This window comes from Phyllobates terribilis, unplaced genomic scaffold (genome assembly GCF_046119375.1).
Source record: "Phyllobates terribilis strain yellow unplaced genomic scaffold, ASM4611937v1 Scaffold_9__5_contigs__length_417890890, whole genome shotgun sequence".
NCBI lineage: Eukaryota > Metazoa > Chordata > Amphibia > Anura > Dendrobatidae > Phyllobates > Phyllobates terribilis.
The window spans coordinates 286,407,032-286,695,389 of NW_027362769.1; the positions used below are offsets into that span (position 1 = coordinate 286,407,032).

The following is a 288,358-nucleotide window of genomic DNA, read 5'->3' on the forward strand; positions in this document are numbered from 1 at the left end:
TACCAGCAAACAACTTCAGACACCAGCTTTTTGGCGGTAGTTTTGGCAGTCATGTTTGGAACGGCGAATGGTTCTGGCCAGCTGGAAAACATATCCACTACCACTAAGCAGTATTCATATTGTCCTGCTTTAGGGAGAGTGATATGATCAACTTGCAATCGTTGGAACGGATACTCTGGTTCAGCAAGGTGTTTTGTCGGTACATTCTGTAATCTGCCTGGGTTGCAGGTTTGGCATATTGTGCAACCTTTGTTTTGTGGAAACACAACACAGTGGAATTTCCTGGGGCCCAATAAAGTTTCTGTACCAGTAGCAAAGCTTGGTTTTTCCCTCGATGCACTGGTCCATGGGCCCAGGCTGCAACGGCAGGATATAGGAGTCGAGGCAAATAATATAGTTGTTCCTTTTTCCATAGCCCATCTATCAATTTAGCACCTGCTTCCTTCCATGACAGGCGTTCCTCTTTAGAGACTTTCTGCTGTGTGGAGCGTAGTTTTGTGATTGGAGGGACCGGTTGATGATTTTCTGCAGGTTGATCCTGGGTTTGCACGGAATTTAGCTGTTTGGTCTGCTGCCGCGTAACAGCCATGGACAAGGATGCCAGAAGAAGAGCTGCTTGCTAAGCATGGAGATCAGCAAGTGCATTACCTCTTGCTTCAGGGGCGTCTTGTCGGGTATGCGCTTTTACCTTTACAACAGCCAACTGTCTTGGTAGTTGTACCGCTTCCATCAATTGTCTGACGCTTTCAGCATTTTTCACAGGAGAACCTGCAGTCGTGACAAAGCCTCTCCTTGGCCAGATCTCCCCAAAGTCATGTGCAATCCCGAAGGCGTATCTCGAGTCAGTAAATATATTCACACGTTTTCCTTCAGCCTGTTGACCAGCAGCAATCCGAGCTTTGAGCTCTGCTTCCTGTGCTGCCATACTGGGAGGTAAGGCTGCAGCCTCTACCAATGTATCTTCAGTTGTGACAGCATATCCAGTAGGAAACCTGCCAGAGGTATCAGCATATCTGGATCCATCCGTATATAACGTAAGTTCTGGGTCATCCAATGGTACTTCCCCCACTAAAACAAGTGGAGTTGACTCCGCAGTAATTTGTTCCAGACAATCATGTTGTGGAGCCTCTTTCCCCTCTCCTTCAGGTGCTGGTAGCAGGGTGGCCGGGTTGATGGTGGTGCACCGGTGTAATTTCACATTTTCTGGCAAGATCAACGTACACTGCAGCCGCAAGTGTCTGTGTGGACAGATATTTAGGTTGCTGTAAAGCCAAAACAGCCGCAATATCGTGTGGAGCATAAATGTGAGTCTCATGTCCAAGGATGATGTCCGTCGTTTTTTCAAGTAACTGCTGTGTGGTGTGAACCACTCGTAGACAGCTGCTTTGTACAGTGTCTCTGCGTGAGTACACCGGCTGCATGCCCTCCCGTCTCGGAGACATACAAATGGAAGGTTGAGCATAATCCGGGTTTCCAAGGGCAGGGGCTGTCATTATCCTTGATTTTAATTGCTCAAAGGCTTGTTGCAGCAGTTTTTGGTGGTCCTTGTTGTTTATATCAGCCAGAGTGTCTTCTCTTAATGCATCATATAGGGGTTGCATCAAACGTGAGGCGTCTGGGATCCATTGTCTGCAATATGTACATAGTCCGAGGAACCGTTGCAGCTCTATGGGATCTTTTGGGAATGCTAGTAGGTAGATGGCCGTCTTTCTTTCTTCTGTGAGATGTCTGGCACCCTGAGTAAGGCAGTGGCCTAAGAAAACCACTTGACTGAGGCAAAACTGAAGTTTCGAGGCTGAGACTCGACAATTCAGTTTTGCTAGATGCTTGAGGCTAACAATGGCCCTGATGGACACTTGCTCCGTGGGGGCACACAAAAGAAGATCATAAACGTATTGTAATAGTACTACCTCAGAGTTGTCCAGCTGCCACGGCAGCAGACAGCTAGACATGTTCTTTGCAAACTGATTAGGGCTATTCTGTGCTCCCTGCGGCATCACCGTCCAAGTCAATTGCCTGTCCTGATATGTAAATGCAAACAGAAACTGACAGTCTTTATGTAGTGGAATGCTGAAAAAGGCGTTTGCTAAATCAATTACTGTAAACCAGGCTGCAGTAGATGGTATTTGTGAGAGAAGTGTATGTGGGTTATGCACCACAGGAGTTTCCAAGACTGTCGCTGCATTTACTGCCCTCAAATCCTGCACCAATCGATAAGCGGGCGGCTGCTCCAGTTGGGATTTTTTCCTTACGGGAAACAACGGCATATTGCACGGGGAGACGCAGGGGATTAGTGCCCCTTTCTCTAACAAGGTCTGAATTTGCTGGTGTAGACCTTGTTCTTGTGAATGTGTGAGCGGGTACTGACGAACCTTGGGAAAGGGTGCTCCGGGCTTGTGGTACACCTGTATTGGTTCTACCGGCAATCTCCCAATGTCGTCTGGGCCTTGTGACCACAGATGAGAAGGGATTTCCTCTGTGTATGGAGCTAACCTGAGATCTTTTGGGAGATCTCCATTCGTATCTGATATGTTAATCATAACCGTGGGTAGCGCCCGTAAGATGCAGACCTCCTCTATGTGTGCATCAGAGTTTGGCTCCTTTAAAGTAAGGATCATCTGACCATTGTCCTGGTATTGAATCCCGGATCGGAATTTAGACAAGAGGTCTGCTCCTAAAAGATTCACCGGGCAGGTCGGGGATATGACAAATTGTGCCATTACTTCCGGAAATGGGACAATCGGAATAGGTTTGGTGAGAGTGTGTTTGTTAGGTCTGCCATCTACACCGATCAATATTAGATTGTCATTAGAAAATTGGACTGGGAGACCCTGGGGCAGTTCAGTGGATTTTAAAATGGAGTTGGCCGCCCCAGTGTCTACCATGAACTTCACTGGATTCAGGGGCTGGGATACGGCTACATTTGTGGGGGTAGGGGATGCTTCTTTAGGGGCTTCAGATTCAGTTTGTGGACACATAAGTTGGGAAGGGGAATCTACTTTCTCCTCTACCTTTTCCCCATCAGCTTAATTTTGTAGCACAAAGCAGCCAGTCTTTGTTACAGTGCTAGATAATTTTCCTTTCTTGACATAAAAATAATTGAAATAACCAGGCTTCATCTCCTCCTCTATATCAACATATCCATCTCCTCAAATCTCATGTGCAACTTTCCTAAACTTTTCAGCATCTTCCAACAATCCACAGTCAACTAGTCTTCCCCTTTTCTGCCGGATTCCTTCGTCCCACAATGTAGGCTGAAGTCTCCCCTCCACGGGAAAGTTTAACAACTTAAACGCTTTTGGTGCATTCTTAAATGATCTTTTCCCCTCTCGACCGACCATGATAGTCATCACATTCTCTCCCTCCTGCTGGGGAGACACTTTCTTTCTGCTCCACGGAAACATTGATTAATTACTGCACTGCTGCTTTTCGACTGACAAAGATCCTTGATTTGTGCACAGTATGAGTCCGGTTGGGCTCTGCTGTTCCACTGACTCACTCCTCCCTTCGGGGAAGTCACGTACGGTACTAGGTGAAAGGAGGAGAGCTCGCGTCTGCAGCCCTCCGGACACTCGATATACTTATATCTGTGTGCTTGTCCTACCTAATCTTCGATCACCTGCCGTGACTGATACTAATAGTGTTCAGTCTCCTAAGAATCTTGTCAGAAGTTTAAGGCAGATTCATACAATATTCACTTATCAATCCGAGGTGGTACTGCTTTAAAAGTTATCAATATCAGACCCCTAATGGGACTACACCCCTATAGTCTCACCTTTGACTATATCCAACCAAGACGTCCGGAGATACTGCAAACGACCATGCACCACGTGGAAACCACGCCAAACGGTCAGTACCACTAGTAAAGAACTCGTGCACTTACCGTGGCTTTTGTGGGGGATGATCAGTCCCAATTCCATTGGCGGAGGCCGAAAGCAAGTCTCTCTTTGTGGACGTCCAGAGGTGGTGGGGAGTCCCTGGTTAGGGATCCGAGTCACGGCACCAAGCTGTTGAGGGAGGGCAGCAATGACCCTTCACGGCTGACCAAGTGAGTGTCAAATTATTATGTTATCAGGTTGATTGCGATCAGAGAACCAGACGGAGACAGAGCTCTGTATGGGAGGATTCGGAGAATCTCTAATCCCGTTTATTTTACTTAGCATTATTTATTGTTTTGAGTATATCAATAGCCAATCACCTACAGCCATACTACAGGCTTAAACCAATGTTAGTACAGTTATTACGGAAACACACATATGGTCATATTATCGTTAGTTCGGCACATGATGGAAAGTTACAAGGTTATACATCCCGGCTCAGACTACTTAGATAACAGGAGCAGGGTATTTCATAGAATGTTCTTGAGAGGAAAGGTTCTTGTTAGAAAATTGCATGTGAAGCCGGAGAAAAGAATAAGAGAATGTATGCTATGCAAGGAGTAATAATAACATGATTTTAGAAGCAAGCAATCAAAAAATGAAGTAACTATAAAAGTAACTATAGCATGAATATCGATATGTCCTTTACAACCCCACCAGTGGGTCTAAGTGCAACAGCGCATCAATACCAGAGCCTAAGCGTGAGGCTCCAGATAGGGAAGAATATAGGGCATTGTTGAAAAGGATTACAAAGAGATATCAAAGAGTAATTGAATATGTGAACAAAATTAATGATAATAAGGTGACATGCATGTCATCACATTTAGTTGTCATACACAAGCTTATACAAGGCAAAAAAATGGGGAAAGGGGACAGAGTAAAAAAGGAAAACAACACAAAGGGAACACATAGCACTACACACAAAAATCCGTCTTTCTGCTAATAATCAGCTCGAAAAGCATACATTACTTTAGATTACTTTAGAAAGACATCACCATCCCAACTAATGTTTCCCATATTGCATGTTCCACCCCCCCAATGTAAATGATGAAATAATCAAGGAAGGGGATCTTGTGGTATATCCAGCAGTACACTTATACAGGCAACCACAAGCACGTGCGGACGCACCATCCATCCATCATACTAACAAACATCCAATTTAAACATCCAAAAGTCATCCCATAACATCCTTTATTATACTATAATTTATTGTTGAAAAGACATTAAAAAGACCTAAAGGAAAAGGACTTTGTTTGTACAGACAGAGTGGAGGTCCGCAATGTTCACCTCAAAAGACATGTCCATTGCGGACAGTCACCCCGCCCACCAATCATAGGCATATGGGAAGTATTCAGTTAAAAAAATAAAAGGAAGGAAAATTGTGCCCATGTGGCACCCCAGGGGTCTGGTCTCCACAATAATAGCAATATTATGTCTGAGAGCAGGTGAGAGGTCTCTTGGTCAGGGATCTTATGCATGCCACACCTCCTGCCCAGTCCTGGGAGGGGAAGAACTTCCCCTATATAAACCTGGGGCTGAGGCAGGGTTAAGAGAGAGAGAGAGAACAAGAGTAGAGAAGAGAAGCAGCATAGGAAGAAACAACAGGAGCTCTGTGGGAGCAGTGCTACAAGGAGTCAGGGGCTGGCAGCTGCAGAGCTCGCCCTGACTGAGAAGTTATCACCGGACCCGGAGTCCGAGGCTGTGGGGACTAATCCTTACCCAGCAGCAGAAACCGACCGGCAGGGGATTGCAGGTCCTCTGGCCCAGAAACCCGAAGGCACGGTCACACGCGTGGGACCAGCACCGCCATCGTGGAGCGGAAGCCATTAGAAGGCCCCGAGTCACCGGCCATACGGGTGAGCACCACACGGTACACTCAGGGACGTGGGCTACTTTTACCCGCCTCTAGCAAGGTAGCCAGAAGAGTACAGTTAGCTGGGAAGGCCTACAACTCCGCCTGGCCAGGGGAGATCCCATCTGCTCAAGGACTGACCAGGCCCCGATCGCTAGCAAGTACTCCGGGAGGGTCTATCTTTGTCACCAGTAAAGACCCTGAACTACACGCATCGTCTCTGAGTGGTTCCTGCTACCCCCATCATCCACTTCGGCTGCCCTGAGGCCATACCCCTCCCGTTGGGGGTTATACCATCCCCGCTGCACCATCCTTCCACCGGCCTCAGCGGTCTGCCCTGCAGCGGCAGCTCCAAAGCTGCATTCAACGGGTGGCGTAGTCATCCAACATCTACTGCTAATAGACTCGCCACTTAGTTTGACTCCCTGGGCACGGACCGGGTCACCGCCACGAGACTACTACCCCCATCTGATCCGGCTCCGGGTAAGCCCCCGTGCACGCGATGCCGCACGACACAGAAGGCCCAGGGGCGCGTCAACTTTTGGCGTAGTCGGCAGGATTTCGTGCCCGCAACCACCGGGTACTGCGTGCCTGAAAAAGACTGTTCAAACTTACCAGTGGTGAAGTTTCCCGCCATCCGGCGCCATCTTTTGCCTTCTTCCCGCCATCCGCAAAGTTTTCCCGCCATCCGGCGCCATCTTCTGCCTTCTTCCCGCCATCCGTGGAGTTTTCCCGCCGTTGGACGCCATCTTGAAGACGCCGCGCGGGAAGAAGAGGGGCGTGGACTCCGAAGGCGCGCGAGAACTGAAGCCCCGCCTCACGTCCGGACGTTGCGTAAGGTCCTGGAAGGAGCCCAGCAGACGCCGACGTCACAGGAGCGCGACGGAAGGTCCTCGACCCTGACGATCCACTGCGGAGCCGCGGCCTACGGAAGAGGATCATCGCAAGGTAGGCCACGGTCCACTGGGGGGGAGGAAGATGTCGGATACGGAGGAGAGCTTCACTGCCTCAACCCCTGCCAGCGCCAGCGCTGCTGCAGTCATGCCTTTCACCATGCCCTATATCCCGGGAGCAGCCTGGCTACCCCAATACTCAGGGGAGTCACATACCCTGAATGACTTTAGAGAAAAGCTGGATAGCCTCTTCCAGGTGTACCCCCTCACAGAAGAGCAAAAAGTGAGCATCCTGGTGGCCCAACTAACCCGGGCAGCCCAAAGGGAGGTAAAGTCCTGGCCACCTGGGAGGAGGACTGTCGCAGGGATACTAACCCGGCTGAGGGACACCTTTGATACCCGCACCTCAGCCGAGATTAAGCTTAAATTCTATGGGTGCAAGCAGCGAGCACATGAGAGTATAAGGGACTATGCACTAAACCTACAAGAGGCCCTGAGAGCCATTAAGCAGACCGACCCCGACAGCGTGGGAAACGAGGACAGGCTGTTGACCGAACAATTTATAGAGGGACTATATTGCAATGTCCACCGAACCCAGTTGCGGGCCATAGCCTTACAGGATCCTCATCTGGACTTTGCACAGTTCAAGGACAGAGCCATCCGGGTGCTCCGAGAACCGGCACCGGGTGGCGTTGTGACCCACAGGCGCCCAGCTATCACTTACCACCAGGAGGCGGCGCCCTTGTCGGCAGGGCCTGTGGGGGCTGATGCGCAGGCTTTGAACAATGACCCGGCTCCAGACCTGCACCATCAGGTCCAAGAGCTAGCTAAAAGCGTTGCTGCGCTAACCCGAACTGTGCAGTCTTTACAGGTTTCCACTCCAGGGAAGATCCAGCTGGCATCCGGACCGGAGGACATCCCGTGGCGCCGACCAAGGAGGACCCCACCGGCCAGAGGAAGACCCAGCGACCGATACAACGAGGACGGACAACCCATCTGCCGCCGCTGCAATCAACCCGGACATATGGCAAGGTACTGTCCTTTAAACTGGCACAACCTGGGGTAGAGGGCCAACCCCCAGGAAAAAGATCACCAGGCCCATCGAACTGGCGCGACAGATATGTGGGAGGACGTCCAGTCTTGCCTGTGGTACTGGATGGCATTCCTATGAGTGCCCTACTTGACACCGGGTCACAGGTCACCACCATCCCGTACGTGCTCTTCAAGCAGTACTGGAATGACTCGGATATAACCCGCTACCCTGACGACGACTTGAGTATCATCGCCAGCAATGGTCAACCCGTGCCGCAGATCGGATTTAAAGAGATGACCATTAAAATCGGTAGAGTCGAACTGGCAGCACAGGGACTGATCATTGTAGACATTGACAAGCGTGAGAGTCACCCAAAGATAACTCTAGGAACTAATGTGATTGAAAATTGTCTTGCAGAGGTGATTTTCATTTTACAGCAGGTTGCCAAGAACGCCAGCTCCGGCCAGCAGCGAGTGCTCCAGAAAGAGATCCGGGCACTGATGCGACGGCAACAGGTGGAACTCTCCGGCGGTGAGATTGGTAGTGTAAGAATGTGTGACCCTTTCCCTATTGCCATACCCCCGAAAAGTGAAATGATGATTTGGTGCCGGGCAGCTATTGGTCTGAGAGGTAGAGATTACCAGGCCATGGTAGAGCCAGTCTACTCAGACAGTAGGCCCACCATTTTGACAGCCCGGGGGGTAGTTGATGTACGCCATGGGAGGGTGCCCGTTCGCATAATAAATATCGGGAAGAGGGAAGTGTACCTACCCCGGTATGCCACGCTAGCCAAATTATACACCATCAACCAAAATTCTATACAGTCTGTGGAACCCTTGCCTCCATCTCACCCGGAGGAAGGTAACGGCTCTAAGAAAATAATGGAGGATTGGTGTCAGCAACTACATTTGGGTACTGACTCCACTCCCTCCCATCAGAAACAGGGAGTCTATCGGGTGGTTTAAGAGTACGAGAGAGTGTTTAGTAAACACCCGTTAGACTTCGGGCGAGTCAAGGGGGTGGAACACCACATCCCCACGGGAGACCATCCTCCCATAAAAGAGAGGTATCGACCCGTACCCCCTGCGCACTACCAACACGCCAAGGGGATGCTTAGAGACATGAAGGAGGCTGGGGTAATCAAGGATAGCTGTTGCCCCTGGGCAGCCCCACCAGTCTTAGTCAAAAAGAAAGACAACACCATGAGAATGTGTGTAGATTACCGGAAAATCAACCGAATCACACACAAGGATGCGTACCCCTTACCAAGGATAGAGGAGTCTTTGGCTGCTTTAAAATCTGCTAACTTCTTCTCTACCTTGGATCTCACTAGCGGGTACTGGCAGGTTCCTGTAGCAGAGGCGGACCGGGAGAAGACCGCATTCACCACCCCGATGGGACTTAGCGAGTTTACTTGTATGCCGTTCGGACTCTGCAATGCACCAGGGACCTTCCAACGATTAATGGAGTGCTGTCTGGGACACAGAAACTTCGAGACGGTCCTGCTGTACCTGGACGATGTCATCGTATATTCCAAGACTTATAAGGACCACCTGAAACACCTGGCGGAAGTGTTCGAAGCCCTGGCAAGTTATGGCCTGAAGGTGAAACCCTCTAAGTGTCACCTCCTGAAGCCAAAGGTGCAGTACCTGGGACACGTGGTGAGTGCTGACGGAGTGGCTCCCGACCCTGATAAGATCACCGCAATTAAGGAATGGCCAAGCCCCTCCAGCGTAAAGGAAGTGAGGCAGTTCCTCGGGTTGGTAGGCTACTACCGAAGGTTTATTCCCGGTTTCACCAGAAAGGCAGCTCCTATGCAGGACCTCCTGATAGGCCAGTCCAGGAAGGCCAAGAACCAGAAGCCACCCTTCAGATGGGAAAAGCTGGAAGAAGAGTCCTTCCGCCAGCTGAAGATGGCCCTCACGGGGGATGAAATCCTGGCATACCCTGATTATAGCCAGCCCTTTATCCTCTACACCGACGCCAGTAACATCGGGCTAGGAGCCGTACTGTCCCAGATTCAGCAGGGGAAAGAACGGGTAATTGCTTACGCCAGCCGAAAACTGCGACCCACCGAAAGAAACCCTGAAAATTACAGCTCATTTAAGCTAGAGTTCCTGGCAGTGGTGTGGGCAGTCACCGAACGCTTTAAGCACTACCTCGCTTCTTCCCGGTTCACCGTGTACACGGATAACAACCCGTTGACACACCTGGACACAGCAAGACTCGGTGCCCTAGAGCAGAGATGGATGGCCCGTTTGTCCAACTATGAGTTTACAATCAAATACCGGGCAGGACGCTCCAATACCAACGCGGACGCCCTGTCCAGGATGCCAAATCTACCGGACGTAGGGGAAGACTCAGAGGGACTGGAAGAAGTTGAACTCCTCGCATTCCACCGTCATGGGACTATCCAGTATTCCCACCGTGTAAGGAGTAAATCCGCTACGTTCAACCCTTTACCTCATTACAACTGGGCGGAGACGCAAGACAGTGACCCTGCCGTCCGACTGGTAAAGGAGATGCTGACTCGGCCAGATGCACGCCTTGACCCATACGCTCCGGAGGAAGCCAAGCAACTGTGGGCTGAGAAGAGTCGACTGTTCCTTTATAAGGGGAAGTTGTGCCGCAGAATGGTTAACTCCCGGTCGCATGAATTAATCTGGCAAGTAGTGGTGCCAAGAAGAGACGCAGCTATGGTGATGGAGGCATACCACGACGGAGCTGGGCACTTCGGATGGAAGAAGCTGGAGTTCCTGCTGCGCGGGCGGTTCCATTGGGTGGGCATGAGAGGAACCATCGAGAGGTGGTGCAGAGACTGTGGCCCGTGCAACCTAAGAAGGAAGGACCGTGCCAGCCAGAAGACTCCCCTGCAGTCCATCGTCACCCGGCAGCCGTTGGAACTGGTAGCCTTGGATCATGTAAAACTGACCCCAAGCAGAAGTGGCTACGTCTACGCACTAACCATCGTGGATCACTACTCCCGGTTCTTGGTTGTCGTCCCCGTCAAGGACTTAACAGCTCGAACAGCAGCTAGAGCCTTCCAGCAGCATTTCTGCCGTCCACACGGGTACCCGGACCAAGTGTTGACGGATCAGGGACCTGCCTTTGAAGCGGAGGTCTTCCAAGAATTCTGCACTCTGTATGGCTGCCGGAAGATAAGGACGACACCCTATCATCCGCAAACTAATGGACTTTGTGAGAAAATGAACCAGGTGGTGATAGATCTTCTAAAAACATTGCCCCTGGAAGAACGCAGTCTGTGGCCCGAGAGGTTGCCCGACCTAGTGGACCTATACAACCACATCCCGGTAGGTTCCACTAACTGTACCCCGGCTTACCTGATGAGGGCAAGACCTGGTAAGCTACCTGTTGACCTGGAGATGGGAGTCCTGACACCCGAGGACACTTCACCAGAAGCAGACTGGGACACAGAGAGGCAGCAGCAGTACCGGAAAGTACAGGAGAGCGTGGAGCGTAGTCTCTGTCAAGCTAGGGAAAGACAAGAGAAAACTTACAACCAGTATGCTCCCGCTGTTCCCCTGGTGCCCGGAGAGCAGGTCTTGAAGAGGAAAAGACGGCTCCATAAGTTGGACGACCAGTGGGAGAAGGACCCGTACACCGTACTGCCCTCAAGCCACGACAACCCGTCTGTACCATCAGCAAAGACGGAGGGGAAACCACAACCATTGTATCCCGGGATCACCTGAAGAAGTGTCCCAAACAGCTACGGAACCCTGAAGAGGAACAAGAAGACCCTCGACCCGTAGAGGAAGGGAAAGATATGGTTAGTACTGTGCTCGGAGACTTCCCTCGGTCCTGGACTCAAGTCAATGGTGCAGTTGTGGTACCCGTCCTCACGTTCCTCCAACCAGAATCCCAAGTACTTACAGAGCAACCGGTAGAGCTGGAAGAACAGCCGGTCCAGGAGGCAGAAGACTCCACACAAGCAGACCAGGAGGATCAACCCTCTGCTTATAGTGAGCCTGCCATACCCCTAGTGAGCCAAAGGGTCCGTAGACGGCTGCCCAGTTTACCCTTGACAGCTCCTATACCCTGTAGCTCAGGACCAGTCAACCAGCTTCGTAGGTCCACTAGGGTCACTAGAGGCCAGCTGCCCGTACGGTGGAGGATCTAAGTGTTTAAGTAATTTTATTAATGTTTATCTGTTATTGTTGCTTGTGTATAATTTTGTGTTTCTAGTTATTTACAGGAGTCTTTGGTGGATTTACCGGGAATCCTTTGTGTATAGTTGGAGCGTAACCCAGGACGGACTAAAGACTGTTAAGGACTCGGGGCAGGACAGACCCCTACCTGGTTACGTCTCCCTGTTTTGGTGAAATGGACACCTTTGTTTTCTTCAAAGACTGCACCCGGTTGCGGACACACCGTGACCATCTTTATGTGTTTCCTTATTGTATTTTATTGTTGTTGTTATACCCTGTTATGTTTTTGTAAAATATGTTTAGTCCTGGAGTACTAAATTTCACTAGGGGGGAATGTGGCACCCCAGGGGTCTGGTCTCCACAATAATAGCAATATTATGTCTGAGAGCAGGTGGGAGGTCTCTTGGTCAGGGATCTTATGCATGCCACACCTCCTGCCCAGTCCTGGGAGGGGAAGAACTTCCCCTATATAAACCTGGGGCTGAGGCAGGGTTAAGAGAGAGAGAGAGAACAAGAGTAGAGAAGAGAAGCAGCATAGGAAGAAACAACAGGAGCTCTGTGGGAGCAGTGCTACAAGGAGTCAGGGGCTGGCAGCTGCAGAGCTCGCCCTGACTGAGAAGTTATCACCGGACCCGGAGTCCGAGGCTGTGGGGACTAATCCTTACCCAGCAGCAGAAACCGACCAGCAGGGGATTGCAGGTCCTCTGGCCCAGAAACCCGAAGGCACGGTCACACGCGTGGGACCAGCACCGCCATCGTGGAGCGGAAGCCATTAGAAGGCCCCGAGTCACCGGCCATACGGGTGAGCACCACACGGTACACTCAGGGACGTGGGCTACTTTTACCCGCCTCTAGCAAGGTAGCCAGAAGAGTACAGTTAGCTGGGAAGGCCTACAACTCCGCCTGGCCAGGGGAGATCCCATCTGCTCAAGGACTGACCAGGCCCCGATCGCTAGCAAGTACTCCGGGAGGGTCTATCTTTGTCATCAGTAAAGACCCTGAACTACACGCATCGTCTCTGAGTGGTTCCTGCTACCCCCATCATCCACTTCGGCTGCCCTGAGGCCATACCCCTCCCGTTGGGGGTTATACCATCCCCGCTGCACCATCCTTCCACCGGCCTCAGCGGTCTGCCCTGCAGCGGCAGCTCCAAAGCTGCATTCAACGGGTGGCGTAGTCATCCAACATCTACTGCTAATAGACTCGCCACTTAGTTTGACTCCCTGGGCACGGACCGGGTCACCGCCACGAGACTACTACCCCCATCTGATCCGGCTCCGGGTAAGCCCCCGTGCACGCGATGCCGCACGACACAGAAGGCCCAGGGGCGCGTCACCCACAGCATATGAAAAGTCCTCATAGAACATGCTAGAAAGGGAGGCAAGCAAGTAGAGTCCCAAATGGGACAATAGAAAACCGCCAAAAGAGTGGGAACAAGTTATTATCGGCTATATCCCCTAGGGTACCAAGCTTACAGAATGTAAAGTAAAACCATGTTTCATAAAATGGCAGATTCATATAAGCAAGAGTACACAAAGTACATCTTCACACAAGAAGAGTTGATCAGTTGGAGAGTCAGAGCCAGATCCCAGAGTCACTGAAGTGACGGAGGAGATAGTCCAGGGAAATAATTGGATCCAAATATGTGGGAGAAACCTATAACGAACAACAAGGGAAAAAAAAAAAGTTTAAGTAAAAAATAATGATAATAAGGACAGAAGTCCCATGAAAAGGTAAACTGGGAGCTACTTAATATCCTGATCTAAAGAGTCCAAGGGATTTGTGGAAGCCCGTAAACAGCAGTTCCTCGTTGAAGTCCATATAGAACTAAGCTATTCAATCTGTAAATCCATTTTGATTTGCGGCGTAACAGTTCCGGAATGATATCCTTGTTGCGGATATTCCTCTGGACCGTCTCCAATCCAACTAAATGTATCCTATTAGGTTTCCCATTATGAAAATTCAGGAAGTGTGCAGCAACCGATGTAAGAGTCTTACTCTTCTCCTGGTCCTCCTTGGTCGTATTTATGGTAGATAGATGTTGTTGAAATCTACGTCTCAACTCTCGTGTGGTTTGTCCCACATATATTTTCGGACAGCCACAAATGATTGGGTAAATAAGGTTCCTTGTTTTACAATTACAGTAATCCTTTAAACAAATCTGTTCGGAGGAGACAGGAGTAAACATATGGTCATCTGACAACATGAATGGACATGTGGTACATTCCCCACAAAGATAAGTCCCTCCCAATCTCACACCCCTATTTAAAGAGTATTTAGGTCGTGTGAAATGACTCATCACCAAGTGGTCCTAGCAATTACCCTTGGTTTTGTGGGAATAAAACTCTTCAATTTTGGTTCGTTTAGTAGAATCCCCCAATTTCTGGTAAGAATCTGGTAGACATCCTGCCACTGATTGTGGTACGTAGTTGCGAGATTGACAGTTTCCAGATTTTTTCAAGGTTTAGATATAAAAATCACCTTTCGATCCATGTCCCTGGAATGCTGATATGCCCCCGAGAGCAGTTTGCGAGGATAACCTCTGGATACAAACCTCTGTGTTAGATCCCTGGCCTGCACTTGAAAATCCTGCTGGGAGCTGCAATTCCTCTTCAGCTAGAAAAATTAAGTAAACTATTCGTAGCTGTCGACTTCCGAAAGAGAGTCATAGTGAGAGACGATCCTTCCAGAGAAATTTTGAGGTCCTGGAACTCTACAGTTGAATATGAACAGTTTTGTGTTAAGACAATATTCTATGGATTATCATTCAATGAATTGATGAAACAGTGTCAGTCCTCCAGGGTCCAGTCCATAGCATGAAAATATCGTCAATGTAGCGGTACCAACCAACTACATGACGTTGAAAGTCTTCCATCTGGCGTACTCTAATCTCCCACCACCCCAAAAGGAGGTTGGCGTATGCCGGAGCACACCTGGCCCCCATTGCTGTCCCAGAGACCTGTCGTTAGTATATACGGTCATATACAAAGTAATTGTTCCTCAATACCATCCCCAGAAGGTCTAGGAGGAACAAGTCATGTGCTCTAATACCTGAAGTATGTTGGTCCAAAAAATAGGAGACCGCTTCCAAGCCCAGGTCGTGTCCGATGTTAGAGTACAACGATTCTACGTCTATTGTGACCATTAATGTCTTCGTTGGTAACTCCAGATTTTCGAGCTGTTGCAAAAGATGTGTGGAGTCCCTAACATAAGATGGCAATGATGAAGCCAGGGGCTGTAAAAAATGATCTAGGTAAACACATGGACGTTCAAAGAGACCCCCTATTCCCAACTCAATCGGTCTCCTCGGGAGCTCCTGAAGGGACTTGTGCACTTTTGAGAGCATATAAAAGGTCGGGATAGTCGAATGATGAATAGTTAAGAAATCACTTTTTTTTTTTATTAATGACCTTCCGTTGTGATGCCAAAGTAAGCAATCTAGCTAATTTTTGCTTGAACACCGGGGTTGGATCTGAGGGGAGCCTTTGGTAATAAATAGTATTGGTCAATTGTCATCTTGCTTCCTTTAAATAGAGGTCTATAGGCCACAATACTATATTCCCCCCCTTATCCGCTTCCTTGATAGTGAAGGCATCATTGTTTTTTAATGTAGTGAGTGCCCTCTGCTCCTGAAGTGACAAATTACTCTGTTTGCATTTTATTGCAATGTTGTGGCGACAAAAAAACGTAATTCGGGTGTTTTGATTTTTTTTCTTGTTACGCCGTTTACCGATCAGATTAATTATTTTTATATATTGATAGATTCGGGTTACTCTGAACGCGGTGATACCAAATATGTGTATATTTGATTTTTTTTATATTGCTTTATTTTGATTGGGGCGAAAGGGGGGTGATTTGAACTTTTATTTTATATTTATTTTTAATTTTTTTAATATTTTTAAACTTTTTTTTTACTTTACACTGGCTTCAATAGTCTCCATGGGAGACTAGAAGCTGCGATCATCTGATTACCTGTGCTACACACACCAGGGCTTCAGCAAAAGGGCTCACTTGCTATGAGCTCCGACCGCTGGGCGGCGCTCATAGCATCTCGGCAATGACAACCGCAGGGGTCTCCTGCAGACCCCGGGTTGTCATGCCAACCCATCGGCGACCCACGGTCATGTGACGCGCTTCTGGCGTGATCATGTTAAATACCGCTGTCACAGTTTGACAGCCGCGTTTAACATGTTAACAGCCACGGGTGCATCATGATTCCACTTGCTTCTGTTATGGGGACATGCCAGCTGTACAGATCAGCTGTCATGTGCCCGAAAACATGCGGGTTCATCGCCGGAGCCTGCGTTGAGTGTAGGGGTATGACCTTTGACGTACTCATACATCCAGGTTCGGAAAGGGGTTAAGGACAGACTGGAGAGGTGCGAGAGTGTTAGCAGGGAGGCCACAGAGGAGGATATTACAGTAGCTGAGACAGGAGATGATGAGGGCATGCACTAACATTTTAGTAGATTCAGGGTTGAGGAAAGGACAGATTTTGGAAATATTTTTGAGCAGGGGGTGGCAAGAGCTTGGAAGTGCGTTTTGAAGGACAGGGCAGAGTCGAGGGTTACTCCGAGGTAGCGGACTTCCGGTACTGCGGAAAGTGTGGTATAGTTAATTGAGATAGATCGGGTAGAGGGGTTAGGTGAGATGTAGAAAAGATAATGAGTGCAGTTTTGTCCAAATTGAGCTTGAGAAAGTGAGAGGAGGAGGATATGGCTGATAGACACTCTGGGATTCTGGACATTAGAGAGGTGACATCTAGCCTGAGAGGTAGATCTGAGTGTGATCAGCGTATAGGTGGTAATGGAAGCCATGGGACTCAGAGTTGTGAAATGATCAACGATTTGATTTTTGCTTCATTCTCTTTTGCGTTTTTTCATGGAAGAGAAATTAAATGAAGATAATAATACCAAAGAATTAGTGATTGCAATCATTTTCAAGAAGAACCTGAGTATTATCTGACAGAATTGCAGGGGTGCCAATACTTTTGGCCACCACTGTATATCTTTTGACCATGACCCAGTCTCCTGGTACCAATGTGTGTGCCGCTTATACAGTTGAGGTCTGGGATGGAGGAAAGAACACGGTTATGAGTAACAGTCAAATGTTTGTGCAACTCCAAGACATATTCAGTGAGGGAACTGTAGGAGGCTGCAACTACTGCCGGAAATACAACCCTGTCTTAGGGACACTACCAAACAGTATTTCATCGGGTACAGCTTCTCTCTACTCCTTGGGGCGGTCCTCCCTGAATACAATGCAATAAATAAAAAGATTATTATTAATGGGCAAGCAATCTACCCAGGACAAGTGTGTTTCCTCCATGCACGTCTGGATTTTTAATTTCTGAGTACCATTAAGGCGTTCCACCCTCCCACTACTTTGTGAGTGATAGGGAAATGGAAAACCTGTTCTATCCCCAGAGTGGCCATGATCTGTTTTATCAGTTCTCCAGTGAAGTATGTGCCTCTCTCACTCTCTATGGTTTTGATTACCCCATATCTACAAACCATCTCACTTATCAATTTTCTTTGTTTTGAACTTTGGTCATGGCCCAAGCTTCAGGCAACCAAGGTAAAAGATCAGTGCATACCAGGATGTATTCATAAGTACCCACCTTAGGCAGCTGTATGTAGTCTACCTGCAGTCTCTGAAACGGGTAATCTGGTTTTGGCGTGCATTTTGTAGGACTCGAATAGGTCTACCAGAGTTATATTTTGCACAAACGAGACATACTTTATAGTCGCATTCAGGAACCCTGGGGCGCACCAGTTTTGTAGCACCACTGCACACATAACACCCTATGAGTTGTGCACTGGGGAAATGTGCTAGGGCAGCCATCATGGGGAACAGGCAGCGTGGGAGGCAAATCCTGGTGTTTACCTGCCATACCCCTGAATCTGACCATACAGCACTCGCTTTGGCCCATGCGTTCTGTTCGTGTGGGGGACCCTGGGTCTGGAAGACCTGCAGCAGATCATGATCAATGGCTACCGGGATCGGTGCAGTGAAAGTCTGTGAAAAGGGGGCTTCCTGCACTTTTGGTCACTGAGTTCCCTAGCGGGGTCGTGTCTGCTATGGCCAGTATTCCAGTCAGAGGTAGTCATGCTGCTTCCTTAGCCGCCTGGTCGGACAAGGCAATCCCTACTTCAAGGGGAGTTTGTTCCCGTGTGCGCCGATAGATGCCCTTTAGGGAAGGGTGAGTGCTTTGAGTAGCTGCTCTACCACCTCATAGGTTTGCCAGCAGAGGTCACAAAATTATGGCTCCACCAAATGGCACCAAAGTCATGTGCCACCCCAAAAGCATATTACCAATACATGAATCTCTTTACCTTTTCCCAGATTGCACACTGCAGCGAGCACCTTCAGCTCAGCCTCTGGCGTAGAGCACCTGGAGGAGAGTGGTTCATGTATTACTGCCTTACCATTGTGGACTACTGCATACCCGGTGATGAACCATCCATGATCACTGTCCCAAGCTCTGGAACCATCTACAAAATACTCAGCAGAGAGGTTAGTGAGGGCACATCAGTGATATCTAACAAGCCCTATGTGTCTGCATCCATCAATACCTGACAGTCATGCTCATGTGTCAATGTCACACTGAGCTTCCTCATCTGCTAGTTTGAAAAACAAGGGCGGATCTTGACTCATCATCATCCCTCCCTCTTTCCCACCCTGATATTCTCCTCCTTTCTCTAAATCCACTGGTAATAAGTTATAACGTAGCTGGATTTAGAACATTACAGCGTTTGATAGCTATAATGGGGGAAAATTAAGCGGGGAGGTTATAGGGACAATAGAACCTCCTATCTGGAGCTCTCAGGCGTTATCATGTATCACCTCATTCTCCACAGTACTTATAAGGTGCTGCTTTATACAGAGGGATGGACACCTGATTTACGTTTCATGTCACCGGGGAATGGGTAGTTTTCCCAAATCAAGTTTGTAACATGCCCACAACTGGCTGGTTATGTTCTCGAACCAAGTATTTAGGGAATGGGGTTCAGAGAGTGTACTGTACAGGGCTGTAGGAAGTGTCAGGGAGAAGAGACTACACAGTGGACCTTTGTCTATGGGGTGATCATCTTGGAGCCATTTGCAGGCTCCAACTTTCTGCAACATGTCTGTCCCTAACAAATCAAAAGATACATCAGGGGAAACTAAAACCTGGGTCACAATTGAAACTGAATCATGCAAATTCAGTCGGAGGGGCTGAGTCATTTGTAATTTAGTAGCTTATCCCTCTACCCCTTCACAAGTGACATATTCGGGGGACAGTATGTCTTCTGATCTTTGTTCGTGCATTAATACTGTACTGGCTGCTCCATTATGTATCATGAAAGTAACAGTTCTCCCTCTCCAGAGAAATGGAGATAGTGAGTGTGGGTCCCTGAGGGGTGACAATGGGGCACAGGGAGACATCTGGATTGCCAGTTTCCTATAGGGGGGTTCAGGATAGTAGCTGCTGATTTTGCAGGACATTTGGCCGTAAAAAGTCCTTTTTTTTCTTTCTTTCCCACAACACCAACATGTACTTTGCTGCAGTCTCTATTTCTTGATGATTGCTTTCCCCTCTCCCCCTCCCTCTTTCCTTTCTTGCTGCAGGGTCCTAATTAACTCTTCCTTTGACATGCTTTCTACTTCAGCACCCCGGGCTATTTCCTTCAGATCAACCTATTGTGCCACTCCGGGCGACCAGTGCGTATTATGGTGTTGACTAATGGTCTACAGCCGTTCATGAAACACTGCAGCAATAATAAGGGATCACTGTAAAATGGCTGAGACTAGATCATCCCATGTGGCCTGATATGCCTCCTCAACACCATGGAGAAGCATTATAAATGTTAGGGGGTCCAGGAGCTGAGTACAAAGAGCGATGAGCTCACTGGGGGACCAGGGCCATTGTTATTCTATTGACTATACCTATGGTGGATCATGTACCAGCAGTTTATTTTCTATCCTAGGAGGTAGAACGTGTACATGAGTCGTGGTCCTCATGGGGCAGAGGCACCTTGGACATCCATGGACATGGGGACCCACAGGACACAGTAATTAACCCCACGGGGATTCTATACACAATATCTGCAATTCCTGCATAAGGCAGGGGTGTCACAAAGGATGAAAGTTTTACATCAAGTACAGAGACTACAGGGATCTCTGTGTTTTCATGTATCATAGATTACTTACACAGTTCTAGGTCTATTTTCTCTGATTTATGTTCACTGATTGAGAAGCGCTTTGAATACTTCTAACCTAATACTAGCCAGCTCAAGTCTGCTTTTATCTATCTTCGACTAATCCTTCCCATTTGCAAATACACTTCTCCCATTCCTTCTTAGTCTTTTCACTATATCACATACATGGACAAAGGTGGTACCTCAGAGATTGCTTACTTCCTTTCAGTTGCCAGTCCTCATGACTGCAACTTTAATGTCCGCAGTTAACCGAAGAACTGAATGGGCCCCTAGTCTTAACCGCAGAAGACTCTACTCTTCTCCCAGCATCAATTTGCTCGCAAGAGAAGGAATTCAACTCCCAGAACCAAAATGTTTTCGAAAAAGAAGAATTTTAGGAAATATCAACATCAAGTAACCAGCCCTATATACCCATGCAACTTTGATATATAACCAAACAAATAACAATCCAAAAACTATACTGCCAATAGTTATTGCAATTACTTCCACTAGTCAAAATAACATGTCATGGGAGAATAAGTTATTTTTCTACAAAACCTTTGTCCACCTTCTCTGATTCAAACAGATTACCTCTAAAAAGGAGGTGTTACTTAGATCCAGGGCCGGCGTCAGCACCCGCGCACCCGGGCAAGTGCCGGGGCCCTGAGCAGGCGGAGCACCCGCCGCGCTATGGGACCCGTGAGCGGTGCGGTGCTGGTGTCAGCGCCCGCCACCCCCCCCCCGCTTGCTCAGGGCCCCGGCAGCCGGCACAATACTTACCCCTCCCCGTGCCTCCACAGCGTCTTCCGCGTCCTCTGACTGACGTCTCTCAGGTCAGAGGGCATGATGATGTCTTTACACCGCGCGCGCTCTCTCCTGACCTGTCACAGTGTAGAGCGGGAAGACGCGGGCGACGCTGGAGTCTGGAGCAGCGCCAGCAGCAGGTAAGAAGTGAGATGAGTATTGTATTTTTTTATTTTTTTCATGTATGGGGGCATGGGGCATTATATGGTGGGGGTGTGTGTGACATCCTGCATGGGGCATTATAAGAGGGGGAGGGGGAAGTGATATCCTGCATGGGGCATTATAAGGGGGGGTGACATCCTGCATGGGGCATTATAAGGGGGGGTGACATCCTGCATGGGGCATTATAAGGTGGGTGGGTATGTGACATACTGCATAGGGCATTATAAGGAGGGTGGGTGTGTGACATACTGCATGGGGCATTATAAGGGAAGGGGTGGTCTGACATCCTGCATGGGGCATTATAAGGAGGGTGGGTATGTGACATACTGCATAGGGCATTAAAAGGGGGGGTGACATCCTGCACGGGGCATTATAAGGGGGGTGACATCCTGCATGGGGCGCTATATGGGGGCCAGTATTCTGTATGGAGCGTTATATGGGGGCCAGTATTCTGTATGGAGCGTTATATGGGGACCAGTATCCTGTATGGAGTGTTATATGGGGGTCAGTATCCTGTATGGGGCATTATATGGGGGCTAGTATCCTGTATGGAGCATTATATGGGGACCAGTATCCTGTATGGAGCATTTTATGGGGGTCAGTATCCTGTATGGAGCATTATATGGGGTCCATTATACTGTATGGAGGACTATACTGTCCGGTCTGCACTGTGCGCTGTGAGGATTCGCCGGTTTCTGAGCTATTGTAGAATTTACAATAGATATCGCTCATGTAATGTAAGAAGTAAGTGAAATCTTTGCATTGTACTATATATATATATATTCTCTGTGGTATCTGTGCATGAATCGTGGTATGTGCTAAAGGGGCCACTGAAACTCTGTCGCCCAGGGCCCACAAAAACCTGGAGCCGGCCCTGCTTAGATCAGAGCATAATGGCAGGTTTTAAGTACTCCGAACAAGGAGTTCCCTTCAACATTCTTCAGGGGGCACAGCTTAACAAAGAAATCTGTGTTACGTCTCCCCTCTTTGGATATACTGGCTGGATGGACTACAACTCCTATTATTACATTTTATCTCTTGAGTTCACACACCAAGGATGATGATTCATCAGAACTAGTTCACATAAGCAGAGCACAGGCACTGAGGATAAATTCCTTAGACTGGTTATATCTAGTTTTACTATACTTTCAGAAACAAAGGAAAGCTTTAATACAGAGACAGCTCTATATTAGATACAGCGAAATAACACTTATAAAGCTAATATTAAAATACAAAATTATCAATTAGATATATGTGTATATTTAATTGTCTAAAATAATAATCAAAGCAAAGTATAAATATTTACCATAACATATCCCTCTTAACATTGTGTCTGATAGGGGAGTGCAATTTGTTTCTAAATTCTGGAGCGCATTTGTAGTAAACTCAAGATTGACTTGTCATTTTCATCTCTTTACCACCGTGAAACCAACGGTCAGACTGAGAGGACAAATCAATCTTTGGAACAAATTTTAAGGTGCTTTGTGGCAGCTTGGCAGGAGGACTGGTCTTCCTTTTTACGTCTCACTGAGTTTGCTTTTAACAGTCGAGTAAATCAGTCTATTAGAACCTCACTGTTTTTCTGTAATTATGGTTTTCATCCCAATTTTAGTGACTATTCTAGGATTAGTTCTGAATGTCCTGGGGTGGAGGGTGCCATGCAGAGACCTGGGGATGTCTGGAGGGAGGGTCAAAATAATATTGAGACTGCTCAGATTCACCAAAAACAGAAGGCCGATAAAGACGTTTGGTGAGTCCTCTTTTTAAGATTGGGGAAAAGGTTTGGTTGTCATCTAGGAATATTAAACTTAAAGTGCCGTCAACTAATTGGGTCCAAAGTTTATAGGTCTATATGAGATACTGGAGGTGGTCAATCTGGTGGCATTCAGATTAAGGCCACGGCCCCACTATCAGTATTTGGTCAGTATTCGGTCAGTATTTTTTCTCAGGACTGGGAGCCAAAACCAGGTGAGGAACAATCATAGAAAAGGTATAATAGAAACAAGTGCACCAATTCTGCATTTATCACCCACTCCTGGTTTTGTCTCCCACTCCTGAGAAAAAATACTGACCGAATACTGACCAAATACTGCTAGTGGAGCCGTGGCCTTAAACTTCCTCCATTCCTTTGCATCCCTAATGTGTTCCATAAATACCTATTAAAGGAGTTTGTCCCTTCAGCAGTGTCTCCCTCATCCCCGCCTCCTCTGGTTTCTGTCAACGGTGGCTTGGAGTAGGAGGTTTAGAGGGTTGGAGATTCTCATAGACTCCTCCAATACCTCATCACTGGAAAGGAAACTGACCAGAGGAGAGATCCTGGGTCCCAGCTCGAGATGTGAAGGTCGAGCGGTTAGTCAGGGCCTTCCATCTAAAATTTCCTGGGAAACCTGGGGGTCCGGTGGCCCCCCCTAGAAGAGGGGGTACTGCCACAATTCCACCCCTCAGTGTGTCTGGAATGCACTTACTGACTGCTCAGCCACCCAATCTGGTACAGGGGCATGCTGAAGCTGTCAGTACTTTGACTGTCAGCTCAGTGCCCAATCTTGTGCAGGGGCGTGCTGAGCTGTCAGTGTTTTGATTGACAGCACAGCCATCCAATCTGAGACTGGGAGGTGCTGAGCCTTCTCCAGGTGTTCATTGTCCCTGGTTATTGCTCGGCTACTTAGCTGGGCTGTTAGTCCCAGACCTCTGCCAGACATAGCTTCAGCTAAGTGCAGTTGGTTTTCTCTGTGCCTAGTGTTTTGCTTGATGATCTTTCATTGCCTGACCTTGGAACTCGTTCTGACCCTCTGCTCGCGCGTGTCCTGTTAAGTGCGCGCATCGTGGACCCACTGCGCCGCGGACCGAGAAGAACCTGGAGGGGCGTTGCTAAGCGAACACTCAACCCTTCGCTAGAGCCCCTGATGGTGGGGTTTGACTTGGCTCCAGATGGACGCCAGGTGCTACTCCAGGGCAAACCGCGGAGGCACGGCAGCTGACCCCCAAAGGGGCAGGAATCTGGAATGACAGGTGCTGTCAGGGATACTGGCAGGCACAGCAGGTGCAGGCAGGTGTACTGACTGGCACGACTGATTCATAGGCAGGCAGGCAGTTACTGGCAGACATGGCAGGTATACAGGCGGGTGCTGGCAGGTACTAGTGATATACAGGCAGGCAGGTACTGGCAGACATGGCTGATATACAGGCAGGGGCTGGCGGGTATGGCTGATAGGCAGACAGGTGCTGTTAGACACAGCTGGTATACAGACAGGCATGAGCTGGCGGGCACGGTTGACAGGCAGGCAGGAATTGGCAGACGCGCTTGGTATACAGGCTGGCAGGAACGGCTGACATACAGGCAGGCAGGTGCTGACGGGAACGGCTGCTACACATGCAGGCAGGTGCTCGCTGGCACGGCTGATATACAGGCAGGCAAGTGCTGGCGGCCACGGCTGATAAGAAGGCACGGATACGACCCAATTCAGACTGGACAGACAGACAGGAACAGCTTCAGGAAGACCTGGATCACTGGCAGGAGAGGCACTGGACGCAGATGTGGACAGGCAGGGAACCACAGGCGCGGACAGCCAGGGAAATTCAGATGCAGATAGGTACGAAACCGCAGGTGCGGACAGGCATGGAACCACGGATGCGGACAGGCACGGAACTGCGGGTGCGGACAGGCAGAGAAGTGCAGATGCGGATCGGTACGAAACCGCAGGTGTGGACAGGCACGGAATTGCGGACAGGCAGGACCAGGTTCACACGGGACTAACAAAAGAAAAGTACACTCAAGACAGACAAGTTCGAATTCACATAGGACAAATACAAGGACAGGTACCCACAGGTCAGACAAAGCCAAGTTCACACAGGGTACTTACAATTCCCAGTATGTCCTTAACAATTGTATGGAGATACTGGGTGTTATTGTTGCCAGCCATTATCAGACTGCGGACTATACCGGAACCACAGCACTGATTATATACAGACAGTATCACAAATAAACAATTCCATACTGGTACCTTATAATTGACATATTCTCTGATCAGAGTCGTTCCCATCCTTTTTGTCTCCATGTTGTACTGACGTAGTGATGAGATTTCATGCCCAGAGTTAGTCTTTCCAGATTTCCCTCTTCTCTGTATTCAGCAACACTTCCCAACAATAAAACACTCATTATACTGCCCCATAAATAAAAACATCTCCCATGCTGCGTCCCTGAATAAATAATTGCCCCCACTGTGCTTCCTGAAAAAAATATCCCCACACACTGCCCCTCTCCATAATGTCTCCACGATACTGCCCCTCTTCATAACATTTCTCCCAATTTGCCTTTCTATAATATTCCCCCCCTCACTGACCCTCTCCATAATATTCCCCCCACACTGCCCCATCCCCAACCCCATTGACCCTCACTATACTATGCCCCCTTTCACAATCTCTCCCTCATTGCCCCATAATGTCCCCCATTTCCTCATACTAACACCAATCCTCTCCTTCCCCGGCACTTTTCTGCCCCCAGTCCCGGCGCTTAAGTGTTCAAATGTATTCACGTCTGAAAAACGCGAATACATTTGAATATAGGAAGAACGAAGCCGACATCTCCCAGTTCCATCGGGCCGCATGCAGCTCCCGGGCCGTATGTTGTGCAAGCCTGGGCTAAACAGTAGGGGTGACTATATGAATGCATGCTTTCTTTTCAACTGTAGGTTTAAGAACCTGCAGTCACAGAATAAATAAAAACACATCGCTCATATTGATTTACCTTTATTTTTTATAATGAAGAAGTAAAATATTGCAAAATACATCTTTATTGGCACTTATTTTTCTATACAGCTGGTGTTAAGAGTTATGAAAATTTTACTCAAATGAATGGTTAAAAAAATAACATCTATTGGGTGATATGCCTAATAATTATTCAAGCAATCACTCAAAAAGAATTAAAAAAATGTCCTATAGTAGTTTGCTATAGAATGTGACCCCCTAGCACTAAATACATCTCAGCCCTTAATGTGATAGCATAAAATAGCAGGGCCATTTACTAATATTGCTAGTATTTATGATTACTTTGTAGCAAATATATTTTCTGCTTTTATTAATGTAAACCGCTAGTTACATGTACATAGTAAGCACAGGATATGCAACAGTAATGGGCATTTTGCTAATTGCCAGCATATGGATAGAAGGAGCAACAATGTCTTTATTCAAAATAAATTTCAAAATTACTGTTGGTTGTGATAATATAGATATTCGTTAATGATTTATGTGTTGTATGGTTCACATAATCATCTCTTGTCCAGTGGTTGAGTAGAGATAATCCATATTACCCTTTACATAGCATAACAATTTTATACATCGTAAACATGATTCTTCAACTTAAAAATGATTCTTCTTCAATCCAAAATCATTCCTTTCAAAATTAAAACAATAAAAACACTTATATTCCTAGTTTTTTGTTTTAATAAATATACAATTAATTAACAGACATTTAACTAGATTTGGCACTCATTTATAATCACATATACCTGTACATAATACAGGACAATTTGTGACAATCTATACTGGCTAAAAACAGCTACAAAACAGACATGTACGGTACTTAGGTTTTTCTCAACACCTTGAGGTTGTGTTAAAGGACCAGATATGGTTACAATACTCTAAATTAATAAAGATTGAACACAGCATAACATTCTGTCACCCTATGTGTCACTTTCACACCGTATACACAAAAAAGAAACTGAAGTATGTTCCTCATCATATACAGCCAGAAAGAGACAGAGGAACAGACAGATAGGGGTGGCCCGTGGGCAGGTCTTTTCTTGCTGATCTGGCCTGGAGCATCAGGATAAGACCCTGCCTACAGTCCCGCCCCGGAGCACGGGTGTATCATTAACTCAAAACTGCAAACACTGATAACACAAGAACCACAAGATGGATTTCTTCACCTCAGGAATCATATTAATCAGTGCAGCAACCCCAACATGACAATGCTTGTAGTTTACTTAGCAAAATCCTGCTGACAGGTTCCCTTTAAGGATAGGACAGAGCAAAGACTGTTAAGAGCAGATACCCAATAAAATGAAATGTGTTCTTTTAGGTGAATACAACCTTATATAATCATAGTCCTTGTTCCTCCTGATATACATAATCGATAGTAGGTAGGATTACTGCCACATCTGTTTCTCTAACCTTTCTTTAATACATTAGTAGGTTAGTACACATGGTGCCATGAATTCTGAGTGCAATCATCATGATTGCAAAAGCTACAATTTCTAGACTTTTTACCATCTCACTTTATGATCATGACATATGCATACCAATGTAAATGTGAAATCTAACACTGCTCCCTATTTCATAAATTATCCTTGATTAAATTACATCATAAAATACTGAATGTGCAACAAACACGACATAGTTACCGCGCGTTTAAAGGGGGTCTGTCATCAGCTGTGTGGTCAATAAGCTATTACAGTGCCGGGTAGGTTAAACACAGGTGGAAACAACTTTCTGTCTGAGAAATTAAACTTTGCTTTTTGAGAAATAAGACTGAAATTGCTCTAAGGGCAGTTCAAATCCCACAAGATCTCTGGATCTCAGCAATAAACCCCTCCTAGCTTGATTGGCTCCTGTAAATCTCCAATTGCTCATTTAATTCTGCAACATAATCTTGTTCGTGCGCAGTCTATTTCCCACCCACAGTGGCGTGCTGAGTGGGAACCATTGTACTTTCTTAACCTCATTGCTAATTCTAAGCATAGCCCTAACCATAGTAAGTGGTAGAAAACGTGTAAAACATGAAGGTAGCTCTTAATAATGAATGAAGACCGTATACAATCAATGCTCATGATTCAAGACTGTCTTAATTTATTAGCTGCTTGGCCTCGGTCGTTGATTATGCAAAAAGCAACAGTAAATGACAAATTCATCTTGAATTCTGCATTTTTCCAAGTAGTTTGGAGTGCTTGCGGGCACCGCTTATTTGCAGTGGAAGTTTTTATTCCACCACAAACTTTGAGGCCTAGGGCAATTTCTCCTGGGCCTCTCTGTTATCCCACTGCTACCTGGCACTTGTGCCGTTCTCTATTGTGCTACTCTCTCTCTCTTGATGTACTGTGCACGGGCTGGACAAGGAAAGCATGGTGCTCTAGAATACAGTGACCTAGAGGAGCTATACAGATGTTAATTAATGCAAGCGGGTGGCACTTGGTAGGGTTTACTGTTGACAACTGGCTTGATACCATCCTCGGAGGACTTGAAACTTTCTTTTTATACAGCATGAATACATTGTGTTTAGTTTACTGTCAAAGCAATTTTACTATACAGTACAGCTGTTTATTTAGCCCTTATAACACTTTGCAATGACTATTAGCTCTATTCACTGCAATGTATTGTCATGCCAGTCTTACAGAACACTTCATTCAGTTACCTCCCTAGAGGGTGGGTTATAATTTAAAGGGGTTTTCCCCACAAACAAAGTACATTTTAATTAATAGATCTTGGAATAAAAATGTTCCTGTGCTGAGATAATCTTATAAATGTGCCCCTGCTGTGTACTGTGTAATGGCTGTGTCTGATCGTACAGGGACATGGTCTGATCATACCACAGCTACTGGGCAGGGGAAGAAGTAAAAACGTATACAGAAAGGACAGCAGGGGATCACAGCTCATTCTTTTTGTGAGATAAAACATTTGAAAGAATAATTTGCGATCTCCTGCTATAATGTCTGTATAATCTTTTGCTTCCTCCCCTGCCCAGGAGATGTGGTATGATGAGACCGTGTTCCTGTACGGTCAGACACAGCCATTACACAGTACACAGCAGGGGCACATTAATAAGATTATCGCAGCACAGGAACATTTTTGTGGAAATTATTATTATTCCAAGATCTATTGATCAAAATGTTGATTAAAATTAACTTTGTCCGTGGGAAAACCAATTCAATGATGTCTGGGGGTCCTACCATAGGGACCACCACTGATGCCGAGAATAGAGCTTTGCAGAGCTCTGTATAATGGAGTGGCAGTTGGCACCACTGCTCCATTCATTGACTATGAGACTGCCGAGTGCTGCTCTGCAGAGCCTTGTTTTCAGGATTGATGGGGCTCCCAGGTATGGGATTCCTAGCTAAAGGGTATGTGCCCACCATGCAGAAATGAAGCAGAAAATTTCTGCAGCGTTTCTGCATGTTCTTGGCAGTCAAAAACGCTTGCGGATTTTACACACGTTTTTGCAGCGTTTTTACATGCGGATTTGACTTGCGTTTTTCAAATGCATTGGGACCTCAAATCCACATGCAGAAACGCACAAATAATGGACATGCTGCGGATTTTTCCGCAACATGCAGATTTTCATTAAGAGCTTCATCAAAACCTTTTAAAGTATAACTCATTTCATTTTTTTGCCTATAAATCAATAGTACATGAGGTAAGAATTTAATGATCAATTTAAAATACCTGTTATCTGACTCCTTTACTCTTCCCCCGGCCTCATGCACTGATCTTTCACTCTCAATTTACTGGTAAAATCCTTCTTCAAGGAGTCAGATTTTAAGATGATTATATCAGCTCCTTACTGGATCAAGTTACAGCTGTTGCCCTGAAATGTGTCTAGAGAGTGAAGGAGAGAGTGGAGAAAGGCATAGACATTCAGAGAGTCTCCTGCTTCTAATATGGGCAGATCTCACCCCAGTGCTGGAGTAATAGTAATGTAGCACCCTGAGGACTCGGCTGCTACAGGGGTATTGCACCTCAAGCCAGAGGTGTGGTATTCCACTTCCGGGTAAGGATGGAGTGTGGAACTGAGCTCAGATAGCTGCATGCACTACATACATCCCATTTCCGGGGGACAGATCGACGGTACTCCCACCAAAATATGTGCAGGTACGATAGTGTCTGTCCCTGGCTGGAGTGGGAGGGGGGTGGAACATCCCAGTAGTGTAGGGGCAGATAGGGGGAGCAGTCTGGGTAAAGATAGGAGCTCATTGGGTGCTGGTCACCTGAGCTCACACATAGAGGGAGTATATAAGGTGGGCACCATCTTAGATCAGGGTCAGTCTGTAAGAGTTTAGTCAGAGGAGCAGAGCAGAAAAGCTCAGCCAGAAGGGCTGACAGGGAGTTGTGGTTCCGGCTGGGCCCAGCTCCAAGGCCAAGTCTGAGAGAGAAAGAGAGGAGTCAGAAGGACCCAGAGAGAAGGAGAAGGAACCCCAAGACCCCAGAATACAAGCAGCAGGGTGAAGGGTTGGCACCCAGGGTACCGGATCCCAAGCTGGTGGAGGCCACTAATCCTCAGCCAGAGACCGGAGGTCGTGGGCAGGATCTGCCACGACCCTCACTAAATCCACTAGGAAGGCCTACCAAGTATAGGGTCAGGGAACCCAGAAGAGGTGTACCCACCAAGAGACCCGAGGGAGCCGGACATAAGTGGATCCCTAGTGAGAACGGCCAGAAGAGAGGGAAAGTCAGACAGGAGCTCAGGACCACGCTCCAGAATTACTTGGGGGTTGGCCGAGTCCAGGACCTGGTGGACGCAGCACGGCTCGGGTGGTCGCTTCAGGCCAGAGTGACCATAAGAACACCCGTAAGTAAAAACCCCTGAACTGCACAGCCCGGCTCTGAGTCTTCTTGCTGATTCATCCTGCACCTTCACAACCACCATCCTCTACAACTGACCCCCTGAGGCTATACCCCTCCCGTTGGGGGTTATACTATCACAGCTGCACACACACCACCAGCCTCAGCGGACCCTTCTGCAGCGGCGGCCTTTTGACCGCAAATCAACGGGTGGCGTAGTCGACATTAAGAACACCAATAACATCTGTAAAGACTGCCACACACTGAGTTTGACACCCTGGGCACGGACCGGGTCGCCGCCACTCGGAGACTACAACCCCCATCTGATCCGGCTCCGGGTAATCCCCAAACAGCACTGGCCCAGGGGGCGCGTCAACTTTGGCGTAGTCGGCAGGATTTCGTGCCCACAACCACCGGGTACTGCGTGCCTGAAGAGAAGTTCAAATTTACCTTAAGAAGAAGTCTCCCGCCGGTTCCAGAGGGTCCCCGCCATGGGACGCCATCACGGATCGTTTCCCGCCGGTTGCCCGCCATCTGCAGCTTTTTCCCGCCATCCACGGAGTTTCCCGCCACTGGGAGACGATTCCCGCCATTTCCAGAAGATTTCCCGCCTTGGAAGAGCGGACGCCATTATGGGCGTGCCAGAGGGTGGCAAGAGGTCACCTCCCATCGTGGGCCAGGTCAAGGAATGGCGCCAAAAGCGGAAACCGCCCCCACCAACAGAGACTGTGATGCTGGAGATGTCCATCAGCGTGAGAGAACTGCCCCTGGAACTGACAATCACAAAGTTGCCCCGGGACCACCTTCAATGTGGGCGGAGACAGAACAAAACGGAGAAGATGGGTGCAGCCTGGAGGAGTCTGGAGAGAGCGCACCCGGAGACAAGAAGTCTGGAGAGGACTCCGGAGAAGTCGTACCCGGAGATGGAAGGAGAGGCAGGCAGCACCGACCCAGTGGTCAGGAGCCTGTTGCAAGCGACAATCCCAGAAGGCCTGGTGGAGATCCTGGCACAGCTCCCCCGAGACCGGGAGCGTGCACAGACCGCACTGGAGGGCTTGGCTCAGAGGATGGCCCGAGTGCAGCGGGACGTCCTGGCCGCATGGAGCAGAGAGATGGCCCAGCAGGCAAGAACCCGCCAGCGAAGCACGCCACCCGAGACGAGGAGACAGACCGCCTCTGAGGATGGTGCAGGAGGAGTGAAGGCCGGAGACGGCGCCGAGGAGGGAGCTGAACAGACGGAGGCAGGTAAAGGGGACGTCACTACCCCGAGCCGAGGAACCGCGTGCCTGCCCCAGCTCCCCGTCGCAGAGCCCGAAACTCCCCTTGCCGTGCCCGTCGCTGCATCGTCACCGCTCCAGACAAGGCCTCAAGCAGAAGCCGCGGCCGCGACCCCTGTGACGTCACGCGCCTCAACCCTGAGCGCGGCAAAGCAGGAGACGCCACCGGCCTGGTCGCAAGGCCGAGTACCCCCGGGCGCCGCAGTACCAACAGCGCCCTCTACCTCTACTGAGCCACCGGCCTGGTCGCTGGGCCAAGTAACCCCGGGCGCCGCCGTCTTCACGGTGCCCTTTACCTTCAGGGTGCCCCAAGCCTGGTCGCAAGGCCTAGTGAACCCGGGCGCCGCCACCACCACCGCGCCCTCAACGTCCACCGTGCCGCACCTGGGTGAAGACTTGTTTGCCCAGCACACGTGCCCGGATGGGCAGCCCTTTGTGTGGCCACCGGAGTTCCACCATCCCCGACTCCGGAAAGAAAGACCCCTAGATGAGCCCCTGATTCCGGTTCCGAAGCCCGTTAAGATCACCCCACTATCGTTGGAGGAAGCGCAGTTTGCGTGGGACCCCACCGGAGGAGACCTCATGGGATTCACCCAAGAGACTCGGGCAGCCGCAGCTGAGCGTGCGGAGTGCTGCCGGCAGCAGTTAGAGGTCTTCGACCGGGAGCGAAGAGAGAGGCGGGTCCGTGAGCAGCGGCTGCAGGAACAGAGCGCAGGGCAGAAGAGCCGGACCAGGAGGAACCCCCGTGCAGCCCACGGTCCCCGTGCCACCGGGACTGTAATTAAATTCCAACTGCAGCACGGTTGGGGTTTCATCAGGGATCATCACACCCCCGGCGACGTCTTTGTCACCCGCAGAGACGTGGAGTCCCATCTGCCGGAGGGACACAGAGGTCGTGACCTATATGTAGGGGACGAGGTCACGTTCACCCGGCACAAGTGTGCCAAAGGACCCTACGCTCTCCATGTACACCGGCTGACGGAGGAGGAGCTACGGTGTGAAGAGGAGCAAGAGGATCCGGACGGGTCTGAAGGAGGAGCAGGAGTACGCCGTCATTAAAGTACGGTAAAGAGACTGTACATAGTTACCCGTCAGGGTATATGCCATGCTGCTAACTTAAAATAAGGTCCCTGTTGGGACAAGTGTGAACTGTTCCAGTGTGTCCCATCTCCCCACAGGCTGAGGACTGTGAGCAGCCATCCCTTTTCCCCACTGGTCGAGTACTGAGAGCGGCCACCTTCCCTTGTATATAGTTGCGCTTTCTAAGGCGCCCTCTACCGGTTTTATAGGAAACCGTTGTTTTACTACAAGAGACTGTCGCACTTTACCCGGTCACAAGTTGCACCGTGGCCGGAGGAACAAAAATGTTTATATGAAAAAGTTTTATGCTGATAATATATATATTGTTTTATATGTTTATGTTTTATGAAAAAAATGTATGTTTGTGGATGTTTATTCTCTTACAGCCCGAGGACGTGCTGTGATTTACCAGGGGGGAATGTAGCACCCTGAGGACTCGGCTGCTACAGGGGTATTGCACCTCAAGCCAGAGGTGTGGTATTCCACTTCCGGGTAAGGATGGAGTGTGGAACTGAGCTCAGATAGCTGCATGCACTACATACATCCCATTTCCGGGGGACAGATCGACGGTACTCCCACCAAAATATGTGCAGGTACGATAGTGTCTGTCCCTGGCTGGAGTGGGAGGGGGGTGGAACATCCCAGTAGTGTAGGGGCAGATAGGGGGAGCAGTCTGGGTAAAGATAGGAGCTCATTGGGTGCTGGTCACCTGAGCTCACACATAGAGGGAGTATATAAGGTGGGCACCATCTTAGATCAGGGTCAGTCTGTAAGAGTTTAGTCAGAGGAGCAGAGCAGAAAAGCTCAGCCAGAAGGGCTGACAGGGAGTTGTGGTTCCGGCTGGGCCCAGCTCCAAGGCCAAGTCTGAGAGAGAAAGAGAGGAGTCAGAAGGACCCAGAGAGAAGGAGAAGGAACCCCAAGACCCCAGAATACAAGCAGCAGGGTGAAGGGTTGGCACCCAGGGTACCGGATCCCAAGCTGGTGGAGGCCACTAATCCTCAGCCAGAGACCGGAGGTCGTGGGCAGGATCTGCCACGACCCTCACTAAATCCACTAGGAAGGCCTACCAAGTATAGGGTCAGGGAACCCAGAAGAGGTGTACCCACCAAGAGACCCGAGGGAGCCGGACATAAGTGGATCCCTAGTGAGAACGGCCAGAAGAGAGGGAAAGTCAGACAGGAGCTCAGGACCACGCTCCAGAATTACTTGGGGGTTGGCCGAGTCCAGGACCTGGTGGACGCAGCACGGCTCGGGTGGTCGCTTCAGGCCAGAGTGACCATAAGAACACCCGTAAGTAAAAACCCCTGAACTGCACAGCCCGGCTCTGAGTCTTCTTGCTGATTCATCCTGCACCTTCACAACCACCATCCTCTACAACTGACCCCCTGAGGCTATACCCCTCCCGTTGGGGGTTATACTATCACAGCTGCACACACACCACCAGCCTCAGCGGACCCTTCTGCAGCGGCGGCCTTTTGACCGCAAATCAACGGGTGGCGTAGTCGACATTAAGAACACCAATAACATCTGTAAAGACTGCCACACACTGAGTTTGACACCCTGGGCACGGACCGGGTCGCCGCCACTCGGAGACTACAACCCCCATCTGATCCGGCTCCGGGTAATCCCCAAACAGCACTGGCCCAGGGGGCGCGTCAGTAACACTGTGTAACTCCTCTTGTATAATGTCCTCCATGCTGCTGCCTCCGAGAATACGTATCTGCCCGGTGTATGGGACTCTCCTAGAGACTAGTGTCCGGCCACTCTGGAGCAGAGCTCAGGAAAAACTGACAATGAGAAACTGATCTTGTAAAGGTGAAAACTGCCAAATGCTGACTACAATTGTCAATGGGCAGAAATAAAAACTATTCTCAAAAGTCACCTGTACATGGCCGTTCTTTTTTGTTTATCTAGGCAACATACATATTTAGTTTTGAATTTTACAATACATAATGTTTTAATGTTTCTTTTAACGGTACAGTTGTATACATTGATATGTGCCATGGCATATTATACAGGCGTAATACAGTCAGTCCATAATCGCTTGAATAGCGCTGTCCAGCAGTCACAATGCCATTTGGCGGTCTAGTACCAGGTGTTCCTTAAGACTTGTTACTGTGAACATCTATTCAATGTAAATTACTATGTACACACTTAAGTGTAAGAACATTTCTTTTTAATTAAAAATTTAGAAAAGGAATTGTTAGGATTATCATGAGAAATCTTGGTCACATACAAGTAACTTGTGTAACACCTTCTTCTTGATCAAACTGTAAATCATCCAGATCCCGGAGCATGCTACCACTGGTGTTAAAACCTGGAAAACTACCAAATTCTTGGTGACCCTCTTTATTCCAGTACTGCTTGGAAGAGGATAGGTATAGCTCATCTGATGTGTGTCCCTTATCAACACGTGTTCCAGGAGGTTGATGTCCGATGCTTCGGTTGGATGTAGTCATCTTTTCCTCATTTACCAAGTGTCTTTGTATCTTTTTCTGAAAATCAAGTTTGAATACAAATGTGCTGAAAATGCTTCATATACCTTTTTTTATAATAAAATATAAATAGAAAATTCTTTGTGTGATTTACATATTGCAAATTACTAATTTTCATAAAACAGTCTGTATTAGCAATGCAACAATATTTTAAAGCAAAATTATGCTGATATTAACTTATTGTAATTTTGTTGTGCAAACTGTGACTTTTTGGGTTTTTGTCTACACCTAAAACTGTTATTTAGACAGTGATGGCAGCAACTCATCTCAGAAAAGAGTGAACAGGGTTAATGAGTTAATTTTTCAAATGGAACACATCAGAAGTTGAACGTTAGATATTTTCCATGTTCTGCAAAACAGCCCAAAATGTTTTATGAAACCCTATTGGAAAAAAAAAACCTTTTAGTAAAAAAATGAATGCATTTAAGTAAAAAAAAAAAAAAGTCTCCAAAGTTGTCTATATCCTTTAAAGAGGACCTTTCACGTCAGGTTAAACTGGACACAGAATGAAATAGTGGATTCAGTGTGTAATAAAACATTTTTTTAATTGATTGTATCTCTTTGTTGCAGAGATATTAGTAAAGTATTTGGCCACTAATGAGTTAATTTTCGTTAAGTCCATGTGGGTCTTATCAGACAGTTTTCACTGGGGGCATGTACAGTACTTTTTCCCCTTGTATTATGTTGATCAATCATAAGCAAGCAGCAACACTCAAAAGAAAAAAGAACATGCCCCCGCCACAGCTTAAAGCAGATTTCTCAGCCTGTGAAATGTAGTTATAAAGCCCTGATCTCCGAGTCTAATCTCCTGCATGAGTCAGTGTTGGGGAAGAGGCAGTGCAGCTGAGCTTAGCTGTGTCACATTACAAAGTCTTCCATCAGCTCTACTCCTTTTATAGCACTGTCACCTCTGCTGTATTGCTCCTCCCTCCACACACTGTCTGTGCAGAGTTGTATCAGTATCACACTTATATCTGTTGTGCTCACAGCAACTCATACATGCTGACCTGAAGCGAGATCAGAGCAGGCTGCCATTACAGCTCACAAAGGAACAGACCAGAACAGGCAGGTTACCCTTGTGTGAGACATAATGACAGGTTTGATCTCACTGCAGAGTTAAGGCCCCGTCACACATAACGAGATCGCTAGCGAGATCGTTATTACGTCACGGTTTTGGGATCGCTGGAGAGTCGTTTTGTGATCGCTGTGGAGCTGTCAAACATGCAGAACTTCCCAACGATTTCGGCCGCCCCAGCGATCTAACTAACGATCTCGGTGGTCGTTGGGACGCTTTCACACAGCAGCTATTTCAACGATCCACACCTTGATAGGGACTGTACTGTGTCACAAAGGCGTGCATAAAATTACTTTTCCGCGCCCCCTCATCTCCGATTGGTGGACGCTACTGCGTTCTGATTGGGCGGCCTTGGTTTAAAAGAAGGCCATGTTGTAGCAATTCCATCCCTTTGTTCCTGACTGCGTTCTGGTTTCAGATCGTAGTAGCGTTCTCCCGCTGTGACTCTGTATCCTTTCATCTGGGCTTTGTTCCTGACAAGCGTTCTGGTTTGTGGATTGTAGTAGTGTTCTTCGGCTGTGACTCCACATCGATTTCTATTCTGTTGCTTTCTTTATGCACGGCGGAAAATGAGAACACTGTAGCGACCACCAATCGGTGACGAGGGGCGAGGAAAAGTCCAATTTATGCACGCCTACGTGTCTCAGTTCTGAATCGGTAACGAGGTCGTTGATAAGGTGTCAAATACAGCGATGCACACTGCCCAGCGGGAGCGCAACGACCCAGGAATGGTCCAGGAAGCTTTGTAATGATCAGCGATCTCACAGCAGGGGCCTGATCGTTGCTACCTGTCAGACATAACGACATCGCTATTGCGTCACAAAAACCGTGACGTATCAACGATCTCGCTAGCGATCTCGTTATGTGTGACGGGGCCTTTAGTGAAAGTTTCTTCAGCACAACAGACATAAGTGTGATTCCTGACACAGTAGTAATCAGGAGAGCTGATAGAAGAGTTTGTAATGTGTCACAGCTAAACTCAGCTGCACTATCCCTTCCCCCACACTGACTCATGCATGAAGTTTAGACCAGGAGAAGAGGGTTGTATCATTACATTTCACACACTGAGAAAGTTGCTTGAAAGCTGTGGTAGGGGCTTGTTTTTCTTTCCCTTGAGTGTTGCTGTCTGCTTATGATTGGTCGGCATCATAAAGGGGGAAGAAGTACATGCCCCCAGTGAAAACTATTTGATACCACCCACGTAGACTTAATGAAAATTAACTCATAAGGGGCCAAAGACTTTGATTGCTAATATCTCCATAGCCACTAATACATCCTATGTCCAGTTCAACATGAAAGATTTGGCGAAAGGTCCTCTTTAAACCCCAAATTAGGTAAAACTTCAAAGAGTTAAATAGAAATAGGTTAGAAATATAAAATCCTAACCTACACATAGGGCTCTGCTTCACTTCTTCAAATCTTTCTAAGTTAATTTATTTAATTACTGTGTCTCTTATCAGAGTTCTCTACACTGAACTCCAAGAAATACAATCTCGATCCCAGACTTCCTGAATCAGACCACCTAAGTATTCCAAAGTGGTCTAAGATTCACTTGCTCTCTTTTAAATGCTTATTCAGAAGATCTAAAATAAATGAATTGGGCTTAAAACGTCTGTGATTTTTTTAAGCTAAGATAAAGCGATTCTTTGTATTTAACTGGTCTAAAGGAAGGAAGAGGAGTGTCACTCCTATTGTGTACCTTCAACTTGTGATTTGAAAAAAAAACAACTAATATGGATTTGAAAAAAAATGGAGGCAAACTGGCACATCCCTGTTCCTAAAATCAATCTTATTCATTGAATATTCCTAATAAAATTAACATATTGAAAGTCCTTGGCATATTGAATTCCCGGACTCGTTTCTAAATGCTTATTCAGTAGTGTTTGGTTCTTCAATTTATGGTGAATTAATTACTTTAAAAATATATTGGTTTGCTATAAAAATACTGTCTGAAACAATTATTCTCATTTCTTGCCATAAATAATTGATTACATCTATAGGTGCCCATACATACAGTATAAATTAGATACCTATCAGACGAGCTGTTGTTCAGCTGACAATGCTATCTCTCCCAACTTCCCTGAACAAATGAACTTTTGATTTGGCTGAACATGCATATGTTTGTAATGGGGAAAGAGGAGTAAAGCCCCCGTCTCACATAGTGAGATCGCTAGCGAGATCGCTGCTGTGTCACGGTTTTGGTGACGCAACAGCTACCTCACCAGCGATGTCGCTATGTGTGACACTTTCAGCGATCAGGCCCCTGCTGTGAGGTCGCTGATCGTTGCAAAGTGTCCTGGACCATTTTTTGGTCGTTGCCCTCCCGCTGGTCAGCACACATCGCTGTGTGTGACCAGCGGGAGCAGTGATCAGGCTGGTAACCATGATAAACAGCGCGTTACTAGGGGCACACGCGCACCTAGTAACCCGTTGTTTATCATGGTTATGAGCCTGCTAAAGTGAGCGGTAACCTTCCGCTCACCGTAGCAGAGTGGTAACCATGATAAACAACGAGTTACTAGGGGCACGTGTGCCCCTAGTAACCCGATGTTTATCATGGTTACCAGCCTGCTCCCGCGTCAGCGGACTGGCAACCAGGAGCAGGACATCGTGGAAAGATTCTTTCCACGATGTCGCTGCTCCCCTGATCGTTGGTGAGCCATCCCTGTTTGACAGCTCATCAGCGACCACATAGCGACGCAGCAACGATACCTGACAGGTCGTATCGTTGTCGGGATCCTTGCAGCGTCGCTAAGTGTGACAGGGCCTTAAGTCACTGCCAACCATCTCTGACTGCAGTTTATCTCCAGGGAGGAAAAAGGATTAGGTGTCAAACTGCCAGATCTTTCTCTCTCCCAACATCATCAGGAGGTACTCATACACATTAGTTTGAATTACCTGTCAGGTTCAGCAGACTTTTTTCTAATGTGTACAGGGACATTTATTCAAAAAATATTCTATGCAAGTTAAACTTGTGCTGGCTTCCAATTTGGATTAAATTTAAAGCGTAAAGACAATTGGCGGCCGCTAATTGTCTGCAGCGGTCATGTGGCACACCCCTGGAGATGTTGATGCTCTGAGACCATTGGGGAGCACAATAGTGATCAAAAAAGTAGTGCCAATTTCGATTGAATATTGAATTTTTATTTTTAATACCCCATCCTTGGACTATTGGATACATGCTAAAGTAGTTGAAAATCCATTTATGTTTAGTAACTGTGTTAGACAGAAAGTTGGATTTTCATGCACTTTTTTTTATAAATTACTTTAAGAAATCGTATTACATGCAAAGCTGCATGAAGGTCGTTATAAGTGAAAACAATTCCGTACGTTATAAAATAAATATGGTGGTTTGGTTGTTCTGTATCTTTCAGTTGTATAATTTACATTTTCATTATAAGCAACAAAGACTTAATTTTCTTGCATTTCTGTCGGATATATGAATTGTCTGCATCTGTTTAAAAGGGGTTCTCCAAGAATGTAATAAAATGGCCTCTGTTACTTAACTCAAACGGCAGCCCGCCACAGTCATGTGTCAGGATGGGCTGCTTTTTGAAGAAACACAAACTACTATGCTTTCTCTTTTTAAATCTTAATGACAACCAAAAACATCCAAATGACCCTGATCAAAAGTTGACATACCCTGGTGATTTTGGCCTGGTAACATGCACAGAATTTGACACAAATGGGTTTAAACGGCTACTAAAGGTAACATCCTCACCTGTGGCCTGTTCGCTTGTAATCAGTGTGTGTGCATAAAAGCTGAGTGAGTTTCTGGGATCCAGACAGACTCTTGCATCTTTCATCCAGCCACTGACGTTTCTGGATACTGAGTCATGGGGAAAGCAAAAGAATTGTCAACGGATCTACGGGAAAAGGTAGTTGAACTGTATAACACAGGAAAGGGATACAAAAAAATATCCAAGGAATTGATAATGCCAGTCAGCTGCGTTCAAACTGTGATTAACAAATGGAAAATCAGGGGCTCTGTAAAAACCAAACCATGGTCATGTAGACCAACAAAAATTTCAGCCACAACTGCCAGGAAAATTGTTCGGGATGCAAAGAAAAACCCACAAATACCATCAGCTGAAATTCAGGACGCTCTGAAAACTAGCAGTGAATGTACAATAAGGAGGCACTTGAAGAAAAAGGGGCTGCATGGTTGAGTCGCCAGAAGAAAGCCATTACTGCGCAAATGCCACAAAGTATCTCACCTACAATATGCCAAACAGCCCAGAGACAAGCCTCAAAACTTCTGGAACAAGGTAATTTAAAGTGATGAGTCCAAAATTGAACTTTTTGGCCACAACCATAAACGTTACATTTGGAGAGAGGTCAACAAGGCCTATGATGAAAGGAACACCATTCCCACAGTTAAGCATGGAGGTGGATCACTGATGTTTTGGGGATATGTGAGCTACAAAGGCACAGGAAACCTAGTAAAAGTTGAAGGAAAAATGAATGCAGCACGTTGTAAGCAAATACTGGAGGCAAATTTGCACTCATCAGCCCGGAAGCAGCGCATGGGACATACTTGGACGTTCCAACATGACAACGATCCAAAACACAAGGCCAAGTCGACCTGTCATTGGCTACAGCAGAACAAAGTGAAGGTTCTGGAGTGGCCATCTCAGTCTCCTGACCTCAATATCATTGAGCCACTCTGGGGAGATCTCAAGCACACAGTTCATGCTAGACAGCCCATGAATTTACAGGAACTGGGGGCTTTTTGCCAAGAAGAATGGGCAGCTTTACCATCCGAGAAATTAAAGAACCTCATCCACAACTACCACAAAAGACTTCAAGCTGTCATTGATGTTAGAGGGGGCAATACACAGTATTAAGAACTGGGGTATGTGAACTTTTCATCAGGGTGATTTGGATGTTTTTGGTTGTCATTAAGATTTAAAAAGAGAAAACACAGTAGTTTGACAATAAATGGCTTCACCCAACCAATAACCATGAGTGGAGAAAAAGGTTTATTTGTTAGCATTCACATTCTATGAAACAATGCCAAGAAAGGAAAAATTCTGCCGGGGTATGTAAGCTTTTGAGCACAACTGTATGTTTATGATACAGTTTCTCTGTCAGTTGAGACATAAGTTGCTGGAGCTTTGTTTTTTCAAACTTCTGCAACCGGTCCTGACATGTGACTAGGACTGGCTGTCATTTGAATGTGATGGAACCATTTTATCACATTCTTGGAGAACTCCTTTAAGAAGCTGATTTTAAGTATGTCAGTGGTATGGTGGGGGTGAGAATAATGGCATAATTAAATTTGCAAGTCTGTTAGAGTTTGAAGTGTAAAATGTTTTTATTTTATAATTCAGGTTTTATTTGTATATTCAGTAAAGAAGAAAACTGTCAAAGATTACCAGCGGTGCAAATTATCAGAAACCATGAAATCGTTAAAGAGGAGGGGGGAGATTTACAAAACTGTCTTAAATAAAAATGTTTTGTTTTCCATGGGAACTAATCAGCACAATTTTGTTTTTCTGTTGTTAAAACTTAAAGCTGCACAGTGATAGCTATTGGCAACATAGAAAGTTTTTCTTTGAGACAGTTTTCATATATATGCCCCATAATCTTAGCTGACAAATATGATGTTTTGGTTAAAAATAATATTTTTAGAAAAATCTTTTTCAATAATATACAGTAATATTACATCATGGAAAGGATTAATTACCTCAGATGATGGAATTGATGATTGAGATGGATGTGACATTACTGGTCTTTGAAGAAAAATAATTTGTTTTGTTGTCAAATTTCCTTCACTGAAATGAAAAGCAACTGTTAAAAAGTTTCACAATTCTAGATACAGAAATATAATTTGTGTTACAAATGTTTGGGTCTTGAACCAAGGGCAGACATATCATTGGTGCAACCTGTACGGCCGCACAGGGGCAGAGCAGGTAAGAAGGCCCATTTCTACGTCCAAAGCAGGTACAATTTTGCATTTTAGGAGTTCTTGGGCTACAAGGGGCCCATATATTGTTCTTGCACAGGGGACCTTTTTTGTCTGTGTCCACCAGTGCCTTGAACATTTCTAATGTATGAAATACACTACATACATGATAGGAAGTTAAAAATATATTAAGGAATTGCCTAACAAAATTTTTAACAATTGAAATAACGCTCTCATAGACAAAATAGATATTTGTAGTAACCCGGGTTTAGTCCAGCATATTTTTGCTCTGTATGTTTGTGTGCAAAATAGCCAACATCTGGACTAATGGCTATGTGCATGAATCATTTCACACACTGACCTTAGGTCCATGCAGAAAAAAATTTCAGCATGTGCTATGTTGGTTCTCTTTACAGACCAGAATAGTGCATCATTAGTAAGGGTATATTATGGAGGTGGATCAGAGCTCATATTTGCCTAAATGCACAAAAATGATTTTTCTGAGACTGCCGTATTCATGAGGAAAGCGCAAAAATCTCAAAGCCTCCCACTGACCCTCTCAGCAGTGACTGATGGGCTGCCATTTATCAGTGACTGTTGATGACCTTTTAATAAAAGTACCGAATTACTGATAAAACTTTACTAGCAGAAGTGTCATTATCACATGTCATTTCTTACCTGTTGTGTCTTATTATGGGTGTTGGTATCACACAAGTGAGGAGCCAACCAAATTCTGCCAAGGTGTGCAACAAAGGACCATAGTCTGTTTTAATGTCAGAACCCTAGAAAATAAATAAGATAATTCCATAATCTAAATAAACAGAACCATGTAAATCTAGATTTGTGACTGCAGATAATCACGTTCTTAGTGCTTTGGACAAACCCTAACTGCATAATACTGCAACATAATTAAAAATGTATAATTAATGGCCGTATATTGAAGACACCCATGTAGTGCGGCACTGGGCCTTCTTTAGCCTTTAAAGCCACAGTCAATTGTTGTGACATAGATTCTACTGTGGGTTGAAATTGTTCTGCAGGAATTGTGACTGACATGTCCTCAACCTTGTCACCGAGAATCTAGGGACTGTGAAGGCCAGGGAAGAGGACTTGCCTTGGCATCATTTTATACTCTCGACACAGTTGCATGATAAAACCTCAAAAGGTTGGCAGTTCTTGTCAGGGCTAGTCCATCAATGATAACCATGGCTTATTCAAAGTTGTTCTACTAAATGTATTAATATGACTAATATTACGCAATACCCCTGTACAATATTGTGTTAAGGCACATCACATTTCATATACATGAGGATCATTAGCTTTATTCTTTTCGTTTTGATGATTGTATTGCAGTAATGAGGATTTAGAAGTGTAAATCCACATAAAATTATTCAAATTCTCTTTGAATAAGCATAATTATTGTTTTAGTACAAAATGTTCAAAATAATGTGAAAAAACAGCACTGTGTGCACTAAAGGAGCTTTTCCCATTCAAATAGTTGGAAACTTATTCAAAGAGTATTTAATGTGTTTTTTATGTGGATTTAGGAACAGAATGTATTTCTAAAACACTCAGTGTTGACCGTACCATTATCATTAGGCCACGGCCCCATTATCAGTATTTGGTCAGTATTTTTCTCAGGAGTGGGAGCCAAAACCAGGTGAGGAACAATCTGAGAAAAGGTATAAAAGAAACAAGTCACCAATTCTGCATTTATCACCCACTCCTGGTTTTGGCTCCTACTCCTGAGAAAAAATACTGACCGAATACTGATAGTGGGGCCGTGGACTTAAGAGTGCTGATTGGTGGAGGTAAGAGTCTTGTAAGTAAAATTTGTACCTATCATACAGTGCTGCCTCCAGGTTGGTTCAGTATGACAATGTGGCACTTGGACCAAAAAAGACTGCACATGGGTAGCGTGGTGTGGGGCGGTTGCCGTGGGTGAGGCACTCGTCTACTCCTTTTACACCCTGACGTGCTACATGAAAGTGTGGATCCTGGCTCGGTGTGTGTACTCATGCTGTGAGGGCCTTACACCCATGCAGGCCGCCTATAGCCGGTGGTGTTAGCTGGCCAGGACCATAGGTTCCGTAGTTCAATAAAAGTAGACTCCTGTTCTAAAACAGTCTTTACTCAACGGTAACTTGGTAAGGGGTATATAAAAGGGATAGCAGGTACAAAGTCTTATGGACATTTCTTTTGCAGTACAAAACATTTTCCACACAATCTCCTTTCCTCTGTAGCCTACTCCAGGGCTAGTGTGGCACACAGTTTTCTCCCTACTATCCTTCCAATGTAGGTTACTCCAGGGCTAGTGAGGCACACTCTTTTGTCCCTACGTTGCCAAAATACAGTGTGTCACCACAGTCCTGATCAGCGAGTCTCTCTACTCACTCAGCAGTTACGGGTCCAATTTCTTGCACTACTGGCGCCCAGCTACTGCTTGGGACCCCACTATTCCCACTAACTCAGTCCTGTTTAGGTCCGTTAACTTCAGCGTTTGCAAGCTCAGGGTTTTCGTGACTCGATGTCTTATACAAGGACCCTTTTCTGGAAGGCCACTCTTACTTAGTGTCTTCTCACTCAAATATGAGCTGCCGCATAATCCTCCTATACACAGCAGGAGGCCGCACGTAGCCATCTATACACAGCAGGGGGCCGCACGTAGCCATCTGTTCACAGCGGGAGACCGCACGTAGCCATCTATACACAGTGGGAGGCCGCACGTAGCCATCTATACACAGCGGGAGGCCGCACGTAGCCATCTATACACAGCGGGAGGTCGCACGTAGCCATCTATACACAGCGGGAGGCCGCACAGCGCCATTTATATGCAGAAGGAGGCCGCATGTAGCCATCTATACACAGCGAGAGGCCGCACGTAGCCATCTATACGCAGCGGGAGGCCGCACGTAGCCATCTATACACAGCGGGAGGCCGCACGTAGTCATCTTTATGCACCGGTAGGCCGCACGGTGCGATCTATACACAGCGGGAGACCACACGTAGCCATCTATACACAGCAGGGGGCCGCACGGCGTCATCTATACGCAGCGGGAGGCCGCACGTAGCCATCTATACACAGCGGGAGGCCGCACATAGCCATCTATACACAGCGGGAGGTCGCACGTAGCCATCTATACACAGCGGGAGGCCGCACGTAGCCATCTATACACAGCAGGGGGCCGGACGTAGCCATCTATACACAGTGGGAGGCCGCACGGCGCCATTTATATGCAGAAGGAGGCCGCATGTAGCCATCTATACACAGCGAGAGGCCGCACGTAGCCATCTATACACAGCGGGAGTCCGCCCGTAGCCATCTATACACAGCGGGAGGCCGCACGTAGCCATCTATGCGCAGCGGGAGGCCGCACACAGCCATCTATACACAGCGGGAGGCCGCATGTAGCCATCTATACACAGCAGGGGGCCGGACGTAGCCATCTATACACAGCGGGAGGCCGCACGGCGCCATCTATACACAGCGGGAGGCCGCACATAGCCATCTATACACAGCGGGAGGCCGCACAGCGCCATCTATACACAGCGGGAGGCCGCACGGCGCCATCTATACACAGCGGGAGGCCGCACGTAGCCATCTATACACAGCGGGAGGTCGCACATAGCCATCTATACACAGCGGGAGGCCGCACAGCGCCATTTATATGCAGAAGGAGGCCGCATGTAGCCATCTATACACAGCGAGAGGCCGCACGTAGCCATCTATACGCAGCGGGAGGCCGCACGTAGCCATCTATACACAGCGGGAGGCCGCACGTAGTCATCTTTATGCAGCGGTAGGCCGCACGGTGCGAACTATACACAGCGGGAGGCCACACGTAGCCATCTATACACAGCAGGGGGCCGCACGGCGTCATCTATACGCAGCGGGAGGCCGCACGTAGCCATCTATACACAGTGGGAGGCCGCACGTAGCCATCTATACACAGCGGGAGGCCGCACGTAGCCATCTATACACAGCGGGAGGTCGCACGTAGCCATCTATACACAGCGGGAGGCCGCACGTAGCCATCTATACACAGCAGGGGGCCGGACGTAGCCATCTATACACAGCGGGAGTCCGCCCGTAGCCATCTATACACAGCGAGAGGCCGCACGTAGCCATCTATACACAGCGGGAGTCCGCCCGTAGCCATCTATACACAGCGGGAGGCCGCACGTAGCCATCTATACGCAGCGGGAGGCCGCACGCAGCCATCTATACACAGCGGGAGGCCGCATGTAGCCATCTATACACAGCAGGGGGCCGGACATAGCCATCTATACACAGCGGGAGGCCGCACGGCGCCATCTATACACAGCGGGAGGCATCACAGCGCCCCCCAGATACAGCGGGAGAAGGCCGCACGGCGCCCCCCAGATACAGCGGGAGGAGGCTGCACAACGCCCTCCAGATACAGCGGGAGGAGGCCACACGCAGTAACGCACACACACACACAAACATATACAGACATATACATACACGCATAGACACATTTGAAACACAAAAATACATATAAACAGACATCACACAATGATATCTGCACACACAGACACACACACAAACAGACACACGTCACTCACCATCCCCCAGCTCGGCTCACGTCGTCCAGCTCCTCTCCGGTTGTAAGTAGTAGTGCGTGAAGTCACACTAGCAGACACGGCCGCGCATAGGGCCGTGTCTCCTAGCTGTGATGCGGCCGGGCCAGCACAAGCACACAGGGAAGTTAACAGGTGCTGTGCTGGCCCAGCCGAAGAAGAAGCAGTAGCCCCGCGCAGCTGCTGGGGGAGCGGTCCAGGGGGCCCCCTGTCTCTGCCTGCCGGTGTGTGCCGCATTGGCACCGCACATATTATAATGAGGGCAATCTGGCCATGGGCTCCCGGAGCCCCGGGCGGTAGCCCAGATTGCCCTCATTACAATCCGCCTATGATAGTGCCGTCTTCTATTATGTAGTGTCCTCTGTTATGTGAAGCACTGTCCATTATTACATAGTATCATCTCTTATCATCTAACAGCGGCCTGTCTTTGTTACATACAGTCCTCTCTTGTTAGATATAAACTGAAATAACTGCTGATGGAGCATGGGAAAGCTTCTTTTCTGATGGAGGAGCTGATGGACTGGTTTTCTGGTCAGATGCTGCTCCATCAGCAGTCATTTTATATCTAACAAGAGAGGATGCTATGTAATAGAGAGGGCGCTGTGAATCCAAAATGAATGAGAATACTCAATGTAAGGGACAGTGCTGTAGATGACAAGAGATGATACTATGTAATAATGGACATTGCTCCACATAATAGAGGACACTACATAATAAAAGACGGCACCATACATAGAGAGGATGACAGAGGGACAGCGTTATACATAATAAAGGAGGAAACTATGTAATTAATGGTGGCGGAATGTATAACAAGAATGTACACTCTATACTAAGGAATGGCACTATATGTAACAAGAAAGTACATTATATACTAAGGGACAGCGCTATATATCACAAAAAAAGTACATTATATACTAACGGACTGTACTATACATAATAAGGCTACATTCTTGAATTTGTGTGAAGTGTCAGTGTGCTGCCCGATTTTTTTTCTTGGACAGCACACAGACCCATTGAGCATATCTTATTCTGATCCTCAAAATCGGATCAGAACAGGACATCCTCTGAGTTTCGCAGATCTCATTCTCGGATACATGATTTTCACGAATATGTGAATGGATCTGTGAAACTCTTCCATGTACTGTCCAATAAAAAATTCCAACGGCACACAGATATTCCACACAAATGTGAGATTGTGGCCTAAGAGAAGTTGTCTTACAAATAACAGAATTACTCCAAATGAGGCGCCTTTAAGACGTCAGTGTTTCGAGTACGTTTCCACATATGCCGGAGACACATACACACGCAAACCAATTCAAACGAATGGGTCTGTGCACATGTCAGTGTGTCTCCACAGACCGTGTGTCCGCCATAGATCCTCATGCATCAGGCTTATGGCAAAGGAGTGTCCTACTGGTAAATGCTGGGTTGGCATGCATTGACATGGCTTTTTTTGTATGGTAAAGAAAGTAATTCAGTTACTATTAAACAGGGAAAATAAAATGCTCAGCTTAAAATCAGACCGGAAAACTTTCAAAAAGAATTATACAGCCACAATGTCATCAGATCTAAGGGATCTATTTAATAATGATTGAAGTTTGAAATGTGAAATCTGATGACAGGCGCAGTGTGTGGTAAACAACATAAGGCAGAAAAAGATGTCAGAATTGCATATTGTTCTTAAAATGTAGTAAAAAAGCAAAGAGCTGCATGTACCCTCATTTTGTAGCAATAAAAAGAGCTCATACCGCAAAAAAACAAGGCCTCACTCAGCTTCCTCAAAGGAAAATGAAAAAATGATGCCCTTGGAAAAATCCTATATAAGGCTATGTGCCCACGATGCAGAAATGCTCCGGATTTTTCCTGAGCGTTTCTGCGTCTCTCTGGCAGAAAAAAACGCACACGGATTTTACATGTGGATTGTACATGCGTTTTCCTGCCAGGGACATGCGGATGTGAAGCGTTCTTCTTCACTTGCATTTCTGCATGCGGGTTGACAAGCGCTTTCCAAGCGATTTTAGCATCTCTTGGAAAGTGCTTGACAACTTGGTCACACTATATAAATCCATGCAACCGGCATGGATTTATATAGTATGACCGTAAAAGAATGGTAAAAAATAAATATTATACTTACCTTCTGATGGCCCCCGGTGTCCTTATCTTATCCGATCCGTCCGGTGTCTAGCGGTGGTCTACAAGGACCTTCCATGACGTCATTTAGTCATGTGATGGGTCACGCGACCGCTGACGTTAGCGGTCACGTGATCCGTCACATGACTAAATGACGCCATGGCAGGTCCTTTTAGACCATTGCGCGCTGCCGGTGAGTCAGGACGGATCGCTATGGAGACCGGGGGCCATCGGAAGGTGAGTATAATGTATATTTTTTATTTTATTCTTTTTTTTTTTTTTTTACAGGTACTATGGTACCAAACCCGGGTACCATCCGCACATTGAACCGCATGATATCCGCATGTGCACGTGTAGTGATGCGGATATTATGCGATTCAATGCAAGTCAATGGCGGCGAAAAAGCCGCGATTCCGCAAAATAATTGGTAGCAGTGTGGATTTTTCCGCAATGATAATCCGCAGCTGAAATTTTCTCAGCATGTGCATAGCACATGAGGATTATCATTGGGGAACATGGCAGGCCTTCTACCAAGCATTTCTTAAACGTTTCTGCAGTGGAATTGCTGTTGCGGAAACGCTTAAAAAACGTATAATGGGCACACAGCCTCACTATAATATTGCCATAGCTGTAGTGAACTACAGAATCTAGTTAACGTATTATTTGTAAATACTGAACCCAAACCAAAAACTGTGAAAAATTGAGACAAGGCTGCCTATGCTTTACAAGAAATAAAAAGCTCGTGAAGCTCCAATGTCGCCTCTCTACTGCTCCCCTCTGGTGATTGTGGACAGCGCAGCCGCGGTGACGTCCTGGATACAACACATGACTTCTGCAGCCAATCACTGCAGACTTGCAGAGAGCAGCAGAATGGCGGTCTGGAGCTTCTACAGCCAGCAAGTAGTGCTTCATTTTTAATGATAAGCAGCCTTGTGTCAATTTTATTCTGGAACCGCACAACCTTTTTTTCATTTTTATTTTAGAATACATTTCAAGTGTTCATCAAACACATCAACAGATAAGCTGGATGTGGCAGTAGCAGATCTGATATCACCCGCTGGGTGCGCCTCCTGCAACCTGAAGGTTTGCTTTTTTCATTCTTATGATTCTTTTTATACAAAGTCTAACAATCCAGTCTGCCCATCAGCAATATACCATATTCTGCATTTAAGCACATGATTTATAAGCTTAGAATTAAGCCAAACGGTCTCTTGTTGCGAAGACATTTTAGTATCTGGCGTCAGACTGAAGAGACAGCTGTTTCCTGTTGAAGTTTGACAGGTGTAATAGAGACGAGCGCCAATGGCTGGTAATTCTGAATATATGCGCGGTTATAAATGACATTCTGATGGGGCATTATAAATGGATGCTTACCTATGGATGCAAATGGACAAAGACAAACACATTTTATACTCCCGGCTTTTTTTTCCTAAATATACCAGCTGTGGGATTCACACTAATGGGGTGATATTTAACACCGTGAGCAGCTGCGTCTTAATACAATATTATTCATAAATGCTCATTGCTTCAACATAAATGCACTTACTAAACAGAGTCATATGGTGCTTCACATCACTTATGAGAACACATTATATAGATACTCTGAGCTGTAAAATTATGATACCACCTTTTTCTTTGTATTATGAACACTGGACAAAAGTGTTTATTGTTTGAGAAGTTATGGAGGACTGGAAATCCTAAGAATGCATTAAAGACCATGATTTGTAATAGTTTAAAAGAACAGAAATATGAAAGCTATCCTATTGTTTAAGATGTCAATACTTAACATATTGTCCAGTCAGAACTGTAATAATAACAATTCAATAAATTTGTTTATTTCTTAAAACCCTGAATCTTATTGTCCTATGGACAAAATACCACTAATAAAACTGAACAAATTAGAAAAAAAATGATGATCTATCTACAGGTGCTTCTCACAAAATTAGAATATCATGAAAAATTTAATTTATTTCAGTTCTTCAATACAAAAAGTGAAACTCGTATATTATATAGTCATTACAGAGTGATCTATTTCAAGTGTTTATTTCTGTTAATGTTCATGATTATGGCTTACAGCCAATGAAAAGCAAAAGTCATAATCTCAGTAAATTAGAATACTTTATAACAGCTTGAAAAATGATTTTAAAATCCAAAATGTTGGCCTACTGAAATGTATGGTCAGTAAATGCACTCAATACTTGGTCGGGGCTCCTTTTGCATCAATTACTGCATCAATGCGGCATGGCATGGAGGCGAGCAGCCTGTGGCACTGCTGAGGTGTTATGGAAGCCCAGGTTGCTTTGATAGCAGCCTTCAGCTCGTCTGCATTGTTGGGTCTGGTGTCTCTCATCTTCCTCTTGACAATACCCCATATATTCTCTATGGGGTTAAGGTCCGGCGAGTTTGCCGGACAATCAAGCACAGTGATTGGTCAAGCGTCAACATTAACAGAAATAAACACTTGAAATAGATCACTGATTTTGCAATGACTCTATATAATATTTGAATTTCACTTTTTGTATTGAAGAACTGAAATAAATTAACTTTTTGAGGATATTCTAATTTTGTGTGAAGCACCTGTACAAGTGTATGTCCAAACTACTGAACAGGCCTGGGCTTAGGTTACATTGCACCTGTACAGTAGGTCCTTTTACCCTCTCCCTTCCTCTCTTCTACAGCCACTATAGGGTTTCAAAGTCATACATCAAATCATACTTATTATACACATAAAACCACACCGTTTATTTTACATGGAATTATCCCTTTTGGATCTTGAGCAGAGGTCCTACATGGAGTTTATATGAAGTACAAAGGGGGAAAAGGGTATCATCCAGCTCCAAGGAAAAAAAAATAAATTTTATTAGCAAAGCTTACTTCATTCAAAAATTGTATGAATAATTAAAAGAAATTATAAAAATTGAATATAAACCTTATGCATTTTGGACTGTAGTGAGTCCTTATTCATACGTATGCTACATAACTGTCTGACAAATATATACTTATTCTCTGCTCCGGAAATTGAGTCCTGGGGATCTGCCCTCGAGACACAACACTAATGAAAGAAGCTTACAAAAGTAATAAAATATATAAACAATAGTACAAATTATATATATATATATATATATATATATATATATATATATATATATATACACAGTGCTGGCCAAAAGTATTGGCACCCCTGCAATTCTGTCAGATAATACTCAGTTTCTTCCTGAATATGATTGCGATCACAAATTCTTTGGTATTATTATCTTCATTTAATTTGCTTGCAAGGAAAAAACACAAAAGAAAATGAAGCAAAAATCAAATCATTGATCATTTCACACAAAACTCCAAAAAAGGGCCGGACAAAAGTATTGGCACCCTCAGCCTAATACTTGGTTGCACAACCTTTGGCCAAAATAACTGCGAACAACCGCTTCCGGTAACCATCAATGAGTTTCTTACAATGCTCTGCTGGAATTGTAGACCATTCTTCTTTGGCAAACTGCTCCAGGTCCCTGATATTTGAAGGGTGCCTTCTCCAAACTGCCATTTTGAGATCTCTCCACAGGTGTTCTATGGGATTCAGGTCTGGACTCATTGCTGGCCACCTTAGAAGTCTCCAGTGCTTTCTCTAAAACCATTTTATAGTGCTTTTGGAAGTGTGTTTTGGGTCATTGTCCTGCTGGAAGACCCATGACCTCTGAGGGAGACCCAGCTTTCTCACACTGGGCCCTACATTATGCTGCAAAATTTGTTGGTAGTCTTCAGACTTCATAATGCCATGCACACGGTCAAGCAGTCCAGTGCCAGAGGCAGCAAAGCAACCCCAAAACATCAGGGAACCTCCGCCATGTTTGACTGTAGGGACCGTGTTCTTTTCTTTGAATGCCTCTTTTTTTTTTCCTGTACACTCTATGTTGATGCTTTTTCCCAAAAAGCTCTACTTTTGTCTCATCTGACCAGAGAACATTCTTCCAAAACGTTTTAGGCTTTCTCAGGTAAGTTTTGGCAAACTCCAGCCTGGCTTTTTTATGTCTCGGGGTAAGAAGTGGGGTCTTCCTGGGGGTATCCTACCATGCAGTCCCTTTCCATTCAGACACCGACGGATAGTACGGGTCGACACTGTTGTACCCTCGGACTGCAGGGCAGCTTGAACTTGTTTGGATGTTAGTCGAGGTTCTTTATCCACCATCCGCACAATCTTGCGTTGAAATCTCTCGTCAATTTTTCTTTTCCGTCCACATCTAGGGAGGTTAGCCACAGTGCCATGGGCTTTAAATTTCTTGATGACACTGCGCACGGAAGACACAGGAACATTCAGGTCTTTGGAGATGGACTTGTAGCCTTGAGATTGCTCATGCTTCCTCACAATTTGGTTTCTCAAGTCCTCAGACAGTTCTTTGGTCTTCTTTCTTTCCTCCATGCTCAATGTGGTACACACAAGGACACAGGACAGAGGTTGAGTCAACTTTAATCCATGTTAACTGGCTGCAAGTGTGATTTAGTTATTGCCAACACCTGTTAGGTGCCACAGGTAAGTTACAGGTGCTGTTAATTACATGAATTAGAGAAGCATCACATGATTTTTCAAACAGTGACAATACTTTTGTCCACCCCCTTTTTTAGGTTTGGTGTGGAATTATATCCAATTTGGCTTTAGGACAATTCTTTTTGTGTTTTTTCATTGAAGACAAATTAAATGAAGAGCATAATACCAAAGAATTTGTGATTGCAATAATTTTCAGGAAGAAACTGAGTATTATCTGACAGAATTGCAGGGGTGCCAATACTTTTGGCCAGCACTGTATATATATATACACACACACACACAACGGAAACAACGAATACTGGAAGCCTGTGCTAGCATTTCTTCTGTGATGTTGCTATCAGTGTGTCAAGAGTGGGAGAAGAGGGTTGCAGTGACAATCCAACACAATGGGCAGCACTTTGAACACATTTTATAAGTGGTCATAAACTTGTACAAAACTCATGAAAGAATAAAGTTACATTAAAACCAAGCACACCATTGTTTTTCTTATGAAATTCTCAACAAGTTTGATGTGTCACATGACCCTCTTCCCATTGAAAATAATAAAGTTGGATCCAAAATGGTCAACTTCAAAATGGCCGCCATGGTCACCACCCATCTGGAAAAGTTTTCCCCCTCCCACATACTAATGTGCCACAAACAGGAAGTTGATATCACCAACCATTCCCATTTAATTTAGGTGTATCCATATAAATGGCCCACCCTGTATAGTCAGATATCTGTGTGTGTATATATATGTGTGTATATACACAACTCAAAAAAATAAAGGGAACACTGAAATAACACATCCTAGATCTGAATGAATGAAATATTCTCATTGAATACTTTGTTCTGTACAAAGTTGAATGTGCTGACAACAAAATCACACAAAAATCATCAATGGAAATCAAATTTATTAACCAATGGAGGCCTGGATTTGAAGTCACCCCCAAAATTAAAGTGGAAAAACACACTACAGGCTGATCCAACTTTGATGTAATGTCCTTGTGGCGCCCCTGAAGGTTCGATCGCCACAGGGGTGCTGCATCTCTTTAATGGGGTGTGGTATCTCCCCTTCGAGGTAAGGATGGTGCAGCTGTCAGGACCCCACCTCTGCATCCAACACTACACCTCTCCCACCTGAGGGGGGCTTATAGGCACCAGGGTGCTGTCCCAGCCAGGCAGGATAAGTGGAGATGGGGGAACCAAAAGTTAGGGGGAATCTAGTAGTGGGTCAGGGTGGAGGACGCACATTTAGGTTACACCACAAAATTCATATTTAAAGAACAGCCATCTTGGGCTTATGGTCTTTGATTGTGATCTTCATCGCTGAACGTGGCTTTCTGTGTGAACCTGCAGTTGATGGGGACACGGTCCTCGTACTCTGGCCTTGAGTCGAGGAGCGGGCTAGAGTTAACGGCTGTCTCTACCCGGTTAAGGTCCTTACCCAAGAAGGCCTGGAGGGGAGCAGAGGAGTAAAGCTCCGCAGGCAAAAGGATCCCAGGGGGATGCAGACGAAGCGGCATACGCCACCTGTCCTCACTATTCTGGCCTAGTCAGAGGGATTCCTGCTGCAAAAGGGGTACCGGCCCCCGATATCTGACTCTGTCACTTCAAGTCTTAGTCGGAGAAGCCCGGAGGCTCAGTGGATCCCACCGGGTAACGGACGGAGTGGAGTCGCCACCCGTACCCCTGTTCTGTGCATAGTCCAGAGGGAGACCCGGCCTTAGTACACGCACCACATACGGACAGGAGAGGACCTAGTGGGAAAGTCTAGGAACACTCTGGTGCGGGGTCCTGACCAAAGCACCTGAACTACCCGGAGGTTGTCGGACCCCCGGTCCTGGTGGCCACAGCGCACCATGAGGAGCAGGGAGAAGCCTTGCAGCTGTGCATTCTACCATGAGTAAAGCTTGGAAGACTACCCCTAAGGCCTCCGGTTTCTTATTGCAACGTGGCACCACACGACACTGCACCACATCTCCCACTACAATTCCCATCCTCCTGTTCTCTCTGCCCTGAGGCCCTTCTCCGCCTGTGGGGAGTAGTACCATCTTCTGTTGCCACTACATCCCGCCTCAGAGGACTGAATGCAACGCTGGTGCAGGATCACCAGAAACCACAGGTGGCGTAGTCAATACAACTACTCGATTAACACCAAACTCCGAAAGCCCATTAAATCTTTTAATTGTGACAGCCCTGGGCACGGAACGGGTCCAGGCCACGACTGCAACCCCCAACATCTGACACGGCTCCGAGTACCCCCATCTCCCAGGGTGGGCTGTGAGCGTCACACATCCTTAAAACAAGTCAAAATGAGGCTCAGTATTGTGTGTGGCCTCCACGTGCCTGGATGACCTACCTACAATGCCTGGGCATGCTCCCGATGAGGTTGCGGATGGTCTCCTGTGGGATCTCCTCCCAGACATGGACTAAAGCAGCCGCCAACTCCTGGACAATCTGTGGAGCAACGTGAAGTTGGTGGATGGAGCGAGGCATGATGTCCCAGATGTGCTCAATCGGATTCAGGTGTGGGGAATGGGCGGGCCAGTCCATAGCTTCAATGCCTTCATCTTGCAGGAACTGCTGACACACTCCAGCCACATGAGGTCTGGCATTGTCCTGCATTAGGAGGAACCCAGGGCCAACCGCACCAGAATATGGTCTCACAAGGGGTCTGAGGATCTCATCTCAGTACCTAATGGAAGTCAGGCTACCTCTGGTGAGCACATGGAGGGATGTGAGGCCCTCCAAAGAAATGCCACCCGACACCATTACTGACCCACTGCCAAACCGGTCATGCTGAAGGATGTTGCAGGCAGCAGATCGCTCTCCACGAAGTCTCCAGACTCTATCACGTCTGTCACATGTGCTCAGTGTGAACCTGTTTTCATCTGTGAAGAGCACAGGGTGCCAGTGGCAAGTTTGCCAATCCTGGTGTTCTGTGGCAAATGCCAAACATCCTGCACGGTGTTGGGCTGTGAGACGTGGACGTCGGGCCCTCATACCACCCTCATGGAGTCGGTTTCTAACCATTTGTGCAGACACATGCACATTTGTGGCATTTTGGAGGTCATTTTGAGGGGTCCTGGCAGTGCTCCTCCTGTTCCTCCTTGCACAAAGACGGAGGTAGCGGTCCTGCAGCTGGGTTGTTGCCCTCCAGGTCTCCTGGTGTACTTGTCTGTCTCCTGGTAGCGCATCCAGCCTCTGGACAATACGCTGACAGACACAGCAAACCTTCTTGCCACAGCTCGCATTAAAGTACCATCTTGGATGAGATGCACTAACCTGAGCAATTTCTGTGGGTTGTAAAGTCCGTCTCATGCTACCACGAGTGTGAAAGCACAACCAAAATTCAAAAGTGACCAAAACATCGGCCAGAAAGCATTGGTACTGAAATGTGGTCTGTGGTCCCCACCTGCAGAACCACTCCTTTATTGAGTGTGTCTTGATAATTGCCAATAATTTCCATCTATTATTGTCCATTCCATTTGCACAACAGCATGTGAAATTGATTGTCAATCAGTGTTGCTTCTTAAATGGACAGTTTGATTTCACAGAAGATTGATTTACTTGGAGTTATATTCTGTTGTTAAATGTTAACTACTTTACAGAAAATAGCAAAAAATGAACATTGAGCTGTTCTAAAAAATAGCAGTGTCTGCATTTGTCTTTACAAACTCACAATATGTACATATATATATATACACAGTACAGACCAAAAGTTTGGACACACCTTCTCATTTAAAGATTTTTCTGTATTTTCATGACTATGAAAATTGTACATGCACACTGAAGGCATCAAAACTATGAATTAACACATGTGGAATTATATACTTAACAAAAAAGTGTGAAACAACTGAAAATATGTCTTATATTCTAGGTTCTTCAAAGTAGCCACCTTTTGCTTTGATGACTGCTTTGCACACTCTTGGCATTCTCTTGATGAGCTTCAAGAGGTAGTCACCGGAAATGGTCTTCCAACAATCTTGAAGGAGTTCCCAGAGATGCTTAGCATTTGTTGGCCCTTTTGCCTTCACTCTGCGGTCCAGCTCACCCCAAACCATCTCGATTGGGTTCAGGTCTGGTGACTGTGGAGGCCAGGTCATCTGGCGTAGTACCCCATCACTCTCCTTCTTGGTCAAATAGCCCTTACACAGCCTGGAGGTGTGTTTGGGGTCATTGTCCCATTGAAAAATAAATGATGGTCCAACTAAACGCAAACCGGATGGAATAGCATGCCGCTGCAAGATGCTGTGGTAGCCATGCTGGTTCAGTATGCCTTCAATTTTGAATAAATCCCCAACAGTGTCACCAGCAAAGCACCCCCGCACCATAACACCTCCTCCTCCATGCTTCACGGTGGGAACCAGGCATGTAGAGTCCATCCGTTCACCTTTTCTGCGTCGCACAAAGACACGGTGGTTGGAACCAAAGATCTCAAATTTGGACTCATCAGACCAAAGCACAGATTTCCACTGGTCTAATGTCCATTCCTTGTGTTCTTTAGCCCAAACTTGTCTCTTCTGCTTGTTGCCTGTCCTTAGCAGTGGTTTCCTAGCAGCTATTTTACCATGAAGGCCTGCTGCACAAAGTCTCCTCTTCACAGTTGTTGAAGAGATGTGTCTGCTGCTAGAACTGTGTGTAGCATTGACCTGGTCTCTAATCTGAGCTGCTGTTAAGCTGCGATTTCTGAGGCTGGGGACTCGGATAAACTTATCCTCAGAAGCAGAGGTTACTCTTGGTCTTCCTTTCCTGGGGCGGTCCTCATGTGAGCCAGTTTCTTTGTAGCGCTTGATGGTTTTTGCAACTGCACTTGGGGACACTTTCAAAGTTTGCCCAATTTTTCAGACTGACTGACCTTCATTTCTTAAAGTAATGATGGGCACTTGTTTTTCTTTACTTAGCTGCTTTTTTCTTGCCATAATACAAATTCTAGCAGTCTATTCAGTAGGACTATCAGCTGTGTATCCACCTGACTTCTGCACAACACAACTGATGGTCCCAACCCCATTTATAAGGCAATAAATCCCACTTATTAAATCTGACAGGGCACACCTGTGAAGTGAAAACCATTTCCGGTGACTACCTCTTGAAGCTCATCAAGAGAATGCCAAGAGTGTGCAAAGCAGTCATCAAAGCAAAAGGTGGCTACTTTGAAGAACCTAGAATATAAGACATATTTTCAGTTGTTTCACACTTTTTTGTTAAGTATATAATTCCACATGTGTTAATTCATAGTTTTGATGCCTTCAGTGTGAATGTACAATTTTCAAAGTCATGAAAATACAGAAAAATCTTTAAATGAGAAGGTGTGTCCAAACTTTTGGTCTGTACTGTATATATATTGCAGGGCGGCGGTGTTCACACCGTGCAGTAACTGAGGCAGTGACCCAAGCAAGTCCAACATAAGCAGCTTTTATTCAGCTAAACTCACAGGTAAACAGAAAGTCCTCCGCTTCGCAGCCAGGTTAACACAACCATAACAATGGTTGCCGGAGGCAATGGCCGCGCCGGGCCGCTCAGAGCCTGACAGGTGCAGAGTCTTCCCAGGCGTGGGTTCAGCTACTCACAGGCCCGCTGAGCTTTCCTGCTATGCTCCTAGCAGGTCCCAACACTGAACCACACTAATCCTTAATGCAGGGTTTTTAAAGGACCAATGTGGCACCCCTGCGGGGGATTACCACAGGATCCATAAGTGCAGGGAGAGATGTACACTTAGGCACACACAACACCTTCCACCCCAGGTCTGAGGGGAGGAGTCAGTTTCCAGGGAGACAGCAAAGTGGCAGTTAGTCTTGTGAGGGATGAAGGAGGAGAGACATAGAGAGCTGTTGGCTGAGGACCAGTTAAGCCCTGAACTAGGAAACAGGTCTGCGTTGTGAAGCGCCCTAGAGAGAGGGACGGAGGCTAGAAGGAGAAAGAAAGAGATAAAACTATTATCCCTTTAGCTCACCCGGACACCGGAGTCCGAGATTGCAATTAAATTCAGGAATAGCATAGAAAACCCGGATGGATCAGGAGGATCTACTCCCCCTGAAGAAGAAGGGGAGACAGTTGCCAAACTTGACCAAGTATAGGACCAGGGGCCCAGAAAGAGAATTGGTAGCCCCAAGGAAAGGTCCTCATTGTCAGTTGTGGAGAAGGACCCCAAAGAAAGTGAAGGTGGCAGGCTCAGCTTAAGGCAGGACTGATCCCAAACAATGCACACATTGTTAGAGGAGGCCTCACAAATCTCCAGAGTGAATATCTCTACCTGCACCGAAAACCTGGTTACCCTCCTGAACTGTACCTGTTACCGGACATCAGTAAAAGAAAGGTACTGAAACAAAGACTTAATGTGTGTGTGTGCCTACTTTGACATTACTGCCTATAGCGTTCGTACAAGCTGTATGCCAATCACCTCAGCAACCATACACAGCGCTGGTAACCGATTTTACTAGTTACCACAGGAGGCGTCAGGACACAATTCTCCCATCATCCTGACCCCCATCCCTTTACTGACGGTCCAGGGCACGGAACCGGGAACCGACCAATCGTGATCCCCACAGAAGTAACCCATCCATCCCGGTATCCGAGTACCCCTACCCCTGTCAACCGACTCAGTTTGGCGTCACGAACAGGATACCGGGCCCGATAGAACCGGGTACTGTGTGCTTAAATTGGACTTTATTGGAAGTTTGTGTACTGTAAAACGGGCCGTCATTACTGCGTCATAGAGAAATTAAACTGCGTCACAGAGCGGAGAGAGTCGCAGGGGCGCGGCTAAAGGAGCGCGAGGATAGCCTCGCCGTTTTTTTTTGTTTTTTTTTAGAGTCATCGGTTACTGAAGGAGTTAATTGTAGCGGCTGGCAACGGTTAACTAGGGGGGCACCATCATGAGTGAAACAGATGATGTCCGAGACCTTGAGGGAGGGGATGCCCAAGACGCAGCAGCAGCCGGTTCCTCAGCTGGTGAAGGAGCCGCAGCATCTGGAGCGATGGCCCCGATAATGCCAATTGCCTTGCCGTATGTACCGGGGGCCAAATGGTTACCGACGTATGAAGGTAAACCCGGTACCTTAGCAGCTTTCAAACGTAAAATGTGTGCGGTGCTGGACATGTATGCTATGACAGGAAAGCAGCGAGCCTCCGTTGTGCAGGGACAATTAATAGGTGCAGCGGAGCTAGAAGCTGAGACTTGGAGCGATGCTGATGGAGACTCTATAGAAAATGTGTTTGATAAGCTCAAAGCTGCTTTTGAAAAACGCACACAGTCTGAACTAAGGATGCTATTCTACCAATACAAGCAGAGACCGCAAGATACCATCAGAGACTTTGCCCTACGTTTACAAGCGGCACTCCGGTCCATAAAACAGGTAGATCCAGCAAGTGTGCAAGACGAAGATAAATTGCTTGCAGAACAGTTTATGAATGGCTTGAGGTCAGACTTTCACCGTCAGCAGGTGCACATGTGGGTCCTAGATCATCCAGATGTGGATTTTAATACCTTAAAGGACCGTGCTATAACTGTACCACGAGACCCATTACCTGCAAAACCTGCAATCCCATCCTGGCAGGTTAATACCTCTCACATGAACTTAGAGCCTATCCCTAAAGACTCTGTAAAAGCGGTAGGACAAGCTGTCTCACCCGAATCTGCTGATGACCTATGTAATCAGGTGTTACAACTAACCAAAAACATGGACTACGTGCTAAAACTCTTGCAAGCCAGACCGGAGGCACAACCACCAAGCAAAATCCAGTTAGCTGAATCCCCTGAGGATGTTCCGTGGATGAGGAGAAAGCTCATGTCGCCCGTGCAGGGGACCAACGCACTATTCCGACGCAGAGCCATGTCGCCCGTGGAGGGGATCAACAAGTCGCCCGTTCAGGGGACCAACGCACCATTCTGACGCAGAGCCACCGACCACACGGATTCTTCAGGACAACCTGTTTGCCTTTGTTGCAACAAACCGGGCCACTTTGCAAGAGGATGTCGTTTAAACCCGAGATTCCTGGATCCGCGGGCCAACCCCCAGGAATAAAACGGCAGGGCCCATATGACTGGCATAGTGGGTATGTGGGAGGCTGTCCGTACCTCAACATTACGCTAGAAGGAATCCCCACATCGGCCCTATTGGACACTGGGTCACAAGTCACCACCATCCCACATATCCTTTACAAGCAATTTTGGTCTGATGCTAATCTTAGCCCCCCAGACTCTAGTCTTGTCATTTTAGCAACTAATGGTCAACCACTGAATCAGGTGGGGTTTAGAGAAGTGACAATAAAGCTGGGGAGGGTGGAGTTGAGAGGCCAAGGGTTATGTGTGGTAGAAGATGACCCCAATATCAAATGTCCTTACATGGTGCTTGGTAGTAATGTGATTAAAAACTGCCTTGAAGAAGTGATGTTTTTACTACAACAGATTACAGAGACTGCTGGCATTGGGCAGAGGAGAGTCCTTCAAAGAGAAATCCGTGCCTTAATTCACAAGCAACAGGTAAATCTGTCTGGGGGGGGAGATTGGCAGTGCGCGGGTAACAGACCCATTTCCCATTGTATTACCACCAAACAGTGAAATGTTGATATGGTGTCGAGTAGCTATGGGTATCAGAAGAAAGGAATACCAGGCAATTGTAGAACCGGTATATTCAGAGCATAGACCTACACTGCTGACAGCTAGAGGGGTGGTGGATGTACACAGGGGAAGAGTACCAATCCGTGTGTTGAATTGCGGGGAGGAAGAAGTGAAACTACCCCGGTATGCTACTGTAGCAAAGCTGTACACTGTCAGTAATAACAACATACAGACATTAGAGCCCTTGCCCCCGTCAAGTCAGGCGGAGGACAACAACCCGAAGGGACAGCTGGAAGAGTGGTGTCAGCAGTTGCACATAGGGACTGATGCCACTCCCGACCACCAGAAGCAAGGAGTTTACTGGGTAGTACAAAAGTTTAGCCAAGTATTCAGTAAGCATCCATTAGATTTTGGGAGGATAAAAGGGGTACGCCATCACATACCCACAGGAGATCATCCCCCGATTAAAGTGAGACATAGACGCATCCCACCAAACCACTACCAGTGTGCTAAAGAGATGCTGCAGGACATGAAGGAGGCCGGGGTTATAAGAGATAGCTGTAGTCCCTGGGTGGCCCCCTTAGTCTTAGTCAGAAAAAAGGATGGCACTATGAGGATGTGTGTGGATTACAGGGAGGTCAATAAGATCACTCACAAAGATGCTTACCCGTTACCCCGGATAGAGGAGTCTCTTGCTGCATTAAAAACTGCTAAGTATTTCTCCACATTAGATCTCACTAGTGGGTATTGGCAGGTCTCCGTTGCAGAAGAAGACCGGGAGAAAACAGCATTCACAACACCAATGGGCCTATGCGAATTCAATAGCATGCCATTTGGGTTATGCAATGCACCGGGGACGTTTCAGAGACTCATGGAGTGCTGCCTGGGACACCGGAATTTTGAGACGGTACTTTTATACCTGGATGACGTCATAGTGTATTCCAAAACCTATGAAGAACATCTGGAACACCTGGTGGAGGTATTTACAGCTCTAACAAAGTATGGAATGAAGCTCAAACCATCTAAATGTTACCTGCTGAAGCCAAAAGTCCAATACCTAGGGCATGTGGTCAGCGCGGATGGCGTAGCACCAGATCCGGAAAAAGTGACAGCTATCCAGGACTGGCAGAGGCCGACCACCGTCAGAGAGGTACGTCAGTTCTTAGGTTTGGTTGGGTATTACAGAAGATTTATTAAGGGCTACACGAAGATGGCAGCGCCCCTACAAGATCTTCTGGTAGGCCAAGCTAAGAAGAGAAGGTCTTCAGAGCCGCCGTTGGAATGGGGAAAGAAACAAGAAGACTCCTTCCAACAAATGAAACAGGCCCTGACCGGTGAGGAAATCTTGGCGTACCCAGATTATAACCTACCATTTGTCCTTTACACGGATGCAAGTAATGTAGGCCTGGGAGCAGTACTGTCCCAAATACAAGAAGGCAAGGAAAGAGTAATTGCCTATGCCAGTAGAAGACTTTGACCTACCGAGAGGAACCCGGAAAATTACAGTTCCTTTAAGTTGGAGTTCCTGGCCTTGGTCTGGGCAGTCACGGAGAGGTTCCAGCATTACTTAGCAGCCTCAAAATTTATCATCTTTACGGACAATAATCCGCTAACACCCTTGGATACTGCAAAGCTTGGTGCATTGGAGCAGCGCTGGATGGCCCGGCTATCGAACTACGACTTTATCATCAAGCACCGAACAGGCCGTGGAAATGCAAATGCTGATGCCCTCTCCAGAAACCCTCAAGTACATTTGCAAGGGCTTGAAGAAGAAACAGATGACTTGGAGGAAATAGAACTTCCAGCTTTCCATAAAAGTAGAAAATGGAAAATGACAGAAACCCATATCTACCAGAACCGTCAGGATGTTGCACTAAACCCGCTGCCTCATTATGGATGGAAAGAGACCCAAGATAGTGATCCGGCAGTGAGCCTAGTGAAGAGGCTGGTAACCCAACCGGATTCCAAAATTGAGAAGAATGCTTCCCCAGAGGCCCAATACCTGTGGAAAGAAAGAAGCAGGTTATTTATCTATAAAAACCAATTGTGCAGACGGTATATCAATCCAAGGACACATGAAATGGTATGGCAAGTTGTGGTTCCAAAGAGAGACGTCCAAATGGTATTGGAAGCGTACCATAATGGAGCAGGACACTTTGGATGGAGAAAACTGGAAATACTGTTACGTGAGAGGTTTTATTGGATTGGCATGAGGTCTTCCATAGAAAAATGGTGTAAAAATTGTGGCCCATGCTCATTAAGAAGAGGAGATTGTAACAACCAGAAAGCACCACTCCAGCCTATCATAACCAAACAGCCCCTGGAACTAGTAGCCTTGGATCATGTCAAACTCAGGCTATACTTATGCTCTTACCATGGTGGACCACTATTCCAGATTCCTAGTGGTAGCTCCTGTGAAGGATTTGACAGCTCAGACAGCAGCAAGAACCTTTCAAGCTTATTTCTGCAGGCCACATGGATATCCAGAACAGGTATTGACAGATCAGGGTCCTGCCTTTGAAGCGGAAATATTTCAAGAGTTCTGTAGCTTGTATGGATGCAAGAAAATTCGTACCACGCCTTACCATCCCCAAACTAACGGAATGTGCGAAAAAATGAATCACGTGGTAATAGAATTGCTGAAGACTCTGCCCTTGGAAGACAGAAACAGATGGCCAGAGAAATTACCAGATCTTATTGACATCTATAACAACATCCCAGTAAGTTCAACTAATTGTACCCCGACATACTTGATGAGAGCGAGACTAGGAAAATTGCCAGTGGACTTTGAAATGGGCATTGTAGTTCCTGAGGAAGACCCCTCAAGTGCAGATTGGGACACTAGAAGAACAGAACAATACAAGAAAATACAGGAGTGTGTTGAGAAAAGTCTAGCAAAATCCAGAGAAAGACAAGAAACCAATTTCAATAAAAACGCACAAGGATTCCCGTTAACCCCCGGAGAATTGGTTTTGAAAAGGAAAAAGAGACTTCATAAGCTAGATAATCAATGGGAAGAAGAACCATACACTGCATTACCATCGAATTTTGACAACCAGAAAACCTGTCTAATCAGCAAGGATAGCGGAAAAACAACAGCAACAGTGTCCCGAGACCACTTAAAGAAGTGTCCTCAACCCTTACAACAAAAAGAATATATCCCTTGTCCCATACCAGAAGAAGAGACGCCAAGGACAATTAAGACAATCTTAGGAGAGTTACCCGCAGATTGGCCCCAAATAGAAGGAGCATATTTAATTCCCATGTTGACATTCCCACAACCAGTAGAAGGATCAAGAGCAGAAGAACCACCTGCTGCAGTCGAGCTAGGGAATCCTGCAATCTGAGTACCTGCCATTCCCACTAGGGGAGTGGGAAGACACTCCGGCATACCTGTGCTACGTAGACCAACACATGAGTCAGTAAGTAGTGTTCGCTCCACACCAGGCTTACGCACCAGTGGGATACCAGTTTTACGGAGGTCATCACGTATTAATTTTGGACACCCACCACTCAGATACAGGGAGTAAACCATAACAAAAGGGAAATGTAAATAGGTTCAAAAATGTAAATATGTAGTTAAAGTCAGTATATAGAATGGTGACGAGTAGACCAAAACAGGTTACGCCAGGTACACAATATAAAAAAAAGGGGTGAGTAGAGTTGGCGTAAGAAGCTGTCTAGTGAGAGCAAAATCTTGACCAATAGGTGACCCCAGGGCCAAAGGGCCTGCAGTGCTTATGACCGGGAGAGGCCCCTGCAGTACCTAGGACATTTGCGCCGAGGCACACGTAGTAAATGCTTTGTTGTGTATTGTGAATTATTAAGTCTATTTGAATCTTTAAGCCTAAAGAGACTTTACCTGTTTGGACGTCTGAAACTTTTTGAAAATTTTTTAAGAATGGACCGAAGCCTTAGGACTGGTGGTGGCAAAAACACTTTCCGATTAACAGCTTGCAGCAGATCGACTAGCATTGTATGGACTGGTTATCCATCTTTCCCATTATCCCTGGTTTTTGTAAATTTTATTTTTGAGACTCTGTTCAAATTACAAATATAAATGTTAATGTTATGTTATCTTTGTTAAAAAAAAAAAAATGTTTCAGTACCGGAGGACTGAAGTTAACTAGGGGGGAATGTGGCACCCCTGCGGGGGATTACCACAGGATCCATAGGTGCAGGGAGAGATGTACACTTAGGCACACACAACACCTTCCACCCCAGGTCTGAGGGGAGGAGTCAGTTTCCAGGGAGACAGCAAAGTGGCAGTTGGTCTTGAGAGGGGTGAAGGAGGAGAGAGACAGAGAGCTGTTGGCTGAGGACCAGTTAAGCCCTGAACTAGGAAACAGGTCTGTGTTGTGAAGCGCCCTAGAGAGAGGGACGGAGGCTAGAAGGAGAAAGAGAGAGATAAAACTATTATCCCTTTAGCTCACCCGGACACCGAAGTCCGAGATTGCTATTAAATTCAGGAATAGCATAGAAAACCCTGACAGATCAGGAGGATCTATTCCCCCTGAAGAAGAAGGGGAGACATTTGCCAAACTTGACCAAGTATAGGACCAGGGGCCCAGAAAGAGAATTGGTAGCCCCAAGGAAAGGTCCTCATTGTCAGTTGTGGAGAAAGACCCCAAAGAAAGTGAAGGTGGCAGGCTCAGCTTAAGGCAGGACTGATCCCAAACAACGCACACATTGTTAGAGGAGGCCTAACAAATCTCCAGAGTGAATATCTCTACCTGCACCGAAAACCTGGTTACCCTCCTGAACTGTACCTGTTACCGGACATCAGTAAAAGAAAGGTACTGAAACAAAGACTTAATGTGTGTGTGTGCCTACTTTGACATTACTGCCTATCAGGGTCGGACTGGGGTGCCTAGGGCCCACCAGGGGAACTGACTCTAGGGGCCCACACTACAGCCCACCTAAACGGTTTTATTACTTGTTATGTTTTTCTATAATGTACTATAATTACATGTTTGGCCGCGCTGTGGAGCACCAAGCGGCAGGACTTTCTTCGAACAGTCATTCCGTACTGCCAGAGTCCCTTTAATGGTAACTTGTCACCTTGAAAAATGCTATTTATCTGCAGATATAGGGGTAATCTGCAGGTAAATAGGGTGTAAAGCCTGGTTAGACGGCTTATTGGAAAAGCATTGGCTACACGGAGAAAATTACATTTTATTCTCCCTGCCGCCACTCGCTTCCTGTCATAGGGTCGGTGAGGGTGCTGCAATAACGTCCGGCACCTTGATTGTGACATCTTCCATGGAGGCCAACCTCAGGCTGAGCTTCATTGAATGACTAACATGGCAGCAGCACCTGGCAACTAGTGCTGAGCGAACGTGGTTGGATAAGGTGTGATCCCAGCATGCTCGGGTGTTATACAAGTATCTTGTAGTGCTCTGCTACTATGCTCGAGTCCTCGGGGTAGCATGTTTTACGGAGGTAGACAGACGCAACACATACAGGAATTGCCGGTTTCTTAGGTAATCCCTGCATGTGTTGCTTCTGTCTATCACCGCAAAACATGCTACCCCGAGGACTCGAGCATATTAGCAGAGCACTACAAGATACTCGGATAACACCCGAGCAAGCTGGGATCACACCTTATCCGACCACGCTCGCTCAGCACTAGTTGCCAGGTGCAGCTACCATGTTAGTCATTCAATGAAGCTCAGCCTGAGGTTGGGCTCCATGGAAGTGTCACAATCAAGATGCCGGAAGTTATTGCAGCACGTTCACTTTGTAGTTCGCGGTGACTGTAATGTCTCTTATCCGACCACGCTCACTCAGCACTACTGGCAACCGAACAGCAACCTGCAACTGCGTCACAGGGGGCTGCATGCACCGGCCATTTTGCTATCTAAATGCCGCTGTCAGTGATTAAAAAGGGCACTTAAATACTCAAAACAGCAGCAATCAAGGCAAGCTCTGATCACTGCTGTTACAGGCAGACGCCGGCTATGTAACACAGCCGACATCTGCCCGGTATGGAGCAGGCTCAGCTCCTGAACCCGCTTCATACAAGCACATCCCAATGGTGACAGTTATGACAAGGTTAGCAAATTTCACTTGTCTGTTCCTAAATGTGGAAAGACAAATGGAATTCCCTAACACATGTGAAAGAGACCTAATAGATGTAGTAAAGGTGCCTCAAGCATATGAATGTTATTACACACCACAATGCACAGTTACATACACGCATCTTACAAAAATACATATTATTCCAGATACGCACAAACACGCAGACGTGCACAAACACGCAGACGCGCACAAACACACGAGTACATGAATACATCATCTGAACCACCATCATTTGTAATGTCAGGTCAGCCCCATATATCTTTGTATCGCATAAACCTACAACTCCCAGTATGTAATTAACAATAGAGATACTGGGAGTTATCAGTCATCATCAGACTGCGGACCATACAGGAACCACAGTACTGGCGAGACACAGGCAGGATCACAAATGAACATTTACATCCAGGTATCTTACCTGAGACGTCTTCTCTGATTAGAGTCGTTCTCCTTCTTTTCATCTCCATCTTGTCCAGACCCCTTGAGGACTTTTCTCATCCACAGCTCGTCTCTGCAGACTTCCATCTTCTCCGGTCTTCTGCAGCACATCCCCACACGATGCCCTTAAAGATAGCAGTGTCATTATAATGCTCCTGAAAAAAAAAATCTACACTGAGCCCCTGAATAAACCTAACTCTTACAATGCTCCCTGCACAAAACATGACATACACTCTACCCCTCTTATGGTACCTGCTCTCCACACTGTCCTCTCCTTACCATACTGGGCCCCCTCTTCACACTGTCCTCTCACACTGTGTCCCCCCTATACTGCCCAGTCTCTATACTGTGCCCCTTCATCACACTCCCCCTCCTCAGCATACTGTTCCCCCCTTTCTGTGCCCTCACACTGTTTCCCCCATACTGCCGCATCTCCATACCTTCCCCCACACTACCTAGTCTCTGTGCTGTGTCACCTCACACTTTTCTCCCTTCATACTGTCTCCTCACACTATTCCCCCACTCTCCGTACTGTTTCCTCATACATCCCCCTTCTGTTCCCGCACCCATTCCCACACCTCCCCTAGTTATTTCACACATCTCCCCATTCTGTCTCCTAAAATTTCTCTCCCATCTCTCCGCAAATATAATATAATAAATCTTCGGAAGAGCACACAGACATGCAGAAGCGTGCTTACACACACACATACTAAGGGCTCTTTCACACGTCAGTACATGCGATGACAGTTTCCACAAGTACCAGAGACATTGGTACACGCAGACCCATTCAAATGAATGTTTTTACCAGCTGCACCTCCTGCAAAACGTCCCACACACTGATGACAGCACTCTTCCCAAGCACCGGGTGCTGAACGCTGCTCTCATCATAGATCCCTGCCGGCGCTGCAATCAGCAACAGCAGGGTCAATGATGAGAGTAGTAGTCTACTCCCGCCGTGTCCAACTGTAAAAATAGGAATAAAATATAAAAATCCTTATACTCACCTCTCCTAAGTGTCACCCGCTGTAATCCGTGCGAGCGCTCACGCCGAGGAGAATGACTCATGCAGCGAGCGGGCCCCGGAGCTGCGCTCAACAAGGGGTGCCCTGTCACTGAGCACAGCTCTGGGGCCCGCTCGCTGCAGGAGTTGTTCTCCTCGGCGTGAGTGCTCGCACGGATTACAGCGGGTGACACTTAGGAGAGGTGAGTATAAGGATTTTTTTATTTTATTCCTATTTTTACAGTTGGACACGGCGGGAGTAGACTACTACTCTCATCATTGACCCTGCTGCTGCTGATCGCAGCAGGCAGGGATCTATGATGAGGGCAGCACCCAGCTCTTGGGAACAGCGCTAACTGTACATTGATTCCCAAGCGCTGGTACGTGTCACACGGATGACACACAGGTGGACACGGATATCTCCAGTCCCGTAAATATCAGGACATGTGAAAGAGCCCTAATATACACACGCAGATACACATACTCACAGAAATGGGGACACGTACACACGCAGGCAAGCACTCACAGAAATGCACACACAGTCATGCACAGACACACTCAACCAATCACATACAAAAATGCAGACACGCAGGGAAACATGCACACACGTGTGAAGACACATATACACATGTAGACATGCAGGCACTCAAATACACACACACACACACACGCATGCAGGCATATACACACACACTGTACACACACAGCCATATACACAAACTATACACACATGCATATACACACAGGCAGGCATATACACACACACACGCAAGCATATATACACACGCATCGCAGGTATATACACACACACACACACACACACTGTACACACACAGGCATTTTCACACACACTGTACACACACACGCAGGCATATACACACATGAACTGCAGGCATATACACGCACCAGCAGGCATATACAAAGTAACACACACACAGGCATATGACTCACCCATAAAAACGTTATTGAATATTTGGCACGGTGCTCTTGATATGAAATTGAAGCAGTGAGAGCTGTAGACCTGCAGCCTTGTTTCCAATTCCAGGCCTGGTTGGAGAGTTGAACTGTAGAGTGCTGCAGGTCACCGTCCACATATCCAGCCCCGGAACCGGTATAAAAAAAACCAGAGTCAGAGCAGGAGAGAAGGGGGCGGTGCCACCACCCGGGAGCCAGTATTACTACAGGGGAGCAGGCCAGGGCAGATATGGAGCCGGGATAGGACGTATCAGAAGCCCGGGAGCAGGGAGAGCAGAGCGAGACATCAGCTTCGGTGGCGCCGGCGTCTCAGAGGCCGGCCCTGGAGCAGAGAGAGAGCACTGCAGAGCGCGGCCGCGGCGTATCAGAGGCCAGAAGAGAGCGGCGTCAGCGTCAGTGTCACCTGACACCACAGTCTGCCAGCCAGCGGGAAAGCAGAGCGCGGTGCGTGTCACCGCCCAGAAAGAATCCGTCCTCTCAGTGTCAGAGACTCACGTGGTAAGTATGCTGCATGCACGTCACTGCAGGCCCGCTGTCACCAATGAATGTGCCGTGCGCGCGACACTACATTTGATTCAGCCGCGCTTTTAAAGGGCCCCCGCCACCAATTTTCTCACTCTCATATCGGGGCCCACCGGGAAATTTCCCGATTTCCCGCCAGGCCAGACCGACCCTGCTGCCTATAGCGTTCGTACAAGCCGTATGCCGATCACCTCAGCAACCATACACAGCGCTGGTAACCGATTTTACTAGTTACCACAGGAGGCGTCAGGACACAATTCTCCCATCATCCTGACCCCCATCCCTTTACTGACGGTCCAGGGCACGGAACCGGGAACCGACCAACCGTGATCCCCACAGAAGTAACCCATCCATCCCGGTATCCGAGTACCCCTACCCCTGTCGACCGACTTACCTGTGGCAAAAGCCACTGGAAAACCCGGGTTGGAGGGAGGAGGCCACCCCACTGCCTTCCTGTAGCCTCCCCCAAGAAATGAAGGCCCTGCCGGGTGTTACTTAATCTGCCTTAGCCAGATAGCCTGACCAGGTCAATGCTCACCTTCATTTCTGCATTGCAGCCGCAGCTGTGTCTGTGACTGCAATGCACTCCAATGGGTTTAATAGGTCTCTGTGCACATTCTGGGGTATATATACCGTCTCTCGTATACGATCCCAGTCACTGCCTCCCATATCCCCCCCTCTGTTCAAACTTGTGGGGTTGTACATTTGTCACCATACAGGGTGCCCGGGACAGGGCATCCGCGTTTGCCTGCTACTTCTACAGAGAAACTGAAATTTTGCAGTGACAGAAACCACCTGGTGACTCGCGCATTCCTCTTCTTGGCGTTGAACAAAGGTCCAACTTAGACACTTCACTTAATTTCTGGAAATCATTACAGGAGCGCAATGATTCGTCTGGTTTCAGGATCAGTATGATGGGGCTAGCCCATTCACTCCGTGATTCCTTGATGACTCCTAACTGGAGCATTTGTTTTACCTCAGCCGTGATGGCGTGCCTTCGGGCTTCGGTTACCCGGTACAGTCTCATTCGTACCCTTACCCCAGGTTCAGTGACAATGTCATGTTGGAGAACCCCAGTCCTACCCGGTAACTCTGAGAACGCGTCAGTATTCTGCTGCAGCAGCGAGCGAGCCTTATTAAACCTGACAGGGCACATCTGTAAAGTGAAAACCATTTCCGGTGACTACCTCTTGAAGCTCATCAAGAGAATGCCAAGAGTGTGCAAAGCAATCATCAAAGCAAAAGGTGGCTACTTTGAAGAACCTAGAATATAAGACATATTTTCAGTTGTTTCACACTTTTTTGTTAAGTATATAATTCAACATGTGTTAATTCATAGTTTTGATGCCTTCAGTGTGAATGTACAATTTTCATAGTCATGAAAATACAGAAAAATCTTTAAATGAGAAGATGTGTCCAAACTTTTGGTCTGTACTGTACCTCCCTTCCGACACACTGTCAGTGACTTTGTCACAGTAAATATTTGTCAGAGACAGCTATGTAGCATACCTATGAATAAGGACTCGCTACAGTCCAAAATGCATAAGGTTCATATGCGATTTGCCCCCTTTCTTTTAATTACTCATACAATTTTTAAGCTTTGTCAATAAAATGGATTTTTTTTCCTGCGGTGCTGGATCCTACCCTTTTTCCCGTTTTGTACTTCACTGTTGGCTCGAAGCTACCGGCCTGGAGAATTCCATGTACCAATATACAGGAGATTTTTCTGCATTTCTTTCAGTGTAGTGGTGAGCTGATTTACCCTTTTCCTTCTTTCTCAAGGAGTTTATGTTTTAATATGGCATATGAATAGCAATCACCCAATCAGTAAATAATTAATTTAATTCTTGCAATCAGGAATCCCAAAATTCTCATTTACAAATTTATACTATTGCTAAATGTGTGGCTTTCTAATAGGTACACAGATAGACAGACAAATAGTTCTGGGGAATAGCCAAGTAGGGGTCATGTCAAACCAATAGCACTACAGCCCACATGTACATCCTGATCAGTTTCAAGAGCCATGTAACAATATGCTGCCTCTGAAAGTCCATCAGCCAATGCCAATGGGATGCCATGCCAGATGGGGGCCTAACAGTGGTCCCCAGGTCATCAATGGGCTGGGACCACAGTCCAATGTGTATGGAAGCCCCCGACAGATGACTGTCAGGGCAGATAAGGATCCGGCATGTTTGATTTTGGATTGCCAATTCTTTTGTTCTCCCTGAGATAATACGCCATCAGAGTTATCTTCTATCAGTGGGTCTCTAATAGAGAACACAGGACCGCTTTGCAGAGAGTGCTCCTGTGCATGGGAATCAGTCAGAATAACTGTCGGTTGAAGGACAACAACATCTATCTAAAGTGTATGGGGGCTTTAGACCTTGCCTCTGATATTGGTGGTAAAACTTGTAAAGATTATAATCAGAAGCTCCTACACTGATAAAAGATGCAGTGTTAAGGTACAATAAATGGTAGACGAACAGCTTATTTCCAGCAGAAATGAAGCATAAGAGAGGGCGGGAGCCTAATGCCATCTCTCTTCAACAGCTACATCAGTGAATGGGCCACGGCTCTAGACTCCATAACACCAGGTCTCACACTCAGTGTCACCAGCTAAGAATCATGTTATATACAGGGAACCTTCTGTTACTATCACCAACCGAAAAACCTTCAAGTAAACCTACTAATTCTGGAGAAATTCAGCATCAAATGGGCAAAGAAAACCAATATCATTGTGTTGAAGAGTAGAAATACAAAATCCACTAATCATACCTTATTTCTGTTGAACAACTGCCCAGTTAGAGCAACTAACAGATACGCCTATATCAGGGATGTTAAACTTAAATACACAGAGGGCCAAAATTAAAAGCTTGGACAAAGTCGCCGGTCAAACTTGATATTTATTAAAAAAAAAAATGTCTACAATTGAGGAAGTTTATCATTATCATCAAATAAAACAATGAACTTTTTCATATGGAAACAAACTTAAGGGGTTGTCCCACGAACAAAGTACATTTTAAATAATAGAACTGAGAATAAAATATTGGAATAACATATCATGTTTTGCAGTAAGAAGCATATGGCCCAATAGACTAATTTAAATATGTAATAACAAGGGATAAAAAAACTTTAATAATACAGATAATAATGTATGGTGCAAACAAAAGTGCCCCAAAACACAGTATGATACCCTCATAGTGAATTTCTCCATAGTACCCTCCACACAAACAGGAATGACAACCCTACTGTACTCCACCTCCCTCAAACCCCCTCCTTCCCGACAAAGAATGGTGATCCCATCACAGTATGATTCTCCAACGGTAATCGCCATACAGTATAATAGCCACAAAAAGTCCTCCATACAGTATAACGGGCTCCACATAGTCCTCCATAAAGTATAATGGGGCACTGCATTTCCTTTCATACAGTATAATGACCCCACTTAGTGCTCTATATAGTATAATGGCCCCCCATACAGAATAATGGGCCCCACATAAAGCTCGCTCCATACAGTATAAAGTCCCAACAAAGTGCTCCATACAGTATAATGGCCCCATATAGTGTTTCATACAGTATAATGGTGCCAAACAGTGCTCCATATAATATAATGCCCCCACTTAGTGCTCCATACAATATAATGACCCCCCCACATAGTGCTCCATACAGTATAATGGGCCCCACATAGTGCTCCATACAGTATAATGGCCTCATATAGTGCTCCATACAGTATAATGGCCTCATATAGTGCTCCATACAGTATAATAGGACCCACATTAAAAATATCTAAATAAATACTCACCTCTGCCAGTTCCCTCGCTGCTCCGATCTCTTCATGGGTGTCAGATCAACAGAAAAACCCTTACAGCACAACCCTTACAGAGGTACATCTCGGTACAGTGGGTGCATTATAATGACGTCATTGTGCCCACTGCGCTGAGACATCAGACGCAAAGGGAGAATAGTGGGAGAGGGAGCGTCAGTTGTCGCTCCTTCCTCCATCATTGATTTCAACTGCATTGGCATCTAGGATGCCGATTATAGTTGAAAGTGTGATACCAGGGGCGGGAGACCTGCCTGGTGTCACGGGCCAAATTTACTCACCCTGCAGGCCAGATTTGGCCCGCGGGCCAGAGTTTGACATACGTGGTCTATACGAACCTAGTAATTCATCAATCAGGGAGCGTTAACCCAGCAAGTCTTTCCCTTCTCCCTATGAAAACTCAAACATTCAGCCAAAAAAAAAAGACCTCTGGTTGCTATATTTTTAACATTTTGTTTGTGCATTTTTTCTGTATTGGAAGTTCTATAGAAAATACTTTGGAAGAATTGACAGGTAAAAGTAGAATTTTTCGAAAAAAGCATTTATTTCCCTCCAAGCTTATGTTTTTATTGATACCATTTTGGGGTAGATACAATGTTTTGATCACCCGTTATTGCATTTTATTGCAAAGTTGCAGTGACTAAACAAACGTAATTCTGGCGTTTTGACTTTTTTATTGTTACGCTGTTTACAGATCGGATTAATTTAGTTTATATTTTGATAGATCGGACATTTCTGAACGCAGCAATACCAAATATATGTATTTTTTATTGTTTTATTTTGAATTAGACAAAAGGGGGTGATTTGAAATTTTATATTTTTACATTTTCTTTCTATTTTTGAAAAAAAATTTTTTACACTTTTCACTGACTGCAATAGACTCCTTAGGAGACTTGAAGCTGTAATCATCCGGGCCAGCGTCCATAGGAGATCTACAATGACAAGCATGAGGGTCTTCATAAGACCCCCAGCTGTCATGCCAACTCATCGACGCCCAGTGATAATGTGACAGGGAGCCAATGGGCGGGGTTTGTGACGCGCTTCGGGTAAGCCCGAGTTAAATGCTGCTGTCAGAGATTGACAGCGTTATTTAACACGTTAACAGCCACGGGTGGATCGCGATTCCACCCGTGGCTGTTAGGAGCACATAACAGCAGATCAAATCAGCTGTCATGTGCCTGAAAAGATAAGGTAAGTAAGGTTTTCAGCTCAATATATAACCATTATCATATAAATAGAAAATCTTTAGTATAGCATAAGGGCAAGAATATATAAAAAACTGTATCCAAAAAATGAATAGGGTAAGTTAATAAAGAGCCAGTGTCTAATAAATACAGCTAGTAATAGGTCAAATCATATAAAGTGCCCAAGTGCATAGCACAGTACAGATAGAGCAGTTAGTTAAGGTAACATACAAACTATGTATTAACTTACCCTATTCATTTTTTGGATAGTTTTTGTTATATATTCTTGTCCTTATGCTATACTAAGGATTTTCTATTTATATGATAATGGTTATATATTGAGCTGCAAACCTTACTGGCAATCAGTCTCCTTATATTTTTGTTAGCATTTACAAGATACTTGAGACGACTGTTAGTGTTCAGACTCAGTACTTTGGTGTATCCCATATATGGTTTTCCTCCTGTTAGATTTTTTGCTTTTTTAAAATATCTGTATGCTATTTAGTTATTCAATAAAATCATGCATTTGCTCAGAATTTAGTTGTGTAATTGTTTGTAGGTTATTTATAGGGATGGAGGCGACCTAAGATGTACCTCTACGTCATAGATCATGAAGGGGTTAAAACCTGTATTTCAGAACATTTGTATGACATTTCTTATACTAAGGGCATAAAGTGTTCCATTTCCTCTGCAGCTAAACATTTTATTACCTGCTACTAATGATGTATTTCATCCTTCAAGTGCTTGGTCAGGAAAAAGTTAACACGGGAAGCTTTCTGGATTTATACAGCTGTCCCGTGGACTGAACAAACAAAATGAAATTTTGTTTCATTATTAACACATTCTGTTTATAATTCTGTATTGTTATTTATTGTTTTCTGATGTTGCTTTTACATACATATTAGTTTTATATATAATGCAGGACCTATTCCACTGTGTGATGTCTTTAATGATTTGTGATCATTCAGGTATCTAAGCAGTGTGGAGGGATTTTAGCTTTGATTAGATAGCAGTGTGTGATCGAAATACTTTTCTTTACTTTTTGATGACTTTTTGCCTTTGAGTGCAATGGAATTTTTTTATAATTGTCAAATAAAATATTGGAATTTTATCTATGGAGCAGGAACTATACCCACTTTGATTTTTCTTGACTTGTTACTTGGATCAGTACAGAGTTCTGTGCACCTGGACTACATTGAGCTTTAATGGTAAGCTGGCTATTTCACTTTCTTGGTTGGTTCAGGAAAAAAAACAGCGTACTTTAGAAATTCAAAACCAAAATGCTATTCTTGCACTCTTTAGGCCGCATTCACACTATTTTTGTAGCATGCAAGCCCGCAAGGGCAGGGTCCTCTCCCCTCTGTACCAGTCTATCATTGTTAGTTTGTTCACTGTAAGCGATATCTGTATTTTGTATGTAACCCTTTCTCATGTATAGCACCATGGAATCAATGGTGCTATATAATAATAATAAGAAGAAGAAGAAGAAGAATTTTTGTACTGTACATTTGGCAAAAACTCCCGGCACATATACCAAAGTGTCTCCTCAATACCCCACATACCCCAATTCCTGCGCCAGAGGCCATATGAATGTCTTTTTGTCTGTTGGGCTGGTATGCATAGTATAACTTTTTTTTATCAATTGTTATATACAAATTCAGCCTTACCCTTGTATTATAATATTGTTATTAAAGCTTTGTAACGGGCTTTACATGATGACTATATCTTAAATCTTACCTCAAATACCGTCCATTGCTCTACTATTATAGCATCGTTTCCTCTAGGTTTTGAAGCAGTAACTCGAGGAGCTTCATCTTCATAGACAAATAATCCATCCAATGATTTTGGTGTTTGTTCCCCTGTGAACAGAAAACATTGAATGTTTGTCTTTATACCTATTTAGTCAACTTATTTTTGCTTTGGGACAGAAAATATTTACTAACTCAAAAAAAGTGCAATTCATTTTATTGCAAGAACTATCCGTACAGGAGGGAAATCTTGAGTGATGAAAATTAATTTTCTTTAGGGCTTGCTCACACTGCCGTATAATCTGGAGGCGTGCAATGTGAGAAAACATCGCATTGCACTCTTACCAATGTAACTAAATGGGTCCGTGCTCATCTGCAAGTTATTCCTCAGCTCTAATCAGACTGAGGAGAAATAACAAGACATGCTGCAAGTAGATGCGAGAATCGAATCACACTCAACAATGCAAGTCAATGGGAGAAAAAAAAAAATCATCGCACGGCACACGGACCATGCATGTGCCACCTGATTTTTACACACACATCTCAAAGGAAACCCAACATTTCATCAGCCAAGTATAGTAAATTCACAGCCAGAACGATCAGAATAGAATATATATATAGTGGCTTGTGAAAGTATTAACCCCCTTGGCATTTTTTGTGTTTTGCTACTTTTTGGAAGTGCATTGAGGTGAAGGGTGCATTGCTGGAAAAGGGAAAAAAAAAAAAACTCTTTAAATCTCTTAATTTGCGAGTGTGAACGAGCTGAGTGTGACCGGAGTGTAAGTGCGAACAAAAGTAAGTGTGTGACTTGTTTTTCAGTGAAGAGGTATTTGGAAATCATGCAGAAAATACCTGTGTGAATTGCGGTGAGTTGCTGCATTGTGACCTGCTGAGTGCTTTTCTACCTGTTTAGTTTTATTGGGCTTTTCAAAACCTATTTTCTCACTACAGTTTTAGTTTCTTAGTTTACTACCTGTGTATTTAAGGGTTAACTACATTGCACTAAAATCCTGAGGTGTAGCTTTACTCACAAGGGGTTAATTAATGGGAATGGGTCATAATTAAGGGTTTATAAGGGGCAGCTGGTTGGGCATCCAGTCCTTTGGAAGTGCATTGAGGTGAAGGGTGCATTGCTGGAAAAGGGAAAAAAAAAAAAAAAAACTCTTTAAATCTCTTAATTTGCGAGTGTGAACGAGCTGAGTGTGACCGGAGCATACGTGCGAACGAAAGTAAGTGTGTGACTTGTTTTTCAGTGACTTGGATTCAGAGAGTTTGGAAGGGAGGACTTTGGACTGAATTGCTGTCTGTATTTCATTAATTCTTTACTTTTCTTTTTACTTAACATTCTGTCTATTGCAATCCCTATTAGGAAATGAGCTCCATTATTGACAATGCTATCCAGTGTACATCTTGCCACATGTATGCATTCCTTGAACAGCCGGTCGGGGTTGCTTACTGCTGCCCGAGATGTGTGCACGTTGTGCGTTTGGAAGCCCAGATACTGGATCTAAATGAGCAGCTGGCAACACTGAGATCCATTGACAACATGGAAAGGAGTCTGCTGCTCACTGAGCTACAAATCAAGGCAGCAAAGATTGAGGCAGAGAGAATCATTACCAGAGAAAGTAAAAATAACCCCAAAATATTCTTTAACTACATAAATAGTAAAAAACTAAAAGATGATATTGTTGGCCCCCTTAAAAATAGTCTGGGTGAAATGGTGGATGAGGATGAGGAAAAAGCCAATATGCTAAATGATTTTTTTTCAACCGTATTTACACAAGAAAATCGCATGACAGAAAACATGATTAGTGATAACAAAAATTATCCATTAAATGTCACTTGCTTAACCCAGCAGGAAGTACGGCGGCGTCTAAAAATCACTAAAGTTGACAAATCTCCGGGCCCGGATGGGATACACCGGCGAGTACTGCAGGAATTAAGTAACGTCATAGATAGACCATTATTTTTAATCTTTAAAGATTCCATAATAACAGGGTCTGTACCACAGGTCTGGCGTATAGCAAATGTGGTGCCAATATTCAAAAAGGGGACAAAAACTGAACTTGGAAATTATAGGCCGGTAAGATTAACCTCTACTGTGGGTAAAATCCTGGAGGGTTTCCTAAGAGATGCTATAATAGAGTATCTGAAGAAGAATAACCTTATGACCCAATATCAACATGGGTTTACGAGGGACCGTTCCTGTCAAACTAATCTGATCAGTTTTTATGAGGAGGCAAGTTCTGGACTGGACCAAGGAAATGCAGTGGATGTTGTGTATATGGACTTTTCAAAAGCTTTTGATACGGTTCCACGCAAAACGTTGATACATAACATGAGAACAATGGGGATAGGGGAAAATATATGTATGTGGGATAAGAATTGGCTCAGTGATAGGAAACAAAGGGCGGTTATTAATGGAAAACACTCAGACTGGGTCTCAGTTAACAGTGGGGTACCACAGGGGTCAGTATTGGGCCCCCTTGTTTTTAACATATTTATTAATGACCTTGTAGGGGGCATACAGAGTAATATTTTAATATTTGCAGATGACACTAAACTCTGCAGGGTAATCAATACAGAGGAGGACAATTTTATATTACAGGAGGATCTATGTAAACTTGAAGCTTGGGCTGATAAATGGCAAATGAGCTTTAATGGGGATAAATGTAAGGTAATGCACTTGGGCAGAGGAAATAAAATGTATAATTATATGCTTAATTGTAAAACACTGGGCAAAACTGTAACTGAAAAAGACCTGGGTGTATTGGTGGACGACAAGCTCACGTTTAGTGGCCAGTGTCAGGCAGCTGCTGCAAAGGCAAATAAAATAATGGGATGCATGCTCATGAGGAGAACATAATTTTACCTCTATACAAGTCATTAGTGCGACCACACTTAGAATACTGTGCACAGTTCTGGTCTCCGGTGTATAAGAAAGACATAGCTGAACTAGAGCGGGTGCAGAGAAGAGCGACCAAGGTTATTAGAGGACTGGGGGTCTGCAATACCAAGACAGGTTATTACACTTGGGGTTATTTACTGTGGAAAAAAGAAGGCTCAGGGGTGATCTTATTACTATGTACAAGTATATGAGGGGACAGTACAAAGACCTTTCTACTGATCTTTTTACTCTGAGGCCTGAGACGGGGACAAGGGGGCATCTTCTACGTCTGGAGGAAAGAAGGTTTAATCATAATCACAGACGGGGATTCTTTACTGTAAGAGCAGTGAGACTATGGAACTCTCTGCCGCATGATGTTGTAATGAGTGATTCACTGTTAAAATTTAAGAAGGGCATGGATGCCTTTCTTGAAAAGTATAATATTACAGGTTATAAATACTAGATTCCTTGATAGGGCGTTGATTCAGGGAACTAGTCTGATTGTCGTATGGAGTCAGGAAGGAATTTTTTTCCCCAATGTGGAACTTAGTGTTTGCCACATGGTTTTTTTTTGCCTTCCTCTGGATCAACATGTTAGGCTATGGGTTGAACTAGATGGACTTAGTCTTCCTTCAGGCTTAAAAACTATATTACTATGTTACCTCGCAATCTGGAATTTCGCTGTTTTTTTTTTTTCCGAGGGTATGCATTAGTTCATGTAAAGAACATGCCTACAACTGTGAAAATTTGGTTCTCTTTTTATTGTGAAGCAAACAACAAACAGGACAAAATAACTGAAAACTTCAGCATGCTTAACTATTCACCCTCCTAAAGTCTGTACTTTGTAGAGCCTCCTTTTGCAGAAAGTACAGCTGCAAGTCGCTTTGGATAAGTCTCTATGAGCTTTCCACATCTTACCACTGGGATTTTTGCTCCAGCTCTTTCAAGTTAGATGGCTTCCTCTGGTGAACACTGAACAGCAATCTTCAAGTCTGACCACAGATTCTCATTAACCCCTTTCCAACATGTGCCATACATGTACGGTACATGTCAGGGCTCTCCCTTTGGTGCGGGCTCTGACGATGAGCCCGCACCTTTCCGGGGACATGACAGCTGATCTGATCAGCTATCACATGCCCCTAACAGCCGCGGATGGAATCATGATCCACCCGCGGCTGTTAACATGTTAAATGTAGCTGTCAATCTCTGACAGAAGCATTTAACATCACCGCGCCAGAAAGACGTAATTAATCCCGCTCATCGACACCAGTGTCACATGACCACAGGTCGCTGATGGGTTGGCATGACAACCCGGGTTCTGCAGGAGACCCCTGCGGTGGTCATTCATTGCCGGGAGGCTCTGAGCACCGCGCAGCGGTCAGCCCTCACAGCCAGTGAGCATTTCTGCTACACACAGGCGATCTGATCATCACCTGTGTGTAGCAGAGGCGATCAGACAATAACAGCTTCTAGTCTCCCATGGAGACTATTGAAGCATGTGTAAAGTAAAAAAAAAAATTAAATATTTAAAAAATATAAAACTTTAAAATCACCCCCCTTTCGCCCCATTCAAATTAAAAGAATTAAGAATTGTGTTTTTTAAGTCGCCACAACATTGCAATAAAATGCAATAATGGGCGATCAAAACATCAAATCTACCCCAAAATGGTATCAATAAAAACGTCAGCTCGGCATGCAAAAAATAAGCCCTCACCCAGCCCAAGATCTCAAAAAATGGAGATGCTAAGAGTCTCAGAGAATGGCAATTTTTTTTTAAACAAACTTTGTAATTTTTTTCACCACGTAAATAAAATGAACCTATACATGTTTGGTATCTACGAACTCGTACTGACCTGGGGAATCATAATAATGGCAGGTCAGTTTCAGCATTTAGTGAACATGGTAAAAAAAAAAAACAACTGTGGAATTGCACTTTGTTTTGTAATTTCACCGCACTTGGAATTTTTTTCTTGTTTTCTAGTACACAATATGGTAAAGCCAATAGTGTCGTTCAAAAGTACAATTTGTCCCACAAAAAATAAGCCTTCGCATGGCCATATTGACCAAAAACTAAAAAAGTTATGGCTCTGGGAAAAAGGGGAGCAAAAAACGAAAACCCAAAAATGGCCTGGGGGTAAAGGGGTCTGGGCTTTGACTAGGCCACTCCAAAACATTTACACATTTCCCCTTAAACCACTCAAGTGTTGCTTTAGCAATATGCTTTGGGTCATTGTCTTGTTGGAAGGTGAAGCTCGGTCACAGTCTCAAATCACTGACAGACTGGAAAAGGTTTTGCTCAAGAATATCCCTTCATTTTGTACCATCCATCATCCCCTCGACTCGGACCATTTTCCCTGTCCCTGCTGCCGATAAACATCCCAACAGCTTGATGCTGCCACCACCATGCTTCAAAGTGGGGATGGTGTTCTTGGGTTGAAGAGTTGTTGGCATGGTGCCAGACATAGTGCTTACCTTGGTGTTCAAAAAGTTTAATTTTGGTCTCATCTGACCACCGCACTTTCCTCCATACATTGGAAGAGTCTCCTGCATGTCTTTTGACAAACTCAAAACGAGCCTAACAATTTTTGTAAGTAAAGGCTTTTTTCTGCCTACTCTCACATAAAGGCCATCTCTATGGAGTGTACGGGTTATTGTGGTCATATGGACAGATACTCCAGTCTCTGCTTGGAAACTCTGTAGCTCCTTCAAGGTTACCTTTGGTCTCTGTGCTGACTCTCTGATTAATGATCTGCTTGCTAAGCCTGAGAGTTTTGGGAGGCAGCCCTCTCTTGGCAGGTTTGTTGTGGTACCATGTTGTTTCCATTTGATGATAATGGATTTGATGGTGCTCCGGGGAATCATCAGAGATTGGGATTTTTTTATAACCCAACTATGACTCTCACTTCTCAACAACTTTGTCCCTGACTTGTTTGGAGATCTCCTTGGTCTTCGTGGTGTTGTTTGGTTAGTGGTGCCTCTTGCTTAATGTTGTTGCAGCCTCTGTGGCCTTTCAGAAAAGGTGTGTATATACTGACAGACCATGTGACACTTAGATTGCACACAGGTGGACTTCCTTTCACTTAGCATGTGACCTATGCATGTAATTGCTTGTGCCAGAAATGTTTTGCTTCATAGCAAAAGGGGTGAATACATATGCACATGCCAATTTTTAGTTTTTTTTAAACCATAAATTTAATTTATGCCTATATTTTTCTCACTTCACTGACTTAGACTATTTAGTGCTGATGCATCACACACAAATTAAATTGGATTACAAAAATATCTCACAAAAAGAAGATTGAAGACACTGGCTCTCACAAACTGTTGACAGTTAGAGGGGCTGGTAGTCTGGCAGGCTTTGTGTGTAGACCTGCATGTAAAATACTTGGAATATAGCGAAAACAGGAACTACAGCGCTGTTAAAGGTGAATAAAGCATGGATCTTAAAGCAAGTATATGAATAGATCCAAAAGTGGTAATCTGATAAATAGCGGATCAAGGGGATGTGTGTGTGACTTCCCAAAAAAAGTACTGGTGGGTTATACCATCAGTAATGTGAGGGTACACAACATAATGTGGATACAATAAATAGTAAAAAAAGATTCAGCCTGTACAGAACAGGTCTCAGACTTGTCACAAAGAAGATTCACAGCCAGCAGATCTTATACAGTAAGTGGCACATAGATAGTTATAATAATAATAATAATAATTTGAGTGAGGTACTTACTTAGGTAAAGATCCCGTGGCTTCCAATGTGGCACTGAGCCAGCAGCAGGGTCCTGGTTGAGCAGGCAGTATGCTGCGGGAGCAGGCAGTGTGCACTGAATCAGTGGCATGTCCTTGTTGAGCAGGCGATGTGTAGCGGAAGTGTCCTTCCGTTTATGTTCCTCCTTGCGGCTTACGAAGGTGTTCAATGGCGGTACGCTCCGTCCGGAAGCGCTGCCACTGGATCTCAAAGCAAGCGAGAGGGGGCTGTGGCAAACGTGACGTCACTGCCATGAAAGTACGGATCCTTGGTGAGGCCACAAAACCGACGCGTTTCGAAGGAGACACTGTCCTTCTTTGTCATTAATGATGGGATAACCCACAAGGACTATTTTTGTGAAGTCACACACACATCCCCTTGATCCGCTATTAATTAGATCACCCTATTGGATCTATTCATATACCTGCTTTAAGATCCACCCTTTATTCACTTTTAATAGCTCGGTAGTTCTTGTTTTCGCTGGATTACAAAAATATTTAAACACAGGTTGTAAATGCAATTGATGGCACAACTACAGTAGGCTCACAATCGCTATACGGATCTCAATGTTCCAAACTGATCACATAGTATCTCAATACACAAATAGAGCATACCTACAAAATAAATACACTTTTCAACCCTTCATCTATAAATTGTGTTCTATATAATCTGCTCCACATAAACGATCGATATTCTGGTAATTGGATCACTTGAATTAACATTATAATTATAAGGGTAATGAAGAAAATGGCAAATCTTACCTCGGAGCATTTCCCAGTGTACAAAGGAATCAATTAATGTAAACCCCTGCTTGTAGTAATAGGTTGTCATTTCTAGCCAGTCTGCTTCAAGGGTGCTGATTGTTGTTCCTTTTCGAGACACTTTCATTGTGAGGTTGCCTTCAATGTATTTGCAGCCACTTAGATCATTTTCCAAGATATTAAACACTGCATATAATGTTTTGCCTACTGAAAAAGGAAACAAATCATTGCAAGTAAACTATAACTACAGAGCGCAAATGAATTCCACCTGATGAAGGCAGCGGATCGCTGCAGAAACGCGTTGTGGGCATAAGAATATACAAATAAAGAAGTTTGTTTCTTTTAGTCACCTGTCCCAAGTGCTCTGTCCAGTATCCGGCGCCCTAATTGACCACAACACTTTGCACATTGTCTCGCCCTTCCCGTTGGGAGTTGTGGCTCGGGGCTGCAGGGAACTGGATGCACTTCCAGCAATAGGACCTGTCGTGATGTCACCACCCACGTGATCCACACCCAGAACCACATGATTGGGAGCTCCATCCACGGTTTCTGAGTATATACAGTGGACGCGGTGGTAACGCCATCAGCATCAGTGGCTGCTATACCCGGGTTGTGCGGTCTGCACAACCCAATAAGGTGAGCAGACAATTGTCATCTGCACGTGCACCCCATTCAAAATACAGGTTCACACAAGTACAGTGCTTCTCCACCCCACCCCTTGTTTTTTTTCAGCGCAGCTCTGATGCATGCTCACTGCAGCGAGTCATTCTCCTCAGCTTCTCAGAGTGAGTGGTCGCATCTACAACCCCTTTAAGTTTCCGCAACATGAACTTCAAATTACAAGGTTTTTTTGCAGGGATGGTATTCAAATTGTTAACAATAGGCTCCCTACATCTGTAGCACTCTGCACGCCAGCAATTCTTATTCAGAGGACACATTGTGGGGAATATTTTTTACTTAGAGGCCCATTTTGGGGAATTTTATAATCCGGGAGGCTAATTGTGTGGTATCTTTTTACTCAAGAGTACTGAGTGAGGTTTATATTTTTAATTCAGGGGCGCAGTATAGGACATATTTTTCTACAGAGGTACAGAGTAGGGCATTTGTATTTAAGGGGCACTACACTGTGTGCAGAATTATTACGCAGATAAGTAGTTTGACCACATCATCATTTTTATTCAGATTTTCCAACTCCAAGCTGTATAAACTTGAATGCTATTTGTGTAATGAGGGAGATTGTAGCCTAAGGATATAAGCGCTCTTTATCAAGGTGTTCAGAATTATTAGGCAGCTTGTTGTCCAGGCAAAATGGGCCAAAAAGGAGATTTAACTGACTCAGAAAAGTCAAAAACGGTTACATGTCTTACAGAGGGATGCGGCACTCTTGAAATTGCTAAAATAATGGGGTGTGATCACAGAACCAGCAAAAGTTTTGCTACAAATAATCAACATGGTTTCAAAAAATGTGTTGAGAAAAAATATGCACATTAACTACCAAAGATTTGAGTGGAATCAAACATGTAGTGACCAGTAACCAATTATCTTCCATTGCCGTCATATTGTAGAATTGCAACCTCTCTGGAGGCCCAGAAGTACAAGGTGTTCAGTGCTCAGAGACAAGGCTGAGACAAGGAGGCTGAAACCTGACCACCACCGAATAAGACAAAGAAGTTAAAGCATCAACACTGATTTTACGGAGTGATGAGATCAGAGTGAATCTTGATGGACCAGATAGATGGGCCCGAGGTGGGATCAATAACCGACACAGACCTCCATTTTCACTCAGATGCCAGCAAGGTGGAGGTGAGGTACTGCTATTGGCTGGTGTTATTAACCCCTTCACGACATGCGCCGTACATGTACTGCGCTTGCCGTGTCCCCCCCTGTAGTGCGGGCTCCGGCGCTGAGCCCGCACTTTTCCGAGCACATGTCAGATGATCTATACAGCTGACATGTGCCCGCAACAGTCGCGGGTGGAATCACAATCCGCCCGCGGCTGTTAACCAGTTAAATGCTGCTGTTAATCTCTGACAGCATCACTTAACTCGCGCTTCCTGGAAGCGCGTCGTAAGCCCCACCCGTCGGTGAACCCGTCACGTGATCGCGGGTCACTGATGGGTTGGCATGACAACCCGGGGTCTGGATGATACCCCTGTGGTTGTCATAGCCGATCTGCTATGAGCGCCACCCAGTGGTTGACGTTCATGGCAGATGAGCACTTTTGTTACACATAGCAGGGCTTAAGCCTAGCTATGTGTAACACAGGCAATCAGACAATCGCAGCTTCAAGTCTCCTAAGGAGACTATTGAAGCAAGTAAAAAGTAGAAAAAAAAAGTTTTCAAAAATATTTAAAAAATTAAAAAAATATACAGTAAATGTTTAAATCACCCCTCTTTCGCCCCATTTAAAATAAAACAATAAAAAAAATCAAATACACACATATTTGGTATCGTTGCGATCATAATAGCCCGATCTATCAATATAAAAAAATAATCAGATCGGTAAACGGCGTAATGAGAAAAAAAATCAAAATGCCAGAATTACGTTTTTTTGGTCGCCGCAACACTGCAATAAAATGCAATAACGGGCGATAAAAAGATCGTATCTACATCAAAATGGTATCAATAAAAACGTCAGCTCAGTGCACAAAAAATAAGCCCCCACCCGGCCCCAGATCCTGAAAAATGGAGACGCTACGGGCCTTGGAAAATGGCGCCATTTTTTTTTTTTTTTTTTTTTTAACAAACTTTGGATTTTTTTCACCACTCAAATAAAAAAGAACCTATATATGTTTGGTATCTACAAACTCGAAATGACCTGGAGAATCACAATGGTAGGTCAGTTTTAGCATTCAGTGAACATGGTAAAAACAAAACCCCCAAAACAACTGTGGAATTGCACTTTTTTTGCATTTTCACCGCACTTGGAATTTTTTTTCTGTTCTCCAGTACATGATATGGTAAAACCAATGGTGGCGTTCAAAAGTACAACTCGTCCCACAAAAAATAAGCCCTCACATGGCCATATTGACTGAAAAATAAAAAAGTTATGGCTCTGGGAAGAAGAGGAGCAAAAAACAAAAATGCAAAAACAGAAATTGGCTGCAGCGTGAGGGTTAAGGTTAAAGATGGGCTAGTTGGACCTTTTCAGGTTGAAGATGAACTCAAAATCAACTCCCAAACCTACTGGCAGTTTTTGGAAGACACTTTCTTCAAGCAGTGTTACAGGGAAAAAAAACGCATCTGTCAAGAAAACCATGTTTTTTATGCAGAGCAAAGCTCAATGCAAGGAAGTCTCCACTATTTGGCTGCCAGTAAAGGCCTTAAAGATGAAAGAATAATGAAATGGCCCCTTCCTCATATGACCTAAGCCCGATTAAGAAGTTGTCCTCCCTTTTTAAATGGGAGATTTACGATGAAGGAAAACAGTGCACCTCTTAGAACAGTGTCTGGAAGTCTGTGGTTGGTGTTGCCAAAAAAGTTGATCACCAACAGATAAAGAAACTGACAGACTCCATGGATGGAGCTCATGATTGTTATTGAAAAGAAGGGAGGCTATTTTGGTTACTGATATTTTTTTAAATGTATTTTTGTACATTATTACTTGTTTGAATATTATTCTCACTTTAACAAATTAAATAAATAACTGAGATGGAAAAATTTATGTTTTTCATTTAGTTACCCAATAATTTTGCATGCATAGATAAATGTCACGTAAGGTGAGGGAAAGACTAAGTGCAACACAAAGGGAAGAGGGGCAGGAAGCCCGAACACTAGGGAAAAGGGGAGTGGAGACCCCTAGGCAGATCTAATATCACCCTGCCTATCGCCAAGCAGGAATCTAAGCCCTGAATGTCCCTAGAGCTTGGCCCTAGAAAGGGAGGGGACAGGGTGAGCACTAGTCAAGCCCCGCTACAAATGTGTCACCCCAGGCCTGGATGCCACAAATAATAAAGGCTGTGTCTGAGAGCAGGAGGGATGTTTCCTGGTTAGGGACAATTAGCATACAGCACCTCCTGTCCCAGGCCAGTAGGGGGAGCTGGCTGCCTCTATAAAAGTTGGAACTGGGGGCAGGGTTAGAGAGAACTGGACGACCTAGCTCAGGAGTGAGACTAGTCCCAGAGAAGGAGGGACAGTTCAGCTGTAGCTGAGGAGGTCGTGAGGAGTGGGGGAACTGCTAGCCAGGGACGTACGGCGCTGAGAGCCTGTCCTGGCAGAAAGGGAGAATTACCTACCGGACATTGGGGTCCGAGGCTGTAAAGACTCTAAGTCCAGCAGCAGAGAACCAATCCGCGAGGGATTTCATGTCCTTTGGCCCAAAAAGCCCGGAGGCTCCGCCACAACAGAAGGGACCAGCAAAGCCAAGAGAGGCCAGAGGTAAAAGGAGCCCAAGTTGCAAGCCATACGGGTGAGAATACACGGCACGCTCAGGGACGTGGGCTATTTTACCACTAAGAGGGGGAATAGTCAGAAAGAGCATAGAGAGCACGGTAGGCCTACACCCTCACCCTGACCAGAGGGGCTTCCCGAGTGTTCTCAGACATCCAGGCCCCCTTCTAGCCGGTACTGTTGTTGGGTCATTACCATCTGTTATAATAAAGACCCTGAACTGTTTAAGCGGACTCTGCATTCTGACCGTTGCGGACGGAACTATCACCCCCAACATCCACCTACACTACCCTGGGGCTACACTCCTCCCGTGGGGAGTTATCCTACCTCTGTGCTGCACACCAATACCAGCCCCAGCGGCCTGCCCTGCAGCGGCGGTTATCCCTGACCGTAATCCACGGGTGGCGTAGTCGGACATTTAAAGCACTGATTGATAGACCGCCATTTGGTCTGACCACCCTGAGCCATGGGACCGGGCTGCCACCACTACTACCCCCAGCATCGTACAGAGGCCCGGTCTCGAGTGCCCCGCGGCCCAGGGGGCGAGTCACAAACTAAAGACAACCAGGTAGACAAACAAAGGGGATACACTTAGCTTTGAGCAGACACCAGCGAGATAACACCAACTGTCCTCCAAAGGCACCAGAGAAGTAACTTGCCGACTGCTAGTGATCCAAGCCTACACAGAGGTACATAGAACTATCACCGGTGACTCTCTAGAGAAACTGAGACTATTTAACTACCCAGCAAGGGTATGTCAATCAGCAGCAGAAGGTGGAGATCACTGCTTTGTCCTAAAAGAAGAAGGATAAAACTATACTACAGAAATGAGGGAATCAAGGTCTGCAATACCAAGCGCAGTGACCGCCTACAGCTGGCTCCAGAGCGACTGTCTGTCACACCTGATATACCTGTGACAATATTCTAAAAAAGACAAAATCTCACTTTTACCTTAGGGTTTCAGGTTTATTAACCTTTTGGATTGACCAACAGCTCTGTAGTTGTTCAATAATAAAATTAATAATCAAAAATACAAATTTCACAATAATTGCGCAAATACTGGAAGACTGAGGAGCAGAAGACATCTGTGCAGTAATTTTGTGGCCCACAATAAGTCTGTTATGCATGTAACTCAATCATATATGGGTAACGGGAATAATAAAGCCTACAACACAGAGAAGCAACACCCACGCCCTACTGGTCCCTGTACAGACTAGACAATCCCTAGCCGCACAACTAAAAACACCATCTAAAAGGCTATTGAGGGGTTTCTATTACCTCCTGACAAAAGTGGGAAAGTGTGCAGAGGGATACGAGGACCCAGGGTGAGGAAACTTAAAGTACGTCCTCAAAGGGGAAATAAGGAGGACTAAGAAGGATAATAAATCTAAGAAGAATAATCTCTCACCAATCTAACTGGCGAGAAAGGAAAGGTGCTGGGAAAGCAGAAAAAAAAACACAGCAGAAATACACACAGCGTTTGCCTAGCAGGGAAAATCCTTTCGCTGAAGAGCTGGACCTACTTAGCACTAATTCACTTAGAATTATAGCCAGCAAGGAAATATAGTGAAGGGAGAATGTACATAGCCCAACCCAGAATGTGATAGGGCAACTAAGCTGGGAGAATGGGAAACACCTGAAGAGGAGCAAACCCAGAAAGGAAAAATAAAGGCAATAGGAACTATCAGCATAAAAGCAGGGAAGAAAAGGGCAACAACTCAGCAGACAGGAGAACCGACCACAGAGCCAAAGGTCACTGGATCGAATCCCCAAGCCATGACAAAGTCATCATAAGTATCTGGACCAGATGGAGACAGAAAGAGAAAAATAACAATTCCAAACAGAGAAGAATTTACTAAATGTAAAAGTTTATTCTTCCACACTGTAATCAGTATGGTCGGCAGAATGATAGATATCAGCATTCTTGTTTATGAAACAACTTCTAGCCTTACCATTGTTAACGTTGTACTGGAAAGTGTTGGTTCAAACAGTACAAATTTACTGTATTTTTCAGACTATAAGACACTTCTAGGTTGTAGATAACAGAAAGTAGGCAACATAATATATTATGTTATACTATTTGACATATCTCTGGTGGCCTCAGGCATTAATCTTGAAGGGGGATTAAGTCCCCCATGTCCCTTTCTCAAAAAAATTAGTTAAATCCCTTGTAAAAATCCTTGTACTCCCCTGACAGATGTGATTGGGAGCAACTGGAATGAGGGGTTGAAAGTGCAGTCCTCCATATAAGACTCAAGCTTGGCTGCAAAGCAGAGATTTCACATAATGTACTCAAGAATAAAATATGAATATCTCTGCAAAGGAATGGTGCAGCACAAAATGGAAAAGAGTAGCAGAATAGGGTGAATTCAGGGTCATTTAAAAGATATTTAATTCAATTGTTTGGAGCAAGTGACAGGTCCTTATTAGTGTTGAGCCACCCCCGTAGTGTTCGGGTTCGGTTCGGTTCGTCGAACACCGGGATGTTCGAGGAACTGTTCGTCGAACTGTTCGTCGAACACCTTAGAACACCGTCGAACACCGTTAAAACCAATGGCAGGCAAACAAAAACACATAGAAACACATAGAAAACACCTGCAAAGGTGTCCAAAAGCTGACAAACTGCTCAGAAGACACTCTCTTTAAAAAAGCCGGCCGGCAAATTCAGCAGCGGCATACACCGGTACCCGACAATTTAGACAAGAAGGAATAGAGCATCACACATAGATTAGATAGATAGAAACATGTCAGTCACACATATAAGAAGCACAGTGACAGTGTTGGTTACTGCACTTGTCATTTAGTGTAAAGGATTTATTAAAAAAAATATTAGTGTTTTCATGCACCGTCTCTTTAAAAAAGCCGGCCGGCAATTCAGCATCTGTACCCGACAATTTAGAACAGAAAGAATAGAGCTTCACACATAGATTAGATAGATAGAAACATGTCAGTCACATATATAATAAGTACAGTGATAGTGTTGCTTACTGTACTTGTCATTTAGTGTAAAGGATTTATTTAAAAAAATAATAGTGTTTTCATGCACTGTCTCTTTAAAAAAGCCGGCCGGCAATTCAGCAGCGGTACCCGACAATTTAGAACAGAAAGATAGAGCATCACACATAGATTAGATAGATAGAAACATGTCAGTCACATATATATGAAGTACAGTGATAGTGTTGGTTACTGTACTTGTCATTTAGTATTAAAATAAAGGATTTATTATTAAAAAAATTGGCGTGGGGTTCCCCTTAATTTTAGGCTCTAGCGGAGGTTAAGCAGACGGCTGGGGCAGATGTTTGAAGCCTGGGAAGGGGGTAATACCCACGGAGCTTCCCAGGCTACTAATATCAGCCCCCAGCTGAATACATAGCCTTTACTAGCTATTAAAACGGGGGACCCCCCAAAAAAAATGACGTGGGGTCCCCCCTAATTTAATAGCTAGCAAAGGCTAGGCAGACAGCTGGGGGCTGATATTAATAGCCCAGGAAGGGAGCCATGAATATTGGCCCCCTCCCAGGCTAGAAACACCAGCCGTCAGCCGCCCCAGAAATGGCGCATTCATAGGATGCGCCAATTCTGGCACTTAGCCTCGCTCTTCCACGCTGCCCTGGTGCGGTGGCAGGGGGTAATAGGGTTGGGGTTGATGTCAGCTTATAATGCCAGCTGACATCAAGCCCAGGTTAGTAATGGAGAGGCGTCTATAAGACACCCCCATTACTAACCCCATAGTCAAAGTTAAAAAAAACACAAACACCCAGAATAAAGTCCTTTAATTGAAATAAAGACACAATCCTTTATTGTTCTAAATTAAACCATACTTACCATCACGCCCATTCCAGCTGAAGCCAACGATCTCCTGCAATAAAAGAAAAATAATAAAGCAACCTCATCCTTACCTTTCCATGGTTCCCACGACAGCTTCAGCTCTGCTACATCGAGATGACAGGCTGGACCGCAGCAGAACGCTGCCATCCAGCCTGTCATCCCGCAGACACTGAGAAGCGCAGGCTTGCTTGCGCTGCTCAGCGTCTCTCTGTGACGACATCCAGATGAGCCGAGTTCATGTCCAATGAACTCGGCTCACCTCATGCACGTCACTGACAGCGTGGGAAAATTCTCACGCTGAAGCGCTGATTGCAGGAGAATTTTCCCACGCTGTCAGTGACGTGCAGGAGGTGAGCTGAGTTCATTGGACATGAGCTCACCTCATGCACATCACTGACAGCGTGGGAGAATTCTCCTGCACTCAGCACTTCAGCGTGAGAATTTTCCCACGCTGTCAGTGACGTGCATGAGGTGAGCCGAGTTCATTGGACATGACCTCGGCTCATCTGGATGCCGTCACAGCGAGACAGTGAGGAGCGCAAGCATGCCTGCGCTTCTCAGTGTCTGCGGGATGACAGACTGGATGGCAGCGTTCTGCTGCGGTCCAGCCAGTCATCTCGATGTAGCAGAGCTGAAGCTGTCGTGGGAACCATGGAAAGGTAAGGATGAGGTTGGTTTATTATTTTTCTTTTATTGCAGGAGATCGTTGGCTTCAGCTGGAATGGGTGTGATGGTAAGTATGGTTTAATTTAGAACAATAAAGAATTGTGTCTTTATTTCAATTAAAGGACTTTATTCTGGGTGTTGTGTTTTTTTTAAATACTTTACTAGAAATTCATGGCGGTCATGTCTAATACTGGCGTGACCCCATGAATTTTGGGCTTGGGGCCAGCTGATAATACCAAGCTGGCCCTAACCCCTTTATTACCCAGTGAGCCACCGCACCAGGGCCCTGGATGAGTTGGGTACAGCGCCAGAAGATGGCGCTTCTATGAACGCGCCATTTTCCGGGGTGGCTGCGGACTGCAATTTGTAGCGGGGGGGGGGGCCCAGAAAGCTTGGGCCTCCCTGCGCTGCAGATTCCAGCCCCCAGCTGCCTAGTTGTACCTGGCTGGACACAAAAATAGGGCGAAGCCCCACGTACTTTTTTTTTAATTATTTCATGAAATTCATGAAATAATTAAGAAAAAAAGGCCTTCCCTATATTGTTGTGTTCGGCCAGGTACAAATAGGCAGCTGGTGGTTGGGGGCAGCCCGTTCCTGCCTGCTGTACCTGGCTGGACACAAATATAGTGCGAAGCCCCACTTCAATTTTTTTTAATTATTTCATGAAATTCATGAAATAATTAAGAAAAAAAGGGCTTCCCTATATTGTTGTCTCCGGCCAGGTACAAATAGGCAGCTGGTGGATGGGGGCAGCCCGTTCCTGCCTGCTGTACCTGGCTGGACACAAATATAGTGCGAAGCCCCACTTCAATTTTTTTAAATTATTTCAGGAAATTCATGAAATAATTTAAAAAAAATTGACGTGGGGCTTCGCACTAATTTGTGTCCAGCCAGGTACAGCAGGCAGGAACGGGCTGCCCCCAACCACCAGCTGCCTATTTGTACCTGGCCGGACACAACAATATAGGGAAGCCCTTTTTTTCTTAATTATTTCATGAAATAATTTAAAGAAAATTGACGTGGGGCTTCGCCCTGTTTTTGTGTCCAGCCAGGTACAACTATGCAGCTGGGGGCTGGAATCCGCAGCGCAGGGAGGCCCAAGCTTTCTGGGCCCCCCCCGCTGCAAATTGCAGTCCGCAGCCACCCCGGAAAATGGCGCGTTCATAGAAGCGCCATCTTCTGGCGCTGTACCCAACTCATCCAGGGCCCTGATGCGGTGGCTCACTGGGTAATAAAGGGGTTAGGGCCAGCTTGGCATTATCAGCTGGCCCTAAGCCCGAAATTCATGGGGTCACGCCAATATTAGACATGACCACCATGAATTTCTAGTAAAGTATTTAAAAAAAACACAACACCCAGAAAAAAGTCCTTTAATTGAAATAAACACACAATTCTTTATTGTTCTAAATTAAACCATACTTACCATCACGCCCATTCCAGCTGAAGCCAACGATCTCCTGAAATAAAAGAAAAATAATAAAGCAACATCATCCTTACCTTTCCATGGTTCCCATGACAGCTTCAGCTCTGCTACATCGAGATGACAGGCTGGACCGCAGCAGAACGCTGCCATCCAGCCTGTCATCCCGCAGACACTGAGAAGCGCAGGCTTGCTTGCGCTCCACAGTGTCTCTCTGTGAGGGCATCCAGATGAGCCGAGTTAATGTCCAATGAACTCGGCTCACCTCATGCACGTCACTGACAGCGTGGGAAAATTCTCCTGCACTCAGCGCTTCAGCGTGGGAGAATTCTCACACTGAAGCGCTGAGTGCAGGAGAATTCTCCCACGCTGTCAGCGACGTGCAGGAGGTGAGCTGAGTTCATTGGACATGAGCTCACCTTATGCACGTCACTGACAGCGTGGGAAAATTCTCCTGCACTCAGCGCTTCAGCGGGAGAATTCTCACGCTGAAGCGCTGAGTGCAGGAGAATTCTCCCACGCTGTCAGTGACGTGCAGGAGGTGAGCTGAGTTCATTGGACATGAGCTCACCTTATGCACGTCACTGACAGCGTGGGAGAATTCTCCTGCACTCACCGCTTCAGCTTGAGAATTTTCCCACGCTGTCAGTGACGTGCATGAGGTGAGCCGAGTTCATTGGACATGAACTCGGCTCATCTGGATGTCGTCACAGAGAGACGCTGAGCAGCGCAAGCAAGCCTGCGCTTCTCAGTGTCTGCGGGATGAGAGGCTGGATGGCAGCGTTCTGCTGCGGTCCAGCCTGTCATCTCGATGTAGCAGAGCTGAAGCTGTCGTGGGAACCATGGAAAGGTAAGGATGAGGTTGCTTTATTATTTTTCTTTTATTGCAGGAGATCGTTGGCTTCAGCTGGAATGGGCGTGACGGTAAGGCTGAGTTCACACGATGCGTATTTCATGCGTTTCCGCGGCGTTTTTGCAGTTGCGTAAACGCCGCGGAAACGCATGAAAAACGCATGGTAGAAGGGAAGCAATGTTCCCCAATGGAAATCCGCATGTGCTATGCCCATGATGCGGATTTTTCCGCAGCGTTAACGCTGCGGTCAAAAATCCGCAGCATGTCAATTAATTTTGCGGAAACGCGGCGATTTCGCCGCCATTGACTTGCATTAGAACGCGCCAATTCCGCAAGACAGCATTTGTACTTGCGTTATTGGCGCGTTCTAATATGCGGATGGTACCCGGGTGTGGAGGAGAGGAGAGTCTCATCCACACCCAGGTACCATTAAAAAAGCTGTAAAAAAAGAATAAAATAAAAAATAAATGTATTCTTACCTTCTGTCGGCCCGCGCAGCGCTCCCGCTTGGTTCCCGGCACTTGCAGTGAGTTGTAGGACCTGCGGTGACGTCAGAGTCATGTGACGGGTCACGTGACGCTGACGTCGGCAGGTCTTTCAATTCAAAGTTGCCGGCAGCCGGGAACTTTGTAAAGGACAGCGAGGGCCATCGGAGGTAAGTATATACACTCTCTCGGGTCACACTATATAAATCCATGCTGTTTGCATGGATTTATATAGTGTGACCTAGTTGTCAAGCACTTTCCAGGTGATGCTAAAATCGCCTGGAAAGCGCTTGTCAATCTGCATGCGGAAACGCATGTCAATCTGCATGTGGATCCGCATGTATTCTGCAGGAAAAACGCATGCACAATCTGCATGCGTTTTTTCTGCCAGGGAGATGCAGAAATGATGCAGAAATTTTCTGCTTCATTTCTGCATCGTGTGCACATACCCTAAGTATGGTTTAATTTAGAACAATAAAGGATTGTGTCTTTATTTCAATTAAAGGACTTTATTCTGGGTGTTTGTGTTTTTTTAACTTTGACTATGGGGTTAGTAATGGGGGTGTCTTATAGACGCCTCTCCATTACTAACCTGGGCTTGATGTCAGCTGGCATTATAAGCTGACATCAACCCCAACCCTATTACCCCCTGCCACCGCACCAGGGCAGCGTGGAAGAGCGAGGCTAAGTGCCAGAATTGGCGCATCCTATGAATGCGCCATTTCTGGGGCGGCTGACGGCTGGTGTTTCTAGCCTGGGAGGGGGCCAATATTCATGGCTCCCTTCCTGGGCTATTAATATCAGCCCCCAGCTGTCTGCCTAGCCTTTGCTAGCTATTAAATTAGGGGGGACCCCACGTCATTTTTTTTGGGGGGTCCCCCATTTTAATAGCTAGTAAAGGCTATGTATTCAGCTGGGGGCTGATATTAGTAGCCTGGGAAGCTCCGTGGGTATTACCCCCTTCCCAGGCTTCAAACATCTGCCCCAGCCGTCTGCTTAACCTCCGCTAGAGCCTAAAATTAAGGGGAACCCCACGCCAATTTTTTTAATAATAAATCCTTTATTTTAATACTAAATGACAAGTACAGTAACCAACACTATCACTGTACTTCATATATATGTGACTGACATGTTTCTATCTATCTAATCTATGTGTGAAGCTCTATTCTGTCTGTTATAAATTGTCGGGTACCGCTGCTGAATTGCCGGCCGGCTTTTTTAAAGAGATGGTGCATGAAAACACTATTATTTTTTTTGATAAATCCTTTACGCTAAATGACAAGTACAGTAAGCAACACTGTCACTGTACTTCGTATATATGTGGCTGACATGTTTCTATCTATCTAATCTATGTATGATGCTCTATTCTGTCTGTTATAAATTGTCGGGTACCGCTGCTGAATTGCCGGCCGGCTTTTTTAAAGAGACAGTGCATGAAAACACTATTATTTTTTTAAATAAATCCTTTACACTAAATGACAAGTACAGTAATCAACACTGTCACTGCACTTCTTATATATGTGACTGACATGTTTCTATCTATCTAATCTATGTGTGATTCTCTATTCCTTCTATTCTAAATTGTCGGGTACCGCTGCTGAATTGCCGGCCGGCTTTTTTAAAGAGACGGTGCATGAAAACACTATTATTTTTTTTGATAAATCCTTTACGCTAAATGACAAGTACAGTAAGCAGCACTTTCACTGTACTTCGTATATATGTGGCTGACATGTTTATATCTATCTAATCTATGTGTGAAGCTCTATTCTTTCGGTTCTAAATTGTCGGGTACAGGTGTATGCCACTGCTGAATTGCCGGCTTTTCATGTTTCACTGTTGGCACTGTTCCCATCGATTTGGGCAATCACTGTAATGCCACAACCACCATGGCTGTGGCATTACAGTGAGTGGCAGACAATCCCTGCATGATTGGTGCTCTAAATAGCGCCAGACATGCAGGACACGCTTTTGGTGCACGAACAGTTATCGAACATAACCTCGAACAGCCGAATTTTTTGCAAATCGTTCGGGTTCGTCGAACAACTCGAACACCGCCCAAAACAGCTCGAATTTGAGATTGGCGAACAGTTCTAATCGAACACCGCTCATCTCTAGTCCTTTTTAAGTAGCAATGACACAAAGATGTTAAAGTTGCTATGGGAAGCAATGCAATGATCAGGCGCTCTCTGATCATTAAAAATTAGGTCTGTGAGGCCTGGTTCTATTGGGTTTTCTTGACGGCAGACTACAAGATATAGTCACTTTTTAGCAAAGATTTCTTTCTTGCTAAAAAGTGAATCTTATAGTGTGAAAAATTACAGCATAGAGGGTTAACCATGCGTTGCAGGTGATCTCTGTACCCAGCTTGGTTGTGGAGCTGTATTTATGTTATAAGCTTGGTTCTGGTGCTGCATATAAGTTATGAGCTTTGGTTCTGGTGATGCAGTTCTGTTTTAAACCTGGTTGTGGTACTCTATTTATGCTATGAACTTTAAGCTTAAAGGGAACCTGTCACCTGATTCATGCTGTCCATGGTATTAATCTTAATTAGAATTATTATGCACCCATGGCATCTGCTTTCTTGCAGTTAATTTTCCAAGGATACATTTACAGATGTCCATATTTTTATGTTATGCTTTCTTCATCCTTCGTTTTTCATTTTTCTTTCTCTTGCTAACTAAAGCTTGCCAGTGTGCTCCACACTCCATTTGTGGCTACTGTCGTGCGCATACGCTCAGGAGGTATGCATCTGACAGTGGGCACAGTCAGGATAGATGTGGCCACTATAGGGACCCATTGTAAAGAAAGGTATACTGCATGGTATACGTTTCACAGTAGCCTCTTGTATGGGAAAGCACAGTCTGTTGCACTTTCCTATACAGTTAAACAAACGATATGGCGGCACATACTGGACAGACGAGGGCCAACAAGGCAGAGGCTGAAAGAATATACTTTTGGCCTCCACCTGGTGAATAGGTGCCTATGGGCACTTTACAGTTTACACTGGGAAAAGCTCCTGACAGTGTGCACCTAGCATAAGAAAATCTGAAAATATCAGTTTAGCTTCTTAAAGGAATTCCTGTCACCATGAAAATGCAGTCCAATCTGAAGGCACCATGTCATAGAGTAGGGGGAGCTCAGCAGATTGGTATATAGTTTTATGAGAAAAGATTCGGTATAACCTGTGTTTTCATCATTCAATCATTCGTTCATTGTGGTATTTTCTGTCCAGTAGGCATTCCTATCAGTGACTGACAGCTCTTTCTGTATGCAGACTTAAACATAAAAAGCTGTCAGTCACTGATAGCCAGAAAGAAAAGGAACAAACAGTGAGCAGCATGGCGGCCGGAGATGTGAGTATAAGTATTTTTTTTAACCAATACTCGCCTCTCCTGCCGTCCCACTGCTCTCCATGTGGTCCTCTTCTTTCTGTTGTCTGGCACGCCACATCTCCAGACTCTATACAATAGACCAGCACTTCCGGCCACATCCAGGCTACAGTTTACTGTGAGCCATAAGGGTGACAATGATCTTATGATTAAAGATGAGCCAACCTTTCAAGGTTGGGTTCGGGATTGACGAATGTCCTGATGTTCACAGGACAGTTCGCCAAACATATCGGAATCCCACTGAACTCAATGGAAGGCAAAACTAAACGCATAGACAAGACCTTCAGGGGGGCCCAAAAGCTGCCAAAACAGCTCAAATTAGGGGCAGACACCAGGAAAAGTGGCATCAATTGACACAGAGTACAAATAGTATAATTGTGCAGCATGGATGCATGGGACAGGGCCTGGGATAGGGCTGGAACCAGCATTTCTAATTTAAACATTGATCAGTGGCAGGTGTAGGCCCTACCAAATTCAGGCAACACACACAACGGAGATCCAACTTGGAGTCCAAACATTTCCAAAAATTAGGGGCAGACACCACTAAAGTGGCATCAATTGACCCACAGTAGAATTTTTTTAATAGCACAGCTGCAGTCAGGCATGGGTCATGTGTGAGGTATCAGGGTCTGGACAGCATTTACAGCTTTAAATTTAAGTACAAATTAAGAGGTGGGTGAGGGACCGGTGTAGGCCTGCTGTGCTGGGAGCCATGATACCTCATGCAACAGCTCAAACTGCTTTTCTGCACAGCCACATTCAGGTGGTACAAATATCAGCTTCGTTAACTACTATTGTTAGAAATATTTAAAGATAGTAACACAGGTAGTTGACTGAAAGTAAGTTTAGGCCTGCCGGTCTGGGAGCCTTACTGCTACAGGCAACACACATGAAGGAGACCCAACTTGGAGTCCAAACATTTCCAAAAGTTAGGGGCATATACCACTAAAGTGTCATCAATTTCCCCAAAGTAGAAATAGTATAATGGGACTCTGACACCCCTTCCATTACAGGCACTCATCTACAAAGCGTAACGCTGTTCGGCTGCCAAAGACAGGGAGTCGAGTAGCCCGCCCAGTAACAGAAGTTGACAGTTGTCTTTGGATAGGACGAGCAGGTGTTTGTTCAGTAGAGCTTTCAGTAACATTACCACCTACCCCACATACATTCAACATGAGTGGATTACCTTCCCCTCTTTTAACCAGCTGTTTCACAACCCTAGGCCCAGACCTGTCAGTTACCTGTCAGTAAATTAACAATCAGTATTTATTTGCTGAGATAGTGTGGCTGGACCACAGAATTAGAAGAAAAGATTTATATGCTGAAATGTGGACTGGTGTCTGGACCACATTATTAGCACAAAGGATTTAGATGCTAAAATGTGGACTGGTGTCTGGGCCACACAATTAGCACATAGGATTTAGATGCTCAAATGTAGACTGGTGGCGGGACCACACAATTAGCACAAAGGATTGATATTCTGGAAGGTCAATTTGATACAGGATCCTATCTATCTGAACTAGCTTGACAATAAATCGCCTAACTATCTGACTACTTGCAGCAGCAGCACACTCACTACACTGTTACACTGACAAAATGGCCTCGAAAGCCACATGTCCACTTTTTATATGGAGAGGGACATGTGACTTTGGCAGCCAATGACACAAGCCCTTGTGTCTGGACTTTGTGGATGGTTTCTGTGCCCGGGATTGGCTGCCGAAATCTCCACACATTAAGTTGATAAAAAAAAATTTAAAAAAATTATAGTCCGCCACTCCTCTGACCTTTCCCCACCCTCACCCCTCATCAAACACATCCCCCCCCCTCATCATACAGCACCACTATCCTAGCCAAAGTCAAAACAAAAGCATTAGTGGAAACTCTATCATTCAGCGAACTTTGCTGAATTTTGCAGATTTTGAGGAAAATTCTCGGGAATCTGAACACATCCGAATGTGCAATGTTCGTGCTGACTTTGAGATTGGCAAACGTTTTCCTAACAAGTTCGCTCATCTCTACTTATAATGCACAGTGAGATCTGGCCTGGATGCAGCCGGAAAGCTTGGTCTATAGTGAAGATGCTGGAGATGCAAAGCACAATTCCAGAAAGAAGATCGGATAGTGGCCATATAGGTAAGCAGTGAGGTATTAGGTTTTTTTTTTGAACATCCAACGTTTGTAAGTAGGAGTCGCACATAAATCAGATGTTCGCAAGTCGGGAACTACCTGTCGTATAATATAATTCATATAATGTAATTTGTGATATAAAATCATATATAGTATGTATTTTTTTTATCAGACACATATTGATAAAATAAAAGTAAGGCAAAATCATATATTAACCCCTTTACCCCCGAGGGTGGTTTGCACGTTAATGACCAGGCCAATTTTTACAATTCTGACCACTGTCACTTTATGCGGTAATTACTCTGGAACACGTCAACGGATCCCCCTGATTCTGAGACTGTTTTTTTCGTGACATATTGTACTTCATGATAGTGGTAACATTTCTTCGATATCCCTTGCGAAAGAAAAAAACGGAAATTTGGCGAAAATTTTGACAATTTTGCAATTTTCAAAATTTGAATTTTTATGCCCTTAAATCAGAGAGATATGTCACACAAAATAGTTAATAAATAACATTTTCCACATGTGTACTTTACATAAGCACAATTTTGGAACGAAAATTTTTTTTTTAGTAGAGAGCTATAAGGGTTAAAAGTTGACCAGCGATTTCTCATTTTAACAACAAAATTTACAAAACCATTTTTTTAGAGACCACATCACATTTGACGTGACTTTGAGGGGTCTTTATGACAGAAATACCCAAAAGTGACACCATTCTAAAAACTGCACCCCTCAAGGTGCTCAAAACCACATTCAAGAAGTTTATTTGCCCTTCAGGTGCTTCACAGGAATTTTTGAAATGTGGAAGAAAAAAATGAACATTTAACTTTTTTCACAAAAATGTTACTTTAGACACAATTTTTTTTATTTTCGCAGGGGTAACAGGAAAAAATGACCCCAAAATTTGTTGTGAAATTTCCCCTGAGCACGCAGATACCCCTATATGGAGGAAAAAACACTGTTTGGGCACACGGCAGGGTTTGGAAGGCGAAGGAGCGCCATTTGACTTTTTGAATGTAAAATTTGCTTGAATAATTAGCGGACACCATGTTGCATTTGGGGAGCCCCTGATGTTCCTAAACAGTGGAAACCCCCCACAAGTGACACCATTTTGGAAACTATACCCCTTAGGGAACTTATCTAGATGCGTGGTTTATAACAAGTTTATAACATTGAGCCGTAAAAATAAAATTTTCACATTTTTCCAACAAAAATGTTTTCCAGCCCCCAATTTTGCATTTTCACAAGGGTAACAGGCTACGTTTGGGGAGTCCCTGATGTGCCTAAATAGTGGAAACCACCCCACCCTCCCCCCAGTGACTCCATTTTGGAAGCTACACCCCTCCAGGATTTTATCAAGGAGTATAGTGAACATTTTGAACCCAGAGGTACGACACAGAATTTGATAACATTAGGTCATCATATTGAATAAGTTGTCATTAGTCTTGAGTGCAAGTGCTCGCTATTTGAGTTTGTATCAGGTACTAGGGTATGCACCGGGTCCTCAAGTGACATGCTCGAGTCCCTGCCCTGCATGTTTTTTTTATTAGACACCCAAAAAAAAAACATGCGGGGATCGCTCGTGCATGGCAGGCAATCCCCGCAAGGTCTTTTTGGCTGTATAACAGCTGCAAAACATTTGGGGAGGAGACTCGAGCATGTCACTCGAGAACCGCCATATTCGGTGCATAACCAAGCACCCGATGCAAACTCAAGTAGCGAGTACTTGCGCTCACTAGTCGCCATATCGTCGTCATTTTTTTTTCTTTACTTCTGAAAAAATCCCAACCCCAACCCGAACCTTAGCCCAATCCTAACCCTAGCCTTAGCCTAATCCTAACCTTAGCCTAACCCTAGCCCAACCCTAACCCTAGCCCAACCACAAGTGACACCATTTTGGAAACTATACCCCTTAGGGAACTTATCTAGATGCGTGGTTTATAACAAGTTTATAACATTGAGCCGTAAAAATAAAATTTTCACATTTTTCCAACAAAAATGTTTTTCAGCCCCCAATTTTGCATTTTCACAAGGGTAACAGGCTACGTTTGGGGTGTCCCTGATGTGCCTAAATAGTGGAAACCACCCCACCCTCCCCCCAGTGACTCCATTTTGGAAGCTACACCCCTCCAGGATTTTATCAAGGGGTATAGTGAACATTTTGAACCCAGAGGTACGACACAGAATTTGATAACATTAGGTCATCATATTGAATAAGTTGTCATTAGTCTTGAGTGCAAGTGCTCGCTATTTGAGTTTGTATCAGGTACTAGGGTATGCACCGGGTGCTCAAGTGACATGCTCGAGTCCCTGCCCCGCATGCTTTTTTTATTAGACACCCAAAAAAAAACCATGCGGGGATCGCTCGTGCATGGCAGGCAATCCCCGCAAGGTCTTTTTGGCTGTATAACAGCTGCAAAACATTTGGGGAGGAGACTCGAGCATGTCACTCGAGAACCGCCATATTCGGTGCATAACCAAGCACCCGATGCAAACTCAAGTAGCGAGTACTTGCGCTCACTAGTCGCCATATCGTCGTCATTTTTTTTTCTTTACTTCTGAAAAAATCCCAACCCCAACCCGAACCTTAGCCCAATCCTAACCCTAGCCTAACCCTAACCTTAGCCTAATCCTAACCTTAGCCTAACCCTAGCCCAACCCTAACCCTAGCCCAACCCTAACCCCAACCCTAGCCCAACCCTAACCCCAACCCTAACCCCAACCCTAGCCCAACCCGAACCCTAGCCCAACGTTAACCCAAACCCTAGCACAACCCTAGCCCAATCCTAACCCTAAAGTTTATTTTTTACGCCGTTCCTCGCGTGGTATAAGTGATTAGATGACATTATTCTTCGGGTCGGTGCAATTACACCGATGCTAGATTCATATCGGGTTTTTATGATTGACAGCTGTCACACACTAAAAGACTCATATTTTTCTAAAGACTAGTTTTTGCATCGCCATATTTTGAGAGCTATAATTTTTCCATATTTCGGCCGACAGAGTCATGTGATGGCTTGTTTTTTGCAGGACAAGTTGACGTTTTTATCGGTATCATTTTCGGGCAAATGACATTTTTTGATCGCTTTCTATTCCGATTTTTGGGAGGCAGAATAAACAAAAGCCAACAATTCAGGAATTGTTTTTTTGTTTTGCTTTTTATGCCGTTCTGCGTGTGGTAAAATTGATAAGGTAGCTTTATTCTTCGGGTCAGTACGTTTACAGTGGTACCGCATTTTTTTTTTATATATTTTGGCGCTTTTACACAATAAAAACTATTTTATAGAAAAAATAATTGCTTTTGCATCGCTTTACTCTGAGAGCTATAGCTTTTTTATTTTTCTGTTGTTGGAGCTGTATTGTGGCTTGTTTTTTGCGGGACAAGATGACGTTTTCAGCGGTACCATTTTTATTTACATTTGTCTTTTTTAACGCGTATTATTCAATTTTTTGTTTGGCGGTATGATGATAAAACATCGTTTTATGTTTTGTTTTTTGTTTTTTACCGTGTTCACTAAAGGGGTTAACTAGTGGGACAGTTTTCCGGACGCGGCGATACCAAATATGTGTACTTTTATTGGTTTATATATTTTTTTCATAATATTATTTATTTATGGGTACAATATATATATTTTTTTATTATTATTTTTTTCATTTTTTTTTTTTTCCACTTTCTGTCATTTTTATGACTTTTACACATTATCCCACTATGAGACTTTCACTTTCTGCAGCCTGATCGCCTGCATGGCATAGAGAGCAGCAGCTCCCTATGCCGTGCACCTGTCAGCGCTGCACAGGGAGAAGTTACTTTGGTCGTGCACTGCGAATGACCAAAGCAACTTCCTGCCTCCTGGTGACCCGGATGTTGTCATGATGATGTCGGGTCACCATGGCAACATCCGGGACCGGATTCAGACGCCGCTGGACGCCGGCAGAGAAGGTAAGTATAGCGCTTACCTCCTCTTGCCACCGGAATGCTGCGATCGATTTCGATTGCAGCATTTCAGGGGTTAATGTGCCGGGAGCGGTGCGGGACCGCTCCCTGCACATAGCATCGGGTGTCAGCTGTGACAATCAGCTGACACCCGGCGGCGATCTCGCCCGCACCGCTTGTGTGTGGGCCCATAAGGCCCAGGGCACAGATACGTACTAAAACGCCCTGGGTCAGAAAGGGGTTAAAGAGGAGCACCGTTTTGCAGTCAATTCACCACCTTCCCATTCTCTTTATTCTACAGTGGCATGTAAAAGGTTTGGCACCACTGGTCAAAATTACTGTTATTGTCAACAGGTAAGAAAGTTGAAGATAAAATGATCTCTAAAAGGGCTAAAGTTAAAAGATGACACATTTCCTTTTTATTTTAGGCAAAAAAATATATATATATTTTCATTTTTTACATTTTAAACATTACAAAAAGGAAAGTGGGCCGATACAAAAGTTTAGGCACCCTGCATGGTTAGTACCTAGTAGCACCCTTTTTTTTGCAAGTATCACAGCTTGTAAATGCTTTTTGCAGCCAGCTAAGAGTCTTTCAATTCTTGTTTGAGGGATTTTCCTCCATTCTTCCTTGGAAAATTCTTCCAGTTCTGTGAGATTCCAAGGTCGTCTTGCATGCACTGCTATTTTGAGATCTAGCCACAGGTTTTCAATGATGTTCAGATCAGGGGACTGTGAGGGCCATTGTAAAACCTTCAGCTTGTTCCTTTTAAGGTAGTCTATTGTGGATTTTGATGTGTGTTTAGGATTATTATCCATTTGTAGAAGTCATCCTCTTTTCAACTTTAGGTTTTTTTACAGATGGTGTTATATTTGCATCAAGAATTTGTTGACATTTCATAGAATTCATTCTTCTCTCTACCCGTGAAATGTTCCCTGAGCAATTGGCTGCAACACAACCCCAAAGCATGATTGATCCACCACCATGTTTAATGGTTGGTGAGATGTTATTTTCCTTAAATTCTGTGCCGTTTTTTCTCCACACATACCTTTGATCATTGTAGCCAAAAAGTTGTATTTTAACCTCATTGGTTCACAGGACTTGTTTCAAAAATGCATCAGGCTTGTTTAGATGTTCTTTTGCATAATTCTGACACTGAATTTTATGGTGAGGACGCAGGAGAGGTTTTCTTCTGATGACTCTTCCATGAAAGCCATATTTGTGCAGGTGTCTCTGAACAGTAGAACAATGTACCTGTTATAATCTGCTACAAGCACTAAGGAAAGACAGGAGATCTGTCCCTACAATAGAAATAAGCTGGATCCCTACGATGTAACGGGGAACCTGATCCTGCGATCAGACCCGCTAAAGTCCTCGGCTAGTCTGAACGAAGACCTATAGATGTGAGGAAGGGATCCCTACAAGAACTAGGGACTGGGAGAAAGGTGGACACCTCCTAGCAGAAATTGTAGCAGAAATAAGACAAACAAACAACATAGAACATAGAGGTCCGAAGACCTAGCAAAACTGACTGAGAAAGGTAACAGAGCACCAAGCTAGCTCAAGAGTAGAAATTACAATGCAGTCCAGCAAGGCCAGGAGGGCGGAGCTGGAATAAATAGGCAAAAAACGTCATGTGACCAGCAAACTAGAAAAAAACTAACAGGAGAGTTCTAACAGTACAACAACTCCAGAGTCGGCTAAATCTTTCTGAAGGCCTTTTGCAGTCAAGCAGGGGTTCTGATTTGCATCTCTAGTAATCCTACGAGCAGGTGTCACTGAAATTTTGCTTGGTCTTCCAGACCTTATCTTGACATTCACTATCCCTTTTAACTGCCACTCCTTAATTATATTTCGAATTGAGGAAAGGGCAACTTCAAACCGCTTTGCTATCTTCTTATAGCCTTCTCCTGCTTTTTGGGCCTCCACCATTTTCATTTTCAGAGTGCTAGGCAGCTGCTTAGAAAAACCCATGGCTGCTGTTTTTTGGCACAAGGTTAGAGGAGGCTAGGCTTTTATAACGCCGGGAAATTTGCATCACCTGGCCTTTCCTAATGATTATAGTGAACAAGCCATAACCCTAGCAGACTAATTAAAGTCTGAAACCTTGGTCAAAGTTATCGGAGCACACAAATCCCCAAGGGTGTCCAAACTTTTGCATCGGCCCATTTTCCTTTTTGTAATTTTTAAAATGTAAAAATTTAAAATATATCTATATATTTTTTTGGCCTAAAATACAAAGGAAATGTGTCATCTTTAACTTTAAGCCTTTTAGAGATCTTTTCATCTTCAACTTGCTTAACTGTTCACAATAACAGTAATTTTGACCAGGAGTGCCCAAACTTTTACATGCCACTGTAACCTCTACTAATTATTATCTGCAGGAAATTTTGATCATATAGACTTCAGCTAAGGCCTTGTGCACACGTTCAGTATTTGATCAGCATTTTACATCAGTATTTGTAAGCCAAAACCAGGAGTGGGGTGAAAAATACAGAAGAGGTGAAGTGTATATATTATACTTTCCCTCTGATTGTTCCACTGCTGGTTTTGGCTTACAAATACTGAGGTAAAATACTGACCAAATACTGAATATGTGAACGAGGCCTGAGACATTACGAATAGCTGTCGGCTAACCATATGTTTGTTTCATAGTTTGATAGTTTTAATATTGAAATAGGACACAAGTTTATCGTGTTCAAACTATAACCTAACATGACAGCTACAGTATCTAAGGTGTGTAGCCCATTTCAGAACAAAGAACAGGGTCAGTTCCTTGTAAAGGGCTTTCTTATTTTAAATGAAGGCTCTAAATATACAGCTTATACATGGATCCTGAAAGGGGTTGTCCGGTCAAAAGTGATAAGTCTGCAGTCACTCTGTGTGACTTCAGACTTATGAATCCCCCCCAGCGCAGGCACTGTGCGCTGCAGGGACTCGCCGGAATGAGACCCAGGACTGGAGGCTATGTATACGTTATACATACCCTCGGCCATTCAGCGCTGCCTCGCTCCATACACTTGTATGGTGCGATGCCATGCCCCGTCTAGTGATGTGGACGGCCAGTGGGCGCGTCCGACTAGAAGGTGCGGTCTCGCTCAATAGAAGTGTATGGAAAGCTAGGCCATGCCCACTGGCCGGGGATACGTATAAAACATACAGGTGCTTCTCACAAAATTAGAATATCATCAAAAAATTAATTTATTTAAGTTCTTCAATACAAAAAGTAAAACTCATATATTATATAGAGTCATTACAAACAGAGTGATCTATTTCAAGTGTTTATTTCTGTTAATGTTGATGATTATGGCTTACAGCCAATGAAAACACTAAAGTCATTATCTCAGTAAATTAGAATACTTTATAACAACAGCTTGAAAAATGTTTTTAAAATCCGAAATGTTGGCCTACTGAAATGTATGTTCAGTAAATGCACTCAATACTTGGCGGGGCTCCTTTTGCATCAATTACTGCATCAATGCAACATGGCATGGAGGCGATCAGCCTGTGGCACTGATGAGGTGTTATGGAAGCCCAGGTTGCTTTGATAGCAGCCTTCAGCTCTCATCTTCCTCTTGACAATACCCCATAGATTCTCTATGGGGTTAAGGTCAGGCGAATTTGCTGGCCAATCAAGCACAGTGATACTGTTGTTTATAAACCAGGTATTGGTACTTTTGGCAGTGTGGACAGGTGCCAAGTCCTGCTGGAGAAAGACATTTCCATCTCCAAAAAGCTTGTCGGCAGAGGGAAGCATGAAGTGCTCTAAAATTTCCTGGTAGACGGCTGCGCTGAGTTTGGTCTTGATAAAACACAGTGGACCTACACCAGCAGATGACATGGCTCCCCAAACCATCACTGATTGTGGAGACTTCACACTAGACCTCAAGCAGCTTGGATTGTGGCCTCTCCACTCTTCCTCCAGACTCTGGGACCTTGATTTCCAAATGAAAGTTGGAACTCTGGGACCTTGTGGAGTGTGTCAATGACTGCCTTCTGGACATCTGTCAAGTCAGTAGTCTTCCCCATGATTGTGGAGCCTACTGAAACAGACTAAGCGACCTTTTTAAACGCTTAGGAAGCCTTTGCAGGTGTTTTTTGTTAATCATTGTAATTTACTAATATAATGACTTTTGGGTTTTCATTGGCTGTAAGCCATAATCATCAACATTAACAGAAATAAACACTTGAAATAGATCACTCTGTTTGTAATGACTCTATATAATATATAAGTTTCACTTTTTGTATTAAAGAACGTAAAAAAATGAATATGTCTCTGTGATTGTTTTCAGACTTCTGGGTCTGCAAAAAAACACAAACATGCGAACGACCCCATTGCCTATAGCATGTGTCCTATCTGAGAAAAACACAGAATACATATGTGATTCACAGACCAACAGTGATTTCAGCAAAACGAAATCATGGGGTGTGATTTACAGAATTTATGAGAACTGCTACTTTTTTACACTAGGACTAGATGCAGCTACTATGCAACCAAAGTCATTGTCTAACCAACGTAGACCTAACCTTAAAGACAATGCATTCAACCGGTATTTTCAAAAGTTTTCTCGGCTGTTATCAATAAGGAGACATTGATAGGTCTGGAGTAAGACCTCTATAGAGAAAAATACCCATAAATCATTTCAAAGGTATGCTAATTACTAGCAAGAATAATTGATATACTGATAACATAAATTATATATTCAGAATATACCTTGACATTTTCTTAATTTCGTTAATGTCCCTTCATCTGGGAATACAGAGTCCTGGAAGCTTTCATTTCCCATATTGATTTCTTCCTCAATTCCACTTTCTGAAGATTGCCCACTGATGGTTCCCTCAGTCCGTCTTTTATAAGGATCCTCATTCGAGTTTTTGCTGCTGTTTTGTTCCAGTTTTTGTACATCCACCAGACTATTGGTAGACTGATGAAAGTGCTTCATTAGAAATCCAACAAACCTCATGCCTTTTCTGGATGCGTCATTCACCTGCATAAAAACATTATGGTGAAACACCACAGTATCAAGCTCAGTTTGGAGATGTAAAGCAAATTATATCATTTTTTATCTGTTATCTCTTTCATGCTGTCCAAACCACAGACAGCATGAATCAGAACTTGGCCGCATTGCATCTGTTTGTATTGTATTTTATTGCAGCCATTTGTGGAGTTTCATAAAAAAAACATACTGCACTTTGAAATGCCAGCCGGAGACTCTGTGTCTTGGATGACTAGTCTGATGCATGTCCACGGTGGCTTCTGCTCGCCTCAATCCCTTTGACTGATGGGTCTCTCCGTATGTGTGTGTTTGGGAAGAGACCTATTAGAAGTGGCCTGTGGTGAAGCCATTGAGGAACTGACACAAACCAGTCATCCAAGACATAGGCAGCAAAGACAATAATGCAGCCATAGTTCGGGTAGCATGAATTAGATGACAGGTTCCCATTATATATTATTTATTAAAACAGCAAATTTATTCTATGATCACAAATATACGGTAAGTTGCATATCCATTGAAGACACATACAGTAACAGCAGTGACATTTTGGCCAGCGAGTGGCCTTAATCAAGCAATGGCTTGAAAAAAATTCTCTTGCTGCAAAAATAGAATAGCAGATAACTCACTGATCATTGGGGTCTGACCGCTAGGATCTCTAACGATTACAAGACGGGGGCTCTGGAAGACAGGGCTCTGCGGCCCAGTGTTGTATGGAGCAAAAGTGTGCATGGTCTACTGCGGTGATGTCATGCCCCATGGGATTCTGTCAGCTGGTAAGCCAGAGACCCGTGCGGTGTGCGGCTCACGCCGGAGGCTTAATCCGTGGTTGTGCAGGGGTGCGCAACCACACAAGGTTACTAAATTTCTATTTCCCATTTTCCTCCCTTCAGTTGTCACCAGGTATACACAGGAGTGCCTCTTTTTTCTTCTTTTTTTTGCATGGTCTACCGCCAGTCCTTTTCATTGTCTATAAGAATGCTAAATAAAGCCTAGTGCTTAAATCGGCAGACCCATGGATAGTGAATGGAGCAGAGCCTGGGACTGTACATCTCAGCTCCATTCAGGGAGGGGCTGCAGCGCCCTGTACTCAAGATTGCTCGGTCTGCCAGCAGTTGGATGCCAAGCAATCAGCAATTATCACCTGTCCTGTTAGAGGATAACTCGTTTTATGGGGAACAACCCTTTAACGCGAGTCTACCATATTTAGTATTAAAAAGATATTAGTATGGCATGGTTTTGTAGAAGAAAGCATTATTTAACTCTTTTACACAACCAAAATTAAAAAAAAAAGAAGTTCAGACGCTGTGTAAGATATAAAGAAAACAAGAATGCAATAATTAGAAAACCTCTTAGGCTGTGTGCCCACGATGTGTTTTTTAAGCGTTTCCTCAGTGTCAATTCCGCTGCAGAAACGCTTAAAAAACGCATGGTAGAAGGTCTGCCATGTTCCCCAATGATAATCCGCATGTGCTGTGCACATGCTGCGGAAATTTCTGCTGCGGATTATCATTGCAGAAAAAAACGCAGCACTAACAATTATTTTGCAGAAGCGCAGCGTTTTCGCCGCCATTGACTTGCATTGGAACGCATGGAATCCACATCACTGCATCTGTACATGCGGATTATATGCGTTTCAATGTACAGATGGTACCCGGGTCTGGAGAAGAGGAGACTCTCCTCTGGACCCGGGTACCATAGTACCTGTTAAAAAAAAGAATAAAATAAAAAATATACATTATACCGCAGATCGCGGTGGACTCAAGGACCTGTCATGACGTCATTTAGTCATGTGACGGGTCACGCGACCGCTGACGTCGACAGGTCCTTTAGTGTACCGCGAGCTGCCGGCAAGCCAGGATGCATCGGATAAAGACACTGGGGGCCATCAGAAGGTAAGTATGATATTTATTTTTTATTTTTTACCATTCTTTCGGTCACATTATATAAAACCATGCAAGTTGCATGGATTTATATAGTGTGACCAAGTTGTCAAGCACTTTCCAAGTGATGCTAAAATTGCTTGTAAAGCGCTTGACAACCCGCATGCGGAAATGCAAGTGAAGAACGCTTCATTTCTGCATGTCCCTGGCAGGAAAAACGCATGTACAATCCGCATGCGTTTTTTTTTGGCCAGGGAGATGCAGAAATGCTCAGGAAAAAATCCGGAGCATTTCCGCATCATGGGCACATAGCCTTATAGTCAAAAGTTATTCAGTCCAGAACATAGAACACAGATCAGAAGGTGAATGTTAAACATTTTTTCATTTTGTTTGAAAAATTTAGCTTATTTAGAAAGTGATGGCAGCAAAACATCAAAAAAAAAAAAGGTGGTTCAGGGTTAATAAAAAGCTGGAAAAGAAAGTAGTAATAATGAAAAATAGCCGGAGGCTCAATTTTCAACTAAGTCACATAACTGTGTATTGTAAGGTGGCTGCCGGACAGGTTGTGGATAGGAGGTATGTGTCCCCGAAGTGCCAAGCTTCGGTGATGAAGGACCTGGAGAAGCAGGCTCCAGCACACATAGTGCTGAGAGGAATTTAATGGGCCCGGATTACAGGACCGGGTTTTACGAGCAGCTGAAAGAGCTGGGGGGGAACAGCTGCTCACTTACCTCCAGTCCAGGTCTTGGGAGGCTAATTTAAGACAGCTGCGCCTGTCTCTGTCTGTGTTTGTTGGGCAAGGTGAGCAGACCTTGCATGTGCTTCTTAGACTCTGCAGGAGGCAGAGAATAGTGTAGCACCCTGAGGATTCGGCTGCTACAGGGGTATTGCACCTCAACCCAGAGGTGTGATATTCCACTCCCGGGTAAGGATGGAGTGTGGAACTGAGCTCAGTTAGCTGCATGCACTACACACATCCCATTTCCGAGGAACGGACCAACGGTACTCCCACTTAGAAATGTGCAGGTACGACCGAGTCTGTTCCTGGCTGGAGTGGGAGGGGGGTGGTACATCCCAGTAGTGTAGGGGCAGATAGGGGGAGCAGCCTGGGTAAAGATAGGAGCTCATTGGGTGCTGGTCACCTGAGCTCACACATAGAGGGAGTATAAAAGGTGGGAACCATCTAAGATCAGGGTCAGTCAGTCAGCCACAGTCAGTCAGTCTGTGAGAAGACAGTCAGTAAGCCTTTGCCGAGGAGTGGAAGAGAGCAGAGGAGCAGAGCAGCCCCAGAGCCAGAGTGAGAGAGGAGAGAACGAAAGACCCAGAGGGGGAGAAAGAAGGAACTCTGAGAACCCAAATACAATCACAGGGTGAAGAGTTGGCAACAGGGTACCGGATCCCAAACTGGTGGGGGCTACAGCATACCTCAGCCAGAGACCGGAGGCCGTGGGCAGCATCTGCCACGGCCACCCACCAAATCCACCCGGAAGGCAGACCACGCAAAGGGTCAGGGAACCCAGAGTCGGGTTTTACCAACAGAAGGCCCGAGGGAGCCGGACTTAGGTGGATCCCTGGTGGGGAAGGCCAGAGACGAGGACAGGACAGAAAGGGAGCTCAGAACCACGCTCCAGAACTACTTGGGGGTTGGCCGAGTCCAGGACCTGGTGGACGCAGCGCGGCTCGGGTGGTCACTCAAGGCCGGAGTGACCGGTACAAGAACAGCAGTAAGTAAAGAACCCTGAACTGCACAACCCGACTCTGACTCTCATTACCATCTTCCCTGCACTTCCACAACCACCATCCTCTGCACCTGACCCCCTGAGGCTATACCCCTCCCGTTGGGGGTTATACTACCTAGGCTGCACAAACACCATCAGCCTCAGCGGACCCTGCTGCAGCGGCGGCCGTAGTGACCGCAATTCAACGGGTGGCGTAGTCGACATAAAGAACTTTAGTAACATCAGTAAGGACTGCCACACACTGAGCTTGACACCCTGGGCACGGACCGGGTCACAGCCACTCGGAGACTACAACCCCCATCTGATCCGGCTCCGGGTATCCCCAACAACACTGGCCCAGGGGGCGCGTCAACTTTGGCGTAGTCGGCAGGATTACGTGCCCGCAACAACCGGGTACTGCATGCCTGAAGAAAAGTTCATCGTTACCTTAAAAAGAAGTCTCCTGCCGGTTCCGAAGGGTCCCCGCCATCGGGCCCCATCACAGGTCGTTTCCCGCCGGTTGTCCGCCATTTGCAGCTTTTTCCCGCCATCCATGGAGTTTCCCGCCACTGGGAGACGATTCCCGCCATTTCCAAAGGTTTCCCGCCTTGTCAGAGCGGACGCCATTATGGGCGTACCAGAGGATGGCAAGAGGCCGCCTCCCATCGTGGGCCAGGACCGAAAATGGCGCCAAAAGTGGAAACCGCCCCCACCAACAGAGACTGTGATGCTGGAAGTGTCCATCAGCGTGAGAGAACTGCCCCTGGAACTGACAATCACAAAGTTGCCCCGGGACCACCCTCGATGTGGGCGGAGACAGAAGAAGAGAACAAAGATGGGTGTCGCCTGGAGCAGTCTGGAGAGAGCGCACCCGGAGACAAGACGTCTGGAAGAGAGTCCAGAGAGAGCCTACCCGGAGATGGAGGGAGAGCCAGGCAGCACCGACCCAGCGGTCAGGAGCCTGATGCGGGCCGCCACTCCAGGCAGCACCGACCCAGTGGTCAGGAGCCTGTTGCCGGTCGCCACTCCAGAAGGCCTGCTGGAGACAACGGGAGGAGAGCAGAGCAGCACCGACCCGTTGGTCAGGAGCCTGCTAGAAGCAACGACCCCACTAGGCTTAGTGGAGGTCTTGGCACAGCTCCCCCGAGATCGGGAGTGTGCACAGACCGCGCTGGAGGGCCTCGCACGGAGGATGGCCCGGGTGCAGCGAGAGACGTTAGCAGAATGGAGCCGAGAGATGGCCCAGCAGACAAGAACCCGTCAGCGGAGCACGCCACCCGAGACGAGGAGACAGACCGCCTCTGAGGATGGCGCAGGAGGACTGAAGGCCGGAGACGGCGCCGAGAAGGGAGCCGAACAAAAGGAGGCAGGTAAAGGGGACGTCTCTACCCCAAACCGGGAAACCGCGTACCTGCCCCAGCTCCCCGTCGCAGAGCCCGAAGTATCCCCTGCCGTGCCAGTCGCTGCAACGTCACCGCCGCAGACTAGGCCTCAAACGGGAGCCGCGACCCCTGTGACGTCACACGCCTCGACCCCGAGCGTGGCCAAGCAGGAAGTACCACCGGCCTGGTCGCAAGGCCTAGTACCCCCGGGCGCCGCAATTCCAACAGCGCCCCCTACCTCCGCGGAGCCCCCGGCCTGGTCGCAGGGCCAAGTAACACAGGGCGCCGCCGTTCTTACGGTGCCCTTTACTTTCAAGGTGCCCCAGGCCTGGTCGCAAGGCCTGGTCAACCCGGGCGCCGCTACCATCACAGCGCCCGTAACATCAAGAGTGCCGCACCTGGGTGAAGACCTGTTCGCCCAACATACGTGCCCGGATGGGCAGCCCTTCATATGGCCACCGGAGTTTCACCATCCTCGACTCCGGAAAGAGAGACCCCTAGACGAACCCCTGATTCCGGTTCCGAAACCTGTAAAGAGGATCTCGCCCCCGCTAGAAGAGACCCAGTTTGAGTGGGACCCCACCGGAGAAGACCTCATGGGGTTCACTCAGGAGACTCGGGCAGCCGCAGCGGAGCGTGCAGAGTGCTGCCGCCAGCAGCTCGAGGTCTTTGAGAGGGAGCGGAGAGAGAGGCGGGTCCGGGAACAACAAGCCCAAATAAGGAGTGCGGAGCAGAAAAGCCGGACCAGGAGAGACCCCCGTGCAGCGCATGGTCCCCGTACCATCGGGACTGTGATAAAGTTCAATCTGCAGCATGGGTGGGGTTTCATCAGGGATCACCGCACCCCAGGCGACGTCTTCGTGACAAGAAGAGACGTTGAGTCCCACCTACCGGAGGGACACAGAGGACGTGACCTGTATTTAGGGGACGAGGTCACCTTCACCCGGCACAAGTGTGCCAAAGGACCCTACGCCCTCCATGTGCATCGCCTGACGGAGGAGGAGCTGCGGTGTGAGGAGGAGCAAGAGGACCCGGACGGGTCTGAAACTGAAACTGTCCACGAAGAAAGAGCAGGAGGACGCCGTCGTTGAGTACGGTAGTATAGAGACTGTATATAGTTGCCCGTCGGGGCACAGTGAACCATTGCTGCTAATATAGTCCCCGTTGGGACCAGAGAACTGAACTGTTAACCCGTGTGTCCCATTTCCCCACTGACCGAGGACTGAGAGCGGTCATTCCTTTCCCAATACCTGGCCGAGGACTGAGAGCGGCCATAATTCCCTTGTATATAGTTGCGCTTCCTTAAGCGCCCCCTTCCGGTTTTATAGGAAACTGTTTGATTCCAAGAGAGACTGTCGCACTTTACCCGGTCACAAGTTGCACCGTGACCGGAGGTACCAGAAGACAAGAAAGTTTATATGAAAAGTTTATGCTGATATATATGATGTTTTATATGTTTTATATGTTTATGTTTATGAAAAAAATTGTATGTTTTGGATGTTGTTTATATCTTGCAGCCCGAGGACGTGCTGTGATTTACCAGGGGGGAATGTAGCACCCTGAGGATTCGGCTGCTACAGGGGTATTGCACCTCAACCCAGAGGTGTGATATTCCACTCCCGGGTAAGGATGGAGTGTGGAACTGAGCTCAGTTAGCTGCATGCACTACACACATCCCATTTCCGAGGAACGGACCAACGGTACTCCCACTTAGAAATGTGCAGGTACGACCGAGTCTGTTCCTGGCTGGAGTGGGAGGGGGGTGGTACATCCCAGTAGTGTAGGGGCAGATAGGGGGAGCAGCCTGGGTAAAGATAGGAGCTCATTGGGTGCTGGTCACCTGAGCTCACACATAGAGGGAGTATAAAAGGTGGGAACCATCTAAGATCAGGGTCAGTCAGTCAGCCACAGTCAGTCAGTCTGTGAGAAGACAGTCAGTAAGCCTTTGCCGAGGAGTGGAAGAGAGCAGAGGAGCAGAGCAGCCCCAGAGCCAGAGTGAGAGAGGAGAGAACGAAAGACCCAGAGGGGGAGAAAGAAGGAACTCTGAGAACCCAAATACAATCACAGGGTGAAGAGTTGGCAACAGGGTACCGGATCCCAAACTGGTGGGGGCTACAGCATACCTCAGCCAGAGACCGGAGGCCGTGGGCAGCATCTGCCACGGCCACCCACCAAATCCACCCGGAAGGCAGACCACGCAAAGGGTCAGGGAACCCAGAGTCGGGTTTTACCAACAGAAGGCCCGAGGGAGCCGGACTTAGGTGGATCCCTGGTGGGGAAGGCCATAGACGAGGACAGGACAGAAAGGGAGCTCAGAACCACGCTCCAGAACTACTTGGGGGTTGGCCGAGTCCAGGACCTGGTGGACGCAGCGCGGCTCGGGTGGTCACTCAAGGCCGGAGTGACCGGTACAAGAACAGCAGTAAGTAAAGAACCCTGAACTGCACAACCCGACTCTGACTCTCATTACCATCTTCCCTGCACTTCCACAACCACCATCCTCTGCACCTGACCCCCTGAGGCTATACCCCTCCCGTTGGGGGTTATACTACCTAGGCTGCACAAACACCATCAGCCTCAGCGGACCCTGCTGCAGCGGCGGCCGTAGTGACCGCAATTCAACGGGTGGCGTAGTCGACATAAAGAACTTTAGTAACATCAGTAAGGACTGCCACACACTGAGCTTGACACCCTGGGCACGGACCGGGTCACAGCCACTCGGAGACTACAACCCCCATCTGATCCGGCTCCGGGTATCCCCAACAACACTGGCCCAGGGGGCGCGTCAATAGCACCTTGTTTAAACGGCTGAAGCCGTGCTGCATGGACTTGTTATTTTGAGCTTTGTTCTGTTATCCCTTTTTGTGCCAGGAAAAGGCTGTTACTTTTGTTTCTAAACTGGTGTATGGACACTAAATAAACCACCAGTTTGTTTGAACCCGTGGACTGCATCACTGTGTGAACCAGTGCCTACTTCCAACGCGGCTCAGTGAGTACAAATCCCTACAATTGGTGGAGAATGCGGACACAGATCCCAAGCGGCAGTGTGACTGCTACAAGAAGACGTATATGTCCTGGGTGAAGTCGGCCATAAGCCAGCAAGTGTCGCCGGACAAGATGGAGGACCTGCTTAAACATATGTTGCAGGCACAGCAGGCGCAACAAGCGCAGCATCAGCAGCAACTTCAGCAACAGCAGGCTCAGCAGGCGCAGTTCCAGCAGCAGTACCTGCAGAGCCAGCAAAGCATGCAGCAGAGCCAGCAAAGCATGCAGCAGAGCCAGCAGAGCATGCAGCAGCAGCATCGGGAGCAGCTGCAGCAGCAACGGGAGCAGCAGGAGGAAACAAATGAGTTCTGATGCAGCAGATCCAACAGCAGCAAAGACAAATGGAAATCTTGGCAGAGCAGATCCGTGGCAGGACGACCGCCACATCCTCAGGTCCAGGTGATGACTCACACGTCAGGAAGACGGTAAGAACAGCATTACAAAAGATGACCCCGGGTGATGACATTGAGGCGTTTCTGACAGTCTTTGAGAGGGTGGCAGAACGGGAGAAATTGCCTTCAGAGCAGTGGGCGGAGGTACTGGCGCCATATTTGACAGGCGAGCCGCAGAAGTCCTATTATGACTTGGCCTTGCAGGATGCGAAAGAGTACGCTAAGTTGAAAACTGAGATTTTGGCACGCTTGGGAGTGACTCTGACTGTCAGGGCGCAACGGGTGCACCACTGGGCCTATTGCAGTGACAAACCTCCCCGGTCCCAGATGTTCGACCTCCTACACCTGGTCCAAAAGTGGTTGCATCCTGAATCTTCCTCCCCAGCACAGATGGTGGAGAAGGTCGTTCTAGACAGGTTTATACACTCTCTCCCGAAGTCGGTGAAATCCTGGGTTGCCCAGGGAGACCTCCATAATGCCGATGACTTGGTGAGGTTGGTGGAAAGACACCAGGCGGTTGAGAGTCCATTGGGAAAACAAGGGGTCGTAGCCTCTTAATACTGGGGTTCCCAAAAGGCGGCGGACACCCAAAAGAAGGGAGCTAGTGCCACACCTTATTTTGCCTACCCCGCTTGCAGCGTGGTTCGTGAACATGGCGAGGGCCCTCAGGCATGCTCAGTGTCAGTAAATGGGGCACAAGTCTCTGGACTATTGGACTCAGGAAGTTTTGGTGACCCTGATAAGGGCCACACTCCCTCATCAGCTGGTTCCTGGGAAGGTGGTGCATGTCCGGTGTATCCATGGGGACGCTAAGAACTATCCTGTGGCCCAGGTGGATGTAAACACAGACTGTGGCACCACATCTCATGAAGTGACGGTCGTTAAGGACCTATTGCATCCCATAATAATTGGACATGACTTTGCATTATTCTGGGAAATGTGGGGGAAAGCGGGGACACCTGGTTGCTCGGACGACAGCCAGATCACCCCTAAGGAAACGTACCCGCAGAACATAGTAGATGAGTTTCTCATGTGTGTGCTGGTGGGCGATGAGGATGAAGTAGCATCCCCTGAGGCCAATATCCCTGAGCTGGAGGTGTCGAGGGAAACTTTGGAACTGCCCAACTCAGGGATTTAACTCTGAAAGGGGCCTTTGAAAATGTTACGGTGTTAAATGGGGTGCCTCAGGAACTGGGGGCTGACACTCGGTTCCCTCATTTTGCTGTGAATGGGGATTTGCTGTACAGAGTAACCAAGCCAAGGGGTGAGGTAATAGAACAGTTGCTGGTGCCAGGGCCCTATAGACGCCGGGTGTTAGACATGGTTCATTCTCATGTGTTGGGTGGTCACCTGGGTGCAGACAAGACTCAAGAACGGATCCTGCAAAGATTCTACTGGCCAGGTTGCTATAGAGAAATAAAGAGTTATTGTCGTTCCTGCCCCACATGCCAGATAACCTCCCCAGTGGCCCACTTGCACAGTCCCCTAGTGCCCCTACCAGTCATCGAGGTTCCATTCGAACGCATAGCAATGGATCTAGTGGGGCCTCTGGTCAAGTCCGCCCGAGGGCATCAGTATATCCTGGTGGTATTAGATTATGCTACACGGTATCCGGAGGCCGTGCCACTACGAAACTCTTCCACCAGGTGTATAGCCCGGGAGTTAGTCCACATGTTTTCAAGAATGGGGTTGCCTAAGGAGATCCTAACAGACCAAGGAACTCCATTTATGTCGAAGGTCATGAGGCAATTGTGCAAGACACTGCAGATTGCACAACTGAAAACCTCCGTGTACCATCCCCAGACGGACGGACTGGTCGAGAGGTTTAACAAAACCTTGAAAGCAATGTTGAGGAAAGCAGTGGAAAAGGATGGCTGAGACTGGGACTATCTGCTTCCCTATCTGTTGTTCGCCATCAGGGAAGTTCCCCAAGCTTCCACAGGTTTCTCCCCATTTGAACTACTCTATGGACGACTCCCTCGAGGACTCCTGGATGTGGCGAAAGAGTCCAGGGAAGCTGAGACCACTCCCTATAGGAGCGTAGTTGAGCACGTTGCCAAGATGCAAGAGAGGATTGCCCATGTGATGTCCATTGTGAGGGAGCACCTCCTCAAGAAATAGGAGGCACAGTCCAGGGTGTATAATAGGCCAGGGTGAGATCGTTCAACCCAGGAAATCGAGTGCTTGTGCTAGTGCCCACAGCGGAGAGCAAGTTCATGGCCAAGTGGCAGGGCCCCTATGAGGTGGTAGAGAAAGTGGGGGAAGTCAACTATAAAATCCACCAACCAGGGAAGAGGAAGCCCTACCAAATTTACCATGTTAACTTGATTAAGCCATGGCAAGATAGAGAGCCAGCGAAAGCTCCCTGTTTAGTGGCTGAGGCGGAGGCCGATATGAAAGAGGTCAAGGTGGCACAGTCACTGTCACGTGCCCAAAAGCAACAGTGCAAAGACAGCGAAATAAAGACCTTTTTTCGGAGTTGCCAGGACTCACTCAGGTCATAGAGCATGAGGTTCTCACAGAGCCTCATGTTCGCATCAATCTAATACCATACCGGATCCTCGAAGCCCGCAGAGAGGTGATCTCAAAAGAAGTAAGGCGGATGCTTAACCTGGGAGTCATTGAAGCGTCCAAAAGTGGATGGTCCAGTCCTATAGTCTTAGTGCCGAAACCAGATGGGGAATGGCGGTTTTGCAACGACTATAGGAAGCTGAACGAGGTCTCAAAGTTCGACGCCTACCCAATGCCTAGGGTAGATGAGCTTATCGAAAGGCTAGGACCCGCTCGGTACATCACCACTCTGGACCTCACCAAAGGATATTGGCAAATTCCCCTGTCCAAAGAGGCCAAGGAGAAGACAGCCTTCTCGACGCCAGATGGATGTTATCAATACATCAGGATGCCGTTTGGGTTGCAGGGAGCTCCGGCCACCTTCCAGAGAGCCATGGACCGGATCTCAGCAGCCCACAAAAAGTATGCAGCAGCCTACCTAGATGACATCGTCATATTTAGCCAGGACTGGGAAAGTCATCTGGACAAAGTTCAAGCCATACTTGATGCCCTAAGGAAGGCGGGCTTTACTATCAACCCGAAGAAATGTGCCATGGGGACGGAGGAAGCCAAGTACCTAGGGTACGTGGTTGGTAGAGGGGAAATAAAACCACAAATAAATAAGGTCGAGGCGATCTTGAACTGGCCACAGCCCCTCTCGAAGAAGCAGGTCAGGGCGTTTCTAGGCATTGTGGGCTACTATCGAAAATTTGTCCCTAACTTTGTCCTGATAGCAGCCCCGCTGACGGATCTTCTGAAAGGGAAAAGGCAGCTATGGCCAAGTGGTCCCCGGAAGCAGAAACGTCCTTACAGGAATTGAAACTGGTCCTCTGTAAACAATCAGTCTTGGTGGCGCCCAACTTCTCCAAGGAGTTTGTGGTCCAGACGGATGCATCGGATGTCGGGCTGGGAGCAGTCTTGTCCCAGGAGATTAACGGAGAAGAACACCCTGTAATATACCTCAGTCGGAAGCTCTCCACTTGTGAGAAGAACTACTCCATTGTAGAAAAAGAATGTTTGGCCATTAAGTGGGCGTTAGACACTCTGAGGTATTACCTGTTAGGTAGAAGGTTCAGGTTAGTGTCAGACCATGCCCCACTGAGGTGGATGCGAGAAAAGAAGGGGAACAATGCCAGAGCGACTAGGTGGTTCCTGGCTCTACGAGATTTTAGTTTCCGGGTAGAGCATAGGCCTGGGAAACAACATGGTAATGCTGATGCCTTGTCAAGGGTTTATTGTATGGTGACAGAAGGTGCCAAGCCCCCCGGCTTTGGGCAGAGGTGGGGGTATGTAAGGTGGCTGCCGGACAGGTCGTGGACGGGAGGTATGTGTCCCCGAAGTGCCAAGCTTCGGTGATGTAGGACCCGGAGAAGCACGCATAGTGCTGAGAGGAATTTAATGGGCCCGGATTACAGGGCTGGGTTTTACGAGCAGCTGAAAGAGCTGGGGGGGAACAGCTGCTCACTTACCTCCAGTTCAGGTCTTGGAAGGCTAATTTAAGACAACTGCGCCTGTCTCTGTCTGTGTTTGTTGGGCAAGGTGAGCAGACCTTGCAGGTGCTTCTTAGACTCTGCAGGAGGCAGAGAAAAGCACCTTGTTTAAACGGCTGAAGCCGTGCTGCATGGACTTGTTATTTTGATCTTTGTTCTGTTATTCCTTTTTGTGCCAGGAAAAGGCTGTTACTTTTGTTTCTAAACTGGTGTATGGACACTAAATAAACCACCAGTTTGTTTGAACCCGTGGACTGCATCACTGTGTGAACCCGTGCCTACCTCCAACGCGGCTCAGTGAGTACAAATCCCTACAGTATATAAAGAGCATGCTAGAGAGGCAGAGTCTCACAGAAGCAAAGATGGTCAGAGGTTCACCAATCTGTGAACAACTGTGTCCAAAAATTGTGGAATAAATTCAGAAAAATGTTCCTATATGTAAAAATACAAAGACTTTGAATATCCCACAATCTACAGTACATAATATCATCAAAAGATTCAGTGACTCTGAAGAACTCTATATGCATAAGGGACCAAGTTGAAGCTCAATATTGAATGCTCGTGATCTACAAGCCCTCACATGGCACTGCATTAAAAACAAGCATGATTCGGTTGTACAAATCAGTACATGGGCTCAGGAATGCTTCCAGAAATTGGCAGTGAACACAGTTCGCCATGCACTCATTAAATGCAAGATAAAGCGAACCTGTCATGTTGCTAAATGTTATTAACCTTCAGATATAGGCTTAATCTGCATGTTAAAAGCGTTCCAGTGCTGTATGGTCACCTTAGTGGAAGCACGGCTACCAGGAGGAAAGCTTTTAGTCATGGTAACATGCACAAGGCAGCTTCAGTCATCTCCATCAATATCAATACTGAGTATTATATACAGATTTTAAAATAACGTAAGTTTCCAACCAGACAATATCTATTTCAGGGAAGGTCTTGCATATTTCAGCAACACAGTGCTAACTCACATAGTGCCTCCATCACATCAGTATGGCTTCACAGAAGAAGCGTTCAGGTGATGAACTGGCCGTCTGCAGTCCAGACCTTTCATCAATAGGAAACATTAAGTGCATTATTAAATGAAAACTCTGGAAAGGAAGACCCAGGACTGTTGAACAGCTAGAATCCTTCATGAGACCAGAATGGGACAACATTTCACTCCCAAAACTCCAACAATTGGTCTCCTCATTTACTAGACTGTTGTAAAAAGAAAAAGGGATGCTACACAACTGTAGACATAGCGCTGTCCCAACTTTTTTGAGATGTGTTGCTGCCATCAAATTGTAAATGAGTTAATTTTTTGCAAATGTTATTTATTAATTTATTTTATTCACTTATATAGCGCCGTTAATTTCACAGCGCTTTACAGACATTATCGGCACTGTCCCCATTGGGGCTCACAATCTAGATTCCCTATCAGTATGTCTTTGGAGTGTGGTAGGAAACCGAAGAACGCAGAGGAAACCCACGCAAACACAGGGAGAACATACAAACTCGTTACAGAGGTTGTCCTTTGTGGGACCTGAACCCAGGACCCCACACTGCAAGGCTGCATTGCTAACCACTGAGCAAATGAAATGGAAAAATATTAGTGTTGAGCGATTGTGCTCGGTCTTATCCGAGTGTTTTCGGCTTGCTCGGCTAATATGTTTGCCTCCCTGCGGCTGCATGTTTTCCTGTGTTAGGCAGACGTCACACATGCGGGGATTGACAATTTGTTAGCCAATCCACGCATGTGTTGCGTCTGTCTACCGCTGGAAAACATGCTGCTGCAGGAAGGCAAACATATTAGCTGAGCATGCCGAAAACACTCGGATAAGACCGAGCATGCAAGGAGGTCGGGGCATTCACCACAGGATCAATTCATGTAGCCAAGGTCAGGAGAGGTGAGGTCATACAGGGACTAGCAAACAAAATGGGTCAGAAATGCGAGAGTCAACAATACACAAATGCTTAAACAGGACGCTAGTAAATGGACTGGCTGACTGGCTAGGAAGCAACATTCGGGAGAGGAGTGGTAGAAGAGGCTGCCTAATATAGGCCTTGCTAGCACAGGATAGGCCAGGGAACCTAATCTCTGCAGGACACAGTAGGGTTAAATTATTGCAGAGACTGACCCCTGCCCTAAGCCTGAATGAATGCCATATGTACTGAAGAAGCAGCAGTGTTGCATGAAACAGACTCAGGATGAGTCTGACGCGAGGAGAAACCACTCGGGGAGTAGAGGGGCGCTGGGGAGGAAACACCAGTTTATACTTTACAAAATTAGATCAGATACCTAGATAAAGTTCAAAGAAGGGAAACTAAAATTAATATATGTATATAGTTAGCTAGTGACCAAAGAAGGGATTGTTATATTTCTCCAAGATTCCTCTCATATGCATATGACGCGCCCCCTGGGCCATATTCTTTATGGGGAATATCCGGAGCCGGATCAGATGGGGGTTGTAGTCTTCCGAGTGGCTGTGACCCGGTCCGTGCCCAGGGTGTCAAACTCAGTTGTATGTGGCAGTCCTACAGATGTTATAAGTTCTTTATGTCGACTACGCCACCCGTTGTGTTGCGGTCACTATGGCCGCCGCTGCAGCAGGGTCCGCTGAGGCTGATGGTGTAGGTGCAGCTCGTGATGGTATAACCCCCAACGGGTGGGGTATAGCCTCAGGGGGTCAGGTGCAGAGGATGGGGGTTGTGGTGGTGCAGCATAGGTGTTAAAGGAAGACAGAGTCGGGTTGTGCAGTTTAGGGTATTTACTCACTGCTGATGTTCCGGTCACTCCAGCTTCAAGTGACCACCCGAGCCGTGCTGCATCCACCAGGTCCTGGATCCAGCCAACCCCCAAGCGAGTCCGGAGCGTGACCCTGAGCTCTCCTTCTGTCCTTTCTCTGGCCGTCCCCACTAGTGATCCACCCAGGTCCAGCTCCCTCGGGCCTTCTGTTGGGTGACCCTTGGCCTTGGGTTCCCTGACCCTCCACGTGGTATGCCTTCGTGGTGGATGTGGTGGGTGGCCGTGGCAAACGCTGCCCACGGCCTCCGGTCTCTGGCTGGGGTGTGTTTTTGCCCCCACCAGCTTGGGTTCCGGTACCCTGATGCCGGCTCTTCACCCGTTGTTTGAATTTGGGGTCTTAGAGTCCTCTCTTCTGCTTCCCCCTCTGGGTCTCTCTTTCTCTGCTCCACTCTCTCTCTCTCTAGGGCTCTGCTCTGCTCCTCTTCCTGATTCTGACAGACTGACCCTGTTCTCTGATGGTGCCCACCTTATATACACCCTCTATGTGTGAGCTCAGGTGACCAGCACCCAATGAGCTCCTATCTTTACCCAGGCTGCTCCCCCTATCTGCCCCTACACTACTGGGATGTACCACCCCCCTCCCACTCCAGCCAGGAACAGACTCGGTCGTACCTGCACATTTCTAAGTGGGAGTACCGTCGGCCTGTTCCTCGGAAATGGGATGTGTGTAGTGCATGCAGCCTACCGAGCTCAGTTCCACACTCCATCCTTACCCGGGAGTGGAATATCACACCTCTGGGTTGAGGTGCAATACCCCTGTAGCAGCCGAATCCTCAGGGTGCTACATTCCCCCCTGGTAAATCACAGCACGTCCTCGGGCTGTAAAGACAAAAACACCAAAACATACAAAAATTTTTTTTTTTTTCATAAACATAATAAAACATATAAAACATTATATATATAAAACTTTTCATATAAACATTCTCGTAGTCGTTTCTTGTTTCAGGTTCCTCCTCCGGACACTGTGCAACGTGTGTCCGGGAAAAGTGCGACAGTCTCTTAGAAAAACTGGTTTTCCTATAAAACCGGTAGGGGGCGCTTTAGGAAGCGCAACTATATACAGGGGAAGTTGGCCGCTCTCAGTCCTCGGCCAGGTAGAGGGAAGGGAATGGCTGCTCACAGTCCTCAGCCTGTGGGATTAAGGGGTTAACGGGTAAACAGTTCACTCAGCTGGTCCCAACGGGGACTATATATATATATATCAACAGTTTCTTTGGTACCCGGTCGGGTAACTATTTACATCACTTGCTCTGCCGCACTCAACGGCGTCTTCCTCCTGCTCTTTGCTTACAGCTGGTTGTTACTTCAGACCCGTCCGGGTCCTCTTGCTCCTCCTCCTCGCACCGCAACTCCTCCTCCGTCAGGCGGTGTACGTGGAGGGCATAAGGTCCCTTGGCACACTTGTGCCGGGTAAAGGTGACCTCATCTCCGATGTAGAGGTCACGACCTCTGTGCCCCTCCGGCAGATGGGACTCCACGTCTCTGCGCGTGACAAAGACGTCGCCGGGGGTGTTGTTGTCTCGAATGAAGCCCCACCCATGCTGCTGGTTGAACTTGATTACAGTCCCGGTGGTACGGGGACTGTGCGCTGCACGGGGGTCCCTCCTGGTCCGGCTCTTTTGCTCGGCGCTCCTTATTTGGGCCTGTTGTTCCCGGACCCGCCTCTCTCTCCGCTCCCTCGCAAACTCCTCGAGCTGTTGGCGGCAGCACTCCGCACGCTCTGCTGCAGCTGCCCTAGTTTCCTGAGTGAACCCCATTAGATCTTCTCCGGTGGGGTCCCACTCAAACTGTGCTTCCGCTAGCGGGGGCGAGATCCTTATTACGGGCTTCGGAGCCGGAATCAGGGGTGCACACATGGCCCCAACCCTCCTCTGGTGCTCCAGTTCGTAATACTTCTGGGGCCAGACGAAAGGCTGCCCGTCCGGCCACGTGTGCTGGGCAAACAAGTCCTCTCCCAGACGCGGCACCCTTGGTTTTACGGGTGCGGGCGCGGTGGTGGTGGCGCCCGGGTTGCCCAGGCCTTGCGGCCAGGCCTGGGGCACCTGGAAGGTGAAGGGCACCGTTAATACGGCGGCGCCCTGGGCTACCTGGCCTTGCGACCAGGCCGGGGGCTCCGCAGGGGTAGGGGGCGCTGTTGGTGTTGCGGCGCCCGGGAATTCTAGGCCCTGCGACCAGGCTGGTGGTACTTCCTGCTTGGTCACGCTCGGGGTCGAGGCGTGTGACGTCACAGGGGTCGCGGCGGCGGCTTCCGGTTGGGGCCTAGTCTGCGTCGGTGACATGGCGTTTTCGGGCACAGCAGGGGGACTTTCGGGCTCTGCGACGGGGAGCTGGGGCAGGTAAGCGGTGTCACGGCTTGGGGTATAGGCGTCCCCTTTACCTGCCTCCATGCGTTCGGCTCCCTCCTCGGCGCCGTCTCCGGCCTTGGGTCCTCCCGCGCCATCCTCAGAGGCGGTCTCCTTCCTCATCTCGGCTGGCGTGCTCCGGGTCTTGGTTTCAGCTTGCATCTTGGTTTCAGCTTGCTGGGCCATCTCCCGGCTCCATTCCGCCAATATCTCGCGCTGTACCCGGGCCATCCTCCGTGCGAGGCCCTCCAGGGCAGTCTGCGCACACTCCCGGTCTCGGGGGAGCTGTGCAAGGACCTCCACTAGGCCTAGTGGGGTCGTGGTGTCCAGCAGGCTCCTGACCAACGGGTCGGTGCTGCTCTGCTCTTCTTCCAGCAGGCTCCTGGCCAGCGGGCCGGTGCTGCTCTGCTCTCTGGACATCTCCGGGTGAGCTTTTCTGCTACTCCTCTCCAGGCTTCCTGCCTCCGGGTGCGCTCGCTCCAGACTGCTCCAGGCGGCACCCATCTTCGTCCTTTTCTTTCGTCTCCTCCCACTTCGAGGGCGGTCCCGGGGCAACTCGGTGACTGTCAGCTCCAGGGGTAGTTCTTTCACGCTGACAGACACCTCCAGCATCACAGTCTCTGTTGGTGGGGGCGGTTTCCACTTTTGGCGCCATTTTCTGTCCTGGCCCACGATGGGAGGCGGCCTCCTGCCCTCCTTTGGCACGCCCATAATGGCGTCCGCTGCTCTTCCAAGGCGGGAAATCTGCGGTTTTGGCGGGAAGCGTCGCCCAGTGGCGGGAAACTCTGCAGATGGCGGGAACAAGTTGGAAATGGCGGACAATCGGCGGGAAACGACTTGTGATGGGGTCCGATGGCGTGGACCCTCCGGAACCGGCGGGAGACTCCTTTTTGAGGTAAATGTGACACCCCAGGGGTCTGGTTGTCACAGTGATAGAGATATTACGTCTGAGAGCAGGTGGGAGGTCCTTTGGTCAGGGATCCTGTGCATGCCACACCTCCTGCCCAGCCTTGGGAGGGGAAGAACTTCCCCTGTATAAACCCGGGGCTGAGGCAGGGTTAGTGAGTCCAGGAAGAGTAGAGACAAGAGCAGCATAGGAAGCAGCAGAGTCACAAGGAGTCAGGGGCTGGCAGCTAAAGAGCTCGCCTTGACTAAGAAGATTCTTTACCGGACCCGGAGTCCGAGGCTGTGGGGACTAACTTCTACCCAGCAGCAGAATCCGTCAGGCAGGGGATTTCAGGTCCCCTGGCCCAGAAGCCCGAAGGCCCGGTCACACGCGTGGGACCAGCACCGCCATCGTGGAGCGGAAGCCATTAGAAGGCCCCGAGTCACCGGCCATACGGGTGAGCACCACACGGTACACTCAGGGACGTGGGCTACTTACATCAGCTTCTAGCAAGGTAGCCAGAAGAGTACAGTCAGCTTGGGAGGCCTACAACTACGCCTGGCCAGGGGAGATCCCATCTGCTCAAGGACTGACCAGGCCCCGTTCGCTAGCAAGTACTCCGGGAGGGTCTATCGTTGTTACCAGTAAAGACCCTGAACGCTACCATACCGTCTCTGAGTGGTTCCTGCTACCCCCATCATCCACGTCGGCTGCCCTGAGGCCATACCCCTCCCGTTGGGGGTTATACTATCACGCTGCACCATCCTTCCACCGGCCTCAGCGGTCTGCCCTGCAGCAGCAGCCCCCTGGCTGCATTCAACGGGTGGCGTAGTCATCAACCATTTTCTACCGCTAACAGACTGCCGTCCAGTTTGACTCCCTGGGCACGGACCGGGTCACCGCCACGAGACTACAACCCTAAACAGATCCGGCTCCGGGTAAGCTCCCGCGTGCGCAACGCAGCGCGACACAGGCCCAGGGGCGCGTCAACTTTGGCGTAGTCGGCAGGATCACGTGCCCGCAACCACCGGGTACTGCGTGCCTGAAAAGCAAAGACTGTTCAAACTTACCAGTGGTGAAGATTCCCGCCATCGGTGAAGATTCCCGCCATCCGGCGCCATCTTCAGCCTTCTTCCCGCCATCGGTGAAGTTTCCCGCCATCCGGCGCCATCTTCAGCCTTCTTCCCGCCATCCGTGGAGTTTTCCCGCCATTGGACGCCATCTTGAGGACGCCGCGCGGGAAGAAGAGGGGCGTGGACTCCGAAAGCGCGCGAGAACTGAAGCCCCGCCTCACGTCCGGACGTTGCGTAAGGTCCTGGAAGGAGCCCAGCAGACGCCGACGTCACAGGAGCGCGACGGAAGGTCCTCAACCCTGACGATCCACTGCGGAGCCGCGGCCTACGGAACAGGATCATCGCAAGGTAGGCCACGGTCCACTAGGGGGGAGGAAGATGTCGGATACGGAGGAGAGCTCCACTGCCTCAACCCCCGCCAGCGCTACCGCTGTTGCAGTTATGCCCTTCACCATGCCCTATATCCCGGGAGCAGCTTGGCTACCCCAGTACTCAGGGGAGTCACATACCCTGCATGACTTTAGAGAAAAGCTGGATAGCCTCTTCCAGGTGTACCCCCTCACAGAAGAGCAAAAAGTGAGCATCCTGGTGGCCCAACTAACTGGGGCAGCCAAAAGGGAAGTAAAATCCTGGCCACCTGGGAGGAAGACTGTCGCAGGGATACTAACCCGGCTGAAGGACACCTTTGATACCCGCACCTCAGCCGAGATTAAACTTAGATTCTACGGGTGCAAGCAGCGAGCGCATGAGAGTATAAGGGACTATGCACTCAACCTACAAGAGGCCCTGAGGGCCATTAAGCAGACCGACCCTAATGGAGTGGGAAACGAGGACAGGCTGTTGACCGAACAATTTATAGAGGGTTTATATTGCAATGCCCACCGCACCCAGTTGCGGGCAATGGCCTTACAGGACCCTCATCTAGAATTTGCACAGTTCAAGGACAGAGCCATCCGGGTGCTCCGAGAACCGGCACCAGGTGGCGTTGTGACCCACAGACGCCCCACTACCACTTACTACCAGGAGGCGGCGCCCTTGTCAGCAGGGCCTGTGGGAGCTGATGCGCAGGCTTTGGACAATGACCCGGCTCCAGACCTACACCATCAGGTCCAAGAGCTAGCTAAAAGCGTTGCTGCGCTAACCCGAACTGTGCAGTCTTTACAGGTTTCCACTCCAGGGAAGATCCAGCTGGCATCCGGACCGGAGGACATCCCGTGGCGTCGACCAAGGAGGACCCCACCGGCCAGAGGAAGACCCAGTGACCGATACAGCGAGGACGGACGACCCATCTGCCGCCGCTGCAATCAACCCGGACATATGGAAAGGTACTGTTCTTTAAACGGGCACAACCTGGGGTAGAGGGCCAACCCCCAGGAAAAAGATCACCAGGCCCATCGAACTGGCGCGACAGATATGTGGGAGGACGTCCAGTCTTGCCTGTGGTACTGGATGGCATTCCCATGAGTGCCCTACTGGACACCGGGTCACAGGTCACCACCATCCCGTACGTGCTCTTCAAGCAGTACTGGAATGACTCGGATATTACCCGCTACCCTGACGACGACTTGAGTATCATCGCCAGCAATGGTCAGCCCGTGCCACAGATCGGATTTAAAGAGGTGACCATCAAAATTGGTAGAGTCGAACTGGCCGCACAGGGACTGATCATTGTAGATATTGACAAACATGAGAGTCACCCAAAAATAACTCTAGGAACTAATGTAATTGAAAATTGTCTTGCAGAGGTGATTTTCCTTTTACAGCAGGTTGCCAAGAATGCCAGCTCCGGCGAGCAGCGGGTGCTCCAGAAAGAGATCCGGGCACTGATGCAACGGCAACAAGTGGAACTCTCCGGCGGTGAGATTGGTAGCGTAAGAATGTGTGACCCTTTTCCTATTGCCATGCCCCCAAAAAGTGAAATGATGATTTGGTGCCGGGCAGCTATTGGTCTGAGAGGTAGAGATTACCAGGCAATGGTAGAACCAGTTTACTCAGACAGTAGGCCCACCATTTTGACAGCACGGGGGGTGGTCAATGTACGCCATGGGAGGGTGCCCGTTCGCATAATAAATATCGGGGAGAGGGAAGTGTACCTGCCCCGGTATGCCACGCTAGCCAAATTATATACCACTAATCAAAATTCTATACAATCTGTGGAACCCTTGCCTCCATCTCACCCGGAGGAAGGTAACGGCTCTAAGAAAGACATGGAGGACTGGTGTCAGCAACTACATCTGGGTACTGACTCCACTCCCTCACACCAGAAACAAGGAGTCTATCGGGTGGTTCAAGAGTATGAGAGAGTGTTTAGTAAACACCCGTTAGACTTCGGGCGAGTCAAGGGGGTAGAACACCGCATCCCCACGGGAGATCATCCTCCCATAAAAGAGAGGTATCGACCCGTACCCCCTGCACATTACCAACACGCCAAGGGGATGCTTAGAGACATGAAGGAGGCTGGGGTAATCCGGGATAGCTGTAGCCCCTGGGCAGCCCCACTAGTTTTAGTCAAAAAGAAAGACAACACCATGAGGATGTGTGTAGATTACCGGAAAATCAACCGTATCACACACAAGGATGCGTACCCCTTACCAAGGATAGAGGAGTCATTGGCTGCTTTAAGATCTGCTAACTTCTTCTCTACCTTGGATCTCACTAGCGGGTACTGGCAGGTTCCTGTAGCAGAGGCGGACCGGGAGAAGACCGCATTCACCACCCCGATGGGACTTAGCGAGTTCACCTGCATGCCGTTCGGACTCTGCAACGCCCCAGGAACCTTCCAACGATTAATGGAGTGCTGTCTGGGCCACAGAAACTTCGAGACGGTCCTGTTGTACCTGGACGATGTCATCGTATACTCCAAAACTTATGAGGACCACCTGAAACACCTGGCGGAGGTGTTCGAAGCTCTGGCGAGTTACGGCCTAAAGGTGAAACCCTCCAAGTGTCACCTCCTGAAACCAAAGGTGCAATACCTGGGACACGTGGTGAGCGCTGACGGAGTGGCTCCCGACCCCGATAAGATCACCGCAATTAAGGGATGGCCAAGCCCCTCCAGCGTAAAAGAAGTGCGGCAGTTCCTAGGGTTGGTAGGCTACTACCGAAGGTTTATTCCCGGTTTCACCAAAAAGGCAGCACCTATGCAGGACCTCCTGATAGGCCAGTCCCGGAAGGCCAAGAACCAGAAGCCGCCCTTTAAATGGGAAAAGCTAGAAGAAGAGTCCTTCCGCCAGCTGAAGATGGCCCTCACGGGGGATGAAATCTTGGCGTACCCGGACTATAGCCAGCCCTTCATCCTCTACACCGACGCCAGTAACATCGGGCTAGGAGCCGTACTGTCCCAGATTCAGCAGGGGAGAGAACGAGTAATCTCCTATGCCAGCCGAAAACTGCGACCCACCGAAAGGAACCCCGAAAATTACAGCTCATTTAAGCTAGAGTTCCTGGCCGTGGTATGGGCAGTCACCGAGCGCTTTAGGCATTACCTCGCTTCTTCCCGGTTCACCGTATACACGGATAACAACCCGCTGACACACCTGGACACGGCAAGACTCGGTGCCCTGGAGCAGAGGTGGATGGCCCGTCTGTCCAACTACGAGTTCACAATTAAATACCGGGCAGGGCGCTCCAATACCAACGCGGACGCCCTGTCCAGGATGCCCAACCTGCCGGACGGAGGAGAAGATCCGGAGGGACTGGAAGAAGTTGAACTCCCTGCGTTCCACCGTCATGGGACTATCCAGTATTCCCACCGGGTAAGGAGTAAGCAGGCTGCTACGTTGAACCCCTTACCTCACTACAACTGGGCGGAAACGCAAGACAGCGACCCTGCCGTCCGACTGGTGAAGGAGATGCTGACTCGCCCGGAGGCTAGCCTGGAATCAGACGCTCCAGAGGAAGCCAAACAACTATGGGCAGAGAAGAGTCGACTGTTCCTTTACAAGGGGAAGTTGTGCCGCAGAATGGTTAACTCCAGGACGCATGAACTACTCTGGCAAGTAGTGGTGCCACGAAGAGACGCAGCCATGGTGATGGAGGCATACCACGACGGAGCTGGACACTTCGGGTGGAAAAAGCTGGAGTTCCTGCTGCGCGAGCGGTTCCACTGGGTAGGCATGAGGGGAACCATCGAGAAGTGGTGCAGAGACTGTGGCCCGTGCAATCTGAGAAGGAAGGACCGGGCCAGCCAGAAGACTCCCCTGCAGTCCATCGTCACCCGGCAACCGTTGGAACTGGTAGCCTTGGATCATGTAAAACTGACCCCCAGCAGAAGTGGCTACGTCTACGCGTTAACCATCGTGGATCATTACTCCCGGTTTCTGGTTGTCGTCCCCGTCAAGGACTTAACGGCTCGAACAGCAGCTAGAGCCTTCCAGCAGCACTTTTGCCGTCCACACGGGTACCCGGACCAAGTGCTGACGGACCAGGGACCTGCCTTTGAAGCGGAGGTCTTCCAGGAATTCTGCAATCTGTATGGCTGCCGGAAGATAAGGACGACACCCTACCATCCGCAAACTAATGGACTTTGTGAGAAAATGAACCAGGTGGTAATGGATCTTCTAAAAACGTTGCCCCTGGAAGAACGCAGTCTGTGGCCTGAGAAGTTGCCCGATCTGGTGGACCTATACAACCACATCCCGGTAGGTTCCACCAACTGTACCCCGGCTTACCCAATGAGGGCAAGACCTGGTAAGTTACCTGTTGACCTGGAAATGGGAGTCCTGACGCCCGAGGACACTTCACCAGAAACGGACTGGGACACAGAGAGGCAGCAGCAGTACCGGAAAGTACAGGAGAGCGTGGAGCGAAGTCTCTGTCAGGCTAGGGAAAGACAAGAGAAGACTTACAACCAGTATGCTCCCGCTGTTCCCCTGGTACCCGGAGAGCAGGTCTTGAAGAGGAAGAGACGGCTCCACAAGTTGGACGACCAGTGGGAGAAGGACCCGTACACCGTACTGCCCTCAAGCCACGAGAACCCGAAGGTCTGTACCATCAGTAAAGACGGAGGGGAAACCACAGCCATTGTATCCCGGGACCACCTGAAGAAGTGCCCCGAACAACTGAGGAACCCTGAGGAGGAACAGGAAGACCATCGACCCGTGGAAGAAAGGGAAGATATGGTTAGTACCGTGCTCGGGGACTTCCCTCGGTCTTGGACTCAAGTCAATGGTGCAGTTGTGGTACCCGTACTCACCTTCCTCCAACCATCATCCCAAGAACCTACGGAGCAACGGGTAGAGCTGGAAGAGCAGCCGGTCCAGGAGGCAGAAGACTCCACCCAAGCGGAACAGGAGAATCCACCCTCTGCTTATAGTGAGCCTGCCGTACCCCTAGTGAGACAAAGAGCCGGTAGACAGCTGCCCAGTTTACCCTTGACAGCTCCTACACCCTGTAGTTCAGGGCCAGACAGTCAGCTCCGTAGGTCCACTAGGGCCACTAGAGGCCAGTTACCCGCACGTTGGAGGATCTAAATGTTTAAGCTATTTTATAATGTTTACCTGTCTATAGTTGCTTGTGTGTAATTTTGTATTTCTAGTTGTTTTTAGGAATCCTTGGTGGATTTACCGGGAATCCTTGTATATAGTTGGAGCGTAACCCAGGATGGACTAAAGACTGTCAAGGACTCGGGGTAGAACAGACCCCTACCTGGTTACGTCTCCCTGTGTTGGTGAAATGGACACCTTGCTTTCTTCAGAGACTGCACCCGGTTGCGGACACGCCGTAACCATCTTTATGTGTTTTCTTATTGTATTATTAATGTTTTGCCTTGTTATGTTTTCTAAATGTGTTTAGTCCCGGAGTACTAAATTTTACTAGGGGGGAGTGTGACACCCCAGGGGTCTGGTTGTCACAGTGATAGAGATATTACGTCTGAGAGCAGGTGGGAGGTCCTTTGGTCAGGGATCCTGTGCATGCCACACCTCCTGCCCAGCCTTGGGAGGGGAAGAACTTCCCCTGTATAAACCCGGGGCTGAGGCAGGGTTAGTGAGTCCAGGAAGAGTAGAGACAAGAGCAGCATAGGAAGCAGCAGAGTCACAAGGAGTCAGGGGCTGGCAGCTAAAGAGCTCGCCTTGACTAAGAAGATTCTTTACCGGACCCGGAGTCCGAGGCTGTGGGGACTAACTTCTACCCAGCAGCAGAATCCGTCAGGCAGGGGATTTCAGGTCCCCTGGCCCAGAAGCCCGAAGGCCCGGTCACACGCGTGGGACCAGCACCGCCATCGTGGAGCGGAAGCCATTAGAAGGCCCCGAGTCACCGGCCATACGGGTGAGCACCACACGGTACACTCAGGGACGTGGGCTACTTACATCAGCTTCTAGCAAGGTAGCCAGAAGAGTACAGTCAGCTTGGGAGGCCTACAACTACGCCTGGCCAGGGGAGATCCCATCTGCTCAAGGACTGACCAGGCCCCGTTCGCTAGCAAGTACTCCGGGAGGGTCTATCGTTGTTACCAGTAAAGACCCTGAACGCTACCATACCGTCTCTGAGTGGTTCCTGCTACCCCCATCATCCACGTCGGCTGCCCTGAGGCCATACCCCTCCCGTTGGGGGTTATACTATCACGCTGCACCATCCTTCCACCGGCCTCAGCGGTCTGCCCTGCAGCAGCAGCCCCCTGGCTGCATTCAACGGGTGGCGTAGTCATCAACCATTTTCTACCGCTAACAGACTGCCGTCCAGTTTGACTCCCTGGGCACGGACCGGGTCACCGCCACGAGACTACAACCCTAAACAGATCCGGCTCCGGGTAAGCTCCCGCGTGCGCAACGCAGCGCGACACAGGCCCAGGGGCGCGTCATAAACTTGCACTTTTCTTCAGGCACGCAGTACCCGGTTGTTGCGGGCACGTAATCCTGCCGACTACGCCAAAGTTGACGCGCCCCCTGGGCCATATTCTTTATGGGGAATATCCGGAGCCGGATCAGATGGGGGTTGTAGTCTTCCGAGTGGCTGTGACCCGGTCCGTGCCCAGGGTGTCAAACTCAGTTGTATGTGGCAGTCCTACAGATGTTATAAGTTCTTAATGTCGACTACGCCACCCGTTGTGTTGCGGTCACTATGGCCGCCGCTGCAGCAGGGTCCGCTGAGGCTGATGGTGTAGGTGCAGCTCGTGATGGTATAACCCCCAACGGGTGGGGTATAGCCTCAGGGGGTCAGGTGCAGAGGATGGGGGTTGTGGTGGTGCAGCATAGGTGTTAAAGGAAGACAGAGTCGGGTTGTGCAGTTTAGGGTATTTACTCACTGCTGATGTTCCGGTCACTCCAGCTTCAAGTGACCACCCGAGCCGTGCTGCATCCACCAGGTCCTGGATCCAGCCAACCCCCAAGCGAGTCCGGAGCGTGACCCTGAGCTCTCCTTCTGTCCTTTCTCTGGCCGTCCCCACTAGTGATCCACCCAGGTCCAGCTCCCTCGGGCCTTCTGTTGGGTGACCCTTGGCCTTGGGTTCCCTGACCCTCCACGTGGTATGCCTTTGTGGTGGATGTGGTGGGTGGCCGTGGCAAACGCTGCCCACGGCCTCCGGTCTCTGGCTGGGGTGTGTTTTTGCCCCCACCAGCTTGGGTTCCGGTACCCTGATGCCGGCTCTTCACCCGTTGTTTGAATTTGGGGTCTTAGAGTCCTCTCTTCTGCTTCCCCCTCTGGGTCTCTCTTTCTCTGCTCCACTCTCTCTCTCTCTAGGGCTCTGCTCTGCTCCTCTTCCTGATTCTGACAGACTGACCCTGTTCTCTGATGGTGCCCACCTTATATACACCCTCTATGTGTGAGCTCAGGTGACCAGCACCCAATGAGCTCCTATCTTTACCCAGGCTGCTCCCCCTATCTGCCCCTACACTACTGGGATGTACCACCCCCCTCCCACTCCAGCCAGGAACAGACTCGGTCGTACCTGCACATTTCTAAGTGGGAGTACCGTCGGCCTGTTCCTCGGAAATGGGATGTGTGTAGTGCATGCAGCCTACCGAGCTCAGTTCCACACTCCATCCTTACCCGGGAGTGGAATATCACACCTCTGGGTTGAGGTGCAATACCCCTGTAGCAGCCGAATCCTCAGGGTGCTACACATATACAGTATATTATCCAAAAAGCTGGGGATCGTATAAGGAATCCAGTAAAGCAGGATATTCCTAACAAAGCATACTGTAGGTTGATAGTTTGCTAAGAGCTTTGGTAATTCCTGTTTTGAGGCCTGGATTATTATGGAATAAATGGCAGGTTTGGGTAGCAGGACTGGCATTCTCTCGCTGGTCTGGTTTTCTCGGTAGCCCTCAGTTATTACAGGTGTTGGTCTCATTCATTCATGGATTTATAAAAAAAAGCAAGAAAATCTGTTATTGAGCACTACTAGTCTGCACCTGGTGCTACTGGTGTGAAGTAACCACACTACTTGTTTCGGGTGGTTGTTCGTAAACCACAAGATTGTAAATATAGTGGTTGTGGGGACTGTAGTCTCACTTGGCCCTGGAACATAGGTGGGCCAAAAAGATTTCTTTCGCTCCTGTGATAAGACAAGTATTATTAAACACCTGTGATAGTTGCGTACCCTGTTGGACATGTTACATTAGGACCCAGGAGATACAAGATATGCCACAGATATGCTACCTGTATAGTCAGGGAAGCTGAATTCTAGTAAGTGCTCAGCCGAACATCGGCCAATTTGTGGTACATTTGTGGTACATTAATTTTGAATGAATAGAATCATAAAGCCAATTACTGCACTGGACATACATTAATCAAACTCCTATGGGTCTGTGATAATCACTATCAGGCGTCATTCAGATGTCCGTGTGCTATGAGTGGTTGTCATGGATAGAACACGTACACATTATAGTCTATGATGCTGTTCACACATCTGTGTCTTTTATTGTAAAAAGTACTTCCGGATCATGCAGTGCGACCCGGACAGTGTACACAGTGGTGACGTCAGTGTGAAGCAGGGAACGGTGGTGGACACCAGAGAAAGCGGTGGTGCGTGAGTATATTAATGCACTCACACTACATATCATGCATGCACACACATTTAATAGATAAAAAAGTTAGAGGGAGTGCTTCCTTGATGGTGGAGTAAACCCTTCTGTTTAATAATGCCACTTAAACAATGAAAATGAAGAAAAACGCTGGATCACCAACATGAATGTAGGATACATTTTCATAGTAAAAAGGATTTCAATTTTATAGATATAAGATGCAGGCAAGTAAGAAGTTGAATAAAACAATGTGCAATTCAACTGAGCAATGATTGCCTATTCTGGAGAGTTCTGAACACAAAAATGTTAATAGCTTTGAATGCTTGCAGCAGATTGATATATTTGGAAAGATTATCGTTTGTACTGTTATTATAATCAATGATTATTATTACATTATGGATGCGTTTGTGAGGTTAAGACATAGTGTCTCTTATGTGGTGCTGTATGTAGAATACTTCCAAGAAATGTTAGTGTTCTCATGTCAAGAAAACTTTACTTTCCACTGCTCACAATTACACAAAATTTAGAGTAGGCTCTACTGAAAGAGCGTGCACCTCCTTTATTTGACGCCTCGTGACAAAGCCCAGCGGGTGAAATGTGCGTCAAGGTGATATCCAAGCAGTGCTGTGCAGACTTCTGGTCTAAATCCATTCACATAATGGCTGCAGGTATTTGATGTTAAATTCTTGCTTGAATATACTGGTTATACCTTTAATCGGTTTCAGTCAGTATAAGGCACCAGCCCTATATCTTCATGCATTATTGTCACCTTAGCTCTATTATTTGGCTAATGGCTGCTAGTGCTTGTCTATGCACATTAAATATACCAAAATAAATATGTAACCATTTACTTCCTGCCATTAACTTAATACCATCCGTGCAATATATTGGTGCATTTGGCTCTATATGATTTAGGTTTATATACACATATATACTAGTATTTGAGTAACGTCGGTATCTTGTGAACAGACCTTGAAATAACATCTGTTTCTTAAATGTCTGTTCCTGGTAAACTTATTTAATATAAACCTGGTCTATGTATAGGTGTATTGCAGTGTCCTGTGAACGGACTCTGAAATAAGATCAGCATTTATCTACTTGCTGTATATATATGTCCATTTTGCGGGACCCTATGTGAACACTGGCTTAAGATATTATTGGAGTCCGTTGCTTATTGGTCTAGTTTTCAGCACATTCCTGTTATGCGATTTTTATCTTTTCTGTGTTTCTTGATAGATGTGAGCTGATTTTTCTATTACTTTTTTTCACAAATATCTAATAAAGCTAAGAAATGTTATAAATATTTTCGACTTCTTATGTTGATTTACCTCTGGTCATATATACAGTATGGGAGATTCTCCTGCTGATGCCAGTACTGTATCCGATGTATCTGTTGCTTCTTTTGGTTTTGATCCTAGTAGGATTTAATAGGAGTTTATACTATTATTAAATGAGGATTTTTTTAGGTTGTTATGTTTTTACTCCTTTATTTGAGCCCTTTCAGCCGATATAATATATCACAGATCCTGGTCCTATGGTTATGTGACACATCATTGGGGATACTGACTATTATCTTATATTGCATGGAATATGCACTAATGGCAATCAGTGGCTCAGTGGTTAGCACTGTTGCTTTGCAGCTCTTTTGTGCTGGGATCAAATCGCACCAGGAGTTTGTTTGTTCTCCCTGTGTTTATGTGGGTTTCCTCCCACACTCCAAAGACATACTGATGAGCCCCAATGGGACCATGATGATGTCTGTGAAGCTTTGTGGAATTAATAGTGCTATATAAGTGAGTAAAATAAATGAATAATTGTAATTAAATTAAGTAATTAAGCACATGTACTAATAACAGTCAAGTTTAAGCAAAATTAAAAATGGAAGAATACTTTTTCTAGTAGAATTTTCATGCCTTCATTTGTCAGAGCTTCACATATAGACATCCATTCCTCAATAACAAGACTGGCCTGTTTCTGTCCTGTGGATACTGTATGCTTTTGACTGAAAGAAAGAAAAATGCATGCATTGTAATTCATTTAATTGTTTAACGAGTAAGTAAATGAATTCAATAGTTGTACACAAATCAATAGAAAACTCATACTTAGGGTAGGTTCACATGCCCGACTTCTCCACATACATAAAAAATGGACTGATTATTCTGATCAGAGTTGTATCAGTTTTTCTCGTACGTGGAGAGCAAATACCACAGTCTGATTTTTTGATGGACCCATAGACTTGCTGATTTGCTGATTTTGTCAGCTCAAGATCGGACACGTCTGCTATTTTCCACACAGACCACTCGGTCCAAGGAAAAAAATCTGACATGTGCACGGCCCCATAGAATATCATAAGTACGAGGGCTATCCATAAAATCCATGAATAGCGCTCGTATGAGATCATCGGTCATGTGCACAAGCCCTAAGTCTGGTGTGTCTAATGGATGAAATAACATGTAAACCGTGTTCTAAACAATCTAATGAACTTCTTCCAGAAATCGGAGCTCCCACATAATCAAGAGATTTCTGTTCGACTTGTAGTAGGTTAGTGTTGTGTTTCCTACAGATTCCTAATATAACTAAACACAAATAATGTGCATATAGTTTCAATTTGCTGTAATGGAAAAAACATTACCTCACCGGATTGTTGACTGATTAATTTACTGAACATTGCTGGAGAAATATATCTTAAATCTGACTTTATTTGATGAGCGGTTATCCGCCATCAGCTAGTCTATATGGAAAGTAATTACCTGGAGGAAAGTAAACCCAATAACAGTACTAATTAGAGTCAATGGAATGAACACAGGCTTGATTACAGCCAGCCCCGTTTCATACAACCATCACAACTTTTGACCTTAGCCATCGGTTAAGTTGTCAGCACAAAAATTCAACAAACACATTATGGCACAATCAAAGGAAATTCCTGAAGAGAACAGAAAAAAAACATCTATCAGTCTGGAAAGGGATCCATCTCTGGGTCCACAGGGGAAAAATGTTTCCAATTTGAACAGCCCAACAAAATTTCTCAAAAACATAGAAAATATAATCCTATTAGTAAAGAATATTAAAACATATTTACCAAAGAAAATCATCCATGGTTGTGTTAAAAGCTATAAAACTCGACCAAAAGAATACCATTGGCCCATTATGTATTTCCATGTGCCTCTGATTTTACGTAGAGACCAATATATTAGTGTGTTATCACCAGGTCTGGTATAATAAAAAGGAGCATGACTGTTCCGTGTTTCAAAATATTTACAAGGGGAGATCTGCCAAAATATACAAAAATATAATCGGATTCTTTTCATGAGACCACATCAAGAACAAAGGAACATCAGTTTCTAGAATGAAGGGGATGTGTTGATATGTAGAGAACCCAACACAAAATTTCAGTTGCTATAAACTTATGACCCAACCGTCTAAGAAAATCATCATTGATTTGAATGGTCCTTTGTTTAGAATGCTGTATCAATTCTCCTAATGGAACATGTGATGGCAGAGGGATTCAGTATTTTATAGTTCTAAAAATTAGCAGGAATCTGAGCTCATTGGGCCCGATTTGTCATTTGTGATTTATTAAAGTCACTTTTCTAATTTTGTTATGTGGTATTCGCTGCTGCTTTTGGAGTGGAGGGACTGGAGTGAACCAAAAAATGTGACATATGTGAATATTTCCATATTGCGACAAAGTCACTGGCAAAGTAATGGAGGAGAGATATGTTTCACTGAGGCTATTAGCTAAGTGCTGTGAGGGGTTATTATTTATTATTATAGCGCCATTTATTCCATGGCGCTTTACATGTGAAAAAGTGGGTATACATAGCAAAAAACACTTGCAATAATTTTAACACAACGAGTCAGCAACCTGTACAGGAGGAGCGAGGACCCTGCCTGCGAGGGCTACAGTCTACAAGGCATGGGTGAGGATAAAGTAGGTGAGGGTAGAGCTGGTTGTGCAGCGATGCGGTGGAGTGGTGGTTACTGCAGGTTGTAGGCTTGTCGGAACAGGTGGGTCTTCAGGTTTCTTTTGAAGGATTCCACGGTAGGCAAGAGTCTGGTATGTTGAGGTAGAGAGTTCCAGAGTAGGGGGGATGCACGGGAGCAATCTTGTACGCGATTGTGGGAAGAGGAGATAAGAGGGGAGAAGAGAAGGAGATCTTGTGAGGATCGGGGGTTGCGTGCAGGTAAGTACCGGGAGACTAGGTCACAGATGTATGGGGGAGACAGGCTGTGGATGGCTTTGTATGCCAGGGTTAGGGTTTTGAACTGGAGTCTCTGGGCAATGGGGAGCCAGTGAAGGGATTGACAGAGGGGAGAGGCCGGGGAATAGCAGGGGGACAGGTGGATTAGTCGGGCAGCAGAGTTTAGGATAGACTGGAGGGGGGCGAGAGTGTTAGAAGGGAGGCCACAGAGCAGGAGGTTGCAGTAGTCGAGGTTCGGAGATGATGAGGACATTCACTAGTGTTTTTTGCAGAGTCTTGGCTGAGGAATGTGCGGATCAGGGTTAATCAGCCATTTTTAATGGGCTAGGTTTTATGTGAACAGCCGTAGAGTGGGAGGCAGTTCACCATATCTCCACCCCGGGGTGTGGTCTGAGTTATAAATAGCCAGCCTTTTGAGTCATTAGGTGCTCAGTGGATCTGGAGGTGACACCTCCAGAGAAGTGTTTTGTTAAACTGTGCTGAACCTAGTTGTATCTTGAACGGGCGGATCCCTGCAGACGTATGGACTGTGCTATACATTTTCTCTTGCTTTCCTGTAATGCCAGAAATGCCATGTTTGTTTTGATGAACTTTACATTTACTTTAATAAACCAATGAGAGATTTAAAGAGACAGCGTTCCTGTGTCTACCTCCGTGTGCAGCTGAGTGAGCCGATCTACCACAATATCTAAAACATCTGGATAAGCAAAGTTATTGAAGAAAAATTTAAAAAAAGACTGAATATAATAAACAATTTAAAATATAGCGCAAATCTTAAAGAGAACCAGGCACAAATGTTAAAGTCACTAAAAAAACAGCAAATCACTCCAGAAAACTGGAGAAACAAAGATGAATCGGGTCATTGTCTCCAATGGTGAGATTTTTTTACATGGATTCCTCTATATAATGCACTGTGCTCAGTTTTAAGCAGATTACATTCAGCTATATATCTCTTCATTGTTGAATACTTGAACCAAATTAGATAATGCAAAATTTTGCAAAATCTCCTCCAACTCTGCCACAAATGTGCTGGTAGAATCGTGTTACAATATTGAAGCATTCAGGATTTTTCCAAAATGTCATATTCTCTCATACATCGGCCTATCCATCATAATGACCCCCCTTGTCAACAGATCAATTTCTAATTCAAGCACGGCTCGAAGTTGCTATTTAGATTAATTTATCCTACTATCACTATTCTCCTCAATAGATTTGAGGCTTTGTATAAACATCTCCTCAAAAATATGTGTTGCTAGTATCAATATTAGCAGTATTTCTAGTACTTTTTGCCTTCAACTTGGTATATGGCTTCCCTCATCTCTTTGGCCCTCATTCCAAAGTTGTTCCAACAAGCAGAGGTCTGGTAAGTCCTGTTCGTAAGTCCCCAGTTCTCTACATTAATTACTTTGGGGTGACTGCAAGAATTTAGCCCACCTGAATTTTCTTGTAAAAAGTGAAATGTAACCCAATTAAATAACTCAAATTGGGGTAGACAGTTGACGATGAAATGGAGTAAAGAAATGTCTTAAGGCTCCCTTTTCTTTTCAAGACTTGCTTAAGACTTGAAAAGTGAGGTTCAAATCTAATGGTCCAGACCAGTGACTTCCTTGTAATAAGTGCATCATCGGAGATGCCCTGCAGACAGGAGTGGAAGAACAAAGCAAGATCAAAGTTGTAGGTCATTGGTTATACAAAGAATACAAGAGAGTTAGACACATAAGACTTGTATGATTGTATGGTATTGTGGAGAGTAAGAGGTGTCAGAATAACAAGACCAGAGCTGTGCCTCTCATGATGCCAGCTGAAAATCAGTCTTCAGGTGGTAGTAGGGGAATAACGATGGCAGTCACAGAGAGTGCAATTGGGGGGGCCAGTGGACGTTAGCACCTATTTCAGCTGGATGTACATCTGAGGACACACACTCAGCTGAACTGTATTGCAGCGTCAAGACTCGTTGGGTCCCTGCACTGTAATATACAGTACAGACCAAAAGTTTGGACACACCTTCTCATTTAAAGATTTTTCTGTATTTTCATGACTTTGAAAATTGTACATTCACACTGAAGGCATCAAAACTATGAATTAACACATGTGGAATTATATACTTAACAAAAAAGTGGGAAACAACTGAAAATATGTCTTATATTCTAGGTTCTTCAAAGTACCCACCTTTTGCTTGGATGACTGCTTTGCACACTCTTGGCATTCTCTTGATGAGCTTCAAGAGGTAGTCACCGGAAATGGTCTTCCAACAATCTTGAAGGAGTTCCCAGAGATGCTTAGCACTTGTTGGTTCTTTTGCCTTCACTCTGCGGTCCAGCTCACCCCAAACCATCTCGATTGGGTTCAGGTCTGGTGACTGTGGAGGCCAGGTAATCTGGCGTAGCACCCCATCACTCTCCCTCTTGGTCAAATAGCCCTTACACAGCCTGGAGGTGTGTTTGGGGTCATTGTCCTGTTGAAAAATAAATGATGGTCCAACTAAACGCAAACCGGATGGTATAGCATGCCGCTGCAAGATGCTGTGGTAGTCATGCTGGTTCAGTATGCCTTCAATTTTTAATAAATCCCCAACAGTGTCACCAGCAAAGCACCCCCACACCATCACACCTCCTCCTCCATGCTTCACGGTGGGAACCAGGCATGTAGAGTCCATCCGTTCACCTTTTCTGCGTCGCACAAAGACACGGTGGTTGGAACCAAAGATCTCAAATTTGGACTCATCAGACCAAAGCACAGATTTCCACTGGTCTAATGTCCATTCCTTGTGTTCTTTAGCCCAAACAAGTCTCTTCTGCTTGTTGCCTGTCCTTAGCAGTGGTTTCCTAGCAGCTATTTTACCATGAAGGCCTGCTGCACAAAGTCTCCCCTTAACAGTTGTTGTAGAGATGTGTCTGCTGCTAGAACTCTGTGTGGCATTGACCTGGTCTCTAATCTGAGCTGCTGTTAACCTGCAATTTCTGAGGCTGGTGAGTTGGATAAACTTATCCTCAGAAGCAGAGGTGACTCTTGGTCTTCCTTTCTTGGGGCGGTCCTCATGTGAGCCAGTTTCTTTGTAGCGCTTGATGGGTTTTTGCAACTGCACTTGGGGACACTTTAAAAGTTTGCCCAATTTTTCGGACTGACTGACCTTCATTTCTTAAAGTAATGATGGCCACTCGTTTTTCTTTACTTAGCTGCTTTTTTCTTGCCATAATACAAATTCTAACAGTCTATTCAGTAGGACTATCAGCTGTGTATCTACCTGACTTCTGCACAACATAACTGATGGTCCCAACCTCATTTATAAGGCAAGAAATCCCACTTATTAAACCTGACAGGGCACACCTGTGAAGTGAAAACCATTTCCTGTGACTACCTCTTGAAGCTCATCAAGAGAATGCCAAGAGTGTGTAAAGCAGTCATCAAAGCAAAAGGTGGCTACTTTGAAGAACCTAGAATATAAGACATATTTTCAGTTGTTTCACACTTGTTTGTTAAGTATATAATTCCACATGTGTTAATTCATAGTTTTGATGCCTTCAGTGTGAATGTACAATTTTCATAGTCATGAAAATGCAGAAAAATCTTTAAATGAGAAGGTGTGTCCAAACTTTTGGTCTGTACTGTATGTGTAGCACCCCAAGGGCTTGGGGTGCTACACATACAGGGGTATTGCACCTCAAACCAGAGGTGTGATATTCCACTCCCGGGTAAGGATGGAGTGTGGACCAGGACTCGTTAGGCTGCATGCACCACACACACCCCATTTCCGAGGGACAGCTCAACGGTGCTCCCACAGAAGTGCAGGCACAACAGCATCTGTCCCTGGCTGGAGTGGGGAGGGGGAGGAAAACCCAGTGGTGTAGGAGCAGATAGGGGTGGGTCTCTGGGCATAGGTAGGAGCCCATTGGTTGCTAGTCACCTGGGCTCGGGTGTTAGCAGGAGGTATATAAGGAGGGCACCATCTTAGAACAGAGTTCAGAGAGGAGTTCAGCCAGAGAGGGCTGACAGGGAGCTGTGGCTCAGTCTGGGCCAGCTCCATGAGGCAGGCCTGGAGTAGAGGCCAGAAACAGCAGAGAGAACAGGAACAGAAGAGAAAGGAAACAAGGAACAGAACATTAAGAAAGGCCCAGAGACACGAGAGAAGAAGGAACCCCATAGGCCCAGGAGATTGCGGGTGACGGGTTGGCAGAACAGGGTACCGGAACCCAAATTGGTGGAGGCAACAGATTCCTCAGCCAAAGACCGGAGGTTGTGACCACATCTTGGTGCGACCCCTCACTACATCCACCAGGAAAGCATACCACATAGGGTCAGGGAAACCGGAGATAGGTTTCGCCAAGAGAAGGCCCGAGGGAGCTGGACAAAGGTGGGTCACTGGTGAGGACGGCCAGAGAAGGGAAGAGAAGGGAGCCCTGTGCCACGCTCTGGAATTGCCTGGGAGTTGGTCGAGCCCCTTGCCTGGTGGACGCAGCACGGCTTGGGCAGTCACCACCTGCAGGATTGACACGAATAACAACTGTGAGTAAAGCATTGGAAACTGCAACCCCTCGTCTCTGTGCTTCTTCACCGCACCAGCACTACTGGTGCTGGGACACTCGCGCACCATCACTCCCATCATTTACACTAGCTGCCCTGAGGCAATACTTCTCTTATTCCATGCTTGGCTGCGCGTACAACATCAGCCTCAGCGGTCTGCAGCGCAGCGGCGGTCCCCACTGACCGGAATCCACGGGTGGCGTAGTCGGACACTTGTTGCAACATTAAGACTGCCACTGGTTTGACCACCCTGGGCACGGACCGGGTCAACGCCACGGAGACTACAACCCCCAGCGATCCGGCTCCGGGTATTCCCCGCACAACACAGGCCCAGGGGGCGCGTCATATGCCACTGGCCAATCAGAGGCCAGCAGCTGACATAAGGTGCCAGTCACAGGCGGCGCATAGCAGTGACGTTATGTGTCACCCATAGCAGACACGCCAAAGTCAGCAGCCAGCCTTTGCACTGGCTATAGAAGAGGACGTTGCATGTCATGGGTGCGGGGGAAGTTGAGAAGAATCTTTTTTTTTTTTAAATTGTTAGAGAACAGCGGCAGAACGGGGAGCATTATTAGAGGATGGGAGCAGGAGCTGGAATATTATACCAGGAAGAGGCCCAGGATGGGGGACATAAATTACTGGAAGGGGACAGGATAGCAACATTAGACTACGACTGGGGACATTATTGCTGCTTTTACACGGTTTGCTCCCCCATTCATTTAAAATTATCTCTGGAGGCAGATTCCCAGGGAGATCTGTGTCCGGCTCATAGATCTTAAAAGCTCATTTGCATGTAAGAAAGAAAAAGATGGATTTCTCTAGAATAAGATATTAAATCACAGACATCAAGGTATCATTGTATTCATCTTCCTATGTCGTGCATGTCCATATAGACTGCTTAGGAGGGGTGACCTTACCTACAGATTCCCTTTAATAGCTCTCCTTTGCTACTCTCTACATAAAAAACTGCTGCTGTTTTAGCTGGACACCTAATAATGAGAGCTTTCTACTGCCGATGTAATATGAAAGAGCTCAGCAATAAGAATGGCATAAGAGACTGCAGGAAGAGTATATGTGTAGCGTCGGCATCCCAGCCTCCTGCTAGGCAGGGACGCTGTTCCCCTCACCTCTCCGCTCCGTGCCCGGCGTCCTCCTCCCGCTCTGCTGGCAGCGCGCGCTGCTTCCCGGCCACTGTGCTTAGGGCGCGCGCGCTCCCCCTCTCTTACAGGGGCCGCGCGCGCCGTCCTAAGGAGTCGCCGGCCAATGGCCGGAGGACCTCACGATATATAAGGCACCTCCTCCAAAATGGAGGTGCCCGAGCAATGTTGTTGCAAGCCTTCACTCTGCTTCAGCCCTCAGGTCCCGTTACCAGTTACCTGCCAGTCCAGAGACTCTTGCCCGCTCACCTGGGAGCGCTCACCTGCTACCTGCCTGCTAGCCTACCTGGAGGCTCTGCCGTCACTTGCCGTGACCACCTGCCAGTCCAGAGACTCTTGCCCGCTCACCTGGGAGCGCTCACCTGCTACCTGCCTGCTAGCCTACCTGGAGGCTCTGCCGTCACTTGCCGTGACCACCTGCCAGTCCAGAGACTCTTGCCCGCTCACCTGGGAGCGCTCACCTGCTACCTGCCTGCTAGCCTACCTGGAGGCTCTGCCGTCACTTGCCGTGACCACCTGCCAGTCCAGAGACTCTTGCCCGCTCACCTGGGAGCGCTCACCTGCTACCTGCCTGCTAGCCTACCTGGAGGCTCTGCCGTCACTTGCCGTGACCACCTGCCAGTCCAGAGACTCTTGCCCGCTCACCTTGGAGCGCTCACCTGCTACCTGCCTGCTAGCCTACCTGGAGGCTCTGCCGTCACTTGCAGTGACCACCTGCCAGTCCAGAGACTCTTGCCCGCTCACCTGGGAGCGCTCACCTGCTACCTGCCTGCTAGCCTACCTGGAGGCTCGGCCGTCACTTGCCGTGACCACCTGCCTGTCCAGAGACTCTTGCCCGCTCACCTGGGAGCGCTCACCTGCTACCTGCCTGCTAGCCTACCTGGAGGCTCTGCCGTCACTTCTACCCAGAGACTGTCCCTGTCACTTGCCGTGACTACCTGCCCGTCTTCCCTGGGAGCCACCCGCTTCCTTACAAGGACCGCCCCCTTGTATAGTTGCTCAGAGGTTCCGCCTCCCAGACCCGTTACAGTTTGCTCGGGCCATGGAACCCGGTGGCACCCAAGCTCCCTCGCTCTCGGACCTATGTCATGAACTGTCCCGTCAGAGGTCCCAACAGGAGTCCATCCTGAGTCATCTGCGGAATGTCAACTCTCGCCTGGACACTCTGACTGCTCCATCAGCAACCACCGCTAATGTCATGACTCGCAGCCCAGCAGCGCCGCTGCCCACCAATACCATGGCATCCTGCCCCGGACCCCGGCTTTCTGCACCTCCACGCTTCGGAGGCGACCCCGCTCAAGCTCGGGGCTTCATAAACCAGTGCACCCTGCACTTTGAACTCCTGTCCCACCAGTTTATCTCCGACCGGGCCAAAGTAGCCTTCATCATGTCCCATCTCACGGGGGAGGCACTGGCTTGGCTAAATCTTCTATGGGAGAGAGGAGACCCCCTGGTGTCCAACCTGCCAGCCTTTCTCACGGCTTTCCGGAAAGTCTTCGACGAACCCGGACGGAAGACCTCATCCGCATCATCTCTGCTACGCCTCCATCAAGGAAATCTCACCGTGGGCCAATATGCCATACGGTTCCGTACCCTTGCTTCGGAGCTGGCCTGGGATAACGACGCTCTGGTGTCTGTCTTTTGGGAGGGTCTGTCCGGCCGTATTAAAGATGAACTCGCCGGTCGGGACATACCTACCACTCTCGACGACTTAATAACTCTTGCCACCCGGATTGACATCCGGTTCCAGGAACGCGCCAAAGAGGTCACCCGTGAGAGGAGGTTTCCACGTCTAGCCTCTACCTTTCAGAAACCTGTCACTTCTCCCGGTACTCCCCAGGCGCACTCACCCGAGCCTATGCAGGTCGACCAGACCAAGATGGTCAAAACCCGTCAAGAGTTACGCCGTGCCGAGGGGAGCTGCTTCTACTGTGGCAGTAAGGAGCACCGGATCCGTTCCTGCCCGGAGAGGTCGGGAAACGCCTGTGTCTAGGATCGCTCAGAGAGGTCGTCATAGACAAGAGTAAACCCTCTCCATCTCTGTTGCTGTCGGTCTCTATCATCTGCGGGGAGAACCGTTATTTTGAACTAGCCCAACTTGACTCTGGAGCTGCCGGAAATCTCATTTCTCAGTCTCTGGTAGAGAAATACCGCATTCCCACCAAACCTCTAACTGTACCCTTATCTGTCGCTGCCGTGGATGGGGGCCTCTTACCACATCCCATCCAACTCATCACCGAATCCATAACCCTGCAGGTGGGAATGCTGCACTCTGAGAGCATCTTCTTTCATGTTCTGCCTGGACTCTCTCACGCCCTCTTACTAGGCCTACCTTGGCTTCAGAGACATGCACCCGTGCTTGATTGGCAGACCGGAGAAGTCCTTCGCTGGGGACAGGACTGCCATAAGACTTGTTTAGTTCCCGTCCATCCTGTTCGTCCTTCTCCTACTCCAGCCAATCTACCTGGTCTTCTGGCTCCTTATTGGTCGTATGCGGACGTCTTTAATAAAAAGGAGGCAGAGACATTACCCCCTCATAGACCATACGACTGCCCAATCGACCTGATGCCCGGCGCTACTCCTCCCCGTGGGCGCATTTACCCTTTGTCCGCTGCTGAGACCCGATCCATGTCAGAATATATTGAGGAGAATCTGGCCCGGGGATTCATCCGGAAATCTACTTCCCCGGCGGGAGCAGGTTTCTTCTTTGTCAAAAAGAAGGACGGCTCACTCCGTCCCTGTATAGACTATAGAGGCCTTAACCAGATCACGGTGAAGAATAAATACCCCCTTCCGCTCATTCCGGAATTATTTGACCGTCTGAGGGGGGCTAGAATCTTCACCAAGCTGGACCTCCGTGGGGCGTATAACCTGGTCCGTATCCGTCAGGGGGATGAATGGAAGACGGCATTCAACACCCGGGACGGCCACTATGAATACCTGGTAATGCCCTTCGGTCTCTGTAACGCTCCCGCCGTCTTTCAAGAGTTGGTCAATGACATCTTCCGGGACCTTCTCTACTCCTGCGTAGTGGTGTACCTGGACGACATCTTGGTCTTCTCTCCGGATCTCCCCACACACCGGAGGGATGTTCGTCAGGATCTGCTCAGGCTCAGGCAGAACCACCTCTACGCTAAATATGAGAAGTGCCTCTTTGAGCAGACCTCGCTTCCGTTTTTGGGCTACATAATTTCTCAGACCGGCCTACGAATGGATCCTGAGAAACTGTGTGCCATCGAGAAGTGGCCTCGACCAGAGGGGTTGAAGGCTATTCAGCGGTTCCTGGGCTTCGCCAACTACTACCGCCTCTTCATACCGCACTTCTCTTCCCGGACTGCCCCAATCTCTGCGCTCACCCGTAAGGGCACTAATCCCAGAGAATGGCCGCCCGAAGCTGAGGAAGCCTTTCTTTCCTTAAAACAGGCTTTCTCTTCCGCCCCGGTGCTGCATCACCCGAACGGCAACAAACAATTCTTCCTGGAAGTTGACGCCTCCTCCTCTGGAGCCGGAGCGGTACTTACCCAAAAATCGTCTTCCGGGAGAATGGTAACTTGCGGCTTCTTCTCCAAACTCTTCTCCTCTTCCGAGCGCAACTATTCTATAGGAGACCGAGAGTTATTGGCCATCAAGCTGGCATTGGAGGAGTGGCGTTACCTGCTCGAGGGGGCTCTTCACCCGGTAATAATTTACACGGACCACAAGAACTTGGCTTACCTCCAGAGTGCCCAGAGACTTAACCCGCGCCAAGCCCGGTGGTCCTTGTTTTTTGCTCGCTTTGATTTTGTTCTTCATTTTCGCCCGGCTGACAAAAACATCAAAGCTGACGCCTTGTCCCGATCCTTCCTGGTGTCTGATCTTGAGGAGGAACCTAAACACATCATCGATCCCGCCAGAGTAATGCAGGTGGCCCCCGTGAGTCTAAATCGTCTCCCTCCCGGAAAGACGTTCGCAACGGTACCTGATCGGGAGAGGATCCTACACTGGGGTCACTCGTCTAAGCTTGCTGGCCATGCCGGTCAGAAAAAGACCCTCCAGCTTATCACCCGGCACTACTGGTGGCCTACCCTGCACAAGGACGTAATAGACTTTGTTTCTGCCTGTGTGTCCTGCGCCCGCAACAAGGTTCCGAGACACCTGCCAGCCGGTCGCCTCCTTCCTCTTCCAGTACCTGCTGCCCCCTGGCAGCATATAGCTATGGACTTCATAACAGATCTCCCTGTCTCTGCCGGTTGTACGGTCATTTCGGTGGTCGCTGACCGCTTTTCCAAAATGGCTCATTTCATTCCCCTGCCTGGCCTCCCGTCTGCACCCGAGCTGGCTAAAGACTTTATCCGCCACATCTTCCGTCTCCATGGCCTGCCCCTCCACATCGTGTCGGATCGTGGGGTTCAGTTCACCTCACGCTTCTGGAGAGCCACATGTAAGCTGCTAGACGTCACCCTGGACTTCTCCTCCGCATACCACCCACAGTCCAATGGTCAAGTGGAGCGGATCAATCAGATCCTGACCAGTTACCTCCGGCACTTCGTTAATGCCCACCATTCAGACTGGGTGGATCTCCTGCCATGGGCCGAATTCTCTTACAATAATCACGAGAGCGAATCTTCCTCCAAATCCCCGTTTTTTGTAGTCTTCGGTCAGCATCCTCGGATCCCTTTTCCCGTCTCCACCTCGGTGGACAATCCGGCTGCGGAATCTCTCGTTAGCAAATTTTCCTCCATTTGGGAGAGTACCCGATCCGCACTCCTTCAATCGTCCGAGCGGATGAAAAAACACGCTGACAAAAAACGCCTGGATCCTCCACAATTCCGTCCTGGAGATAAAGTCTGGCTCTCGTCCAAGTATGTCCGGCTCAAGATTCCTTCCTACAAGTTAGGGCCTCGGTTCATCGGTCCACTAGAAGTTCTCAAACAAATCAACTCAGTGGCCTATAAATTGAAACTCCCGGCCAACTTGCGGATCCCTAACTCCTTCCATGTATCTCTCCTCAAACCCGTGGTACTTAACTCTTTTTCCAAGTCTACAGGTACGCCTCCTGCTCCGGTTTCCGCTGAAAACGAGTTTGAGGTAGAGAACATTCTGGCCACCAAAAGGGTAAGAGGAAAAACCTTTTTTCTGGTAGATTGGAAGGGGTTTGGTCCTGAGGAGAGAACGTGGGAGCCCCGGGAGAACATCCATGCCCCTCTCATCCTTGATAAATTTCTGTCTGGCCTAAAAAAGGGGGGGCCTAACGGGGGTGTACTGTAGCGTCGGCGTCCCTGCCTCCTACTAGGCAGGGACGCTGTTCCCCTCACCTCTCCGCTCCGTGCCCGGCGTCCTCCTCCCGCTCTGCTGGCAGCGCGCGCTGCTTCCCGGCCACTGTGCTTAGGGCGCGCGCGCGCTCCCCCTCTCTTAAAGGGGCCGCGCGCGCCCTCCTAAGGAGTCCCCGGCCAATGGCCGGAGGACCTCACCATATATAAGGCACCTCCTCCAAAATGGAGGTGCCCGAGCAATGTTGTTGCAAGCCTTCACTCTGCTTCAGCCCTCAGGTCCCGTTACCAGTTACCTGCCAGTCCAGAGACTCTTGCCCGCTCACCTGGGAGCGCTCACCTGCTACCTGCCTGCTAGCCTACCTGGAGGCTCTGCCGTCACTTGCTGTGACCACCTGCCAGTCCAGAGACTCTTGCCCACTCACCTGGGAGCGCTCACCTGCTACCTGCCTGCTAGCCTACCTGGAGGCTCTGCCGTCACTTGCCGTGACCACCTGCCAGTCCAGAGACTCTTGCCCGCTCACCTGGGAGCGCTCACCTGCTACCTGCCTGCTAGCCTACCTGGAGGCTCTGCCGTCACTTGCCGTGACCACCTGCCTGTCCAGAGACTCTTGCCCGCTCACCTGGGAGCGTCCACCTGCTACCTGTCTGCTAGTCTACCCAGAGACTGTCCCTGTGACTACCTGCCCTTCTACCCAGAGACTGTCCCTGTCACTTGCCGTGACTACCTGCCCTTCTAGCCAGAGACTGTCCCTGTCACTTGCCGTGACTACCTGCCCGTCTTCCCTGGGAGCCACCCGCTTCCTTACAAGGACCGCCCCCTTGTATAGTTGCTCAGAGGTTCCGCCTCCCAGACCCGTTACAATATGTGTTTAATGTGTGTGTATATGATATGTGCAAGTGCTGTGCAAGTTTGTTGCATTCCTGTGATATGTATATAACCTGATATGTAAATAAGTGTGTGTTTGTACATATCTATATGTTTTATGTGCATGGTTTGCTCACAACGCAGCTACAAACCATACTAACACAACATAACCACAAGTCAGAACAATTTTAAAATGATTGATATCTTTGTTAGTTATTTGCTGATAAAATTGCAGTATTTCAGTCTTTAAAAATTATTTGAAAACTGATTACAGGTAAATCTGCATGTGCTACTTGTGTCTGCACTCTTTAAAAAAAATATTCTCATGTTATTAAATTGCTTTAGTTAAAGAGCATGAAAATAAGCAAGTTTGCAATTGACTTGCTTTTTTATCTGCTGCCATTTTCCTGTAATAAGAGCTTCTATTGTGTTTAGTGTACATGGAAAGCACCACCAGAGCCTGGCCTAGTATGCCTTTGCAGAGGCTAGTTGTATTTACTGTCAGCTTCTTTGCTATAAACTAATGTTTCTCAAAGTTTGGCATGAATAGGGGCCATGAACTGCAGCCTCAGGGGATATGTGGTAAAGAGGTTGTCCGAGTTCAGACAAAACTGGGGCAAACATCTATAAGACTATAACAAAATAAACATTTTTAGATGTTGAATCACCTGCAGCTCCAGCAAAACTCCTTCTCTGCGCCTCATCATTCTTTGTTTTCATGACTGCACTTGTGACGTCCCATCTACAACATGTGACTGCTGCAGCCAATCACTGACCCCAGTGGTGATGCCAAGATAGCATGAGATCACTTAGGCAAGCGATTGGCAGCAGCTGTCACCTGGTGTAGAAAATCATTTAATGCTGCAGCCTTGTGAACAAAGACAATGAGCACCAGAATAAAAGCACTGGAGAAACCGGAGATTCAACAGATAAGTAAAGCTCCTTTTGCAGCATTACTAGTCAATTTCAGCTAAACTTGGTCAGTTTCATGAAACAAAAAAAAGTTGATAAAATGGCTATCCTACATCTTACAAGAGCCATTAATCTCTCATTAGTAAAATGAGAAAGGCAAGACCCCCTGTCCCTCCAACCCAAGTTAGGTGGAGTATGAATTTAGATGGTGATCATGCATGTGCCCTGCCACTTCATTCAGTGTTTAATAGCAGAGCGCTGACCTCTGCCCCAAGGGGGTCCTGCCTAAGACTCTTCTTTTGGATTCTGTATTTAGTGGAACTGCAGAATTCAAAGTGGGGTGAAGAGGTTTCCCTTCACCATTAGAGAGACATGATGGCAGAGGGTTATAACCTTTGCACCATCTGTGATCGCATAGACCCAGTAGCCAAGCCTGAGCAATCAACATGAAGTATATTCCGCAAAACGTCACTACTGTCTATTCTCATTACAAGCATACTTCTCTGGGGACATCAAATAACATAGGTGCTGAGCAGACCAAGCAGGTTTGAGTTGTATAGCAAGGTTGTCATCGTCAGTGCCAATAGGACAATGGTGCATGCACTGTATAGTACACTGAGGCTTGATTTTTGCAATACGGGGACAAGATGAGAGATAATGCATTCTGCTGCTAACTCTGCCCTTTAAGGTCCTATATGATTTAAGACTTGATATGACCTTTAGTAACATTATATAATAACTACTTTGTAACTCTGCCCTAGCACTAGGCGGCGTTGTGTGTCACCCTGGCCTGGATGCCACAAGTGTAATTAAAGCTGTGTCTGAGAGAAAGGGGGAGGTTCTCTAGTCAGGGGAACTTTAGCATACAGTACCTCCTGTCTCAGGCCAGTAGGGGGAGCAGGCTGCCCCTATAAAAGCTGGTGCTGGGGGCAGGGTTAGAGAGAACTTGAAGGCCTGTCTCAGGACTGAGACTTGTCCCAGAGCAGAGCAGGGACAGACAGTTTTGTATTGCACCTAAGAGGAAGTGTGGAAGGAGGAGAGCCACAAGCCAGAGACAAGAGGCGAAGAGAGCCTGTCTTGGCAGATAAAAGACTTACTTTACCAGACTTTGGTGTCTGAGGCTGGGAGGATTCTACATTCTCCAGCAGATAACCAGTCCGCAAGGGACTGTATATTCCTTGGCCTAAGAAGCCTGGAGGCCCTGCCACAACAGAAGGGACCAGCAGAGCCGTACAAGGCTGGGAGCAGAAAGGAACCCACGTCGCAGGCCATACAGGCGAGAATACACGGAAAGCTCGGAAACGTGGGCTGTTACCCTATAAGGAGGAGATAGCCAGAAGGAGCGCAGAAAGCATGGTAGGCCTACACCCTCACCCTGACCAGGGCCAATTTCCCCGTTGCTGTCAGGCATCCAGGTCCCCTCCTAGCTGGGACTGTTTGTGGGTCAATTTACCTGTTCTAGTAAAGACCCTGGACTGCAACCTGTTGTCTGTGTGCTCCTTGCTCCTCCAGCACTATCAGCACTGGGACTCTCACTACCATCACTCCCACCATCCATTATACTGCCCTGGGGCCGCACTCTTCCCATGGGGAGTCATACTACCCTAGCTGCACACCTCATCAGCCCCAGCGGTCTGCATGCAGCGGTGGTTCCTAATGACCGCAAATCCACGGGTGGCGTAGTCGGACATAATCAATAGCACATAACGGACTACCACTGGCCTGACCACCCTGAGCCACGGAACCAGGTTGCCACTACTACCCCCATCGTTCCCTATTGCCCAGATCCGAGTGCCCCACGGCCCAGGGGGCGAGTCAGCTTTGGCGTAGTCGGCAGGATTTCGTGCCCGCAACCATCGGGTACTGCGTGCCTGAAAAAGACTTTTGTAACTTACCTGTGGCGAAGTTTCCCGCCGTCCGGAGTCGTTTCCCGCCATCCGGAGCCGATTCCCGCCATCAGACGCCATCTTGGACCGTTTCCTGCCGTCTTCTGCCGTCTTCCCGCCATCCGCAGCTATTTCCCGCCATTGGACGCCATCTTCTGGACGCCGCGCGGGAAGAAGAGGGGCGTGGACGTCAAAACCGCGCGAGATCCGAAGCTCCGCCCCACGCACCGACGCTGCGCAAGGTTCTGGAAGGGAGAGAGAGCGACGCTGATGTCATCAGGACACGACGCCAGGTCCTCGTCCATAGCAGCAGCAGCGGAGCCGCGGCCTACAGAAGAGGATCGTTGGAAGGTAGGCCACGCTTAACTAGGGGGGAGGAAGATGTCGGATACAGAGGCGCCCACTACCACCAACGCAGCTGCAGCAGCGGTGATGCCCTTTTCCCTGCCCTACATCCCTGGAGCGGCCTGGCTGCCCAAGTACTCAGGGGAGCCCCATGCCCTAACTGACTTTAAGGAAAGGCTGTACAGTTTGTTCCAAGTCTACCCCCTGACAGAGGAACAGAAGGTCAGCATACTAACAGGGCAGTTAACTGGCGCAGCCCAAAGGGAGGTAAAATCATGGCCCACTGAGGAGAAAAGGACTGTGAAGGGTATTCTGGCCCAGCTGCCGGGTACCTTTGACACACGTACCTCCGCTGAGATTAAAATGAGGTTCTATGGATGTAAGCAGCGGGCACAGGACAGCATCAGAGACTATGCCCTAAATCTGCAGGAAGCCTTGAGGGCTATTCAACAAACTGACCCTGGCAGTGTGCAGGAAACGGATAAGCTGCTAACAGAACAATTCATAGAAGGTCTGCTGTCTAGCGCCCACAGGGCCCAACTGCGCCTCATGTTCTTTCAGAACCCTGACTTGACCTTTGCCCAATTTAAGGACAGGGCCATAAGGGTGCTCCGTGAATCTGCAACCAGTGGCGCTATAAACCCCCGGCGCCCTGCTCTCACATACCACCAGGAGGCGGCGCCCTCCTCTATGGACCCCGTGGGGGCTGATGCACAGGCCCTGAACCAAGCCCCATCGAAAGACCTGCACCACCAAGTCCAGGAGCTGACCAGGAGCGTTGCGGCGTTGACCAGGACCGTCCAGGCATTGCAAGTGGACCCGTCAAGACCCATCGAGCTGGCTTCAAGTCGAGAGGATGTCGCGTGGCGTCGACAGAGGAGGATCACGTCGTTCCGAGGGAGGCCCACAGACCGCTACGCAGAGGATGGACAGCCCATTTGCCGTCGATGCAACCAGCCCGGACACATTTCCAGGTACTGTAATTTAAACGGGTCCAACCTGGGGCAGAGGGCCAACCCCCAGGCATAAGATCACCAGGCCCTTACAATTGGCGTAATAAGTACGTTGGGGGGCGCCCGGTTTTACCCGTCGTGCTGGACGGTATCCCCATGAGCGCCTTGCTGGATACTGGGTCGCAAGTAACCACTATCCCTTATGTACTTTTTAAGCAGTATTGGACTGATGCTGATATCACACGGTATCCAGACAGTAACTTGAGCATCATCGCCAGTAATGGCTTACCCGTGCCGCAGATGGGGTTCAAGGAGATGACCATTAAAATTGGTAAAGTTGAACTACTGGCACAGGGAGTAATTATTGTGGACATTGACCGTCGTGAAAGTCACCCTAAAATAACTGTGGGTACTAATGTAATTGAAACTTGTCTTTCAGAGGTAATTGTAATTCTACAAAAGGTGGCGGTGAATGCTAGTTCCAGCCAACAGAGAGTCCTCAACAAGGAGATAAAAGCCCTGATGAGACGGCAGCAGGTAGAACTGTCTGGTGGTGAGATCGGTAGCGTAAGAATGAGTGACCCATTCCCCATTTCCATGCCTCCCAAAAGTGAAATGATGATCTGGTGTCGGACTGCAATCGGGTTGAGAGGTAGAGACTACCAAGCCATGGTAGAACCCGTGTACTCAGACAGCAGGCCCACCATTTTAACAGCCCGGGGGGTGGTTGATGTCCGTCATGGGAGGGTGCCCGTCCGCATCCTCAACATTGGGGAGAGGGAGGTACACTTACCCAGGTACGCTACACTCGCCAAGCTGTTTGTGGTCGAACACAAAGCTATCAGGGCCGTGGAACCCTTGCCTCCATCTCCTCAGGCGGAGGGTAATGGCTCCCAGAAACAAAAGGAGGACTGGTGCCAGAAACTCCATGTGGGTGCTGACTCCACTCCCCTGCACCAAAAACAAGGAGTCTACCGGGTGGTACAGGAGTACGAGAGAGTCTTTAGTAAGCACCCGCTAGACTTCGGCAGAGTAAAGGGGATAGAACACCACATCCCCACAGGGAGCCACCCACCGATAAAAGAAAGACACAGACCTGTACCCCCTGCACATTACCAGAACGCAAAGGGCATGCTAAGATAGATGAAAGAAGCTGGGGTCATTAGAGACAGCTGTAGCCCCTGGGCAGCCCCCTTGGTTCTGGTCAAAAAGAAAGACGGCACCATGAGAATGTGCGTGGACTATAGACAAATCAACCGTATCACCCACAAAGACGCATATCCGCTGCCTAGAATAGAGGAGTCTTTAGCCGCACTAAAATCAGCTAACTTCTTTTCTACTTTGGACCTTACTAGCGGGTACTGGCAGGTTCCTGTGGCAGAGGCTGACAAGGAGAAGACCGCCTTCACCACCCCGATGGGACTGAGCGAATTCAACTGTATGCCTTTCGGGCTCTGCAACGCACCAGGGACCTTCCAGCGGCTGATGGAATGCTGTCTAGGGCACCGAAACTTCGAGACGGTCCTCCTTTACCTGGACGACGTGATCGTCTATTCGAAGACCTACGAGGACCATCTCAAACACCTGGCTGAGGTGTTCGAAGCCCTGGCAGGCTATGGCCTGAAGGTGAAACCATTGAAGTGTCACCTGCTGAAACCAAAGGTCCAGTACTTAGGGTACGTGGTAAGCGCGGAAGGAGTGGCCCCCGACCCTGACAAGGTCACGGCAATCAAGAGCTGGCCAAGCCCCTCGAACATCAAAGAGGTGAGACAGTTTCTCGGGTTGGTAGGCTACTACCGAAGATTCATCCCCGGGTTCACCAAGATGGCAGCTCCTATGCAGGACCTCCTGATCGGACAGTCTAAGTCCAGAAGTCAAAAGCCACCCTTCAAGTGGGATAAACCAGAAGAGGAGTCCTTCCGCCAGCTAAAAATGGCCCTCACGGGGGATGAGATCCTGGCCTACCCTGATTATGACCAGCCTTTCATTCTCCACACAGACGCCAGTAATGTGGGACTGGGAGCCGTACTGTCCCAAAACCAACAGGGCAGAGAAAGGGTGATCGCATACGCCAGCCGGAAGCTGAGGCCCACCGAGAGGAACCCGGAGAATTACAGCTCCTTCAAGCTAGAATTCTTGGCGGTGGTGTGGGCCGTGACGGAACGCTTCAAGCATTACCTGGCCTCCGCAAAGTTCACCGTGTACACGGACAACAACCCGTTGACACACCTGGACAATGCAAGACTGGGTGCCCTAGAACAGCGGTGGATTGCCCGTCTCTCCAACTATGACTTCGTGATCAAGTACTGGGCCGGCAAAACCAATGCCAATGCTGACGCCCTATCGAGGATGCCTCACTTACCTGAAGGTGACGAAGACCCAGAAGAGCTGGAGGAGGTAGAACTCCCCGCGTTTCACCGGTATGGAGCCGCTCAATACTCCCACCGCGTGAAGGAGGAGGATCTAACAACCGTGACGATAAATCCCCTACCTCACCACAGCTGGGCCGAGACCCAAGATAGTGACCCTGCCATCCTCCTGGTGAAAGATCTGCTGACCCAGGAAGACGCCCGCTTAGATCCATATGCCCCAGAGGAAGCCAAGCAGCTATGGAAAGAGAAGAGCAAGCTGTTCCTCTACGAAGGCAAGTTGTGCAGAAGGATTGTCAACCACCAGACGCACGAGCTGACCTGGCAAGTTGTGGTCCCAAGGCGAGATGCAGCTATGGTCCTGGGGGCTTACCATGACAGAGCGGGACATTTCGGTTGGAAGAAACTGGAGTTCCTACTAAGAGGAAGGTTCTTTTGGGTCGGCATGAGAGGAGCTGTAGAAAAATGGTGCAGAGACTGTGGCCCTTGTCACCTAAGGAGGAAGGACCGCACCAACCAGAAGACACCCTTGAGGCTCATCGTCACCACGCAGCCTCTTGAGCTGGTAGCTCTGGACCATGTCAAATTGGCTCCCAGCCGGTCAGGATACATCTATGCCCTGACAATCGTGGACCACTATTCCCGTTTTCTAGTGGTGGTCCCGGTAAAGGACTTGACAGCTCAAACAGCAGCCAGAGTCTTCCAGCAATACTTCTGTCGTCCACACCGGTATCCGGAACAGGTCCTGACAGACCAGGGTCCAGCGTTCGAGGCTGAAATCTTCCAGGAGTTCTGCAACCTCTATGGCTGTAAGAAGATTCGGACAACGCCTTACCACCCACAAACCAACGGGATGTGTGAGAAGATGAACAATATAGTTATTGATCTCCTGAAGACGTTGCCCCTGGAGGAACGCAGCCTGTGGCCAGAAAAACTGCCGGACCTGATAGACCTATACAACAATATCCCGGTGCATGCTACAAACTGTACCCCAGCTTACCTGATGCGAGCTAGACCAGGTAAGCTGCCCGTAGACCTGGAGATGGGAGTCCTAATACCTGAGGACACCTCCCCGGATGCGGACTGGGATACGGAAAGGCAACTGCAGTACAAGAAGGTACAGGAGAGTGTGAAGAAGAGCCTGGCCCAGGTGAGAGAGAGGCAAGAAAAACTCTTCAAGCAACACGCCCCTGCTGGTCCCCTAGAACCTGGTGAGCAAGTCCTAAAGCGAAAAAGAAGGCTACATAAGTTGGACGACCAGTGGGAAAGGGAACCCTACACCTTACTGCAGTCTGACCACGACAACCCAAAGGTGTGCGTAATCACCAAGGACGGAGGAGAAACCACTAGTGTCGTCTCCAGAGACCACCTCAAAAGGTGCCCCGAGCAACTCCGCAGTGCAGAAGAGGATCAGAGTGACCTTGAACCCGCAGAGGACAAGGAAGAAATGATCAGCACCGTTCTCGGAGAGTTCCCTCAGTCCTGGACTCGCATAAATGATGCCATAGTGGTACCCGTCCTGCATTTCCTGCAACCGGCACAGCAACAACCAACACCAGAGCCGGAAGGGGAAGAGGAGCAAGCGGTTCCAGAGGCAGAAGAGCCTGTACCAGCAGCCCAGGAGAGTCAACCCTCTGCTGACAGTGAGCCTGCCATGCCTGCGGTAAGCCAAAGAACCCGCAGACAGCTGCCTGCCCTACCTGTACACCCAGCTGGTAGCTGTACCCCTAACGCTAGTGGGGAAAGCCAGGTTGGTCCACCACCAGACAGTGGGCTACGTAGGTCAACCAGGAGCACAAAGGGACAGATACCCGCTCGCTGGAGAATATAGGGTGCACTAATTGTAAATAACCCTGTTGCCAAATGTTGAATTGTTTGCCAAGTTACATGCATGTTTGGTAATTCTGTGTTTCAGTTTCTTGCAGTTACCGTAAGGATTCAAAGGTTATGGACTTTTTATAACCGGGACCTTGTATGGACTGCGTTCGGAGCCTAGCCAAGGAATGAACTAAGACTGTAAAGGACTTGTGGTAGGACAGACCCCCACCTGGTTAAGGCTCCCTGTTGTATTGGTGATATGGACACCCGGTCACAGACCACACTGTGACCTAAAGAACTCAATCTGTGCGTCGTCTGTCTGTTAATGTTTTATGGTATGCATAATGTCTTTGTTTATTGTTTAGTCCCGGAGTACTAAAATTCACTAGGGGGGAATGTGTCACCCTGGCCTGGATGCCACAAGTGTAATTAAAGCTGTGTCTGAGAGCAAGGGGGAGGTTCTCTAGTCAGGGGAACTTTAGCATGCAGTACCTCCTGTCTCAGGCCAGTAGGGGGAGCAGGCTGCCCCTATAGAAGCTGGTGCTGGGGGCAGGGTTAGAGAGAACTTGAAGGCCTGTCTCAGGACTGAGACTTGTCCCAGAGCAGAGCAGGGACAGACAGTTTTGTATTGCACCTAAGAGGAAGTGTGGAAGGAGGAGAGCCACAAGCCAGAGACAAGAGGCGAAGAGAGCCTGTCTTGGCAGATAAAAGACTTACTTTACCAGACTTTGGTGTCTGAGGCTGGGAGGATTCTACATTCTCCTGCAGATAACCAGTCCGCAAGGGACTGTATATTCCTTGGCCTAAGAAGCCTGGAGGCCCTGCCACAACAGAAGGGACCAGCAGAGCCGTACAAGGCTGGGAGCAGAAAGGAACCCACGTCGCAGGCCATACAGGCGAGAATACACGGAAAGCTCGGAAACGTGGGCTGTTACCCTATAAGGAGGAGATAGCCAGAAGGAGCGCAGAAAGCACGGTAGGCCTACACCCTCACCCTGACCAGGGCCAATTTCCCCGTTGCTCTCAGACATCCAGGTCCCCTCCTAGCTGGGACTGTTTGTGGGTCAATTTACCTGTTCTAGTAAAGACCCTGGACTGCAACCTGTTGTCTGTGTGCTCCTTGCTCCTCCAGCACTATCAGCACTGGGACTCTCACTACCATCACTCCCACCATCCATTATACTGCCCTGGGGCCGCACTCTTCCCGTGGGGAGTCATACTACCCTAGCTGCACACCTCATCAGCCCCAGCGGTCTGCATGCAGCGGCGGTTCCTAATGACCGCAAATCCACGGGTGGCGTAGTCGGACATAATCAATAGCACATAACGGACTACCACTGGCCTGACCACCCTGAGCCACGGAACCGGGTTGCCACTACTACCCCCATCGTTCCCTATTGCCCGGATCCGAGTGCCCCACGGCCCAGGGGGCGAGTCAGTTGCACTAATACCATGGTTATTGCTGAATAATGGCAACATATGGATGTTCAGCTTTAAGATTGCAGAGGGTGAAGACCTGTGCAAACCCTGGGATCTGGAAACGAAGTGGCTAGCACTAAGCCTGTCCATGGATGACATTAGCAGCTGCTAGGCTGCCCCTGTGATACATGTATATTTCTATGGATGTTAGTGGTAGGCTTTGCAGAAAAAAGGAATAGTAAAGGATAGAAGATGGTGATCCTAGTTATACGTGAGTTGGAAAAATCACAGGCAGAGTATGGAGCAAAGATTTGGTCAATCAAGTTACCATCTTCTTATGGTGTAGAGCTATGGTATGCTCACGTGGAGTTTTTATGTGGGATACTCAGGATGAAAAATCCAAAAAGAGTACCATAAAAGTTTTTGTTTATTTTTTGCGTAAAACTTTTTTTTCGCTTTAATTCATTCAATGGTCAAATCTGTTTGTTTTCTTTCAAGAATTAACATGTTGCTTCTATTTGTACACGTAAAAAAACATTTGTCAAAAAGCAGCATCATGTGCACTACAGACATGTTTTCTTATTTAAATTAATCTGAAGCTTATTCAATGAGTATTGGACGTCCCCTTGAGAAAGCAGTGTGCGAAACACACGTCGGGGCACAGTCATCTTCTGTGTGGTTCGGGTAATCATTAATTGTACCATTGATCATACTATTCCCTATATACTATCATGTACAGATGTGCATACCTGCATATGCACTTAAATTATATTTACTATATTAATTATATATTATATTTTATCACATTTGTGTATGATTTATAACTCATTGATTATATGATCCAGTATTTTTCCCTTACACCTATATGTCTGAATATGCGTTTGACATTTTTCTGCCACATATATACTTTATTGTGATGCAATAATTTTTATAATATTTCTAACAAATAATATATATTTTATTTTTTTGGAGTGTGATTAATATACACGTAAAAAAAACACGTGGCAAAAAGCTCCATCATGTGCACTATAGGTTTGTTTTCTTATTTAAATGAATTGTAAGCTTACTTAATAAGAATGTGAAGCGATTTTTGATGTGATTTATACAGCAGAATTCACTCCAGTAGCCAGGTTAAAAACCCCTTTTTTAACATACCAGAAGTGATCTGAGTCAGGTTTTTCTGCTTTCAGGTGATGAATACAATCCAGTTTTATCACTAAATATGTGATCCAAACAGAGCTGAATTACATCTATGTGAGTAGCAGCCCTGGCTCCTTGGTTCAAATCCCACCAAGGACAACATCGACATTGAGTTTGTGTGTTCTCCCCGTGTTTACTCCAGTTTCCACCCACACTCCAAAGACATTCTTATGCAAAGGTAGAAAAGTCGTCCAAACACCCTATCTGAAGACTTCTGTAATGATTTTGTATGGGTCTACTGTTTTACGTAACATAGTTATGTGGTTTTATATTCACTAGCTTGCAGCAGCTTGTTAGCCTAGGATAGGTTTAACACTTTGTGCGGGCCCAAGTGGGGAGGAGTTAGTGGGGCATTTAGCAAGAAGCATCATATAGTTACAGGCCACAACTGGGAAGTGTGCTGCGATTGAGAATCGAGGGGTTAAAGTGCAGAACAGTGTTACAGAAGCCAGTTACCATCTAATGGCCTCAGTGCAGAGGCAGAAAGGAAGTCACAGTGAAACATATTGACCAGTGTGACTAATATGCAAGGAAGATTCTTCACTTTCTGTGAGTACCTGCAGTAACACAAATAGATCTGACGGAGGCATGATTCCTGAAGGCAGCGAGTGAGAGTGGGCTACTGACAATGTGTCAAACCTAGAAGACTAAGTTGAATCTTTATCTGACCAGGAAGTAACGGTCGGCCTCCCTGATTCATGTCATGAATTTAAGGTCCCGTTCCATCGTACCACTTGTGGCCAAAAAAAGGGTAAGCAACAAGTCCCAACAAAGTGCATGCACAGTCAGCGGTACCGTGACAGAGTATATAAGGACACGGAATTAACCACTGGCTAGTCTTGTCTCTTACACTGACAGGGAATTTAGATTGTGAGCCCCAATGAGGACAGAGATGCTAATGTCTGGTGGACTTTATGAGGCTATATAAGTGAGTAAAATAAAATAAATAAAAAAATAATAGGACTAGATGCGTTGAGGTGCTGTTACATTTTCAGTAATTTGATATCTACATTCAGGTGCTGGTGTACTGGTGGAAATAACAATGTGGATGCTGATGGGAAAAGTTAAAACAGCATGAAAGATGTTAACTTACCTTAATTTAAGTCGATATAGTACTACTCGATACAAGTAACTAATGGGTAAGTGCCTTCTACGACTGCTAGAAACAATAACCGGATGGACTGCAGCCACCATATATCCTCTTAAGTAGTATTCTTCTACTTTGCTTGGAATATCAAGTAATGACTTGATCTTAATGGCATTGATACTTGCTGATGCTGAAAAAAGACAATAATAATGAATTACTCATCAAATTGTAAGAGTAAAATTTCGTATTTTACTTAATGGATGCGGAAATCGAGAAGAAAATCTGTAACATCAAAAGCTCACCAAAAGCTCATTGTGGTAAAGTAGCCTAACAATCAGCTGAAATCGTCCTTACACACAAAATTAATATGAATTTTATGAGTTTTTTTTTTAAATAAAATAATAGAACTGTATGACGAATGGGTGAAATATTGGGGCATATTTCGTAATTTTCTCTAATTCTTAGACTGTGCAAAATTATTCTAAATAATCTAGACAGTCTTAAATTGTGCCAAATTTATCAAAGTGTGAATCAACATGTAACAAACATCAAGGCTCATAGCTTGCATGGACACTTGCCTGCTCCCACAGACTTTTCAATACCAAACATAGAAAGAATCCAGCTGTGAAGGTGGAGAAGAGCTTGTGCACCCCCTCTGAAGATACCTGTGTTTTATTGTTATCTTTTCTTCCAGGGTCCTTAAGTAAGAAGGACTGGATGTCATTGAGGACTCCGACGACTGTGAAGATGTCTTGAGAAAGCAAGACTTCATTCCTGAGTGTTTTATGGTGTATGAATTAATCCCTTTGTTATAGGTTCTGGATTACCATGTACGGCCATCTTTATAGAGGTTGGGGGTATGAAAGTAGAGAAGAGCACCCCCTCTATAGACCTTTGTGTTTTAATGTTATGCAAAATGTCTTTTATCCTGTTTTATCCTCCTGAAGGCTGTAATTTCTGTTAGTCAGGGCTGACAGGGTTAACTATAGGGCTGGCCCATAGTTTGGGAGGAGTAATAGGGACCTGTTGCTAGTTCCTGGTTTTGTAGTTAGTGAGCTGGAGACAAGAAAGAACACCCTCAGAGGAAGGTTAGAAGGTTAACATCACTGGGTGTGTGTGTGTGGCTGCCAGGACAAGTAAAGGGAGCAAGACTCAAAATGAATTCTACAGTGGTGGCAGTCCTGCATAGCACGCAAGTGTGGGGCACTTAAGTACTGGAAAAGCTAAAGCAAGCAGTGGTTTTAGCAGTCCTGGAGATCAGCTGTGAAGTAAGGCAGGGTCAGCCAGACAGGGGCATTTTAAAAAAGTGGCAGCTAGTGAGAGCTCCCTTACACTGTTTCACAAGTGTAGTGGTCACAGTGAAACACATTGACCCGTGTGGCCCTGTACCAGGTCCTGTACCATCTGTAGCGTTCACCGCAAGTATTGTGCCACCATCCATCAACACTAAGAATGTGCCCCTGTATTGTGCAGAAGAAAACAGCAAACTTATTTCCTGCTACCCTCTCTACATATGCTTAATTGTCAGTAAAAAAGACTTTATTTTTACAAATATTTTTACGAAGTACAAATTGTGATTAAGCTGAACCTGGAGGTTTCTACAACAGTAACACAACCACACACACTCAGTCAGGACCTCTGTTTTTATGTAGTGTGCCAGGGCATTGAAGATGAGTACCTTGCCCTTAGCTACCGTCTCAGGATGATTTTTTAGGGAAAAGATCCGTGGCACGATCGAGATGGTGCCTGAAGGTAGATGGCCCAAGATGGTGGCCAGAAACATGTGTCCAAAGATGGCGACGGTGGGTGTGTTTTTGAGGATGAAAATCTGCCTTTTGTTGGAGTGGATCGCACTTGGGAGCGCAAAAATGTGCTCAGCCCACTGGAGTGTTTGTCCAGAAGAGGGTATGCCATGCAGCCAGAACCCAGCCCAAGATGGAAGGTGTGTTGCAGAGGAGGGCGTGATGCAAAATGAAGTGCGACCCACCGGGTGAAGAACGGCGAGCGCAGTAGGCTCGTCCGAATGTGGAGTCAACAAGAGTGACGCTTGACTCAGCGGACACATCAGAAGACTGGCACTGGAAGAGGCAGAGCCCAACAAACAGGAAGCGCGCGGTGAGTCAGAGACCGGCGCCATTTTACCACCAGAGATTGACAAGTGAAAATTGAGCAGAGCACCCGGGTGTTACTAAGGAGAAATGGTAGCTCGATAGCCAGCAGCATCAGAGGCAAGGAGGGAAGGGATGGAGCAAGGATTGGCAGGGTTATCGGTCAATAGCTCGATAGCCAGCAGCATCAGAGGCAAGGAGGGAAGGGATGGAGCAAGGATTGGCAGGGTTATCAGTCAAAGGAAATGTGGTCGAGGCCAGGGCTGACGGCCTCCAGCACATCATTACTCCTGAGAGAAGCAGCCAGAAAAGCTAGACTGGGGCGAGGATGTGCCGGAGAGGAAGAAGAAGGGGAGCCCAGCAGCACTGCAGCAGCATTGCAGCAGGTAGCACTCTAGCCGAACTGCCACCTGGGGCCCTGGTGTTTATATTGTATATCATCCTATCATTATCACTGGAAAGTTAGGAGTAATATACAGACGAGCAGCATATACTGTAAGTATGCAGGAATAGCCAAACAGGAAACACAGCACCTAATTCTTTATCAGCGTACCATTATTGTTTGCAAGTCACAACTGTGATTCTGGAGTCTCTTGAAGGGAATCTGTCACCCCCCTTGGATTTTTCAGACCTCTAATATGGGCATACAGGTGATAGAAATGTAAATCTATGCTTACCTGTATGGCCCATATTAGCATTCTTGTGGCCGTGAAATTGCTTTATATAAAATACTTTTTCCTAGGCTTGGCGACCGGGGGACGCCAAGAAATGCCCGCCTATATGCTTAATTTAAATATTCCCCCCTCCCCTGCCCTCCCCTGCACGTCACAGGGCCCTGTAACGTGCAGTCTAGGGCAGCACATCCCACTCATGCGCAATGCGCATCCTGCTATCCGGGAGGAAGTGGGGACCAAACTTCATTGTTGCATGCCGGAGGTCACTGGAGCGGAAGTCACTAGAGCAGATCAGTAAAATTGGGCAGGGAGAAAAAAAAAAAAGTGCCTTAAGTTATAGGTGCATTGCGCATGCGCGGGATGTGTAGCCATAGACTGCACGTCACAGGGCCTTGTGACGTGCAGGGGCGGGCAGAGGATGGGGGGATATTTAAATTAAGCATATAGGTGGGCATTTCTTGGCGTCCCAAGGTCGCCAAGCCTAGGAAAAAAGGATTTTATAAAAAGATATTTCTCTGCAATCAGACCGCTAATATGGGCGATACAGGTAAGTATAGATTTACCTTTCTATAAACTGTATGCCCATAGTAGAGGTCTGATAACTCCCAGAGGGTGACAGATTCCCTTTAAGCTGAGTGTTACAATTTGTGACTGGAAAAGGCAGTCCTGTTATCTGATTGCATTTCCTCTACCTCTTTCCTGTTTCCAAACTGAAACGTCTCTCTTGTCTCACAGGCCCAGTGCCTTTGCCAGAAATAAACTATGTTCCTTCTTATCATATTACATGATTACTATGAACAACTTCTCCTAATAGCTCGTTGTCGGTGGAAAATGACAGAATTATCCGTTTAGGATATTATTCCAATATCCTTTTGATTGTGGTAATAAGTTCATGTTTATTTAACCCCTTAAGCCCCGCGGGTGGTTTGCACGTTAATGACCGGGCCAATTTTTACAATTCTGACCACTGTCACTTTATGAGGTAATTACTCTCGAACGCTTCAACGGATCCCCCTGATTCTGAGATTGTTTTTTCGTGACATATTGTACTTCATGATTGTGGAAAAATTTCTTCGATATCACTTGCGTTTATTTGTGAAAAAAACGGAAATTTGGCGAAAATTTTGAAAATTTTGCAATTTTCAAAATTTGAATTTTTAAGCCCTGAAATCAGAGCGATATGTCACACAAAAGAGTTAATAAATAACATTTCCCACATGTCTACTTTACATCAGCACAATTTTGGAACCAAAATTTTTTTTTGTTAGGGAGCTATAAGGGTTAAAAGTTGACCAGCGATTTCTCATTTTTCCAACAAAATTTACAAAACCATTTTTTTAGGGACCACATCACATTTGAAGTCACTTTGAGGGGTCTTTATGACAGAAAATACCCAAAAGTGACACCATTCTAAAAACTGCACCCCTCAAGGTGCTCAAAACCACATTCAAGAACTTTATTAACCCTTCAGGTGCTTCACAGGAATTTTTTGAATGTGGAAGAAAAAAATGAACATTTAACTTTTTTCACAAAAATGTTAATTTAGACCCAATTTTTTTTATTTTCACAGGGGTAACAAGAAAAAATGGACCCCAAAATTTGTTGTGCAATTTCCCCTGGGCACGCAGATACCCAATATTTGGGGAAAAAATACTGTTTGGGCGCACGGCAGGGCTCGGAAGGGAAGGAGCGCTATTTGACTTTTTGATTGTAAAATTTGCTTGAATAATTAGCGGACGCCATGTTGTGTTTGGAGAGCCCATGTGTGCCCAAACTTTGGAGCTCCCCCACAAGTGACCCCATTTTGGAAACTAGACCCCCCAAGGCACCTTTCTAGATGCATAGTGAGCACTTGGAACCCCCAGGTGCTTCACAAATTGATTCGTAACAATGAAAAAGTGAAAAAAAAAAACACTTTTTCATTTTTATGAATCAATTTGTGAAGCACCTGAGTGTTCCAAGTGCTCACAATGCATCTAGATAGGTGCCTTGGGGGGTCTAGTTTCCAAAATGGGGTCACTTGTGGGGGAGCTCCAATGTTTGGGCACACAGCGGCTCTCCAAACGCAACATGGTGTCGCTAACAATTTGAGCCGATTTTCCGTTAAATTTGTTAGAGGACACCATGTTGCATTTAGAGAGTCCCTGTGTGCCCAAACATTGGAGCTCCCCCACAAGTGACCCCATTTTGGAAACTAGACCCCCCAAGGCACCTATCTAGATGCATAGTGAGCACTTGGAACCCCCAGGTGCTTCACAAATTGATTCGTAACAATGAAAAAGTGAAAAAAAAAACACTTTTTCATTTGTATGAATCAATTTGTGAAGCACCTGAGGGTTCCAAGTGCTCACTATGCATCTAGATAGGTGCCTTGGGTGGTCTAGTTTCCAAAATGGGGTCACTTGTGGGGGAGCTCCAATATTTGGGCACACAGCGGCTCTCTAAATGCAACATGGTGTCCGCTAACAAATTTAACGCAAAATTGGCTCAAATTGTTAGCGACACCATGTTGCGTTTGGAGAGCTGCTGTGTGCCCAAACATTGGAGCTCCCCCACAAGTGACCCCATTTTGGAAACTAGACCCCCCAAGGCACCTATCTAGATGCATAGTGAGCACTTGGAACCCCCAGGTGCTTCACAAATTGATTCGTAACAATGAAAAAGTGAAAAAAAAAACACTTTTTCATTTTTATGAATCAATTTGTGAAGCACCTGGGGGTTCCAACTGCTCACTATGCATCTAGATAGGTGCCTTGGGGGGTCTAGTTTCCAAAATGGGGTCACTTGTGGGAGAGCTCCAATGTTTGGGCACACAGGGACTCTCTAAATGCAACATGGTATCCGCTAACAAATTGAATGGAAAATCGGCTCAAATTGTTAGCGGACACCACATTGCGTTTGGAGAGCTTCTCTGTGCCCAAACTTTGGAGCTCCCCCACAAGTGACCCCATTTTGGAAACTAGACCCCCCAAGGCACCTTTCTAGATGCATAGTGAGCACTTGGAACCCCCAGGTGCTTCACAAATTGATTCGTAATAATGAAAAAGTGAAAAAAAAAACACTTTTTCATTTTTACGAATCAATTTGTGAAGCACCTAGGGGTTCCAAGTGCTCACTATGCATCTAGATAGGTGCCTTGGGGGGTCTAGTTTCCAAAATGGGGTCACTTGTGGGGGAGCTCCAATGTTTGGACACACAGGGGCTCTCCAAACGCAACATGGCGTCCGCTAACAATTTGAGACGATTTTCCATTCAATTTGTTAGCGGACACCATGTCGCGTTTGGAGAGCCCGTGATGTGCCTAAACAGTGGAGCTCCCCCACAAGTGTCCCCATTTTGGAAACTATACCCCTCAAAGATTTTATTAAGGTGTATAGTGAACATTTTGAACCCAGACGTACGGCACATTATTTGTTTACATTAGGTCATCATATTGAATAAGTTTTCATTATTCTTGAGCGCAAGTGCTCGCTACTTGAGTTTGCATCGGGTACTCAGGTATGCACCATGTATCGCCGGTGCTCGAGTGACATGCTCGAGTCCCTGCTCCGCATGTTTCACGGTTATTAGACACCCAAAAAAAAACATGCGGGGATCGCTCGTGCATGGCAGGCAATCCCCGTAAAATTTTTTGGCCGCGAAGCATATGGGGCAGAGACTCGAGCATGTCACTCAAATACCCACGATACTAAATGCATACCAGAGCACCCGATGCAAACTCAAGTAGCGAGCACTTGCTCTCAACACTAGTCGCCATATCGTCATCTTTTTTTCTTACTTTTGAAAAAAATCCCAACCCCAGCCCTAACCCTAGCACAACCCTAGCCCCAGCACAACCCTAGCCCCAGCACAACCCTAGCCCCAGCACAACCCTAGCCCCAGCACAACCCTAGCCCCAAACCCAGCCCTAACCCTAGCCCAATCCTAACTCAAGAGTTTATTTTTGACGCCGTTCCTTGTGCGGTATAAGTGATTAGACGACTTTATTCTTCGGGTCGGTGTGATTACAGCAATGCCAGAATCATATGGGGTTTTTATGACTGACAGCTGTCACACACTAAAAGACGCATTTTTTGTAAAATCTAGTTTTTGCATCGCCATATTTTGAGAGCTATAATTTTTCCAGATTTTGGCAGACAGTCATGTGACGGCTCGTTTTTTGCGGGATGACTTGACGTTGTTATTGGTGCCATTTTCAGGCACGTGACATTTTTTGATCGCTTTCTATTCCGATTTTTGGGAGGCAGAATAAACAAAAACCAACAATTCAGGAATTGTTTTTTTTTTTTTTTTTTATTCTGTTCCGCGTGTGGTAAAATTGATGAGGCAGCTTTACTCTTCGGGTCAGTACGTTTACAGCGGTACCACATTTGTATCATTTTTCTATGTTTTGGCGCTTTATATTTTTTAGTATCGCTTTATTCTGAGAGCTATAACTTTTTTATTTTTCGGCTGATGGAGCTATATTGTGGCTTGTTTTTTGCGGGACGAGATGACGTTTTCAGCGGTATCATTTTTATTTATATGCGTCTTTTTGATCGCGTGTTATTCCACTTTTTGTTTGGCGGTATGGTGATAAAGCACTGTTTTTTGCTTGGTTTTTTTTTTTTTTTTTTTACCGTGTTCACTGAAGGGGTTAACTAGTGGGACAGTTTTATAGGTCAGGTTGTTCCGGACGCGGCGATACCAAATATGTGTACTTTTATTGTTTTTTTTTTATTTTTTTTATAATAATATTTATTGATGGGTACATTATATTTTTATTTTTGGTGTATTATTTTTTTTATTTTTTTATAATATTTTTGCACATTTTTTTTTTTTTTTTTTCCCACTTTCACACAGTTTATACACTTTATTACTTTGTCCCACTCTGGGACTTTCACTTTTTTTTTTCTGATCGCCTGCATGGCACAGGAATGGAGCACCATCCCTATGCCATGAAGGCTGTCAGAAGTGCACAGTGTGAAGATTGCTTGGAGATGCACTGCGCATGTCCAAGCAATCTTCCTGCTCTCTGGTGACCCGGATGTTGTCATGACGACATCGGGTCGTCATGGCAACACCCGGGAAGCCTTTGCAGACTGCGCTGGAAGCCGGAAGAGGAGGTGAGTATCGCCGATCACCTCCCCTTGCCCCCGCAATGCCGCGATCGACTTCGATCGACTTCGATCGCAGCATCGCGGGGGTTAATGTGCTGGGAGCGGTGCGTGACCGCTCCCTGCACATAGTACCGGGTGTCAGCTGTGACAATCAGCTGACACCCGGCGGCGATCGCGCCCGCACATCCTGTGTGCGGGCGCGATCGCGATGACGTACTAATACGGGTCTGGCTCTTAAGTCCCAGGGCACAGACGCGTATTAGTACGTCAGATGTTATTAAGGGGTTAAAAAACGTTTGTTTCTGTAGTCAACAAATATAATAAGTTATTTGAATAGCACCAATATATTTGGCAGCACTTTTAACTCTAGTTATTAGATCAGGGGTGGGCAATTAATTTTCATTAGGGGTCACATGAGAGATTCAGACTGTTGTGGAGTGCTGAACCAATTGGCTGGACTTAATTCTGGTCATTATTATTATTATTTTATATTAATATTTTTTCACTTTGAGCAGAAGTAAGTATATTGACTTGCTGCTACAACTAATACATGTTATGATAGGGCTTACTGCAATATATACTCCTAACTGTGTCAGTTAATCAAACCCATAAAATGTACTGCTTTTTATAATGTTTCTGAGAGCCAGTAAAATCCTACTACTCAGCCTCCAGTTATATAGCTCTTGTATCTTCATCAACAACCAACCACGCAATATGATGTTCCCACACAGCCTCATGTGAGGGGCGCAGAGTGGTAGTTGTGGCTAGGGGCTGATGTTCTCCTCCCACACCCTGGCACCCCATAAATAAAAGATAAAGTCTAGTGTTGAGCGAGTATGTTCTATTAACCCTTTCGCTGAGTATGCTCTGGCCGAGCTCCGAGTATTTACAGCTGCTCGGTGATATGGTTGAATCGCTCCCGTGTGCATGATTCGCGACTGTTTGACAGCTTTATTACATGTGAGGAATGTGTAAGAAATAGACATTCCTCACATGTAATAAAGCTGTCAAACAGTCGCAAATCATGCACACGGAAGCGATTCAACCATATCACCGAGCAGCTATAAATACTCGGAGCTCGGCCTGAGCATACTTGGAACAGAACATACTCGCTCAACACTAATAAAGTCCTATTCTTCGTGTAGTTTGTGTGTATTCGATAACACTCACAATTTCCTCCGCGTCTCCGACCTCAGCTGCAGGCAAATAATCAAGCACAGTCTATTGTTCCTTAAATAACAGTTTAACTTAACTTAAAGCATTCAGTTCAGTTTTGGTCTCAGATACAGCACATTGGGGTTCCACAGACACAGTTTCAGCTTTCTTCAATACCCCTTTCACTCCTAACTCTTTGTTCCCCAGGTATGATGCACCCGGTACCAGAGCTTTCCAGAACCCGGTTCTGCTTCCTATAGGGATGTCCCTGTCCATTTCCCCTTCTTGGGAAGTAAGGCCTCCTCGTCTTCTCTGGGCCGTAGGCCCCGGATGTTTAGGGAAGTTTCCTTGCAGTTTACCGCTCCTTTTTCCATAGTGCTGCTTCTGTCTTTCTCTGCCTCTTGCTGCATCACTGTTGACCTTCAGCCCACTGGCCCTGAACTTCTCCACTCCTCTCAGTTATCCCTCCTGCACATACTTCAACGTTTCAACCAACAACTACATCTCTGACTGACTGACTGGAAAAAGAAAAACCGTTGCACTTCTCTGGCCAAAACTCCTTCCTCTTTTTACTAGACCAATCACTAACTCTCCTCCGTTCACTAGGCAAAACTTCCCCGTTACTAACCTACTGCAGTCACTAAACCTCCTATGTCCTAAAGTATGCCTTATCTCTTATACACTAATAGGCCCACCACTGCCTATTAGCCCTAATGTTCCTATCTATCAGTAACTAAAGACTAAACTATACCCCAGTCTTTCCCTCTACACTATACTTGAATAACATTATACATTACATTATCCGCATAGTGCCTATGAAATTATATGAAGATTCACATGGTAATACAGTTACCAAAAATACAATAAAACCATACACTGAAAAGAGAGGGAGAGGCATATGACAGCCCTTGTTACACCCTTACACTCACATGCAGTTTAATTCCCCTCACAGCACCCATGCAGTATGATGTCTCCACGATGCCTCCTCCCGCACAGTATGATGTCCCCTCACAGACCCCTGTGCAGTATAATGTCCCCACAAAATCCTCCATGCAGTATGAAGTCCTCACCCAGCCACCCTCACATTATTTTCCTGAAAATGCAGATACTGGTGAAATTGAGACTCTGAGCAGGGGGTGGCCATGTGGTGTGGCGTGTCATTGTTTCCCAGCCCTTTGGCTTTCCCGGGTTCCCGGGGCCGCAGAGGAACAGCTAAAGGGTCGCACTTTGCCCTGGTTTATTTTAAATTACCAGTATATTCTAGCATAACTATTAGTATCAACCAATAAATACCTAATTTGTATGGCAATCTTATTAAGTCTAATTCCAAATATCCCTCCTTGCTATATCCCTACCACACAGAAGTGTAAAGAACTTTTTTTTCAGGAACAGCCACCTCCAGACTCCCCTTACTAAGGTTGATCCTCTTCAGTCTCAGACTGACAAATACTGACAATCATATTTTTTCTCACCAATAGTTCAGTAATCTGTATTTAGAAATCATTCTGAAAATGACTGTAATGCAAAATCAACATTCCATGTACTGACAACCGCCAGCCTATGATAAACCTATGTTTATACACACTAGCCAATCAGAGGCAGGCCTGTGGGCGGTATAGGTGGAGAGCATCAGAGTATGGACCAATTATGTTATAGGAGATGTGTCTTATGTCTTAGACTTCCCACGGTGCAGATTTTGGTATTGCAGCTTTTTATCAAATGCTAACATATTGTACCATCACACAGACACATTTAGGGTGCATTTATATAATCCCATTTCAGACCATTTCAGACTGTTAAACGAGAGCCAATCGACTAATGATGGGGACAGAATGATCACTGATATTATTGTTCAGTTCTTAAGTTATTGTCAGCCAATCTTTTTTTACATAGTGTGATGAGCTGTCGGAGAAATACTTTTCTTTCAGCATAAACAATCCAATCACCTGTTGAAACTGCACTGGTAATGCAGGACTGGCATTTTCAGCCCAGTTTCTGGTTTGTAAAGGCAAGAGGCCACAGATTGACCGGCTCAAAGGACCTGCAGCCATGCTAAGGTCCCCTTTGGGATGGATGTCCAGGGCAATTGCCCAGTTTGTTCTCCCCCTTTTCTCATTTCTTAGCCCTAGCCCTGAATATGGTGGGTGGGTCATTTTTTTTGTAGTTTTACCTGCTGCATGAAATGTAGATGTTCATATTCAGAATATTCAGCAAGGTCAAAGAAGAGCAGCCCTTACAAAGTTATTTTCCCACAATTGAATCCCCTAGATTCCCCTCTCATTGCCCTTATAAGGTAGGATGGCAAAAAATTGCCCTCCAAACACAGTGTGATACCATCACAGTGAATTCCTCCATAGTACCCTCCATACACACAGTATGATGATCCTACTGTACTCATCCGTCAAAGTATGGTGACGAAACACAGTATCATACCACAACTGTGAGCCCAACTCAGCCCTCCATACAATATAATGGCCCCAACACAGCTCTCCATACAGTATAATGGCCATAAGACAACCCTCTTAACAGCATGATGGCTCCCACACAGCTCTCCGAACAGCATAATGGCCGACACACAGCAGTCCACACGGTATGATAGACCTCACACAAACCTTCACACTATATAATTGCAAACATACAGTATAATGACTGCACTAGCCCTCCAAACAGTATACAGGACCACCACATAGCCCTGCAAACAGTATGATGGACCCCCACATAGCCTTCAAAGCAGTAAAATGGACCCCAACATAGGTCTGCAAACAGTATAATGACCACCACATAGCCCTGCAAACAGTATAATGGCCCCCCACATAGCCCTGCAAACATTATAATGGCCCCCACATAGCCTTCCATAAAATATAAAGTCGCCCTCCAAAGATTATAATGGCCCCAAACACAGTCCTCCAAATAGTGTGATGGCCCCCACATAGTCTTCCACGTAGTTTAATGGCCTCCACATAGACTTCCATATAGTATAATGGGCCCACATAGTCCTCCATATTGTATAATGTCCCCCACATAGCCATCCAAATATTATAATGGCTCCCACATTGCCATCCATGTAGCATAATGTGCCCTCACAGCCCTCCGTATAGTATAATGCACCCCCATCGCACTTCATATAGTATAATGCAACACACAATGTACTCATTGATTAAAAAAAGAAAACAAAATACGCACCTCCCCTCGTTCCCCTGATGTTCGGGTCTCCTTAGCTTGTGGTCTGAAGCGCCGCACATCTCCATGCAGTGGGCGCCATTTAGTGATATTATATATAATATATAATATTATAGTGCCCGCTGCACTGAGACGTCAGATCTCAGATGCCACGGGAGAATGATGGGGGAGGGAGCGGAAAGCTTCCCTCCTCTACCATTGCTTTCAACTGTATCGGCATCCACGATGCTGATACAGTTCAAAGTGGTATGCAAGGGGGGCCTGGTGCCAGCTCTGGCACCGGGCCCCCTCCAACACACGGGCCCCATATCGGCCCGCGTGGTCTGCCGCCATTGGCGGTACACCACTGGTAATATTCTTTCTCTGCTACTAATCAACACCAGAGCTGTAGGAACTTTTCAACATTTTTTTATGGGTTTGGACATTTGTTGGTTTTCCATCATCTAAGAAATAATTTTCTACTTTTAGTAGCACATTATTATTACATTTAAATGAAGACATGTTTTCAGTAACCCTTTACAGTGCAGGCTTACAAATTATATTCACTTTATCTCGTTTTAATGGAAAATGTTGGTTAAAAAAGGAGTTGCTCATCTCTGGTAAAAATAAAATACTTTCTAGAAAGCCCCTAAATAGGTTTGAATGACTACTGCAAGCTATACACGATCATGTCGTGTCTATAGGCTCTTATGTAGATCAATGTGATCTCCTTTATCTGCTTCTTTTCAGTACATACAGTAAGGGCTGGGGGAGGGTAGAAGCAGGAAAACTATTAGGAAAGAAGATGTCTATTTGCCATGTTTTCTTTAGGGATATTTTACTCAATTTGTTGCATTTTAGCATTAAACTATACATCCAAGTTGTCCTATTTCTATATGGCTCTGATTAAAGGGCTTTTCCAGTTTCAGAAAACTCCTTTTCCAAGGCATATTTTGTTTAAAAACAAAGTATCTTTAGTCACCATACCCAGGTCCAACATTGCATCTCTGATGCTGCTCCTTGCATCTGTCATTGACTGCAACACTGATGTCAGCACTGCAGCTAAGGCCACGGTCCCACCATCAGTATTCGGTCAGTATTTTTTCTCAGGAGTGGGAGCCAAAACCAGGGGAGAAACAATCAGAGAAAAGGTATAATACGAGGGTCAGTCAATAAGTAATGCCTCCTATTTTTTTTCTCCTTTTAATTGGCAAGAAATTCAAATGCAATTACATAGGTTGAAAACCACAACATTAACGATTAATTTGTCACTTTTCAATATAATCTCCATCCATTTCCACAGTCTTGGTCCACCGTTTAACAAGGGCATGTATTCCAGCATGGTAAAAAGCATTCTTGGGACCCACCGTGCACAAACTTTTCTGTATCCCAGTTGTCCAATAATTTTCATCACACTGCCTTTACTGAGGCAGATAATGCCACACAATTCATCTGCAGTCACCCGGTGGTCACCACGAATGATGTCATCGACTCGCTGAATGTTACTTGGAGTCACTGCGGTTACTGGCCTGCCACTCCGCATTTTGTCAGCCAACGGTGATGGCCCTTCAGCTGTGTTACAGCGACGAACCCATCGTCTAACAGTACTGACATCCACTGTTGCATCACAGTACACATTTTTCAGTCTCTCATGAATTCAAATGGGCGTTTCACCTTCTGCATGCAAGAATTCAATCACAGAACGTTGTCTAATACGAACATCGATGTCAGCCATTCTGCAAACGGATACAGTCCTGCCACCTGTTGGTGCAGGAAGTTGCAATTGCTGTGGATTGGAGAAGAAGGTTTGAGGAATTGTGCCAAATTCCAATATTTAACACGACTACCTTATTTAAGGAGAAAAAAAATAGGAGGCATTACTCATTGACTGACCCTCGTAGAAACAAGTCACCAATTCTGCATTTATCACCCACTCCTGGTTTTGTCTCCCACTCTTGAGAAAAAATACTGACCGAATACTGACCAAATACTGATAGTGGGACTGTGGCCTTACACACCAGGAGCAGAGGTGAAGACTCAGCATTGGACCCAGTAAGGCACAATTTGTGTGCTTTTTTTAAACAAACCATGCCAGGGTACAGGGGTTTTCTGAAGCTGGGAAACCCCTTTAAAGTACATTCTAGTGATAGAATTGATAAAGCTTCCTCAGTTTACCGGTATATACTGTGTTCACCATAGGTTTATTTATATGATATCTAGAAAAATGTGTTTGTCATAGGCATGATATTCCACCAGCAACCATCGGTATGTGCTATTTCCATAGGAGCATCTGTCAGAGGGATCAATGGTCTCTGTGACAGCCCCATGTCTCCGGAGACTTAGACGCCGTATTCTGCTCATGTACAGTATATTCAACCTGTTTCACAGGACATTATTTTTTTTGACTGGTTATGAAAAATGTATGTATTGAGTTAGTTCACATTTCATGGTTTTGTTCACAGAACATTTGTTCTTGACAGATTAGAAAATGACCATCAGATTTTACATAACATGATCCATGATATTAAGATTTTCTATCTCAATACGAGTTACAATAAGAAGTAACGTACACGGTGGCTCAGTGGTCGGCATTGTTACCTTGCAGCACTGGTGTTATCAATTTAAGGCCACATTCACATGTTCAGTATTTGGTCAGTATTTTACATCACTTATTTGTAAGCCAAAACCAGGAGTGGAACAATCAGAGAAAAGGTATAATAGAAACACGTCACCACGTCTGTATTTATCACCCACTCCAGACTGTGGCTTACAAATACTGAGGTAAAAGACTGACCAAATACTGAACATATGAACATGGCGTAAAGCCAAAATCTGCCTGTGTTTCCGCTAAGTACTCTTGGTTTCCCCTCACACCCTAAAATAAGATAAGGCCATGGCCCCACTATTAGTATTTGGTCAGTATTCGGTCAGTATTTTTTCTCAGGAGTGGGAGCCAAAACCAGGTGAGGAACGATCAGAGAAAAGGTATAATAGAAACAAGTCACCAATTCTGCATTTATCACCCACTCCTGGTTGTGGCTCCCACTCCTGAGAAAAAATACTGACCAAATACTGATAGTGGGGCCGTGGCCTAAGAAGTTAAATGACTTCATATGTAATTGACCCTTTAAATTGAGTGTATGTGCTAAATAATGGGTATGTGTTGTAAATAGGCAGATTGTCACCATTTACACCAGTCTCTGTTACAATTTCACAATCTGCAGGCTTGGCAGTTTTTAAAAAAAATGTCAGCCTTCATCTATCTGACATTTATGGAATATCCTGTTGATAGAAGAACCTTCCATTATATACATTACATAGAGGCCTATAGACCTAAGCATATAGTCATCCATAGACTATAATGGTATCCAGTTAACAGATATGTAATGAGATTATTTATATTTTTATTACATATTTGTTAAACAGATGACACTTTTAGGCATCTGTTAGATACAACCATCACCCATAGGCTATTATAGCACCCATTTAATGAATACGTTATGAAAAAGTATTAAAAAGCTCTTGACCAATCCATTTAACCGATGTCATACAGTGAAGTCACTTCTCCCATAGACTTCCATGTTACCAAAACATATAAGCGGTTTTAGAGCTTCACCTTTCTGCATAACACTGACGTACATGTGTTATAAATCGTGATGAGCGAGCACTAAATTGCTCGGGTACTCGTTGCTTGGGCGAGCAAATTGGAATACTCGGGTGCTCGACCCGAGCAACGAGCCCAATGTAAGTCTATGGGAAACTTGAGCATTTTTCAGGCTGCTCCCCCGGCAGTCTGCAGAGGGCCTAAAAATTGCCCAAATCGATGGGAACAGTGCTCAAATGACATAGGAGCAGCATGGGGAAGACCTCTGGAAGCATTTCTGACTCCCAGGTCACTGCTGTCAACAACGTTGTTAGAGTATTACGCCACTTTTACGGACTTACAATAAAACATACAAAAACAAAAACAAAATGGATTTTCCTGGGAAATATATTAAGGAACATCCTTTCCACGGTAATGACTTGTATATAAGGCAAAATAAATAACCAAAACCAAAAATACTCCTCCACACCTTGGAGTATGTTCACACGTAGTGTTTTTGATGCGTTTTTGCACTGCTTTCAACAAAGACAAATGCATTCACTGGGAAATGTCATTTTAAGATTTTACAACCTTATCTGGCCATGTGGTGTGTGACACATCATCAGATACATGCATACAGTGCTGAAAAGACATGGGAACAGCATGGGGAAGACCTCTGGAAGCATTTCTGACTCCCAGGTCACTGCCTAAAAGTGTGTCCATCATAAGTGATCCTTGGCGCATGCGAAGATGCCTCCCGCCATGCACCTGTCGCTGCAGACTTGCAACAATCACCGTCCACATCCTTGTTCCAGTGCAGCGTTCAGTTGTCCTTACCCCATTCCTTGTAATGCAAGCGCAAGTATGCAGCCAGCCACCCACCCACCCACAGGCTGCAATACTATACTGCCAATTTTTTGACAGCTGCTTGCACTTGAAATGTGGCATTTTAGGCTCGTGGAGGCGGAAGCTTTTGATAACCTCATGCCGGAGGCGGCTGGGTGTCCATACTCGGTCCCCAACCACCACTACTTCTCCCGGTATCGTCTCCGCTTTCCACAAGCACAGGTCCCACAACATTACCCGTGCCCTCCCCAGTGCACTTACTGGGAAGGACCACCTAACCACAACACGTGGACAGGTGAATGTGGCCAGGGACGGTACGGAGCCAGTCCACAGCTTTTTTTGATGAGAGTGGTATTTAGCTCGGTGAAAGGACTGCCATAGAGGGAAACCGTATCTACCCTGGGTAACATTTCTCCCAGGGAGTCCTCTAATGCAGCTTGTTGCAGAAGCAATGGCAGCCCGTCCAACATCAACTCGCACTTGTCGGTGGTGCTTTGACACAAACATCTTTCTTTGCACATTTAATTTCATGAATACAGAGTTGGACAATGGCCTGATCTGCAATGCGGTTTATGAAATAACATGCATAAACATGTTCGATCCACATTAAAAAAGCAGCCATAGAGTGTCCGGGAACCTTCCCCCACTTTTCTTAGCCAGGGCTGCTTCTCGACAGGGTTGGATGGGCCCACCAGAGAACCAGAGACTCCTCCGGTGGGCCCTGGCTTTTCCTTCAGGAGAGTTCATAGTGCCGAGGTGAGACCATGATGATGATAGAGGCCACCATCTGCTTAGTTTTCTATTACCTTGAATGCAAGAGCAAGTATGCAGCCAGGCACCCACCCACAGGCCGCAATACTATACTGCCAGATTTCTGGGCAGCTGCTTGCACTTGAAATATGGCCTTTTAGGTTCATGAAGGCAGAAGCTTTTTCAAACCTCATGCCGGCGGCAGCCGGGTGTCCATACTCGGTCCTCAGCCGCCACTGTTTCTCCCGGTGTCGTCTCCGCCTTCCACAAGCACGGGTCCCACAACATTGCCCGTGCCCTCCCTAGTGCACTAACTGGGAAGGACCACCTAACCACAAACACGTGGACAGGTGAATGTGGCCAGGGACGGTACGGAGCCAGTCCACAGCTTTTTTTGCTGAGTTGTATTTCACCACAGCCATATTCTTTAGCTCGGTGAAAGGACTGGCATAGAAGGAAACCGTATCTACTCTGGGTGTCATTTCTCCGTCACCAGGTTCCGCCCATTGTCACATACGACCATGCCTGGCTGTATGTTTAGCGGTGAGAGCCACAGATCAGGCTGCTGTGTTACAGCTTTCAACAACTGTGCAGCGCTGGGCGGTTTGTCAATTAAGCATTAAGCATGTTATCTTCAGCACAGCCTGTTGCCGCTTGGCCAAGGCAGTGCTGCAGTGCTGTCAGCTTGTGACTGTCGTGGTCATTTCGGAGATGGAGGAGGAGGTGCAGGAGCTGAACAATGTGATTACATTGAGGTTAAATTGGTGACACTGTTTTTTATACTAAAGAAAGATCCTATTGTTTTGTTTTTTTTACGTTATTTTTTATGACAAATGTATTCACCGAGAAATGTCATTTTAACATTTTACAACCTTATCTGGCAATGTGGTGTGTGACCCATCATCAGACACATCCTGTTTTATTTATGATGGAGGGACTCTGAAAGTCATAAAGCTTATTTTTATAGGGCCATCAGACGGCCCTTACTATTCTTAAAAGGCCAGCAGCTGGCCCTCGCTATTGTTAGAGAGCCATCAGCCGGCTATGCTTTGTTGTTCCCATTAACAAGTGGGTCTCCTATACTGTTATTGCGTATCCAGTGACTGCAAGGGCTGCCAAAAATTTGGACGCAACCCAATACTCCTTTGAAGAGACATAGAGGAGGGTCTCAGTAAAAAAAATGTTCCCATTATAAAGGAGCGAGTCTCCTATAGTGGTAATGCCCATGCTGTGACTGCAAGGGCTGCCAAAATTTGGGAAAAACCCCACTAAGACTTTAAAGACACATAGAGCAGGGCCACAGTAACGACAAATTCCCATTAGAAAGGAGAGAGTCTGCTATACAGTTATCGGCTATGCAGTGAGTCCAACGGCTGACCAATTTTAGGAAAAACCCCACTAAGAATTTAAAGACACATAGAGCAGGGCCACAGTAAAGACAAATTCCCATTAGAAAGGAGAGAGTCTGCTATACAGTTATAGGGTATGCAGTGAGTCCAACTGCTGACCAATTTTAGGAAAAACCCCACTAAGAATTTAAAGACACATAGAGCAGGGCCACAGTAACAAGAATGACATGTTCCCATTAGAAAGGAGAGGGTCTGCTATACAGTTATAGGGTATGCAGTGAGTCCAACGGCTGAACAATTTTAGGAAAAGCCCCACTAAGAATTTAAAGACACATAGAGCAGGGCCACACTAACAAGTACGACATGTTCCCATTAGAAAGGAGAGGGTCTGCTATACAGTTATAGGGTATGCAGTGAGTCCAACGGCTGACCAATTTTAGGAAAAACCCCACTAAGAATTTAAAGAAACATAGAGCAGGGCCACAGTAATGACAAATTCCCATTAGAAAGGAGAGAGTCTCCCATAGTGTTGGCCTATGCAGTGAATGCAAGGGCTGCCAAAAATTTGGAGGCACTTCAATGCCCCTTGGAAGAGACGTGGAGGAGGGCCTCATAAAAAAATGTTCCCATTAGAAAGGAACGGGCCTCCTATACTTGTAATGCACATGCACAAGTGCAGGGGCGGAACTACCGCCCGTGCAGCCGGTTCATTGAACGGGGGCCCCGAGGGAGAGGGGGCCCCTCCGGCCTCCAGCAGGGCCGCCATCAGGGCATGACTGCCCTGACTCCAGTATGGGGCCCGGCCGGTCGGGGCCCCCCTCTTGTGCGTCTCTCTCCTCATGGGGCCCCCGGCGACTTGGACGAGCGCCAGTATTCTGCAGGGATCGCATGGGGGTAAGTATAACAAGTTGTTTTTTTTAAATACAATTAACTAGGAGTGGGGGGGATGGGAGATGCACATGTAGGGGAGGGGGATGAGAGAGGTGCACATGTGGGGGAGGGGGATGAGACAGGTGCACATGTGGGGGAGGGGGATGAGACAGGTGCACATGTGGGGGAGGGTGAGAGATGCACATGGGGGGGAAATAAGAGCTGCACATGGGGGGGAGATGAGAGCTGCACATGGGGGGGTGAGAGATGCACATGTGGAGGGGGGTGAGAGATGCACATTTGGGGATTGGTGAGACATGCACATGGGGGGGAGATGAGAGCTGCACATGGGGGGGGTGAGAGCTGCACATGGGGGGGTTTGAGAGCTGCACATGGGGGGGTTTGAGAGCTGCACATGGGGAGGATGAGAGCTGCACATGGGGGGATGAGAGCTGCAGGGGGGGTGAGAGCAGCACATGGGGGAATTGGGAGAAAATGAGCTGCACATGGGGGAATTGGGAGTAGGGTGATAATGAGCTGCACATAATGAATGTGGGGTGGGGGAGAGTAAATGATAAATGATGATGGGGTGGGGAGAGCACGGACATGATATAATGAATTGGGGCAGGGGGTGCATGTAAATAATGAATCCGAGGAGCAGGAAGTATAGAGTAGGGGGCGTTGCGGATGCAGGAGTGTGACTGGTAACAAATTGGCGGAAAGAGTAGAGGTTCTAATTAAATTATATATTAAGTGCCTATTTACAGTTAATGGGGGCATCGTGGTGGATTACAATTTATATTTGGAATGGTAGGTTGCATAATAACTAACCATATATTGATGGTGGATGCACGTCTATATTCAGCTGCCTAATGTAGAAGTTGGGGAATGTGCTCTAGATAACTGTGTTATTTTATGCAGAGACAAGTCCTGGCTGGAAGAAGTGATGGCGGTCTGTGCTGGATGAAGGAGAAAAGCGTAGCTGAAGGACTTCACCTAGAGACGTCACCAGTGAGTCAGTGTATTACATGTACTCTTACACTATATACTATGTACCTTGCTCCTGTGTATAATGTCACTGGTGATCACTGTATTATCTGTACACTATATACAGAGCTCCTGTGTATAATGTCACTGGTGATCACTGTATTACCTGTACACTAACACTATATACAGAGCTCCTGTGTATAATGTCACTGGTGATCACTAGATTACCTGGACACTTACATTATAAGCTGTATACCATGTATAGAGCTCCCATCCCGTGTATAATGACACTTATGGTAATATTAGTAATGTGGTGGTAATATGTGGTCTGGTCATGGTGTGGCAGTTTTTCTCCCTTCTTTGTGGTATTATTCAGTCACTATGTTGTGGTAATATGTGGTCTGGTCATGGTGTGGCGGTATTCCCTGTATGTGGTATTATTGGTCATTTAAAAAAAAAAAGGAATATGACACATTCCCTTAAAGAAAACTAAATAAAAATATATCTAAAAAGAGTATTGGATATTTTAAGAAAATTTTAATAGGTTAGAGTAGGGCCCGGCCAGAAGAGTCTACCTTATCGTGGTGGTGGCTTTAAAAATCTTTTGGCCAAAACAAAAGCTGCTGGCTATGTATGTGATCTGGTGTTCACTGGGAACTGGTAATGTGTGATTACTGAGGACGTGGTGCAGAAGTGGACTTTTTCCAAGAGTAGGCGGTGGGACTGTAGAAGGTTTGAGGGATGGAGGCGGAGTCTCAAGGGGGCCCGAAAATGTTGCCAGTATGGGGCCCCGAAATTCCTGGTGGCAACCCTGGCCTCCAGCACCGCATGGCTAATTATTTACCTATTTAAATTAGCCATACGGATCGCCGTAGAGCCGAGGAGCAAGGAGGAGAGCAGCGTTGCGGGAGCGGGTCCTGAGAGACATGTGCAACTGTGCGAGCGCTGATACAGAAGAGCCAGCCCTGAGGTGAAAAAATTTTGAGACAGAGTTGTATGATTTATTAAGTACCTAAATGCTGTGGACATGGTAAACATACAATATGATCAATTTGTTTAGAATGGCACCTGGACCCAAAAAAAGCGGCGCTCAAAAGCGCAAAGAAAGGAAAGAAGAGTTGGCACAGACAGCTAAACTTCCAAAAATTAGTTCATTTCTTAAACAATCTGACAAAGAACACAGTGAGATAGCACTCCCCTGTAGCAGCACTTCTGAAGACAGTGGCCAGATTAGTGCCCATCAGGGTGACGAGAATGAAAACTTGCCAAGTGTAAGTGCTGAATTTCCACGTGAAGACATTTCTCACACTACTCATACAGAGAGCTCAGAGTCTGCAGTACATAAAGGATCCTGTGCAGCAGTTATTATACAGAGTGAAGAACATTCTAGGAGATCTGGAAGAAATTGATGATGAAGGCCTTGCTACAGATGCCAAAGAATTTCCAACAGACCGTGGCAACTTCCCAGCAGATATTACTGACAGCCGAACGAAGAGATTAATCATTTCTCAGGGGTCTTGTCGGCCATTTATAAAATTTCCACGAGATAAAAAACAGGGAGGACGTTGTTTCTCACAGATATATTACAGCCAAAAATCACAAGCCGGAGTATTGATCCCATGTTCATGGTTGTGTTATTCGCCAATGCTAGACTGTGCCTACTGTGAACCATGCTGGTTTTTTGCTGATCGTAACTGTGGTGCTTACAATTCAGCATGGGTAAATGGTGTGAGAAATTGGTCTCACCTAACACAAGCAGTGCATTCTCATGAAAGCTCCATACAGCACATTAATGCGTGCATGATGATGCAGAATTGGCGCAGTCATGGTACTGTAGATGAAGAAAACGAGAGGGAAATTAGAAAGCAAAAAAACTTCTGGAGGCAAGTTCTTGACAGAGTGATTAATGTCACATTAACACTGGCAATGGCTAATCTTCCCTTTAGAGGTCACAAAGAAGTAATAGGCGAAGGAAACTGTGGTGTTCTTTTGTCCCTGATTCAGTTGCTAGCAAAGTATGACTCTACACTGCACCAGTTATTGGAAATGCCAAAGGGGTCAGTTAGTTATCTGAGCCACAGTATTCAGGATGAGATTATTGCTTTATTGTCCAAGAAGATAGAGCTTGAAATTGTTAGTGAAATCAAGAGAGCTACATTTTTTTCAATAATCATGGATACTACCCAAGACATCTCAAAAACTGACCAACTTAGTCAAATTTTTCGTTATGTAACTGTTGAAACGAATGAACAGAATACCGTTACAGTGTTAAAGATCAATGAAGTTTTCCTTGGATTTCATCCAATAACCGATCAAACAGCTGCAAACCTTGAGAAAGAAATTGCTCAAAGTATTGTTAATAAGGGCCTTGACCTAAGTAGATGTCGTGGACAAGGGTATGATGGGACCGCAAACATGAGCGGCATATATACGGGTGTTCAAGCCAGAATTTCAAAAAGGGAGCCTAGTGCGCAGTACATACATTGTGCTGCTCACAACTTAAACCTTGCTTTAAATGATTCTGTAAGATTCATCCCAGAACTAATCAAGTTTTATGATATCATTGAAAAATTGTATCAGTTTTTTGATAACAGCATCAAACGCTGGGCTTTGCTGTCAGAGATATCATCTGCATCTAAAATGGATAACATTACTCTGAAGAGATTGTGTCCAACTAGATGGTCTTCAAGGAATGATTCCATCATGGCACTGAGGTATCGTTATACAGATATCCTGAAGGCACTGACAAAAATTATCTTGAAGTCAGACAAAAATTCCAGTGATGTCAATGATGCCTCCAGCTTAAAGAAAAACATCAGCACTTTTCAATTTGTGATGACAGTTGTCCTGCAGTCTAGGATTCTAGATATTGTTGGACCAATTTCAAAGTGTTTGCAAGCTAAAGACCTAAATCTTGAAAAAGCAGCACAATTACTTCAGAATGCTGTTGAAGTTCTTCAAGAGTTCAGAAACAACCACCAGGATGCAAAAAACAGTGCCATACAATTGTCTGAGAAGTGGGGAATAGAAGTTGCATTTGAAAGAAAAAGAAATAAACGTGTAAAGAGACAGTACGATGAATTGTGTGAAGATGAACGGCTCTGTGATGCGGAGAAGTATTTCCAGGTTAACATCTTTAATGCCTGCTTGGACACAGTTATCATGCAATTAAAACAAAGATTTCAGAGTCTTCATACAACAGTGCAAAAATTCAGAGCAATCCTTCCCAGCTCACTACAGTCCGCATCTGATGAAGAACTGCATAAAGATGGAGAGAACCTTGTGAATCATTTCCAAAAAGACTTTTCACCAGCTCTTCCTACACAGCTAGTTTCATTCAGAGCTTGCTTAAAATCAAAAATTGCACACATGACCACCGTAGAAGAAATTGCCAAGCTATTGATCGTTGAAAACAGTGTGCTAGTTCCAAGTTTTCCAGAAGTGTGTACAGCATATATTTTGTTTTTATCCTTGCCAGTAACAGTGGCTAGCGCTGAACGCTCATTCTCAAAACTAAAGTTAATTAAAAACTACCTCAGGTCTACAATGGGACAAGAAAGGCTAAGTGGACTGGCTATGTTGTCCATAGAAAATGAACGTGCCAGAATGATAGACTTAAATAAAATTATTGACGAATTTGCAGAAAAGAAGGCCAGAAGAATGGATTTTAAGTAAATTGGTCAAACCTCAATAGGATTTTGCTGTTTCAAATATCTTTTTCACTGAACATTTCTAAAATTCCAACATGTGTATGGCTGACTAATGCTTTGTTATCTTGATTTCATTTGGTAAAATGGTTTTTAATATTTTTCAAAAAAATGTTACACAGTATTGATTACAAATTATTATTATTAAATGAATTGTCGGAGACTAGTTTATTATTTTCATGCTTGCCTGTATTGTTTGAAGTTTTGAATCTGTAATAAACCGCATTTCTTTAACGGAATCCGACTCACTGGATTTAACCTTTTTCTTATGTGTCTACGCCCGGAAGTAGGGCTTGTCCGTGCAAACCCGATCCATTGGAGCCAGGAACCTCATTGTCGGTGAGTTGTTTCCATAGTGTCCCCCTCCCTTCCTGCAATTATTTTCTTATAGGCCTAACAACTAACAGACAGGTAGTTTCTAACTACCTGCCAGTTCTGCCCAGATCTAGATCTCTGCTCAGAGTGGTCAATGACTGCTCCTGAGGCTTTCTCTGACATCACATCAACATTACAGCAGCTTCTTTTCCGCTCTGCTTTGTTGATGGAGCGTGACTGCTGATGTCATGCTGATTAACAGACAGGTCCCCACTACATAACTGTGTGGAGACAGCTGTTAAACAACATGATGTTGGCAGTTACTCCCCTTCAACAGAGGAGCCTAGAAGATTAAGAGCTGTCTGTTGACATGAAGCAGCAGAATCACTGGCTGGAGAGGTTTGTGACTGACCTATGCAAGTGGTAGGTAGAACGGGCAGGTAGGTAACAACTATATTCCTATTCGTTTTTATGATCATATTAAAAAATTAAACAACGTTACTATTTAGATTTGATAGTTGCGTTCTAAATAAATATTACAATCTATATGTTTACATAACTTTGTTGCCCTATGAAAGGCAGGGGGGGGGGCCCCAAAATTTCTTGCACAGGGGCCCACTACAGTCTGTGTCCGCCCCTGCACAAGTGTATAGGCTGACAAACATTTACCCCTGGGGGGTATACATGAACATACTGTATAAAAAATTTTTTTACGGGCATCATAAACACCCTTTAAAAAAATTATGTGGGTGTTGCATCATGGACCACGGTCACCCTGGTGATATGGCGGTGGAGGATGAGGAGAAGGAGGAGGACAAGAGCAAATAACCAAAATCAGGGAGCGTATACCCATGTGTGGGTGTGAAAAGGTGCATGGGAATATACCTCCCAAGAAAAGACACTGGATTTGAGTTTATGTTACGCTGCTATCATTCGGTGGTGTTGAGAAGTCTGGCCCAATCCAGCCCTTGTTCATTTTTATAAGAGTCAGCCTGTCAGCATTTTCAGTTGACAGGCGGATGCGCTTATCAGTTATAATTCCACCAGCAGCACTAAAAACCCGCTCTGATAAAACGCTGGCGGCAGGGCAGGCCAGAAACTCCAAGGCATAGAGAGCCAGTTCATTCCAATTATCCAGCTTGGATACCAAATAATTATAAGGCACAGAGGAATCACGGAGGACGTTGGTACGGTCGGCAAGGTACTCCCTTGGCATCTTCCAAAACTTTGCACTCTTTGTGAGACTACCCCGCGCCTCAGGGCCTGTGCGATGGGAGGGTCTGAGAAAACTCTCCCAGAACTTTGACAGTGTTCCCCTGCCTCTGCTGGATTGAAGTTGTGTCTCTCTCGCCTGTAGTCCTTGGTTGTCCAACGAAGTGTACCCTCTGCCGCCAGTGTTTTCAGATGAGAATTTTTTTAATAGTTCCGCAACAAGGGCCTTCTGGTACAGCCCCATTTTTGTAGACCTGTCCACCTCAGGAATAAGAGATATAAAGTTCTACTTGTAGCGTGGGTGTAGAAGTGTCACCAACCAGTAATGACTGTCACCCAAAATTTTGAGAACGCAAGGGTCATGGGAAAGGCAGCGTAGCATAAACTCAGCCATGCGTGCCAGACTACTAACAGGCAAGACTTCCGTGTCCTCACCAAGAGGATGACTGACCATGCTCTCCTCCTCCTCCTCTCTGTCCTCTGGCCATCCACGCTGAATAGTCGGTATGACAGCTGTGCAGGTAGTACCATATATAGTGCATGAAACTAGCTCCTGTCCTTCCTTCTCCTCACATTCCTCATTGTCACCCAATCCACGTTGGGATGAGTTGAGGCTTGGCTGTGTGTAATCACCCTGTATGGATCCTAGCTCCATCTCATCGTGCTCCGCCTGCAATGCATCCTCTTTGATTGTGAGCAGAGCGCGTTTCAGAAGACAGAGAAGCGGGATGGTGACGCTAATTATGGCGTCATCGCCGCTCACCATCTTGGTGGAGTTCTCAAAGTTTTGGAGGATGGTACATATGTCTGATATCCATGTCCACTCCTGAGGTCTTATGTGTGGAGTCTGAACTGAATACCGACGGCCTTGTTGATGCTGGTACTCAACAACTGCCCTCTTCTGCTCACAAATCCTTCCCAACATCTGCAATGTAGAGTTCCAACGCTTGGGGACATCACACAACAGTCTGTGAGCCGGAAGCTGCAAACTCTGCTGAAACACGGCAAGGGCAGCGGAAGCTGTAGCTGACTTTCTAAAATGGGCACACAGGAGGCGTACTTTAACAAGCAGATCCGGCAGCTCCGGGTAGGATTTGAGAAACCGCTGAACCACGAGGTTAAGCACATGGGCCAGGCATGGTACGTGTGTGAGCTCGCCTCTGCTATGATCTGCAACATGTACTAAGGAAAGATAGGGGAAAGCTGTCCCTACAGAAAGACTAAGCTGAATCCCTACAATGTAGAGGGCTGCCTGTTCCTAGCGAACAGACCCGCCTTAGTCCTCGGCTAGTCTGAACGAAGACCTATAACATAAGGGGAGGGGTCCCTAAAAGAACTAAGGACTGGGACAAAAATGGGACACCTCCTAAACAGAGAAGTTGTTGCCAAACACAAAAAGACAAACTGACAAAAGGGTACTAGAGGTCCCAGAAAGACCAAGCGAACTGACAGAGAAAGGCACCAAAGCACCTGGCAAGAGTGACAGTCAAACACTGAAGTCCAGCACAGCCAAAAGGGTGGAGCTGGAATATAAAAGCAGATGGTCACGTGACCGCAAAACACAAGATGGAAAAAAACAAACAGGAGGGTTCTAACAGCCTCGCCTCAGAGCCTCCACCAGGTTCCGGCCATTGTCACACACGACCATGCCTGGCTGTAGGTTCAGCGGTGTGAGCCACAGATCTGCCTGCTCTTTCAAAGCTGTCCACAACTCTTCAGCATTGTGCGGTTTATCACCTAAGCATATTAGCTTCAGCACAGCCTGTTGCCGCTTGGCCGAGGCAGTGCTGCAGTGCTTCCAGCTGGTGACTGATGTGGTCATTTCGTGGATGGAGGCTGAAGAGGAGGAGGAGGCTTAGGAGAATGAGGTGCAGGAGCTGTAGACCGTGGGGCAACCCTGATTGACCTAGGGCCTGCAATCCTTGGCGTCGGGAGGACGTGTTCCGTCCCAAGGTCCGACTGGGTCCCGGCTTCCACTATGTTAACCCAGTGTGCCGTCAGAGAGATGTACCGTCCCTGCCCACAAGCACTTGTCCACGTGTCCGTGGTTAGGTGGACTTTCTCGGTAACTGCGTTGTTGAGGGCACGGCTAATGTTTTGGGACATGTGCTTGTGTAATGCGGGGACCGCACACCGGGAGAAATAGTGGCGGCTGGGGACCGAGTACCGAGGGACGGCCGCCGCCATCAGGTTGCGAAATGCTTCCGTCTCCATGAGCCTAAAAGGCAACATTTCGGGCGCAAGCAGTCGTGAAATGTGAGAATTTAGTAGTGTGGCCTGTGGGGCGTTGGCTGCATATTTGAGCTTGCATTCCAAGGACTGGGGTATGGACAACTGAACGCTGCGCTGGGACAAGGACATGGACCTGCTTCCTGATGCTTCTACTTGAGAGTGTGCAATGACAGGTGCAGGGCAGGAGGCATCTTCGCATGCACCATGGACAGGGGATTGGTTTGCATGCACAACAGCGGAAGGAGCAATGGTGCCACCTGCAGACACTGTTCCTGGACTCTGGGGTTCGGCCCACAAAGTGCTTTGCTGCCATGTGCCTGATCATGCTGGTGGTGGTCAGGCTGGTCGTTTTGCCACCCCTGCTGATGCTGGCCTGGCAAATGGTGCAAATGGCCTATTTGGGGTTATCGGCAGAGTCTTTAAAAAACAACCAGACTCGGGAAGACCTAACAGTTGTACTGGTAACTTCCTTCGTGTTGGTGTTATGGGGAACGACTGCCTGCCTTCTGTCTGCGGCCACCATACTGCTTCTTCCTGCCTGTTGGGGTGCTCTGCCTCCCTCCCCCTGTGTGCTGCTGTCCTCGCTCTGCATGTCCTCCTGCCAGGTTGGGTCAGTTACTATATCATCCACCACCTCGTCTTCCACTTCCGCACCCTGGCCCTCCTCCTGACTTTCTGGCAATTGTGTCTCATCATCATCCACCTCTTGTGACACTTTCCCACCGTCGCCTTCGTGTGACCGTGGCTGCTCAAATATTTGGGCATCGCTACACGGGATCTCCTCTTGCCCTGCTCCAAGTGGACCGGCCGAGAGGCCCGAATCTATAAATGGAAAAGTCAACAGCTCTTCAGAGTGTCCAAGTGTAGGATCAGTTGTCTCTGGGTACTCGGCATGGTGGGAGGAAGGAGGATGTGGGTGTTTGTTGTGGCACAATTTCAGCTTACCCACGGTCTTGTCCTCGGCCTCTGCATGCACCATTACCATCACGTCCAGTTCCCCGTCCCTTGCCACGTGCCTTGCCCATTTTAAATGGAGGACAGTATCTTCCACGCTCACTACAAATGACTGAGCTTGGAGGGAACTTATATGTGATCCGTTTGACGGAGAAAACACAGTTTTAAATACCTGGCCAGTAGGTAAGTAGTTTGAACAGCAAACTGCTGTGAATTGCTTCACTGGCACACTGAAAGAAATTTTTAATGGAGGCCAGAAATGGCAGCATTTTCTGACAACGTATATGTGGTCCGTGTGACGGAGAAAACAGAGTTTTAAATACCTGGTCTGTAGGTAAGTAGTTTGAACAGCAAACTGCTGTGAATTGCTTCACTGACACATTAAAGGAAATTTTTAATAGGGGCCAGAAATGGCAGTATTTTCTGGCAACGTATGGCTATGTTCCCACGATGCAGAAATGCTGCATATTTTTTCCACTTCTCTTACATGCGTTTTTCCCGCCAGGTAGAAGTGTTTGTCAAGCGTTTTTGCATGCATTTCTGCATGCGGGTTATCAAGCGCTTTTCCAAGCGATTTTAGCATCACTTGGAAAAGTGCTTGACAACTTGTTTACACTATAAAAATCCATGCAACCGGCATGGATTTATAGTAGTGTGACCAAGTTAGTTAAAAAAAAAAAAGAATAAGAATGTTAAAAAAATAAAATAAAAAAAGATTATACTCTCCTTCCGATATCCTCCTGGTGTTTTCTCTGCTGCGTCCGGTGTCTTGGGCGGCTCGAGGTGGTCACGTGACTCAATGACGTCATGGCAGGTCCTTCACAACACCGCGACCCATACAGCAGACCAGACGGAGGGGAGAAAACAACCGGAGGACATCGGAAGGTGAGTATAATCTTTTTTTTTTATTTTAAATTCTTTTTTTAACCACTTCGCGCCAGAGCCTGTTTTTGCCTTCGTGACCGGACCAATTTTTTCAATTCTGACCACTGTCACTTTATGAAGTAATTACTCTGGAACGCTTCAACGTATTCCCCTGATTCTGAGATTGTTTTAGTGACATATTGTACTTCATGATAGTGGTAAAATTTCTTCGATATCACTTGCGTTTATTTGTGAAAAAATCGGAAATTTGGCGAAAATTTTGAAAATTTTGCAATTTTCAAACTTTGAATTTTCATGCCCTTAAATCAGAGAGATATGTCACACAAAATAGTTAATAAATAACATTTCCCACATGTCTAATTTACATCAGCTCAATTTTGGAACCAAAATTTTTTTTTGTTAGGAAGTTATAAGGGTTAAAAGTTGACCAGCGATTTCTCATTTTTCCAACAAAATTTACAAAAACATTTTTTTAGGGACCACATCTTATTTGAAGTGACTTTGAGAGGCCTTTATGACAGAAAATACCCAAAAGTGACACCATTCTAAAAACTGCACCCCTCAAGGTGCTCAAAACCACATTCAAGAAGTTTATTAACCCTTCAGGTGTTTCACGGGAATTTTTGGAACGTGGAAGAAAACAATGAACATTTAACTTTTTTTCACAAAAATGTTACTTTAGACCCAATAGTTTTATTTTCACAAGGGTAACAGGAAAAAATGGAATACACAATTTGTAGTGCAATTTCTCATGAGCGCGCTGATACCCCATATGTGAGGGAAAACCACTGTTTGGGCGCACTGCAGGGTTCGGAAGGGAAGGAGCGCCATTAGACTTTTTGAATGTAAAATTTGTTTGAATAATTAGCAGACGCCATGTTGCGTTTGGAGAGCCCCTGATGTGCCTAAACAGTGGAAACCCCCCACAAGAGACACCATTTTGGAAACTAGACCCCTTAGGGAACTTATCTAGATGTGTGGTGAGCACCTTGAACCCCAAGGTGCTTCACAGAAGTTTATAATATTGAGCTGTAAAAATAAAATTTTCACATTTTTCCCACAAAAACGTTTTTCATCCCTTAATTTTGCATTATCATAACGGTAATAGGATAAATTGCACCATGAAATTTGTTGTGCAATTTCTCCTGAACACGCCGATACCCCATATGTGAAGGCAAACCACTGTTTGGGCGCACAGCAGGGTTTGAAAGGGAAGGAGCGCCATTTGACTTTTTAAATGTAAAATTTGTTTGAATAATTAGCGGATGCCATGTTGCATTTGGGGAGCCCCTGATGTGCCTAAACAGTGGAAACCCCCCACAAGTGACACCATTTTGGAAACTAGACCCTTTAGGGAACTTATCTAGATGTGTGGTGAGCACCTTGAACCCCCAGGTGCTTCACAGAAGTTTATAATATTGAGCTGTAAAAATAAAATTTTCCCATTTTTCCCACAAAAATGTTTTTCATTCCCTAATTTTGCATTATCATAAGGGTAACAGGAGAAATTGCACCATGAAATTTGTTGTGCAATTTCTCCTGAGTACGCCGATACCCCATATGTGGGGGAAAACCACTGCTTTGGTGTACGGCAGGGTTCGGAAGAGAAAGGAGCGCTATGTTGGCTGGGATAGGTTGCAGACACCATGGGGGATATTATCTTTCCATGGAAAGCAGTCAGGAAAAAATATGGCCTTTCATTCAGAATCTCAAAACACCTTCCCTTGTGGCACAACCCAGAATTCCCCCAAGGTAGTGAGAATAAATTCTTTATCAAATGGCAACAAGCTAGTGTTGTGAACATATCTCACCTTCTTCATCCAATTGAACAGAGATAGCTAACATGTGCAGAAACTTTGGGAAACTATGAACTACCACCACAGCACTATTTCCAATATGAACAGATCAAACTCTCAGTCATGGCTAACTTAAGGGATGTTACTTTTGAAACTTCCCGAAACTAGCTGGATACTATACTGTCATCTCCAATGGCCATCCCCTCAATATCTACTCTACACTCATCAATGAAGCCTAACCTTATGGAAACACACCCAGATACCTTTTTTATGTACTGGAAACAACAATTTGATGACGTAGATATCCCCGAGAAGATTAGAATGGGTTGTAGGTTATTCAGGAAACATATTATAAATGAATAGTGGAGAGAAACTCAGTTCAAAATCATGCATGGTGCGATATCCGCCTTTAATCTACAAAAAAAAGACTCATTTTCTAATAGACTAACTGCGTGTCTCAAATGTCAATATCCACACTCTGACCTCCTACACGGCCTTTGGTCCTGTCCTGCATCGGTTTCCTATTGGGACCAAGTAGCTGACATGATTAACAGCACATGGGGACCAGGATATGTCCTTTCTCCTAGTCTAGCCCTGCTACATTTTTGGACTAACATAAACAACCCTAACAAATTAATAGGGAGACCCCCCAAGATACTACATACCTGGCTTATATTGGTGAAAAAACAGCTCCTAAAGCATTGGCTAGATACCAATATCGCCCCCCATTACGGAACTAATAGCACAAATTAAGCATTATATGGAGGTAGAACAACAAGATGCCCTATGTAATAAAGAGAAGCAAGCAGGCAAATACCTTATAAAATGGAAACAGTTTATTATAAATTGCTGTTCAATAGAGGACAAAGGGAAAATGGTAGAACCCTTTACATCTACAGCATGGTATATACTAGAAGATCTCAAAAATAACTTAGGTCCATTTCGTTTAACTTAACCACTTCGCGCCAGAAAACAACCGGAGGACATCAGAAGGTGAGTATAATCTTTTTTTTTTTTTTTTTTTTTTATTCTTTTTTTAACCACTTAGCGCCAGAGCCTGTTTTTGCCTTCGTGACCAGGCCAATTTTTTCAATTCTGACCACTGTCATTTTATGAAGTAATTACTCTGGAACGCTTCAACGGATTCCCCTGATTCTGAGAATGTTTTTTCGTGACATATTGTACTTCATGATAGTGCTAAAATTTGAGCGCCATTAGACTTTTTGAATGTAAAATTTGTTTGAATAATTAGCAGACGCCATGTTGCGTTTGGAGAGCCCCTGATGTGCCTAAACAGTGGAAACCCCCCACAAGTGACACCATTTTGGAAACTAGACCCCTTAGGGAACTTATCTAGATGTGTGGTGAGCACCTTGCACCCCTGGTGCTTCACAGAAGTTTATAATATTGAGCCGTAAAAATAAAATTTTCACATTTTTCCCACAAAAAATGTTTTTCATCCTCTAATTTTGCATTATCATAAGGATAACAGGAGAAATTGCACCATGAAATTTGTTGTGCAATTTCTCCTGAGTACGCCGATACCCCATATGTGGGGGAAAACCACTGCTTTGGTGTACGGCAGGGTTCGGAAGAGAAGGGAGCGCTATGTTGGCTGGGATAGGTTGCAGACACCATGTCACATTTGAAGAGTCGCTGACATGCCGAAACAGCAGAAACCCCCACAAGTGACCCCATTTTGTAAACTACACCTCTCAAGGAATTCATCTAGGGAAGTAGTGAGTATTTTTTTTTTTCTTAAATTTATACCATTGGGCAGTGAAAAAAGCATAATTATATTTTTACTATAAAAAAATGTTTTACCCTCAGATTTTACATTTTCACACAGGGCAATGGGTAAAAATGGTGTCAAAATGTGTCACACAATTTCTTCTAAAAGTGGCAATACCCCATGTGTGGCTGTATTGTACCGCTTAGCCATATGGCGAGATCTGGGGGGGACGGAGCGCTATTTGACAATTGGAGAACAAATTATTGTAGAATAGGCATTTGGATTTGGAAGCACAAAATTTTCTGAATTTCTTTTGGGGGGCAAGGGCCATTTCGCTTTTCCAGAGCCTTTCTGCTACCAGTAACTTGGAAGTCCCTTATATTTTTAACAGATGACGGACCTGAGTGGGGACTAGCTTTTTTTGAGGACTGAGTTGAAGCTTTTATTGGGAACATTTTACGTAACATTTATCCGGCGCTCTAGGCTGAGCACTTACATCGGGGTTTCCATCTAAATTTCCAAGTGATGTAATTCAGATGAAACCCCTGCAGGATCCATTCACTGTAATGAGGCAGCAGAGTTACTCTGGACTCCGTCTGGCCTCTGTTTAGCGGTGTCCTTTTTTTCAGAAGTGCACAAAACTGTGACAAACCGCACTTTTATGCACACCTAAAACAAATGACACCGTGGGATCACAGGCCAGACTGCATCCACAGTGGCCTATATCTGCCTCATTACAGGGAATCTTCCATCATGGGTTCCATCTGAATCACGTATTTCAGAGATTTACACGGAAACTCTGGTGTAAGCGCTCAGCGCAGAGCGCAGGATAAATGTGGGCAGAGCATTACTGCGATCTTTGGGAGACATAATAAACAAATCAGTAGCAGGTGAAGAATTGGTTTTATTTATTTTTTACGCCTTTCCCCATGCGGTATAAGTGATGAGATTACTTTATTCTTCGGGTCGGTGCGATTACAGAGATACCAGATTTATATCGGGCTTTTATGACTGACAGCTGTCACACACTAAGAGACTCTTTTTTTTGCAAAATCTAGTTTTTGCATCGCCATATTTTGAGAGCTATAATTTTTCCATATTTTGGCCGACAGAGTCATGTGACGGCCCGTTTTTTTTTTGCGGGACGAGTTGACATTTTTATTCGTACCATTTTTGGGTACGTGACATTTTTTGATCGCTTTCTATTCCGTATTTTGGGAGGTAAAATTAACAAAAACCAACAATTCAGGAATTATTTTTTGAGTTTTTTTTTTATGCCGTTCTGCGTGTGGTAAAAGTGATCAGGCAGCATTATTCTTCGGGTCAGTACGTTTACAGCGATACTACACTTACTGTATATTTTTTTTATGTTTTGGCGCTTCTACACAATAAAACAATTTTATAGAAAAAATATTTTTTTGCATCGCTTTATTCTGAGCGCTATAACTTTTTTATTTTTCGGCTGATGGAGCTGTATGGCAGCTTTTTTTTTGCGGAACAAGATGACGTTTTCAGCGGTACCATTTTTATTTCCATTTTGCTTTTTGATCGCATTTTTTTCCCCTTTTTGTTTGGCGATATGATGAAAAAGCATAGTTTTTTGCTCAGTTTTTTATTTATTTTTATTACGGTGTGCACAGAAGGAGTTAATTAGTGTGACAGTTTTATAGATCGGGTTGTTTCGGATGCGGCGATACCAAGTATGTGTACTTTTTTTGTTTTTGCATAAATATACATATTTATTGGTTTAATATTTTATTTATTTATTTTTATTTATTGTGTGATTTTTTTTAACAGTTTAAAAACATTTTTTTTACTTTTTTTTTACATTTTTACTTAGTCCCTGTATGGGACATTAATTTTTATTTTTCTAATCACTGATCTCATCCAATGTAATAGACATGTATTACATTGGATGAGATCTTTGCTGACTGTTTCACAGTCAGTGTGTCCTGCCAGGCTTCAGCTGCAGGCTGAGCCTAGCAGGACACCATATATGGCAGAGCTGGAGGCGGTCATGTGACCTCCAGCTGCCATAGCAACGGAAGGTCCTGGAAGCTATAAGGGGGCCGTTGGAGAGGTAAGTTGACGACCCCCTCTCCTCTCACTATCTTCTATATGCCGCGATCACTATAGATCGCAGCATATAGAAGATAGCAAAGGGTTAACATCATTGGGACCTGATCCAATCAGGTCCCGATGATGTTCCCTGTCAGAGCTATCGCTCTGCACCGGAACTGCAGCGCTTGCAGGACCCTGGGGGTCCTGAGTGCTGCGGGACCACCCACCGTTTTTAAACATCGGCGCTGCACAGAGCCCAGGCAGCGCCGACGTTTATCTACAGTGGGCGGTCGGGAACCGGTTAACAGGTTCTATGGTACCTGGGTCTGGAGGAGAGTCTCCTCTCCTCCAAACCTGGGTACCATCCGCAGCGGAAATTTCCGCAGCATGTGCACAGCACATGCGGATTATCATTGGGGACCATGGGGCATGTATTACCAAGCATTTTTTAAGTGTTTTCGCTGCGGAAATTCCGCGGCAAAAACGCTTGAAAAATGCATAGTGGGCATGCAGCCTATATGTGATCCGTTTGACGGAGAAAACACAGTTTTAAATACCTGGATTTCTAGCGCTGTAATATGGAAACGACCTGGCTGTATTCTGCAGTGCCAACAAGCAAATGGCGCAGAAAAACGGTGTTCTCTGGAATGCTTTTTAAGCAAATAATCAGGATTAAGATCCAAAGAAAAGTATTCCTGGCCCCTGAGACCTGGGCCTTTGTATAGAAATATCTAACAGCAGCAGAAGGCAGAATTGGAATGGAGCCTCTTGTGCTATATGCACTGCAGTCTGCTATATGTCACTGCCTGCCTGCCTATATACACTGCCTGCCTGATATCTCTGCAGATGGATTAGTCCTCAAAAGGACTGTTTGTTAAGATGGATATGTGTAATGTACGGTTTTTCTCCCTACACTACCTAATACACAAGCAAATCTCTCCCTGACGCAGCAGCACCTCTCCCTACACTGTCTGATTCCGGAATGACTGTGACGAGCATGGCGGCACCAGGTCTGATATAGACCTGATGACGCTGTGCGGCCAGCCAATCACTGTAATGCCACAACCAACATGGCTACAGCATTACAGTGAGTGGCATACAATCCCTGCATGTTCATTGGCTCTGTAAAGAACGCCAAACATGCAGGGATCAGACCGGAGCTCCTGCCGAGCACCCCCGGAAATACTCGGCGAGCGCCGAGCATCTCGAGCAGTGAGATGCTCGGGCGAGTATCGAGCAATGGCGAGCACGCTCGCTCATCACTAGTTATAAATCATAGAATCAGCCAGAACTCCCTCTCCACAGGCCCAGAGCTGAATCTTTGCTATTGTTTTGGGGATTGTTTGCTGGTTGCAGCGGTTATGACACAGCACCAGCGCTGCAACCAATCACAGGGCTCAGCAGCACTCGTTTTGTGTCCTAATAGAACAACATGGACCACTTAGGGTCTACTGTCATACATTCTAAGTGTAGGGTTGGTATGCTGTTACTCTGGTACTGGATGATGAAAAATATTATATAGTACGTACTATTTAATCATTGGGATCAATAGCGTAAAACAGGGAAACTAGAAAAAATACTATGAAACTACCTTGGAAGGCATTAAAATATTCATTTGATAGAGTCTTTAAACTTTAATTTTGTCATTTGTTTACTCCTTTTCTACAAGCTAACTTACTGGAACACTTGAGGGATACTGAAACACTAAGGCTTGTGTATGGACACAGGTGGTCACTGTTGGTTCTGTATCATGAACTTCTAGTGGAAAAAAATGTCCAAATTCAGCTGGTTACCCCTTGGGATTGCAGCCATTACAGAAAAATGTGTAGTGCTGATCAGTGGCTTGTGATGATGGCAGACTGCTAGTTTTAAACATTAGCTCCAAATGAGCTCTGAATTTTGCTGGAGGCATTAGCGTGGCAGAAGGTGATTTATGGAAAGGCACCACTTAATTCACATATGCTTCTATTACTTCTGTTTCTCAGGAATGAATGAACATCTGTTTCATTGGATGTAACTTTAGTCAATTGTTTCCAGGATTGTCCAGTGGTTTGGAAAAGGCTTGCAGTATATAAATACAGGATGACTCTAATCCTAACGGCATTGTATCTTTGCGTGTCTTTCTGTAAAGTCACAGGAAGGAATAACATTGGACGGATGTGTAGCATTGTCCAAGTCTTAGGAAGTTACTACTTCCTAATGTGGGATTGTGTAGCTTAGTAAGGTGGCTAAAGAAACTTCTTCGACAGAACTGATCTGCAATGTAGTAGCTTCTGTTCTATATTAATCGTCACAAAGTAATCCAGTAGGAATGAAGTGCTAGAGAAATGTTACCAGATGAAAGAAATTGTCTCAACACAGAAAACCCCTTTCATCTTGGCTCTTGATGCTCCTGGCAAACAGCTGATTTTGAGAAGCTGTTACATTTCCCAGCGGTCTTTGTACTCTGAGTAAATGAAGTATTTCAAGGCGGCCATTCAGACATAAAACATAGATGAGTAAAGTCCACCAAAGCAATTCTATGACTTCTATATGTCCTAGTAGGGCAAATGGACAGACCTAAGACAACACCTCTAAACAGTGGCGTAACTTGAAGCTTTTGGGCCCTGATGCTAAATGTCTAAAGGAGCGCCCAACTATCTTGGGTCTTTAATAGTACAGGTCTTCTCATATGGGTCAAAGGGATCTTTTGGGCCCCCATAGGCTCCAGAACCTGGGTGCGACTGCAGTCCCTACACGCACTATTGTTGCGTTCCTGTATCTAAGATACTTGATGGCAAATATTTTGGCAACTTGAACTCATACATTGTGCTTATTATCTGGAGAACATTCAATGGATAGGGTTCGTCTACTACATTTTAGTAGAAGCTAAGTTATTCAAATATATCTTAATATTAGCTCTCAAAATGTAATTAACATCACAGTCATAGATTGTGCTGTCACATAACTCAACACTTTAATACACATTTTATATGATATAGTGATATGGGACATGGGTTGATTATGCGGTACTCTTTCATGACATGTACATATAATGAGTCTAACAACATTTATCATAACTCCAAATATTGTTTCTTAATATTTCCATCTCATCCAAAGATGATACTGTCCTTTGCAGTTCAAAAATATATTTTTTTCAAGGCAACATAAAAGGGCTGTGAATACACATAGAACAGAGGAGCCTATGTTCCCAGAGGGCAGCCATCTGGACTTGTTTATTTGTGTTTTCAACTTTCTGCTGTGGGATTTTCGCTGGCCTGGGCATCCTAGAGACGAGGGGCCTCTTACAAAGCATGCTAGCGCTAGGATGTCTGCTCAGAAAAGAAGTGAAAAGAGAGGGAAAAAGCTTTCCCGTTTTACACACGAATGCATAAATCCTGGCGCATTTTTCAGAATTCTTGCTTAACATTCCAGATTTTATATTTATTTTTCCTTATCTATAGAGAAAGATCTAGTAATCTGAGAAAATACTAAATAGAAGACTTAGCACTGTGGAAAAAAAGTAATGGAACGAATAACAGTCATAGGAAATAAGGCTTCTATATAGAGCTGTACAGTAACAGAAGGTATAGTAAATATGATTGTAAATCAAGGATAAGAAAGAGAAATACTAACAAACTTGATGTTTTGTTGGACAATATACAGAAACCTTTCTAAATGTGATTATATGTTTAAAAATCACAATTAGAATTATATTCGTCTTACCTAAAAGTGTACAAGATCGAAACAGAGCACTAAGAATAAGTGTGATTTATAATGTACTGTAACTTACCCTCCAAGGAGAAGTCCAGTAAGACATACTCGTACGCCAAGTCGTTTTTTGTTTCTACTTGTGGCCGTTTTAATGTTGAGAAGATTTTTCCAGGACTGCTGTCATCGGAATCCTCTAGCTTCCGAAGTCCACACCCCATGGCAAAACTTGCTTTCAGTAAACTCAGGAAAACTAAAAACTAAAGCTGAGCAGTCTGAAGGAATCCTCTTAAATGTATATATCTACTCATATTTCATCCTTGAAGGCAGCAGATTCTGAAAATCTCCTCTGCTCATCTTCAGAAGCATGGCTTCGCCTTATTTCCCATGCAGACTCTGTGGGAGAGCTCTTGGATTCAGCTACACAGACATTCAAAGAGTTTAGAGACGACTTTTCATGCCACGTCAAATTACAGCCAGCCCCCTAGCCTTTTTCTTTGCAGCAGACACCAATAGCTCTTTGTCCTTCCATGTGTCCTCCCCTTTTGGCTGGTATTTGGAAAGGCAATTAAGAGCTGACATATAAGGGAGAAGGCTTTCTCTCCAGTTCTTCAGCTTTACAGCTGTGAAAATCTCTTTACCTAAAAAATTAACCAAGTAAATTAAAATTCAAACTTTCAATTATACAAAATCATTCTGGAAATATGATCTAAATTATTATTTTACATTATTTTTATCTTTGGAAAAATACTACAAAAGTATTAAAAAGCATATGTAACATTTAAAAAATATATTAAATGATAACGTATATGTACTCCAAAATCTTGTCAGAAAAGATCCACCTTCAAAATAAAAACAAGACTTCACACTACGTTAAAGAAAAAGTACAATGGTGCTTTAAAGTTTGAGAACTCAGCAGAATTGTCCATATTTCTGCATGACTTTAACTAAAACTACAGCAGATTTTCAAAAATGTTGTGAAATTGGATAAAATGAACCAAATCAATCACAAGTCCAAAAATTTTAGACTTTATCCAATATCACATGTATGTGAGTAGCAAAGGTATGTGAACCTTTGCTTTCAGTATCTGGTGTGACCCCTTTGTGCAGCAAAAACTGCATCTAAACATTTCAGGTAATTGTAGATTTATCTTGCACATCAGCTTGGAGGAATTTGATCCAGAGGAGGGCAAAAACCCCATGAGGTAGATGCTAATTCCGTCCCAATTTCACATATGGCAATCAGACTAGTTCCCTGGGTCAGACTCATCACATAATCTAGTACCTGTGATATCATATTTTCCAAGAAAGGCATCCCTTGAACTTTTTTAGTGAATCAACCAATACAATATCATGTGGCAGAAGGTCCCATAGTCTCACTGTTCTTATAGTAAAGAATCGTCTTCAGTGATTATGATTAACCTTCTTTCCTATAGATGTAGAGGATGTCCCCTTGTCTCTGTCGCAGGCTTAAAGGTAAAAGGATCATTAGAAAGATCTCTGTACTATCCCTTCATATAGTTGATGATAATAAGATCACCCCTAGGCCATCTTTTTTCCAAACTGAATAATCACAAGTTTGATAACCTGTCTTGGTATTGCAGTCCACCCTTTCCCGTAATAACCTTGGTTGCTCTTCTCTGCACCTACTCTAGTTGAGCTATGTCCTATGGACTCATGAACATTAACCTTAACTAATGGAAGAGAGTCCGTTAGTTGCTTAGAGGTCGCCTTCCTCTGTGACCTCGAGGACTATTATACGTCTTGCTCTTGGAGTGATCTTTGCTGGTTGACCACTCCTAGGGATGGTAAAAAGAGTCTTGAATTTCCTCCATTTGTACACTGTCTGACTGTGAGTCAAACTCTTTAGAGATGGTTTTGTAACCTTTTCCAGCCTGATGAGCATCAGCTTCTTCTGAGATCCTCAAAAATCTCCATTATTTTTGCCATGATATATTTCAACAAACGTGTTGTGACGATCAAACTTTCATAAATCCCAGTTCTTTATGTAAAACTGGTCAACCACTCACACCTGATAGTTATCCCATTGATTGAAAACACCAAACTCTAATTTCACCTTCAAATTATCTGCCAAACCAAAAGGTTAACATGCTTTTGACACTCAGACATGTGATATTGGATCATTTTCCTCAAAGAAAAATTACAAAGTCTTATATTTTTTACTCATTTGTGTCATTTGGTTCTCTTTTTCTATTTTAGGACTTGTGTGAAAATCTGATGAAGGTTCAGATCAAATTCATGCACAAATATGGGAAATTCTGAGGGGTTCACAAATTTTCAAGCACAGCAGTATGCTTTTGAAGCCCAGTGTTCTTAAGGGGTTAATGAATGGGCTAATACTAATCTTAATATTCCCAAGTGTTTTCTAGAAAGTTATTGGGACTTGGGAGGTTCCAGATATTCTGAATTATGAAGAAGCCAACCAGCTGCATTACAAGCAAATTCCAATCTTCTGAGGCTTTGCTTCGCGTTTATTGGCACTTCGTGACTCTGCTAGCATTGGGATATTTGCACCCAAGACCTTATTACTTTATACACTTTGTGATAAGGAAATGTGGCCCAGAAATACACTTTAAAATTCAAGGCAGACTTTCATAAAGGAAGGCAAAATCTCCTATAAAATGGCCCCATATTATTGGGAAGTTTTTCTTTAAAATTTACAGTGTGGTAATCAGAATAAATACTTATAGTCACCCAGAACCATCTTGTACTTGTTTATTGAATCCAGCATCACAATATTGTGTGGCACAGTTCCCCGGTCTCACTTCTCTTAGATTATAAAATTAAACCTTCTTTCCTCCAGATGTGGATTACCCTTATCAAAAATGACACGTTAATGTGTAAAAAGGTCATTAGAATGATCACTTTAAATTCATATATTTGCATACTTAATAGATCACCCCTAACTCATAATTTTATCAAACTTAAGGAGAAGCTGCCAGGTCCCCTGTTTGCCCCCAACCTCCTGCATACAATATTCGTTACGCATCGTTATGCAGACTGTCAACAGAGCCGTATTCGGCATTCATGCTGCTTTTGGCACTTTAAGTGGTAACACTACTGCTAAGTATGATTTAAAATGCCCATACCCTTTAGTTAGTAGTTAATGCCCTCATATACACTAGACTAATATTGGATGATCCCAACAATATTGATGGATTTGGCTAGCAGTATAATGTGTATAGAGACCCCTGGCAGATGATCTCAGGGAGATAAGGATCTGGTTTGTCTCATTTGAACTGCAGATCCTTTTTTTCTCCAAGAGATAGACCACCGTCAAGGATGTCTGGCAGTGGCTTTCTCATAAAGAACACCTGGGCTCCTGAATGTGTGAGAGTCGGCCATGACTGGCTGGGGGTCTCAAGACCCAAACTTGACAGCTTCATAGCCAGATATGAGGTTGTCAAGATAAGGTTAAGAGACCTGCAGACAGTCCATGCATCTGTGGTACCCCAGGGGTCCGGTTGCCACAGTGGCTTTGCCTCCCTCAAAAGAGGTAATGCCATGCCTGGAAGCAAGCAGGGGTCCCCTAGTCAGGTATACTAAACATGCAACACTTTCCTGGCTCCAGACCAGCAAGGGGAGTCCCTCCCCTTGGCAACTGGGATCTGGGGGCAGGGTTAGTGAGTCTTAGTGTGAGGAGTTGAAGCGAGGACGTCGAGGAGAGAGGAGCTGAGGACTGGAGCTGCGCGGCAGCTCACCCCAGAAATACCGCACAGAAGAACCGGACACCGGAGTCCGAGGCTGTGGGGCACTGAAGGCCCAGCAGTAGAAACCGGAGGGCAGAAGACTGCAGGTCTCCTGGCCCCATCAGACGCCCGGAGGCTCAGCAGCACCGCAGGGTCCAGCACCGCCACGAGGGAGCGACGCACCAGCAAGGCCCGAGCTGCCTGCCATACGGGTGAGCACAGTAACGTTGCACTCAGGGACGAGGACCACCGCACAGGTACAAGTAGCAGGGCCAAAGAGTTTAGTGGAAAGGGAAGGCCTCCAACTTCACCTGACAAGGAGGATTCTTTACTTGCTTCCAGGCTGCCCGGACTTCCATTTCTAGCCAGTACCCTAGTCCCGGCTTGTCTAATCACCACCAGTAAAGACCCTGGGACTGCACTTCCTTCTCTCTGTGCTTCTTGCTGTGCCATCAACCCCTGCACTACAACGCCCAGCCCAACCTTCAACATCCACACTGCCCTGGAGCTAGCTCTTCCTGTGGAGAGCCACACGATCCCTGCTGCAGTAACATCAGCTTCAGAGGACTGCACCGCAGCGGCGGCTCCCTGTAGCCGCATTCCACAGGTGGCATCACGAACTCTATAAAAACTTTATAAATCCCATATATATAACCCATTTTATTGACCGCCCTGGGTCACGGACCGGGTCACCGCCACTGTGACATTCCCCCAGCATCCACCGGCCCGGCACCGGGTACCCCACGGCCCAGGGGGCGCGTCATACTTGGCGTCACGAACAGGATTCACGAAGCCCGGTATAACCGGGTCCTTTGTGCCTTAGACTTTATTGAACGGTGTGATCACGTGGTTTGCCGCCCGCCGAGGGGAAGAAAGAAGCCCCGATCCGGAACCGCCGGGTAAGAGATCTGTAGAGCAGCATACTGGTAAGTCAGCAGACGCCCAGGACCTGGCTGAGGTTCACTAGGGGGGAGGAAGATGCCCAACATGGAAGAGGGTTCAGCCGCAGGCGCGGCCGCTGCCACTGTAATGCCTTTATCAATGCCATATATACCGGGGGCGGCGTGGTTGCCCCAGTACTCAGGGGAGTCGCACACCCTGAATGACTTTGAGGAAAGATTGCGCAGTTTGTTTAAAGTATACCCCCTGTCTGAGAAGCAAAAAGTCAGCATCCTCATAGGCCAGCTAATCGGTGCAGCCCAGAGAGAAGTGAAGTCCTGGCCAGGCAGAGACAAAGGCACTGTAAAAGAAATACTGGCCCGATTAAAGGATACCTTTGACACCCGCACTGCAGCAGAAATTAAAATGAAGTTTTACGGGTGCAAACAAAGGGTGCAGGACAGTGTACGGTACTATGCTCTAAACCTGCAGGAGGCGCTGCGGGCCATCAAACAGGTAGACCCTGACAGTGTGCATGATGAGAACAGATCGCTGACTGAGAAGTTTATTGAGGGGCTCCTGTCCAGCGCTCACAGGACACAGCTGCGCATTATGGCTCTGCAGAACCCTGATCTGGACTTTGCACAATTTAAAGACAGAGCCATCCGGGTGCTGCGGGAATCAACACCAGGAGGCGCTGCATCCCACCGACGCCCAGCTATCACCTACCACCAGGAGGTAGCATCCTTTTCCCCAGCACCTGTGGAGGCTGACGCGCAGACTCTAGACAATGACCCGTCTGCCGACCTGCGCCTTCAGGTCCAGGAGCTTACCAAAAGTATGGCAGCGTTAACCATAACCGTGCAGGCCATGCAAGTGTCTCCAAAGGAGAAGATCCAGCTGGCTTCCAGTCCAGATGATGTCCCGTGGCGATGACAGAGAAGAATTCCACCGATCAGAGGGAGGAACAGCGATCACTACGACCAGGACGGACAACCCATCTGCCGCCGCTGTCAAAAGGCGGGACACTATGCAAGATTCTGTAATTTAAACGGCAACACCTGGGGCAGAGGGCCAACCCCCAGGAGTAAGACGACCAGGCCCACAAAGCTGGCGAGACAAGTACGTGGGAGGACGGCCGGTCCTACATGTCGTGCTTGATGACATCCCAATGAATGCGTTGCTGGACACTGGGTCCCAGGTGACCACGATGCCATATGTCCTTTATAAGCAATACTGGACTGATTCAGACATTACCCACAGTCCAGATGAACATCTTAACATCTATGCCAGCAATGGTCAGCCCTTGCCTCAGGTGGGGTATAAAGAGGTGACCATAAAAGTTGGCAAAGTAGAATTGCCATCACAAGGAATGATTATTGTTGATATTGATCGCCGAGAAAGTCATCCCATGATAACCTTAGGCATTAATGTGATAGAAAATTGTCTTGGAGAAATTATTGTTTTGTTACAACATGTCGCCGAGACTGCTAGTTCCAGTGAGCAGCGAGTTCTGCAGAAAGAAATCAAAGCCCTGATGAAAAGACAAGAGGTAGAACTGTCTGCAGGGGAAATTGGCAGTGTCAGGATGAGTGATCCATTCCCCATTGCAATGCCCCCTAGGAGTGAAATGTTAATATGGTGTCGAGCAGCAATTGGTCTGAGGGGTCAAGATTATCAGGCCCTGGTAGAACCTGTGTATTCTGACAGTAGGCCCACCATCTTGACAGCCAGGGGGGTAGTCGATGTCTGCAAGGGGAGAGTGCCGATCCGCATCCTGAATTGTGGGGAGAAAGAGGTCCATTTATCCCGGTATGCTACCCTTGCTAAGTTATTCACTGTCAGTAACAACTCATTAAAGACAGTGGAACCCTTGCCTCCATCCAAACCGGCGGAGGATAATGGCTCCAAGGGGCAGATGGAGGATTGGTGTCAGAAGCTACAAGTGGGCACTGACTCCACCCCTTTGCACCAAAAGCATGGAGTATACCGGGTGGTCCAAGAGTATGAGCGGGTCTTCAGTAAACACCCATTAGACTTTGGGCAGGTAAAAGGGGTCCAACATCATATCCCCACAGGAGATCATCCGCCCATTAAAGAGAGGTACCGGCCTGTACCCCCAGCTCACTATCAATGTGCCAAAGGAATGCTATGGGAGATGAAGGAGGCTGGGGTGATCAGAGATAGTTGTAGCCCCTGGGCAGCTCCATTAGTTCTCGTGAGAAAGAAGGATGGTACAATGAGGATGTGTGTTGACTACAGGCAGATTAACCGCATTACACATAAGGATGCCTACACATTACCCAGGATTGAGGAGTCACTAGCTGCATAAAGATCTGCTAATTATTTCTCCACTTTGGATCTCACCAGTGGGTATTGGCAGGTTCCTGTGGCAGAGGTGGACAAAGAAAAGACCGCGTTTACAACACCAATGGGCCTCAGCGAGTTCAACTGCATGCCATTCGGGCTCTGCAACGCCCCAGGAACCTTCCAGCGGTTAATGGAGTGCTGTCTAGGACATAAGAACTTAGAAATGGTCCTGCTGTACCTGGATAACGTAATTGTCTACTCTAAGACATATGAAGACCACCTGGAGCACCTGGCCGAGGTGTTCGAAGCCCTATCCGGTTTTGGCCTGAAGGTGAAGCTGTCCATATGCCACCTGTTGAAGTCCAATGTGCAGTACCTAGATCATGTGGTAAGCGCCGAAGGTGTAGCGCCAGACCCTGAAAAAGTCACCGTGATCAAGGACTGGCCAAGACCCTCCACTATCAAGAAAGTGCGGCAGTTCCTCGGGCTGGTAGGCTACTACAGAAGATTTATCAAGGGCTTCACTAAGATAGCAGCACCCATGCAGGATCTCCTGGTAGTCCAGTCCAAGAAGGCCAAGAACCCGAAACCTCCATTCAAATGGGGTAAACCAGAAGACGAATCCTTCACCCGACTGAAGATGGCTCTGACCGGAGACGAAGTCCTGGCCTACCCCGACTATGGCCAACCCTTTATACTCCATACAGATGCCAGCAACGTGGGATTAGGAGCGGTGCTGTCCCAGGTACAGCAAGGCAGAGAGCGAGTGATTGCATACACCAGCAGGAAGCTCCGGCCCACGGAAAGGAACCCCAACAACTACAGTTCCTTCAAGTTGGAGTTTCTCACCATAGTCTGGGCTGTAACAGAGCGCTTCAAGCACTATCTCACCTCCTACAAATTTACAGTCTTAACAAATAACAACCCGCTGACGCACCTGGAGACTGCGAAGCTTGGTGCCCTAGAGCGATGGATGGCCCGACTGTCTAACTACGAGTTTACCATCAAGTATCGGGCGGGGCATAAAAATGCAAATGCTGAGGCGCTGTCCAGAATGCCCAACTTGCCAGATGGGGGAGAAGACCCTGAAGAGCTGGAGGAGATAGAGATCCCCTCTTTCCATCGTCATGGGGTAACCCAGTGCTCCCACTGTGTAAGGGACAAGCGCTCCGCTAACAGAGAGGCCATGTTCAACCCATTGCCCCACCATGGATGGGCAGAAACGCAGGATAGCGACCCAGCTGTCCGCCTAGTTAAGGAGTTGCTGACGCAAGCTGACTCGTACCCTGATCCAGATGCTCCACAGGACCAACAGTTGTGGAAGGAGAAGGGCAAACTGTTCATCTACGAAGGAAAGCTGTGTCGAAGAAGCATCAACTTCCGGACACATGAACTGGTCTGGCAGGTGGTAGTCCCGAGGCGGGATGCGTCAATGGTCTTAGAAGCGTACCACGATGGAGCAGGACACTTCGGGTGGAAGAAGTTGGAAGTCCTGCTACGTGAGCGATTCTACTGGGTTGGCATGAGGAAAGCAATCGAGAGATGGTGTCGAGAATGTGGTCCATGCAACCTGAGACGGAAAGACCATAACAGCCAGAGGGCTCCCCTGCAGCCCATCATCACCAAACAGCCACTAGAACTGGTAGCCTTGGACCACGTGAAGCTAACCCCAAGCAGGTCAGGCTATAGCTTCGCTCTAACCATAGTAGACCACTACTCCCGGTTCCTGGTAGTAGTGCCAGTAAAAGACCAGACGGCTCAGACGGCAGCCAAAGCGTTCCAATAGCACTTTTGTCGCCCGCACGGTTACCCTGAACGGGTGCTTACCGACCAAGGTCCAGCCTTTGAATCAGAGGTGTTCCTGGAATTCTGTAACTTGTACGGCTGCAAGAAAATAAGGACAACGCCGTATCATCCCCAGACCAACGGGTTGTGTGAGAAGATGAACCAGGTGGTAATAGACCTGTTGAAGACGTTGCCCCTTGAAGAATGAAGCCTGTGGCCAGAGAAGTTACCAGATTTGGTGGACCTCTATAATCACATCCCGGTGAACTCCACCAACTGTACACCCGCTTACCTGATGAGAGCAAGACCTGGTAAGCTACCCATCAACTTGGACATGGGAGTCCTAACACCAGAGACTACTTCACCAGATGTGGATTGGGATACCGAGCGGCAGCAACAATACCGCAAAGTGCAAGAGTGTGTTGAAAGAAGTTTGTCCCAAGCAAGACAGAAGCAAGAGAAGACTTACAATCAGCTCGCACCTGCCGTTCCCTTATCACCTGGAGAGCAGGTACTTAAGAGAAAGAGACGACTCCATAAATTAGATGACCAGTGGGAGGTAGAGCCATACACCGTCCTACCCTCGAACTACGATAACACCAAAGTGTGCCTCATCAGCAAAGATGGAGGGGAAACTTCAGCGGCAGTCTCAAGAGATCACTTGAAGATATGTCCTCAACAGTTGAAACACACAGAAGAAGATCAAGACAACTCTCAGCCCACAGAAGGAGAGGAGGAAGTGGTCCAAACAGTACTCAGAGAATTTCCCCGGTCTTGGACGCAGGTGAACAAAGCCATTGTGGAGCCTGTCCTAACCTTTCTCCAAGCGGCCTCACCGGAAGCTGCAGAAGTCCCAGAACAGCTGGAAGACCAGTCGGCCCCAGAGACAGAAGTTTCATCATCAGCAGACCAGGATAATCAACCCTCTGCTAGCAGTGAACCTGTCGTACCAATGGTGAGCCAAAGAATTTGTAGGAAATTACCCAGCCTACCAGTGCTACCTCAGACTACCCGTAGAGTAGTTCACACTGAACCCACCACACCAGGGGTAGACACTAAGGACCAGGGTAGGGCAGTGTCAACTAACGTACTGCGGAGATCGACCAGGAGTACAAGAGGTCAGCTCCCTACCCGTTGGAGAAACTAAAATGTAAAGAATTAAAGTATAAGAGAACTAAAATGTATGCTGTATATAGTTACCCGTAAGGGTAAAGCAGAAAAGTTGTGTTTTCAAAGGGAATTGCAAAAGTTGGTCATGTGTGTATTTAGTTACTCGGTAAGGGTATAAAAACTTGTAGGTTATGGACGCTGAATAACCAAAGAACTTTCCATTTTAAATAGTTGCACTTATTAGAGTGCCCCCCTTATTGGTTTTGTGATTATAACAAATGACCTCAGAACAAAAACCCGTTTGGCGTGGCTGAAGATGTGGTCCAACACCTGGATCATCTATGCCCTGCAGCCACGCCCAGGGCCTACGTTGAGGGTTTTCGGACGGGTCCCTCATGTTGCTCAAAATTGCACCTGACTAAAGAAAAATGTTATTACAGTGTTTTATAATGTTTTGATAACCAGTAACGTTCAAGAAATGTTAAATTCATAATCTTCTAATGTGAACTGTAATTGTTATTTGTTAATCTTGAAAGATATCCTCAGTCCGGGAGTACTGAAGTTAACTAGGGGGGAATGTGGCACCCCAGGGGTCCGGTAGCCACAGTGGCTTTGCCTCCCTCAAAAGAGGTAATGCCATGCCTGGAAGCAAGCAGGGGTCCCCTAGTCTGGTATACTAAACATGCAACACTTTCCTGGCTCCAGACCAGCAAGGGGAGTCCCTCCCCTTCTAAACTGGGATCTAGGGGCGGGGTTAGTGAGTCTTAGTGTGAGGAGTTGAAGCGAGGACGTCGAGGAGAGAGGAGCTGGGGACTGGAGCTGCGCAGCAGCTCACCCCAGAAATACCGCACAGAAGAACCGGACACCGGAGTCCGAGGTTGTGGGGCACCGAAGGCCCAGCAGTAGAAACCGGAGGGCAGAAGACTGCAGGTCTCCTGGCCCCATCAGACGCCCGGAGGCTCAGCAGCACCGCCACGAGGGAGCGACGCACCAGCAAGGCCCGAGCTGCCTGCCATACGGGTGAGCACAGACACGTTGCACTCACGGACGAGGGCCACCGCACAGCTACAAGTAGCAGGGCCAAAGAGTTTAGTGGAAAGGGAAGGCCTCCAACTTCACCTGACAAGGAGGATTCTTTACCTGCTTCCAGGCTGCCCAGACTTCCATTTCTAGCCAGCACCCTAGTCCCGGCTTGTCTAATCACCACCAGTAAAGACCCTGGGACTGCACTTCCTTGTCTCTGTGTTTCTTGCTGCGCCATCAAACCCTGCACTACAACGCCCAGCACAACCCTGCAATATCCACACTGCCCTGGAGCTAGCTCTTCCTGTGGAGAGCCACACCATCCCTGCTGCAGTAACATCAGCTTCAGAAGACTGCTCCGCAGCGGCGGCTCCCTGTAGCCGCATTCCACAGGTGGCATCACGAACTCTATAAAAACTTTATAAATCCCATATATATAACTCCTGGGTCACGGACCGGGTCACCGCCACTGTGACATTCCCCCAGCATTCACCGGCCCAGCACCGGGTACCCCACGGCCCAGGGGGCGCGTCACATCACCGTCTATGCACGCAGACCATGATACACAAACGTCTGAATGAGGCTTTAGATTAAAGTAAATTAGAGATGACATCTTCTCTGATTGGAGTTATTCTGATCCCTTTGTCTCCATCTAGTCCAGACGTCATGATGACTTTTCACATCCACAACTCGTCTTTGCAGACTTCCCTGTTTTCTGGTTTTCTGCAGCACATCCTAACACAGTGCCCTTAAAATAACACTGTCATTAATATGCCCCTAAATAAAAATATATATTAATACTGTGCCCTATCTAAGCCCTACACTGTACCCCAGAATAAATAATTGCCCCTTACTGTGCTCTGTGCACTGAAAATGACCCCCACACTGTCCTTCTTATAATACATGGACTCCACACTGTACTTTCTTATCAAATATTGCCTCCATATCATCCCACCTTATTATTATTATAGCACCATTTATTCCATGGCGCTTTATATGTGAAAAGGGATATACATACAAAAACAATTAAAATGATCTTTAACAAAACGTGACGGCAACTGGTACAGGAGGAGCAAGGACCCTGCCCACGAGGGCTCAGTCTACAAAGGATGGGTGAGGATTCAGTAGGTGGGGGTAGAGCTAGTCATGCATCGGTATGGTAGAGCGATGGTTGCTGCAGGTTGTAGGCTTGTCAGAAGAGGTGGGTCTTCAGGTTCCTTTTGAAGGTTTCCACGGTAGGCGAGAGTCTGATATATTGGGGGTAGTGAGTCCTAGAATAGGGTGGATGCACGGGAGAAATCTTGTATGCAATTGTGGGAAGAGGAGATAAGAGGGGAGTAGAGCAGGAGATCTTGTGAGGATCGGAGGTTGCAAGCAGGTATGTACCGGGAGACTAGGTCACAGATATATGGAGGAGACAGATTGTGGATGGCTTTGGATGCCGTGGTTAGGGCTTTGAATTGGAGTGTCTGGGCAATGGAGAGCCAGTGAACGGATTGACAGAGAGGAGAGGCTGGGGAATACCGGGGGGACAGGTGGATTAGTCGGGCAGCAGAGTTTAGGATAGATTGGAGGGGTGCGAGGAAGGGAGGCCACAGAAAAGGAGGCTGCAGTAGTCGAGGTGGGAGATGATGAGGGCGTGCACTAGTGTTTTTGTAGATTCGTGGTTGAGGAATGTGCGGATCCGCGAAATATTTTTGAGTTGGAGTCGGCAGGAAGTGGAAAGGGTTTGGATATGTGGTTTGAAGGAGAGATCAGAGTCCAGGGTTACCCCAAGGCAGCGAGCTTGCGGGACTGGGGAGAGTGAATAGCCATTGAAGTTGATATAGGTCAGATGGGGGGGATGAATGGGAAGGTGGAAAGATGATGAATTCTGTTTTATCCATGTTAAGTTTTAGAAATCTGGCAGAGAAGAAGGATGAGATAGTGGGCAGACATTGTGGGATTTTGGTTAGTAGGGAGGAGATATCAGGTCCAGAGAGGTAGATCTGTGTGTCATCAGCATAGAGGTGATACTGAAAGCCGTGAGATTCTATGAGCTGTACCAGGCCAAAGGTATAGATGGAGAAGAGAAGGGGTCCTAGAACTGAACCTTGGGGGACACTGACAGATAGGGGCATGATGAGGAGGTGGTGTGTGAGACACTGAATGTCCTGTCTGTTAGTTATGAAGAGATCCAATATAGGGCCAAGTCTGTGATGCCGAGAGATGAGATAGTCTGTAGTAAGAAGGAATGGTCCACTGTGTCAAAGGCAGATGACAGGTCTAGGAGGAGGAGGACAGAGTAGTGTCGCTTTCATTTGGCGGTTAGTAGGTCGTTGGTGATTTTAGCCAGGCAGTTTCAGTAGAATGGTGCAGTCGGAAGCCAGATTGGAGGCGGCCAAAGAGAGAGCAGGAGGAGAGTGTTGGCATATGCCAACAGGAGGAGAGTGTTGGCATATGCAACTTATTATAAGTGAAAGGAGGACTTTATACTAACCAGACAGCAGATGGCGATAGTGTGTAAAGTTATATGCTTGCTGTAATGTGGGGAGGGAAGCTCTCAATTGTTGGTTGTTTTTACTTCCTGTGTTTTTTCTTTCCTGTATGTGTTATGTCAGCAGCACATGGACTGTGTGACACTGAATTGTATCTCATGTTTATCCAGTATGAAGTAAATACTGTTTACTCAAGATATCTTGCTGATTGAAGCTCTCGTAAGTACAGTAGTGACTGTAAGAAGATGCACTCTGCGACAGGTTATGGGCCCAGACACTACAGGCCCGCACTACAAGCCAAGGCAGCAGGATCCCGGTTTATTACCCCAGATAACGGAGCACACAGCTAAGCTCTGTAAACAGAAGGAAATAAATCCAGATACAGAGTGGCAAAGGAATTCATGATCCCAGGAGCTGGATATAATTACAGAGAATTCAACACAGTCAGGACATACAGGAACTATCAGCAAGAAAAAAACAGGAGAATATCTTCAGTACAACTCTCTAAACAAGTAAGACTATATAAAGATGATGAGTAACACAGAACTGAAATTCACAGCAGCTAAACTGAATAGTGAAAATTATCAGTTATGGAAATTCAAAGTAGAGATGTTGTTATCTAAGGATGATTTATGGGAAGTAATTGTTACAGAAAGACCAGATCAAGATAATCAGACATGGGATAAGAAGAATAGGCAAGTGAGAGCCACCATTAGCTTATTAGTGGATGATGCTCAATTAATACATATAAGAAATGAAGAAACAGCGAAAGGAATGTGGGAAGCATTAAGAAAACTGTATGAAAGACCTAGCTTGAATCACAAGTTATTTTTATTAAGAAAGCTTTACAGTATGAGATTGAGTGCAAATGACGACATGCAGAAGCACATATTCTCAATGATGGAAGTGATATCACAGCTAAGTTCTATTGGTGAAGACATTAAAGAAAGTCATGTAGCAGCTATATTATTGTGCCGTTTACCAGATTCGTATACAGCCTTGATAAATGCCCTTGAGACGAGACCAGAAACTGACATTACATTAGATTTTGTGAAAACAAGACTAATAGATGAATATCAGAGAAGAAAAGAACAAAGAAATGATTCTTCTACTGAAAAGGACAGTGAAAACGCTCTTAAAGCTACAGAATTTAAAAAACCCTATAATAAAGAGACAAGAGAATGCTTCAGATGTAAGAAAAAAAGGTAATTTAAAGAAAGACTGTACCATATGGAAAGCAGAACAACATAAATGACAACATAAAAAGCATACACTGAAAGTAAAAAACACAATTTCCGATTCATGTGAGAATAATTGGAATGGCACATTTAAAGTAACAGACAAGAAATCATCACTTGGTTGGTTTATTGATTCAGGAGCAACGAGTCATATGACAAGCGACAAGAATTTCTTTACTGATCTTGATTTAGATAAGAAAGAAGCCATTTATCTTGCAGATGGAAGCAAAATAACCGCAGAAGGTATCGGACAAGGTATGCTAAATTGTTCAAACAAGTTCGGACAAGATTCAAAGATACTTGTACAGGATGTGTTGTATGTTCCAAAATTGGAAGACGGATTATTATCTGTGAAACGTTTAACAGCAAAAGGACTTACAGTAAAGTTCAAAGACAATGAGTGTGCAATTATTGCAGGAAACAAGGTGATAACCAAAGTCAAGGCAGATGAACAATTATATCATTTTGACACACCTAAGGAACAGATGAAGGTATGTACACATGATCACAAAAACTGTATTCACATGTGGCATAGACGTCTAGGACATAGACACCCTGACAGTATAAGGGAACTGCAGAGAAAAGAATTGACAAAAGATTTAAAGATATAAGATTGCTCAATTACCGTAAGATGTGAATGTTGTATAAAATCCAAAGCCACAAGGATATCTATTCCAAAAGAAAGTGAGATGAAAAGCGAAAGACCACTTGATTTGGTGCATACTGACGTATGTGGACCCATGAAAGTGACTACATCAGGAGGCAATAGATACATGTTGACTTTTATAGATGACTACTCAAGATACACAGTCACATACTTAATTAAGAACAAAAGTGAAGTTTTTGATAAACTTGTAGACTATGTAACAAGATCAAGTAACAAATTTCAAAGGAAGCCAATTGTCATCAGAAGTGATAATGGAGGTGAATTTACAGGTCACAGAATAGAAGACTACTTAAGACAAAATGGAATAGAACAGCAGAAAACTGTTCCATACACACCTGAACAAAATGGAGTAGCAGAAAGGAAAAACAGAACTCTAACAGAAATGATATGATGTATGCTGACGGATTCCAAACTACCAGAGAAATATTGGGGTGAAGCAGCAATGACAGCTACATATCTACAGAACCGACTTTTTTTCCAGAAAACTGACGAAAACTCCATATGAACTGTGGCAAGGTATGAAACCAAGTGTCAATCATGTAAAAGTTTTTGGATGTAAAGTTTTTATATTCATTCCAACAGAAAAACGTTCCAAACTTCAAAACAGATCCATGGAAGGAATATTCGTTGGATATAGTGAAAATTGCAAAGGATATAGAATCCTAGATCCCAAAACAGAGTTACGGTGAGTAACAATGTGACATTCATTGAAGATTTAAATGAAGACATTATGATTTCAGTTGAAACAAAAAATGAGAAAAAACAATAGTGACATAACTGAAGAAATATCTGATGAGAAAGAAGTAGAAATTAATGAAGAACAAAATACTGAAAGTGAAGAATCATAACTACAAACAGACACAGAACCAAGACGTTCAATGAGAGAGAACAAAGGAAAACAACCAAAACGTCTCTCATACAAGACAAGCATAAGAAAAATCTATGAGCCTACCTCTTGGGAAGACATATCTAAACTTCCTGAAGAAGAAGCTAATAAATGGATAGAAGCAACAGAAACAGAAATTAAATCCATGCATGATTCAAATACATGGACATTAACAGAGTTGCCAGAAGGAAGAAAAGCCATAGGATGTAAATGGATTTTTAAAGTAAAATACCAAACAGATTGTAGCATCGGCGTCTCTGCCCCCTGCCAGGCAGAGACGCCGTCCCTCTCACCTCCCCGCTTGGCATCCTCCTGCGCTCCTCTTCCTGCTGCTGCTGGCGCGTGCAGCTTCCCGGGCACTGTGCTTAGGGCGCGCGCGCTCTCTCTCTTAAAGGGGCCGCGCGCGCCGTCCTAAGGAGTCCCCGGCCAATTGCCGAGGGTCCTCCCATATATAAGGCACCTCCTCCAAAATGGAGGTGCCCGAGCAAAAGTTGATGCACAGCATACTTACCTCTGCTTCAGCCCTCAGGTCCAGTTGCCAGCCTGACTACTGTTCCAGTCCACCAGTCTGACTACTCTCCAGCCCGACAGTCTGCCTTCCGTTCTACCCGCCAGTCTGTCTATGGGCAAGTCCGCCTGCTTACCAGGAAGCACCTGCCTGCTACCTGCCATGCCTGCTAGCCCGCTCACCTGGGAGCACTCGCCTGTTACCTGCCAGCTACCTGATAGCCTACCTGGAGGCTCCTGCTGTCACTTGCCCTGACCACCCGCCTGCTAACCTAGAGACTTCAGCCTGCTTGGCCGTCACTTGCCGTAGCCTACCTGGAGGCTCCTGCTGTCACTTGCCGTGACCACCTGTCTGTTACCTAGAGACTTCAACCTGCTCTGCCGTCACGTGCCGTGACCACCTGTCAACTATCCAGAGACTTCTGCCTGCCTGTTGTGTCCATCCGCTATACCGGTCAGTCCCAGTCTGCTGACCCGTGGGAGCCACCTGCTCTCTTACAAGGTCGTCCCCAGAGTAGCACCTGGTCCCTCTGCTCGGTCCCTCCCTGGTAATGGAGTCGTTAGCCGCCGTACGACCAGGGTCGGTCTGAGTTGATACTTAGTTACGCCCCTCTGGGTCCCTCCTTGCACCGCGGCACAGAGGTTCCACCACCCGGACCCGTAACCCAGATGGCACAGCTGAAAGATACAGAGCAAGACTCGTAGCTAAAGGGTATTCTCAAAAATATGGAGAAGACTATGATGAGACATTTGCTCCAGTTGTCAAACACACTACAATAAGAACTTTACTTACAGTTGCAGCAATGAAACAGATGGAACTGAGACATCTGGATGTAAGGACAGCTTTTTTGAATGGAGATTTAACAGAAGACATTTACATGGAACAACCTCCAGGATTCAAAGATGAAAGAAATCCAAACAAAGTTTGCAAACTACAGAAAAGCATATATGGTTTAAAGCAAGCAGCTAAAGCGTGGAATGACAAAATCATGGAAGTACCTACAAATGAAAAATTTCAAAGAAGCAAAGCTAATCCATGCTTGTACACAAAAAGGCTGATTAATAGATGGATTTATGTACTCATATATGTAGACGACATTTTGATTTGTTTTAAACAAGAAAGGGATAAACAAAACATTCTAAAATCCTGAAGCAACATTTCGAAATCAAAGACTTGGGAAATGTGAAACAGTACCTAGGAATACAGGTAGAAAGAGAAGAAGACGAAAGTTTCCTACTGAATCAAAATCACATGATTCAAGACATAACAGAAAAAATTGGATTAAAGGATGCAAAAACAGTAAAGTCTCCAATGGAAACTAATTATCTCAAAGAGATGAACAGTGAAAAAAATATGCTACCAAATAATGAAGAATACAGAACAGCAATAGGAAAACTACTGTATCTAGCGACCGTTACAAGACCTGACATCGCAGCAGCAGTAGGAATCCTGAGTAGAAAGGTATCAAAACCAAATAAAGCTGATTGGAATGCCGTGAAGAGAGTAATGCGTTATTTGAAAGGAACTAGCAATGTTAAGCTGAAATTACCTACAAGTGATAATTGCATTTTAACAGGATATGTTGATGCAGATTGGGCTGGAGATTCAACTGACAGAAGATCTACCAGTGGACATGTTTTTTTTCTCTCAGGTGGACCAATAAGTTGGACAAGTAAGAAACAGTCAATTGTGACACTGTCTTCAACAGAAGCAGAATATGTTGCCGCAGCACATGCGAGCCAAGAAGTACTGTGGTTAAGACAATTGTTGACAGAATTAGGACAACCACAGTTGGAACCAACAAAACTGAAAGAGGACATTCAAGGATGTCTTGTTCTTGCTCAGATGGAAATGTCAATCCAAGAACCAAGCATATTGATGTGAAATATAATTTCTTGAGAGATCATCAGGAACAATGAGTCTTGAATTTAGAGTATTGTCCTACTGAAGAAATGACAGCAGACATCTTCATGAAGGCGTTGAATGCTGATAAACACCAGAGACTAATAAAAAAGTTGGGTTTGATTGAATAAGTCCTTACTGTTGAGAAAGGGTGTTGGCATATGCAACAGATTAGGACTTATTATAAGTGAAAGGAGGACTTTATACTAACCAGACAGCAGATGGCGATAGTGTGTAAAGTTACATGCTTGCTGTAATGTGGGGAGGGAAGCTCTCAATTGTTGGTTGTTTTTACTTCCTGTGGGGTTTTTTTCTGTATGTGTTATGTCAGCAGCACACGGACTGTGTGACACTGAATTGTATCTCATGTTTATCCAGTATGAAGTAAATACTGTTTACTCAAGATATCTTGCTGATTGAAGCTCTCGTAAGTATAGTGGTGACTGTAAGAAGATGCACTCTGCGACAGAGAGGTGGGAGGACAGTTCAAAGTGGACATGTTGTTGCAGTAGTTTTGAGGCATAGGGGAGAAGTGATATGGGGCGGTAGCTTGTCAGAGATCATAGGTCAAGGGAGGGCATTTTGAGGATGGGTGTAATCGAGGCATGTTTGAAGCATCAGGGGAAGACACCAGTTGTTAGTGACAGGTTGAAGAGGTGGGTTAGGGTTGGGATGAAGATAGTGGAAAGGCTGGGGATGAGGTGGGATGGGATTGGGTCAAGTTAATAGGTGGTAAGATTTGATTTGGAGAGTAAAGAGGAAAGTTGATCTTCCATAATGGTGGAGAAGCTGGTTTTGGAGGAGGATTTAGTAGGTGTGAGGAGGGGCTGGGGGGACTTTAGGCAAAAGCTTTGTCTGATGGTGTCAATCTTCAGCTTGAAGAATGAGGAAAAGTCTTCTGCCGAGATGAGAGGAGAGGGAGGAGGCAATGGTGGGCAGAGGAGAGAATTGAAAGTGTTAAATAGCTGTTTAGGGTTGTGAAACAGGGAGGATATGAGAGATGAGAAGTATGTTTGTTTTGCTGCAGTGAGTGTGGACTTGAAGGTAGTGAGGGATTGTTTGCATGCGATGAAGTGCTCATTGGAGTGGGACCTTTTCCATCTACGCTCGGCAACCCTGGAGGCCTGTCGCAGTTCTTTGGTTAGGCTGATGTGCCAGGGATGCCTGCTGTGCGACCTTTGGTATGTGTGAGGGGGGTGACCGAATTGAGGGCTACAGCTGTTGTGGTGTTATATAAAGCGGCAGCAACATCTGCGTCATGTAAGGAACTGATGTCTGTAAGAGGGAAAATAGATTCAGAGAGTGAGTGTAGGTCAAGGTGTTTAAGATTTCTGCGAGAGTATGCAAGTTTGTGGAGTGGGGATTGTTGCCCTGGAGAGGAGAGGGTAGAGAATGTATGTAGATTGTGGTCAGAAAGAGGGAGGGGTGAGTTACAGAGGTTAGACAGGGAACAGAGGCGGGTGAAGATGAGGTCCAGAGGGTGGCCATCTTTGTGAGTGGCTGCGGAAGACCATTGGGTAAGGTCAAAGAAGGAAGTGAGGGATAGAAGCTTAGAGGCTGCTGAGAGGGAAGTGTCAATGGGGATGTTGAAGCTACCCATGATGATAGTGGGGATGTCAGCAGAAATGAAATGAAGTAGCCAGGTGGTGAAGTGGTCTAAGAAGGTGGTGGCTGGTCCTGGGGGACGGTAAATGACAGCCAGTTGGAGGTTGGAGGAGGAGTAGATGCGCACACAGTGAACCTCAAAAGAGGGGAGAGTAACGGAGGGTGGCAGTGGGATTTGAGTGAAGGAGCAGTTATCTGGCAGGAGAAAACCTACTCCTCCACCATGCTTGACAATGGGGCGGGGGGTGTGGGAAAGGTGGAATCCACCATACGAAAGTGCAGCTGGAGATGCCATGTCAGAGAGGGTGAGCCAGGTTTCTGTGATGCCGAGGAAGGAAAGTTTGTTAGTGATGAAAAGATCGTGGATGTAGGAAAGTTTATTGCAGACGGAACGCGCGTTCCATAGAGCTCCTGTTAGTGGGACTGGGGAAGCAGGGGCTGGGAGGATGTGTATGTGGTTAGAATGGTTGTGAGAGTTTGTGATAGATCGTGGATAGGAGGTGGAAGTGACTGTGGAGATGTGGTGAGGAGGGCCAGGATTTGGGGAGATATCACCAGCAGTGAGGAGGAGCAGAGAAAGTATTAGTAGGTGGAAGCAGGAGAGGGCATGAGGTGGCTGTCTGTGCTTAGAGACACAGGATTGAATGTTGAGGAATAGTTCTGAGGAGGAGGTGAGGTGAATGGGGAGGATTGAGGGAGAGATGAAGAGTTCATTGCTAGGTGTAGGAATTAGGGGTGGTTGTAAAAAGTGAAGGATTATGAGGGTGAGAGTGAAAACAAACGCAAACATTTTTTACAGTGTCCAAGTATACAGTTATATACTATAACTGCCATCCTGCCCGCCCTTATAAATTATACCCACTACATCGTCCCCCATTATCAACTATGGGCATCAAACTGTCCCCCTTATGAATCATAGCCGCCACATTGTCTCCGCTCATGAACTATGCCTCCCACACTGTTCCTCCTTATCAACTATAGCCTATACAATGTACAACCTCCACACTCTTCCAAGAGTAATGAATTACGTCCTTCAAACTGTCGCCACTTCATGTTGTCCCCATCTTCAGTGCCCATCCATGTTGCCCCCTCTCCATACAGTTCCTAAACCAGTTCTTCCATCTGTATGCTGTCCCCCTTAATGTGTACTAATAGTGACCCTTATTCTATTTACTGTCCCTCATACTGACCCCCATACTGTGCTCTTTTTTGTGTATAGCCCACCAAAATAGCATGCCCTCCTTTTGCATACTGCTTCTCCTAATGTGCTCTCACAGTTTATACTGCCCACCATGCTATGCCCTTACACTATACTGCCTCCCATACTGTATTTTAGCCAAAATATCTATAATATATCATGCATTTTTTTTACATCTTTATGCTGCACATTTTTTCATTTTGGTGCAGGATGTAGCAGGGCCCTTTAGTGTTGGCTGGGGTAACATGGGGTGCCTGTCCCTATGTGGTGCACTTGCATAGTGCTGGGCAGCCTGCCTTATCTAACAGTATGGGAATGACCTCCATAAATGATAGCTGTGTGAGTGGTTGTTTCATCAGTATTATGTACAGTACCTGTGCTGCATCCAATTAATATTGGGCTGCTACAACCTGTAGTTAGGCCTGTTCTTGCCACTAGACACTGGAGGTCCAGTGCATAAGGCAACGGGTTGCAAGGGGCGGCACCAAGATCAAGATTAACATATATATAGATTAATCTTCTCACCCCTCCTCCATAACAAGACTGGCATCTTTGAAGAGGAAGGGAAAGGGTGGGGGTTAACTCTTTATGACACAAATCCAAAAAACCTCCAAACTTCCTGACACTTCAGAGGATTTCCAGAAATCCAAAGGCGTGCCCATGATGAGATCACTTCATGAAGCTGCAGACGTCACTTGAGAGTACCACAGAGGAGGAGAAAGCACTGGAGTTGGAAGCAGGTAAGTGCTCATAGAGATGAAGATTTAGGGGGCTTTTACTGTAGACTATGGATTAGGGGGGCTTACAGAGTTTGGGATAGTGTGAGGGTATGGGGAGAATAATATCAAGAAGGGGCAGTGTGGGGAGTTCAGTATTGAGAGAGGGCAGAATGCGGACTCATTATGGAGAAAGAGAACAATGGAGGTTACAGTATGGAAGGAGGGCAGTATGGAGGGGCTTTATATGGTCTAGAGGCAACATGGTTGGCTCAGTATGGAGAGAGGGCAATATGGATGGCTCAGCATGGAAAAGGGGCAGTGATTGTGACTGTGTATGGTAAAGGGGAAGCATAGGGTACTCAGTATGGAGAACGAACAACATGAAGGAGACTCAATATGGAGAGAAGACAGCGTGAAGGGTTCAGGATGGAGAGAGCAGCATGGAAGTCTCAGTATGTAGATGGGGCAGTATATGGGCTCAGTAAGGAGAAAGGGCAGCAAGGAAGACTCATTATGGAGAGGGGGAAGCAAGGAAGGCTCAGTATAGACAGAAGGAAGCATGAGGGCCTCAGTATGAAGAATGGGCAGCATGGGGAGCCAGTATAGAAATGGGGCAGCATGGGGGGCACAGTAGGAAGAGAGGGCAACAACAAGGGCTCAGTATTGAGAGAGGGCAGCGTAGGGGGCTCATTATGGAGATAGAGTAGCATGAGGACTTAGAATGGGGAGAGGGAAGCATGGGGCTTCTCAGTATGGAGAGGGCAGTATGGAGGCTCAGTATAGAGAGAGAAGCATAGGGGCCTCAGCATGGAGAAGGGGTAGCATGGTGGCCTCAGTATGGAGAGAGGGCAACATGTGGAGCTCAGTATGGAGAAGGGGCAGTGTGGGGGATGGTAGGAATATTTTATTGGAGAGGATAGTGTGGAGGCCATATACCACAAGAGGAACAGTGTTGGGGTCACTTTTTTGTGCAAGGGAGCACAGTAAGGAGAAATATTTATTTAGGGGTTGGTGCAGCCCAAGTATCAGTGTGGGCGTACAGGTAATGTGGTTGCAGGCATGTTTTGGTGGCTGGTTCCTGCTTGTCTTTGGTAGCCGCTGCACACTTCAGTGTCATTCCTCCTCACTGAAGTCACTTGCTTACTACACTCCTGGGTCGAGCGGCATTTACAAATAGGCAGGAACAAGGCATCAAAATGGGTTTGTAGCCACTTCGTGTGCACATCCGTCCTGACATTTGAAGCACATCATTGCACTCCATCAGTGTTACTGCGCAAGTGCAGACATGAATACTGTTTTTAGACAAGGGACTGACTTTATTATGCAAATACTATGGCATAATGGTGCACCAAGTCATAGACCATGTCAAGAGTGCACCGAAGCACCCTCATCTCATTCACATATTAAAGAAAAGTACCGTATTTTTCGGACCATAAGACGCACTTTTTCCCCCCAAATATGGGAGGAAAATGAGGGGGTGCATCTTATGATCTGAACGTATCTTACCGGATAGTTGCGATGGTGGTGGAGCGGGATTGCAGGGCCCTCCGTTCCCTCCCTCTCTCAGGAACCCGGCGGCAGCAGAAGAGGTGAGATGCTGCGGGGCCGGTGTCTGGCTGTTGGCGGTGAGGCAGAGCGGCTTGCTCTGCTTTCCGGTGGCCATGGCCATCTTCCTGAAGCCGTGATCTATAGAGCAGCCATTTTCCTGTAGACCACGGCTTCAGGAAGATGGCCGCGGCCACGGGAAAGCAGCGCACGCAGCTCTGCCTCACCGCTGACAGCCAGACACCGGCCCCGCAGCATCTCACCACTTCTGCTGCCGCCGCTGGGTTCCTGGAGGAGGGAGGGAACGGAGGGCCCTGGGATCCTGCTCAACCATCACCTCAACATCCCGCTTTTGGAGCACCGCCTTCTCGCACCCAGGGTCCGCAGTATTCATCCACTTCCACCGGTTTCCTGAAGGACCCTGCCTCCTGTGACCCCCGCTCCATTGCCCCCCAGGTAAGATACCGTACCTATTTAGACTATAAGACGGGCCCCTATCTTATGAAAAAACATTTCTTCCTGTTTTCCACCCCAAAATTTGTAGTGCGTCTTATGGTCTGGTGCGTCTTATAGTCCGAAAAATACAGTAGATATTTCAGCAAATATATAAATGTTCAAGCAGTTAATTAGCATTTTGGAGGTGACAGACTCTCTTTATGGCAGCTTAAAAATCATTTTACCCAACAAATGAACATTTTGCTTGTGCATCAAGTGATTGACAGCCTGATTAATTAGATTGATAATCTGTTTACAATTTTCAGTGGCAGTATAAATGCACCTTACAGACTAACTAAACTTTTGGGAGATTTTTTTATATATATTTTAGGCTTTTTAATTTTTTTTTTCTCAACATCATTTTTATTTGAGTTTCCATTACACAAATACATAACATAAATCAAATCTGGTACATAGAGAGGTAAGGGTGCCTGTACACAGACTGGGCCTATAACAACTCTATTCACATAATTAATTGGTATAACAGATATATCTCTATTCACAGATCAAAATCAAAGCTAGAATTCTTCAAAATTTAACTAATAATTAAGTACAAACAACAACAAAAAAACAAAACAAAATGAAGTAGTTGATAGTATGTCTTATATCTCATTGAAGCCATCATGGATAATTAATGCATTTATATCTATGCCAGAAGTCCAGGCCCATTGATTGTTCTCCTCACCTTTCTCTTCTCCATTTTAACCGCTTCCAGACCACCCACTGTACATAAACGTTGGCGCTGCCTGAGCTCTGTGCAGCACTGACGTTTATGAACCGTCAGTGGTCCCGCAGCCCTCAGGACCCCCAGGGTCCTGCAAGCGCTGCGGGTGCAGTGCAGAGCGACAGCTCTGACAGGGGACATCATCGGGACCTGATTGGATCAGGTCCCAATGATATTAACCCTTTGCTATCTTCTATATTCCGCAATCTATAGTGATCGCGGCATTTAGAAGATAGTGAGAGGAGAGGAGGTCGTCCACTTACCTCTCCGACGGCCCCCTGATGTCTGACAGGACCTGCCGTTGTCATGGCAGCTGAAGTCTAGCAGGAGACACTGACTGTGAAACTGTCAGCAAAGTTCTCATGCAATGCAATACATGTGTATTGCATTGCATGAGAACAGTGATTAGAAAAATAAAAATTAATGTCCCAAACAGGACTAAGTAAAAATGTAAAAAAAAAGTCTAAAAAATGTTTTCAAACTGTTAAAAAAAATCACAAAATAAATAAAAATAAATAATTAAAATATTAAACCAATAAATCCGTATATTTATGCAAAAACAAAAAAAGTACACATATTTGGTATCGCCGCGTCCAAAACAACCCGATCTATAAAACTGTCACACTAATTAACTCCTTCTGTGCACAACGTAAAAAACAGAGCAAAAAACTATGCTTTTTCATCATATCGCCAAACAAAAAGTGGAAAAAAATGCGATCAAAAAGCGAAATGGAAATAAAAATGGTACCGCTGAAAACGTCATCTTGTTCCGCAAAAAAAAGCCACCATACAGCTCCATCAGCCAAAAAATAAAAAAGTTATAGCTCTCAGAATAAAGCGATGCAAAAAAAATATTTTTTCTATAAAATTGTTTTATTGTGTAAAAGCGCCAAAACATTAAAAATATATACAGTAAGTGTAGTATCGCTGTAAACATACTGACCCGAAGAATAATGCTGCCTTATCACTTTTACCACACGCAGAACGGCATAAAAAAAAACATCAAAAAACAATTCCTGAATTGTTGGTTTTTGTTAATTTTACCTCCCAAAAATCGGAATAGAAAGCGATCAAAAAATGTCACGTACCCAAAAATGGTACCAATAAAATCATCAACTTGTCCCGCAAAAAACAAGCCCTCGCATGACTCGGTTGGCTGAAATATAGAAAAATTATAGCTCTCAAAATATGGCGATGCAAAAACTAGATTTTGCAAAAAAAGCGTCTTTTAGTGTGTGACAGCTGTCAGTCATAAAAACCTGATATAAATCTGGTATCTCTGTAATCGCACCGACCCGAAGAATAAAATAATCTCATCACTTATACCGCACGAAGAACGGCGTAAAAAATAAATAAAACCAATTCTTCACCTGCTACTGATTTGTTTATTATGTCTCACAAAGAGCGCAGTAAGGCTCTGCTCACATTTATCCTGCGCTCTGCGCTGAGCACTTACACCAGAGTTTCCGTGTATATCTCTGAAATACGTGATTCAGACGGAACCCATGACGGAAGATTCCCTGTAATGAGGCAGATATAGGCCACCGTGGATGCCGTCTGGCCTGTGATCCCACGGTGTCAGTTTTTTTAGGCGTGCATAAAAGTGTGGTTGGCCACAGTTTTGTGCACTTCTGAAAAAAAGGGCACCGCTAAACAGAGGCCAGACAGAGTCCAGAGTAACTCTGCTGCCTCATTACAGTGAATGGATCCCGCAGGCGTTTCATCTGAATTACATCACTTGGAAATTTAGATGGAAACCTCGATGTAAGTGCTCAGCCTAGAGCGCTGGATAAATGTTACTTAAAATGTTCCCAATAAAAGCTTCAACTCAGTCCTCAAAAAAAGCTAGTCTCCACTCAGGTCCGTTATCTGTTAAAATATAAGGGACTTCCAAGTTAGTGGTAGCAGAAAGGCTCTGGAAAAGCAAAATGGCCCTTGCCCCCCAAAAGAAATTCAGAAAATTTTGTGCTCCCAAATCCAAATACCTATTCTACAATAATTTGTTCTCCAATTGTCAAATAGCGCTCCGTCCCTCCCAGATCTCGCCGTATGGCTAAGCGGTACGATACAGCCACATATGGGGTATTGCCACTTTTAGAAGAAATTGTGTGACATATATCGGCTCCATTTTTGCCCAATGCCCTGTGTGAAAATGTAAAATCTGAGGATAAAACATTTTTTTGTGGTAAAAATATAATTATGTTTTCTTCACTGCCCAATGGTATAAATTTAAAAATTAAAAAATACTCACTACTTCCCTAGATGAATTCCTTGAGAGGTGTAGTTTACAAAATGGGGTCAATTGTGGGGGTTTCTGCTGTTTCGGCATGTCAGCGACTCTTCAAATGTGACATGGTGTCTGCAACCTATCCCAGCCAACATAGCGCTCCTTTCTCTTTCGAACCCTGCCGTACACCAAAGCAGTGGTTTTCCCCCACATATGGGGTATTGGCGTACTCAGGAGAAATTGCACAACAAATTTCATGGTGCAATTTCTCCTGTTATCCTTATGATAATGCAAAATTAGGGGATGAAAAACATTTTTTGTGGGAAAAATGTGAAAATTTTATTTTTACGGCTCAATATTATAAACTTCTGTGAAGCACCTGGGGGTGCAAGGTGCTCACCACACATCTAGATAAGTTCCCTAAGGGGTATATTTTCCAAAATGGTGTCACTTGTGGGGGGTTTCCACTGTTTAGGCACATCAGGGGCTCTCCAAACGCAACATGGCGTCTGCTAATTATTCAAACTAATTTTACATTCAAAAAGTCTAATGGCGCTCAAATTTTAGCACTATCATGAAGTACAATATGTCACGAAAAAACAATCTCAGAATCAGGGGAATCCGTTGAAGCGTTCCAGAGTAATTACTTCATAAAATGACAGTGGTCAGAATTGAAAAAATTGGCCTGGTCACGAAGGCAAAAACAGGCTCTGGCGCGAAGTGGTTAAGTTAAACGAAATGGACCTAAGTTATTTTTGAGATCTTCTAGTATATACCATGCTGTAGATGTAAAGGGTTCTACCATTTTCCCTTTGTCCTCTTTTGAACAGCAATTTATAATAAACTGTTTCCATTTTATAAGGTATTTGCCTGCTTGCTTCTCTTTATTACATAGGGCATCTTGTTGTTCTACCTCCATATAATGCTTAATTTGTGCTATTAGTTCCGTAATGGGGGGCGATATTGGGATCTAGCCAATGCTTTAGGAGCTGTTTTTTCACCAATATAAGCCAGGTATGTAGTATCTTGGGGGGTCTCCCTATTAATTTGTTAGGGTTGTTTAGGTTAGTCCAAAAATGTAGCAGGGCTAGACTAGGAGAAAGGACATATCCTGGTCCCCATGTGCTGTTAATCATGTCAGCTACCTGGTCCCAATAGGAAACCGATGCAGGACAGGACCAAAGGCCGTGTAGGAGGTCAGAGTGTGGATATTGACATTTGAGACACGCAGTTAGTCTATTAGAAAATGAGTCTTTTTTTTTGTAGATTAAAGGTGGATATCGCACCATGCATGATTTTGAACTGAGTTTCTCTCCACTATTCATTTATAATATGTTTCCTGAATAACCTACAACCCATTCTAATCTTCTCGGGGATATCTGCGTCATCAAATTGTTGTTTCCAGTACATAAAAAAGGTATCTGGGTGTGTTTCCATAAGGTTAGGCTTCATTGATGAGTGTAGAGTAGATATTGAGGGGGTGCCCATTGGAGATAACAGGATAGTATCCAGCTCGTTTCGGGAAGTTTCAAAAGTAACATCCCTTAAGTTAGCCATGACTGAGAGTTTGATCTGTTCATGTTGGAAATAGTGCTGTGGTGGTAGTTCATAGTTTCCCAAAGTTTCTGCACATGTTAGCTATCTCTGTTCAATTGGATGAAGAAGGTGAGATATGTTCACAACACTAGCTTGTTGCCATTTGATAAAGAATTTATTCTCACTACCTTGGGGGAATTCTGGGTTGTGCCACAAGGGAAGGTGTTTTGAGATTCTGAATGAAAGGCCATATTTTTTCCTGACTGCTTTCCATGGAAAGATAGTATCCCTAAAGATGACTGATTTCTTGATTACTAAGGGTAGCGAGGTAACTCGTGAGTGGAGGAGAGCTGTTAAGTTGTAGGGGGATGCATAGTCAGAATCTAGTGAGTAGTCCGAATATGTATGTCTTTTATGAAGCCAATCTACAGTATTATATATCGAAAAAGGCAAGCTAGGTTGTAATTTCTAATGCATGGAAAGTTGATAACTCCCTCTTCCTTGGAGGCGATCAGTTTATTCATACTAATTCTAGGACGTTTTCCCTTCCAGATGAACTGACTAAAAGCTCTATTAAGTATAGTAATGTCTGAGTGTTTTAAAGTAATGGTAAGGTTTGAAGATGATGCATGAGCTTTGCCGTACATCTTTACCTAGTGTGCCCTACCCATAAAGGATAAAGGTAGGTCTTGCCAGGCCTTTAGCTGATTAATAATTTTCTTAATAAGGGGGGGATAGTTTAGAGTGTATAAAGACGAGGGCGAGCGACCTATCTTGATACCCAAGTATGTAATATATTAGGGGGCTAATGTTATGCCACCGAAAGATCCACTCGGGAATAACTTTATTCCACTCTCGGTTAGGGAGAGTATTTCGCATTTTTTTGAAATTTATTTTAAACCCGGAGTATGTACCGAAGTTTTTGAGTAGTTCGAGAACTTTAGGCAAATGCTGAATGAGATCAGACATACATAAAATGACGTCGTCAGCAAAAAAGGCTGCCTGTATTGATCTCCCTGTGAACTGGATGCCCGAAAAGGTGTATGGATTTGATAATATGCGGACTAATGGTTCCAGAGCTAAATTGAACAGGAGCGGGGACAATGAACAGCCTTGTCTCGTTCCTTTTTCGAGGGAGTGGCCAAAAAGCCTGGAGTGTAAACCTGAGCCTTTGGAGATGTGTATAAATTACGTATGTAGTTAAAGAAGGGGCCTGTTAATGACATTTTTTGTTAGTACCTTATATAGCCATTCCCAATTTATGTTGTCAAAGGCCTTTTCCGCATCTAATGAGATGATTGCTGGGGAATTTTTTAAGCTAGGTGAGGTGTGGATTTTATCTAGAACCAAGAGTACTTTTCTTATATTCAAAGTAGCCAAGCGGCCCTTAATAAAACCCGCTTGAGCAGGAGATATCAGGTTGGGTAATATGGAGGCCAGTCTATCGGCCATTATTTTGGACATGATTTTGATATCCAAATTACTGAGAGAAATTGGCCTATAAGAACTGGAGGACAAAGGGTCTTTATCCTCCTCTGCGGATATAGGTTTATTCAATATGCACTTTTGATCCTCTGAGAAGGTGGGCAGCTTAACTTTGTCCAGGAGTATAACGGTGGAAGAGGGGGTTTGTTTTGGGGTTTTGTATAGGTCTTTATAAAAAGAGCTTAAGATCTCATTTATTGTTTTAGGGTTGGCGTGAATCTCTCCTTTTGAGTTTCTTAGCTGGAATATTCCTTGTGCTTTCCTCATTCTTTTATCTAAATTAGCCAGCATCCGTCCTGGCTTATTTCTAAATCTATAGAAGTAGGTTTCTGATTTAGAAATATACATTTTTTCCCTTAAATCTGCATAGAGATTAAATTCTGTTTGTTTTTGTGACCAATGTTCCTTATTTATGAGGGATGGGTCAAGTAAGAATTTGGTGTAGGCTTGTTTTAGTTCAGTGGAGAGTTCCCTATATTTTTTAAGAACTTTTTTTTATGAGAAAATGTATATGCCAGAATTTTAACCCGAGATACCGCCCATAGAAGCATAAGGTTATCCTGGTGCACCGAGTTATCCGAGATGATCTCCTGCCACCATAGTTTGAGAGAGAAGATGAACGATTCATCTTTGCAAAAGTAATTAGGAAATCTTCAAAGAAAGTCAGAGCCCAGGGGGAAGGTCTTGGATAACTCTATAGTTACTGGGGCATAATCTGATATGACTATGTCATTAATACGTACAGTAATTAATTTGGATACCATAGAGGGGGAGACAAGTATATAGTCGATCCGGGACCGTGAATCATTTGCATGTGAAAAGTGAGTATATTCTCTATTACTAGGGTTGAGAAGTCTCCAGGAATCTGTCAGCTGACAGGCAGACATAAGGGGCAAAAGCGCTTTGACATGAATAGTTATGGTTTGAGGGACACCTGTGATATTTTTCCTATTCTCAGGAACTAAAGCCACCGAGTTGAAGTCGCCTCCCACTATTTTATTAGGGTTAGAGTCCAGTAGAAGTCTAGTCTCCAGTTGTTTAAAAAAAGCTTTGTTCCCTGCATTGGGGGCATATATGTTGTAGATAGAGAAAACCTACTCTGGCGTAGATATTGTTAGGTGGGCCAGTCTACCCTCACTGTCTGTTTGTTGGCTAATAATATGGTGTGTGTAATGTCTATTAATGAGTATTAGGACCCCAGCCCTTCTGTCCACTGAAGGGGAACAATAAACACTACCCACCCATAGTTTCCTCATCCTGGGGAAATCAATCTCCGGAAGGTGTGTCTCCTGTAGGAGGGCTATGTCAGGTTTTAGGCGTTTTAAATGCCTTAGGATTTTCATGCGTTTTTGGGGAGATCTCAGTCCTTTAACATTCCAGGTCACAAAAGTCATATTCAGAGTTGAAGTAGATAAACATAACTGGACAGACAATCTTAGGACGATGATGGCATGTAGTTAGATTACATAAAAGAAAGCAAAAACGAACAAGAAAACAAACACAGAGTTCAACCTTATATACTAAATTTGAACAGTAAGTAACATATATAACACAACATATTAGTCCCAGCAAGAGCGGTAACATTTTGCTCCGACTCACCGGGAAGGACCTTTTTCCTGGGCTTCACTTCTGCCCGACCATGTGTATATAAATACTAGTAATTCCGTTCCTTTCATTATGTTATATTTCTTTTCTTTCCTTTGTCCATGTTTTCACCTCACCCTCACCCCTCCCCCTCTCACCAAATGCAATATGTCTGCATTGCATCTTCATGCCTGTATTGCTCTGCAACTGATTGGTATATACTTCCCATTCATCTACATTTTTGAAGCCATGATGCTTTAAGGTCATCACATTTACTTGACCAAGTTTTATGATCCATGTAGATCTGCTAGTCTGTTTTGTTTTTTTGTTTTTTTCTGCAGTTTTATTGTCTCCTGTTGTCTTAAGATAGTTGATTGATTCCTAAAGAGTTAAATCTGTGTTAGATCTAAGCCCATACTTCCCTATATATTGAGACATAGTCAAGGGGCAGCATTTATGCGGGGGCATTTATGCATATAGCATTTATGCATAGTTTTTCGAAGTCCCATTGGTTTTCAAAGTCCCACCACAGTTAGACATGGCAGTTGGACAGGGCAAGAGACAGGTAAGACATGCAAGACCATTAAACAAACTTGCTGCCAGACCATCTGTTTTGCAAACAGTGTTCACCATTTGTATTTGTGCCATTTATATTCTGGCTGCTACAATCAACCACATTCACCGTCCTCCCACACACTCGGCACACTTCATCCATATTAACCCCTCTCTCCACTCTTCTCCTATGTACAGCTATCATGCTCTCTTCACAAAGTTATACCTCACAGACCCATTCACTCCCACCATACAACATAAGAAACGCTCTCACAAATAACTCAACCATCTGCTCACTCTCTCTATCTTCCTTCTCTTAGTCGCAGGTGATATTTCTCCTAATCCAGGACCTTCTTGTAATAATAAAATTAGCTCTTTCCCTGCTACAGTCAGAAACCTGCCAATCTCATTAATATTCCCTGCATATCTTCTGTCTCATTCAACTGTGCCCTTTGGATGGTGCGGCCAGCATGTAATAAACGCTCCTACATCCATGATTTCTTACTCTCAAATTCCCTTAACCTTCTGGTTCTCACTGAAACCTGGATCCAGCAGGCGGACACCACCGCCGCTGCTGCTCTCTTATATGGTGGACTACACTTCTCTCATATGTGGCGCCCCTGAGGGTTCAGTCGCCACAGGGGTACTGCACCTCAGACCGAGGTGTGGTATCTCCTCTCCGAGGTAAGGAAGGAGCATCTATTGGGACCCCACCACATCCATCCAACACTACACCTCTCCCACCTGAGGGGGGCTTTAAGGCACCAGGGTGCTGCCCCAGCCGGGATAAGAGGAGATGGGGGGGGACCAAAAGTTAGGGGGAACCATGTAGTGGGTGAGGGTGGAGGACGCACTTTAGGTTACACCACAAAATTCATATTTAATAAACGGCCATCTTGGGCTTATGCTCTTTGATTGCGATCTTCATCACTGAATGTGGCTTTCTGTGTGAACCTGCAGTTGATGGGGACACGGTCCTCGTGCTCTGGCCTTGAGGCGACGAGCGGGCTAGAGTTAATGGCTGCCTCTACCCGGTCAAGGTCCCTACCCAAGAAGGCCTGGAGGGGAGCAGAGGAGACAAGCTCCACAGGCAAAAGGATCCCAGGGGGATGCAGATGGAGCGGCATACGCCACCTGTCCTCACTATTCTGGCCTAGTCAGAGGGATTCCTGCTGCAAAAGGGGTACCGGCCCCCGATATCTGACTCTGTCACTTCAAGTCTTGGTCGGAGAAGCCCGGAGGCTCAGTGGATCCCACCGGGAAACGGACGGAGCGGAGTCGCCACCCGTACCCTTGTTCTGTGCATAGTCCAGAGGGAGACCCGGCCTTACCACACGTACCACATACGGACAGGAGAGGACCTAGTGGGAAAGTCTAGGAACACTCTGGTGCAGGGGGTCCTGATTCATGCACTCGAACTACCCGGAATGTGTTGAACCACTTCCTGGTGGCCGCAGCGCGCCGTGAGGAGCAGGGAGAAGCCTTGCAGCTGTGCATTCTACCGTGAGTAAAGCTTGGAAGACTACCCCTATGGCCTCCGGTTCCTTATTGCAACGCGGCACTGCACTACACCGCACCACATCTTCCACTACAACTCCCATCCTCCTGCTCCCTCTGCCCTGAGGCCCTGCTCTGCCTGTGGAGAGTAGTACCATCTGCTGCTGCCACTACATCCTGCCTCAGAGGACTGAACGCAGCGCTGGTGGAGAATCACCAGGCACCACAGGTGGCGTAGTCATTACATCCACTCGATCGACACCAAACCCTGATAGCCCATTAAATCTTTTAATATGACGGCCCTGGGCACGGAACGGGTCCAGGCCACGACTGCAACCCCCCAAACATCTGACCCAGCTCCGAGTACCCCCATCTCCCAGGGTGGGCTGTGAGCGTCACACATACCCCGAGACCTGACAACAGATCAGGTGGAGGTGTTGGTCTGCTCCTTTCAACAAAATTTACTTTTCAGGTTATCCCCCCAGTTCCCTCACTTTTCTTCCCTTCTTTTTAGAGCCCACACAGTCAGACTCTTCTGGCCCTTTTCCCTGCGCGTGGTGGCTGTGTATCGCCCTTCGGGCCCCTCCCATCTGTTTCTGGATCACTTTGCCACTTGGCTTCCAAACTTTCTATCCTGTGACATCCCCACCCTCATCATGGGGGACTTTAACATCCCAATTGGCGATCTCCTCTCCCCATCTGCAGCTCATCTTTTATCACTAACTTCCTCCTTTGGCCTTTCACAGCTTACTAACTCACCTACACATGAAGATGGAAATACTCTTGACCTGATCTTCGCCTGACTCTGTTCAATACATGACTTTACTAATTCTCCTCTTCCTCTCTCTGACCACAACCTTCTTTCTTTCTCTGTCAAGAACTGTCTCCCTGCTCAAGACACCCCCACTTTCCACACCTATAGAAATATACGCACCATTAACACCCAGAAAACACCCAAATAAGAAAACAGAAAAACAAAAAACAGAACTGTGAAGAATATGGGGGATTTAATGACAGCTTACATTCCTCCTTCAGCATGTGCAGCTGTAACAGGACACATGGCTCAGCAGGTGGTCCAGCCATGCCAGCTAGTATCCAGGCTCATACAGGATGACCACTTGTGAAGCCCACGCTGCGTGACTACTTCGTTCAAACTTACTTCAGTCAGATGGGAATTTCATACAGAGATTTAAGGAGAATATGGAGTTAACGTACATCCTAGCCATACACTGGTTAAATTTTTTAGATCTCTGGAATGGGCTGAACGCCTGCCAGGGTCTTGATCCGTTCTAACACCCCAGGGTGGGGAGATATGCAGAACAACTAGCAGAAGCTAGGTAGCGAAGCCATGTTTGGTCTCCAAGCATAATGGGGCCTGGTCGGATCCGATGGCGCCAGAACTGTGACCCTATGACCTTCCGCTGGGAAGTTATGACCTTTCATAGGTTTTGGGAGTTTTAGCTAAAAACCCCCAGGGAATGGGGATAAGGACAGGGAGTAACCAACAAAGGGGTTAAAAGGCTTGTGTAAGGTCATGTGCTCTCTCTTTTTGTATAGTTTGCTGTTCACTTCTGAAAAGAGGGCCACATCGAGTAATGTGTTGGAAGGAACTGGAAAGAGCTCGAACCAGCTGGCCGCCCCATGCCCCCATGTGGCCCAGCACACATGGTCGAACATCAAAATGGTAAATGACACGATTCATCTGCTTATATCTTTTATACCTCACCTAAATTTGCGTATATGACCATTGTATATGTATAACCATTGCGTATATAGTGTTTTGTCTAGTGTGCCCTTAAGGCAATTAAATATATAATTTAACCTTGCTACTTTTTTATCTCGATCCACAAATCACATCCAAGTCCGTGTTCTTGGTTTTAACTTTCCATGTTATCGGGGCTGGTTTCTGGCTTGATATAATCCTATTAACGGACCAGGCTTATATCTAAAGAGGTACTGGTGGCAGTATTACTGGGTTGATAAGGCTCTGTTTCACCGGTGCTAGTAAAAGGGGCCTCTCAGCCTGTCAGGGTTGTGAGCGAGTGTGGTGTCACGTCAGGGTCTCCGTGGGCCACATCCTCTCACTCCCTGTGCCTGTGTGGACAGGGGTTGTCTGTGTAAAACTGTGCCAAGCTGACCTTACGTGTCCCTAGGGGGTGTGCTAGGGGGTGTGGAACGTCACGTTGGTGCAAGTGGGGAGACCGTACCGCGTGATCCCTCTGATATAATAGTAAAGTCAAGCGAGGTGCGGGCATATACAGTGCAGACCAAAAGTTTGAACACACCTTCTCATTTAAAGATTTTTCTGTATTTTCATGACTACGAAAATTGTACATTCACACTGAAGACATCAAAACTATGAATTAACACATGTGGAATTATATACTTAACAAAAAAGTATGAAACAACTGAAAATATGTCTTATATTCTAGGTTCTTCAAAGTAGCCACCTTTTGCTTTGATGACTGCTTTGCACACTCTTGGCATTCTCTTGATGAGCTTCAAGAGGTAGTTACCGGAAATGGTTTTCACTTCACAGGTGTGCCCTGTCAGGTTTAATAAGTGGTATTTCTTGCCTTATAAATGGGGTTGGGACCATTAATTGTGTTGTGCAGAAGTCTGGTGGATACACAGCTGATAGTCCTACTGAATAGACTGTTAGAATTTGTATTATGGCAAGAAAAAAGCAGCTAAGTAAAGAAAAACGAGTGGCCATCATTACTTTAAGAAATGAAGGTCAGTCAGTCCGAAAAACTGGGAAAACTTTGAAAGTGTTCCCAAGTGCAGTTGCAAAAACCATCAAGCGCTACAAAGAAACTGGCTCACATGAGGACCGCCCCAGGAAAGGAAGACCAAGAGTCACCTCTGCTTCTGAGGATAAGTTTATCCGAGTCACCAGCCTCAGAAATAACAGGTTAACAGCAGCTCAGATTAGAGACCAGGTCAATGCCACGCAGAGTTCTAGCAGCAGACACATCTCTTCAACAACTGTTAAGAGGAGACTTTGTGCAGCAGGCCTTCATGGTAAAATAGCTGCTAGGAAACCACTGCTAAGGACAGGCAACAAGCAGAAGAGACTTGTTTGAGCTAAAGAACACAAAGAATGGACATTAGACCAGTGGAAATCTGTGCTTTGGTCTGATGAGTCCAAATTTGAGATCTTTGGTTCCAACCACCGTGTCTTTGTGCGACGCAGAAAAGGTGAACGGATGGACTCTACATGCCTGTTCCCACCGTGAAGCATGGAGGAGGAGGTGTGATGGTGTGGGGGTGCTTTGCTGGGCACACTGTTGGGGATTTATTCAAAATTGAAGGCATACTGAACCAGCATGGCTACCACAGCATCTTGCAGCGGCTTGCTAATCCATCCGGTTTGCGTTTAGTTGGACCATCATTTATTTTTCAACAGGACAATGACCCCAAACACACCTCCAGGCTGTGTAAGGGCTATTTGACCAAGAAGGAGAGTGATGGGGTGCTACGTCAGATGACCTGGCCTCCACAGTCACCAGACTTGAACCCAATAGAGATGGTTTGGGGTGAGCTGGACCGCAGAGTGAAGGCAAAAGGGCCAACAACTGCGAATCATCTCTGGGAACTCCTTCAAGATTGTTGGAAGACCATTTCCGGTGACTACCTCTTCAAGCTCATCAAGAGAATGCCAAGAGTGTGCAAAGCATTCATCAAAGCAAAAGGTGGCTACTTTGAAGAACCTAGAATATAAGACATATTTTCAGTTGTTTCACACTTTTTTGTTAAGTATATAATTCCACATGTGTTAATTCATAGTTTTGATGCCTTCAGTGTGAATGTACAATTTTCGTAGTCATGAAAATACAGAAAAATCTTTAAATGAGAAGGTGTGTCCAAACTTTTGGTCTGTACTGTATGTGGTGGCATCAGTGGGATTCTGCGTGATCTCTCTGGTGTCATTCTTCACATATTGTCGCAGTGGTGGGATTCTGTGTGATCTCTCCGGTTTCATCCTTCACGAGAACTAAAAAATAAAAAACACAAAAACAGTGTTAGCTACCTCCTTCTCCACCTCTTCCACCTATACCGCCACTTCCACCTCCACCTCCTGGTTCTAGATTGCTATTTTTTATTTTTTTTATTCTATGTTCTTTTAAGTAAGGTCCCTAAAAACAAAAACAGTGGTGGATAGTGTTGAAAAGTGAGTGACCTCCTCCAACTCCTCCTCCACTTGGACCTCCATCTCCTGGTTCTAGATTGTTGTTGGTTTGTTTTTTTATTCTATGTTCTTTTAAGTCAGTTCCCTAAAAAACGCACAAAAAAACAAAAACAGTGTTGGATACCTACTCCCCTGTCTCTTCCACCTACACCGCCACATCCACCTCCTCCTCCACTTGGTCTTACACCTCCTGTTTGTTTTAGGTCAATTAGGATTACCATAATTTTTAATATTTGCCAAATGCCAGAATAATGAGAGAGAGAATGTTTTAAGGCTGTTTTATTACTTACTGCAAAGTCAAAAGTTTACATACAGTTCATTAGTATTTCATATTATTGCCCTTCAACTGAATGACTTGGGTCAAATGTTTGGGATATCCTTCCACAAGCTTCTCACAAAAGTTAGTTGGAATTTGGGCCCATTCCTCCTTACAAAACTCATGTAACTGATCCAGGTTTGTAGGTCGCCTTGCTCGCACTTGTCTTTTCAGCTTTGCCCATAAATTTTAAACAGGATTGAGATCAGAGCTTTGTGATGGCCACTCCAAAACATTGACTTTGTTATCCTTAAGCCACTTTGTTACCATTTTGGCAGTATGTTTCAGATCATTGTGCATTTGGAAGACCCATTTCCGCTCAAGCTTTAACTTCCTGGCTGATGTCTTGAGATCTCCCTTGATATTGACACATAATCTCCTTTTCTCATGATGCCATCTATTTTGTGAAGTGCACCAGTTCTTCCTGCAGCAAAACAACCCCACAACATGATGCTGCCTCCACAGTTTTCACAGTTGGGATGGTGTTTTAGGCTTCCAAACTTCTGTCTTTTTCCTTCAAATGTAGTGATGGTCATTATGTCCAAAAAGTTCAAATTTTAGTTTGATTAGACCACAGGACATGTTTCCAAAAAACTAAGGTCCTTTGTTCCTGTGTGCATTTGCAAATATTAATCTGGCTTTTTTAAGTTTCTTTTGGAGTAATGGCTTCTTCCTGGCAGAGTGGCCTTTCAGCCCATGTTGATACAGTACTCGTTTTACTGTGGATATTGACACAATCTTACCAGCTTCCGCCATCATCTTCACAGGGTCTTTTGCTTTTGTCTTTGGGTTGATATGCACATGTCGGACCAAAGCTTGTTCATCTCTGGGACACAGAACCCGTCTCCTTCCTGAATGGTATGATGGCTGGACATTCCCATCTTGTTTGTACTTGCATATAATTGTTTGTACAGAGGCACCTTCAGGTATCTTGAAATTGTACCCAAGGATGAGCCAGACTTGTGCAAGTCCACAATTCTCGTCCTGATATCTTGGCTGATTTCTTTAGACTTTCCCATCATGATACACAAAGAAGCAGTGTGTTTCAGGTGTGCATTAAAATACATCCACAAGTGTGTCTCTAACTCAGATGTTGCCAAAAAAACTATTAGAAGGTTCCAAATACATGACATCATCATATGGGCAGTCCAGAATTGTTTAGAGGCATAGCAATCTTAGTGTATGTAAACTTTTGACTTTGCAGTAAGTAATAAAAATGCCTTAAAACATTCTCTCTCTCTCTCATTATTCTGCCATTTGGCAAATATTAAAAAATTATGGTAATCTTAATTTACTTAAAATGGAAAAGGTTTATTCCGATTTCGTGTCAGATGTTAAGAAAAACATGCATATGTGTCTTTTTATATAGTGCATGTAAACTTCTGGTTTCAACTGTGTATGTATATTATACATATATATATATTTATATATATATTAGTATATATATATACACACACACACACACACACACACGATTCCTTGTTTAATGAAGTTATTTTTATTCACCAAAAATGTTTCAAAAACACCCCAAAAATGCAGCTGCAGTATTTTCACTTTCTCATTGCTTTCTATGGGTGACAAAAATGCTGTAAAAATGCTCAAAAACGTTGAAAAAAATTGAAAAGTTCTCAATCTCAGTGAAGAAAAAAAAACGTGCATGCGATTTCTTAAATCAAATAGCTTTTGCTGGTATTGTATGTTGGCATATGCAACAGATTAGGACTTATTATAAGTGAAAGGAAGACTTTATACTAACCAGACAGCAGATGGCGATAGTGTGTAAAGTTATATGCTTGCTGTAATGTGGGGAGGGAAGCTCTCAATTGTTGGTTGTTTTTACTTCCTGTGTTTTTTTTTCTTTCCTGAATGTGTTATGTCAGCAGCACACAGACTGTGTGACACTGAATTGTATCTTATGTTTATCCAATATGAAGTAAATACTGTTTACTCAAGATATCTTGCTGATTGAAGCTCTCATAAGTACAGTGGTGACTGTAAGAAGATGCACTCTGCGACATTGTAAAAATCAGCTTTTCATTTAAAAAAAAAAAACTCAGCAAGAAAACACTGCATGTGAAAAAAGCCTTACTGTTAAGCAGTGGTGTAACTTAAAGCTTGTGATCCCCAATGCAAAATCTCCAACAGGGCCCCTATCTCGAGTCTTTAATAGAATTTCTCTTTTTATATGGTCTGAATGGAACCCTGTAAGCTTCAGGACCTGGGTGTGACTGCAACCTCTTCACTTTCTATAGTTACACCCATGTTTCTCATTTGCCTGCTATCAATAGAAAATTATTTACCGTTTTACTCATGGTCTATATATATTCTTAATTGGTTATCTACATCAGGGATGAACTGGGACTGAAATTCATCCCTTGCAATTGAAGTCCACAGGCCCATGCTGCCCCAACCCCTTCACCAGATTGGGGTCTCTATTACTAATATTTGCCTGCCTGGAGGAAATCAAGATTTACTGAAAGACCAATATTTCCAATAATTCTGCTACTGTATATAAGACGTAAAAATAATAATGATAATAATGAGACCGCACTATTAATATTGCAATATAACAGACAATTACCACCAAACCATAACAACATATTATCAGCATATACTGTAGTAATAATGCCACCATACTGATCAATAACCAAAACCACTGTACTAGAACTGATATTACCACCATACAGTGACCATATAATGGTAATATCAGTTTTATACTGTATAGGTTCTCAAGAGTGACTTTCTTGATGATCGTAGTCATTTGTTTTCCCTTTTCTTTTCCATTCGGCCCAGACCGCCATTACCACTTCTTTCACCTGCAATTCTTCTTTACAAAGTGCAATGTAAGAGAGTGTACCGTGGAAGATGTGATTCCCCTGCATTGTGCAACAATTGTGACTGGAGACTGCCACCTGTTGCTCAAGCAAAACCCTGCGGAACCAAAAGAAGGAGAAAGTGTTGCAGGAAGGACGGGTATGAAAGGAGCACAGGTCAGGTGACATCTGTGACGCAGTTCCCCCGATATAAAAGGTGGGAAGCAGTTTGGCGCCAATAAGTGAGACCAGCAGGACATGTGCCGAGAAGGACGCCACGGGCGAATCACTGATACGGACCCGGGGGCACCGCGCACCAGTGAGTTGGATCCAGACGGCGACGGTCAAGACCAGAGAGCCCGAATACACCTGTCAAGACCTGAGGCCTAGCCTGGCGTCGGTCAAGACCCGCGAGCCAGACTACACCTGTCAAGACCTGAAGCCTTACCTTGCGCCGGTCAAGACCCGCGACCCAGACTATGCCAGCCCTCATCCGTCTGGGCCTGACAGATGACTGTCTCAGGTCAAGAACTCAAGACCGAGTGCGGACTCCAATCAGGAAGTGTTCGTCCACTGCGGTGATTGGGAGGCGTGAGTGAGCCGGGCCATTACTTCCAATGCGGACGCTCGGTGCAGGGCTCAGTATAGGGTGGTGCAGCAGATGGGATGGGGTCCGGCCAGTGCAAGAAAGGCCCAGAGAGCATTAATTTACTTTGTTAGAAGGACTTGCAGCCTAGCGGGAAGTGTCTGTGCCTGCAATCTAAGTGGGGCCGCGTTAGTGATGCTCCTATCTCTGTGAACATGACCCATGAAGAATTAGTTAGATAAAGGAGTGGAATTCTGCTTCAAGAGCTGTATTGTGTTATACAGGTATATCAATTTTGTCAATATTGTATGCTGTAAATATTCTGTTTTCGCACAACCTATTCTTTATCCAAAATTATCTCTTCCCATATCTGTATTAAGAAAATAGTTAAGTTGGTCACTTTCGCCTTGTTCTTGTCTGCATGCTGCATCCAAACAATCTGCTTACAGTAACACAGTGACATCTTTGGTTTACAGCTTTTTTACCCTCCTCACATTCCCCACGTCTACACAAATTATATAGTGCTTTAACCAGTGTTTAAGACAATAATATTGCCCCCTCAGTGCCCTGCACAGTAATAGTACCATGTGCTCCACACAATAACATTGCCCCCTCTGTTCCCCTACACAGTAATAATGCTCCCGCTGCACTTCCTCATAGTAATAATGTATCCTTTTCCCTCCCTATAGTAATACTAATATTCCCCGTATGCCTCCTTACAATAATAATCACCATGTGCCTCCTTTAATAAAACTTCCCCTTGACCCCATATAATAATGAAAACGCCCCCTGTGCATTCTTATAATAATAATGCCTCCTTTGTTTCCCCTATAATGATAAAAATCCCCATTGTGCCTCCTTGTAATAATGATTCTCAGTTCCTCATTATTGTGATAATGCTCCTAAATATGTATTGTGGCAATTACATACTTATTTTGCCCCTGCTGAAGTCCCTTAGTGTTTTCACCACCTTCCATGGACCCCATGGAATATGATGCTCCTAAAAATGCCCCCACACAGCAAACCATAACATATGATGGTCCCTGCAAAGACTCCCAAAGAGTATGATGGTCCTCACACAGCGCTCCATATGGTATGCTGGTCCCCCACACAGCCCCCATCATTTATGCTGGTCCCCCACACAGCCCCCATCATTTATGCTGGTCCCCACACAGCCCCTCATACAGTATTCTGGTCCCCACACAGCCCCTCATAGAGTATTCTGGTCCCCACACAGCTCCCAATATGGCATGCTGCTCTGCACATAGCCCCCCATAATATTTAATGGCCCCTACACAGCCCCTCAGAGTTTAATGGTCGCACACAGCCGCCGATAACATATGCTGGACCCCATACAGCCCCCATATAGTATACTGGTCCCCACACAGCACCCCATAATATATGCTGGTTCCCATACAACACCCCATAGAGTATGCTGGTCCCCACACAACACCCCATAACGTATGCTGGTACCCATACAGCTCCCATAAAGTATGCTGGTCCCCACCCAGCCCCTCATAGAGTTTGATCGTCCCCATACAGTCGCCAATAATATATGCTGGTCCCCATACAGCCCCTATAGAGTATACTGGTCTCTACACAGCACCCCATAATATATGCTGGTCCCAACACAGCACCCCATATTGTATGCTGATCCCCACACAGCACCCCATAATATATGCAGGCACCCACACAGAACCCTATAGAGTATAATGGTCCCCATACAGCACTCCATAATATATGCTGGTACCCACACAGCACTCCGTAGAGTATGCTGGTACTCACACAGCACCCCATAGAGTATGCTGTTCCACACACAGCCCCCATAATATATGGTGGTACCCATACAGCTACCATAGAGTATGCTGGCCCCAACACAGCCCCCCACAGAATGTTGGACACCACACAGAACCCCACAGAGTATGCTAGTCCCCACACAACCCGCCTATAAAGTATGCTGGTCCCCACATAGCCCCCATAAAGTATGCTGGTCCCCACACAGCCCCTATAAAGTATGATAGTCCCCATTCTGGTCCTTTCATATTTCTTGGTCAGCATCATCAGTTCTAATTCTTCAGTCTTATTAGTGACAGAATGTGTACATGGATCTTCTGTGTTTTGCTTATCTCCTATCTTCTTTTTTGTAATAACTGTTCTTACCTCTTTCTTGACAAACCTTATCCAAACCTGCAAATTTGGGTCCTAGTGGCTGTCCATCTAATGTGTATGAGGCATCACTGATTGAACTAGCAGCTGTTGGGGCATTGGCACCTATAACCCACCTCCATAGAATCTGCAGTATGGAAAATGCCCAAATGGGGTGGGACTCAGGTATGGGGTGGCCAATGTGATGCAGAGGAGTGGGAGGAAAATGCTACCCAAAATCTATTTACTATTTATACTTTCTAGTGCCAAACACTGTTGACATGCCGAGCAGTCTGTGTGAAAGAGTGTGGAAGATTTTAGTTTAAGGTTTATATTTTTAGCTGTGGAGTAGAGAAGCACTTCTAATAAACTACAGAACCTTTGTCAGTGCTGTAGCTTAAAGCATTTTATTTATTTATTTCATTTTTTCATACAAGTTTTAGAATTTTTTATGGCTTCTAAACCAAGGTACCAAAGGTTGAAACTCACGCAATGCAGGAGGCTCGGTCCAAAGGCACTGACCCTTTTAACTGATTTCAGACCATATCTAGTGCTGGATATAATTGCACTGTATAAATAAATATAGTATAGTCATTATCTGGATCACAAATGTTTTGTTCTCCAAGTTTCAATATGTATATAAAAAAGTAGAATTATTTTTTGTTTAGAGGTGTAAGCTGTATAGGAGCGCCATCTGCTGGATACATTTTAAGATACAGTGATTGTCCAGTTGTATTGCATGCCTAAAGAGCAACTGTTTTGATTTGTTTCATAAATCGAAAAATTCTATTAGTTGTACTCTCCATCAAATGAACACATAAAAATAAGCAACTGTAATATATCTTGGTAGAGAAATTTGCTTCTTTCTCCTAAACTGGTTATTCATTCCCAAGAGATAGGAGATGAAAGTTGGTGCTCATTTAGTTCAATGCACTGTAATTGTTGTTTCAGGAGAACTTGCAGCAGAATATCTGTGTCTGCCTCTAACTCCCCCCGTCCTCTGTGCATAGAAGTTTAAAAGCACTAACTGCCATCCACTATCTCCGTAATGTGAGTATTTGTCTTCACTGTATACAGATTTTATCTATTAAGTGAGAGTGAAAGATTAATCCTGGAAGAGATATATTGCATCATGGAAATCTGCTTCTATTACAAAGTTGCTTATTTTCATGTGTACTACTGATGTATGAGATAAAAATGAAAACATGGTTACTCTTTAAAAGGGAATGGTCACTTCTCCACAACCACTTCTTAAATACTAAAATCCCAATGATAAAGTGAAAAAAAAAAATCACACATACTCACCTCCCGGCCCATGGCGGATTGGATTAAGTGGTCACATAATATATGTAAAAATGTCTCATGACTATCTGGAGACACAGTGCTAAAAATTGCTAGAGCGACGCTAGTCTAGGAGGTGAGTATATATATTTTTTTATTTAAGTTCGGGGACTTTAGCAATTAGTCAGGGGTTGTCCAATGGTGGACAACTCCTTTAACCTCTTCACGCATATGGATGGAACTTTACGTCCATTTTAGTGGTGCACATTTATGTCCACATAAAGATCTGACACTATGTCGCTGTCCCTGACAGCTCAAAATCACAGCTAGCTGACACGGGACCAGTCAGAGCATCCTGTGCTGACGATCGATTGACGAACCTCAGTCATTTAGAACAGTTTTGTGCAGTTTCCCAGCACGGAGAAGCTCATTTTTCAATGCTGGTCACAGCAAAGAACAGAAGAAAAAATATAATAAAGTTTTACAGAAGCCCTCTCCCGATCACTCCACCAGTGTTCCGCACCTCTCCTGCCATTTTGTGCCCTGTCATGGTATGGTTCCTTTGTATAAAAAAAAACCACACACACACAAAAAAGGAAGAAAGCAAAAACATTATTATGTAGTGATAATTTTGTTAGCGAGTAGCATGCATAGCAGGGCCGGCTCCTGGTTTTTCTGGGCCCTGGGCGAAAGAGTCTCAGTGGGCCCCTTTAACACATACCATGATTCATGATGCAGAGATACGGCGGAGAAATATATATATATATATATATATATATATATATATATATATATATATATATATAGTACAATGCAAAGATTTCACTTCTTACATTACATGAGTGATATCTATTGTAAATTCCACAATAGCTCAGAAACCGGTGAATCGCTCCACACAGAATAGTGGCCCCCATATAACGCTTCATACGGAATACTGGCCCCCATATAACGCTTCATACGGAATACTGGCCCCCATATAAGACCCCATACGGAATACTGGCCCCCATATAAGGCCCCATAAGGAATACTGGCCCCCATATAAGGCCCCATACGGAATACTGACCCCCATATAAGGCTCCATGTGGAATACTGACCCCCATATAAGGCTCCATGCGGAATACTGACCCCCATATAAGGCTCCATGCGGAATACTGACCCCCATATAAGGCTCCATACGGAATACTGGCCCCCATATGGAATACTGGCCCCCCATATAAGGCTCCATACAGAATACTGGCTTCCATATAAGGCTCCATACGGAAAACTGGCCCCCATATAAGGCTCCATACAGGATACTGGCCCCCATATAATGCTCCATACAGGATACTGGTCCCCTTATAAAACTCCATACAGGATACTGGCCCCCATATAACGCTCCATACAGGATACCGGATCCCTTATAACGCTTCATACAGGATACTGGCCCCCATATAATGCTGCATGCAGGCTGTTACCCCCCACATAATGCCCCATACAGGCTGTCCCCCCCTTATAATGCTCCATGCAGGCTGTTACCCCCCACATAATGCCCCATACAGCCCCCCCTTTTAATGCTCCATGCAGGCTGTTACCCCCCACATAATGCCCCATACAGGCTGCCCCCCCCTTTATAATGCCCCATGCAGGCTGTCACCCCTCCTCTTTATAATGCCCCATGCAGGATGCCCCCCCTCTTTATAATGCCCCATGCAGGATGCCCCCCCCCCTCTTTATAATGCCCCATGCAGGATGTCCCCCCCTCTCTTTATAATGCCCCATGCAGGCTGTTCCCCACCTTATAATGCCCCATGCAGGCTGTTCCCCACCTTATAATGCCCCATGCAGGCTGTCACCCCTCCTCATTATAATGCCCCATGCAGGAATCCCCCCCCCCTCTTTATAATGCCCCATGCAGGCTGTTCCCCACCTTATAATGCCCCATGCAGGATGTCCCCCCCTCTCTTTATAATGCCCCATGCAGGATGTCCCCCACTCTCTTTATAATGCCCCATGCAGGATGTCCCCCCTCTCTTTATAATGCCCCATGCAGGATGTCCCCCCCTCTCTTTATAATGCCCCATGCAGGATGTCCCCCCTCTCTTTATAATGCCCCATGCAGGATGTCCCCCACTCTCTTTATAATGCCCCATGCAGGATGTCCCCCCTCTCTTTATAATGCCCCATGCAGGATGTCCCCCCTCTCTTTATAATGCCCCATGCAGGATGTCCCCCCTCTCTTTATAATGCCCCATGCAGGATGTCCCCCCCTCTCTTTATAATGCCCCATGCAGGATGTCCCCCCCTCTCTTTATAATGCCCCATGCCTCCATACATTAAAAAAAAAAATCAAATACTCACCTCCCTTCTCCTCACCTGCTACCTGCTGCCCGCTGCTCGGGTCCGAACTCCAGCGTTGTCGGTGTCTTCCCGCTCAGTGCTCCCTGTGACGGCTCAGGGGAGGGCGCGGTGTAAAGATGTCACCGCGCCCTCTGACCTGAGACGTCACAGGGAGCGCAGAGCAGGAAGACAGCTGATCTGCGGAGGCACGGGGAGAGGTAAGTATCCAGCTGCCGGGGCCCTGAGCAAGCGGGGGGGAAGGGCGGGGGGCGCTGACACCGCTCTCCTCCGCCCATAGCCCAGCGGGGTGCGCGACCGCCAGTGGGCCCCTCTGCCTGCTCAGGGCCCCGGCATTTGCCCGGGTGCGCCGGGTGCTGACGCCGGCCCTGATGCATAGTACTACATTTAGATGATCGTGACCTACCTGTAGCCACTGCCCGCGACCTGTACGCTGTGCTCCATCCCATTATTATTCTAGGGAGCACCTTTCTGTTTTCTTGTAAATAAAAAATGTATTAAAAAATAAAAATGAATAAAAAGCTTGGTATATAAAAAAAAGTTACATACCTACAATATGGCCCAAAGATTTTATACTGCAGAGGAAGCATATGCCCTTGTATGTTCTGACACAGAGTTTTTAGATTTAGTAATGCAGCAGAGCTCAGAAAGCTAACCCCACCCACACCACGCTCTCTATGTACATTCTCTATAGACAGTGAGCTGTTTATCAAAGAACGAGGCAGAGTCAGACGAGTGCTCGTGCACCAGCTTGTCACAGCAATGATAATGTCTTGGTGATAAAACCTTCAGTGTAAGTAAACAGCAGAACACAGCCTGACATGTGACAGATCGTTGAATTCTGTGTTTTAACCCCTACATCATGCTCTCCTCTAATTACATAGCAAAAACCTGCGGACAAATCCCCTTTAAAGTATGGGGGACATTATTATAGGATGGGGCCCAGGATGAGGGACATTATACCAGGAAGGGACGCAGGATGGGGGACATTATTATTGGAAGAGGCCCTGAATAGGTGACATTATTAAAGGATGGGGGATATATTTATAGGATGTGGCCCACAAGGAGAAAATTATTATAGTAAGAGCCCAGGATGGAGGACATTTATTAAAGGAAGGGGCCTAGGATGGGGACATTAAAACAGGAAGGGGCCTGGGATGAGGTTATTATTATAGGAAGGGACAGAAAAGGGGGATATTATTATAGGATGGGGGACATTATTATAGGATGGGGCCCGGGATATGGGACATTATTATACATTATTTACAGCAGAGTTTATATTCATTTTGCTTCTTGTAGTTTTTTTCTGATTTATGGCCCCTGTGAACATGCATTTATGTGCTGCATGCATGCCAACTTAAGCCAAACTCAGATTTTGTATTTTTCCTTTATATTGCTCCACAGAAACTTTCTCCTGAAACAATATGGAGTTCAAATTTGGTCTGGAGTCCGTTGCGTGCCATGTCGGCATTTAGGTGTGGGTTAGTGTCACGCAAGGTGTGGGAATGACTAAGTGCAACACAAAGGGAAGAGGGGGAGGAAGCCCAAACACTAGGGAAAGGAGGAATGGAAACCCCTAGGCAGATCTAATAACACCCTACCTACCCTACCATCCCTAAATTGGTTCCACACCAATCGCCGAGCAGGACCCTAAACCCTGTATATCCCTAGAGCTTGGCCCTAGATAGAGAGGGGGAGGGGTAAGCACTGGTCAGGCCCTACTACAAACTAAAGTCAACAAGGTAAACAAAGGGGATTAACTTAGCTTGAGCAGACACCAGAAGAGTAATGCAAACTGTCCTCCAAGGGCACCAGAGAAGAAGCAAGCCAACAGCTAGTGCTCCAAGCATGCACAAAGGAACAAAGAAGTATCACTGGCAATTGCCTGGAGCAAACTGAGAGTTTTTAACTCCCATGTAAGGGTGTGTCAATCAGCAGCAGGAGGGCGGTCGCTGCTGGATGTTCAAGGAAGAAGGATTAAGAAGATGTCTGCAATGCCAACCGCAGTGACCTTCTACAGCCAGATCCAGAGCGACTGTCTATTACACCTGACACACCCATGACAGCTAGGATTTTTAATTATTGAACAAACAGGAAATGTGGCAGCAAATCCTGAAGTTCTAGATGCTGATTTTTGGCAATAAACGTGGTCTGAAACAATCACTATGCCTAACTATCTAACTACAGACTATCTCAGCCAAGTATTTTGGCGCCAGAATGTAGTGAGGTGAGGGCAAGGCTACCCACTGCGGGGCCCCTTCAACCAATGCGCAACACTGTTGATGCTCAGCGGCATCCAACACCTCTCACTTTAGGTCCCAGCCTTCACCGTCTCTTAGCGGACCCTTGGCGTGGGTTGCAAGCTTGCGTATTTTGGCCAAAATATTGATCAATACCTCATGTAATATATTTATCTTTTACATTATTTTTCATTTTTTTATTGCACTTTTTCCATTTTTTTTCGGGATGCAGCCAGGCCCTTTAGTGTTGGTTTGGTGAATTGGGGCGTCTGTCGTGTGGGGTGCACGTATATAGTGCTGGGCAGCCCGTTTGATTTAAAATTATGGACGTCATTAATAGGCTGTAAGCCAGACACTGGGCATCACATGTATCTGGATGACTGGCGTTCTATGCAAGCTCCATCTGTGTGCATTTTTAATACTACACAGCCACCCCTTCCATGAATTGGTAGGTTAGTGAGTGGATGTTGCATCAGTATTTTGCACCTGTGCTGCCCCCGCCTTTATTATGGGGGGTCTGCTGCATCCTGCTAGTGCATTGGTAATCTTACCTGGCGTTGGTAAGGCTGCTTTTCTTTTCTGTGATGATTTTTGAATTTATGTCCTTTTTTGAGAGCTGCCTTTACTGTCTCTTAGCAGCATTCCTGTCCAAAATCTCCTCACATCTGGACAGGTTCTGGTCATGAGCAAGATCAGCTCTGCCTCTTCCCTGGTCTCAGTGGGATGTTTCCACAAGAAGATGCCGCTGGATTCCCCTCTAGTACGTCCTTTCCCTGTTCAGGACATCTCCAAACTGTTTTTAAGATGGCCGCATTTCCTCTTCCTGTCTTTAACATCAGTCAGATTGTAGTCCCTTCTCTGACAATTTTATACGCATCACACAGTCTTTCAACAACATTTAGGCAACAGTGACATCTTGTGACCGAATAACAACATTAATATAGAGAAGCAAATCTATAACAGTCACTTTGTTATTCTGGTTTGGATACAGGTATATCACTCTGGTGAGCCGATACACATCATACATGCCACCCCACTAGAGATTGACATCCTCGGTAACCCTCCCCATACAAATTCCTCTTGCGCATAGTGCTGTGGAGGTACACCAGCATTAGATCTGACTGTCCTACGAAGAGTCATAGGATCGGACATGGTGGGCACATACATTCGGGAAGGAGTAGCCTGGTGCACAACTTCTTCCCCGGGTGGTAGCCCAGCAACATCTGGAGGTTCTGTTGATGTTGGGACCGTGACCACTCACCATCCCTCATCCACAGGAGATTCTTCTGCTCTCAAGGTACGAGCAGGTACCTCCCTTGCGGTCATAGGCTCTTCAAAGAGGTACAGTGTCTCAACATGTTACGGTGTAGATTCCGCGAGGGTCCCCTAGTCTCTACTGGCTCTATCTCATAGACCAGGATGGTGGGGTCTACCCTCCTTTTCACCACATATGGGACTGCCTCCCACCACCCATCCAACTTCCGAGATGGTCTCTTGGTCCTAACTATCACCAGTTCGCCTGGAACATAATTGTTTCTCCACACGGGCTCTGAGTGGGAATGCACCACTTGTCTCAGACGTCCCCCACAACCTTGTGCACAGCCCTCAGCCACCAGCGATGCTCTTATGCCCACGTGGTGGTATTTCACGGTGGTGGACCAATTGGATCGGGCATATGAAAACCTCGATTTCCCGGCCTGCTCTCCCAAACATGAGCATATGCAGGGAGTAGCCAGTGGTGCTGTGTACCCTATTGCCGTAGGCCCACATTAATTTGGGTAGGTATTCCAGCCACTGGGCCTTTTGACTATCCTCCAGAGTCCTCAACATCTGGAGCAGAGTGTGGTTAAACCGCTCATACGCCCCGTTCCCTTGGAGGTGATATAAGGGTCGTGCGGGAATGCTCAATGCCATAAAGCTGGTAAAGCTCGGTCATCAGGGTGCCATGGAATCATGCCCCCTGATCCGAATGAATTTTCTGCAGACACCCGAACACTTGTATAATATGTTTCCAGACCGCCTCAGCGGCAGACTCTGCTGTCTGGTCTCTGGTGGGTATGGCCACCATGTATTTTTTTGAACTGATCTGTCATGACCAGACAGTACGAGTGTTCCGAGACAGAATACCCAATCTGTACATAGTCAATCATCAGAATCTCTAAGGGCGCAAATGTTTGAATGGTCTGGACAGAGGCCTGCTGTTCGGGGCTCTTGCTGAGTCCACAAGGCCAACACCTGAAAAATGCCTCAGTTATCATGTCTTTCAAGTCAGGGCAATATACCAGGTGCTGGAGCCACCTGTACGTCTTATCGCTTCCAAAATGGGAGCCTCTCTCATGGTCCTCCCAGGTGGCCGCCAGCCCCAATGACATGGGAATGACTATCTGCTGTTGGTATTGCAACTCCAATTGTAAGCAAGCAGCTCAACACAACAACTCCTGGGTAACACTCAACTTATCCCACTGCCTCAGCAGCTTCTGGCGCTCTGGGGTCAGATGAGCCAGCTCTACAGCTCGTGGCCCGACCTTCATCCGGACCCACTCTTTAACTCTCTGTAGGTCCGGACAGTCATTCTGAACTTTTCTCTAATCAGCCAAGGTCTTCCCTAACACCATCGGCATCCCGAAGCCCCCCCCCCCCTTAAATTTGCCAGGCCTAGAGCACTGGCCTTCTTCAATGCTACAGAGGCTTCTTGCTGCCGTGGTCCCTACTTGATGGGTCGAGTCTTGGGCCCCCCTGTTGTGCCCCTCAGTAGCTCGCTTAGTGGGCAAGCCAAATGAGCGAACATGGGCATAAACCTTCTGTAGTGCCCAGCCAGACCTAAAGAAGCTCGCACTTCCCGGAGGATATTCGGCCGAGGTCATTGTTGGACAGCAACTACTCACAAAAAACCCAACCCTATCATGGCCGATTAACCCCTCTTAGCACATAACATGCTGGAGAGAAACTTCTGGGCTTTCACATGACAGAAGATAGCAATCTTCGTGGTACATATCTCCCCTTACATACATAACAAATTGTTTTTAAAAGGAAACGTCTACATGTTAAACAGTCTCTTAAACTGGGAGGTCTAGTGTTAAAACACCCAGAGAAGGATATTCAGTAACAACAGAGCTGCTACTCAAAGCCAAATTGGAGTTAAAAAAATGGTCTTACAGAGAATCAATACAGTATTTTGTCTAAGAAATTGGAAAGGAAAATGATCATTATTCAAGAAGATATTAAAGAAAAAAAGATAAGCTTCTTTGTGATAAGGAGGACTTTGATCAACATAAAGTCTTCCAGTAAAACAGAAATAACAACTGTAGGAAAATGCAAATGAGAAACACAGACTATAGAATCATGGATTCGGGATCTGATTCAAGTGTTGATGAAGACATGTCACGCCAATCGTTATCTTGGGACAATCCAAATACTTTGAGTTGCATGAATGTTGTCCCTTTAAGTGCCCCATCAGAAGAGGGGAACAGAAACAAGAGAAATAACCAAAATGGAATCAAAACATATGCAGATCTCCTAGAGGAAATAGAGGGAGGAGGGTGTTATGATCTGCAACAAGTACTAAGGAAAGATAGGGGAAAGCTGTCCCTACAGTAAGACTAAGCTGAATCCCTACGATGTAGCGGGCTGCCTGTTCCTAGCGAACAGACCCGCCTAAGTCCTCGGCTAATCTGAACGAAGACCTATAGCATAAGGGGAAGGGTCCCTAAAAGAACTAAGGACTGAGACAAAAATGGGACACCTCCTAAACAGAGAAGTTGTTGCAGAACACAAAATGACAAACAGACAAAAAGGTACTGGAGGTCCCAGAAGGACCAAACGTACTGACAGAGAAAGGCACAGAAGCACCTGGCCAGAGAAACAGTCAAACATTGAAGTCCAGCACAGCCAGGAGGGCGGAGCTGGAATATAAAGGCAGGTGGTCACGTGACCGCAAAACACAAGATGGAAAAACAAACAGGAGGGTTCTAACAGTACCCCCTCTTTTATGAGAATCCTCTGGATCCTCCAGGCCCAGGCCTATCCGGAAACCTCCTGTGGAAAGCTCTAACAAACCTAGGCGCAGAGACATCATTCGCCCTTACCCAGGAGTTATCTTTGGGACCGAAACTCTTCCAGGAGACAAGATACTGTAATCTCCCTCTATGCCATCTAGAATTCAGGATACGAGAAATTTCATATTCGCAGTCTTCCACCACAGGAGGAACTGTGACAGTGGAATCCCTATCTGATACATCAGCCTTTTTCTACAAGGAAACATGAAACACAGGATTAATCTTCCAGGAAGTAGGGATATCCAACCTAACCGCAGACGGGTTAACAACCTGAAGCACTTTAAATGGACCCACAAACTTAGGACCCAGTTTTTTAGAGGGAATCCTCAACCGCACGTTCTTTGAGGACAACCAAACCATGTCACCCACAGTAAACAAAACCTCCTTATGTTTCCTGTCAAAATACTTCTTGGACTTCTTGTTAGCCTCTTGAAGGTTGCAACGTACATTAGTCCAAACTCTCTCCAAATCACCGGAAAAATTCTCCTCCTCCGGCACTGCCGACCCCAATTTGGAGAACGAACCAAAAGACGGATGTCTCCCAGTACAACAAAAAAAAAGGAGAACACCCAGCAGAGGAGGATGTATGATTGTTAAGAGCAAATTCTGCGAGAGGCAGAAACTCAGACCACACCTCTTGATTGTCCGCCACAAAACAACACAAAAACTGTTCTACATCCTGGTTCTTTCTTTCAGTCTGTCCATTAGACTCAGGATGATACCCAGACGAAAATGGCAAATGGACTCCCAACCTGTCACAAAAAGCACGCCAAAAGCGAGCCACAAACTGAGGTCCTCTATCAGAAACAATATCCGTGAGAGCCATGAAGCTTGACAATCTCCTTAAACGCCTTAGCGAGTGTCTTGGCGCAGGGCAACTTAATGAATGGAACCAAATGACACATCTTACTAAAACGGTCCACGACCACCCAGATGACAGTAAAACCCTCGGACACAGGAAGAACAGTAATAAAATCCATTGTAAGATGCGCACTAGGAACCTCCAGAGGGCAAAGCAACCCCGCAGCAGGAGTATGTGAAGCCTTTGACCTAGCACACACAGTACATTGACGCACCCACTTGATGACTTCCTTCTGCCATCCATGCCACCAAAAACTTCGACTGATAAGTCTCTTAGTCTCCGAAATTCCTGGATGACCTGCCAACCGAGACTCATGACACTCCACAAACAAATCTCTCCTAAAGGCTCTAGGCACGAACAACCTCCCATGGGGAGTGTTAGATGGAGCATCATCTTGAGCTTTCAGAATACTATTATCCAAAACGGAGTCCAATGCCACCACCACAACTCCTTTCTGTAAAATGCTCTCCTCCTCCTCGGCACCAACCGTAGGAGAGAAGCTGCGAGATAAAGCATCGGCTTTAACATTCTTAGTACCAGGGATATAGGTAACAGAAAAATGAAACCGAAAAAAAAAAAAGTGCCCACATAGCTTGACGGGCATTCAAGCACTTGGCAGTATCCAGATAGATCAAATTCTTATGATCTGTGAACACCTGAATAGGAAATCTAGCGCCTTCCAAAAAATGACGCCAATGTTCAAACGCAAGTTTAATAGCCAGCAACTCCCGATTTCCAACATCATAATTCAGTTCGGTTTCCGAAAAATTTTTCGAAAAGAAGGCACAAGGATGTACTCCATCCTTGTTCTCGTGAGACAAAACTGCTCCGACCCCCACCGATGAAGCATCGACCTCGACCAAAAAAGGCTTGGTCTCATCAGGCTGCATAAGGATAGGGGCAGAACTGAACCTCTCTTTGAGATACTCAAATGCTTCAATGGCCTCAGTAGTCCACTGGGCCGTATTCGCACCTTTCCTGGTGAGATCGGTCAGAGGCTTAACAATTACATAAAAATTCTTAATGAATTTCCTGTAATAATTGGCAAAACCCAAAAATCTCTGTATAGATTTCAAACCAATAGGCCTAGGCCATTCCTGCACAGCCTGAACCTTCACCGGGTCCATCTCAAATCCCTCGCTGGAGACAATATAGCCCAAAAAACTAATTTTCTGCACAGCGAACTCACATTTCTCCAGCTTAGCAAAGAGTGAATTATCACTCAATAACTGCAGAACTTCACGCACACTCTGCCAATGGGAGTCTAGATCTGGTGAATAAATCAAAATGTCATCCAAACACACAACCACATTCTTACCAATCAAAGGTCTCAGGATGTCATTAATAAGGTTCTGAAAAAATGCAGGTGCATTGGTAAGACCAAAAGGCATCACCAGATTCTCAAAATGACCTACCGGTGTGTTAAAAGCAGTTTTCCATTCATCACCCTCCTTCACTCGTAACAAATTGTATGCCCCCGGAGATCAATTTTAGAGAACCACTTATCCCCCACCAACTGGTTAAACAAGTCAGGAATTAATGGCAATGGGTAGGAATTGCGTACAGTAATCTTACGAATTTCACGAAAATCCAGACATGGACGTAAACCCCATTCCTTTTTTTTAACAAAGAAAAATCCAACTGCCACAGGCGACTTAGAAGGTCTAATGTGACCAGCAGCCAGGCTAGTCTGTATGTACTCCTCCAAGGCCTTTCTTTCAAGGATAGTCAGATTAAACAAGCGACTCTTGGGAAGAGTAGCTCCAGGAACAAACTCAATGGCGCAATCATAATCCCTATGAGGAGGTAAAATTTGCGACACCTCCTCTGAAAAAAACCTCCAAAAATCTTGAATAGGTACAGGTAATTCCCCTTTTTCCACAGTCGCAATGCGACCATTACAACATTTATCATAGCACTTCGGACTCCAAGACTTAATCACATTAGTAGACCAGTCCAGCAAAGGATTGTGCAGTTTTAACCAAGGCAAACCTAAAATGACCGAAGAGGGTAAATTATCTAATACAACCAAGTCCAAAATTTCTTGGTGAACTCCATTGATAGTGAGGGGAAATGCAGCAACCTTGTGAGTAATTCATTTAATGGGAGTGTTATCAATTGCAATCACAGAAATAGGTGATGATAAAGGTTTAGATTTCAATTTAAGGTTGTCAAAAAACCCTTTATCAATCACATTAAGTGTTGAACCACAATCCACAAATACCTGAAATTCAATCAAATTTTCCTGCAAAGTAGTACTCCCAGAAAGAAATACTCCTGCAGAGCGTAAACAAGCTATACAGGAGTAACTGACCTTTTTTTTTTCTTTACTTAAATGAAGCTAACAATACTTAATCAAATGGTCAGCTTTACCACAATAAAGACAATCCCACGACGAACCTCCGGTCTCTTTCCTGAGAGGGCAGCGACTTTGCCCCAACCTCCATCGGTTCTCCTCTGTCAGATCAGATTTTCTGGGGACTAGGACCTGGCATTACAGGAGTCTTTACCTCATTCTGTCTAAATCTCAGTCTCCTATCCAGACGAACAGCTAATTGCATGGCATCCTGCAGAGTCTCAGGTGCAATTAGCAAATCCTTAACCCTTTCACTCAGACCAGCAAGAAATAGACATTTCAGAGCAGGATCATTCCAGCTAACTTCCGAGGCCCATCTTCTGAAGTGTGTGCAATAATTTTCAACATCACCTGACCCCTGATTCAAATGCCTGAGTTCTGCCTCAGCAGATGAGACTCGATCAGGATCATCATATAATAGCCCCATAGCAGAAAAAAATTCTTCTACAGACCTTAAACATGGATCATTAGGTTGGAGAGAAAAGGCCCACCCCTGTGGTTCATTGCGCAAAAGTGACATTAAAAAAACCAATGTGCTGTGATTCATTCCCAGAGGACCTTGGTCTCAAATGAAAATATAACAAACAAGCATTTTTAAAAGAAAAAAAATCTTGCTGTTTACCATAAAAAAACATCAGGCAGTCCTACCTTGGGTTCCACAAAATGTGCTTCAGAACAGCTACTCACATGTTGCTGGAACTTGGCTACCTCCAGAGACAATCCCTGTAGGCATTGAGCCAACTCCTGGATGGAAACCAAATTTCTTTGCTTTAAGTTTTTTTGGGCTGGACTTACTGTTATGATCTGCAACAAGTACTAAGGAAAGATAGGGGAAAGCTGTCCCTACAGTAAGACTAAGCTGAATCCCTACGATGTAGCGGGCTGCCTGTTCCTAACGAACAGACCCGCCTAAGTCCTCGGCTAGTCTGAACGAAGACCTATAGCATAAGGGGAGGGGTCCCTAAAAGAACTAAGGGCTGGGACAAAAATGGGACACCTCCTAAACAGAGAAGCTGTTGCAGAACACAAAAAGACAAACGGACAAAAAGTTACTAGAGGTCCCAGAAGGACCAAACGAACTGACAAAGAAAGACACAGAAGCACCTGGCTAGAGAAACAGTCAAACACTGAAGTCCAGCACAGCCAGGAGGGCGGAGCTGGAATATAAAAGCAGGTGGTCACGTGACCGCAAAACACAAGATGGAAAAACAAACAGGAGGGTTCTAACAGAGGGAGGGGTTGGCTGGTGCGCTTGATATACCTTTCAGTGGTCTTGAGTCTGTTGAAATTAATGTTATTAATATTTCCGATGTGAATTTATCTGAGTCTTACTTGTCAGTGCTGTCATGGGGTTAAATTTCTGCCTGACTAATAACTTTAAAAATGGTGAATTTGAGGTTAATCTCTATAAAGCATAGGATGAATTTACATAATTTATTTTCAGGTGTTAGGGATGTGAAACAAAAAAAAAATACTAGTTGTGGTTGAAAAACCAGTAAGTGCATTAGGTTTTAGCGTTAGTATTATTTTTCAAAAATCTGTGTATAACATTCTAGAAACGTTAGCGCAACGAAGCACAAACTTATAAAATTTTAGATTTATTATACAAAAAGAAGTATAGTGGTTAAAAAGGTTACAAAAGGTGAAATAACAAAAAGACATGCATAAAATAAACAGTCCAACAAAAGTGTAAATGAAGAAACTTTTAACAATTGGATCATGAGACTTCTCTACAGGGAAGACACTGCTGAAAAAGTTGTGATACAGAACAACCATACACATGTGGTTTTTCTGGATTTGACCCTGATATTCAGTAGATGCGATGTTACATAGGGTCTCACCAGACCTCTCACTCCTCCCTCCTACAAGACCAGATTGGGACGATTGATTAGATTAGATTCTGATCCAATTTTATTCCTAACTTTTGCTTTAGGTCATATTTTCCCTAGGGATCATCATCTTACCAAACATCATTCAAGCATTCTATACATACTACACATGAATATGATATATCCATAATTCGGGGAGCTCTTAAAGGGGTTTTCCCATGAGTACATTTTAGTTAAAAGATCTTGGAATAAAAATAAGTTCCACAATTGCGTTGAGAATATAACAAAACCCAGCAATGTTATAACGGAATTACAAGGCTTAGTTATAAGGCCCACGTAGCGTTTTTGCGGCATTTTTACGGCCGCGAAAACGCTTGTAAAACCGTCTGCCAAGCAAAGCAATGTGAATTCGGATGTGCTGTGCACATGATGCGCTAATTAGCGCGATGAATTCGCATTGCGCTGCAAAACGCAGCATGACCATTTCTACCGCGATTACGCTGCAAATTCGTGGCCATTGAGGAACATTGAAACGCAGCAAACCCGCAGGTATATGTGGATTTGCTGCGTTGCAATTAAATTCAATGGCTGCGAATTTGCAGCGTAATCGCGGTGCGTGTGGTACCCGGGATGAAGAGGAGACTACAACTCCTCTTCATCCCGGCTACCACGCGGTGAAAAAAATAAATAAAAAAATTTTAAATAAAAAAAAACTGTATACTCACCTCTCCGGTCTGCTCCTGACCGCGTCCTCTCTCCTTGGCGTCCCGCGGTGTACTTGCAGGACCTGCGGTGACATAATTTAGTCACCTGATGGTCACGCGACCGCTGACGTCGGCAGTCAGGTGATGGTCGCGTGACCATCAGCTGAATAAATGACGTCACCACAGGTCCTGACAGTACACTACGGGATGCCGAGGAGAGTGGACGCCGCCGGGAGCAGACTGGAGGAGACCGGAGAGGTGAATATACAGGTTTTTTTTTATTTTTAACGTTTTAATTCTTTTTTTTTTACTATAGATGCTGCATTTAAAGCATCTAAGTTGTTCACACATTATAAATCCATGCCAGTTGTATGGATTTATATTGTGTGATCAACTTGTCAAGCACTTTTCCAAGTGATGCTCAATATCGCTTGGAAAAGTGCTTGAAAAAACGCATGCGAAAACGCATGTAAAAACGCTGAAAAAACGCTTCTCTCTGGCAGAAAAAACGCATGTAAATCTGCATGCGTTTTTTTCTGCCAGAGAGAGGCAAAAACGCTCTGCATCAAATCTGCTACGTGGGCACATAGCCTAAGGCTGTGTGCCCACGTAGCGTTTTTCAAGCGTTTATGCTGCGGAATTTCCGCGTACAAAAATCCGCAGCATGTCATTTAATTTTGCGGAAGCGCAGCGGAACTCCCGCCATTGACTTGCATTGAGACGCACAGAAACCGCAACTGTACATTTTTACAAGCGACTTCTATGCGTCTCTATGTGCGGATGGTACCCAGTTCTGGAGGAGAGGAGACTCTCATCCAGACCTGGGTACCATTGTTCCTGTAAAAAAAGAATAAAATAACAAATAAAGTTTATACTCACCTGTCCGGCGTCTTCTCTCTGAATGCCGGCAGCACTGAAGGACCTTCGGTGACGTCACAGTCATGTGACCGCAGGCCCTTCACCGCTCTGTCTCGCGATATGCCGGCAGACAGGAACGAGCGCTGCTGCACACACCGAGGCCTCGGGGGTGAGTATAGCTTTATTTGTTTTAATTTTTACGGTTCACACTGTATAAATCCATGCTGTTTGCATGGATTTATACAGTGTGACCTAGTTGTCAAGCACTTTCCAAGTGATGCTATCGCCTGGAAAGTGCTTGTCAATCTGCATGCGGAAACGCATGTGAACCCGCATGTGGATCCGCATGTATTCTGCTGGAAAAACGCATGTGTAGCACCCTGAGGATTCGGCTGCTACAGGGGTATTGCACCTCAACCCAGAGGTGTGATATTCCACTCCCAGGTAAGGATGGAGTGTGGATCTGAGCTCGGCAGGCTGCATGCACTACACACATCCCATTTCCGAGGAGCAGACCGACGGTACTCCCACTTAGAAATGTGCAGGTACGACCGAGTCTGTTCCTGGCTGGAGTGGGAGGGGGGTGGTACATCCCAAGTAGTGTAGGGGCAGATAGGGGGAGCAGCCTGGGTAAAGATAGGAGCTCATTGGGTGCTGGTCACCTGAGCTCACACATAGAGGGTGTATATAAGGTGGGCACCAACTAAGAACAGGGTCAGTTGCAGAGAGAAAGTCAGGAGCAGAGGAGAAGAGAGACCCAGAGTGAGAGAGGAGAAGAGAGAGAGACCCAGAGGGGGAAACAGCAGAAAAGGACTCCAAGATCCCAACTTAAATCCCCGGGTGAAGAGTCGGCATCAGGGTACCGGAACCCAAGCTGGTGGGGGTAAAAACACTCCCCAGCCAGAGACCGGAGACCGTGGGCAGCGTTTGCCACGGTCACCCACCACATCCACCACGAAGGCATACCACGAGGAGGGTCAGGGAACCCAAGGCCAAGGGTCTCCCAACAGAAGGCCCGAGGGAGCTGGACCTGGGTGGATCAATAGTGGGGACGGCCAGAGAAAGGACAGAAGGAGAGCTCAGGGTCACGCTCCGGACTTATTTGGGAGTTGGCTGGATCCAGAACCTGGTGGACGCAGCACGGCTCGGGAGGTCACTCGAAGCTGGAGTGACCAGAACATCAGCAGTGAGTAAACATCCTAAACTGCATAACCCGACTCTGTCTCTGATTGCCGTCTACACTGCATCACCACAACTCCCATCCTCTGCACCTGATCCCCCTGAGGCTATACCCCACCCGTTGGGGGTTATATCACCAAAGCTGCACCTACACCACCAGCCTCAGCGGACCCTGCTGCAGCGGCGGCCATAGTGACCGCAACACAACGGGTGGCGTAGTCGACAATAAAGAACTTATAACATCTGTAGGACTGCCACATACAACTCAGTTTGACACCCTGGGCACGGACCGGGTCACAGCCACTCGGAAGACTACAACCCCCATCTGATCCGGCTCCGGATATTCCCACTAACGAATATGGCCCAGGGGGTGCGTCACATGCACAATCTGCATGCGTTTTTTTCTGCCAGGTAGATGCAGAAATGCTGCAGAAATTTTCTGCTTCATTTCTGCATCGTGGGCACATAGCCTAAGACTGAAATAGATAAGATATCTTAAAAACCTAATAAGGAAAGGAGTAATCGAAAGGTCAAAGGAAAGTAAAAACTAGGAAGTAGGGTAAGGAAAGAAGGGAGGGAATAAGGGAAAAGGTACAAGGGAAATAAAAGGGGAAAAAAGAGGGAAAGGTCAAGAAAGGGAAAAGGGGGATAGGGAAAGGGGAAAGTAAACGTTTTCTGAGATTAAAATAGCACAAAAAGAAGGAACAGATTAACCATAAATAAAGTATTGAAAATAAAGATAATGCTGGTTATACGTCAGAAATGATCTTGTAATAGATGACGCGCCCCTGGGCCTGTGTCGCGCTGCGTTGCGCACGCGGGAGCTTACCCGGAGCCGGATCTCTTGAGGGTTGTAGTCTCGTGGCGGCGACCCGGTCCGCGCCCAGGGAGTCAAACTGAGCGGCGATGTACTAGCAGTAGATGGTTGGTGACTACGCCACCCGTTGAACGCAGCTATGGAGCTGCCGCTGCAGGGCAGACCGCTGAGGCCGGTGGAAGGATGGTGCAGCGTGGATGGTATAACCCCCAACGGGAGGGGTATGGCCTCAGGGCAGCCGACGTGGATGATGGGGGTAGCAGGAACCACTCAGAGACGGTGCGGTGTAGTTCAGGGTCTTTACTGGTGACAAAGATAGACCCTCCCGGAGTACTTGCTAGTGATAGGGGCCTGGTCAGTCCTTGAGCAGATGGGATCTCCCCTGGCCAGGCGGAGTTGTAGGCCTTCCCAACTAACTGTACTCTTCTGGCTACCTTGCTAGAGGCGGGAATAAGTAGCCCACGTCCCTGAGTGTACCGTGTGGTGCTCACCCGTATGGCCGGTGACTCGGGGCCTTCTAATGGCTTCCGCTCCACGATGGCGGTGCTGGTCCCACGCGTGTGACCGTGCCTTCGGGCTTCTGGGCCAGAGGACCTGAAATCCTCTGCCGGACGGTTTCTGCTGCTGGGTAGGAGTTAGTCCCCAGAGCCTCGGACTCCGGGTCCGGTAAGAAATCTTCTCAGTCAGGGCGAGCTCTGTAGCTGCCAGCCCCTGACTCGTTGTAACACTGCTCCCCACAGAGCTCCTGATGTTTCTTGCTATGCTGCTTTTCTTCTCTACTCTTGTTCTGTCTTCTTTCTCCCTAACTCTGCCTCAGCCCCGGGTTTATATAGGGGAAGTCCTTCCCCTCCCAAGACTGGGCAGGAGGTGTGGCATGCACAGGATCCCTGACCAAAGGACCTCCCACCTGCTCTCAGACGTAATATCTCTATCACTGTGGCAACCAGACCCCTGGGGTGTCACAATAGAGACTCTGCTTTAGGAGGGAAGTAAGAGTTCCAAGTGGAACACTTAGAATCATCATTTTGGAGAAAGTTATTTTTTAAGGCTATATCGAGTTTGAATATATTGTGTGTTGAAACCTTATCAATTATGTCATTAATAGTAAGATTACTTACTGCTTTTCATTAGTCTCCTATGAGGTGTTTGGCTACAGCGAAGATGTTTAACGCAATATATTTGATTGTTTTAGGGAGAGAATCAGCCTCTAAAGAGAGAAGAAACATTTAAGCTTTGCTTCCCTAACTTTCATAGAAGATCTGAGATGTCTTGCTTTAAAGTATTTAATTTTGGACAAGTCCAAAAGATGTGCAAGATATTCCCACTACTTCCACATTCTTTCCAACAATGATCTGATTGGTTTGGATAGACGTTCTTTAATCTAACTGGAGTAAGATGCCATGTACAAAAGATCTTATAAAAATTTTCATATATGTTGACATTAATGTTAGTTTTATAGGACAGTTTGAGGGCGCGTTGCCAATCTAGCAAGGAGAATGAAATATTTCAATCTGTCTCCCATTTAGTTATAGGGTTTACTTTTAAGAACTTTGCATTGCCTATTTTTAATCAATATTTACCGAAATAATCAGCTGTGATCTCCTGCTCCAATGTCTGTATACTCTTTTTACTTCCACCCCTGCCCAGGAGATGTGGTATGATTGTAGAACGAGCAAGAAAGCTTGTAAAAGAACTTCAACATAACGTTTCAAGGATGGAGCGAGACTGCCATCTACTGGCCAGAGACTGTCAAGCGGAACCAAAATATACAAGGGAAGTTGCAGGGAGGGCAGATTCAGACGCTGGAGCCGATCAGGTGACTTCCAGGAAGGAGTTCAGAGAGATAAGAGGCCAGCGCGCCAAGCCTGAGGGGTCTTTGGCTCCAAGCAGCAGAGAGGAGCAGACGTGCTCCCTGCATCCTGAGAAACCCCGCGTGACAGGCCAAATCCAGAGGCCTGAGAGGTGCTCCAGCCAGGCACCGGTAAAAGAGCTCCGGATCCCTCGCAGTTGTGACTCGAGTGCTGTGCCTGCTGAGGATACTAGGAACCTGATCGAGTTGCTGAGTGAGTTCGCAGAACCCGACGTCGGCCGCCGACAGACGAGGCCTGGACCCCCCTATCCGAGGCTCGAGAGACTGCCTCCAACGGCCAAGCAGAGAGGAGCTGCATACGTGAGCAGGGCCGTCACTTCCACTGCTCACCCATGGTACCGGGGACAATTGGGTTTAAGTACTCAGGTTGGGAGGGGAACGGTTGGGGCTAAAGTAGCACAACGTGATTTAATTGAATTCATCCGGAAAGAGACTCACGGCCTAGCGGGAATAACCGGTGACCCCCGCTAGGGCCAAATTCACGGTTAAAGAACTTGTGTGGTGTCTCTCATGCTTGAGGGCATCACCTTACTTTAAGAGACTGCGCCTTATTTTAAGAGACTGCGCCTTACTTTGAGAAATTTCGTATTTTTCTGATATTTCAAACCACTGTTCATTACCCTTGTTGCTAATCCCTTGTTTCAGTATACCTGTTGTATAAAACTGTTTACAAACATCTCTGACTGTTCTCGCCTTGTGTCTCTGTGCGTTGCATTCCGGCACCTGCATTACATGATCAGACCATGTTCCTGCACGGTCCGACACAGCTATTACATAGGGGCACATTTATAAGATTATCTAAGCACAGGAACATTTTTTTTAAACACATCCAATAGTGGAAGTTATTATGATTCAGTACAGACAAAGTGGCTGCACAAGATGAAAGCGTGGATGTCTCTGCGATTAACACTTATATGCCAGTGGAGGCATACAGGGACATGTCTCCTGGTTATCCAACATTAACAGCTACCTGTTAATTACTAACAAATTGAGTTTCTGATTTGGCTATTATCCTAAGTCATATTGCAAGACTCATTAAAGGGTCAATTGTGACTTGTAGGATTGTTGCTTCCAATAGGTGGCGCTATAGAGTTCAAGTCCTCTTTTTCTCTGAAGAGAATATTAAATTTCCCAGAGGAGCATTACACGGCGAATAAGCCTCCTTACCTTGGCATGCCAGAGCCGGTATGTCACTCTCCACAAGAAGAAACGTTACCCCTTAGATCTCAGTCCAGAGCCTCTCATCTAGCCAAATCAGTTCTCATACTTTGCACTGACGAGGGCCAACAGCCCGAAACACCGTGTCTGCAAATTGAGATTCTGATTTGGCTATTATCCTAAGTCATATTGACGACTCGTTAAAGGGTCAATTGTGATTTGTAGGATTGCTGCTTCCAATGGATAGCGCTATAGAGTACAAGTCCTCTTTTTCTCTGAAGAGGCAATTTGCATATTACTCTGTATACACATTCCATGTCTGCTCTTCATCAGACAGCCTGCTTCATTTACTTATTCACAGCAGGGGATGCAGGCAGTGATCCAAGACCCCCAGCCTTTGTAACTCATAACCCCACTTATGATAGTAACTATTGTATGTAATGTTCTCTTATACTACTGTATATGCATACATACAGTTTATGGGGCGTGTGGTTAATTTAGAAGGAATATAATGAAGTATGCAAATAGTAGTATAAGGCATACTAATACGTATCTGTGCCCTGGGCCTTATGGGCCAGATCCGTACTAATTAGTACACCCTGGCGATTTCACCCGCACAGAGGCTGTGCGGGCGTGATCGCCGCCAGGTGTCAGCTGACACCCGGTAATATGTGCAATGAGCGTGCCGCACCACTCTCTGCACATTAACCCCCGAAATGCTGCGATGGCAGCATTGCGGGAGCAAGGGGGAGGTAAGCGTCGATACTTACCTCCTCTCCGGCGTCCCGCAATGTCTGTGCCGGGTCACGGATGTTGTCATGGTGACCCGATGTCGTCATGACAACATCCAGGCCACCAGGAGGCAAGAAGTTACTTTGGTCATGCGCAGTGCGCGACCAAAGTAACTTCTCCCTGTGCAGCGCTGACAGGCTGCATAGCACATGGATGGTTCTGCATTCCTGTGCTATACAGCCGATCAGGCTGCAAAAAGTGAAATGTGTAAAAGTAAGAAAAAAGTGTCAGAAAGTAAAAAAAAAAAAAAAAAGAAAGTAAAAATATTTAAAAAAATGAAAAAAATAATCCCAAAAAAAATAAAAAATTAAAGATATACTGTACCCATAAATACATATTATTATGAAAAAAAACAATACAAGTACACATATTTGGTATCGCCGAGTCCGGAGCGACCTGACCTATAAAACTGTCCCACTAGTTAACACCTTTAGTGAACACGTTAAAAAATTAAAATAAAAAACTAAGTATTCTTTATCATCATACCGCCAAACAAAAAATGGAATAAAACGCGATCAAAAAGACGAATGTAAATAAAAATAGTACCACTGAAAACTTCATCTTGTCCCACAAAAAACAAGCCGCCATACAGCTCCATCATCCGAAAAATAAAAAGTTATAGCTCTATCACTTTTACCACACGCAGAACGGCATAAAAAAAAAAAAAATTCCTCAATTGTTGGTTTTTGTTTATTCTGCCTCCCAAAAATAGGAAGCCGCCATACAGCTCCAACGGCCGAAAAATAAAAAAGTTATAGCTCTCAGAATAAAGAAATGATTTTTGCTATAAAAAAGTTTTTATTGTGTAAAAGCACCAAAACATAAAAAAACAATATAAATGTGGTACCACTGTAAACGTACTGACCTGAAGAATAACGCTGCCTTATCAATTTAGCGACATGCAGAACTGCATAAAAAAAAAAAAAAAAAAACAATTCCTGAATTGTTGGTTTTGTTTATTCCTTCCTCCCTAAAATCGGAATAGAAAGCGATCAAAAAATGTCACGTGCCCGAAAATGGTACAAATAAAAACGTCAACTCGTCCCGCAAAAAAACAAGCAGTCACATGACTCTGTCGGCCGAAATATGGAAAAATTATAGCTCTCAAAATATGGCGATGCAAAAACTAGTTTTTGCAAAAAAAAAAAAAGGTTTTTTTAGTGTGTGACAGCTGTCACTCATAAAAACCCGATATGAATCTGGTATTGCTGTAATCGCACCGACCCGGTTAGGGTTGTGCTAGGGTTAGGGTTGGGTTTTTATTAGAGTTGGGATTTTTTCAGAAGTAAAGAAAAAAAAATGATGACAATTTGGCAATTAGTGTTGAGCACAAGTGCTTGCTACTTGAGTTTGTATCGGGTACTCGGGTATGCACAGAGTATCGCAGGTGCTCGAGTGACATGCTTGAGTCTACGCCCCATATGTTTTGCATTTGTTATACAGCCCAAAAAAACTTGCGGGGATTGCCTGCCATGCACGAGCGATCCCCAAATGTTTTTTTTCTGGGTGTCTAACAACCGTGAAACATGTGGGCGGGGACTCGAGCATGTCACTTGAGCACCCGCGATACTTGGTGCATACCCAAGCACCCGATGCAAACTCAAGCAGCGAGCACTTGCACTCAAGACTAATGACAACTTATTTAATATGATGACCTAATGTTATCAAATTCTGTGTCGTACCTCTGGGTTCAAAATGTTCACTATACTACTTGATAAAATCCTTGAGGGGTGTAGTTTCCAAAATGGAGTCACTTGTGGGGGGTTTCCAAACGCGAAATGGTATCCGCTCTCTATTTCAGACAATTTTACATTAAAAAAGTCAAATGGCGCTCCTTCCCTTCTGAACCCAGCCGTGCGGTAAACAGTGGTTTTCCCCCACATATGGGGTATTGGCTTACTCAGGAGAAATTGCACAACAAGTTGCATGGTGCAATTTCTCCTGTTACCCTTATGAAAATGCAGAAGTGGAGGCTTAAAAACATTTTTGTGGGAAAAATGTGAAAATTTTATTTTTACGGCTCAATGTTATAAACTTCTGTGAAGTACCTGGGGGTTTAAGGTGCTCACCACACACCTAGATAAGTTCCCTGAGGGGTCTAATTTCCAAAATGGGGTCACTTGTGGGGGGGTTTCCAGTGATAAGACACATCAGGGGCTCCCCAAACGCAATATGGCGTCCACTAATTATTTAAACAAATGTTACATTCAAAAAGTCAAATGGTGCCCCTTCCCTTCCAAACCCTACCGTGCGCCCAAACAGTGGTTTTCCCCCACATATGGGGTATCAGCGTGCTCAGGAGGAATGGCACAACAAATTTTGGGGTCAATTTTTTCCTGTTTCCCTTGCAAAAATAAAAAAATGGGGTCTAAAGTAACATTTTTGTGAAAAATGTTAAATGTTCATTTTTTATTTCCACATTCCAAAAATTCCTGTGAAGCACCTGAAGGGTTAACAAACCTCTTGAATGTGGTTTTGAGCACCTTGAGGGGTGCAGTTTTTAGAATGGTGTCACTTTTGGGTATTTTTTGTCATAAAGGCCCCTCAAAGTCACTTCAAATGTGATGTCCCTAAAAAAATGGTTTTGTAAATTTTGTTGTAAAAATGAGAAATCACTGGTCAACTTTTAATCCTTAACTCCCTAGCACAAAAAAAGTTTGGTTCCAAAATTGTGCTGATGTAAAGTAGACATGTGGGAAATGTTATTTATTAACTATTTTGTGTGACATATCTCTCTGATTTAAGGGCATGAAAATTGCAAATTTCCTAAATTTTCGCCAAATTTCCGTTTTTTTCACAAATAAACGCAAGTCATATCGAAGAAATTTTACCACTATCATGAAGTACAATATGTCTCGAAAAAATAATCTCAGAATCAGTGGGATCCGTTGAAGCGTTCCAGAGTAATTACCTCATAAAGTGACAGTGGTCAGAATTGTAAAAATTAGCCTGGTCATTAACCCCTTTCCAACCCTTGCCGTATTAGTACGCACATTTGTGTACCCCCGGTTCAGTGAGGGCTGCTGCGCTGAGCCCTCACTGAACCGAGCACATGTCAGCTGATTCTTACAGCTGACATGTGCCCGCAACAGCCGCGGGTGGAATCGCGATCCACCCGCGGCTGTTAACATGTTAAATGCCGCTGTCAATCTCCGACAGCAGCATTTAACGCGTGCTTCCGGGTTGTGCGTCATAAGCCCCACCCATTGGCGACCCCGTCACGTGATCGCAGGTCACCGATGGGTGGGCATGACAACCCAGGGTCTGCAGCAGACGCCTGTGGTTGTCATGATCCGGTCGCTATGAGCGCCACCTAGTGGTCGGCGCTCATAGCACAGGACCATTTCTGCTGCATGCAGGGGATCTGCTCGTCCCCTGTATGTAGCAGAGACGATCAGACAACTGCTGCTTCTAGTCTCCTATGGAGACTATTGAAGCATGCAGTAAGTGAAAAAAAAATGTTTTTAAAAATATAAAAAAAATAAAAAAAATATAAAAGTTTAAATCACCCCCCTTTCGCCCCATTCAAAATAAAATATATAAAAAAAAACCCCACATACACATATTTGGTATCGCCGCGTTCAGAATCGCCCCATCTATTAATATTAAACAAGAATTAATCCGATCGGTAAACGGTGTAACAAGAAAAAAATTCTAAATGCCAGAATTACGTTTTTTGGTCGCCGCAAAATTGCAATAAAATGCAATAACGGGCGATCAAAACATTGGATCTACCCCAAAATGTTATCATTAAAAACGTCAGCCCGGCGCGCAAAAAATAAGCCCTCACCCAGCCCCAGATCACGAAAAATGGAGACGCTACAGGTCTCGGAAAATGGCGCTATTTTTTTTTTTAGTTTTTTTTACCAAATTTTGCAATTTTTTTCACCACTTAATTATAAAACAACCTATACATGTTTGGTGTCTACGAACTCGTAATAACCTGGAGAATAAGAATGGGAGGTCAGTTTTAGCATTCAGTGAACGTGGTAAAAAAAATAAATAAAAAACAACTGTGGTATTGCACTTTTTTTGCAATTTTACCGCACTTGGAATTTTTTTTCCGTTTTCCCGTACACGATATGGTAAAACTAGTAATGGCGTTGAAAAGTACAACTTGTCCCGCACAAAATAAGCCCTCACACGGCCATATTGTCCAAAAAATAAAAACGCTATGGCTCTGGGAACAAGGGGAGCAAAAAACGAAAAAGCAAAAACGACAAAACCCAAGGTTGCGAAGGGGTTAACGTGCAAACCATCTTGGGGGGTAAAGGGGTTGAGAGACGAGTGCGGAGGGGTTACATCAGTTGAAGTGTTATTAAACGCAAAACATCTGTTGCCCAATACTCTGTGCTATTACACATTATCCCTGTGCCATGTTAGAATAATATAATATTGATGAAACGTTTGTGCTGAGTGCCACTTTTACTTATCTTATACTGAAGATAACAGATGTGTTTGTCAGGAGACATTCTTTGGGAGATATGTAGCAGAGTGCAGCAATTAAGCAAAGCAGGATTTGTATTGTGATTCACAGAGTCCAGGAACGTGGTATCCAGCAAGGACGCTGATCTACCTGAATAATGAGCAGGCCTGTAAGACCAATGGAGGCGACATCAGTGGTGCACACCAGGTCACCTTGCTAACCTGACGCATACCAAAGGGAACCGGCCACTAGGAAGGAGGAAGCTAGGCCGGGGCTGGTTAGTGACATATGGCTTGTTACAGCAGGTTGGCAATGAGCTGTTCCTCTTTTGTAATACCACCACATATTGGTGTTTTGGAATTTAAGGGTAATGAACAGTTTTTCAAGAAGCAGGTGAAAAGGCTCGTAATAATTTTATTTATATAGCACCAACATATTCCACAGCTCTTTACAATTAAGCAGTGACATGTACAGAAAATAAAGACATTACAAAGTAACACATAGTTCAACAATTACAGGAGGAGTGATTGCCCTGCTCGCAAGCTTACAAAGCGGCATGAGCTTGATATCAGCCAGTATCTGTCTAGGTACCATTACCAAGTGCTATTGAGCGCATGGAGGGTGTGGGGACAAATGAATAAGAGGGACCAGATTCTGAGGAAGTGTTATAAAGGGTTAACAGGGGAGAGTTAGATTAATGAAGTGAGGTGACAGGCCTCTCTATAGAGAGGTGTTTTAAGGCGCGCTTAAAAATGTGAGGGCTAGGTGTTAATTGGATCTTTCGGGGTAGTGCGTTCCAGAAAAATGATGCAACATGACAGACATCTTGGAGATGGAAATGGGGGGTTTGGATTACAGAGGATGTTATTCTTAGATCAGTTGCAGAATGAAGAGCATGGATAGGGTGATAGACAGAGATGAATGAATATATGTAGGGTGGTGCAGAACTGTGGAGAGCTTTGTGGGTGAGAGCGATGAGTTTATAATGTACTCTGTATTGGATGGGTAACCAGTACAATGACTGGCACAAGGTGGAGGAGTCGGTGTTGCAGCTGGACAGAAATACGATCCTGGCTGCTGCATTCAGGACAGATTGTTCTCCCTCTTACCAAACTGTCACCTCTCCATTCTGTAGAGAGTTGCAGGAGTCCAGACGAGCAAGAATTAGAGCATCAGTAACATTTTTAAGTTTCAAAAGGTGAGAAAAGGTCGAATTCTGAAGATGTTTTTGAGATACAGGTGACATGAGCAAGTGAGTGATTGGATATAGGGAACAAAGTAAAGTTCTGAGTCAAATATGACCCCAAGACAGCGACTGTGCTGCTTGGGGGTTATGGTAGACCCACTCAAGGAAATTTCTATATCAGGTATAGTCATGCTATTTGTAGTAATGCAGGGGTGATGTCAGGAGAAGATGTGTATATTTGGGTGTCATCAGCATAAACAAACTGAATCTGCTTATGGCTTGTCCAATAAGGGCAGTATATAGGTAGAAAATAAGAGAGCCTAGGACTGGGCCTTGAGGTACCCCGACAGTAAGGGGAATAGGAGAGGAAGATGAGCTGGTAAATGATAAAGTGAATGAGCTGTCAGAGAGGTAGGAGGAGAACCAAAAAAAGAGCAATTTCTTTGAGACCTATATAGAGTGGAGCATAGTGAGGAGGAGCTGGTGGTCCACTGTGTCAAATACTGCAGAGAGATCCAGGAGAATCAGCAGGGAGCTGTGACCATTAGATTTAGCTGTTAATAGTTCGTTAGAGTTTAGTGAGGGCAGTTTCAGTAGAGTGTAAAGAGCAGGAACCAGATTGTAAAGGTTCAAGAAGAGTTATCTGAGAGAAGGCAGATTAGCTGAGATGAAGGGAAGATTAGACACAGGTCTGTAGTTCGCAGTTCTGGTCCAGGGATGTTTTCTGTAGTAGAGGGGTTATGATGGCATGTTTAAATGAGGCGGGAAAGATACCAGAAGAAAAAGAGAGGTTAAATATTTTAGTTAGGTGAGTAGTGACAACTGGGGAGAGAGACTGAAGAAGATGTGAGGGAATAGGGTCACCGGTACAGATTGTAGGGCGATAACAAGTGAGGAGCCTGGTAACTTCCTCTTCTGTGACAGGTTCAAAGGTGGAAAGTGAATTTGAGGTGCAGGAGGGAAGTGGATCTAAGCTCTGAGCGGATTGGACGAAAATGTCCTGTTGAATATGGTTGATTTTTTTCTTGGAAGCAAGTGGCCAGATCGTAAACGCTGATGTTGGTGACAGAGTCCTGTACTTTAGGGGTTAGAAGGGAGAGGGAAGTTTGAAAGAGTCATTTTGGATTGTTGGATAATGATATGATGAGAGCGGTGAAGTAGGCTTTTTTGGTCAGATGGAGAGCAGAGTTATACATTTTGAGCATGAACTTACAGTGGATGAAGTCTTCTATAGTAGCACAGCTGCCTGCTATTTAACAGAGGATCAAAATATCTCAGTGTACATAATCCAAACAGCATAGAAAGCCACCTTAAAATATAACTTTTAACCCCTTCGCAACCCTGGGATTTTCTGTTTTTGCATTTTCGTTTTTTGCTCCCCTTGTTCCCAGAGTCATAGTGTTTTTATTTTTTGGTCAATATGGCCGTGTGAGGGCTTATTTTTTGCGGGATGAGTTGTACTTTTGAAAGACATTACTGGTTTTACCATATCGTATACGGGAAAACGGGAAAAAAATTCCAAGTGCGGTGAAATTGCAAAAAAGTGCAATACTACAGATGTTTTTTTTATTTTTTTTACCACGTTCACTGAATGCTAAAACTGACCTGCCATTCTTATTCTCCAGGTTATTGCGAGTTTGTATACAGCAAACATGTATAGGTTCTTTTTTATTTAAGTGGTGAAAAAAAATTCCAAAGTTTGCTAAAAAAAAAAAAAAAAAAAAAAAGGCGCCATTTTCCAAGACCCGTAGCATCTCTATTTTTCGGGATCTGGGGCCGGGTGAGAGCTTATTTTTTGCGCGCCGAGCTGAAGTTTTTATTGATACAATTTTGGGGTACATCCGATGTTTTGATCGCCCGTTATTGCATTTTATTGCAATGTTGTGGCGACCAAAAAACGTAATTCTGTCGTTTAGAATTTTTTTCTCATTGCGCTGTTTACCGATGGGATTAATTCTTTTTTTAGATGGATAGATCGGGCGATTCTGAACGTGGCGATACCAAATATGTGCATGTGGGGTTTTTATTATTTTATTTTGAATGGGGCGAAAGGGGGGTGAGTTAAACTTTTATATTTTTTTAATATTTTTAAAAACATTTTTTTTTCACTTTTTGCATGCTTCTATAGTCTCCATAGGAGACTAGAAGCAGCACTTGTCTGATCGCCTCTGCTACATAGAGGTGATGAGCAGATCACCTCTATGTAGCAGAAATGGCCCTGTGCTATGAGCGCCGACCACTAGGTGGCACTCATAGCGATCAGCACATGACAACCACTGGAGTCTGCTGCAGACCCAGGGATGTCATGCCCATGCATCGGTGACCTGCGATCACATGACGTGGTCACCAATGGGCGGGGTAAGAGACGCGCTTCCGGCGCGGCGATGTTAAATGCCGCTGTCAGAGATTGACAGCGGCATTTAACATATTAACAGCCGCGGGTGGATCGCGATTCCACCCGCGGCTGTTGCGGGCACATGTCAGCTGATTCTTACAGCTGACACGTGCCTGGTTCAGTGTGGGCTCAGCGCCGGAGCCCGCGCTGAACAGGGGGTGACAGCCTGGTGCGTACTAATACGCCACAGGCTGTAAAAATGGGTTAATGATAATAATAAAATTAGGATTGACCCAGGCAAGATAAAACCTAAGCGCTGACCCACAATGTAGGGCCTACATATATACCGCAATAGTCATTAGTATTTGTCAGTTAGTACCGTGTGAGTATAGGACAAGTCCAATTAAAGTGCCAAAGTGCTAAACAAGAAAAAAGTGTAGAGCTCACCAATTCGAGCTGTTTACGGGTATCGGATTCCACAGAGTTTCCACAGGCAGGTAACGTTCTGTTGTCACATCTATCTGCCCTACCATGCCCCATGTAAATTCTCCCACTCAAACAAGGGCTGTACCCAAGTATAGCTCTCTTGATGTTTACCACACAAAATATCCCTCCCGACGCGTTTTTCTGAGTAGTGAGATGTTATCAGGGGAGTATACTTGCAAAGGGGGAAAAAAAGGAAAATAGAATGAGGCCTTTGAGTGCTCCCAGAACCATAGGGCATAAAGTGCCTCAGTGTCTATAAAGTGCAAAGTATCAAAAATAAATGAAAAAGCAAATAAAACAACCCACCGTGGTGGATGTTATTTGAGGTACAGAGTGCTGACACCTCACTGAAAAAATGGTGAAAAGTTCACCCTGCCTCCCTGTAGATTTATATACACTTTTGACTTCCTCATAATGAGGGTGACCTACCTCACTACCGGGGGTGGAGTCCCAAACCCTGTGTGTATTCCATTCACCACATTAGTAATTCCCATGGTAACATGGCAACAACCGTCCCATATCCGGTGACCCCGCTGAAAGACGGCCGCACTTGCCCTTAGTGAAGTGTGATTAAGTATGCTATTTACACAGATATATGTAAATCTATATGTCTTACTAGAGACTGGGCTGCTGTGTGCTTCATATGCGGAGACACTTGCGTGTGTTCCACGCCCTGCCGTCTCCAAGGAGATTCGCCTATCATTGCGTAGGCCCCATCATCACTTCCGGGGTAGTTCCAACGTGTTCCGCGTCTCAGTGTCTCCACAGAGATCAGACATCATGTCTGGGAGGCGGGTTTTTTGCCATATATGGACAGATATGTCAGATTGTTTCCATAGAGAGACGCAAGCGTGGGACACGTCATTTCTGGGTAGAGTTGAGATCCTGCTCAATACTCTGTAAGTTAGTGATCATCACATTATCACCCTGATGATAAGGACAGTCTGGTTTATAGGGCCAGGGTCATATGCACCACACAAAGGAGATGCACGCTCCCTGTCACAAGTCTCCATTCAAAAGGCCGGAATATTACCTAATGGGGTCACATGCGGTAATGGTCGCCTGTGTGCCCCAATGGCCAAAAGCAATCCCATTTCTTTTCCTTTTTCCTCCCAGAGGAGCACACTTCTGCACATAATAAAGAAGGGAGGGTTAATTTGCCACTGAATGGAAAATCCCATGCCCTAGTAACAGGAGAAAACAGAAAGTTGTCAATGGCAACGTTCACAGCTGTTGTCTATTAAGGTGTAACAACAGAAAAACACAGATTTGATGACATTCATTCTAAAAGTGGACCCAACACTTGGTTAGGCAGTTTATAACAAAAGGAGGGAGAAGAGCTTGTATATGACAGCTAACCTATGGAAATGATCTGACGTACTGTATGTGTCCATATACGGTGGAAACCCCACTATGTAAGGCCCTTATACAAAGTTTGGAAAGTAACCTTCAAATCTCCTGGAGATAATTTAGGCCAATAGGAGGACATCATGTGTAGGTGTCCATGACACAGTGGACATTTCAGAAAAGAATTATCCTGTCACATATAACACACTGTTCTCCAAGCTGAGGACGAAAATATGAATTACAAGATCAGCATTCTCTTTACCAGACGGTAATTCAGAACAAGTAACTAAATGTGTTTTTCAATGAGCCGATCAACCACAACTAAGATTGAACTGTTCCCCTTGGAAACTGGGAAATCATCAAGTCCATGGATACCAACCCCTAAAAATTAGTAGGAATTGACCAAGCCTGCAGTAGTCCCACCAGTGATGTGTAGGGAGTTTTGTACATTGCAAAGAGGCTACAAGAAGAAATATATCTTTTGATAACTGGGTCACCAAAACAAGCAGGGCAGGAATCCTTGTGTTTTCTAAATTCCCTTGACCTGGATTATTTTAAAAAGTTTTATTCTTACAGTCAGTGTTAATTCTAGCTTTTCTGCAGCCTGACGAAAAAACTGAAATGCTGCTACTCCCGCCCACTCAGATCAGGAGACATATTTGGCCACTGAATCACTTGCACCCAGTTCTTCAGAAATGCAACAGTGCCCTTAGATATGTGTTTTGGATCATTATTATGTTGAAAAAGGGCATGTCTACCAAAAGGCATAGAGCGATGGTAGCATCTTTCTCTTTAAACATGGAGCAGTACATCTGTTAAAGGGGTTGTCTGGTCTTAAGCTACAAGTCTGCAGTCTCTCTATGTGACTTCAGACTTGTGAATCTTCACATTGTTTTAACTGAGCGCTGTACGTATGTGATTTACATACATGCCGTCATGTACCAACTACATGGGCGCGGCGTCACTCAATGCAAGTGTATTGAGCAAGGCTGGAGACGTCTAGTCGGAATGTGTCCGGAAGCATACCTCCCAACTTTGGAAGAAGAGAAAGAAGGACACATCATGTGGCGTACGTGCGCCGTGGCAAATTTTGGCCACGCCCCTGGCCACACCCCAAATCCACACCCATTTACCATTTCTTTCTCCCTGGACCAGCTCCAGGATTTCGCAGGCCCTGGGCGAAAGAGTCTCAGAAGCCACTTTAACACATACCGCAATTCATGACGCACAGATACGGCATATAGGTATAGTACAATGCCAAGGATTTCACTTACTTCTTACATTACATGAGTGATATCTATTATAAGCTCTACAATGGCTCAGATACCGGTGAATCTTCACAGTGCACAGTGCAGACCGGACAGTATAGTCCTCCATACAGTATTATGGGCATCACATAGTCCTCCATACAGTATAATGAGCCCCATATATTGCTCCATACAGAATAATGGGCCCCATATATTGCTCCATACAGAATAATGGGCCCCATATAATGCACCATACAGAATAATGAGCCCCAAATAATGCTGCATACAGAATGAGCCCCATATACTGCTCCATACAGAATTATGGGCCCCATATAATGCTGCAAACAGAATAATGGGCCCCATATAATGCTGCATACAGAATAATGGGCCCCATATAATGCTGCATACAGAATAATGGGCCCCATATAATGCTGCATACAGAATAATGGGCCCCATATAATGCTCCGTAGATAATAATGGTCCCCATATGATGCTGCATACAGAATAATGGGCCCCATATAATGCTCCATACAGAATAATGAGCCAATATAATGCTCCATACAGATTAATGGACCCCATATATTGCTCCATACAGAATAATGGGCTCCCATATATTGCTCCATACAGAATAATGGGCCCCATATATTGCTCCATACAGAATAATGGGCTCCCATATATTGCTCCATACAAAATAATGGGCCCCATATATTGCTCCATACAGAATAATGGGCCCCATATATTGCTCCATACAGAATAATGGGTCCCATATAATGCTTCATACAGAATAATGGGTCCCTTATAATGCTCCATACAGAATAATGGGCCCCATATACAGCTCCATACAGAATAATGGGCCTCATATATAGCTCTGACGTGCCCCCTGGGCCGTGGGGTACCTGGTGCCGGGCTGGTAGATGCTGGGTGATGTCACAGTGGCGGTGACCCGGTAAGCGACCCAGGGCGGTCAATAAAAAGGGGTTATTGATAGGGGATTTGTATAGTGATTATATAGTGATTGTATAAAGTTTGTGACGCCACCTGTGGTATGCGGCTAAGGGAGCCGCCGCTGCGGAGCAGGTCCTCTGGAGCTGATGTTACTGCAGCAGGGATGGTGTGGCTCTCCACAGGTAGAGCTTAGCTCCATGGCAGTGTAGATGTTATGGATTATGCTGAGCATTGTAGCGCAGGGGTTGATGGCGCAGCAATAATCAGTCCACAACTTAATGGCGGTTTCCTCTTATCTTTACTGGTGGCGATTAGACAAGCCGGGACTAGGGTATTGGCTAGAAGTGGAAGTCCAGGCAGCCTGGAAGCAAGTAAAGAATCCTCCTTGCCAGGTGAAGTTGGAGGCCTTCCCTTCCCACTAAACTCTTCGGCCCTGCGGCTTGTAGCTGTGTGGTGGCCCTCGTCCCTGAGTGCAACGTTTCTGTGCTCACCCGTATGGCAGGCAGCTCGGGCCTTGCTGGTGCGTCGCTCCTACGTGGCGGTGCTGGACCCTGCGGTGCAGCTGAGCCTCCGGGCGTCTGATCGGGCCAGGAGACCTGCAGTCTCCTGCCCTCTGGTTTCTGCTGCTGGGCCTTCAGTGCCCCACAGCCTCGGACTCCCGTGTCCGGTTCTTCTGTGCTGGTTCTTCTGGGATGAGCTGCCGCGCAGCTCCAGTCCCCAGCTCCTCTCTCTTCGACGTCCTGACTTCAACTTCTCACACTAAGACTAACTAACCCCGCAGCCAGATCCCAGTTGCTAAGGGGAGGAACTCCCCTTGCTGGTCTGGAGCCAGGAAAGTGTTGCATGCTTAGTAAAACCTGATTAGGGGACCCCTGCTTGCTTCCAGGCATGGCATCACCTCTTGTGAGGGAGGCAATGCCACTGTGGCAACCGGATCCCTGGGGTGCCACAGCTCCATACAGTATGGGCCCCAGATTTAGCCACATACAGTATGGGCCCCAGATTTAGCCACATACAGTATGGGCCCTATATATAAAAAAAAATAAAAAAAAATAAGATACTCACCTCTCCTCACTGGCGACAGGTCAGGACTCCTCAGCAACTTCCCACACTGCACTGTCAGAGCACACATCACAAAGTCAGGAGATGCAGAGGAGAGCTAAGTTACTATGGTTGCGTGTAGATCAGAGTTGATTTTTTGTGGTCCTCGTTTTAGTCACTCCACTCTAGATGGTTCACTGTTGAGCTGCCTAGATAAGAGTTGATCTTGAAAGCCCCGCAACAAGCAACATGCCCCCCTTCCCTGTGCAAGCCCCCAACATGCCCCCTTTCCCTGTGAAAGCCCCCCAACATGCCCCCCTTCCCTGTCAAAACCCCCCCAACATGCCCCCTTCCCTGTCAAAGCCCCCCCAACATGACCCCCTTCCCTGTCAAAGCCCCCAACATGACCCCCTTCCCTATGCAAGCCCCCAACATGACCTTCTACCCTGTGCAAGCCCCCCAACATGCCACCTTCCCTGTGCAAGCCCCCAACATGCCCCCCTTCCCTGTGCAAGCCCCCAACATGACAATCTACCCTGTGTAAGCCCCCCAACATGCCACCTTCCCTGTGCAAGACCCCAACATGACAATTTACCCTGTGTAAGCCCCCTAACATGCCACCTTTCCTGTGCAAGCCCCAAACATGACAAGCTACCCTGTGTAAGCCCCCAACATGCCTTCCCTGTGCAAGACCCCGACATGACCTTATATCCTGTGCAAGCCTCCCAACATGACATCCTACCCTGTGAAAGCCCCCAACATGCCCCCTTTCACTGAGAAAGCCCCCAAACATGCCCCTCTTCCCTGTGCAAGGCCATAACAAGCAGCCCCATGCATGCAGTCCCAGAACGACATGCATTCAACCCCAAGTAGTCACATGATGCACTTTTTATACCCCTAAGATACAATCGTAGACACTTACACTTAGTTCTATATATAAATTTTTTTAAAAACCATGATTTCCATCTGCACACAGTATGCTGCACCTGGCTCAGCCCACTCAGGGTAGTGTGTACACAGCCTCATTACCGGCACCGCAGCACAACACTGCGCTCTGGCATCAGATCTGGCCTGGACAGAGGAGGCCCCGCCTCCTCCGGTGACGTCATTCCCTCAAAAAAAATCAACTCCGATCTAGACGCTACCGAATGGGGAGATGTAAGATACTATGTGCCGGGGCTCTGAGGAAGCGGCGGGGAGGGCCCACTCATGGGCGCTGGTACCAGGCCTGATGGCGAGTGGGCCCTCTGCTTCATCAGGGCCCCGGCACTTGCGGGAGAACAGGTGTGCCGTGACGGGATGCGGGACTGAGCCCTTAAATCAGAACAGTCCCGCCGAATACGGGTTGGTTGGGAGCTGTGTCGGAAGTATGCAAATCGCATACTTACAATCACATGACTGAGTGCATGAAACTAAAGCAAAACAAAAAGAAAATAAATGGAGCATAAGTTGGTATACAGGCAACAGGTAGAAGCATATTGACATTGGCCATACACAGACAAACCCCAAGGTGGAGCTAAAATGAACATATAACCTGCTATAAGTAAGTAAAATGCAATAGTAGATATAAATAACATAGGGTACTTAGTAAATGCTGTTTACTAAGTACAGTGTTTAGTGACGCGCCCAGGGGATGAGGAACGACTCGGCGCCCGGGCTTTGTTGTTGCCTGACCTTGGGGGATGTCGCGGTGGCCGGCTCCCGGGCCCGTACCCTGGGGTCACTCTTAAAAGAAGGGGGAATGTTATATGGGATAGGGGAATGTTTGTGACGCCACCCGTGGTGTCTCGCGAGGATCACCAGCGCTGCAACAGTCCTCTGAGGCCAGTGTTCAGGCAGCTTAGTTGGTGCGGCTCCCCACAGGTGGAGCGGGGCCTCAGGGCAGCGTAAGTGTAGGGATGCCGGACAGAGGGGACCCAGTCGGGTCAGAGGAAGAATAGGCACACTCACAACAGTTCACTTCAGTACCTTTACTGGTGGTGTTTCTGGCACGGTCCAGGGTACTTCAGGGTGAAGGGTGCATATCAGGACTCTCCCCAGTGAGTGGGTGAGGGGCCTCCTGTTCCTTGCCTTTTCTTGATAAGTTTCTGACCTGCCTGGAGCTAGGCCTAACTTGGTCTCTGTCTTGCAACTGCTGACCTGGTGGTAGGGCCTTCTGTTGGAGATCACATTCCCTGGTCTCTTGGGCCTCCGTGACTCCTGACCCTGGAACGTAATC

General features: G+C 46.0%; 1 protein-coding gene across 2 annotated transcripts; it reads right to left on the reverse strand.

The window, feature by feature from the left end:
* Positions 1-25,708: 25,708 nt before the first annotated feature.
* RFTN2 (raftlin family member 2) lies at positions 25,709-207,630 on the reverse strand. Of its 2 annotated transcripts, none has more exons than XM_073647862.1 (9): positions 207,161-207,630; positions 167,921-168,104; positions 141,819-141,930; positions 111,131-111,404; positions 85,325-85,528; positions 77,921-78,042; positions 43,031-43,134; positions 42,134-42,221; positions 25,709-35,369 (listed from the first exon to the last, which is right to left on the reverse strand). In XM_073647862.1, exons 1-9 carry the CDS (start codon positions 207,297-207,299, stop codon positions 35,103-35,105), a joined length of 1,494 nt encoding a protein of 497 aa, XP_073503963.1. In that variant the 5' UTR covers positions 207,300-207,630; the 3' UTR covers positions 25,709-35,102. The 2 variants fall into 2 exon arrangements, with proteins under 2 accessions (XP_073503963.1, XP_073503962.1); XM_073647861.1 differs by having other exon boundaries at positions 85,325-85,531; positions 207,161-207,622.
* Between the last annotated feature and the right edge of the window lie 80,728 nt (positions 207,631-288,358).

Excerpts from the sequence above, each read along its gene's own strand:
- RFTN2 (XM_073647861.1), bottom strand. The coding sequence starts at position 207,299 with ATGGGGTGTGGACTTCGGAAGCTAGAGGATTCCGATGACAGCAGTCCT. Across the intron at positions 111,405-141,818 it reads TGAAAATTCTACTAGAAAAA|GTGAATGACGCATCCAGAAA; the intron begins GTATTCTTCCAT and ends GTTTTTATGCAG. Across the intron at positions 78,043-85,324 it reads ACACTGGGAAATGCTCCGAG|GGGAACAAACACCAAAATCA; the intron begins GTAAGATTTGCC and ends TTCTGTTCACAG.